The sequence below is a fragment of the Pelodiscus sinensis genome, chromosome 18, assembly GCF_052426305.1.
Source record: "Pelodiscus sinensis isolate ZL-2025 chromosome 18, ASM5242630v1, whole genome shotgun sequence".
Taxonomy (NCBI): domain Eukaryota; kingdom Metazoa; phylum Chordata; order Testudines; family Trionychidae; genus Pelodiscus; species Pelodiscus sinensis.
The window spans coordinates 31196241-31439396 of record NC_143069.1 but is presented as its reverse complement, the minus strand read 5'-3'; the positions used below and the strand labels follow the sequence as shown (position 1 = coordinate 31439396).

At 60.4% G+C, this 243156-nt stretch overlaps 19 protein-coding genes across 47 annotated transcripts; 10 read left to right on the top strand and 9 right to left on the bottom strand.

Annotated features, from left to right (window-relative positions):
- Window positions 1-1357: 1357 nt before the first annotated feature.
- On the top strand, window positions 1358-4052 carry NDUFA3 (NADH:ubiquinone oxidoreductase subunit A3). The gene is made up of 4 exons (XM_075915340.2): window positions 1358-1483; window positions 3188-3262; window positions 3376-3453; window positions 3828-4052. The coding sequence occupies exons 1-4, from the start codon at window positions 1468-1470 to the stop codon at window positions 3917-3919; spliced, it is 261 nt and encodes an 86-aa protein (XP_075771455.2). The 5' UTR covers window positions 1358-1467; the 3' UTR covers window positions 3920-4052.
- A 1581-nt stretch (window positions 4053-5633) lies between these two features.
- On the bottom strand, window positions 5634-9513 carry TFPT (TCF3 fusion partner). The gene is made up of 6 exons (XM_075915331.2): window positions 9397-9513; window positions 8081-8324; window positions 7012-7082; window positions 6828-6897; window positions 6446-6685; window positions 5634-6192 (listed from the first exon to the last, which is right to left on the bottom strand). Exons 2-6 carry the CDS (start codon window positions 8318-8320, stop codon window positions 6064-6066), a joined length of 750 nt encoding a protein of 249 aa, XP_075771446.2. The 5' UTR covers window positions 8321-8324; window positions 9397-9513; the 3' UTR covers window positions 5634-6063.
- Window positions 9479-17961, top strand: PRPF31 (pre-mRNA processing factor 31). Of its 2 annotated transcripts, none has more exons than XM_075915306.2 (14): window positions 9479-9588; window positions 10072-10251; window positions 10477-10537; window positions 10893-10976; window positions 13380-13477; window positions 13939-14045; window positions 14700-14869; window positions 15187-15344; window positions 15677-15766; window positions 15954-16081; window positions 16260-16332; window positions 16725-16853; window positions 17069-17167; window positions 17599-17961. In XM_075915306.2, the coding sequence occupies exons 2-14, from the start codon at window positions 10081-10083 to the stop codon at window positions 17725-17727; spliced, it is 1497 nt and encodes a 498-aa protein (XP_075771421.1). In that variant the 5' UTR covers window positions 9479-9588; window positions 10072-10080; the 3' UTR covers window positions 17728-17961. The 2 variants fall into 2 exon arrangements, with proteins under 2 accessions (XP_075771421.1, XP_075771422.1); XM_075915307.2 differs by having other exon boundaries at window positions 9537-9671.
- Window positions 17962-20359: 2398 nt separating this feature from the next.
- CNOT3 (CCR4-NOT transcription complex subunit 3) lies at window positions 20360-43021 on the top strand. 5 transcript variants are annotated; one of them, XM_075915292.2, is made up of 18 exons: window positions 20360-20525; window positions 25403-25476; window positions 26423-26490; window positions 26872-26946; window positions 27466-27555; window positions 29493-29621; window positions 30032-30127; window positions 30444-30663; window positions 31830-31963; window positions 32488-32535; window positions 34804-35128; window positions 35462-35567; window positions 35641-35806; window positions 35882-35981; window positions 36610-36808; window positions 40792-41017; window positions 41810-41935; window positions 42254-43021. In XM_075915292.2, exons 2-18 carry the CDS (start codon window positions 25452-25454, stop codon window positions 42350-42352), a joined length of 2232 nt encoding a protein of 743 aa, XP_075771407.1. In that variant the 5' UTR covers window positions 20360-20525; window positions 25403-25451; the 3' UTR covers window positions 42353-43021. The 5 variants fall into 5 exon arrangements, with proteins under 5 accessions (XP_075771407.1, XP_089626443.1, XP_075771406.1 ...); XM_075915291.2 differs by having other exon boundaries at window positions 20361-20525; window positions 32488-32544; XM_075915294.2 differs by having other exon boundaries at window positions 20363-20525; window positions 32488-32544; window positions 40792-40924.
- A 560-nt stretch (window positions 43022-43581) lies between these two features.
- On the bottom strand, window positions 43582-46884 carry LENG1 (leukocyte receptor cluster member 1). The gene is made up of 4 exons (XM_075915330.2): window positions 46659-46884; window positions 45770-45952; window positions 45038-45291; window positions 43582-44676 (listed from the first exon to the last, which is right to left on the bottom strand). The coding sequence occupies exons 1-4, from the start codon at window positions 46788-46790 to the stop codon at window positions 44460-44462; spliced, it is 786 nt and encodes a 261-aa protein (XP_075771445.2). The 5' UTR covers window positions 46791-46884; the 3' UTR covers window positions 43582-44459.
- A 1713-nt stretch (window positions 46885-48597) lies between these two features.
- TMC4 (transmembrane channel like 4) lies at window positions 48598-58904 on the bottom strand. Its single transcript, XM_075915342.2, has 16 exons — window positions 58804-58904; window positions 56452-56677; window positions 56137-56273; window positions 55854-56015; window positions 55251-55336; window positions 54958-55103; window positions 54660-54807; window positions 54138-54296; window positions 53526-53689; window positions 52354-52480; window positions 52077-52174; window positions 51654-51837; window positions 51369-51499; window positions 50562-50717; window positions 50189-50267; window positions 48598-49498 (listed from the first exon to the last, which is right to left on the bottom strand). The coding sequence occupies exons 1-16, from the start codon at window positions 58841-58843 to the stop codon at window positions 49448-49450; spliced, it is 2094 nt and encodes a 697-aa protein (XP_075771457.2). The 5' UTR covers window positions 58844-58904; the 3' UTR covers window positions 48598-49447.
- A 1015-nt stretch (window positions 58905-59919) lies between these two features.
- Window positions 59920-72522, bottom strand: MBOAT7 (membrane bound acylglycerophosphatidylinositol O-acyltransferase MBOAT7). 4 transcript variants are annotated; one of them, XM_075915536.2, is made up of 8 exons: window positions 72461-72522; window positions 68202-68284; window positions 67335-67464; window positions 66897-67023; window positions 66468-66624; window positions 61833-62184; window positions 61356-61544; window positions 59920-60960 (listed from the first exon to the last, which is right to left on the bottom strand). In XM_075915536.2, the coding sequence occupies exons 2-8, from the start codon at window positions 68275-68277 to the stop codon at window positions 60585-60587; spliced, it is 1407 nt and encodes a 468-aa protein (XP_075771651.2). In that variant the 5' UTR covers window positions 68278-68284; window positions 72461-72522; the 3' UTR covers window positions 59920-60584. The 4 variants fall into 4 exon arrangements, with proteins under 4 accessions (XP_075771651.2, XP_075771653.2, XP_075771654.2 ...); XM_075915538.2 differs by having other exon boundaries at window positions 72402-72471; XM_075915539.2 differs by lacking the exon at window positions 72461-72522 and adding an exon at window positions 72211-72345.
- On the top strand, window positions 72222-75735 carry TSEN34 (tRNA splicing endonuclease subunit 34). Of its 4 annotated transcripts, none has more exons than XM_075915542.2 (5): window positions 72222-72352; window positions 73578-73845; window positions 74066-74222; window positions 74510-74764; window positions 74971-75735. In XM_075915542.2, the coding sequence occupies exons 2-5, from the start codon at window positions 73591-73593 to the stop codon at window positions 75156-75158; spliced, it is 855 nt and encodes a 284-aa protein (XP_075771657.2). In that variant the 5' UTR covers window positions 72222-72352; window positions 73578-73590; the 3' UTR covers window positions 75159-75735. The 4 variants fall into 4 exon arrangements, with proteins under 4 accessions (XP_075771657.2, XP_075771658.2, XP_075771655.2 ...); XM_075915543.2 differs by having other exon boundaries at window positions 74066-74231; window positions 74510-74678; XM_075915540.2 differs by having other exon boundaries at window positions 74066-74231.
- Window positions 75736-75868: 133 nt separating this feature from the next.
- GRWD1 (glutamate rich WD repeat containing 1) lies at window positions 75869-80281 on the bottom strand. The gene is made up of 7 exons (XM_075915534.2): window positions 80048-80281; window positions 79218-79335; window positions 78592-78751; window positions 78089-78302; window positions 77794-77936; window positions 77337-77534; window positions 75869-77125 (listed from the first exon to the last, which is right to left on the bottom strand). Exons 1-7 carry the CDS (start codon window positions 80250-80252, stop codon window positions 76805-76807), a joined length of 1359 nt encoding a protein of 452 aa, XP_075771649.2. The 5' UTR covers window positions 80253-80281; the 3' UTR covers window positions 75869-76804.
- An 11216-nt stretch (window positions 80282-91497) lies between these two features.
- Window positions 91498-125695, bottom strand: GRIN2D (glutamate ionotropic receptor NMDA type subunit 2D). Of its 3 annotated transcripts, none has more exons than XM_075915496.2 (13): window positions 125558-125695; window positions 112712-113142; window positions 110023-110615; window positions 108907-109021; window positions 108147-108358; window positions 106979-107147; window positions 105610-105763; window positions 105206-105331; window positions 104426-104655; window positions 103262-103422; window positions 98102-98289; window positions 97482-97714; window positions 91498-94985 (listed from the first exon to the last, which is right to left on the bottom strand). In XM_075915496.2, exons 2-13 carry the CDS (start codon window positions 113117-113119, stop codon window positions 93483-93485), a joined length of 4092 nt encoding a protein of 1363 aa, XP_075771611.1. In that variant the 5' UTR covers window positions 113120-113142; window positions 125558-125695; the 3' UTR covers window positions 91498-93482. The 3 variants fall into 3 exon arrangements, with proteins under 3 accessions (XP_075771611.1, XP_075771610.1, XP_075771612.1); XM_075915495.2 differs by lacking the exon at window positions 125558-125695 and adding an exon at window positions 123720-125410; XM_075915497.2 differs by lacking the exons at window positions 112712-113142; window positions 125558-125695 and adding an exon at window positions 123720-124761 and having other exon boundaries at window positions 91499-94985.
- Window positions 125594-146313, bottom strand: SYNGR4 (synaptogyrin 4). 8 transcript variants are annotated; one of them, XM_025183971.3, is made up of 6 exons: window positions 146209-146313; window positions 142770-142914; window positions 140092-140329; window positions 139352-139449; window positions 138991-139127; window positions 125594-125731 (listed from the first exon to the last, which is right to left on the bottom strand). In XM_025183971.3, exons 2-6 carry the CDS (start codon window positions 142863-142865, stop codon window positions 125710-125712), a joined length of 591 nt encoding a protein of 196 aa, XP_025039756.2. In that variant the 5' UTR covers window positions 142866-142914; window positions 146209-146313; the 3' UTR covers window positions 125594-125709. The 8 variants fall into 8 exon arrangements, with proteins under 8 accessions (XP_025039756.2, XP_025039751.2, XP_025039752.2 ...); XM_025183968.3 differs by lacking the exon at window positions 125594-125731 and adding an exon at window positions 137464-137601 and having other exon boundaries at window positions 146209-146312; XM_075915504.1 differs by lacking the exon at window positions 125594-125731 and adding an exon at window positions 137464-137601 and having other exon boundaries at window positions 142857-142914; window positions 146209-146285.
- On the top strand, window positions 129042-135685 carry KDELR1 (KDEL endoplasmic reticulum protein retention receptor 1). The gene is made up of 5 exons (XM_006121794.4): window positions 129042-129270; window positions 130524-130624; window positions 131405-131563; window positions 131742-131994; window positions 134847-135685. Exons 1-5 carry the CDS (start codon window positions 129180-129182, stop codon window positions 134879-134881), a joined length of 639 nt encoding a protein of 212 aa, XP_006121856.1. The 5' UTR covers window positions 129042-129179; the 3' UTR covers window positions 134882-135685.
- On the top strand, window positions 137556-153518 carry TMEM143 (transmembrane protein 143). Of its 4 annotated transcripts, XM_089770322.1 has the most exons (9): window positions 137556-142996; window positions 145336-147396; window positions 147975-148170; window positions 148557-148664; window positions 149447-149641; window positions 150118-150251; window positions 150611-150890; window positions 151656-151890; window positions 152262-153518. In XM_089770322.1, exons 2-9 carry the CDS (start codon window positions 147350-147352, stop codon window positions 152435-152437), a joined length of 1371 nt encoding a protein of 456 aa, XP_089626448.1. In that variant the 5' UTR covers window positions 137556-142996; window positions 145336-147349; the 3' UTR covers window positions 152438-153518. The 4 variants fall into 4 exon arrangements, with proteins under 4 accessions (XP_089626448.1, XP_089626450.1, XP_089626451.1 ...); XM_089770324.1 differs by lacking the exon at window positions 149447-149641 and having other exon boundaries at window positions 137556-143175; XM_089770323.1 differs by lacking the exon at window positions 137556-142996 and having other exon boundaries at window positions 145351-147396; window positions 151701-151890.
- Window positions 153519-153803: 285 nt separating this feature from the next.
- Window positions 153804-158555, bottom strand: EMP3 (epithelial membrane protein 3 (MAM blood group)). The gene is made up of 5 exons (XM_006121792.5): window positions 158363-158555; window positions 156069-156154; window positions 155574-155676; window positions 155178-155318; window positions 153804-154699 (listed from the first exon to the last, which is right to left on the bottom strand). The coding sequence occupies exons 2-5, from the start codon at window positions 156144-156146 to the stop codon at window positions 154530-154532; spliced, it is 492 nt and encodes a 163-aa protein (XP_006121854.1). The 5' UTR covers window positions 156147-156154; window positions 158363-158555; the 3' UTR covers window positions 153804-154529.
- A 1623-nt stretch (window positions 158556-160178) lies between these two features.
- Window positions 160179-173718, top strand: ODAD1 (outer dynein arm docking complex subunit 1). Its single transcript, XM_075915241.2, has 16 exons — window positions 160179-160306; window positions 162111-162316; window positions 164881-164981; window positions 166988-167087; window positions 167981-168170; window positions 168570-168692; window positions 168976-169089; window positions 169597-169664; window positions 170251-170438; window positions 170816-170950; window positions 171115-171197; window positions 171479-171647; window positions 171868-172031; window positions 172384-172487; window positions 172733-172811; window positions 172922-173718. The coding sequence occupies exons 3-16, from the start codon at window positions 164915-164917 to the stop codon at window positions 173018-173020; spliced, it is 1683 nt and encodes a 560-aa protein (XP_075771356.1). The 5' UTR covers window positions 160179-160306; window positions 162111-162316; window positions 164881-164914; the 3' UTR covers window positions 173021-173718.
- A 1131-nt stretch (window positions 173719-174849) lies between these two features.
- MYADM (myeloid associated differentiation marker) lies at window positions 174850-182402 on the top strand. Of its 3 annotated transcripts, none has more exons than XM_075915085.2 (2): window positions 174850-174991; window positions 180240-182402. In XM_075915085.2, exon 2 carries the CDS (start codon window positions 180251-180253, stop codon window positions 181154-181156), a length of 906 nt encoding a protein of 301 aa, XP_075771200.1. In that variant the 5' UTR covers window positions 174850-174991; window positions 180240-180250; the 3' UTR covers window positions 181157-182402. The 3 variants fall into 3 exon arrangements, with proteins under 3 accessions (XP_075771200.1, XP_075771199.1, XP_014428412.2); XM_075915084.2 differs by lacking the exon at window positions 174850-174991 and adding an exon at window positions 176611-176759; XM_014572926.4 differs by lacking the exon at window positions 174850-174991 and adding an exon at window positions 178400-178517.
- Window positions 182403-187937: 5535 nt separating this feature from the next.
- Window positions 187938-196409, bottom strand: LOC142823739 (beta-2-glycoprotein 1-like). Its single transcript, XM_075915046.2, has 8 exons — window positions 196276-196409; window positions 194903-195058; window positions 194377-194562; window positions 191125-191236; window positions 190949-191025; window positions 190035-190214; window positions 189548-189757; window positions 187938-188716 (listed from the first exon to the last, which is right to left on the bottom strand). The coding sequence occupies exons 1-8, from the start codon at window positions 196337-196339 to the stop codon at window positions 188652-188654; spliced, it is 1050 nt and encodes a 349-aa protein (XP_075771161.2). The 5' UTR covers window positions 196340-196409; the 3' UTR covers window positions 187938-188651.
- A 595-nt stretch (window positions 196410-197004) lies between these two features.
- On the top strand, window positions 197005-215151 carry PRKCG (protein kinase C gamma). Of its 2 annotated transcripts, none has more exons than XM_075915045.2 (18): window positions 197005-197931; window positions 198724-198755; window positions 201608-201690; window positions 202886-202997; window positions 203308-203439; window positions 205462-205618; window positions 206073-206207; window positions 206822-206909; window positions 207307-207336; window positions 208119-208256; window positions 208463-208636; window positions 208984-209075; window positions 210225-210287; window positions 210398-210536; window positions 212248-212328; window positions 212539-212646; window positions 212835-212975; window positions 213403-215151. In XM_075915045.2, the coding sequence occupies exons 1-18, from the start codon at window positions 197765-197767 to the stop codon at window positions 213583-213585; spliced, it is 2055 nt and encodes a 684-aa protein (XP_075771160.1). In that variant the 5' UTR covers window positions 197005-197764; the 3' UTR covers window positions 213586-215151. The 2 variants fall into 2 exon arrangements, with proteins under 2 accessions (XP_075771160.1, XP_089626442.1); XM_089770316.1 differs by lacking the exon at window positions 197005-197931 and adding an exon at window positions 198142-198216.
- Window positions 215152-219514: 4363 nt separating this feature from the next.
- CACNG7 (calcium voltage-gated channel auxiliary subunit gamma 7) lies at window positions 219515-232601 on the top strand. Of its 3 annotated transcripts, XM_075915150.2 has the most exons (7): window positions 219515-219794; window positions 221936-221998; window positions 222827-223059; window positions 223260-223346; window positions 223689-223829; window positions 227983-228128; window positions 228568-232601. In XM_075915150.2, the coding sequence occupies exons 3-7, from the start codon at window positions 222864-222866 to the stop codon at window positions 228823-228825; spliced, it is 828 nt and encodes a 275-aa protein (XP_075771265.2). In that variant the 5' UTR covers window positions 219515-219794; window positions 221936-221998; window positions 222827-222863; the 3' UTR covers window positions 228826-232601. The 3 variants fall into 3 exon arrangements, with proteins under 3 accessions (XP_075771265.2, XP_075771264.2, XP_075771262.2); XM_075915149.2 differs by lacking the exon at window positions 221936-221998 and having other exon boundaries at window positions 219515-219804; XM_075915147.2 differs by lacking the exon at window positions 221936-221998 and having other exon boundaries at window positions 219516-219794.
- The last annotated feature ends 10555 nt before the right edge of the window (window positions 232602-243156 follow it).

Sequence of the window (243156 nt, the reverse complement as noted above, 5' to 3'; positions counted from 1 at the left end):
TCCCAGGTGAGGCAGAGCAGTGGGGACTAGTGGTAAGAATGGAGGGGGAGGGGGCTCGGACACCGGGGTTATTTCTCTGGCCCTGGAAAAGCAGTGGAGTCTAGTGATGAGAGCAGGGGGACTGGGCACCAGGATTCCAGGTGCTCTGGGAAGGGAGTGGGGGCTAGTGGTTAGAGTGGGAAGGGGTTTGGGGCCTGGACTCCAGGTGTCTCTCCCCAGCCCTGGGAGGGCAGTGGGGGCTAGTGGTTAGAGCAGGGATGGGGGCTGGGGGCCAAGACTCCAGGTTTCTCTCCCCAGCCCTGGGAGGGCAGTGGGGGCTAGTGGTTAGAGCAGGGAGGAGGGCCGGGGCTGGGGGCCAAGACTCCAGGATTCTCTCCCCAGCCCTGGGAGGGCAGTGGGGGCTAGTGGTTAGAGCAGGGACGGGGGCTGGGGGCCAAGACTCCAGGATTCTCTCCCCAGCCCTGGGAGGGCAGTGGGGGCTAGTGGTTAGAGCAGGGATGGGGGCTGGGGGCCAAGACTCCAGGTTTCTCTCCCCAGCCCTGGGAGGGCAGTGGGGGCTAGTGGTTAGAGCAGGGCCGGGGGCTGGGGGCCAAGACTCCAGGTTTCTCTCCCCAACCCTGGGAGGGCAGTGGGGGCTAGTGGTTAGAGCAGGGAGGAGGGCCGGGGCTGGGGGCCAAGACTCCAGGATTCTCTCCCCAGCCCTGGGAGGGCAGTGGGGGCTAGTGGTTAGAGCAGGGACGGGGGCTGGGGGCCAAGACTCCAGGATTCTCTCCCCAGCCCTGGGAGGGCAGTGGGGGCTAGTGGTTAGAGCAGGGATGGGGGCTGGGGGCCAAGACTCCAGGTTTCTCTCCCCAGCCCTGGGAGGGCAGTGGGGGCTAGTGGTTAGAGCAGGGCCGGGGGCTGGGGGCCAAGACTCCAGGTTTCTCTCCCCAGCCCTGGGAGGGCAGTGGGGGCTAGTGGTTAGAGCAGGGAGGAGGGCCGGGGCTGGGGGCCAAGACTCCAGGTTTCTCTCCCCAGCCCTGGGAGGGCAGTGGGGGCTAGTGGTTAGAGCAGGGCCGGGGGCTGGGGGCCAAGACTCCAGGTTTCTCTCCCCAGCCCTGGGAGGGCAGTGGGGGCTAGTGGTTAGAGGGGCTGTCTCCAGGAGTCCTGTGCCCAAGGCTGGGTGCCCCCCAGCGGGCTCAGAAAGTCCCGGCTGACTCAGAGGAAACAGCTGCGTGATGGGGGGGGCCGGGGTTCCCCCCGTGGGGGGAGGGGCTCACGACTGCCCCCAGCCCCCGGGGCTCAGGTTTTGGGGGGAGGGGAACCCCCAGGCGCCCCCACCCCGCGCAGGCCCAGGGCGGGTCTGGGAGCAGGGCGCCCGGTCCCCCTCCCCCCCCCCCCCCCCCGGCTGTGGGCGGGCCCGGGGCGGGCGGACACTACAAGTCCCAGGCTGCCCGGCCCGGCGCTTCCTGCCGGGGCGGCGCGAAGATGGCGGCGCTGAGCAGTGAGCGTCTCCTTGGGGCTGCCCCGGCGGGGGGGGAAGGGAGCTGTGCTGGGGGGGGCTGCTCCAGCTGGGGGGGGAAGGGAGCTGAGCTGGGGGGGGGAAGGGAGCTGTGCTGGGGGGGCTGCTCCAGCTGGGGGGGGGAAGGGAGCTGTGCTGGGGGGGGCTGCTCCACCTGGGGGGGGAAGGGAGCTGTGCTGGGGGGGGCTGCTCCAGCTGGGGGGGGAAGGGAGCTGTGCTGGGGGGGGCTGCTCCAGCTGGGGGGAAGGGAGCTGTGCTGGGGGGGGCTGCTCCAGCTGGGGGGGGAAGGGAGCTGTGCTGGGGGGGGAAGGGAGCTGTGCTGGGGGGGCTGCTCCAGCTGGGGGGGAAGGGAGCTGTGCTGGGGGGGCTGCTCCACCTGGGGGGGAAGGGAGCTGTGCTGGGGGGGGAAGGGAGCTGTGCTGGGGGGGCTGCTCCAGCTGGGGGGGAAGGGAGCTGTGCTGGGGGGGGCTGCTCCAGCTGGGGGGGGAAGGGAGCTGGGGGGCTGCTCCAGCTGGGGGGGGAAGGGAGCTGTGCTGGGGGGGCTGCTCCAGCTGGGGGGGAAGGGAGCTGTGCTGGGGGGGGCTGCTCCACCTGGGGGGGGAAGGGAGCTGGGGGGGGCTGCTGGGGGGGGAAGGGAGCTGTGCTGGGGGGGGCTGCTCCAGCTGGGGGGGAAGGGAGCTGTGCTGGGGGGGCTGCTCCAGCTGGGGGGGAAGGGAGCTGTGCTGGGGGGGCTGCTCCAGCTGGGGGGGGAAGGGAGCTGTGCTGGGGGGGGAAGGGGGCTGTGCTGGGGGGGGGGGAAGGGAGCTGTGCTGGGGGGGCTGCTCCAGCTGGGGGGGAAGGGAGCTGTGCTGGGGGGGCTGCTCCAGCTGGGGGGAAGGGAGCTGTGCTGGGGGGGGCTGCTCCACCTGGGGGGAAGGGAGCTGTGCTGGGGGGGGCTGCTCCACCTGGGGGGAAGGGAGCTGTGCTGGGGGGGGCTGCAGGGGGGGGCCTGGGGGGGGCTCCAGCTGGGGGGGAAGGGAGCTGTGCTGGGGGGGGGGGGGGCTGGGGGGGCTGCTCCAGCTGGGGGGGAGGGAGCTGCTGCTGGGGGGGGCAGGGGGGGCTGCTCCAGCTGGGGGGGAAGGGAGCTGTGCTGGGGGGGGCTGCTCCAGCTGGGGGGGGAAGGGAGCTGTGCTGGGGGGGGCTGCTCCAGCTGGGGGGGGAAGGGAGCTGTGCTGGGGGGCTGCTCCAGCTGGGGGGGGAAGGGAGCTGTGCTGGGGGGGGGGGGGCTGGGGGGGCTGCTCCACCTGGGGGGGAAGGGAGCTGTGCTGGGGGGGGCTGCTCCACCTGGGGGGGCTGCTCCAGCTGGGGGGGGAAGGGAGCTGTGCGGGGGGGGGCTGCTCCACCTGGGGGGGAAGGGACCTGTGCTGGGGGGGCTGCTCCAAAGAAACGGGATCCCTGCAGAGGGAGCTGGGGAAGCACTGATCTAGGGGAGGGGGGAGGGTTTTGGTGGGGGCCAGGTCTGGGGGGGGGGCTGAGAGTACCAGGGAAGCTGTATGGAGAGGGGGCAAGGAGAGCGCTCAGAGGGGGGAGGGCAGAGGTCAGCCCAGATTGTGCCTCCCCCCCACCCAGAGCCAGGTGGGGTTCAGCCACCAGGGCCGCAGCGGGGTAGGGGGGAATTAACCCTTGGTGCTCCCTTCGGCCCACCAGAGATTGGCGCCTTCCTGAAGAACAGCTGGGACAAGGAGCCCGTCCTCACAGTCTCCGTCGCCATTGGCATCCTGGGTGAGTAGGTCCTGCTCCTCCACCTGCCCCACAGCCGCCTCCTCCCTGCTCTTCCTGGCACCTCCCACCTCTGTGGGGCTGCGCTGATGCTATCCCTGCCCCTCTCCCTGCAGCCCTCGTGGTGCCACTGATCAGCCCCTACTCGAAGTACTCAGGGATGATCAACCGAGCAACTCCCTACGTCTACCCAGGTGAGGGCTTGTGGGGGGGGGGGGGCATGGGCTTTGACCCACCTCACCAGCTGAAGGACTCCTGGTGTCAGGGGAGAGCACCCCCTGCTGATCCCTCCCCCACAGTGCCCCTTGGGGCAATGGGCCAGCCCAGGCTGGCAAGGGAGAGAGCCCCATCCTGCCCCCTGCAACAGGCCCCTGGGAGCCACATGTCTCACCTGCTGGCCCTCATGGCTGCAACTTCAGGGTGCTCCTTAGGCTGGGCTGAACGCAGTGGGGTACTGACCCCTAGGAAAGGGGGTGAGCCCCAGCTGACTTAAGTGCATCTTCATGTCACATCATCCCTTGGGGGAGCCCCCTAAAACCCTCTAAGCCTTCTCTGCCTCTGTCCCCAGTGCCTGTGCGAGATGATGGCAACATGCCCGACATCCCTTCCCATCCCTGCGACAAGGAGGGGCCCAGTCTGGAGTGGCTGAAGAAGCTGTGACGCATCCCAGGCTGCGGAGGGAACCTTCCCCCAGGGCCGGGTCAGCACGCTGCCCCCTGCCTGCTACAGGTGGTTCGGTTCTCTCGGCCTCCCCCTCCTTCCTGTGGCTGTAATAAAGAATTTGACTCAAGGAGCAAGCGTGTCCTCTGCTGCCCCCTGCTGGAGGGACAGTGCTCTGCTGGCTACCAGCAGGTGCCCCTCCGCTGCCCCCTGCTGGAGGGACAGTACTCTGCTGGCTCCCTGCAGGTGCCCCTCCATTGCCCCCTGCTGGAGGGACAGTGCTCTGCTGGCTCTCTGCAGGTGCCCCTCCATTGCCTCCTGCTGGAGGGACAGTGCTCTGCTGGCTCTCTGCAGGTGCCCCTCCATTGCCCCCTGCTGGAGGGACAGTGCTCTGCTGGCTCTCTGCAGGTGCCCCTCCATTGCCCCCTGCTGGAGGGACAGTGCTCTGCTGGCTCTCTGCAGGTGCCCCTCCATTGCCCCCTGCTGGAGGGACAGTGCTCTGCTGGCTCTCTGCAGGTGCCCCTCCATTGCCCCCTGCTGGAGGGACAGTGCTCTGCTGGCTCTCTGCAGGTGCCCCTCCATTGCCCCCTGCTGGAGGGACAGTGCTCTGCTGGCTCCCTGCAGGTGCCCCTCCATTGCCCCCTGCTGGAGGGACAGTACTCTGCTGGCTCCCTGCAGGTGCCCCTCCATTGCCCCCTGCTGGAGGGACAGTGCTCTGCTGGCTCCCAGCAGGTGCCCCTCCATTGCCCCCTGCTGGAGGGACAGTGCTCTACTGGCTCCATGCAGGTGCCCCTCTACTGCCCCCTGCTGGAGGGACAGTGCTCTACTGGCTCCATGCAGGTGCCCCTCTACTGCCCCCTGCTGGAGGGACAGTGCTCTGCTGGCTCCCAGCAGGTGCCCCTCTACTGCCCCCTGCTGGAGGGACAGTGCTCTACTGGCTCCATGCAGGTGCCCCTCTAGTGCCCCCTGCTGGAGGGACAGTGCTCTACTGGCTCCATGCAGGTGCCCCTCTAGTGCCCCCTGCTGGAGGGACAGTGCTCTACTGGCTCCATGCAGGTGCCCCTCTACTGCCCCCTGCTGGAGGGACAGTGCTCTGCTGGCTCTCTGCAGGTGCCCCTCCATTGCCCCCTGCTGGAGGGACAGTGCTCTGCTGGCTCCCTGCAGGTGCCCCTCCATTGCCCCCTGCTGGAGGGACAGTGCTCTGCTGGCTCCCTGCAGGTGCCCCTCCATTGCCCCCTGCTGGAGGGACAGTGCTCTGCTGGCTCCATGCAGGTGCCCCTCTACTGCCCCCTGCTGGAGGGACAGTGCTCTACTGGCTCCCAGCAGGTGCCCCTCCATTGCCCCCTGCTGGAGGGACAGTGCTCTGCTGGCTCCCTGCAGGTGCCCCTCTACTGCCCCCTGCTGGAGGGACAGTGCTCTACTGGCTCCATGCAGGTGCCCCTCTAGTGCCCCCTGCTGGAGGGACAGTGCTCTACTGGCTCCATGCAGGTGCCCCTCTACTGCCCCCTGCTGGAGGGACAGTGCTCTACTGGCTCTGTCCTCTCTGCAGGGATTCATTGTGTTGAAGGGGCGGGAGAGACGTTTGGGACAAAGGACAGGGCCCAGGCCCTGCCCTCACTCTCCACATCCCTGCAGCTCAGGCAGAATTACCAAAGCTTTGCTCTGATTTTTGAGGGGGAAGAGCAGTAGAGAATTCGGGACAAGGACTAGAACGCAGGCACCCTGATTCCATTTATTACTTTTTGCGGGGGGAGTGGAGTATGGCACAACAATTCTAGACCAACCTCCCCTCTGAGGGGGGAGAAGCCAGGAGTCCTGGCTCCCAGCCCCTCCTTCCTACCCAGCCCAGGTGTTCAACACCCCTCCCCTCAGTTCAGCAGAGTCCTCTCAGTATCTGGGCACCCAGACCACAATCCCGAGCAGTCTGGTGTGTGACCAGCTCAGCACGGCACTTGCAAGCCTGATGCCAGCTGCCCAGGAGCCATTTTACCCGTGGGGACGCTCCCCTTGTCCCAGCCTGCACTTGCTGTCAATCCTGCAGCACAGTGCGCTGGTGTAGAAGGGGTTAACCCTTCCAGTCCGCAGGGGGGGGAACCCCTCCTGGTTTAACTCCTTGAGAGACAGAGGGTCAGTTCCTGGAAGGCTCAGTCGAAATCAGCACAGGGCCCAGGGCTGGAGAACTTGGGGTAATGGAGGAGTTTGTCCCGGGGCGGAGGCCAGCTGGGGCCAAGTATGGTGTCTTGGTCGCAGGGGAACTCGTCCTCGCTTTTGAGCTGGAAGGAGGGGAAAAGGTCAGAACCGCCAGTACCCCACTCCCAAGTCATAGGCCCAGGTATCCTGCCCCCTCCCCATATCAGCCTCACGGGCCTGGAGAAGCTGCCACCCACCCGCATCAGCCCCATGGGCCTGGAGATCCTGTCCCCTACCCACTTCAGCCCCATAGGCCTGGAGATCCTGCCCCTCACCCGCATCACCCCATGGGGTCCATCTAGCTGCCTTCCCAGCAGCGAGGGGACTGTTCCGTACCTGTGAGGGGAAGTCATCCATGGAGAGGAGGGCAGGGGGTGGCTGCCTGCCCCGCGGCTCCTTGTCCTCCCGCCCATGCCGCCGCCGCTTCTTCCCGACGGGGGTCTCCACCTGGGAGGGGCTCTTGGGCTCTGGGCCAGCTGGAGGGGGACCAGGGAAACGCCGGGGGGTCTCCTTCTCTGGAGGCTCATTCTCAGTGTTGCCGGGGGTGGGGGCTTCTGTGCTGGGGCTGCCTTCGTCCTGGGGAGGGGGACAGAGCTGTTGAGGGGGTCCTGCTCTGGGCTCTCCAGAGCGGGGTAACTAACAGGCCAGCTTCTGGCAGCTCCAAAACAGGGTCTCCTCTGCTTCAGGAGGAACCCCTCGTGGGGAGAGGAGTGCCTACCTCTAGGACAAAGGTGAGCTGGCTCTGTCTATAGTCATCGCCATAGGAATCCAGGACCCTCATAAGGAATCTGTAAGGGAGACAAAGAGAGACACAGGCTGGGATCAGGGCCCCGCTGGGATCAGGGCCCCGCTGGGATCAGGGCCCCGACGGAGTCACTGAGCATGGTGCACCAGGCTCTTACTTCCTCTCCTGCTTGAGCCGTCGCGTGATCTTCTGCACGTGGTGGAGCCTGTTCAACACCCTCTCGTTGACCTGGAACCAGGGACACAGACGCATTAGGCCACTGACTCACCCCAGGCCAGAACCCTCCCCCCCCAGCACCTCACCTGCCCCAACCGCAGCACCTCATCAGGGGTTGCCCCACGAGTGAGGTGAGTCTTGGGGGACTTCAGGGGGGTGTGAGATGCAGTTCACCCCCTCCACCAGGGGTGAAGAATCATTTCTGATGGGAGGGCAACGCCAAGATTTTGGAAAGTGGTCGAGGGTCACACTCTTCCTGGATATTAATGAAGGAGGTGAGGGGTCTAGGGTGCAGAAGGGAGCTTGGGATAAGGGACTGGGGTTCAGGAGGGAGACTGGAGTCTGGGATGCAGTTGGGGTGAAGGAAGCAGTTATAACGTAGGGCAGGGGACTGGGATGCAGGATTTTGAGATGTGACCTAGGCTAGGAGGGGATTGTGTGGGGCAGGAGATTGCGGTGCCAGATCTAAGAGGGGGTATGGGTGCAGGAGGGGGCAGAGGGCTGGGGAAGGGAGAGGCTGGAGTATGAGAGGCAGGCTATGGCTGAAGATGGCTCGCTGCTCCATGGGCTCAGCAGTTTTTTGGTTAGCGTGAGCTCTAATGAGGCTCCTGAGGTCGGAGTGCCACTGCCCTCCACGTGACTGTAACAATCTTGGCTCAAAGCCCGGTGAGAGGCCATTTGAAGACTCAGCATGCGGATCAGCGCGATCATGGCCAACACCCGGCAGCGTTACGTGCAGTGAGCTGAGACCACCACAGACGTGTTTCCGAGCTAAGTCTGGGGAACAGTTAGACCAGGTTCTCAAAGACCAGGGGAAGGGGATGCCCCAGCTCGGTGTCAATGAAGCCGCCGGGGCAGCACCTAGCAAGTGGCCAGTCTTGGGCAAGAAAGGTGGCAGAGACAGAGACCAGACCTACACTACAGACCCTGATGAATGTAACTCGGGGGCTGTGGGGGGTAAGTCCGTCTCTTCAGCCGTTTGAGATTGCCACTCCATGCTGCCTCCCCACCTGCTCGATCTCCTTGCAGCGCCGGGTCAGTGCCTGGATCTTCCGGCGGCCCAGCTCACGCTGCCGCTGCTGGCTCTCCTCCTCCTCCTCCTCTTGCAGGTTGTCCCCGCTCAGCCCCCCATCCACGAACTCCACCTCCGTCTCCAGCTCGCTCTCCAGGATGTTCCCTCCGAAGAGCGGGGGCAGCGCCAGCTCCGAGCCCGGGGGCACCGAGAACTCCTCAAAGCCCACCCCGGCCATGGTGCTGGAGGAGCAGGGCAACAGTGAAACAGGGGAGGGGGATGGGGAAACCATGGGTCTCCCCCCCCACCAAAGAAACCACCACTGCCCTGCTGCTAACCCCCCATGGACCCATTCCCCCACTGTTAACGCCCCCCATGGATCCATCCCCCCACTGGTATCCAACCCCCGCACTGGTAACCCCCCCATGGACCCATCCCCACCACTGCTAACCCCCTGTGGATCCATCCCCCCACTGGTATCCAACCTCCCACTGCTAACCCCCATGGATCCATCCCCCCACTGGTATCCAACCTCCCACTGCTAACCCCCATGGATCCATCCCCCCACTGGTATCCAACCTCCCACTGCTAACCCCCCCCCCCCGTGGATCCATCCCCCCACTGGTATCCAACCTCCCACTGCTAACCCCCATGGATCCATCCCCCCACTGGTATCCAACCTCCCACTGCTAACCCCCATGGATCCATCCCCCCACTGGTATCCAACCTCCCACTGCTAACCCCCATGGATCCATCCCCCCACTGGTATCCAACCCCCCCACCCCTCCCCACCACTGGTATCCAACCCCCCCCATGGCCCCATCCCCCCACTGGTATCCAACCCCCCCCCATGGCCCCATCCCCCCACTGGTATCCAACCCCCCCCCCATGGCCCCATCCCCCCACTGGTATCCAACCCCCCCCCATGGCCCCATCCCCCCACTGGTATCCAACCCCCCCCCCCCCCATGGCCCCATTCCCCCCACTGGTATCCAACCCCCCCCCATGGCCCCATCCCCCCACTGGTATCCAACCCCCCCCCATGGCCCCATCCCCCCACTGGTATCCAACCCCCCCCCATGGCCCCATCCCCCCACTGGTATCCAACCCCCCCCCCATGGCCCCATCCCCCCACTGGTATCCAACCCCCCCCCCATGGCCCCATCCCCCCACTGGTATCCAACCCCCCCCCCATGGCCCCATCCCCCCACTGGTATCCAACCCCCCCCCATGGCCCCATCCCCCCACTGCTGACAGCCCCAGACACTTCCCTGCCCGGGGGGGGGGGGGGGAGCTAAGCGCCGAGGTGCTCACCTGCCTGCAGGCGCAGCGAGCCGGGCGCGCGCTGATGACGCCACGAGCGGGGCGGGACAAGGGGCCGGCTAAAGGCATCGGCCGCGAGCCCGGAAGGGGGAGGTGACGTCATCCGCGCGGGCCGGAAGTGACGCGCCTCGCCTCGCCTCGCGGAGAGCTCAGAGCGCAGCCGAGGGGGAGGAGCACGAGCCGGTAACGGGCCGCCCCGGTTCCTTCCTGTCTGTGTCCCTCCGTGTGCGGAATGAATTTTGTGCTTTGCACGGCGGCCTGTGCGGGTGCGCACCACCCGTAGGAGCAGGCCAGCTGCGAGCCCCCGGGGGGGGGGCAGGGGGGAGCCCCGGGGAGGCGGGGTTGGAGTCCGGGGGGAGCCCCGGGGAGGCGGGGTTGGAGTCCGGGGGGGGGCAGGGGGGAGCCCCGGGGAGGCGGGGTTGGAGTCCGGGGGGGGGGCAGGGGGGAGCCCCGGGGAGGCGGGGTTGGAGTCCGGGGGGAGCCCCGGGGAGGCGGGGTTGGAGTCCGGGGGGGGGCAGGGGGGAGCCCCGGGGAGGCGGGGTTGGAGTACGGGGGGGGGGCAGGGGGGAGCCCCGGGGAGGCGGGGTTGGAGTCCGGGGGGGGGGTCGCCATAGGGACCTGGGCCGCAGCCCCCCCAGGCTCCCCTCCCCTCTGCTCCGGCCCCAGGCCTGAAGGATGTCTCTGGCGGACGAGCTGCTGGCCGACCTGGAGGAGGCGGCGGAGGAGGAGGAGAACTTTGTGGACGAGGAAGATGAGCCGGCCATCGAAGACGTGCAGGAGGAGATGCAGCTGGACCTCAGCGTGGACTCGGTCAAGAGCATCGCCAAGCTCTGGGACAGCAAGATGGTGAGAGACGGAGCCTTTCCCCTCTCGGGGGGGGGGGCTGCCATCCCGCCCCGGGGCAGGGACTGGCTGGCTTGGGAGGATGGTGGGGGAATGAGAGATGGGGCCTCTTTTCTCTCTTTGGGGTGTGGGGGTCAGTCCTGATTCCGAGGGGAGAGCACCTCCTGCTGCCCTACTCGCTTCGCCTTTTCTCAGTACGAAAGAGCCTGTTGTGTTTTCTCTTGGCAGTTTGCGGAGATCATGGTGAAGATTGAGGAGTATATCAGCAAACAGTCCAAAGCCACGGAAGGTACCGGGGGTGGGGGAGATGGGAGGGAATCCCTTGGAATCCAACATCATAGTGCTTATATGTCAGCACTGTCTATGGGGACAGAAAACCCCCTACTGAGCCCTCAACCCTGCTCCACAGCACCCCTAGCATCCTGTAGGACACTGGGATCATCCCTGACTGCCAGGGGGAGAGGGCCCCCTGCTGAGCCTCCACCCCATCTCCTGAAGCACAGTACCCCTTAGCACTGCACAGGGCATTGAACCCAGCCCTGACTTAGCTGAGAGCAGTCCCTGCTGAGTGCTCCCCCTCCCCCAGCTCCCTGCAGCACTGCACCCCCAGTACCTCAAACAGCCCCGGTGCATTCTCCCCTCAGTGATGGGGCCAGTGGAAGCAGCTCCGGAGTATCGGGTCATCGTTGACGCCAATAACCTGACAGTGGAGATCGAGAATGAACTGAGTGAGTAGGTGCCTTGAGGCGGGTGTTGCCATAAGAGAAATTTGTGGGGTGAGGAGCCAGTGTATTGGGGGGGGGGGGAGGGCTTCATCCCCTTTGGCTGGTGCTCCCTGCGATGGATTCACTCAGAGAGATCCCCTTGACACGGTCACTTGATGTGCTGAAATACCACTGGGCCCACCTGCCCTGTGGGACACCCCACCACCCTGTCCTGCTGAGCTAGGCCGTCTGGTCTCCTCCAGTGTTGGCATAGGGGCGGGGTCACGGCCCACAGCAGAACAACACAGGCACTAAGATCACATCAGCTCTGGGAAGACTCAGTCACAAGAACTTGCCACAGCCCCAGATAAAACTTTATATGGAGTAAGATGGGTTTATGCAGAGCAAGCTCATAAGTTGTTTGCCCCCTTTATCAATGAAAGAGAAATGTGCAGCGGTTATATCCCCCTCCCGCCAGTATTTACACTGGGTTTATTAATACACAAAATGATTTTACAAAGTATGAGAAGTAGGATTTGAGTTGTTGTTGCAAGTGATAGCAGACAGATCAAAGGAAGTTACTAAGCAAAATGGGTCAGCTAAGCCTAATACTCTTAAGAAACTTGTTACATTCACTCTTACCCTAACAGTCATCCTAATCCTCTTTTCTCACAAGCTGGGAAGCCTCCCAACTTGGGCCTAATCCTTCCCCCTGTGGTGAGCCATTTTTGGGGGCAAGAAGGGGTGTCCTGAGGACTGCCAGCCACTCTGTTTGATTTCCTGCCTTTATATCCTTTTTGCCAAAGGCAGGAACCCTTTGTGTTCAATTTAATTTTTTTCACACTTCCCGTAGAGAAGTACAGCATGTAAAATGGGTTCCGGCATTAGGTGGCCTGGCCCCATGCCTTGGCAGGACCAACCATAGTCCAGGCTTAAAAAAAAACCAAGACTATTCCCAGCTCGTGCTGAGTTCTAGGCCATTAAGTTCCTCAAATACTACTCCCAGCCCTCCTTTTAGCATGTCGAGATTAGTAAACAGGTTTATACCTCACATTTCTAAGTTCCAATGCAGGAATGGTGCAGGCACACAATTGGAATACAGGCAGTCCCCGGGTTATGTACAAGATAGGGACTGTAGGATTGTTCTTAAGTTGAACAATGGTCTCCCTGGTCTGCCGTGGTGGGGGGGCGCTAGCTTCGTGTCTCCCTGGTCTGCTGGGGGGAAGCAGCTAGTGCGGGGTTGCCTCACCCCGTTTGTAAGTAGGGATCCGATGTAAGTCGGATCTATGTAACCCGGGGACTGCCTGTATACACATTCAGCGGATTGTTCCTCTTCTAGTATCTTACAAGATGTAATTTGCATTAAGCATCTTCAAGTTATGCATATTCATAAGTATATTTCCATAAAGAATATGGGGTGCAATGTCCCACTCCAAGTCTCTCATTGTGTGAGCCCATGGGATCATGGACTGGTGCCCAGCTGGGGAGAGGAGCCGTGCTCCCTTCTTCTGGCTGTTTGCAGGGGCAGCTGCATCTCCAGCCATCGGGCCCTCGATCTCTTCTCAGCATTGACATCAGAGCTCAGAAAGTCCAGGGTCTCGATCTTCCACCCTGCCCAGAGCACCTGTGCCCCTTTCCCAGTCAGTGAGAGCTTGGGTGAAATGGTCCTGTTCTTCATCTCAGCCCCAGCCCGCCTATGTCACTGGAGGTTAGGCAGCACCTCAGCCTTGCTCAGGGAGGAAGGCTGCTGGTCCAGGGCCCCTCAGTGGGGGGCTGTGCCCCTTGTGGGGCTGGGACTGGCCGCTTCAAACAAGCGGGAAGTTCTCTGGCCTGCCTTGTGCGGGTCACATCTGATGAACTCCAGGCCCCTTCTGCGAGCCTACAGAGCACCTGCCCCTGTAGGGATGCGCTCCTGGCGGACCCAGCTGTGCGGCCTTTCCTTGCTCTGACTTGGAATGAGAAGCCAAAACTTCCATTTTGGGTCTTTGAGCTTGTGAGAGCCGAGAACAGGCAGCGGAAGGGTGAATTCTGCTGGAAAGGCAGACTGCGTGGCCTTGTGGTTAGAGCAAGTGGGAGCTAGGTTTATTCCCAGCTGTGCCGCTGGCCTCCTGGGAAACCATGTGCCGGGCTCTGTGCCTCTGTTTCCCCACCTGTGAAATGGAGATAAAGAAGGGCGGAGCAGTTCAGTGCCTAGAGATGGCGTTGGTGAGCTAGCCAGAGGGGGTAATCCCCAGTGCTCGTCTACATACAGCCACACAGGACCTGGGTGCTAGACTGAGCTGCTCTGCAAGTCTGGGGCCTTCTGTAACAGAAGTCAAAGACCCCCCCCCCCCCCCGGAGGATTTTCAGGGCTGCACCCCCAATTTTCGTCTGCCCCAGTAACTAACCGGGTGAGGTGTCTTCCCCTCCCCCTTCGTGTCCCACCAGACATCATCCACAAGTTCATCCGGGATAAGTACTCCAAGCGATTCCCCGAGCTGGAGTCCCTGGTCCCCAACGCCCTGGATTACATCCGCACGGTCAAGGTGTGTGCTGCTCCTGCCCGGCAGAGGGACGAGGGACTGGCAGTGCTGGATGGAGGGGGGCAGAGGGGTGCTGGGAGGACAGGGAGGTGTTGGGGTGGGCACAGCGGGAGGAGAGCAAGGTAGGACCTGATGGTCTGGGGGAAGCGAGCACTGAACAGCCACACACTTGGGGGGTCCCTTGGCCATACAGACCTCACTCTATCAGGAGCTGGGCAGTGGCAGGTCCTGAGGGTCTGGGTAGCCAGGCTGGGGAGGGGGAGGAGCCGGTAGGTACTGAAGAGCCAGAGGGGAGGGGGTAGCTGGATTGGGGGGTGGGCACTAGGGGTCTGGGTGACATGGGGATAGCCAGGAGGCGGCAGGCTCTGGCTGGGGACTGGCTGCCCTGTCTCCCCCCACCCTGCTGACTGATCCCCCTCCCCCCACCCCATCTGTGTCTGCATCCCCCCCCCCCTCCCCCGCAGGAGCTGGGCAACAGCCTGGACAAGTGCAAGAACAACGAGAACGTGCAGCAGATCCTGACGAACGCCACCATCATGGTGGTCAGCGTCACGGCCTCCACCACACAAGGGTACGCTGGCCCCGGCCCCCTTCCCTGGTCCCCACCCTGCTGCGGGGGGGGGGGTGCCAGGCTCTGGGGACCCTCCTTCCCTCACCCTGCTGGGTGGGGGGGCATGGCCAGCTGCGGTACCTCCCCTTCCCCAGTTCTCTCCCCCCACCCTCCTTCCGTGGGGGGAGGGGGCTTTGATCCTGCCCACTGTGCCGGCAGTGAGGCTCTGGGCTGCAGGTCTCCCTTCCCCTCTCTCCTTCTGTTCTTTCTATCTCTGGCTGCTCCTGCACCTGGGTCCCCATACACAGGGACTGGCCACCGGATTGTCGGGTGGGGGGCCAGGAGATGTGACTGCCGGACTCTGGCCCTGGCTTTCAGCGGCTTTCTCTCCTCCTACCTCTGAGGGTCTCTGCTGCCGGGTCTGTGCCTGGGAGCCCAGAGGGCTGCTTGACAGGTCTGGCAGGAGGAGCCTTAGGCTGGAGAAGGGGAAGACGGACCATGTACATGCACCACCCCAGAAGCCCGGGGAGGAGGGGCTTTGGCTGGGCCCACTGGGGACACAGAACTGCCTGCCCTGCACCGGGGGCCCTGTCACGGCCCAGGCTGGGTGCCGGGGTCTGCAGAGCCCCCAGGAGGCCAGACGCGGGGGGGTTACCTGTCGTCCATGCCCCGCAGGCAGCAGCTGACGGAGGAGGAGCTGGAACGCATCGAGGAAGCCTGTGACATGGCCCTGGAGCTCAACCAATCCAAGCACCGCATCTACGAGTACGTGGAGTCCCGCATGTCCTTCATCGCCCCCAACCTGTCCATCATCGTCGGCGCCTCCACTGCTGCCAAGGTCATGGGTGAGGGGCCGCGTCCGACAGGGCCGGGAGAAGGGGCACGGGACCTGGACCCTCGGGGGGGGGGGACGAGGACGGGGACTGCTTCCCATCCAGCATCAGGGTTTTGATTGGCTGGTTTGGGGGGCAGGGAATGGGGCGCACCGCTCTAGGGGGCGCTAGCTCCTGTCCTGCCCCACGGCGGGGATGGCTCTGGCTGGGGGCAGCGAATGGGGCACGAGGCCTCTCTCTTCTAGAGGGTACCGGCACCCGGACAGAGCTGGGTCCTCCCCCTGCGGTGCCAGGCAGCGGGTGTCTAACTCTGCCTGTCCAACGCGCAGGCATCGCCGGGGGCCTCACCAACCTCTCCAAGATGCCGGCCTGCAACATTATGCTCCTGGGAGCCCAGCGCAGGACCCTCTCCGGCTTCTCCAGCACCTCGGTGCTGCCCCACACCGGCTACATCTACCACAGCGACATCGTGCAGTCCCTGCCCCCGGTATGGACTCTCTGCCCCGTCCCCTGGCTTCCAGCTCCCTGACGCTGCTCCATCCCCCCTGGACTCCCTGCCTGGCCTCACTCCCGGTTCTGGCCCCCTGCATCCCAGCAGCCTGACGCCCGTGTCTCCGCGCATCCCAGGGCGCCGATTCCCCTCTGCATCTCCCTGCGGTGCGCTCTGGCTTGGACCACCCCGACTCCTCCGTCCCCCTGCTCTGCCCCAAGGGTCTCAGCGCCCTGGTTCTTCTGTCCCCCTTGATGCCAGCGCCCCGGTGCCCTCCCCCAGGCTCTGTCTCCCAGCACTCTGACCCCCCCCCCCTTCTCTTTCCCCAGGACCTGCGGAGGAAGGCAGCTCGTCTGGTGGCTGCCAAGTGCACGCTGGCGGCTCGGGTTGACAGCTTCCACGAGAGCCAGGAGGGGAAGGTGGGTATCAAAGCGACGAGTGTGGGGGGCAGCTGGGAGCGCTAGTGGGGCCAAGGGGTAAGAGCAGCCCCCTCCATGTGGGACCTGCCCCCCCTCCCCCAACTTGCTTTGGTTGTGCCCTCCCTGTGCCCAGGGCAGGGTGGCGGCCGCCTGGCTAGTTCATCCCTCCCCTTTCCTCCCCCGGCAGGTGGGCTACGAGCTCAAGGAGGAGATTGAGCGGAAGTTTGACAAGTGGCAGGAGCCTCCCCCTGTGAAGCAGGTGAAGCCCCTGCCAGCCCCCCTGGACGGCCAGCGGAAGAAACGAGGAGGCCGCAGGTGAGGGGATTGAGTGGGAGGCCTCCCGGGGGCACTGGCACCAGGGCGGGCTGGCTGGAAGGTGGGGGATGGGGCTTTAGGGCCTCTCCTCTCTAGGGGGTGCCCCAGTCCCAGAATTCAACCTAAGTGCTGGGCGCCGCAGTCGCCCCAGGACTGATCCACTGGCCATTCCCTCCAGGTATCGGAAGATGAAGGAGCGACTGGGGCTCACGGAGATCCGGAAACAGGCCAACAGGATGAGCTTCGGGGAGGTGAGTGTCCCCCGACCTTCCTCCGCCTCCCCACAGAGCTGCCTCTGAGCCAAGGTTCTGTCCCTGGCTCTGGGAGGGCAGTGGGATCTAGCGGTTAGTGCTGGAGGGGCGGGGGGGCAGGAGGCCTGCCTCCCAATGCCCAGCTCGCCTCGGGTTGGGGTGGTTCGGGCTCGTCCGTGCAGGCACGTGGGTGACAAGGCAGCTGATAGCTGGGCCTGGCGTGTTGCCTGTGGGTGCTCGTCGGGGCCTTCGGGCGGTGCCGACCCGTACTCGCTGGGGGGGTGCGAGTCCCCTCCTCCAGTGGAGCTGGTGGTCCCCCTCGGCAGTGCAACGAGGGCGCTTTGAGCTCTTGTTTATCGTCCATCCTTGTGTGATGTCCCCTCTCCCCCCAGATCGAGGAAGACGCCTACCAAGAGGACTTGGGCTTCAGCCTCGGCCACCTGGGCAAGTCGGGCAGCGGCCGGGTGCGGCAGACACAAGTCAACGAGGCCACTAAAGCCCGGATCTCCAAGACCTTACAGGTAGCGAGCAGCGGGGGGTGGAGCTGTGGGGGCTGGGTCCCCCCTCAGGCCCGCAGGTTCCACGCTACTGTGGCTCTGGAGCTGATCCCCCTGATCCAGCCCGGCGGCCGCATGGCGCTGATCAGAGCCCTGTCCCATCCGGACCCAGTAGAGACCCCTCTCCCCACCCCTGCACCGCTGCTGCACTAACCCCCTGCCCCTCCGCCTCCGACCAGCGCACGCTGCAGAAGCAGAGCATGGTGTACGGCGGGAAATCGACAATCCGGGACCGCTCCTCCGGCACCGCCTCCAGCGTGGCCTTCACTCCGCTCCAGGTAAGCCCCGCAGTGGCCTCCTGCCCCACAGGCCAGAGCCCTGCTTGCTGCCATCGATCTGGGCTCACAGGAAGAGTTGGGGGGAGGCAAAATTGATGTAGCCTTTGACACCCCCCCGCCCCCAACATCTCTGCATGAATGAGGGGAAATAAATTGCTCAAGAGCGGGGGGAGAACACACCTTTCTGGCCCCTTTCCTGAGGTATCCGGGTGCTGGCAGCTGAGGGCTCTTGCAGCTCTTGTTCCATCTAAACGCTCGTCTCCCCGGGAGAACCACTTCTTCTCCTAAACTGCACTGAAATGCAGCTGGTAAAAGCCTCCCCCCGCAGCACCCGGTCACTGTAGGAGCAGCCTTCCCGCCCACCCCCGAGGGGCCGCGTCTCTGTGCCCGGCATGCAGGGCACGTCTGAGCCCCTTGCCTCTCCGTTTCAGGGGCTGGAGATCGTGAACCCGCAGGCGGCGGAGAAGAAGGTGGCGGAGGCCAATCAGAAATACTTCTCCAGCATGGCGGAGTTCGTAAAGGTGAAGAGCGAGAAAAGCGGCATCCTGTCCAGCACATGAGCCTCGGCCAGAGCCCCGCCGAGCTGGGAAGCAGCAGGAAATGGCGGCGCTTTCGCTCGAACTTCTTCGCTCAGCCCGACCCAGCCCTTCCAGCTGCGCGGAAGCTGGGCTGAGTCAACCTGCTGGCCCCTGAACATGGGGGTGGACCGACAGCGGGGCTCAGCGCAGGCTTGGGAGCTCTGAGAGTGAGTTGGGTGGGGGTCCCTTGCGGCGTTAACTGTCTAATGTGTGAGATACACCTGTTACCTGTGTATATATTAGCAGGGGGGTGCAGCAGAGGAACGGAGGGTACAAGTCAAGAAGAGGGCTGACATGACATGGGGAGGGGGGGCATTTAGGGGGTGATTCTCTGTCTCTTTTTAACTTTGTTTTTGGAAGAATTAAACAGGCTACAGCCAAGTGTCTCTGGTTCTCCTGAAAGTGCAGGGAAGAGAATGAGCGGGTGGGGCCGGGTGCGGGGAGGCCTTTGCGCGTGGAGCTGTATGTTCTTATAGTGGGCGTGACCCTGCAGCCCCACTCAGCACAGGCGGAAGTGGACTGAGGCAGTGCCCTGACAGCAGGTGCCTGTCCCCCTGGATGCTGCCTACCCCGTCACCAAGATTGGGGGGCCCTTTGAAGGGCAGAGCGGCCTGGGCCCAGAAGAGGAAGCTAGGGGGCTCCGCAGGACAGCTACAGTGACCAAGGCAGCCTGCTGTGGGCTGCCCAGCCAGTCCCTGAGGGAGGGGGCCAGGGTAGCGGCACGGCCATAGGGCCAATGGGTGCTTGTCCTCAAGGGTGTAGTCTAAAGAGTTTCAGCCTAGTAGAAACTGAGGGCAGGGTGCTGCCCAAGATCACCTGGGGGAGGGGAGCCCAGGTCTAGGGAGTCCCTGGACAGAGCCCTCCCCCCTGATGCCACAGATGGGGGTGGGGACTAGTGTAGCCTCACATTTTTCATGTGCAGAATGGGGCACGTCACTGTCGAGCTGATGCCTGCACCGGAGCACATCACCAACCCCACTCTGTACATGGAGGGCGGGGGTGGGTTGAGTGTGGGAGGAGGCTCAGGTGAGGTGGAGGGTGACTGAGAATGCAGTCAGGGCTGGTGCTGGGGGAGGGGAGGATGCTTCCCCCCCTCCCCCGCTGTGTCAGCTGTACCATAGGGCTGGAGTGGGGCTGCCAGCCAGAAGTGCCTCTTCCCTACAGCAGGTCTGAGACCCTGTGCAAGGCTCGCTGGGGCGCGTGGGGCTATGCAGCACAGGGGGAACGCAGGTGGGGACCCCTGCTGCAGCTGCTGTCCTTGGCTCTCACTGTTTTGGGGGTCATGCTGATTCCTGACTGCAGGAACAGGTGTGTGGCTGGTGGGGGTTGGCTCTTGCTCCTACCTCTGGGAGAGGATTTGAGGGCCACTGGTTGGAATTGGGGGAGGAGAGAGGAGGGGTGTGGGAATCAGGCTGGGAGCTGCTTTTCTGAAAGGGAAGGGGCATCCAGCGTTGCCATTAGCCCAGATCAGTCACCTAGGGCTTAGGCCACCGGGGCATAGGAGCAGTGGCCCCTTGTCCTATGGACGTGACTGGTGCTGTTTTAGCCTGACCCCCTTACCCCCTACACCTGTGTTATAGCACTCTGATGCCATTCAAAGGAGCACGTTTATTTTAGGGATTCAGAGGGGGAACTGAGTGAATCTGTAACAGGAAAAAGTTAAACAAATCGTCTAGTCGCACCTTAAAGACCCACAACACATGTGGACAGGAGCGGGGTCTGAGCATCCCCACCCTGCCGGCCAAGGCCTTTGCCCTCCTGGGGTACAGGGGCAGTCCCCCTTGTATGGAAACTCCACCGCCCCGCTGTGCACACATACTACTGCCCTAGTCTGCCTCTCCCCCTGCCCCTCGCCCAGTGCTGGGGGCTGCTCTTGGCCTAGCCCGGTCCAGGATCCCTATCCCATCCCCAAGGCAAGGGCTCCTGTGCTGTGGCATGTACCCTTGCACACACACACACACCCCCCCCAGGGTGCCTGGGGGGGGGGGGTCACAGCAGCCCTTAAGGCCTGGTCCCTATAACTCAATATTGCCCAGAAGGGGGGAGGGGCTTTGCCAGGCCTTCAACTGAATTGGCTCCTTAGGATTTGAGTGACAACCACGGTGGACCAATGACCCGTTTGTTTTAACTCCGCCTCCCCGTTGCACTCTACTATAGTTGGTTCGTCGCCCGTCGTCTCAGCCAATCAGCGTCTGGCGAATCCACTAACCCGCCTCCCCTGCTTCGGCGGTTCGCTGCGATCGAGCAAGCCGCCCTCCCCGCCTAAGCCAATCAGCTAGGAGAGCGGCTTTATGGGCGGCCCTGCCGACTAATGGGGGAGACCGCACTTCAACGCGAACCGCCGCTTGCTTCCTTTTCCCTTGGGGGCGTGCCTCCCTTAGGCCACGCCCCGCACAGCCAATAAACGGGGAGGATAGCTGACGGGTGCGTGCTGAGGCCAATAGAAAGGAAGCTGCCTAGTGATTGACGGACCGGGGTGTAGGCAGTCCCCTCTGCGGCCGCGCCCTCCGCTCCTTCCACCAATAGGAGACCACAGCGGCGTAACGAGCGTTCCGCAGACCCAATGGGATGCGGCCGAGGGGGCGGGGCACTGCCCCGGGGCGGAGAGGCGGACGGAGGCAGCTGGCCGCCATCTTGGATGCCGCGGAGCCCGAGAGACGGCGGCGAGTGGGGGGAGGGGGTCGCGACCCGGCGGATCGGCGGCAGCATCGCGACAGGCGGCCCGCGAGCGGGGGGAGGGGACCGATCCCCGGGGCCCGGCCGGCCCGCAGGAGCCTCCGGTGAGGGGGGCCGGGGGGAGGGGCTATAGGGGCTGATGGGGGAGGGGCTATAGGGGCTGATGGGGGAGGGGCTATAGGGGCCGGGGATCTTGAGAAAGGGATGCGATGGAGGTCGCGGCTATAGGGGCGGGGAGGATCCATAGGGGAGGGGCTGGAGGATCCGTGGGGGAGGGGCTATAGGGGCTGGAGGTTCCATAGGGGAGGGGCTGGAGGCTCTGTGGGGGGGGGCTATAGGTGCTGGAGGTTCCATAGGGGAGGGGGGGCTGGAGGATCGGTGGGGGAGGGGCTATAGGGGCTGGAGGTTCCATAGGGGAGGGGCTGGAGGATCGGTGGGGGAGGGGCTATAGGGGCTGGAGGTTCCATGGGGGGGGGGCTGGAGGATCGGTGGGGGAGGGGCTATAGGGGCTGGAGGATCCATAGGGGAGGGGTATAGCCGGCGAGGGGCTCTAAGGGCAGGGAGGAGCTGTGGGGCAGAGGTCTGGGGATATTTGGGGAGGGCTATAGGGGGCTGGGGGAGCTATAGGGGAGGTGGCTGTAGCGGTCTGGGGAGAACCTGTAGGGGGAGGGTCCCTGGGATCCGGCGTGAGAGGGGGGCCGTAGGGTCCATGCCAGGAGGTATTGGGATGCGATGGGGGGGGGGGCACAGTGAGCAAGGCGGGAGGGAAAGGGGAAGGTGTGTTGCAGCGGGGAGAGGGGGCAGCGCTGGAGGTTCCTGGGGGTGAGGTGTTGCTGGGGCTGTAGGGGACGCACCGCTGTTGGGAAGTTGTACGGCAGTTCAGCAGAGGAGACTGGAGCAAGGGATCAGGGGTGTCTATCAGGACACCTAGGTTCCCCTCCCCCCTCACACAGGTTTGTCACTGGAGTCATTTCAGGGCACAGCACCCTCATGGACCATGGATGGGATTGTGTGTGTTGGGGGGGGGGGGGGGGGGGTACAACCCTGGCCATGATGCCCAGAGGACAGGATGCCCATGAGAATTGTCCCTAAACCCCTCCATTGACCCTCCCTCCACTCCGCAGGGAGCTTGTCCCAGGAGCTTGCACCAGGGCAGGGAGGGGGGTGTCTGGAGAAACAGGCAATTGCTCACGTCTGCTCCTAGCCAGTTCTGGGGTTTATTTGCGGTGGCTGAAGCCCTGTATCCCATTCTAAGGCTGGCCAGTCCAGGGCCCTGGAGGGGTGAGACCATTTCTTACTCCCACCAGCCGCTCCCTCACTCTGGGACCATATCAGAGGTGGCACCCAGTCTAGAGGGCAGCCTCCCTTCCCCCAACCTCCTTTAGGGCTAAAACCTACAAGGCCTGTCCAACTCTTCTTCTCCTGACCTTCCCATCCACACCGGCCTCAAGGGATTTGATTTTGAGGCTCCCTCCCTGGGCATTTGCATCCCTCCTGGGGAGCCAGGACCCCAGCTTCAGAGCAGCAGCTAAACCCTTTTCCTTTTGGAAGCAGTCTGTGATTTTGGGCTTTCAGAGGCTGCCAGGCCACAGCCCCTTCCAAAAGCCTGCGCTTCCTTCGGGAGAACCGGCCTGTGGGTCTTCAAGTGACTTGAACCAAATAGCTGGTTTCTAGGAGGCTTACAGCCTGTTTTAAAGAGGTAGCCTCAGTCTGATCAATTTTGGGGCTTGCCTGGCTAGGGGGAAAGTGAGTGGGTAGCTTCCCCGATGGGCCCCTACCTCAGCTGTGTTGGAATCCCTCTGCAGGCCAGTTTCATCGGGTCTCCAAAGGATCTAAATCACTTTCCAGAGGCACCACCTGATCCTGCTCCCCCACATGGCTCGACAGCTAACGTGTTTTCCTCATGCCAGTCACAGGGCAGGGTCCCTCTGCACCGTACAGACACAGGACAGCCCCTGCCCCACAGGGTGGGCGGCTTTACAGGCTTACTGAGGGAGGGTGGGGTACTTATGGGTAAGGCAGGGGATGGGGATGCCCTTTGCCACCTTGCTTGCTGGGATTCACCAGGGTGCTGCAGTTTTCAGCGGGACATGGAGGCTGAGGTTCTCCCTAGGTCCTTGGGTGGAATGCCAGACCCCCAGGAAAAGCAGTGAGCAAATGCCTCCACAGTACCAGTCCGAGAGCCCCCTGCCCCTCACAACCACAGTCCAGAAGCCCAGCTCCCACGCCTAAGCAAAGGGGCGGCAGGATGGAATCTAAAATGAGCAAATTTGTTCATGCCACTTGGCGCGTGATGGGCAGCGTGTGGCGTAACTGGAGGGAAGTGTAGGCTAGTGGTTAGAGCAGAGGCTGGGAGTCAGAACTCCTGGGTTCTCTGCCTGGCCTCTGGGAGGGAAGTGGAGGCCAGTAGCTAGAGCAGGAGGAAATGGGAGGGAACTCACACATTCTACTCCAGCCTCCTTTGTGCCCTGAGGTACAACCCCTCCCCAGCTTAGTTATGCCTCAGTTTCCCCCATCTGCAAAGCAGGCCTAGTAACACTCACCTCTTTCCATAAGCCTTGTACAAAGGGTACCCCCATGTGCTGTTATTCTCCCCCCCAAACCCCAGAGCCTAGTCCCTGAGTCTTTATAACCTGGTCCTTTCCCAGCATCCCTTGCTGCAGTGCAGGTTGTGGTGGGGGGAGGGGCTCTCATGCTGCCTCCCAGTCATGTGTCTCTTTCACCTGTGTAGGAGCCACCCCCTTGCAGGCCCTAGACAGCCAGGGCACCTGTAGGTAAGCCAGAGCCCCTGGGCCTCTTGCTTTTGGGGGGCACAGGGGCTAATCAGTAGCCACGTGGGATGGTGGGAGGCACGTGCAGGGGCCCCTGGGGAGGGCTGCTGGGATCCTGGGGGCAGCTGGGGGTGGATCAGTGCCAGAGGGGCAGCAGGTCCCAGCAGCTTCCTCTGTGTGGCTTAACAAAGAGGAGGCTGGGGGGGGGGGGGTGACTGTTCTCCGCCTGTGACACCCCCATGGGGAGCGAACAGCAGGCACCCGCCTCCCCAAGGCCCTGGCTGGGATTGGAAATAAAGGGCTGGTTATTACTGGGGGGAGGAAATGAATCCCTGGAAGGATTGGCTGGGGCGGGGCTGGCTTCTCCCTCAGTGGCAATTAGCCAATCGGGCCAGGCTGTGTGCCCTGGGGGGCAGAGGAGGTGATCCTTTGGGGAGCTGGCTGACAACTGTCCCCTTAAGCCTCGCGGGGGGTGTCAGATTAAGGGGCACGGCCAGCACCCTGAGGCCTCCCAGGTGTTGTTCAAAAGCAAAGGGCAGGACCCCAGGCCTCGGGGAGGGTCTGTGGTGTGTAAACCCCTCCGCCGGGGACGAGGAAGTGAAACTGAGGGAGCTGGTAATGGCCAGGCCCCCCAGGGAGGATAAACAGCCCCCCTGTGAATCACCTGCCCCCCAGCTAGGGCACTGCTGGGGTGAGGGGCCCACGAGAGACATGGGCAGGGCGTATTGTGCTGGGGCTGTTCTCTGCTTCCCCCTGCCCCGGGCCCATAGGGAGCAGATCAGGGGCCTGGCTGAGCACCCGGCCCTGGGGCTGTTCTGCTTCCCCCCAGCCCCGGGCCCATAGGGAGCAGATCAGGGGCCTGGCTGAGCACCCGGCCCTGGGGCTGTTCTCTGTGCCCCACGGGCTGGAGAGTATCGTGAACTGCTCTGGGGCAGCTCTGACTCGCTCTGGGGGGCAGCAACTCACAATCCAAGGCAGGAAAGTGGCTTCAAGCTGCCGCCCCTACCTAAGAATCAGCCCTGAGGTAGGAAGTGGCCCAGGAAAGCCAAGCACCGGCCCCACCTCTATCTCCTGCCCAGCCACAGACGGAAGGGAGGAGGGTCCAGGGGGAGGCTGACCCAGCCCTGTCTCTGCGCTGTGTGAACACACGGGCTCAGACATCCCCCTGCCCCCCAGTCGCCCCCAGGGTAGCTGGTCCTGAGAGCCGGGCTGGCTCAGCTCAGACTCCAGTGTGATCGGTTGGGGACTAGCACCCAGCCCCCCCGAACCCTGCTCTGGCCTCTGCCCCCCGCCACTGGGCAGGTCACGAGCCGTGTTCCCTTGAAGCCAGTCCCAGGGCCACCAGCTGCCACCCCCTGGTGTGGGGCCATCGTGGCCAGCCCTTTGGTGGGGCCTGGAGTAGGGCCAGGAAGGGATGGTAACTTGCAGGCCCCTGGTTGGCCAGGCCTCAGCCAGGCCAGCCACATGGTCCTCCAAGCCTGGCTTGTCTGGAAGGCTGCGGTGTGGGGCTGTGTGCGCAGCGCTGCCCCCTGCTGGTGTGGGGGGGTGAGCGTGTGGCTGTGTGCGCAGCGCTGCCCCCTGCTGGTGTGGGGGGGTGAGCGTGTGGCTGTGTGCGCAGCGCTGCCCCCTGCTGGTGTGGGGGAGTGAGCGTGTGGCTGTGTGCGCAGCGCTGCCCCCTGCTGGTGTGGGGGAGTGAGCGTGTGGCTGTGTGCGTAGAGCTGCCCCCTGCTGGTGTGGGGGAGTGAGTGTGTGGCTGTGTGCGCAGCGCTGCCCCCTGCTGGTGTGGGGGAGTGAGTGTGTGGCTGTGTGCGCAGCGCTGCCCCCTGCTGGTGTGGGGGGGTGAGTGTGTGGCTGTGTGCACAGCGCTGCCCCCTGCTGGTGTGGGGGGTGAGTGTGTGGCTGTGTGCGTAGCGCTGCCCCCTGCTGGTGTGGGGGGTGAGTGTGTGGCTGTGTGCGTAGCGCTGCCCCCTGCTGGTGTGGGGGGGTTGAGCGTGTGGCTGTGTGCACAGCGCTGCCCCCTGCTGGTCAGTGGGGGGATGCACATGTGGCAGTGTGCGCAGTGCTGCCCCCTGCTGCTGGGGGTGTGAATTCACAGCTGTAGTAAGGGCTAGGAGGAGGGCCTGGCTGGCTCCGGGGCAGGGCAGTGGGGGGGGTGGCTGGTTGCTGGCCGAGGACACATTGCCATAAGCCCTGCTTGCCGTTCCCTGCAGCGTTGGAGCTTTCTGAAGCATGAGGAGAGCCCCTCGCCAGTGACCGAACATGGCTGACAAGAGGAAATTGCAAGGTAGGGCGGCTCTCCCCTCCGGCTGCCCCCCACCCTTCTTGGGTGTGAAGTGGGCGCATGTGGCAGGGGGCAAAGAGAGAGGGGCTTCTTCCCCCTCCCTGTGTGTGTTCCCTGCCTTGTGAGAGCCGCAGTGGCGGGGCTGCCTTAGAGCGGGGGGCCTGGGCACCAGGACTCCCGGGTTCTCTCCCTGGCCCCGAGGAGAGTGGTGTGTAGTGGTTGGAGCTGGGACTCCCGGGTTCTCTCCCTGGCCCCGAGGAGAGTGGTGTGTAGTGGTTGGAGCTGGGACTCCCAGGTTCTCTCCCTGGCCCCGAGGAGAGTGGTGTGTAGTGGTTGGAGCTGGGACTCCCAGGTTCTCTCCCTGGCCCCGAGGAGAGTGGTGTGTAGTGGTTGGAGCTGGGACTCCCGGGTTCTCTCCCTGGCCCCGAGGAGAGTGGTGTGTAGTGGTTGGAGCTGGGACTCCCAGGTTCTCTCCCTGGCCCCGAGGAGAGTGGTGTGTAGTGGTTGGAGCTGGGACTCCCAGGTTCTCTCCCTGGCCCCGAGGGGAGTGGTGTGTAGTGGTTGGAGCTGGGACTCCCGGGTTCTCTCCCTGGCCCCGAGGGGAGTGGTGTGTAGTGGTTGGAGCTGGGACTCCCAGGTTCTCTCCCTGGCCCCGAGGAGAGTGGTGTGTAGTGGTTGGAGCTGGGACTCCCAGGTTCTCTCCCTGGCCCCGAGGAGAGTGGTGTGTAGTGGTTGGAGCTGGGACTCCCGGGTTCTCTCCCTGGCCCCGAGGGGAGTGGTGTGTAGTGGTTGGAGCTGGGACTCCCGGGTTTTATTTGTGGTTCAGATCACTGTGACCACAGAGCTGTCCCTTCTCCCGCCCCCACGCTTCGTGCTGGGCTGAGGGGTGTCAGGGCAGTAATTGGGCCAGGCTGGGGCTGGGGCTGACTCCTGCCCCCTGCCCCCCCAGGTGAAATCGATCGGTGTCTGAAGAAGGTCTCCGAGGGGGTGGAGCAGTTTGAGGATATCTGGCAGAAGGTGAGAGCTCCCCCCTTTGACTTGCTCGCCCCCCCCCCCCCTGGCTCCCCCTCTCCCCCCCCGGCTCCCGCTTCCCTGGCTCGGTCCCCCTCCCCATTCCCCCAGCTCAGTGCTCGCTGCCTGCCTGTCTTGTTCTCCCCCCCTGCATCCTCCGTCTGCTGCCCCACGCTCATCACCCTCCACCTCCCTCCCTGTCCCCATCGCCCCAGAATGGGCAGCCCCTCCCCCTTTTCGCTGTGGCTAGGGCAGCCCAGCCTGTCAGGCCTCAGCCCACCCTGGGGCACCTGGGCTCCCATAGACACCCCACCCCGATCCTACGTGGGCTCAGGCACCGCCAGCCTGCCAAGCGCTCTCTGCCCCCCGCCCGTCTCTCGCCCGCAGCTCCACAATGCGGCCAACGCCAACCAGAAGGAGAAGTACGAAGCTGACCTGAAGAAGGAGATCAAGAAGCTCCAGGTGGGTCCCGCGCGGCGGCTGGCTGGAGCCTCTGGGGGGGCTGAGTCAGGGGCCACCCACCCCCGAGAGACAGTCCCTGGAGCCCTGCCTGCGCTCACCACTGCACCTCACTCCCCTCCCCAGCCACAGGGAGAGACCCCAGGAGGGCTAGCGCCCCGCCTCCTGCTCTAACCGCTAGGCCCCACTGCCTTCTCAGAGCTTGGGGACAGAGCGCAGGCGTCCTGACCCCACCTGTCTCTCCCTGGCCTGCCTTTCTGCCCCCCCTCCGAGTCTCCAGTGAGATCCGTGTGCTCCCTGGTACATCGGAGTCTCACCCCGCGTGGCAGGGGGCCGCCTCCCCGGTGGAGGGGCTCCTCGCTATGGGGTGAACTTTCCAGGAGCCGGACGTCCCCGCTCCCTCCCCCATGTCTGTGCCGGGTCCGAGTCAAGCGAGGAGAGGGGCGGGCGCTAAGGGCCTGTGTCTCTCTTCCCCCCCTCCCCCCCGTCCACCCCTCCCTTCTCTCCACCCCATCTCCGCAGAGGCTGAGGGACCAGATCAAGACGTGGGTGGCTTCGAACGAGATCAAGGACAAGAGGCAGCTGATCGACAACCGGAAACTCATTGAGACGGTAGGAGGCTGCAGTGGTAATGGTCAGGCTGCAGGGCGGCTGCCTGTCGGGGTCAGGAGGGAAGTTTTCCCTCCACTCCAGGGCTGTAACCGGTGGGTTTTTTGAGCAGCTGAGCTGGTCCCAAGAGCTGCCTGCTGGGTGTTTCTTGCTCGCTTGCAAGAACGTGTCAGATTTGGGGGTGGAGAGCGTCTCCCTCCAGCGTACGGGGCAGAGACCCGGGGAATTTTCTGGCCCCTCCTGCCCAGCCTGGGGCATGACTCCAGCTGTGTGGATCCCAGGATCGGTGGCACCTTGGTTTTAAAGTCTCGGGGCGAGGGATGGGGGATCAAAGGGCTGGCCAGCTGATCTGTGAAGTCTGGTGGGGGCGGGGGCATGCTGTGCCCCACTTCCCGACTGTCAGGGAGGGGCGGGGGAGCAGGCCTGCTAGCCGGCTGTGTCTGGAGCTGGTGCCTCACGGGCCAGCTGAGACCGGCCCTGGCGATACTGCACTGGGGGAGGCTCAGCCCTGCAGCAGTGGCAGCGGTGGAATCACTAGAGGAATGCCAGCACGCTTGGGCTCTCCTCTCTGCTCTGGGAGAGCGGTGCGGTCTAGTGGTTAGAGTGGGGGGGGGGCTGGGTGCCAGGTCGCCTGGGGTCTCTCCCCATCTCTGGGAAGGCAGTGGGGGTCTAGTGGTTAGAGTGGGGGGGGGGGGGCTGGGTGCCAGGTCGCCTGGGGTCTCTCCCCCTCTCTGGGAAGGCAGTGGGGGTCTAGTGGTTAGAGTGTGGGGGGGGGGCTGGGTGCCATGACGCCTGGGGTCTCTCCCCCTCTCTGGGAAGGCAGTGGGGGTCTAGTGGTTAGAGGGGGGGGCTGGGTGCCAGGATGCCTGGGGTCTCTCCCCCTCTCTGGGAAGGCAGTGGGGGTCTAGTGGTTAGAGTGGGGGGGGGCTGGGTGCCAGGACGCCTGGGGTCTCTCCCCCTCTCTGGGAAGGCAGTGGGGGTCTAGTGGTTAGAGTGGGGGGGGGCTGGGTGCCATGACGCCTGGGGTCTCTCCCCCTCTCTGGGAAGGCAGTGGGGGTCTAGTGGTTAGAGTGGGGGGGGCTGGGTGCCAGGTCGCCTGGGGTCTCTCCCCCTCTCTGGGAAGGCAGTGGGGGTCTAGTGGTTAGAGTGGGGGGGGCTGGGTGCCAGGTTGCCTGGGGTCTCTCCCCCTCTCTGGGAAGGCAGTGGGGGTCTAGTGCTTAGAGTGGGGGGGGGGGCTGGGTGCCATGACGCCTGGGAGCGGGGTCTAGTGGTTAAAGCAGTGGGGGGCCAGCTCTCCCTGTGGCACTGCCACCCTAGCACCTTTTCTGTGGGGCCAGCCTCCCCGAATGCCCACGGCAGGTCTCCAAGCACCGGGGAGGGATCCGTGTGTTGGTCATTCCAGCGATGCCCCTGGGATCCCGGAGCCGGTCCCTGCCCTCCGCACAACCGTCCCGGGGAGCCGGGCCGGGGGACTGGACGCGGGGTCAGAGCGCAGGGACTCGGCGACGGCGGGGATCACGCCCCGCGGGCACCGGGGTTCTCTCCCCTCCGGGAATCGGCGTCTGCTCACCTGAGCCCGCCCTCCTTGCGGCTAAGCCACGCCTCCTGCTGTGATTGGCTGATGGGGCAGTGTGACATCACAGAGGGCAGCCAGCTGGCAGGGCGGGGCCGAGGAGTGGGCTCTGGAAGGGGCAGGGCTGGGGCCCCGAATGACAGGGGGCGACATGGGCTAGCGGTAGGGGCGGGCTGCCTGGACTCGGGGCGGGGAGTGGGGAGGAGAGGAGCCAGGGAGAGGCCGTCAGGCGTGGCCACCCCTGTGCTAAATCTGCCTTGCCCAGGACATGACTGGGGGGAGAGGGCAGCCCCTGTGTGTCTTGGGACCCCCCCCCCCACGTTCCCAGCCACTGAGCTCCTCCCCCCGCCCCGCTCTCTGCTTCCAGCAAATGGAGCGGTTCAAGGTGGTGGAGCGGGAGACCAAGACCAAAGCCTACTCCAAGGAAGGGCTGGGGCTGGCGCAGAAGGTCGACCCGGCGCAGAAGGAGAAGGAGGAGGTCGGCCAGTGGTTAACGGTGAGGCTGGGGGGGGCACAGGGAGGGGCCAGAGCTCAGAGGGAACGGGGGCGGTTCGTCCTGAGCAGCCCCCACCCTAGAGGGGCAGCGTCTCAGCGCCGGGCAAGGTGTCTGCGTATAACCGGCCCTCAGGCCCGCCCCCAGAGGAGCCGGGTCTCCGTGCTGGGTGAGGGGTCTTCATGCCCCACCCCAGAGGCGGTTGCACCCCAGTGCCGGGCGTCTGGGTTGCTGCCTTTCTTGCCAGGCAATTGCAGGTTCGTTATTTGCCTGCGATCTTCAGCTAGGGACCACCAGAAACGGGGGTGCGACTGCTGGGACTTCGGGGGGGCTGCAGGTGGCCAGCAGCCGGCCTGGGTGAGCCCCCCAGGACTGCGCTGGGAGTGACTGTGGTTCCCCCCCCCCCCCCCCAGAACACCATTGACACGCTGAACATGCAGGTGGATCAGTTTGAGAGTGAAGTGGAGTCGCTCTCGGTGCAGACGCGCAAGAAGAAAGGGGACAAGGATGTGAGTGGCCGGGGCACCGGGCGGCTGGGTGCGGGGAGGCGGCACGGTAAGAGGTGAGGGCAGGATCCAGGACTCCTGGGTTCTAGGAGGGGAGTGGGAGGTAGTGGTTAGAGCAGGGGCTGGCCACCAGGGCTCATGGGTTCTCCCCGGCTCTGGGAGGGCGTGGGGGCTAGTGGAGATGAAGGGGTGGTCAGTCTGGCCTGTGTGCTGAGAGCAATGGGGTTCTGTGGGCCGTGGCGGGAGCAGAGGCAGGGTGTGAACTGGGCGGGGGGTGTTCGTGGGCCCGTGTCCATCCACCCCCACCACCTCCCCGCAGAAGCAGGACCGGATTGAGGGGCTGAAGCGGCACATCGAGAAGCACCGGTACCACATCCGCATGCTGGAGACCATCCTGCGCATGCTGGACAACGACTCTATCCAGGTGGACTCGATCCGCAAGATCAAGGACGACGTGGAGTATTACGTGGACTCCTCGCAGGACCCCGACTTCGAGGAGAACGAATTCCTCTACGACGACCTTGACCTCGAAGACATTCGTAAGTGTCCCGGCCCCGGCGGGGCAGAGATGGGGCGGGCGCCCAGGTCGTCCGCACGGCTTGGCCCGGGCCCCCCAGCTGATATCGGCATCCTGCTTGGGCTAGAGACCCCCGAACCAGAGAGAGGATGGGGGCAGCTGAGCTCGTTTATCCCTGTTCGGCCCGGTGCCACCCCACACTGTTCCCCCAGAGACCCCTCTGCCTGCTGCTTTTCTCGTCCCACGGAGCCTCCGTTCCCCCTTCGTCCCCACTGCCCTGTCTGCGGTCACACGAGGGCATCCCGGTGGATTCCCAGCTCCCCTTGCTCGGCTGCGGGTGCCTTCGAGGGTTGGGATTGGCCCTGCCTTGGGCAGGGGCCTGGACTTGATGACTTTCTGAGGTCTCCTCCGACTCTATGGTTCTATGAGGGTGGCTTTTTCCACGGTCCAGCGGTGGCTCGGCTTTGGGGGGTGGGGTGGGGAATCCACCCCCTGCTGGCAGCAGAAATCCTCCTCCCCTTGCAGTTTGGGGTCCTTCAGGCCAGCCCGTCCCCCCTCTGGGAAACTCTGTTCCTCCCCTGCAGTGACGCCGCCCCCGACCGCGTCAGCCGAGTTCACTAGCGACCCCTGCTCTCCAGATCTTGTTCCCTCCTCCCCCAATCCCTTGTCCGTTTCACACCCTCGATCCGCCCCCTGGGGGTCAAGCCGGGGGAGCTGCTGCTCGGAAACCCTGGCCCGGCTTCCCCCCTGGGCTGTGATGGATTCCCCCCTCCCCGCAGTGACCCCCCAGGGCTCCGAGGTGCCCCGTGTCTGGCAGCGGCTTTGCAGACAGGCCAGGACACGTTCCCGGGCGGCGTCTGGAGGAGCTGGGGCGCTTTGCAGCAGCTAGCGGTTGGGCGACAGGCCTTAGGGGTTGCACCCAGAGCGGTTTTCTCCGAGGTGTGCTCAGGCCATTTGAGTTGCCAAAAGTGAGCTTCGAAGAAAGCCCCCCCCCCACCCAAGCCTTATTGCCCGGCCAGAGCCAAGTGTCCCCCAGGCAAGCAGGGAAACCGGCCCAGACCAGGGAGGTGTCGCGAGGCCTGGGAGACCTCCGCTTCCCGGGAAGGCCCCAGGCCCTGGTGGGATCCCGGCGTCCGACTCCCAGCCCGGCTGCCTAACTGCGTCTCGTTCTGGTCCCCCCCTTTCCAGCACAGGCTCTGGTAGCCACTTCCCCACCCGGCCACAGCCACATGGAGGATGAGATCTTCAACCAGTCCAGCAGCACTCCCACCTCCACCACCTCCAGCTCGCCCATTCCGCCCAGCCCTGCCAACTGCACCACGGTACGGCCCCAGCGCACCCCTGGGCACGAGGGGACTGGCCGAGGCCCCAGCGCCCCCAGCCAGCCGGGGGCTGGGTCAGGGCCCTTTAAGGAAGGCAGCAGTGCCCTGAAGATGGCTGAGACGCAGGACACCTGGCTCTGGGCGGGGGTGGAGTCTAGTAGATAGAGCTGAGAGCCAGGAGGCCTGGGTTCTCTCCCTGGCTGAGAGAGGAGAGTAGGTTCTAGTGGTTAGAGCGGGGCTGGGGGGGCCAGGATCTCCTAAAACTCTGGGTGGGGAGTGGGGCCTGGTGGTTAGAGCGGGCAGGCGGGGGGGAGCCAGAGGTAGGGGGTTAGAATGGGGGGGCCCCAGATAACTGCCCATGGCTAACCCAGACCAGGCCTCCGGCGCCATGGGCAGGCGTCACCCAGCAGAGGCCCCCCAAAGACAGGAGGGGGACCAGCGTGTCGTGTGCGGGGTGACTGGGTCCTGCCCCCCCAGGGCGTGAGGGGGCGAGCGCCGGCCAACCCCCATTTCCTCCCCCCCAGGAGAATTCGGAAGACGACAAGAAGAGGGGGCGGTCGACGGACAGCGAGGTCAGTCAGGTGAGTGACGCGGCAGGAGCCGGGGGCCTGCCCCAGGACTCCTGGGGTCTCGGCCCGGCTGGGGGAGGGAGCAGGGTGCAGTGGTTAGAGCAGGGAGCTGGGCTCCCTTGGGGCTGGGCCTCATGAGGGTTTGGTGGGGACTTCGTGGGGAAGCCCAGGAACATGGCAGCTGCAGCTGGGAGTGGGTGGGGCTGCCTTAGCCCCGCCTCCTCCGGCTCCTTGTTGGGGGGTTTGGATCACATGGGCCCTTGGCCCCGCCCCCTCCCAGCTTCCTTCCAGTGAGGCAGAGGGAGGGGCGGGGCTGCCTGGGCTGGCCCTGGGAGGCTGCAGGGATGGCAGCCATGGGGCTGGGCTGCCCACCTGCAGTGAGCTGGGGGAAGGGCTGGGCATGGGGGTGGGGTTAGAGTTGGGGGAGGATTCGGGGGGGTTCAGAATGGGGGCTATGGGACTCAGGGTAAGCTCAGAGTGGGGGGCTGTGGGGTTGTGGAGCTGGGAGAGGGCTCAGAGGGAGGGGGCCGTGGGGAGCCATGGGGCTGGGGAGGGCTCAGGGGGAGGGGGCTGTGGGGAGCCATGGGGCTGGGGAGGGCTGGGGCTGGGGAGGGAGGGGGGGGGCCTGTGGGGAGCCAGGGCTGGGGCTGTGGGGAGCCATGGGGCTGGGGAGGGCTCAGAGGGAGGGGGCCGTGGGGAGCCATGGGGCTGGGGAGGGCTCAGAGGGAGGGGGCCGTGGGGAGCCATGGGGCTGGGGAGGGCTCAGAGGGAGGGGGCCGTGGGGAGCCATGGGGCTGGGGAGGGCTCAGGGGGAGGGGGCTATGGGGAGCCATGGGGCTGGGGAGGGCTCAGGGGAAGGGGGCCGTGGGGAGCCATGGGGCTGGGGAGGGCTCAGAGGGAGGGGGCCGTGGGGAGCCATGGGGCTGGGGAGCCATGGGGCTGGGGAGGGCTCAGAGGGAAGGGTCACATTGGGGGCGGGGCGTGGGGAGCCATGGGGCTGGGGAGGGCTCAGGGGGAGGGGGCTGTGGGGAGCCATGGGGCTGGGGAGGGCTCAGAGGGAGGGGGCCGTGGGGAGCCATGGGGCTGGGGAGGGCTCAGAGGGTGGGGGCTGTGGGGAGCCATGGGGCTGGGGAGGGCTCAGGGGAAGGGGGGGGGAGGGGGCCGTGGGGAGCCATGGGGCTGGGGAGGGCTCAGAGGGAGGGGGCCGTGGGGAGCCATGGGGCTGGGGAGGGCTCAGAGGGAGGGGGCACATTGGGGGCGGGGCGTGGGGAGCCATGGGGCTGGGGAGGGCTCAGGGGGAGGGGGCTGTGGGGGAGGGCCGTGGGGAGCCATGGGGCTGGGGAGGGCTCAGAGGGAGGGGGCCGTGGGGAGCCATGGGGCTGGGGAGGGCTCAGAGGGAGGGGGCACATTGGGGGCGGGGTGTGGGGAGCCATGGGTCTGGGGAGGGCTCAGAGGGAGGGGGCCGTGGGGAGCCATGGGGCTGGGGAGGGCTCAGAGGGAGGGGGCACATTGGGGGCGGGGTGTGGGGAGCCATGGGGCTGGGGAGGGCTCAGAGGGAAGGGTCACATTGGGGGCGGGGCGTGGGGAGCCATGGGACTGGGGAGGGCTCAGGGGGAGGGGGCTATGGGGAGCCATGGGGCTGGGGAGGGCTCAGAGGGAGGGGCCCTTGGGGCGCCATGGGGCTGGGGAGGGCTCAGAGGGAGGGGGCCGTGGGGAGCCATGGGGCTGGGGAGGGCTCAGAGGGAGGGGGCACATTGGGGGCGGGGTGTGGGGAGCCATGGGGCTAGAAGAAGGGACCGTGCCCCCCCGGCATGGCTCGGTTGCATGGAGGCTGTGGGGCCCGTGGCTCCCTGTGGCAGGGCCATTGGGCTCTCGGGTCCCTTGCGTGGCAGGTTCCCGCTTGCGGCTCTGGGGGCCAGGCAGGGGCGTCCTGCGGCCCCAAGTCCCCCCCCCCCCCCCCACCCCCCATGCTGTGGCCAGCGCGTTTGTACAGGGCCCGGCCCCACGGAGCCAGGCCGGAGGGAACGGCGCCGGGTCCCACCAAGGCCCTGGGTCGGGCCCAGCCCCCTCAGCGAGTCTGCCTGGGAGCCAGGCCGCCTGGGTCCCCTCTACATCTCTGGGAGGGGAGTGGGGACTAGCGGTTAGAGCTGAATGTCTTAGTTCAACCCTTGGCTCAGAGGGCAGGGGGGCCTAGTGGGCAGAGCAGCGGGACTCCTGGGTTCTCCCCCCAGCTCTTGGGGGGCGGGACTAATCCCCCGTCTGTCCCCGCAGTCTCCCGCGAAGAACGGTTCGAAAAGCGTCCACAACAACCACCCCCCTCCGTCGCCTGCCGTCACCCCCAGCTACCAGCTGGGCAGCAGCTCCAGCACCTCCTCCTCGCTGGGCAACGGCCCCGGCTCCGGCAGCAACGGGGCCCTGTCCAACAGCGGCGGGAGCGGGAGCGCGGGGGCCAAGGCCCTCCCGGCCCCCGGCCACACGCCCAGCACCCCCACCCCCTACGCCCAGGCTGTGGCGCCCCCGCCCCCCGGTGCCAACGCTTCGCAGCCCCGGCCTCCCAGTGCCCAGCAGAACGCCAGCAAGCAGAACGGCGCCACCAGTGAGTGCCCGCGCAGAGACGAGCTCCCCGGTGTGGTTAGAGCCGGGACGCCTGGGTTTTCTTCCCAGGTCTGGAGGGGAGTAGGGCCTAGTGGTTAGAGCAAGTGGGATTGGGAGGCAGGATTCCTGGGAGAGGGGGCTAGTGGTTAGAGCGGGGGAGGGAGGAGGGTCAGGACTCCTGGGTTCTGTCCTCAGCTCTGGGAGGGAGTAGGGACTAGTGGTTAGAGCTGGGGGGTGGGGCGTGCTGGACTCATAATGGCCAGGGGGTTAGAATAAGGGGAGCTTCCCTGCCCCCCCGAGGTGCTCCCCCCTCAGCTGTGTGCCACCTGCCCAGGTTACAGCTCCGTGGTGGCTGACAGCTCGTCCGACTCCGTTCTCAGCAGCAGCGGCCCAGCGCTCCCCAGCCAGCCGGTGGCCCACAACCCGCCCAGCAGCACTGCGTGAGTACCCGCCCGGTGGCCTCACCCCCAGGGCCCCGCCAGCCACCTGCTGACGCACTCTCCTCTCCCCCAGGAAAGAGCCCAGCGGCGTCCCCGCCCCCCCCAGCGCCAGCTCCGGCCTCCTGGTCCCCATGACGGTGAATGCCCCGAGCTCCCCGACCCCCCCCTTCTCCGAGGCCAAGCCGGGCCAGCCGCTGCTCAACGGGCCGCCCCAGTTCAGCTCCACGCCGGAGATCAAGGTGAGCGCCCCTTCCACGTGGGGGGGGGGAGGGGGCGCCAGGCTCCCACCCACCCATCCTGTTTGTCGCTTTCAGGCACCCGAGCCCCTGAGCAGCTTGAAATCCATGGCAGAGCGAGCAGCCATCGGATCCAGTATAGAGGACCCAGTGCCATCGCTCCACCTGGCGGAAAGGGGTGAGGGCTTCTGGGTTCTCTCCCCAGCTCTGGGAGGGGAGCGGGATCTAGTGGTTAGAGCCGGGGGGTGGGGGCTGGGAGCCTGGACTCCTGGGTTCTCTTCTAGGCTCTGGGAGGGGAGCGGGGTCTAGTGGTTAGAGCCAGGGGGCGGGGGCTGGGAGCCTGTACTCCTGGATTCTGTCCCAGGCTCTGGGAGGGGAGCGGGGGTCCAGTGGTTAGAGCCGGGGGGCGGGGGCTGGGAGCTGGACTCCTGGGTTCTGTCCCAGGCTCTAGGAGGAGAGCGGGGGGTCTAGTGGTTAGAGCGGGAGGCAGGACACGTGGGTTCTCTCCCAGGCTCTGGGAGGGGAGCGGGGTCTAGTGGTTAGAGTAGCAGGGAGCTTCCTGCAGTCCCATCTGCAGCTTTCATGCCTTGCTAGAGGACAGGAAGGGATCTCACCCGTGCACGTGGTGTCCCAGCCCAGCAGGCTGCATTCGGAGTCCCAGGAGAGGGGTCCCTCCGTGTGCAGCCCCTTGCCCCATCCCAGAGGGGGGGCCAGGGGAGGGAACGCTGTGTGGATGGGTTTGGATGCTTAGCGCCCCCACGGCTCTGTGGAATCTAACAGGCTGTCACCTGCCCCTTCCCCCGTAGATATTTTAATTAGCAGCACGACCTCCCAGCCGGCCTCCAGCCAGCCGCCCATCCAGCTGTCGGAAGTGAACATCCCTCTCTCGCTGGGTGTCTGCCCCCTGGGGCCGGTGCCCCTCACCAAGGAGCAGCTCTACCAGCAGGCCATGGAGGAGGCAGCCTGGCATCACATGCCTCACCCCTCCGACTCGGAGAGGATCCGGTAAGATGCAGCCCTCCCCAGGAGCGTTGGGGACTTGGGGAGAGCAGGATGCCTGGGGTTGGTCTTTGGCTTTGCAAGGGGAGTGAGGTTGGGAGGGGCGAAGGGGGGCTGGAAGTCAGGATAACTGCGCTCTTTCCCAGCTCCGGGGGAGAAGTGGGGTCTAGTGGTTAGAACAGGGAAGCCGCAAACCAAGACTTCTGGGTTCTATCCCCAGATCTGGAATGGGAGTGGAGTCTAGTGGTTTGAGGCGGGGGGTGCACCTGGGTTCTCTCCCTGACTGTGAAATGGCAATGGAGTTTAGTAGTTAGGTGTGGTGGGGGGCTGATCGGGAGCCAGGTCTATACGGTTCTGTTCCCGGAAAAATCATGGAGGGGATCCTCAAGGAATCCATTTTGAAGCACTTGGAAGAGGGGAAAGCGATCGGGAATAGTCAACATGGATTCACCAAGGGCAAGTCCTGCCTGACCAACCTGATTAGCTTCTGTGATGAGGTAACTGGCTCTGTGGACATGGGGAAGTCAGTGGATGTGATATACCTGGACTTTAGCAAAGCTTTTGATATGATCTCCCATGGTATTCTTGTCAGCAAGTTAAGGGAGTATGGATTGGAGAAATGGACTGTAAAGCAGATAGAAAGCTGGCTAGATTGTCCGGCCTAACGGGTAGTGATCAACGGCTCGGAGTCCGGTTGGCAATCGGTTTCAAGCGGGGTTCCCCAAGGATCTGTTCTAGCGCCGGTTTTGTTCAACGTCTTTATTAATGACCTGGGAGATGGCAAACCTCAGCAAGGTTGCAGATGACACTAAGCCGGGGGAGAGGTAAATTGCAAGTTCATTGGATTTTAATGAATCTCTAAACTCAGGGGTTGTACCATGTGACTGGAGAATTGCTAATATAGTTCCTATTTTTAAGAAAGAGGGAAAAAAAGTGACCCGGGTAACTACAGGCCTGTTAGTTTGACATCTGTAGTATTCAAGGTCTTGGAAAAAAATGTGAAGGAGAAAGTAGTTAGGGATATTGAAGTTAATGGCAATTGGGACAAATTACAACATGGTTTTACAAAAGGTAGATCGTGCCAAACCAACCTGATCTCCTTCTTTGAGAAAGTAACAGATTTTTTTTAGATAAAGGAAATGCAGTGGATCTAATCTACCTCGATTTTAGTAAAGCATTTGATACAATACCTCCTGGGGAATTATTGGTTACATTGGAAAAGATGGGGATCAATATGAAAATTGAGAGGTGGATAAGCAACTGGTTAAAGGGGAGACTACAGCGGGTCATACTGAAAGGTGAACTGTCAGGTTGGAGGGAGATTACTAGCGGCGTTCCTCAGGGATCAGTTTTGGGACCAATCTTATTTAATCTTTTTATTACTGACCTCGGCACCAAAAGTGGGAGTGTGCTAATAAAGTTTGCGGATGACACAAAGTTGGGAGCTATTGCCAATTCAGTAAAGGATTGGGATATCATACAGGAAGATCTGGATGATCTTGTAAATTGGAGTGATAGCAATAGGATGAAATTTAATAGTGAGAAGTGTAAGGTTATGCATTTAGGGATTAATAAGAAGAATTTTAGTTATAGGCTGGGGACACATCAGTTGGAAGTGACGGAAGAGGAGAAGGACCTCGGAGTCCTGGTTGATCACAGGATGACTATGAGCCGCCATTGTGCCATGGCCGTGAAAAAAGCAAATACGGTCTTGGGATGTATTAGGCGAGGTATTTCCAGTAGGCATAAGGAGGTGTTAGTGCCGTTATACAAGGCATTGGTGAGACCCCATTTGGAATACTGTGTGCAGTTCTGGTCTCCCATGTTTAAGAAGGATGAATTCAAACTGGAACAGGTACAAAGAAGGGCCACTAGGATGATCCGAGGAATGGAAAACCTGTCTTATGAAAGGAGACTCAAGGAGCTTGGCTTGTTTACCTTAACCAAAAGAAGGCTGAGGGGAGACATGATTGCTCTCTTTAAATATATTGAGGGATAAATACCAGGAAGGGAGAGGAATTATTTAAGCTCAATACCAATGTGGACACAAGAACAAATGGATATAAACTGGCTACCAGGAAGTTTAGACTCAAAATTAGATGAAGGTTTCTAACCATTAGAGGAGTGAAGTTCTGGAACAGCCTTCCAAGAGAAGTAGTGGGGGCAAAAGACCTGTCTGGTTTTAAGATTAAGCTAGATGGGTTTATGAAGGGGATGGTTTTATGGGATAACATGATCTTGGCAACTAATTGACCTTTCACTATTAGTGGTAAAAAGGCCAATGGTGGGATGATAGGAGTTACTGAAGAGAACTTTTCCTGGGTGTCCGGCTGGTGAGTCTTGCCCACATGCTCAGGGTTCAGCTGATCACCATATTTGGGGTCGGGAAGGAATTTTCCTCCTGGGTAGATTGGCTGAGGCCCTGGAGGTTTTTCACCTTCCTCTGTAGCATGGGGCCCGGGTCACTTGCTGGATGATTCTCTGCATCTTGGGGTCGTTAAACCATCATTTGAGGACTTCAATATCGGAACTATGGGTGAGAGGATTATTCCAGGAGTGGGTGGGTGAGATTCTGTGGCCTGCATTGTGCAGGGGGTCAGACTAGATGGTCATAATGGTCCCTTCTGACCTTAAAGTCTATGAGGTAGGTACGTTGGAGGGCAGGGGTGAGGTCCAGAGTGATCCAGACACATTGGACGATTGGACCAAAAGAAATCTGATGAGGTTCAACAAGGACAAGTGCAGAGTCCTGCCCTTGGGATGGAAGAATCCCAAGCATTGTTACAGGGTGGGGACCGACTGGCTAAGCTGCAGTTCCCAGGTCCTCTTCTGCTGGATAACAGCAGATGAGAAGCTGGATGAGTCTCAACAGTGGGCCCTTGTAGCCAAGAAGGCTAATGGCATATTAGGGGGCATTAGGAGGAGCATTTCCAGCAGGTTTAGAGAAGTGATTATTCCCCTTTATTTCGTACTCGGGGGACCACATCTGGGCTACATCTAGACTGGCATGATTTTCCGCAAATGCTTTTAACGGAAAATTTTTCCGTTAAAAGCATTTGTGGAAAAGGGCGTCTAGATTGGCACGGACGCTTTTCCGCAAAAGCACTTTTTGCAGAAAAGCGTCCATGCCAATCTAAATGCGCTTTTGTGCAAAAAAACCTCGATCGCCATTTTCGCAATCGGGGCTTGTTTGCAGAAAACAAATCTGAGCTCTCTACACTGGCCCTTTCGTACAAAAGTTTTGTGCAAAAGGACTTTTGCCCGAACGGAAGCAGCACAGTATTTCCACAAGAAGCACTGATTTCAGACAGTAGGAAGTCAGTGTTCTTGCAGAAATTCAAGTGGCCAGTGTAGACAGCTGGCAAGTTTTTCCACAAAAGCAGCGGCTTTTGCAGAAAAACTTGCCAGTCTAGACACAGCCCTGGAGTATTGCGTCCAGTTCTGGGCCCCCCACTACAGAAAGGATGTGGACACATTGGAGAGGGTCCAGCGGGGGGCAACCAAAATGATTCAGGGGCTGGAGCATACGACCTACGAGGTGAGGCTGAGGGATTTGGGCTTCTTTAGTCTGCAGAAGAGAAGAGTGGGGGGGGGGGGGGGGTTTGATAGCAGCCTTCAACTATCTAAAGGGGGATTCCTGAGTGGAGAGAGGCTGTTCTCAGTGGTGGCAGATGGCAGAACGAGGAGTCTCAAGTTGCAGTGGGGGAGGTCTGAGTTGGAGATTAGGAGAAACTCTTTCCCTAGGAGGGTGGGGAACACTGGGATGGGTTCCCAAGAGCAGGGGTGGAATCTCCATCCCTACAGGTTTTTAAGTCCCGGCTTGAGAGAGAGGCCTGGCTGGGCTGATTTGAGTTGGGGTTCGTCCTGGTTTGGCCAGGGGGCTGGACTCGCTGACTCCTGAGGTCTCTTGGAGCCCTGTCCTGTTTCCAGTAGACCCGGTGTTGCACCTCCTCCCATAAGGCTGTCTAACACTCTTCCCCCCTTTGCAGACAGTACCTGCCCCGGAACCCCTGCCCGACCCCTCCCTACCACCACCAGATGCCTCCGCAGCACTCGGACACGGTGGAGTTCTACCAGCGGCTCTCCACGGAGACGCTCTTCTTCATCTTCTACTATCTGGAGGTACAGAAGGGTCCCCTCTGCAGGCTAGAGCGCTCTATAATCCCGCCCTGCCTGGCCGCCGCTGCCGCCTTTCCCTCGGGCAGGAGGGGCGAGGTGGGTGAATGCTGCCAACATGCCCCCCCCTCCTGCTGGCTTTGTGCATTGTCCACCTGGCACCCCACTCCCTCCCTTGTGGCCCCCCCCCCATACCTCTACCACTGGTACCTGCAGAGATTCACACCCCCGTTAGCCACCAGAGATTGGTATGTGCAAGGGGAACTCCCCTCCCTGCAGGTGGGAATGGTATGTGCCAAGCCCCCCCCACACACACACGCACACCTCTGTCCACCTTTCCCTGGTATGTGGGAGGGGCTGATGCACAGTTCCCATTGGCCATTCCTGTGACTGGTACATGCCCACCCCCATAGATGGACCGCATGGGACAAGTGTGTGTGTGGGGGGGGTATGTCTCCTCCCCACCCTGCACTTGGTACATGCTGACTGGTGTTACTGCCCTATGTCACTAGTCAGTTGCTTTCCTCCCAAGCAGGCTGCTAATGGTACATTCCCCTTCAGCCCTGCTGCCTTGGGTACTTAGCAAGCCCACCCCCATGCTAGTGGTATGGGCTGAGCCGCTCCCCACCCCCAATGTCCTATGGTCTGTTCCCAGCTGCCTCCTGTGTCAATGGTACTTGCCAAACCATTTACCATCTCCCACCATGTCCAGGGGCACGTTCCCAGCACCTCCCCCCTCCCCAACCAGTGGCACATGCTATTTGCTCCCGAGTCCCATAATAGGGTCCCTGGGCCCCCCCATCCCGAGCCAGTGGCACGAGCCGTCTGCTCCCCCAGGCGCCGGGGTGGGGTCCCTCTGCCCCCGCTGTGAGATGCCCGGTTCTCTCGCAGGGTACCAAGGCGCAGTACCTCGCAGCCAAAGCCCTGAAGAAGCAGTCCTGGCGCTTCCACACCAAGTACATGATGTGGTTCCAGCGGCACGAGGAGCCCAAGACCATCACGGATGAGTTTGAGCAGGTGGGTGCTCGGCCTCCATCCTTTCCTCTCCCAGGGTACTGCCCCACTGGGGAATGCAGCCACCTCTGGGGTGGGGCCACTGACGTGGAAGGGATTCAGGGAGGCCCTACCATAACAAGCCAGTCTGCTCCCCAAGGCAGGCTCCTCCATAACAAAGCAGCCCTCTGAGCCCCAGCCCCCATGGAGCAACCCTACAATAACAGTGGGAGGTGTGCCGTGCTCTACACGCAGCTGAGACCTGGCCATGCCCAGCCAGCACCATAGGCTCCTTCTGTCTGTCCGCCTCCACCTGCTGATGCCTTCTCTCCCACCCCTCAGGGCACGTACATCTACTTCGACTATGAGAAATGGGGCCAGCGGAAGAAGGAAGGGTTCACTTTCGAGTACCGCTATCTAGAAGACCGCGACCTGCAGTGACGCCTGCTCACCCCCTATGGGGCGCCAGCCTTCCAGTCACGCGGGCGGGACATTGGGGTGTGGGGGAAGGAACAAGAACCAAACTTGCTGCCTCCACCCCCTTCTACCATCCCCCCGGGCGGGGGCCCCTCCAGCCATCCGAACCCTTTAAATGCATGCAGTTTTAAAAGACAAGAACAAGGGGGGGGGAGGAATCAGCCATTCCCTGCCCCCCTTCTGGGGTGTGTTGAGGGGCGGGCAGAGGGACATGCGCAGATGCAGAAAGTGAACAAAGAAATCTCGGAGGGGGGAGGGGTTAAAATCATTTGGCTTTTTTTAAAAATTAAAGCAGCAAAAAAATTCAGCAGAATTATTGTAACCCCCAAAAAATCCTACTGGGGGACCTCAGACCCCACCTCTCTCAATTCTCCCCCCCCCCCTCCCATTTGCCTGTTTTTTGTCTCTTCTCCCTTTCATGAGCTTTCGATCCAGCCCCAGAGCAGCTCGGCTGGGTTTATCTTGGGGGGAGGGACGGATAGGAATTCATAAGGGGGGGCTGTTTCTCCAGATTGCTTTCCCCCCCTTCTCCCGAGGTGCTATGCAGCCGTTGTGAGGGCCGGGTGTTTAAAATATTTTTCGTAACCCTATTTTCATTTTGGAAAATATTTATGAATAAATAGTTTTATATGATGTCTTCTCACACAAGAAATGGGGGGGAAGGGGGGGGGAAAGGCACCAGCAACCTGCAGCTTTTCTTTCTGCACTGCGGACAGCGTCGGAGAGGTAAGGGCAGGGATGAGACACGAGTCCTGCTGTAGGGTTCGCTAGACATGCAGAGCCAGGACTCCTGGGTTCTCTCCCTGGGGAGGGGAGTGGGGCCTAATGGTTGCAGCAGAGGGGGTTGGTAGCCAGGTTCTCTCTGTGGCTCGGGGGAGGGGTTGGGTGGTGGGAGTGAGTCTTGTCCCTTTTCCCCTGTGGATATAATGGGCACATGCACCCAGCCACTGGGCTTGTGGGGGTAGAAGGACCACATTTTGCTCTCATTTTATTCTGAAAATATCGTAGGACATGGCCGGGGATCACCCTCAGCGAGTCAGTGGTACATGACCCCCCCTGCCCCCTCTGCAGACAGTAACAGGATGGTATGTACTGGGAGGGGGGAGCTTCTGCAGGAGGCGATGGCTGGTATTTTTCCAGGGGGGAACTTCCCCAGCTCTGGGCTCAGAGCTGAACCTGCTTGGTGCAGCTAACCAACCCCTGGGGGGCAGTTGCAGCCGCGCCACCTGCTCCAGGCTCGCTGGCAGAGGAGCTGTCAGAGCCCACTGCACAGGAGTCCAAGCTGAGGACTGGAGAGCGCAGTCTGCTATCCCTGCCTCAGTTTCCCCATCAGATGGTGGACACTGCAGGGAGCCACACCACAATCCCCTGCCAGGGAGGGGGCACAAGGGCCTCCAATACAGGCTGGGGTTCAGTGGAGGGACGGAGCCACCTTTTATTCTCCATAGCTAAAGGGCCAGGCCTCCTCAGCAGCCACACTGCATGGTGGGCACCATTGGGGGTGGGGACATAAGAAACCAGAGGCAGAAGTGGAACTTGAAAGCCAGGAGTCCTGACTCCCAGCCCCCTTCCAGGAACCACTACACCCTGCTCCCCTCCCAGAGCCAGGAGCTAGACTTCCTTGCCCCCCCAACCACTAAATCCACAAGCCGGGCCTAGAGCACAGTGATTCTGAGGCTTTGCACCGTTCTTCCACCGCTGCAGCCGGAACCCAGGCCAGGCCAGGCACCCCCTCCTGTGAGTAAATGTGACCGGAGCCCCTGCCTTGGAGGCATTCAGGTCGCCCCTGGTACCTGCTGCTGCTAACACTGGGTGCTAAGGGGGGAGAGAGTCTTAACGTGGGACCCTGGCAGAGCAGCCAGCACCCTCCTTTAGAAGTGAGAAGGGCTCTGGCTCTTAAGGCCCCGGCCCAGCCAACCTTCCTGACCTGGGGGTGGCAAAGAGGGCAGCAGTCAGTGCTGGGACATCCCACCGGCTGCCGTGCTGTGATGCCCGTGTCCCTGCTGGGCCTGCCATGTGGCCCTGGTGCAGGGGCCACTGTGCCCAGGGCCTGCTGTTCAGCCCCCAGAGCTCAGTGCTTTTCCCTCTCGTCCCAGGCACGGGGCCTGCGCGCTAGCTGCGGATTGAACTGGGAGTTGTAGCGACGTTTCCTGTCATCCGCCTCCTCTTCCTCCTTGGGCTGTGGCTCCCCCAGCCGCCCAGCCAGCAGGGCTTCCGCCCGGGCTCGCTCAGCCTGCTCCCGCCGCAGCCGCTCCCGCCGCAGCTGCTCCAGGGAGAGGGAGGCAGAGCTGCAAGGACAAGCAGAAGGCAACCATAGACCTCTAAGCCCTGGGCTACCAGCTGGCCGCATGGTCCATGAGAACTACAACTCCCAGCATGCAATTCTCTCTCTCTCTCTCTCTCTCTCTCTCTCTCTCTCTCTCTCTCTGCAGGAGAGAGGTGATGCATGCTGGGACATTTAGGCTTCTATTTCCACACCTCCTTCCCAATACACCTGCAGCTGGGAACAAGGGAAGTAAATTGCATGCTGGTAAGTGTAGTCCTTGTGGCCTGCAGCATTGCATGCTGGGACTCTTAGTCCCTGAATCCCCTCTATGGTGCTACTCTTACTAGGTCACTGAAACCTAGCTCTGCCGGTATCCAGCTCACCCCACTGCCACCTTCTCCTCCGCTGGCCTCTCTTTCTCCTTCTTGCGCTTCTTCCCCTCCCCTTTCTTCTTGCGCAGGTGACTTTCCATCTCCCGCAGCGGGTCCAGCATGCCCTTCAGCTTTTCCTGCTTGGTCACAGCTGCTGCCTCCAGGCTACGGTCAGGGGCTTCCTGGTACCATGGCCGGCTGGTCTGCGCCTCAGCGGCGCTCTGCCCCAGATAGGTCAGCAGCCCAATAGCCTTCTCCTGGCGCTCCTGGTTGGGACAAAGCAGAACTGAATTGCCTAGAAGAGGGGGCAGCCTCATCTGTAAGGAGGCAGGGTGGGGCCGATCATGGCTCTGGGTGAGACTGAGTGTTTGCAGAGAGGGAAGAGGAACTGGGGGGCAGCCGACGGGATGGAGAACCGGTGGATGGGGGGAACCAGCGTGCAGGGCATGGAGCAGCACTGCCTTCTAGTGGTGTAAGAGCATGTTGGGGGAAGAGGGAGCCCTCAATTCTGTACACAGCCTCTTCCTCCTACAGGGAGCTGTGTTCATACCCACCCTCATCCCCTCTCCTCCAAGACACCAGGATCTGAAACTCAGCTGTACCCCAGCTCCTGTAACAGGGCAGGTGTAGCTACTCCATTGCACGACCCCCCACCCATCAATGCAGCTATGCGGGGGCAACGTAAGCCAGGGTGGAGCTCCCAGAGAATGCAGGTGCTGCTCCCCACCTCACCCCCCCCCTTACCTTTTCCTTGCGCTTCTCCTCCTCATATTCCTTGTTCCCGGCCTTGGAGCCCTTGCCCTCCTCCAGGTCCCGGAAGAGGTCGACGTGACGCGGCTCCTCATCGCAGGGGACCAGCGCCGAGCTGCCATCGGGCCCTGGCAGGGCAGACAGCCGCGCCTTCTTCCTCAGGAACTCGGTCCGTGCCTACAGGGCGAATTGGGGGCTGGGTGTGGGGCCAGCTCCACCGGGGGTGGCGGGGGCCCGGGTGGCCATGAGCTCAGTGCAGGGGATCTGGGGGGCCGTGGGGCTGAGGCCTAACGCACTCCCCTCACCTGGGGCAAGGGCAGAGTGGGCAGGGGCCAGTGATGTTACTGGTGCAGCATCTGCCACGCCAGCCCCCCATCCACTGAGGCATGTGGGATTAGAGACCTACCCCATGGAAGATGGTTTAGCTCAACCCCCCCTCCCCATTGGAATGGTTCAGCCCAGCTCCCTTCTGGTCTGCTTCACTCCCCCTGCCTTTGGAAATGGTTCAGCCCAGCTCCCTTCTGGTCTGCTTCACTCCCCCTGCCTTTGGAAATGGTTCAGCCCAGCTCCCTTCTGGTCTGCTTCACTCCCCCTGCCTTTGGAAATGGTTCAGCCCAGTTCCCCTTTCTTCTGCTTTCCCTCCCATATTTGAAAACGGTCAATCCCAGAGCTCCCTGCCTCTTTATCCCTACGCCGTTTAGAAATGGCTCAGCCCCGCTCCCGTTTCGTTTTCACTCCTTTTGGAAATGGTTTAACCCAGGTTCTTACCCCCCCCCCCAGACGCTTAAAAATAGTTCAACCCATGACCCCATGGCACGAGTGTCCACTGTCACGCATGCGCACTCGCGGCCGCTTGATGGCGTGCGCATGCGCAGTCATTCACCTCCTGTTCGGCCAGCAGCGCCCGAGCCTCCCGCTGTCGCTGCTCCTCCTGCGCCTGCGCCTCGTCCCGCCGCACGCGGGCCACATTGTCCTTGTTCCGCACGTGCCACGACTTCTTCGGCAGGATGTTCATGGTCCCCGCTCGGGTCCGCCCGGCGCCGCGCCACTTCAGCTTCCGGGTCAGCTCCGCGTTCCAGAGCCGCCCCCTTTCCCCCGCTCTGAATCCTGATTCGCGGGTCCTAGTCCCGCCCTCGCTCCCTGATTGGAGACCCAACGCAGCACCGCCCCTTTTGCCTGATTGGTCCCCATCCAACCTCCCGCCCGAGCTCTTCTCTCATTGGCCTATTGTAGCCACGCCCCTCAGCCAAGCTCTGATTGGGCCAAGCTGGACACAGGCACAGCCCCTTGTAGCCCATTGGACGGGCCAAGGTCCCATTTTCACACCTCCCCTCCCCCACCCTGGGGCTGTTGCCCCCCCCCCCGAGGAGTGAGACACTCCGGCCCCCTCCCCCATCTCTGTCCTCCCCTGCCCCCTCCCCCCTTCTCTGTCTGCCCCCCAGTGCCAGCCCCATCTGCAAACCAGCGGAACTCCTCGCCGCAGGACCCGCCCTTCCCCCAACACCAATGGGGAGACCAGCCTGAGCCTCCCCTCACCCCCACCCCCTGCGCTGCACCCCAGCTCTGGCAGCAGCCGGGTCACACGACGCTGCCAGGTGACCAGCCATTGGTCTGACACCGTATGGCCCTTCCTGGGTACCCAGCATGCACAGAATCACACGGCCTCCCTTGCAGCCGGGGGGAGAGCAGGGCAGAGATGTGAACAGTGGGCTCATTGGATAACCTTCACAGTTACACCCAGTCCCCCCCCCCTTCCCCTCTTTATCAGAGGCTGCAGTGTCGGGGGAGAGGTGGGAGCCAGCTTTTAAGCCTGCTTCCCACACGTACCAGCTCCCACAGATCCACCTGCCTCCCTCCATCCACCCCACTGCTGCTTCTGAGAGAGGCAGCAGCAAGGTGGGGGGGGGGGGAGTCAAGCATGCAGGAGCCAATGCTCACAGGCAGCACGCACAAGCCAGCTCCTGCCTCCATGAAACTTTAAGCGGTTACATGTTTACCTAAATAAACACATTCATTTTAACATCCCTAGGGCAGGAGACCAAGCACTCGCTGAAACAGTGGAAGTAGCAGGATGGATGGGACAAACCCACCACTACTTGCCTCTAGCCCTGAACGTAAGAACGGCCACACTGGGTCAGACCAAAGGTCCATCTAGCCCAGGATCTTATCTGCCGACAGTGGCCAATGGCAGATGCCCCAGAGGGAATGAACAAAACAGGAAATCATCAAATGAGCCCTCCCTTGTCACTCATTCCCAGCTTCTGACAGAGACTAGGGGGGAGAGCAAATTTACCTAATCTCCATAAATTTGCCTAGTAGTTGAACCTTGTCCTCAGACAGGGAGTTCCACAGATTGTGCACTGGGTGAAGAAAAACTTCCTTTTGTTTGTTTTAAACCTGCTACCTATTCATTTCATTTGGTGACCCCTAGTTCTTATGGGAACAAGTAAATGACTTTTCCTTATTCACTTTTTCCACACCAGTCATAATTTTATAGACCTCTCCTTATCCTCCCTTAGTCTCCTCGTTTCTAAGTTGACAAATCCCAGTCTTTTTAATCTCTCTTCATATGGGACCCATTCCAAATGCTCGATCCTTTTTGTTGCCCTTTTCTGAGCCCTGCACACCAGGCCTCCCCCCCCCCCACCCCTCCCCCCCCCCCCCCCGTGGCCACCTTGATTACTTACCCTTTGACCAAGTAGCATTCTATTTTTACTTTTTAATTTCAACCAAAAATGGTGCTTTCGTTGTAACTTTTTCCCACCACTTTTCCCAGCTGCAGAAAAATCAGAAGAGGGTTAAAAAATGTCTGGGGCAGGAGGTTGGGGGTGGGCGTCACACAGTGATTTAATAACATTAGGTGTGAGAGACTCAAAAAGTTACAATTTTATAAGATGTTAAATTGTTATCATTGGGGCACAAAATACACCTAGAAAGGGGCCTGAAATCAAACGCTGGGAAGTTCTCACGCAGGGTTTCTCGGGCTTGGCCTAGTTGTAAATGCCAATGATTGTCAATAGCAGTATCTCTTTTGGGGTTTGGGTGTGTGCGTACGATGAAATCAGCCTGAAAACCCCCAATCAGGGAGGGAGAGACGCAGGTCTCTGTCAAAACGGGGAGACGGATCAGGTCTTGTAGCTGGGGAATACCAGCGCAGCTACCCTGGACTGCGACAATGGAGTTCTGCAGCCAGCTGGCGGCAGGGGATTCACATGGGTCCACCGTTTGGAGGAAGTGGGGCTAGCCCGGGGCAGGAAAGAGAACACGAGAATGGAGTGTGGAATCCGGGCTCATTTCAAACACAAGGAATAACACCTCTCCTGAAAGGATGTCAGTCACGCGCCGGGTTCTACTTCACTTCCTGTCTGAAACTGAACAGTGGTGCTGGCTGGTGGTAAAGAGAAGCTGGTTCTTAGCACCAGGTCTCTGTATAAACGCCTTTGGGCACCACCTCAGAGGGGCCGTGTCGGGCGAGGGGACAGAAACAAGCTCTGGGCTCTTTGGGGGTTTCTGTCATTCCCCTCCAGCAGGGGGCAGTCTCGGCGCACAGGGAATCGGTGTCGCTGGCCGGGGAGGGATGGTCCAACAAGTTAGGTCAAGAACCCTCCGCAAATCAGCTGGCGGAGTTGTCTTGTTCCGGGAGGGGAAATCGTGGCGTCTGCTGCGCTCTCCTTAACTCAGCTCTGTGATCTGAGTCACTAAGAAAACTTTATTCCGCCCCTCCTGTGGGAGAAGAAAGGGTTAAAAAGCAGTGGGGAAACCCTAGGCATGGGTTCCCAAACTGGGGTGCGTACCCCCCTGGGGGGGGGTGAAGAAAATCCAGGGGGGATGCGAGGCGACCCAGCCTCCTCCCCCCCCCCCCATCAAGTTTTGCTGCCCTGGTCAGTTCCTTTTTTTTTTTTTTGCTCAACAAGTTTTGCTGTTATTTTTTGGGGGAGGGGGGGGCGTGAAGGTTTTTCAAAAATCAAAAAGGGGGCGTGATGCCGAAAAGTTTGGGAACCACTGTCCTAGAGAATAAGTACAGCCATCTAGGGCACTCCGAGGGCCCCTCTACCCTGGCATCCTGCCTCTGCCACAGCCCCGTCCCATCCACTTCGGAGCAGGTACCACGGCAGCCCCTAGTGGCCGAAGTGGGGCGTACACTGTTCCTCATTTATCCCTGTCAGTGTCCCATCCTGCCAGGCAGATCATCTTGCAGCAGGGAGTCCCACCGGCTAACGGTGATTTGAGACGGGAACCGGCTCTCCCGCAGCAGTGAAAAGCCCCGGGGCCCAATCGCCGCCCTTCTGTGCCAGCCAGTCCTCACCCTGAGGCCAGAGGGGAGCCAACGCCCCTAAAGGGGAAAGGCCCTGGGCCCCATTCTCTGAGCCAGCCAGCCACCCTAGAGGGGACAGGCGCCCTGACGTCACTCACCAGCCGGAGCTGCCCTTTGAGTTCCTTCACCAGGCGGCTGTAGGAATTAGCCAGGGCCATCAGGTAGAACATGAGGATGCTGCGGTGGGGGAAGGGAAGAGCAAAGGTCAGGAGGCTCGTGAGAGATGGGGGGTAGGGGCCGTGAGGCAGGGACCTGGCAAGGGGGGAATGTCAGAAGGGGGATTATCTGCGGAGCCAGCACAGAATTCTGTGTGTGTGTCTGTCCGTCCATCCCTGCTGGAGGGGACAGGCCCTGCTGTGTGTCCGTGTCCCTGCTGTCCAGGGTCAGACCTGCCCCCCTCCCCCCGAACCCCTGTGTGTCCTATCCCCCCTAGCGCCCCCGGCCCAGGGGGATTCCGCAGTGGCCCCTCACCACAGCAGCAGGAAGAGCGGCACGGCGAAGGCCAGCGAGCCCACAAACTGCAGGAACTCCCGGGCCACGCGGGGCAGGGCGTCGACGGCTGCCGAGAGGATGCTCCACATAGTCGGCTCGCCCCGGAAGGGGCCACAGGCCTGGGAGGGCTGGAGGCTGCGGGGGGGGGGAGGGGGAGGAGGAGAGTGTGAGCTGGAAGCAGAGGGGGAGGGGAGGGATGAGTCCAAGGCAGGGGAGCAGAGTCCAGACCCAGTGCTGGTCAGGGGCGGAGCAGCAGCAGCATCCTGGGGGATGGTCAGGGGAGGGGAGGGGGGGAGTTGTGACCTGTGGAGGGGGAAGATCAGGAGGGGTCAGGTTCTCAGGGTCACTCCAGGGCTGGGGGGGGAGAACTCTCAGGGTGGGGGCAACCAGAGGAGCTGAGGGGCTGAGTGAGGGGGCAGAGAACCCCATGGAGCTGCGGGGAAATCTTGGGACCAGATGAGGGGGTGGGGGCCCCAGGAAGCTGAGAAGGGGGTGGGGGACCTTGCAGGGGGGGCTAGGCAAGGGGGGGCAGGGACCCAGGGACCAGATGAGGGGGTGGGGGCCCCAGGAAGCTGGGGAGGAGGTGGGGGACCTTGCAGGGGGGCTAGGCAAGGGGGGGCAGGGACCCAGGGACCAGATGAGAGGGTGGGGGCCCCAGGAAGCTGGGGAGGAGGTGGGGGACCTTGCCAGGGGGGCTAGGCAAGGGGGGGCAGGGACCCCAGGGAGCTGAGGGGGGGTGGAGACCCCAGAGAACTGTGGGAACGGGGCCGGGGAGGGGGCACTCACACAAAGACGCTGTAGAGGACGGGCACCCAGGAGATGGCCAGGCCCAGCAGCAGAACCAGCAGGAAGAAGAAGCTGGAGCTGGAGGCGCGGAAGGTGCGGTCGGCCGGGCGGCAGTTCGAGAACAGGGTGAACTGGGGGCGGAGGGAGACACGTGGGCCTGGGGCCATGAGCCCCCCGCCCGGAGCCAGGAGAGAACCCAGGCTGCCGAGCTCCCAGCCTGCTCCGCTCTAACCACTAGGCCCCACCCCCGTCCCCAAGCTGGGGACCCAGGCGCCCGGTTCTCACCTTCTTGAGGTAGAAGAGCAGGACGAACTTGGCGCTGTTGAGCAAGGGCAGCAGAGGGGAGAAGGCGGCGCCCACCCAGCACACGGTCTGGCTGTACACCAGGTCCAGCACGTTGGGGGGCACCAGGAACTCCTGCGGGCCCAACAGCCGGGCCAGGGGGGCGGGGCCATGGGTCACCAGCAGCCTGGGGGCAGCAAGAGGGGGTGAGGGGCTGGTGGACACCCCCCCAGCCCTACCCCACAGCTCCCCACCCCAGCCACTGCCCCCCACCCTGAGCCCTGCCTCCTGCCCCAACCCCGGCCCAGCCCTGCCCTCTGGCCTGCCCCAAACCCCATAGCTACCCCACTCTCTCTAGGGCCTCCCCTGTATGGCCACTGATCCTCACCCCCACCCCTAGAACACCCCCCAACGCCCACCACTCACTTCCTGGGGAATTCCACCAGCAGCAGCACCAGCAGCACCACGAGGAAGTCGAAGAGCAGCAGTTTGTACATCTCCCGCCCCACGCTGGTCTCCCAACACTGCGGGGAGACGAGGCCTGTCAGCGCCCTAGGACCCAGGCGCTCAGGTTCCCAGCCCTGCCCCCACCACTAGACCTCACTGCCCGCCCCGCACCAGGAGAGAACCCGGGCTCCCAGCCCTCCCCGCTCCAACCACCAGGCCCCACTGCCCTCCCCGAGCCAGGACGTCCGGCGCTGACCGGGTGCTCCTGGTGGTTGTAGCGGCAGGTCAGGCAGGCGGCGCTGTCCAGGTCCCCGTGGCAGGTGATCTGGGTCCAAAGCGAGACGAGCAGAACCACGAGGCTGGAGAGACGCAGGAACACGGTCCTGCCAGAGAGAGAGGGGCTGAGTCTGCGCAAGTGGGACCCCCCGGCCCGGCTCCGGACAAGGCCCCTCTGGGGAGCTGGTTTTACAGAGACCCCTGGGGGTGGGGCCAGAGCTGGGTATCTGGGACCCCCGGCTCAGCCCTGTCCCTAGGGAAGGGGTGGGGTGGGGGTGAGTATCCGGGACCCCTGGCCTGGCGTTACCCCTGGGGGTGGGGTGGGGGCGAGTATCCAGGACCCCTGGCCTGGCGTTGCCCCTGGGGGTGGGGTGGGGGTGAGTATCTGGGACCTGGCCTGGCGTTACCCCTGGGGGTGGGGTGGGGGTGAGTATCCAAGACCCCTGGCCTGGCCTTGCCCCTGGGGGTGGGGTGGGGGTGAGTATCTGGGACCCCTGGCCTGGCCTTGCCCCTGGGGGTGGGGTGGGGGTGAGTATCCGGGACCCCTGGCCTGGCGTTACCCCTGGGGGTGGGGTGGGGGTGAGTATCCGGGACCCCTGGCCTGGCATTGCCCCTGGGGGTGGGGTGGGGGTGAGTATCTGGGACCCCTGGCCTGGCGTTACCCCTGGGGGTGGGGTGGGGGTGAGTATCCGGGACCCCTGGCCTGGCGTTGCCCCTGGGGGTGGGGTGGGGGTGAGTATCCGGGACCCCTGGCCTGGCATTGCCCCTGGGGGTGGGGTGGGGGTGAGTATCCGGGACCCCTGGCCTGGCGTTACCCCTGGGGGTGGGGTGGGGGTGAGTATCCGGGACCCCTGGCCTGGCGTTTCCCCTGGGGGTGGGGTGGGGATGAGTATCCGGGACCCCTGGCCTGGCGTTACCCCTGGGGGTGGGGTGGGGGTGAGTATCCGGGACCCCTGGCCTGGCGTTACCCCTGGGGGTGGGGTGGGGGTGAGTATCCGGGACCCCTGGCCTGGCATTGCCCCTGGGGGTGGGGTGGGGGTGAGTATCCGGGACCCCTGGCCTGGCGTTACCCCTGGGGGTGGGGTGGGGGTGAGTATCCGGGACCCCTGGCCTGGAGTTGCCCCATGGGGCTGGCTGCGCCCCCGCCGGTACCTCAGCAGGGTGAGTTTGATCTCCAGGCTCAGCGGGTATTTCTCCAGGCGGACGAGCAGGCCGAAGGCCAGCGGCACCAGCTGGTTGGCGACCGTGATGACTATGGAGGGCAGATAGGCCACCAGCAGCCCCAGGAAGAACCCCTGCTGGCTAGGGCCAGTGTCCTGCGGGGAAGTGGGGGGGGGGGGGGGGGGTCACTGTGGGTCAGAGCAGAATCCCCTCCCCCTACAAGGGCGGGGAGCCAGGTTAGCGCCAGTGCCCCCCACGGCAGGAGGCCTGTCGGCTCTGGGGCGAGGGGCCACAGGGGCGTGGCCGAGCTGGGGGCTGCGGGTGAAGAGTGAGGGGGGCCTGTGGGGGGACACGGGGGCTGTGGGGGGCGCAGGGGCGGGTGGGGGAGTGGTGTGTGGAGTGGGGGGGCTGTGGGGGGTGCAGGGGCGGGTGGGGAGTGGTGTGTGGAGTGGGGGGGCTGTGGGGGGGCTGGAGTGGGGGGGGTGGGGGGCGGGGGCGGGTGGGGAGGGGGGGGTGGGGGGGTGTGCAGAGTGGGGGGGACTGTGTGGGGGGGCAGGGGTTTTCGGGGGGTCGTGGGGGATGCGGAGGTTGGGGGGGGCTCACCTGGGCGTACTGGGTGGCCCGGTAGATGCAGTAGAAGGCTGCCCCCAGCAGCAGCAGCACCAGCAGGTTGAGGACCCCGCGCAGGCCGTACAGGGCGGCTCGCTGGCCCATGGTGCGCTGGGCCATGCGGCGCCGCAAGGTCTGCTCCTCCAAGTCCATCTGGGGGAGACGCCGTCAGAGCCGCCCCGCCCCCATGCCCGGCCCCCTCCCTGCCCCCCATACCCAGCCCCCTTTTTTCCCCCATGCCTGGACCCCTCCCTGCCCCCCATACCCGGCCCCCTTTTTTCCCCCATGCCTGGACCCCTCCCCACTCCCCATACCTGTCCCCTTCCCTCTTTGCCCTCCCACTGCTAATCCTCTTCCTGCCCTGGACCCCCATACCCAGCCCCCCCCCCCCACCCCATTCCTGCCCCCCAGCCATGCCTCCCTCGCCTACCCATCAGCCCCCTCTCCAGCCCCCCAATCACACTCCAACCCCCACCCTCCTCTGCCCCAGAGCCCCGGCCATTCCCACTCCCTGACCCGCAGCTCGTAGCGCAGGCTGTTGTGTTTCATGTGCACTGCGGTGCCCGGCGCCAGGCAGAAATCCCAGCCGGCGAAGACCTTGTTGCTGTAGGTGCTGAGCGCCCCGCTCTCGCTCACCAGGCTGCGCTTCAGGAGCTGGACGGCCCTGGGGGGAGAGCCACGAGGCCAGGGTGACGGCCTCCAGGAGATGGCGAAATGCAGCCAGACAGTGGCTGGGTAGACGGTGACCCCTCCCCCAGCCCTGGGCTATGGGCCCTTTGGGGCGGGGCTGGCCCCACGCAGGCAGGCGTCTCACCTGTAGACCACCAAGAGCAGGCAGACGGACAAGTAGCCGAGGACGCTGAGGAGATAGGCCAGCGGCAGGTTGTAGGAGAAGCCCACGAAATCCACGGCCGAGTTTCGGTAATAACCGTAGAACAGGTAGGTGAGCTCCATGAACCCCTGAAAGAGACCCGGCCTGAGTGGGGGGCACCACTAGGGGGCGCTGCCTGGGAGGGCGGGGAATGGGGCAGGGGCCTGTCCCCTCCAGGGGGCGCCAGCTCCCATCCACGGGATCCTTGGGAGATGGGCCAGGGCTGGGGGTCTCACCGTGCCAGAGAGCAGGTCCATGATGTAGGTGAAGTAGCTGACCAGGCCGTGCTTGGTGGGGTCGTATTGCAGGCAGACGCTGTTCACTGGAGGGGAGAGAAGGGGGTGAGAGCCCCACAACCAAACACCCTCTGGGTCACCCCCTGTTCCTGGACTGGGGACCCAGGTGTTCGAGTGCCAGTCAAGAAGCTATTCCTCCCCCACCCTTTTTTTTGCAGGGGATGGGACCCAGGCGTCCGGGCTGCCATACGGGGTGGGGGAATCTCCCCGGGGGGGGTGGGGGCAGGCATCCAGGCTGCCATACAGGGTGGGGGAATTCCCCGGGGGGAGCAGGTGTCCAGGCTGCCATGGGGGGTGGGGGAGGATCTCCCATGGGGGACCCTGGCGTCCGGGATGCCATGAGGGGTGGAGGAATCTTCTGGGGGGGGGGGAGGCATCCGGGCTGCCATATGGGGTGGGGGAATCTCCCCGGGGGGGCGGGGGCAGGCATCCAGGCTGCTATATGGGGTGGGGGACTCCCCCGGGAGGAGCAGGTGTCCAGGCTGCCATGGGGGGTGGGGGAGGATCTCCCATGGGGGAACCTGGCGTCCGGGGCGGCCATGCCTGTGGCGTTCTGCCCGCGCTGGGTCTGGTTCAGCTGCAGCGCCTCGAAGGCGGCGTTGGGGGCCACCACAAAGCCCAGCTGCAGCAGGGCCCCCCCGAGGTTCAGCAGCACCAGGAAGCGCAGGAAGTTGAAATACGACTGGATCCCGGTGCCGAAGTGACCTGAGGGGGCAAAGGGCAGCGTCACCCCAGCAGTGAGTCTCAAGCGCCAGGCTCCCCCGCACGAGGGGGGCCCAGCAGAGAGAGGGCCCCAGGGCTCCCAACGCGGGGGGGGGCCTCCTACCTTCAATGCGGTGCAGGGAATTCCTCCACACCTGGGCGTACAGCAAGGCGCCCCCCACCTGCCCCTGGAGGCGGCGCGTCCCCAGCCGCCACCGCTCCCAGCGGCTCCGTCTCCAGGCCGCCTGCTGCTCCCGGAGCCTGCCGGGGTGTGGGGCAGTCAGAGGGGGGGAGACCAGGGCACACCCGTGCCCCCCCCCCGCTCTAACCACTAGACCCCACTCCCCTCCCAGGGCCAGAAGATAACACCCAGGCATCCTGGCTCCCAGCTGCCCCCCAGCCAGGAAGGAACCCAGGCGTCCGGCTGGGCAGGGGGTACCTGAGCCTCCGTTTCTCCACCATGCAGAGGGGCAGCTGCTTCAAGGGAACCGATTCCTGCTCCCCAGCTCCATCCCCGTCCGGCTCCTGGGGGGGCCCCGAGGGATCCCCCTGGTCCAGGGCAGCCCCCCATGCCTTGGCCGCGTTGCCACGGAAACGCAGGGTCGCGTTGCTTGGCAACTGGAGGAAGAGGGATGAGGGGGGCTGCTGCCCCCAGTCGCTATCATCTGGGCAGGGAGCAAAAGGGGTTAGTGGGGAGAGAAAGTGAGCCCCTCCCCCCGCACTGTGTGTCCAGGGAGGGGACCCAGGAGTCCAGGTCCTGGGGGGGGGTGTGTGCTGGGGGCAGGACCCAGGAGTCCAGCTACTGGGGGGGGGGGGGCTGTGTGTGCTGGGGGCAGGACCCAGGAGTCCAGGTACGGGGGGGCTGTGTGTGCTGGGGGCAGGACCCAGGAGTCCAGGTACGGGGGGGCTGTGTGTGCTGGGGGCAGGACCCAGGAGTCCAGGTACAGGAGGGGGCTGTGTGTGCTGGGGGCAGGACCCAGGAGTCCAGGTACGGGGGGGGGGCTGTGTGTGCTGGGGGCAGGACCCAGGAGTCCAGGTACGGGGGGGGGCTGTGTGTGCTGGGGGCAGGACCCAGGAGTCCAGGTACGGGGGGGGGGGCTGTGTGTGCTGGGGGCAGGACCCAGGAGTCCAGGATACGGGGGGGGGGGGGCCTGTGTGTGCTGGGGGCAGGACCCAGGAGTCCAGGTACGGGGGGGGGGGCTGTGTGTGCTGGGGGCAGGACCCAGGAGTCCAGGTACGGGGGGGGGGGCTGTGTGTGCTGGGGGCAGGACCCAGGAGTCCAGGTACGGGGGGGGGGGGGCTGTGTGCTGGGGGCAGGACCCAGGAGTCCAGGTACAGGAGGGGGGGCTGTGTGTGCTGGGGGCAGGACCCAGGAGTCCAGGTACTGGAGGGGGCTGTGTGTGCTGGGGACAGGACCCAGGAGTCCAGGTACGGGGGGGGGGGGGGCTGTGTGTGCTGGGGACAGGACCCAGGAGTCCAGGTACAGGAGGGGGGCTGTGTGTGCTGGGGACAGGACCCAGGAGTCCAGGTACAGGAGGGGGGCTGTGTGTGCTGGGGGCAGGACCCAGGAGTCCAGGTACGGGGGGGGGGGCTGTGTGTGCTGGGGACAGGACCCAGGAGTCCAGGTACAGGAGGGGGGGCTGTGTGTGCTGGGGACAGGACCCAGGAGTCCAGGTACAGGAGGGGGGCTGTGTGTGCTGGGGGCAGGACCCAGGAGTCCAGGTACAGGAGGGGGGGGTCTGTGTGTGCTGGGGGCAGGACCCAGGAGTCCAGGTACGGGGGGGGGGGCTGTGTGTGCTGGGGACAGGACCCAGGAGTCCAGGTACAGGAGGGGGGCTGTGTGTGCTGGGGACAGGACCCAGGAGTCCAGGTACTGGAGGGGGGCTGTGTGTGCTGGGGACAGGACCCAGGAGTCCAGGTACTGGAGGGGGGCTGTGTGTGCTGGGGGCAGGACCCAGGAGTCCAGGTACGGGGGGGGGGCTGTGTGTGCTGGGGACAGGACCCAGGAGTCCAGGTACTGGAGGGGGGCTGTGTGTGCTGGGGACAGGACCCAGGAGTCCAGGTACAGGAGGGGGGCTGTGTGTGCTGGGGGCAGGACCCAGGAGTCCAGGTACGGGGGGGGGGCTGTGTGTGCTGGGGACAGGACCCAGGAGTCCAGGTACAGGAGGGGGGCTGTGTGTGCTGGGGGCAGGACCCAGGAGTCCAGCTACTGGGGGGGGGGGGTGTGTGCTGGGGGCAGGACCCAGGAGTCCAGGTACGGGGGGGCTGTGTGTGCTGGGGGCAGGACCCAGGAGTCCAGGTACGGGGGGGGTCTGTGTGTGCTGGGGGCAGGACCCAGGAGTCCAGGTACTGGGGGGGGGGGGCTGTGTGTGCTGGGGGCAGGACCCAGGAGTCCAGGTACAGGGGGGGGGCTGTGTGTGCTGGGGGCAGGACCCAGGAGTCCAGGTACTGGGGGTGGGGGGGGCTGTGTGTGCTGGGGGCAGGACCCAGGAGTCCAGGTACTGGGGGGGGGCTGTGTGTGCTGGGGGCAGGACCCAGGAGTCCAGGTACAGGGGGGGGGGCTGTGTGTGCTGGGGGCAGGACCCAGGAGTCCAGGATACGGGGGGGGGGGGACCCAGAGGTCCGGGATATCCGGGGGATAGTCTGGGACCCAAGTCCATGTACGGGGGGGGGTTGCTGGGGGCAGGACCCAGACTTCGGGTTAGTTGGGGCGGGAGGCTGAGACCCAGGAGTCCCGGGGGGGGGGGGTCTGGGACCCAGGGCTTCCGGAGAGGGGGGGGGGGCTCCGCACCTGTCCCGTCGCGGCCCGGCTGCCCCCGTCGCGGCTCCATTGCCTCCGGGAAGCAGGAAACGCGGCGGCTTAATCATTGTCCCGGCGGCGGGGCGCGGCGCAGCCCGGGGGGGGGGGGGACTGGCCCCGACCCCTTTGATAGAGCTGGGGGTCGGGGGGCTGGTGCACGGGGATCAAATGGGGGTTCGGGGGGCTGGTGCACGAGGATCAAATGGGGGTTCGGGGGGCTGGTGCACGAGGATCAAATGGGGGTTCGGGGGGCTGGTGCACGGGGATCAAATGGGGGTTCGGGGGGGCTGGTGCACGGGGATCAAATGGGGGTTCGGGGGGCTGGTGCACGGGGATCAAATGGGGGTTCGGGGGGCTGGTGCACGGGGATCAAATGGGGGTTCGGGGGGGCTGGTACACGGGGATCAAATGGGGGTTCGGGGGGGCTGGTGCACGGGGATCAAATGGGGGTTCGGGGGGGCTGGTGCATGGGGATCAAATGGGGGTTCGGGGGGGCTTGTGCACGGGGATCAAATGGGGGTTCGGGGGGCTGGTGAATGGGGTCAGAGGGGGGCAATGAGACACAGACACTGGGGTTGTTTTCAGCTGTTTATTTGCTCCAGCTGCTGTCCTCGCGGCATAGAAATACCCCCAGGGGCGAGTACAGGACCCTCCTGCCCTAAGCCCTCCCCCCCATCCCCCAATTTCAGAATCCCCCTCCCCCGCTGAGCACAGACCAGCTGCCTCTAATGGGGGACATTCTCATTGCCCCCCCATGGGGAGGGTTTTTGGCCCCATTTAGGCTCACCCCGCCCCTTCAGCTCCACGCCCCACTGGCTGAGAACCTCCGGCTGTTTCAAGCCAGATGAGGGAGCTTGGCTCAAAATGGGGGACCCCCCCTAACGAGGGGGGCCAGGTGTCCGGTTTTGAACCATTTGAGCTTTGTGCCCAGGAAACAAATTGTGAAAACAGAACCGGGGGGTGTTTCCTGGATCCGCTGACTGGGGATTGGGATGTAACGTCAGGTGTGTCTGGTATTTTTGTTGAAACCATCTGGCAACCCCACGCCGCTTCCCCTTAAGGCCACAGGGCAGCACTGGCTGGCTGGGGGTAGAAACCCCCCTTACATTTGGGGGGGGCGGAGTGTCTCCTGCCTTCACAGGGAAAGGTATCACAGGAAGTGGGGGAGGGGCAGGCCTGCAAGCATAGCGTTCCCCCCCCCCCAATATCTGGGGCAGCTTCCCCCTCCCAGCTAGGGAAGCAAGGGCCTGGAGAAAGGGGAGGATTAGGGCTCCCCATCTGCCTTTCCCCACAACTTCCTGCCCCCTCCCTGGCAGGCATGGCGCTATGCGTGGGGCCTACCCCCCAACCTCCAGGATGGGGCAACCCCCTGGGCCCCAAAGAGGGCAGCTCAGAGGCTATTTCTGGCCCCCCATGGAGGCCCTGTGACCAGGGCCGGATTAAGACACACCGAGGCCCTAAATTATGTCAAATTTAAGGGGCCCCCCAGCACAGCCCCAAAACACAAAACTGAGTAATAATCTGAGGCGCTACTTGGCTTGTGCGTAAATCCGGCCCTGCCTGCCCCCCAGGGCCCATGGGGCCGATCGCAGGCACCCTGCACTGTGGCTGTGCCCTGCCCCGCCGCCGGGGTCCAAAGGAGAGGATTGGGGGGGGCCCTGTGCAGTGGGTGGTCCCTGCCCCCCCAGGCCTTTGGTGACCCTGGCAGTGGGGTGGGCTGCTGCCCCTCACGTGCCGTGCGGCCCCACAGCAGCCAGTGGGGGTGGGGCCCCTCACTCGCGGTGCAGCCCCTCAGCGGGGGCCCCCTGCGGCCGGGGGGCTGGGCGGCCCAGGGCGCGGCCCAGGAGCAGCAGGGCCAGGGCGCCCCCGTGGACACAGAAGTAGATGGAGCGCCAGTAGCGCAGGGTGGGCCCCAGGTCCAGCAGCACGAAGCCCATGCACATGTAGTCGTACGCCCGCATCTTGAGGAACCAGTGGAGCCAGGCGCCCCAGGAGCGGTCCGACTCCGGCGCCGCCCCCCGGCGCCCACGCAGCCCAGCCTCCATCGCCCCCTCGGCCGCCAGGCACAGCGGGATGGTCAGGAAGCTGAGGTAGTAGCCGGGGTGCAGGCCGTGCCAGTAGGCAGAGATCAGCATGGTCCAGGCGCTCCTGGGGGGGGGGGACGGAGGGGTTAACCAAGGGGGGGGGAAGGAATGTGCCTGTCTGAGCCCCACCCCCATTTTCTCACTCCTCCCCTGCCGATTGCACCCCCAATTCCTGACCTAAGCCCCCTCCCAGCCACTCCCCCTCCCCGTTCCTCAGCCCCCTGGAGATTTCACCTCTAATCCCCCTTGTGCCTGAGCCCCCCACAATTCCCGCCCCCACATCGTCCGAGGCCCCCTCCTCATGCACCTGAGATTTCCCAACCAAACCCTGGCCTGGCCCCCCCCCCATATCTGAGTTCTCCTCCCCCATCACCCCCTTTCCCGGAATCCCCAAGCCTGGCCACCTCCCCCCTTTTTTGAGCTTCCCCCCTCCCCCAATGTCGGAGCCGCGCCCCCCACCTCAGGACGTAGGAGCGGAAGGGGGCGCTCTTGTAGATGTACTGGGCCAGCCACCACTGCACCGTCATGTTCCAGTAGCGCATGCCGTCCCGCACCCGCACGCAGAAGTCGGTGCCGTGCGGGTCGATGTTCTTGATGGTCTCGTAGTCGTACGCGGGGGGAGCCTCCCCAGGCGCCCCGTCCTCCGCGCTGGGGGTGTGGGGAAGCAGTCAGTGACCGCACATGAGAGCCCATCCCTGGGGGCGCCCCCCAGAGGGGAAAGGCCCCCGCCCCATTGAGATAGCACCCCCTAGTGGGGAGAGGCCTTATCACCCGCCCTCCCTGCGCCAGCCAATCTCTGCCCTGGGGCTGGGTGGGGGCTGGCGCCCCCTGGAGGAGACAGGCCCCAGGCCGCCTTCCCTGCCCCCCATAGCCAGCCAGTGCCTGCCCCAGGCCGGGTGGCAGCCGGCGTCCCTAGAGGGCAGGGCCGTGGCGCACCTGGGGCAATGGAGAGTGGGGCCCCCGCCGGGGCGGGCGCGGGCGGCCGTGGGGTAGGCCCCGAAGGCGGCGGCGATGCAGGCGCTCTCGGCGCACAGCCAGGCCACGTAGAAGCGCATGCGGAAGACGAAGAAGACGGGCACCATGTAGAAGAGGCGGAAGGGCAGCGCCCGGGCCGGGAAGGCCTCGGTCTGCACGTAGTCCAGCGGGAAGAGCCGCGACACCCCCAGGAAGAGCAGCCCGAAGACCGGGGCCAGCCTGACCCGCGCCAGCAGGGGGCGCCAGCTGGGGATGGCCCGCGAGTCCGGCTGCTGCAGCCAGTCCAGGTAGGTCCTGTAGCGGTAGAAGGGACCTGGGGGGGTATAGGGGGATGGAGGGGGAGGGCAGAGGAGGCGTGGGAGGAGTGGGGAAAGGAGGGAAATGCAGTCATATGTAAGCTAGGGGGCTGTGCCCTTTGCTCGCTATACCCGCCAACCCCCCGTCTCTGGGGGGTAGGCAGGCCCAGCTCTCCCCCCAGCTGCCGGGGAAGGGAGGGCCACACCAGCCCCAGCCTCTCACCCCCCACCCCAGCCTCTCAGCCCCTCCACTCCTCCCCCACTGCAGGCCAAGGTCTCTAGGCCCCCCTCCAGCTGCTGGAGGAGGGTCGGGGCAGCGGAGGAGAGTCAGGGGTTAAGCCAGTTAGGACGGAAAGGGGAGGGCCTGGCAGCCCAGGGCCACAGCACCCAGGCTGGGAGGGGGTGGGACTTGTGGCGTGATGACGTCCCTCTGTCGTCCCATGGGAAAAGTTTTTTATACACATAGCGAGAGAGAGGAAAGAGGAAAAGGCTCCTTCCGCAAGGCCCCACTCCCAGCGTTCCCTCTCAGAGTTTCCGTCCGCGAACCGAGCGAGTTTTTCCTTGGGCTTTTGTTTTGGACGGGTGCCGCACCCAAGTTACGCACGAATTCCTACGTGCGTTTCAAATGTTATGGGAGAACAGGGCCAAAACCCATTCGAAACGAAAGTGAAAATCTGCGACTACAACTCAGCGCAACTCGAAGCTTCTGTTCAGCGCTTTCACGCCATCGTACTTCCAGCCTGCCCAGCTTGGCCCAAGCCACACTCACGTCAGAGCCCAAAACATCTGATTTCCTTTGTCTCCTCCCATGCAGGAAACTGATGGGGTTTTCTCCCCTTCCCCTTACAGTCTGGTAAACAGTTAAAATGTATTTTTCTGAAGTGCATCCCTAGATAAAACTCCTTCCCCCTACTAGGTGTAAAAACCGCGCTGTCTGCTGTAGACCCCGGCTTGGCTTGCTTGCGACTGTGAGAATATCAAATGAACTTCCTGCAAGCTCCAACTTGCTGGCCTTGGCCACATCTGGCTGGTGGAGTCAGACCCTTGCTTTTGTCTGGAAAAACCTACTGAATTTCACTTGACATGCCTGATTTAATCATATCTTAGTTACATATTTCCAGCACACCTGTATCACGTGCCAGGGAACATAATAGAGCAAGTAATTAAGGAATCCATCTGCAAACATCTGGAAGATAATAAGGTGAGAGGTAACAGCCAGCATGGATTTGTAAAGAACAAATCACACAAACCAACCTGAGAGCTTTCTTTGCTAGGATAAGCCTTGTGGATAAAGGAGAAGTAGTGGATGTGGTATATCTAGACTTTAGTAAAGCATCTGATACAGTCTCGCATGACCTTTTTATCAGTAAACTATGGAAATGCAACTTAGATGGGGCTACTATCAGGTGGGTGCATAACTGGCTGGATAACTGTTCTCAGAGAGTAGTTATTAATGGTTCACAATCATGCTGGAAGGGCATAACAAGTGGGGTTCCACAGGGGTCTGTTTCGGGGGGCAGTTCTGTTCAATATCTTCATCAATGAATGATGGCATAGAATGCACACTTATTAAGTTTGCAGATGATACCAAGCTGGGAGGGGTTGCGACTGCTTTGGAGGAGGGATCCTAATTCAAACTGGACAAGCTGGAGAACGGGTCTGAGGTAAACAGGATGAGGTTTAATAAGGACAAATGCAAAGCGCTTCCCTAAGGAAGGAACAATCCGTTTCACACACAGAATGGGAAGCGACTGTCTAGGAAGGAGCACTGCCGAAAGGGATCTAAGGCTCAGAGTGGACCACAAGCTAAATACGAGTCTACAGTGCGACGCTGTTGCAAAAAAAGCAAACGTGATACTGGGCTGCATGAACAGGAGTGTTGTGAGCCAGACACGAGGAGTCGTTCTTTCGCTCTACTCTGCGCTGATTAGGCCTCAGTTGGAGGATTGTGTCCAGTTCTGGGCAGCACATTTCCAGAGAGATGTGGAGAAATCGGAGAAGATCCAGAGAAGAGCAACACAAAGGATGAAAGGTCTAGAAAACATGAGCTACAAGGGAAGGCTGAAAGAACTGAGCTTGTTTAGTTTAGAAAGGAGTAGACTGAGAGGGGACGTGATAACTCCCTTTTAGGTACCTGAAAACTGCTATCAGTAGGGATGTAATAGTGTAGTCGAATAACCGATTAGCAACAGCGTATAGGTTAATGCTATAGACTACACGCATTTCCCTCTCCCCGCCCTTGCCAGTACATTTTGGAGCAGGCTGGCCAGCAGTCCAACTCAGTTCCGATTTGCACCAGGTCCAGAACCTACCCCTGCTGCAGCTCTGCTTTTAAAGTGTATTAGGAGCCAGGCGGGCAGGCAACCTGGCTCAGTTCTGGCTCATGCCGAATCCAGGAGCTCAGGCCCACCCTAGGCAGGGGCTGCTGCCTCCCTATTCCCTATTCTGCTGCCTCTGTATCAGAGGCAGCAATGGGTGACAGGCAGCCAGTTCACAAGGGGATCTAATTTTTATACCGGTTCCCCTCATGGATCGTCTCCCGCCAGGCACCCGGCACTGCTGCCTCTGATACAGCGGCTGCCGGCCCTGCCTCCAGGACTATAGAACAGTCAACTAACCGATAAGAATTAATGAGGTTACTCGACTCTTCAATGAACCGATATTTAACATCCCTAGGTACAAGGAGGAGGGAGAAAAACTGTTCTCCTTGGCCCCTGAGGACAGGACAAGAAGCAAGGGGCTTAAACGGCAGCAAGGGAGGCTGAGCTTGGACATTGGGTAAAACTTCCTAACTGTCCAGGGGGTTCAACACTGGAACAAATTGCCGAGGGCGGTTGTGGAATCTCCATCCCTGGAGATATTGAAGAGCAGGTTGGACAGACGCCTGCCAGGGATGCTCTAGCTCAGGGGTGCTCAACCCTTTTTTAATTTGCGACCCCCAGGGCTGGGAACGTTTTTGTCGAGAGAAAAAAAAAAAGGCCCTGAGAACATTTTGTTTCGGCCCCTTTAATTTAAAGTGGCGGTCCGCTCCCCTGCCGCTCCCCCCGCCACGTGTACATCGGGCGCCGAGCTGAGAAAACAAAACGGAGTTGAGCAGTCGCTCTAGCTGGTGCTTGGTCCTGCCGTGAGGGCAGGGGACGGGACTCGATGTCCTTGCGAGGTCCCTTCCCGTTCCAGCACTCTGTGATTCTACGAATCCTTTCTAGGTGACCCCGCACATCCCCACACAAGCCTATTAGCGGGGGAGTCAGTTTGCAACGACACCTTACGCATTCTACACACCGACAAGTCCAACAGCGAGGGGGGCAGACTCAGTACGTCAGGCCTCACAAAAGGACTCGTGAAGCACCGGCGGACCTCAGTTTCCCAACCCCGTCGGCGAGGCGCTCAGCACCTGTGGGGCCGTCCCACCGACCTGAGTGGGAACCAAAGCCACTCAGCACATTTCAGGGTTGGACTCGTGTGCAGTCCGGGTCGTGTTGATTCCCGCTTTTAGCTGGCCCGGTGGATCCGGCCTTATTAGTGCCATTGTTTTCACGAATTGTGCACCAACCTCTTTGGGGAGAAGGGACTCCCAGAAGCGGGGAGGGAAAAACCCTGCAACGTTTCACTCTGCAATCTGTACGACCCTCAATAATAGACACATAAATCATAGAGCTGGAAGGGACCTTACAAGGGCATCAAGTCCAGCCCCCTGCCCAAGGCAGGACCAATCCCAACTCAATCAACCCGGCCAGGGCTTTGTCAAGCTGAGACTTAAACACCTCTAGGGATGGAGATTCCACCCCCTCCCTAGGGAACCCAGCCCAGCGCTTCACCACCCTCCTAGGGAAATAGTTTCTCCTAATATCCAACCTGGACCTTTCCCACCACAACTTGAGACCATTGCTCCTTGTTCTGCCATCTGTCACTACTGTGAACAGCCTCTCTCCATCCTCTTTGGAACCTCCCTTCAGGAAGTTGAAGGCTGCTCTCAAATCCCCCCTCACTGGTCTCTTCTGCAGACTAAACAGACCCAAGTCCCTCAGCCTCTCCTCGCAGGTCGTGTGCTCCAGCCCCTACTTGTTACTGAATGTACATTTCTTCACAGATATACACCCACAAACACACACAAAATGTCCCTGGCCCCTAGAGCAACCACGCCGTACCCCGGCTCCGGCTCCGGCACCAGCAGCCCACTCCCCACCCAGAGCCGGGACCACAGCCCAGGAGTCCTGGCTCCCAGCTCCCCTCCCCCCGGTCTAGCCATTAGATACCATCCCCCGCCCCCGAGCCAGGGAGAGAACCCCCCCCCCAGTACCTGTCAGGAGCCCCACGTAGCAGAAGCTGTAGCAGAGGATCTGGCCCAGCCCCGGCACGCTGGGGATCAGCCCAACCATGGGGCCCTTGGAGAATGAGGCCACGTCCTGCTTCTTGGCCTGGCTGAGCTCCTGCACCTCATTGGCCAGGCTCACCATCTGGGGCAGGGCGAAACACCAGGGTGAGTGACCCCTACTGGAGCACTGCCGCTGCACGGCATCCACCTACCCCCAGCACGGTGCCCCCTCCCACAGCGCAGCGCCCCACGGCGGCCCCTTCCCACAGCGCAGCGCCCCACGGGGGCCCCCTCCCGCAGTGCAGCACCCCCATGGCGCCCTCTGTCACAGTGCAGTGCCCCACAGCGTCCCAATGAAGCCAACACCGAGTGGGAGGGCAACACAACCCCCCCCCCCACACACACACAGAGCACCTTGAGGGTCAGCAGCAGCTGCATGGCGTTGGTGAAGGGCGTCGGGGCCGGCAGCCCAAAGAAGGTCACCGTCCGGAAGAAGAGCAGGTAGGAGAAGGTCCAGCCGAGGGTCAGGTAGTGACAGGACCTGGGGGCAGAGGACAGGCTATTTGGCCTCACTCCCAGAACCCCCTGCTCCTGTCACCTCCCTCCCCCCCCCCCCAATCTTCCTCCCTGGATCCCAGAATTCCCTGCTCCCTTCTGTCTCGCCCCCCCCCTCCAGCTTTCCACAGCTCTCAAAATCCCCCCATCCCCTCCTCCAACCACTAGCCCCCGCTTCCACCCAAGCCGGGATGGAACCCAGGTGTCCTGGCTCCCAGCCCCCAGCACTAACCATTAGGTTCCACTACCCCTCCCAGAGCCAGGGAGAGAACCCAAGTGTCCTGGCTCTTAGCTCACCGGGGGGAGAGGCTGAGGATCACCCATGTGCCCAGGATGGTGACCAGGGAGTGCCAGGTGTGGATGTTGCAAGTGACCAGCGTCAGGAGCAGCCCCACGGCTGCCCCCCCCAACTGCTTCTCTCGGTATCCTGAGGGGGGGGGGGGCAGGAAAGAAACAAATCAGATCTCAGCTCCCCTTCCCAACCAGAGCCCCCCACAGCAAATTCACCTGGCACTTAGGACAACGCAGGGTGGGGACTGGCTGGTTCGGGGGAGGGGGGCAGGGAATGGGGAATGAAGTCTGTCCCCTCTAGGGGGTGCTGGCTCCCATCCAGGTCAGGGCCTGGCCGGCTTAGGGCGATGGGCCAGGGGCCTGTCCCCTCTAGGGGGAACTGGCCCCCACCCAGAGCCACGGTGGAGGGGCTGGCTTGGCGTGCAGGGAAATCCTGAACCCCCAAACCCCTATCCCCTATATGTAGGACCCCAGAATCCAGGAGCTTTTACTGTAGCCCCTCACAAGAAGATTGGCAGGGGGAGGCTAGTGCGAGGGTCCCCCACATCCGTGCACACCTCCCCCCCAATATCTCCAAATTCCTGCTGGCTTGAGACACAGTCCAGCCTCCCCCCTGCCTCCGCCCCCGTAATCAAGAGAAGAAATCTTGCAAGAGGAAGCTGAGGTGAGGAAATGCCGGATGGGAGGGGTGGCCGGCGACGGAGGGGATGGGGGGAGGGAGGAGCTGGGAGGAAGGGCCCTCGCGGGAGGGGAAGAGGGTCTTTTTAGTGGGATTTTCTCTAGCCCCCATCCCTGTCCCCACCCCCAGCCATAGCATGAAGGGGAGGGGCCAGCGCTGCTCCCACATCCGCCCCCCCCCTCAGAGTCACTCACCCCCCCTCTTGAAGAGAAAGCCGATGGGGATGGAGAAAAGCAGCACGGCCAGGTAGGTCCACTCCTGCGGGGTCATCCCAGCTCTGTCGGGGGACAAAACCCAGTGTCGGGCAGTTCCACAGGCCACACAGGCACCAGTGGCTGCAGGGGGGCACTGTGGGCTCAGTCCCGCAGGTGGGAAGGGAAGTGCAGGGAGAGGACATCCGGCCCCAGGGCGGCGATTGGCTGGCTCAGTAGGGGCGGGGAATGGGACATGGAGACTCTCCCCTGCAGGGGGCGCTGGCTCTGCATTGGCAGCATCCCCCATTGTCCAATCCAGCTGAGCACCCCTGGCCCCCCACAGGGCCATGGGCTGGATTGGCCAGCCTGGGGAAAAGGCAGTAAAGGCAGCACAGTGCGGGGAGGGGGCGAGTTAATACACCAGGGATTATATAGGGAACATCAAACTGCCTTGTTGCCCCCAGTAGCCACTGGACAGCCCCCCCCCCCCCCGACACCCCGCATATCCGAGAGCAGAGCCACATTCACATTCATTACGGTAGCTTCTAGCCCCACTCCCCATTGCACCAGGCACTGTGTGCTATTTATTAGGTGTATTATGGTAGCTGCTAGCACCACTCCCCATTGCACCAGGCACTGTGTGCTATTTATTAGGTGTATTACAGTAGCTGCTAGCCCCACCCCATTGCGCCATGGTGTACTAGGTATTTTACAGTAACTGCTAGCTCCGCTAGTGCCAGGCACTGTACAATATGTATTAGGTGTATTACGGTAACTGCTAGCCTCATCCCCATTGTACCAGGCACTGTACAATATGTATTAGGTGTATTACGGTAACTGCTAGCCTCATCCCCATTGTACCAGGCACTGTACATTATTATGTGCAGATAGTCCCCGACTTACGGACGAGTTACGTACCAAACTCTTGGTCGTAACTCGATCTGTTTGTAAGTCGGACCCCATTCACTTAAATGTGACCGCGCTGTTCGTAAGCACGGATCGCGCGTTTGTAACTTGGGGACTGGCTGTAATGCGCTTAACGGGAGATTGGTCGTAAGTACGAACGGTTGTAAGTCGATGCGTTCATAACTCAGGGACCACCTGTATATTGCAGTAGCTCCTAGCCCCGCCCCATGGCACCAGGCGCTGCACGTCATTAGATGCGTTATGGTAACTCCTAGCCCCACCCACGTCACCCGGCGCTGCCTGTCATTAGGTGCATTACGGTAGCCCCGCCTCCCAGCGCCAGGCACTGCTCGTTATTAAGTGCATTATGGTAGCCCTTAGCCCTGCGCCACGGCGCCAGGCGCTGCTCGTCATTAAGTGCATTACGGTAGCCCTTAGCCCTGCCCCACAGCGCCAGGTGCTGCTTGTCATTCTTCTTGGACTGAGCCATCGATTGACGGATCTCATCTTCTATGACTTCATTAATGAGTGACTAACTCAATCCTTGATCGGCAGAGCCAATTACAGATGTCCCATAAAAACCCGCCTACTGCAGGTGTTGTACGTTCCTTTCAGATCCTGCGCTTTTCCTGCAATGCCTGGCTACGCCGACTCTCAAAGCAATGAAGAGCCAGTACAGCGGTTTGCCAGGACAATCTGTCCTGAACTAGAGTATCCAGATCATTGGGAGATAAGCCGCGTGACTTCATGTTGGCCTTTAAAATATCTTTATGGTGCTTTTACTGACCAATGATTGAGCGCTTTCCATGAGCAAGCCGGCCATAGAAGACCATCTTTGGTATCCGCGTGTCATCCAGTGAAACTGTTTGTTCATGGGCATTGCTTCCATGCTCATGACGCCACACAGCCTAAGAACCTCCGTTTTAGGAATTTTGTCCCAATTCACATGGGCAATCGTCCTCAGACCACGCATATGGACTCGATCGAGCTTCAAAACATGGCGACGATATATTGTCCATGACTCCGAGCGATACGGCAGGATATTCAGGACAACTGGCTGATATACCACTACGTTGGTCTGCAGTTTGATACCAGGGTCATTCCACAGGCATTTGGTCAATTTTCCAAAGGCAGCGCTGGCTTTGGCTAGTTGAGCAGATACGACATGATCCACGTTTAGCTAGAAGCCAGTACACTTCCCAGGCAGCAGAACTTGTCAACAGCCTTAAGGACGGTGCCAGCAGCAGTAATCACTGGAGGGCTGGGCTCCTTCCAAACAGGCTGAGGCAGAACTTCTGTCTTCTTGAGATTCACTGTGAGTCCAAAGCGGTGAACAGACGTGACAAAGCGATCAAAAAGCTTTTGTGCATCCTTCACTGAATGAGCCAACAGTGCACAGTCATCAGCAAACTGAAGATCACGGATAGTTGTAGTAACCACTTTGCTGCGAGCCTGAAGTCTCCGGAGACTGAAAATGCTGCCATCTGTTCGGAACAGAATAGGCAAGCCCAACGATAAAAGCAACGAACAGCATCACTGAAAAATAGATGTTGAACAGGAGAGGAGCAAGGACAGATGCTTTGTGCCGCTTGAGATTTCAAAAGGTGCTGCTGTCTCTCCATAGTCAAGGACGCGACCCGGCATGCCATCGTGAAAGGACTGAACAATGCTGACACATTTTTCAGGACAGCCAATTCGCCCAAGTATTTTCCATCTCTGTTACTGTGACGGCGTGTCAGGGAGCCCCCGACCCTGCACCCCCATCCGCAGCCAGATGTGACTCTCAGCCGGCCAGTAGAGCAGAGGTCTTATTGGTTCTCAGGGACAAAGCCTAGCATAGAGTGACATTAGCTAGGACATCATGAGCAGACAGCCTTATTCCTCTCGGGCCATGTCTATCAGCCACATCTTGGAGTTTAACTGCTTGAAGAGGACACCAGTTCTCTTTCATTTGCTGTAATTTGACTTGTGCCTCCTGCTTAGCTCGAATATATGCTGATTTCCTGGCATTCTCTTTGTCATTATTAAGAAGAGCTTCGGCATCTCTGTCCTTGTCGTCAAACCAGTCCTTGTCCCTGGTGTTTTGGAAACCGAGGATCTCGACAGCAATTCTGTAGGTTGTTTCTTTGATGTTAATTCAATCATTCTCAATAGTGGGTGACCTTTCTGGACCTTCATTGCTGATGACTAAGGAAGCATCAAGACTGCGTTGAAACAGCACTTGTGTCTCGGATATTTCAAGTTTGCCTACATCCAACTTTTTTCAGCTTACAGCAGAATGATGGCATATTGGTGGACAAAGATTCAAGGAGACAACACTGTGTACCATGTAGTGGTCAGACCAGGAGCCAGAGCCACGCAGAAAGTTCTCTTTGTTTTGTGACGAAATAGCCAATCATACGCCAATGCTTAGACAGAGGGTGCATCTAAGTTGCTTTGTATTTGTTTGCTTGTTGGAAGAAAGTGCTTGTGACAGCAAGCTCATGCTGCGCACAAGCTGGAAGAAGAAAAGTGCCATTTGAGTTCTCACTGCGAATACCATGATATCCCAGCTCCTTTGACCATTTGGTGTCGTCCTGACCAACTGTAGCATTAAAATCACCGAGGATGTATAGCTTGGATTTGAAAGGCCTGGAACTGCACATCATTAGGTGCATTACGGTAGCTCCTAGCTCCATCCTGCCCCTCATTAGGTGCATTACGGTAGCTCCTGGCCCCGCCCCCTGCTGCACGTCATTAGGTGCATTACGGTAGCTCCTAGCCCCGCCCGGTGCTGCACGTCATTAGGTGCATTACGGTAGCTCCTAGCTCCATCCTGCCCCTCATTAGGTGCATTACGGTAGCTCCTAGCCCCGCCCACTGCTGCACGTCATTAGGTGCATTACGGTAGCTCCTAGCCCCGCCCCGCCCACACTCAGAACTCGCCCTCCCCCGCCTGGCAGCGCCCCCTGGATGGGGGGGGGGAATGAGGGGCCGCGCGGAGCCCAAACGGGGGGGGCGGGGGGATGAAAAACAGCCTGGAGCGGCCCCTCCCCCCGCGCGCTCCCCGCGCCACTCACCGCCCGGGCCCCGCCTCTCCCGGCAGGGTCGGTGCCGAACTTACTCCTGGGGCAGCCCCGCCCCCCCGCCTCCGCGGGGATTGGCCAATGGGGCCGTCGCTCAGCGCAAGCCCCGCCCCCTGCTGGAGCTCTGGCCGCGGCCGCCGGCAAAGGCCCCGCCCCGGAGCTGGGAGCCCAGGCGGGCAGGTGAGTGCGCGCGGGCAGGGGGCCGCGCTGCGTCTGGCCCTTTAAGAACCTGCTTCCCAGAATCCCCGGGGAGGGCAGCCCCGGCGCGGCTCGGCAAGAATGGATTACCCAGCATCCCTTGCGGGGAGGTGGTCCCAGAATCCCCTGGGTGCGCACGCGCTGGGGGGAGGGGTGGATGGAGCGGTTTTTAAGAATGGGACTCCCAGAGTGCCTTGCGGCAGGGGGCGGGGTTTGGTCCTGCAAGGGATTCCCAGGTGGCCAGATCCAGGCTCCCTGAAAAGGGTCTTTCCCGGCATCCTCTGGGGCATCAGCTCTGCTTGGGACCCAGCCCCAGGGCATGCTGGGATTGCAGCACCCTGCCCCCCCAGCTAGGGACCCCCAGCCCCAGGGCATGCTGGGATTGCAACACCCTGCCCCCCCCCAGCTAGGGACCCCCAGCCCCAGGGCATGCTGGGATTACAGCACCCTGCCCCCCCAGCTAGGGACCCCCAGCCCCAGGGCATGCTGGGATTGCAGCACCCTGCCCCCCCAGCTAGGGACCCCCAGCCCCAGGGCATGCTGGGATTGCAGCACCCTGCCCCCCCTCAGCTAGGGACCCCCAGCCCCAGGGCATGCTGGGATTGCAGCACCCTGCCCCCCCAGCTAGGGACCCCCAGCCCCAGGGCATGCTGGGATTGCAGCACCCTGCCCCCCCTCAGCTAGGGACCCCCAGCCCCAGGGCATGCTGGGATTGCAGCACCCTGCCCCCCCAGCTAGGGACCCCCAGCCCCAGGGCATGCTGGGCTTGCAGCACCCTGCCCCTCCTCAGCTAGAGAGCCCCAGGGCATGCTGGGATTGCAGCACTCTGCCCCCCCCAGCTAGAGATCCCCAGCCCCAGGGCATGCTGGGCTTGCAGCACCCTGTCCCCCCCAGCTAGAGAGCCCCAGGGCATGCTGGGCTTGCAGAACCCTGCCCCTCCTCAGCTAGGGTCCCCCAGCCCCAGGGCATGCTGGGATTGCAGCACCCTGCCCCTCCTCAGCTAGGGACCCCCACCCCCAGGGCATGCTGGGCTTGCAGCACCCTGCCCCCCCTCAGCTAGAGAGCCCCAGGGCATGCTGGGATTGCAGTGCCCCACCTCAGAAGTGGCTGTATCTCAGCAGCAGGCTAAGGGTCCCCATATAACCAGCCCTCATGCCCCCACACCAGGGGGCTGCGTCCCTAACCCTTTCTGCTTCCCTCCCTGCAGGGGCCGGGGTGCCATGATCCAGATCCACGTGCTGCAGGGGGCAGCTCTCGTGTGGAGCGCTGAGGATGCCCGGGAGATCCGAGAGCGGTTCCGGCTGGTGGGAACCCTGGTGGGGGCACTGGCCCGCAAGCCCCGGCAGAACACTCGCCTAGGCCTTCCCCTGCAGCTGCTCCCCGAGGAGGCCCGGCTGCTCGCCGAGCTGGGGGAAGCCATCCTGGTGAGGAGCACCGAGACCCAGCCCCTGGTGGAGGGGGAAGAACTGAACCAGGTGAGGGGCCTGGGTCTTTTCTCCTGCAGGGATTGGCTGGCTCGGGGGTGGGGAATAGGGCGGGGGGGGGGGGTCTTTCCCCTCTAGGCAGTGCTGGCTCGGGGCTAGGCCAAGGTGCAGCAGCAGCAGTGTGGAGCGTGTTTGGAGCAGGGCTGCTTTCGGGAGACCGTTGTGCCGCTTACCCCATAATGGTGCTAACCCCGTGTCCCCCTAAACCCAGGCATCCGAGGTGGAGGCCTACAAGCAAGAGCTGGAGGAGAGCTACCAAGAGCAGCAGCGCCTGGCCGGAGCAGAGAGAGGGGCCCTGCTGGCCCGGCTGGCCGACCACATTGCCGAGGGCCGAGCTCGCCGCCGACAGGAGCGTGGGGAGGCGCCAGGTGGGGCTGGTGCGTGCCTGGGGCTCGGAGGGGAAATCCAGGGGCTGCAGAGAAGGGGGAGGGGGTCAGTAAGGGGTGTTTTCCTCTAGCTGTCAGTGCTCAGCGCAGGGCCTGTGTGGCAGGGAGCATGGGTAGGGGCTCAGCTGCAGGAGACTCCTTTGTGGATCAATGTCAGGTCCCCCTATAACAAGCCTCGCCCCAGAGCTGACTGCATCTCAGTGTCTGGTGAGGGGCTCACGGATAACCAGCCCCAGCTCCTCCTAGCCTGTTGCTCTCTCCACTCCCAGATGCTGGAGAGGATTCGGGGCTCCTGGATTCACCTTTCATCCTGCCCCGCGGCTCCATGATGGTCCAGCTGCCCACGGCCCGATGCCACTCGGGGCAGATCGAGCGAGTGGACTGGACCTCCCCCTCCCCGGACTGGCCTCATGCCAACTGCCCAGCCCACGAGGCCCGGTACCATGTCTTCCGTGAGCTGTGGGACCGGGGTTACTACCTGTCTGGGGGGAGCAAGTTTGGGGGAGACTTCCTCGTGTACCCAGGTATGGGGGAACTGGACCAGAGCTGGGCGGGGGGAAATGGGGTAGGAGGAGCTGAGCAGGCTTGGGGAGGGGTACCGGGGGGGGGGGCACTATTGGCTTCAAATGGGGAAGGGTTGGATGGGGGGGTCAAGGAGAGGAGGATTAAAGGGAGTAGGGGGGCAGAGAGCAGCTAGCCTGACCCCTCCCCTTTGGCCTTTTCCCTGCAGGAGACCCCCTGCGGTTCCATGCCCACTACATCGCGCTGTGCTGCCCCCCGGGGGCTCCCCTCCCCCTCTGCGCCCTGGTGGCAGCTGCCCGCCTGGGCACCAGCGTCAAGAAGACCGTGTTGCTCTGCTCCCCGAGCCCGAGCGGCACCGTTGCCTTCACCTCCCTGCAGTGGAGCGGGCTGCAGTGACGCCCGCCCGGCCAGCATCAGCGGACACAGTCCGCACCCCCAACCCAGCCTGCTGAGTCAGCTGGGGACGCTGCTGGGGGCATCTGCCAGATTGGGGCTGAGCAGTTCACGGATGTTACTTAAAAAAAGGGTCCTGGCAGAGCTGTAGGGTAGGGGCTGGAGGGTGGGAGGGGCACCAGCAAGGGTATGGAAAGCCCAGGGCTGGGCTGGCAGGGGCTACGGGTCAGGAGTGAGGGGCACCAGCAGGGCCGGAGGAAGCCTGTGCAGAGCCATCCCCTCTGGTCCAATGGATAGTTTGGGGCAGCTGCCCCAGGCCTTGTGGACAGCTTGGGGTATTACCAGGGGGCCTGGTGTGGGCATCGGGGTTCCCCCCACCCCACTTACCAGAAACCCATGGCAGCAAGTGCTCTGCCACACACCGCTGGGACCCACTGCTGCCAGCATGAAGCCCCTCAATAGTTCCCAGGCCATGGTGCTGAGGGGAAGGAGTTTGGGGGCAGGGATGATATGGGGGGGGGGCGCGTGGAGGGCGCTGTCCCTGGCCCCACAGCCCTTAGGGACAGCACTGAGCCCACAGCTAGGCAAGCAGGGGCTGTGGGGCGCGAGTAAGGGGGGACCCAGGCAGGGAGAAGGAGGGGGCACAAGCAGGACTGGGATAAGGGGAGATGTGGGTCTGGCCCTTCTCTCTACAGACTGGCCAGACTCCAACAGCCTTCATATGTTTTTTCTTTAATTAAAACTTGTCAGAAAATAGATATTATTATTTACTAACTCTCCTGCCCCTGCCCCCAACTGGGGGAAGGCACCTCTGGGAGGCAACAGCCAACCCTTCCCCCAATCTGGGATGCAAATGGGAGGGGCCTGGGTGTGTGCACAACCCCCCCCCCCGTCATTTGGGGGAGGGGGTTGTTTGCCATCTCACATTGCAGGGATTTGTGCAGCCAGCTGAGAGCCAGCCCCCCTTCTCCTCCCAATCAGTGCATGGTGGCAAAGCCCAAAATACATTGGGAACAAACCCAATTCCCCCCCCCCCCCCCCAACAGAACTAGTAGCCTCCAGCGCAATCCATTTCACACAGAATGGGGGTGACCACACTCTCCCGTCCCAAGGGGTAGTAAACAAATTCAGACCAAGCCAATATACAATTGAGGGGAAGCCAGCGGGAATCAACTGCCCCCATACCCACGTTAGGCAGCAATTACCCAAATCAACCTGCAGAACATCCCTTTTGCTGGAAACAGGGACACCCCTCATGAAAATGGAAGGGTCCAGACGCAGTGCCACCAGCCACCCTCAAGTTCTGGCCAATTATAGTAATTGGAATAGTCCATCTGCAAGGAGGGGGTACGTAACAGTAAATATAGCTGGAGCACATCATTCCCTCCACCCCAGTTTCATGTAGATAGCAGCCACTGTCTGGAAGAGTCCAACCGCATGAAGCAAGGAGGGGAAGTTGGTGTTGAAGCTAACTGGGGCACTGGCCCCTCTTGTCTGTCCAATGGGAGCAGCCACCACATGGAAACTGCTCCCCCCCTTAGAAAAAGCTGTGCAGTCTGTGCAATGGGAGCAGCCCACACCTGGAATAGTCCATCTGCAAGGGGGGCGGCTCCAGGCTCAGGGGATCTGCACCCCCCCGGCTGCGCTCGTCAGACACTGATGGTGCGGAAGATGTTGAAGCCGGACAGGGCCGTGGTGATCAGCACCCCAGGGCACTGTGGGTGCCAGTGCAGCTCCTTGATGTCAGTCTCACCCTGGTGCACGAAGAGCAGCTGAGGGGGGATGGAGGCCAGGGCTGGGTCGTCCTCATTCTCCCCTTCCCCCTCCTGGTCCCGCTCCACCGCCAGGTCCCACTGGGTCACCTGGTCGTCAGCGCCGGCGGCCGCAAACACGCCCGCGTCTGTGGGGTGCCACTCCACCGACGTGATGGGCGCTGTGTGCTGCTTGAAGGTTGCCACACTCTTGCCCGTCTGTGGGGGGAGAAAGCATCAGTGGGGGGGCTGCCGGTGGGGAGGGAGGGGCACCGGCAGAGAAGGGGGGAAGCCCAGGACTGGAAGGGGGATTAGAAGTGAGGAGCCTGGGCAGGATTGGGCGCAGGGCTGGGCTGGCCGGGGCTGTGGGGTGGGAGTGAGGGGCGTTGGCAGAGCAGGGGTTGCCTGGGGGAGAGGGAAGAGGGCTGACCTTGAAGAGTCGCAGGTCCCAGATGTGTAGGGCCCCATCGTCCCCCCCGCTGAGGAGGAAGGGCTCATGGCGGTTCCAGCTGATGACGTTGACGTCGCTGGCGTGGGCCTGGCTGGCTGTCAGCATGCAGGCTCTGCTCGGTGCCGCCCGCACATCCCACACCCGGATGGACCCATCTGCTGAGCATGAGGCGAATACCTGGGGGAGAGAGGGTCAGGGCAGCCGCTAGGAGGGTTGTAAAACCCCAGTTAATCCGATAAATGTTAGGTTAACTGACTAGCGGGATCTCACGGCTACAGCCCATGGGGCTCCTGCTCCCAGCCCCCATCCTGGGTGTGCTGGGGGCAGCGAGCTGCTCCCTGGAGAACCATTCACATCCCTAATGGCTATCCCAGTATCCCGCCACCTCCCCAGGTTAGACCAATATCCCATTTCTCTGGGCAGGGCTGTTCCTTACCGTGGCTTCCGTCGGTGACCACTGCAAGTCCTCCACGGAGGCGGTGTGGGCAGTGAACGGGCGCTGGTCCACATGCCACGTCCCGTCCGCCTTGGGGCTCCATAGGTGAATGTTCTTGTTTGAGTCACCAGTCACGAGACGGCCTGGGGGGAGCAGAAACAGGGTCACAGGAGGCTCCCCCAGCTCTGCCAATGCCCTTCACCCCCCCACCCACAGCCCCCTGCTGTCCCCAGCTCTGCCAACGCCCTTCACCCCCAACCCATAGCCCCCTGCTGCCCAGCACCCCCCAGCTCACCAGACACTATGGGGGACCAGTCCATGGCAAAGCCCTCGGTCATGTGTCCAGCAAAGGAGAAGAGGGGTTTGATTTTGGCTTGTTCCTCCCGCAGGAAGGTGGCCATGGCCTCAGGGTCGGAGATGGCCACCAGGGGGCGCTGCAAGTCATAGATCTCCACTTGCCCCTTCTCGGACCAGACTGCAGCCACCTGTGTCCCACCCAGCTGAGTCACCTGCCGGAAGGAAAGGGTTGACCCCAGGGTGGCAGTAGGGGGCACTGCACTGCAGGGGGTGGGGGGAGTTTGCACTGGGTAGGGGACCCAGCAGGAGGCTTGGCTGGGGGTGCTGGACTAGGGTGGGGGGGCTCAACAGAGGGATGGGGGTGCCACTCTTGGGGGCCTCGGGGCCCAGCAAGGTGCAGCACTGGGTAGGGTGTTCAGCAGGAGCCACGGCTGGGAAGGTAGGGGGCTTGGCAGGGGTACAGTACTACGCTGGGGGGCGCTGAGCTGGGAGGGGCCGTACCCGGACACGGTTGATGCCCCCGTAGTGGGGGATCATGGCCAGCTCCAGATGGGGTTTCTTCTCCTCCTCCTCGTCCTCCTCCTCCTCGCTCTCGCTGCTCTCAGCGTCCGCGGCCTTTGCCCCCGTGCGGTGCAGGTTGTGCATCTTCATCACCAGCAGCCTGGCACAGAGAGGGATCACCTGAGCCCCCGCAGCGCCTGCGCCCCACAGAACCGGGCCTCTCCCTCTAGGGCACCAGCCTGACCCTGCCATCGGCTTACCACGGAAACCCAAGGCCAGAGGGGCCACAGGGAGCCAACTCCTTTTGGCAGCTCAGGGAGGAAGTAACCGGGAGGCACTGGGGCAGCCTTACGGGTGGGCACCAGGGTTGAGAGGGGAGCACCTGGGGGGTGGCTTAGCTGGCTCACTCTGTAGGGTAGGGGCATGATGTTGGGGAGGTTATTGCATGGTGGGGCTGGGCTCCTCCCCACATGCCCATGTAGCTGGAGCGCCCCACGGTGCCCGGGAGGGGTGGGACTCGGAAGTGGGGCTCCTGGGCAGGCGTGTTGGTGGGCACACGGGGGACTCTCCAGGGAAGAACAAAGGAGTAAGGTGAGGGGTGGGGGGACTGTACCCCCGGTTCTGACCTGTTGGCCTGGGCGCTCTCAGCCTGGGTGCCCGCGCAGAGCCTCAGACTCAAGGGGAAACGTCCCAGCTCCGGGCCTGGCGAGTCGGGCACCAGGTCGAAACTCAGACAGGGGGCGCCTGTGGGGAGAAAGGGGTCACCCCACTGCTGGGGGAGCACCTCGCACCCCCCACCTGTCACACCCACCCTGGCCACACACTGTCCCCCCCCACGCCTCCCATCTGCAGCTCTCTGCTGCGTACCCCCTCGTCAACCCGTCTGACCCCCTCCCTGCCCCGCACCCCCGCCTGACCCCCCCCTCCCCACTGCCCCCCCGCCTGACCCCTCCCCCGTCTGACCCCCCCTCTGACTCCCCTCCCCATTGTCCCGTGCCCCCGTCTGACCCCCTGCCCCATGCATGCCCCTCTCTGCCCCGTTCTCTCATTTGACCGCCCGCCCCATACCCCTGTCTGACCCCCCATCTGACCCCCTCCCCATTGTCCCGTGCCCCCGTCTGACTCCCTGCCCCATGCATGTCCCTCTCTGCCCTGTTCCCTCATTTGACCCCCCACCCCGTACCCCGTCTGACCCCCTCCCTGCCCCGCACCCCCGTCTGACCCCCCGCCTGACCCCTCCCCCGTCTGACCCCCCCCCCCACTGCCCCCCCGCCTGACCCCTGCCTCGTCTGACCCCCCTCCCCACTGCCCCCCCCGCCCCTGACCCCTCCCCCTGTCTGACCCCCCCCCACTCCCCACCCCCCCCTCCCCACTGCCCCCCCGCCTGACCCCTCCCCCGTCTGACCCCCCGCCTGACCCCTCCCCCGTCTGACCCCCCCTCTCCCCTGCCCCGCACCGGTGCCCGCGCGCTGGTACAGCACATAGGCCTCCTCGTCCATCACCAGCTCCTCGCCCGGGCCCGGCGGGGGGCCCCGGCCCGGCAAATAGACCCGCCGCGGGGGGGCCCCCTGCTCCTGCCCCTCCTCCTCCTCCTCCTCCCCGCTGCTGCTGCTGCTGCTGCTCGCCCCGTCCACGTCCCAGCGCCACGCCGCCTCCGCCATCTTGGGTCCGGGCAGGGCACGATGCGCGCCGGCTTCACTTCCGCCCTCAGGAGGCGCGACGCCATCTGGGGCGGGGACGAGAATCGAAGCCGAGGCCATATTGGAAGAGGGCAATGGCCCCATCTTGGAGCCGGTGCTGGAGTGATGCCACCCCCGCCATTTTGAGAAAGGGCGGGCGAGCGGGCCGCCATCTTAGGAAGGGCGCACCTGGGGCCGGAGGTTCCGGGCGCCATATTGGGAAAGGGCAAGCGCGGCGCCATATTGACTGAGGGGAACTCGTCAGAGCCGCGGCCAGCGTCATGTTGAGAAAGGGAAATTCCCCAGCCCCGCCCCTGATGCCATGTTAACTGAGGGCACCTGAAGCCTCAACCGTCCCTGCCCCCTCAGCCGCCATATTGGATAAGGGCAACGGAATGCTGCCCCCACCCACATCCATGGTCACCATGGCAACTCACCGTCCGTCATCCTGGCGACAGGGGGGTTGTCACGGGGCTCATTTGCTTGTGACATCATCACATCGCTGGTGACATCATTGTCTTCCCTGATGAGCTCACCAGATCCCTCTGTGATGTCATTGCCCCTCGTGACATCATCATCCCAGACCATGGCACAGGCCTGTCACATCACTGATGGCCCCGCTGCCATGGAAACCAGGGCGGGGCATCTCGGCCACAAACATGATCTGGTGCAATGATGTCACAAGGGGAGACGATGACATCACACGACACAGTGACCTCATCAGGGGAGCTCACGTAGTCCCTCAGGGCAAATCATTTCCTGCCCCAAAGTACGGCCCAGAGCCCCACTGCCCCCCTGCCCCACGGCACAGGCCCCCAGCACCAGCCGGGGCACCAGAGACGGCCCCGCCTGCCCCCTACTGCGCCCCGCCTGCCCCCTACTGCGCCCCCTGCTGGGTCCCCGCTCGCCCCCTGCAGCCCAGCACCCCTTGCTGGTTCCCCACCCCCTGCAGCCCAGCGCTACTGCTAACGCCCCCTTACAGCCCAGCGCCCCCTGCTGGGTCCTGCCTGCCCCCTGCAGCCCAGCGCCCCCTACTAACACCCCCCCCTGCAGCCCAGCGCCCCCTGCTGGGCCCTGCCCGCCCCCTGCAGCCCAGCACCCCCTACTAACACCCCCCCCTGGAGCCCAGTGCCCCCTGCTGGGTCCTGCCTGCCCCCTGCAGCCCAGCACCCCCTACTAACACCCCCCCCTGCAGCCCAGCGCCCCCTGCTGGGTCCTGCCTGCCCCCTGCAGCCCAGCACCCCCTACTAACACCCCCCCCTGGAGCCCAGTGCCCCCTGCTGGATCTCCACCCCTTACAGCCCAGTGCCCCTACTAATACCCCCCTGCAGCCCAGCGCCCCCTGCTGGGCCCTGCCCGCCCCCTGCAGCCCAGCACCCCCTGCTGGGCCCTGCCCGCCCCCTGCAGCCCAGCACCCCCTACTAACACCCCTCTGCAGCCCAGCACCCCCTGCTGGATACCCACCCCCTGCAGCCCAGTGCTACTGCTAACTCCCCCTTACAGCCCAGCGCCCCCTGCTGGATCCCCACCCCCTGCAGCCCAGCGCTACTGCTAACGCCCCCTTACAGCCCAGCGCCCCCTGCTGGGCCCCCACCCCACTCCCTTCACCCCAGCGCCCCCTGTTGCCCCCGCTCCCTGTATCCCAGTGCCCTGTAGTTCTGCTCCGTGGCCCTGGGGCAGCACTGACTGGCAGGGCACAGCTCTCTGCTGCCTCCCTTCCCTGCGCTGGCCCCGGCTCACCTGCGCAGGCAGTGAGCGATGGCGCTGACTCCAGCGGGGCCGCGACCCGCCCGCTCCAGTGAGCACAGCAAATTTCACAGCCAAGCGGCCACAGCTGGGCGCCTTCACCCCGCGCTCACTGACAATTTACGATCCTCGCCAGGAGGATGGGACAGAGATGCCGCTGGCCTTGCCCCAGGCAGGGTCTGCGGGGCGGGAGTGGGGGGCACCGGCGGGGCTGGGGGGAGCCCAGGGCCGGGTTGGCCTGCGGGGCGGGAGTGGGGGGCACCGGCAGGGCTATAAGGCAGCCCGGGGAGGTGCCATTGCTACAGGCATCACTGCAGCAAGTGCCCACCAGGGGTCACTGTGAGTTCACGCCCAGGCATGTGGGGCTGAGCCCTGGGCAGCTCAGTGCACTGATGTGGAAGGGACCCAAAGGGCTGAGCCAGCAGCAGGGGAGTTAACAGCCCCTGGGCCTCACCAAGAGAGAAACCCCCCCAGCCACATACCCCCACCCGGGAGCTCTGGGTATTCCCCCCACTGTGCCCCTCACTTCCCCTCCCCCAGCCCTGCCAGTGCCCCTCACTCCTGACCCACAGCCCCCGCCAGCCCTGCTCTCCCTCCCCCACCCCCTCCCGCCTCCTGGCCTGGCAGCCTGTCAAAGCTACTGCAGGACTGGGGGCTCCCCAAGGAGGAGCTGGGCTGAGCTGTCGGACTCCCCACTGGGCTGGGGGGGAGTCAGAGCAGCTGCAGACAGCTCAGGGGAGCCTGGGGAGGAGGGGCAGGGACATGGAAGAGAGGGCAGTGGGGAGGGGAGGAGATGGCAGAGGAGGACGAGGTGGGGGCTGGGGGCAGGCAGACATAGGGGTGGGTACGGCTGAGGCAGGGGATCCCCGCGACCCCAGTCCTGCTGGATCCCCCCAGGTGCTGCAGTTACGGGGTGCTGGGGGGGTCCTATGTTTGCATCTCCAGCCCTTGCCTGTACCCCCGACGCTGGCAGGGGAGGGCAGCACGGGGCTGAGGAAACAGAAACTGGCATCATCAGCTTGGAGCGGGGACAGCGTCTAGGGGGCACCAGCCCCCACTGGCCGCAGGGCAGGGCCTAGCTGGCTCAGGCCAGTTCAGGCAATAATGAGCCCCACGCCCTGCCAGGACCCCGGGTACCCCTTCCCCCCCCCAGTGACACCCCCAAGGGGCTGCGTGTGACCCACAACTCAGGCAGCGACACACAAACACAGCACACACTGACCCACAAAGAGCTACTCCTTAGAGTGTGCACCCCCCAAGGGGGACCTCCCCCACCCACATCCATGCAGGCATGCATCCCCCCACATGCACACTCACACACGCCAGGGCACGCACACACACACTCACACCCCTGCGCACGCATGCACACGCGCACGCACAAACATGCGTGCACACCTGCACTCCCCCCACCCACATGCAGATACTCACACCCCCCCGAGCATGCATACAGATACTCACACACACTGTCACACACAACATCGGTGAGCCCAGGGCCAGGTGTGAATGCTGAGAAACCCCCGAACACTGGTAAGCGCCACTCTTGCTTGTGCTGGGACGCCAGGGCTGGGCCACCTGGCTCCGCAGCTCAGGGGAGTTAGGGATCCTGGGGGGGGGGGGGGCGGTTGGTCTCGCTCCAACTCTGGGAGGGCAGTGGGGGCTAGTGGGCAGAGGAGGGCCGCATGGTTTTGGGTGAGGGGCTGGGGTGAAGATTTGGAGGGTTGGGGGTGAGTTTGGGGGTGTCCGTATGACTTTGGGTGACGCTATAGCTGGCATAGCGCACAGTTTGGGGAGCACAGCAGGACATCACCTGGGCCCCCTTGGGGGGGATGGGTGTCTTCAGCCTTGTTGGGCGTCACCATCCCCCCAACCCTCCTGCTGACTGTAGCTACAGGCGCCCTGGCAGGAAACAGTCCTGTACTGAGGGTGATGGATGGATTCATCTCGTGGCTGATGCGGCAGCTGGTGCCACACCCCCCCCCCCCCCCCGTGGCACTGAGTCACGGACCCAGCTGATGCACAGGGGCAGGGTGGGGGGCCAGCAAGGGACACTCCTCTAGCTGCCTGGGCTGGGCACATCACCCCAGGATGGCCGGGGGGGGGGCAGTTTCCCTCACTCACACCCACCAGCTGCCCCCTGGCTGGAACAGTTGCCATGATGCCTGTCCGCCCTGTCAGTGCTGATGGCCCCTGGCTTCCCGGGGCTGTGCTCCTACCTGGCTCAGTGCACAACCACTAGGCCCCACTCCCCTCCCAGAGCCGGGGAGAGAACCCAGACGTCCTTCCCCACACCTCACGTTCCCTGTTCCGGGGAGGATCAGGCCGTGGGGTCCCTCCTCTGCTGCCTCTATCCGGTGTCCCAGGGGGCTGGTTAGAGAGGGGCTCCGGAGCTTGCGCTGCGAGCGTCCCCACAGCAGTGCCTCCACCGGGGCCCCATCCCTCTCTATTCCCTGTCTTCCTCTCCTCCCTGTGTCTCTCCCCCGCGCATCCCTCCCCCGGGGGGTTGTCACACATCTCCCTGGACCCCTCGAGCCCCCCTCACTTCAGCTCTCGCATCAGGGGGCAGCCGGGGTCTTGTTTATTCCTCAGGGACCATCTGGAGAGACGGAGCCGATAATTACAGGCCTGTCACCGCCGGCTGCGCTGGCGTCAGCCGTAGATCCCGGGCGCGGCCGGCGGGGAGAAGGAGAGCGAGGAACGAGGGAGTGAGAAAGGAAGGACGAAAAAGAAGGAGATTGGGGGCCCGAAAGGGGCCCTTGAAGGGGATGCCCCATTCCCTGCCCCCCTGAGCCAGCAAGCCCCTGCCCTGGGGCAGGTGGGAGCTGGTGCCCCTAAGGGGGAATGACCCCTGCCCCATTCCCTGCCCCCCGAGCCAGCGAGTCCCTGCCCTGGGGCCAGGTGGGAGCTGGTGTCCCCTAGCCCTGGTTAACATTAGGACTTTATTTCGCAACCCCCCCCCCCCACTTAGGTTGAATGTGTCAGCGGCGCGTCCGCTCTCCCGAGCCCCTTATTTCGAAATCCGCCCTCCTGCTTTCCTGGAGGAATGACGCTCATTCCGAAATCGTTATTCCGCAAGAGCGGTTAGTGTGGACGCTCGGGTGCAGCTATTCCGAAATAACCACTCCCCAGACCTGGCTGCTCCCCAGTGCGTCCTGGGCTCGACGTCGGGGCTGCGCGTCCATGTTCACGGCCCTGCCTCGGGCTCTTTTCGGGGCTTCCCCATAACAGGGACCCGCTAGCTCGATTTTGGTAAAATCGGGAGCTATTAAGTCAAACTTAGTTCTTTCCAACCCCTTTCCTAGTGTAGACCTGGCCCTAGGAGGGATCGGCCCCGATCCCCACCCTCCGAAGGAGACGGCTCCGTGGTTTGAAGCACCATGAGGAGGTGGCAGGGGTAATGGCTTGTGGGCTTACGGGGGCTGAGCAGAGGAAAGGAGAGCTCCCCAGGCCTCGCGCTCCACCCCAGAGGTGGCTGCATCTCAGCACCGGGGGGGGGGGACACACGTCTCTTTCGTCTCCCGGCTTCCCAGTGCAGATTTGTTTGTTTGTTCATTGTTATAAATAAACCCTGTTAATTAAGATTCTCGCCGCGTGAGGCCAGCGGCTCCTGTCAGGCCGCCTGTGAGCCTGTCCCTGGGGGGGAGCTGAAGTGGGGAGGCGGATTCATGGAGGGTGCCCTGGCGCTGAGCCCGCAGGCGGGCGGGGGGAGGGAGTGTGGAAGGAACAGGTGTCGTCTGAATGCCGGAAGGCTGTAGAAGGACTGGGAGGACGGTGCGTGGGGGGGACCCCAGCGTGGTGCCAGGAGGCGCTGTGCGGCAGGGAGTAAGGGGCCCAGCAGAGGGCGCTCTCTGCTGGCAGACAGCGCTGGCCCTAATGCCCCAGTGAGGCCCTAGGGGGCGCTGTGCTGTGAGGAGTAGGGGGCCCAGCAGGGGGCGCTCTCCCCTGGCGGGCAGGGCTGGCCCTAATGCCCCAGTGAAGCCCTAGGGGGCGCTGTGTGGCAGGGAGTAGGGGACCCAGCAGGGGGCGCTCTCTGCTGGTGGGCAGGGCCCCAGTGAGGCCCTAGGGGGCGCTGTGTGGCAGGGAGTAGGGGACCCAGCAGGGGGCGCTCTCCCCTGGCGGGCAGGGCCCCAGTGAGGCCCTAGGGGGCGCTGTGCTGCAGGGAGCGGGGCGGACAGCCTGGAGGGGGCGCTCTCCCTGGCCATCCGTGCTGGCTGCGCCCTAGCTGGAGTGCAGCGCGGCGGGGGAGGGGTGCCTGTCCTCGTTACCCAACTAAACGATATTTCACCTCTGGCGAGAAGGCCGCGGTTACAAACGAGCCTCAGTCACGGTAAGTGCCGGCCTAAATTATTCACCGGGGCAGCTTCCCTTGGGGCGCGCGTGATGGATGGATGCCGGGGAGGGGGAGGGAGCTGCTGGATTTCGCCTCCTGAGGAGAAAAGGCTCATCAGAGTCTAGATCATGGGAGGGGTAACTGCCGCACCGCAGTTCTAGGTCAGCGAGAGCCAGCGAGAGCCAGAACTGCCCCCTGCGTTCCAGGTGGCGGGAGGGGGAAGAAACCAGCCCCTGATGTTCTAGACCTGGGGGGGAGAACCGGCACGTATGTTCTTGATCAAGCGTGAAGGAAGGAAAGCAGCCCCAGTGTTCTAGATCCATGGGCGATGGGAGCCCAGAGCTTTCTAGATCACGAGGAGGGAACCTGCCCTTAGGCCTCAGAACCATGGGCAAGGGAACCCCCGGGTTCTAGAGCCAAAGCACCGGGGGGGGGTGCTCTAATGTTCTAGATCTACAGAGCACAGCAGGAGGGGACATCTAGGCTGGTGTTCTAGATCCAGCAAGGAGAGAAGCCGGCAGTGTTTCTAGATCCCCAGATGAAGGGATGTGCCTGGGTGTTCTAGATCACAACATGGGGAAAATCTGCTGCTAGGTGTGAGCATAGAGGGGAAACGTGGTTCTAGGCGCCAGGAAAGGAAAGGTGCTAGATCTTGGAGATTGTGGCTTCAGTGGCCCCGTGTGTCCCTCTGGCCCCAGGGACGGGCCGAGTGTTTCAAGCTGCGGCGCACCTGGGAGCTGCCCAAAGCAGTGAAAGTCTGGCGCCCGGGGCCCAGGAGTCCGCGCAGAGGGGCCCAGCGCCAGGAAACCCACAAGCACCTAGAAGCCAAACCCACCTGGACCCCACATTCAGCCCCAGCCTGCTGAGGCCCAGGAGAATCCCCCTTAGCCAGGCCAGTACAGGGGCTAAGACACAAGGTGGATGGTTGCCTGTGCGTGCACACGCGCACACACTCGTTAAGCTTCTAGACACTGAATGGAACAGCCACTGGCCAGCATGACGTGGGCCCATCCCCAACCCTCCTCCCCCGGCCGGGCCCACGTCTCTGCCTTAGCACAACCAACCTGGCCCAGCTGTGCCATGCGGCCGGGCGCGGAGCCAGGACCCCGGAGTGACAGGGACCTTGGGGCCTCATGCGGAACGGGCGGCTGAGCGGCTGTGACAGCTGAGGTCACCAAGGACGTGAATGGATGAAAAAACAATCGGAGACGAGAGATGCAGCCACCTGTGGGTTGGGACGCAGGGGCTGGGTATCCGGGGCCGTTCGTCTGGCACAGAGATGCAGCCACCTCTGGGGCAGGACGGGGGAGGCTGGGTACCTGGGGGATCCTGGCCGCTATTTAACAGGGATGGATGGGGGATCAGGCCGCCTGAGTCCTATCGCGGGTTCTGGGAGGGGAGGAGGGTCCAGTGGTTAGAGCAGCGGTGGGGCGCTGGGAGCCAGGACTCCCCGCTGCAGGGCCGGGGGCATGAAGCAGGCCGTGGCTGGCTGAGTGCGCTCATAGCCCCCTCCCCCCACAAGTCCTCCACCCGCCATCTCCCCCTCAGGTTCGAGGCTGGCAGCGAAAGAATTTTCCAGCTAAGCTAATTCATATCCCAGACAGGCCCCGTCCTCCAGCCATCCCCTCCCCCGGATCCCCCGGGAACACGCGCCTGTGTCCTGCCGCCGAGCATTTAGTGTGGAAATAATCACGGAGCAAACATAGGCCCCTAGGGCCCAGAGCCCAGCGAGGGTGGGCAGAGAACAGACACATTACACACGCTGAGACACACAATGACAGGCAGACACACGTTACACACGCTGAGACACGCAGTGACCCACAGACATGCACGTTACACACGTTGAGACACACAATGACACGCAGACACACGTTACACACGCTGAGACACACAGTGACCCATAGACATGCATGTTACACATGCTGAGAAATGCAGTGACACGCAGACACACATTACACACACTGAGACACACAGTGACCTGCAGACACACGTTACACACGCTGAGACATGCAGCGACACACAGACACATTACACACGCCGAGACACGCAGTGACCTGCAGACACACGTTACACACGCTGAGACACACAGTGACCTGCAGACATACGTTACACACGCTGAGACACACAGTGACCTGCAGACATACGTTACACACGCTGAGACATGCAGCGACAAGCAGGCACATGTTACACACGCTGAGACACATGGTGACCTGCAGACACACAGGCTGAGACAAAGATGCATGCTACACACAGAGGAGCACATGGTGACATGCAGACACACACTACACACACAGACACATGGCACACACCCCAGAACATGGACATACACATGCCAAGACCCAGGGTGAGACACAGACGCACACGCTACACATGCTGAGACACATGGTGACACGCAGACACACACCATGACACACGTAGACATTCCTAATTTGTAAATGTTTTGATCTGGCCTCAGGGCGGGGAATGGGGCAGAGTCCTGCCCCCTCTAGGGGTCATCGGCTCCCCCCTGATCCCAGGGCAGTGACTGGAGATTCTAGCCACTTGCTTGCTGGGGATGTGGGGGGCAGGGATGAGGGATGGTGGGGCCGGGAAAGGGAGGGGACTGGAGGGGAGACCATGTGGATGGAGGGTCTCTCTCTGTGTATTTCCCTGAGTCCCCTTCCTCCTTGCCCAGAAGGGGGTGCTATGGGGAACAGGTGGGAGCGGTTATATCAGCCCCAGCCTCGCCAATGGGGGGTGCTGTGGGAAGTGGGGGAGGGAGTGCTCATGGAGGGGCGGGGGGGGGGGGGGACAGTGTCCCAGTCCCAGCCCCGGCCTTGCCCAGCGGCTCTTGGATCCCAGTCCTGGGTCTGCCTGGAGGTGGCAACATGAAAGGAGGTGTCCAGAGGAGAGACGCACTCGGTAAACCCTAGGGAGAGGAGAGGAGGCAGAGGAAAAGGGGAGCGGGGTTAAGTGGTTAGAGCAGGAGGGGCTGGGAGCCAGGACTCCCATGTTCCATTGTTTTAGTTCCTCTCCCCCCTCCCCGGCATGGCTCTGTGCCTCAGTTTCCCCTGTCAGTGCCAACTGCAGGCCACGGGCTGTAAATAACGGGGGGGGGGGCACCATGCTGGGCCTGAGCGAGCAGGAGGAGAGTGCAAAGTGCTGAGTGGAGAGCCAGGGCCGTGTTAGTGCGTCTCCCCGCAACAGCACCTGCCTCTCACGGGGTCTGGCACCCCCCAGATCTGGCACCCCCAGCCCAGCCACAGGGACGGTTTGCTCAGTGGAAGGAGGCTGCTGCGGTGGGGTCTGCTGGGGAGGAATCTCGCTGGGTGGGGGCTGGGGCTGCTGGCGGGTCACAGACCCCCCCCCCCCACGGCTTAGCCCGTTTCAGTGGCTCTAATGAGCAGGTGTGATATTTGCACATGCGGCTGGTGTGAAGATAAATACACATGGAGCAAGGCCCCGGTGCCAGCCTGCCTGGGGCAGCACCAGATGGGCTGGGAGAGCGGCTGGGCAGCAAGCAGATGGTATTTACCAATAGCCGTGTGTGTGTGTGTGTGTGTGTGTGTGTGTGTGTGTGTGCATGCGCGCACGGTGCTACCCCATGCATGTGTGTGCCCAGTGCTGCCCCGAGTGTGTGTGTGTGAGCGTGGGTGTGAGTGTGTGTGTGTGTGAGCGCGTGGGTGTGTGTGACCATGTGTGTGTGTGTGTGTGTGTGAGGGTGGGTGGGTGTGTGCGAGCTTGTGTGTGCATCGCTGCCCCCTGCTGGGGTGGGGGTGCAGGTTGGGGTGAGGCTCCAATTCTGAGCTTGGGAGCAGGTAATGGAGCTGAGCTAGTGAATTACCTGAGAGATGCTACTGAGCCTACAGGCCCCCCCTCTGCCCTGCCAGTGCCGCTCACTCCCCACCCACAGCCCCTGCCCCCTACCCTGGGATCTCCCAGGCAGGGAACATGGTGGGGAGCAGCCACGTGGGTGCCCTGTGCTTCGCTAGGGGGCTGGGAAGGGCACAGCAATAACAGGGGTGTAGCCCACCAGGGCTGGGCGGCTGTAGCTGGCGTGGGTGTCTGGGTGGAGGCTGCCCCTGTCTCCACACACCATCAGCTGACACCCGCTCCTGACACAGTCAGGTGTGGCAGGCATTCTGCCTCAGTTTCTCTTTCACCTGTTGCAGCCCGAGCAGCAACTCGACCCATTGGCCAGCCCTCTCATCCCTGCAAGAAATGACTGTTCCTTCGGCCCAGCGGGTCTCCGCCCTCGCCCCCCTTTGGTTCTCTTTGCTCTGCTGTACCCCTGCTAGGATCCCGGAGGACAGGCAGCCATAGGGTTGGCATTCATCTCCCAGCTCCCCCACCCCGCAGGCTGGCATCTGGCTGTTGGTGAGCTGGGGTGCAACTGTGCTTGTTGCTGTGCAGGTGAAGTCCAGGGTAATGAGACTTGGTGTGTGTGTTGCTTTGCGGTGTAGTTTGGGGGTAGATGGACAGTGTGTGCTTGTGTGTGAGAGCCTGCGAGTGTGGTCTAGGTACTGCGGTGTGGTGATGGGATTGTGAGTGTTGCTGGGCAGGTGTAGTCAAGCTATTAGTGTGTAATGGTGTGATTGTTGTCTAGGAGTTGTATAGCTGTGTGACTGTCGGTGTGGCTGGGCAGGTGTAGTCCAGGTGCTGGAATGGTGTTTTTAGTGCATGGGCACGTTAGGTTTTGATGCATGTGGTTGTGCAGGGGTAGTCTAGGTCCTGTGTGGTGGTGCCGGTGTTGTGTAGTCTGGGTGGGCAGTGTGTGTCACGGGGCTGGTGACCTGGCATGAGGCTTTTCATGCTGTGGATGGGCATTAGGGTTGGTGTGAACACACAGCTGGGCCTTCCTGTGAGCCAGGCAGAGTTGGGCCCTGGTATGGGGGGGGAGGCCCCGTCACAGCTGGTTCACCCGGGTGTGCCAAGCCACGTGTGTCTCTCACTCCCCCGCTGCCTCTGCGCCAGGCCCCCGGTCTCACGGTAATTAAATTTTCCAGTTGAATTACAGATTTTGTCACTAATTTAATTTTTAATTTCTATGTAAATGAACTTTCCCACACAGTGCCAGCCAATTGCAGTGGCTTCCAAACGCCCCCTGCTCTACCCACTAGACCCCACAACCCCCAGAGCTGGGGAGAGAACCCAGACGTCCTGGCTCCCTGCCCTTCCCCAGACTTGATGCAGCTTCAGGCAGGCGTCTGGCGGCAGCCAGGGAGGGGCCCAGCTTCATGGACATGCTCCCCACAGCCAGTTCCCTGCTGACAGAGGCGGGGCCGGACTAGCCGGCAGCCTCCCCCACAGGCCCCTGTTGCGACATACAGGACACAGGGCTGCAGACCAGCGGGAATAGAAAACCCTTTATTAGGAACAGTATTCAGACATTTCTGCAGCCCCCCCCCCCACCCGGGCTCCCCCCTTATGCAGCGCAGCTGTGGAGGGGAATGAGCCCGGACCCCCCTTTACTCCGCGCTGGCCTCAGGGGACTGGGAACCCCTCCCCCCCAGCCAAACCAGCAGCCCCCCTCGCTCTCCCAGGACACCTGGGTCGGACAAATTCAGGGTTCACAGCTCCTGTGCACACCCCTCAGTCCATGGCTTTATCTGGAGAGCTCCCCCGTTGTCCCCACCCCCACACTTCAGCCCCCCAGACCCTGCCCCCTCCAGCCAGACCCCACCCCCTCGGGTACCCAGATGCCCCCAGCCCCCTCTGCTCCTCCCCCTCCCCAGACACTCCCCAAGCAGTTAGCATGGCCCCAAGCCAGCCCCTTCCCCTCCCCTTGGCTATAAAGAAACCACAGCTGAGAAAATAACCAGGTGATGGGGGTAAGCCCAGACAGAGGGACATGGGATGTGGGTGTGGAAACACAGACAGACGGACACAGGGGAGGGAAGGATGGAGGGAGGGCGGGACTGCGAAGATGGATGGAAGAAAGGACATGGGGGTGGTTGGATAAAGGGGTTGGGGGGCTGAGTGGACAAACAAAGGTACATTTGGGAGTTGGGGGGATGGATGGGGGATGGAGGGGTGGGGGGATGGAGGTTGGGGGGATGGATGAGGGATGTGGGGATGGGGGTTGGTGAGAGAGATGGGGGGAGGGACAGTGGTTGGGTGGCTGACAGGGAAAAGGTGACAGAGAAAGAAGTAAAGAGGAGTGAAAAGGCCACAGGGAAGACACGTGTGTGGAGGGGGGAGGAACATAAAGTGGACGTGGGTTTGGGGGGCAGCGACAAAGACGCCCGCGAAGGACAAGGAGGTGGGGGGACCGGGGGGGGGGAATCACAGTTTCAGTTTTGCAGGTTTTTAAATCACAGTTTCGTCTCCCCCAAAAAAGCAGAGATTTTAAAAAGGTGAAACAGCTACTCCCGGTTGTGTATTGAAAGGGGGGACCCCATCCTGGCCCACGTGGCAGTCTTGGGCAGCCCCCCATTTTCTCCTTTGTGCAGGGGAAATCTCCAAATGCCCCCCATCTGCCACGGCTCGGACCACTTGCCCCCCACGCTGCCCCCCCTTTGAGATCCCTGCCCTGGAGCTGCATCTTTCCAGGGAGCATGCCCCCCTCCCCACGCAGTGAAAGAGCCCTTTGGAGACAAGACAGGGTCGGCGGGGGGAGGCAGCATGGCCCTGTGGCTGATACCCCCACCAGCTCCCTGGTGGATGGATCCAGCCCATCCCCCTCTGGCTGCATGGGGGAGAATGTTCTTGGCAGCTCCCCCCCAGTTGGATCTATTGCTCCGTGGATCCCACCTTGGTTCTTCTGGCAGCTTCGCCCTCGCCAGTTGCTGGTACCAGGAGCAGCCGCCGACCTGGGGCAGGTCCACCTTGGCCTGGGCCGTGGTGCCGAAGGCCACCATTCTCCCCTGATCACCTGGGGGCACTGAGGCTGGCTCCCAGGCGCCAGGGTCCATGGTAGGGGCAGCCTGTCATGGGCTCTGTGGTATCAGGCGTGGCCTCGTTCTCCGCAGCTCCTCGTCCTCCGCAGTCACGACCATCGGTCCGTGGCGCGTAGCCTCCCCGGTCCTCGGGTCCTTGGGATCAGTGGGAACTAGACCGGCCCCTGGCTCTGCCCCTGATGCTCCTGTGTCCGTGGCATCGGCATGTGTGGCCCTGTCCCCTGCCTGCAGCCCTGCCCCCCACCTGCGTCCGTGGCTGGGTCATACCTCCGACTCCAAGCTGGAGAAGTGGGCAGAGCCGCGGCGGGTGAAGAGCTCCCCGCTGCGGCTGAGGCGGCGCGGGAGGCACTCGGGCGGGGAGAAGCCGAGGCGGTGGGGGGCCAGGCCACAGCGCATCAGATGGCAGGAGCTCAGGTCCTCCAGGCTGCGGGAGGTGGGGTGCAGGAGGGAGCTGGCCGGGCCCAGCTCGCAGGAGTGGTGGTGGTGGCATCGCCGGTAGAGGCCATGGTGGTGCCGGGGCGCCAGGCAGCCGTAGGGGCCGCAGAGGCGGTGCTCCCAGTCCAGCTGGCGTTCCAGCCGCTCCTCAGAGCAGCTCAAATAGCGCCGGGCTTCCTTGCGGCAGGGCGGCGTTGGGGGGGGCAGCAGCTCCAGGCTGGCGCAGTGCCGGCACAGGCCGTGGCATGAGCGGCAGGGGGCCAGCTTGTCGGCCGACCAGTAGCGCAGAGGCTTGTGAGGGGCGAACATGGGGTGCTCCCGGGAGGGGTAGGTGCAGAAGAAATCGGCGGGCGCGTACCAGCAGCTGTGCCTGTCGGACGGGGGTGGCCCGGCTGGGGGGGAGGCCTCTGGGCGCGGCCCGTCCCGCTCGCATGGCTCTGAGTCCGAGTCCGAGAGCTCCACGTAGCGGCTCTGGCTGGGGAAGCTGGCGGCCGGCGGGTGGGAGCGGCTGCGGCAGATGTGGGAGCGGCCCCCACTGGCCGGGCAGGTGGGCCGCAGCAAGGGCTGGCTCTCGCTGTCCCGCGGTTCCTCAGGGCGCCTGTAGCGCCGCTCCCGCCCGCAGGGCGCCGTGCTCAGCGGTGGGCTCCGCTCGTCTTCGTAAGAGAGCCGGGTGTAGCTGTAGCGCCCCGGCTCCTGGGCCGCCCGCCCACATTCAGCCTCGCAGGGGCCCTTGGTGGCGAAGCCGCCACCCAGCCCCACGCCGCCGTGTTTCTTAGCCTCCGGTGTCCGGCTCCCGGCCTTGCTCGCCTGGAAACTTTCGTACAGTCCCCGCAGCGACTTCCTCTGCCAGGCCGAGGGGCCTGGGTCGGGGCCCTCCTTCTCCCGCACAATGGCGAAGTAGGACGGGGGGTTCTCCAGGCCCCGGGGGGGCGAGGAGAGCTGGCACGGTCCCAGCTTCTTGGCCTGGGCTCCCCCGCCGGCGCCCAGGTGGTCTGACAGTCCCTCCGGCTCGATGGGGCCGTAGAAGCGATGGAAGCCGTCGGCAAAGGTGTTCTGGAGGCCGTGGCGCTGGGGCGGGGCTTTGAGGGGCTCTGAGGCGGCTGGCGGGGGGTACAGGTCCTTGTAACAGTTGGGGCTGCGGGCATGGCGCCAGCGCTCCACGATGCGCCGGTCCCGGGGCAGGAAGCTGCTGCAGGGCAGGGGTGGGGCAGGGGGGCTGGGCAAAGCTGTGGGCCCCCCACGCTGTGGGGGGTAGCTGTGGTTGAGGATGGGCAGCTGCTGATGGTCCTTCGCCTGGGGGTCCTCACTGTTGCAGCAGCTGTACATGCCCTGGAAGCAAGGAGGAGAAAAAGTGAGGCTGAGTGGGCATCAGTGGGGGAGGGTGGACCCGAAAACCCTCCCGGGGTGGGCCCAAAAACCCTCCCGAGATTCACCTGCCCTGCCAGGGGGGAGTGCAATAACCGTTACACTGCCCCAGATACCATCATTGGGTAGCCACTAACACACGTCCTCTTTGCTAAGGGACTGCTGTTGCTGCAACACCCAGACTGTGAGCCCATTATTGCAGCAACACCCGCTGCGGGATATTCAAAGGGGAACCATTATTACAGTGCCACCGCTGCAGCAAGGGGGGACCATTAATACAGTGACACCGCTGCAGAGTATGCTAAGGGGGGCCACTATTGCAGGGACACTGCTGCAGGATATGCTTAGAGGGACCATTATTACAGTGACACCAATGCAGCAAGGGGGGACCAATGTCGCAGTGACACGGTTGCAGACTATGCTGCCTAGGAGGGCCCACTATTACAGAGATACTGGGCTGGGTGGTTTGGGGGGGAGAGGTGCGGGGAGGATGGGGGAGGTGGGGTGGATGGAGGACGATGGAAGTGGTGGGGGGACAGGGCAGGCCAGGCAGAGGATGGTAGAAGATGGGGGCCCATACAGGAGGGGCAGCAGAGGGGTGGGGGGCAGACAATGGGAGATGGGCAGCGACATGGGGGGGAGAGGAGCGCTGGTGAACGGGGAGCAGACGGAGGGATGGCGGGGGACAGATGAAGGATGCTGTCATGGGGACCAATGGAGAGGTGCCCGTGGGTGGGGGGAAAATCAGGGGTGCCTGGGGGCAGATGGATGGCTGCTGACAAGTTGGGGCAGACAAAGGAGTGCCAACATAGGGACAGATGGGTGCCTGGTGAGGGGTGCCCCCCACCCACGGGCACCTCTCCATTGGTCCCCATGACGGCATCCTTCATCTGTCCCCCGCCATCCCTCCGTCTGCTCCCCGTTCACCAGCGCTCCTCTCCCCCCCCATGTCGCTGCCCATCTCCCATTGTCTGCCCCCCACCCCTCTGCTGCCCCTCCTGTATGTGCCCCCATCTTCTGGAGGGTGCCAGAATGAGGCAGATGGAGAGGTGGTGGGTGCCCAGTGGTGGGCAGGGACACACGCAGGGGTGCCCAGTGGTGGGCAGGGACACACGCAGGGGTGCCCAGTGGTGGGCGGGGACACACGCAGGGGTGCCCAGTGGTGGGCGGGGACACACACAGGGGTGCCCAGTGTTGGGCGGGGACACACGCAGGGGTGCCCAGTCGTGGACGGGGGCAGACGCAGGGGTGCCCAGTGGTGGGCGGGGACACACACAGGGGTGCCCAGTGGTGGGCGGGGACACACGCAGGGGTGTCCAGTGGTGGGCGGGGACACACGCAGGGGTGCCCAGTGCTGGGCGGGGGCAGATGCAGGGGTGCCCAGTGGTGGGCGGGGACACACACAGGGGTGCCCAGTGGTGGGCGGGGACACACACAGGGGTGCCCAGTGGTGGGCGGGGGCAGACACAGGGGTGTCCAGTGGTGGGCGGGGACACACACAGGGGTGCCCAGTGGTGGGCGGGGACACACGCAGGGGTGCCCAGTGGTGGGCGGGGGCAGATGCAGGGGTGCCCAGTGGTGGGCGGGGACACACACAGGGGTGCCCAGTGGTGGGCGGGGGCAGATGCAGGGGTGCCCAGTGGTGGGTGGGGACACACACAGGGGTGCCCAGTGGTGTGCGGGGGCAGACACAGGGGTGTCCAGTGGTGGGCGGGGACACACACAGGGGTGCCCAGTGGTTGGCGGGGGCAGACACAGGGGTGTCCAGTGGTGGGCGGGGACACACACAGGGGTGTCCAGTGGTGGGCGGGGACACACACAGGGGTGCCCAGTGGTGGGCGGGGGCAGACACAGGGGTGGCCAGTGGTGGGCGGGGACACACACAGGGGTGGCCAGTGGTGGGCGGGGACACACCAGGGGTGTCCAGTGGTGGGCGGGGGCAGACACAGGAGTGCCCAGTGGTGGGCGGGGGCAGACACAGGGGTGCCCAGTGGTGGGCGGGGGCAGACACAGGGGTGCCCAGTGGTGGGCGGGGACACACACAGGGGTGCCCAGTGGTGGGCGGGGGCAGACACAGGGGTGTCCAGTGGTGGGCGGGGACACACACAGGGGTGCCCAGTGGTGGGCGGGGACACACCAGGGGTGCCCAGTGGTGGGCGGGGGCAGACACAGGGGTGCCCAGTGGTGGGCGGGGACACACGCAGGGGTGTCCAGTGGTGGGCGGGGGCAGACACAGGGGTGCCCAGTGGTGGGCGGGGACACACACAGGGGTGCCCAGTGGTGGGCGGGGGCAGACACAGGGGTGCCCAGTGGTGGGCGGGGACACACACAGGGGTGCCCAGTGGTGGGCGGGGGCAGACACAGGAGTGCCCAGTGGTGGGCGGGGGCAGACGCAGGGGTGTCCAGTGGTGGGCGGGGGCAGACACAGGGGTGCCCGCAGGCAGGCAGGCGGCCCCTCACCCGGCTGAAGGCCATGAGGAAGTCCAGGCGCCCGGCGTGGCGCATGCAGTGCCGCAGCTTCCAGTAGATGAGGTGCTCCCAGGCGAAGACCAGCAGGCTCAGCCCCATGGCCACCAGCAGCATGTAGAAGACGCCCGCCATGTTGTCGATGTCCAACTTGCTGCTCATCACCTCGATCTTGTCGTTGTGGCAGATCCCGGAGAGCCAGAGCCGCTCCAGCATCTCGATCTCGTCTGCAAGGCAGGGCGGGCGTGGGACCCACGTCCTGTCAGCCGCCTGGCACCCAAGCCAGCCCCCTCTGGAACCTGTTCTGCATCTGTCCCCCCTCACCCTCAACCTCTCAACCTCTGGCTGCCCCCCCAGACAGAGCCCTCCCACCAATCCCCTGTCCCAGCCCTGAGCCCCTCCCACGCTCCCAACCCCTTTGCCCCCTTGCCCACGACGTGACTTCTGTTCTGTGCACCAATGAGAAGATGACGTGTCATTCCACTCAAGGGGGGGGAATCAGAGGGAACACTGTGTGGGACCCAGGTGTCTGGGTGCTCCCCCCCACTCTAACCACTAGGCCCTGCTCCCCTCCCAGGGCCGACATGGAACTCAGGGGTCCGGGCGGCTCGTACCATCGCCCAGGAACTGCAGCAGGGCCAGGTCGATGGGGCGCTTCCAGCGGGAGCCCTTCTGCAGGGCGATGCCGTAGCCAGTGGTGGCAAAGACCTTCCCGCTGCCGATGGTCACCAGCTTGCAGCCCTCGTCCTTGCGCGCCATGTAGTTCAGCACGGCCGCGTCGTAGATGAAGGCGTCCAGCTTCCTGGGGGGCAGCATTTGGGGCACAGGGTTAGAGGTGTGGGGCAGGTAACGTCCTTCTAATCCCAGCTGCCCAGGTTCCCGCTTACAGCCGTGTTCCTTCCCCCAGCTCTGCCCCCCCCTTCCCTGCCCCACCCCCGGCTCCTCCCCACCCTTCATTTCTCTGGTTCCATCCCCAACCCCTCCCCAGTTCCACCCCCACCCTTCATTTCTCTGCCCCAGATCTCACCCCCTGGCCCAGGCCCCTCCCCCAGCTCCACCCCACCTCTCCCCACCCTTAATTTCTCTGCCCCTGACCCCACACCCAGCTCCACCCCATTCCCCCCACCATTCATCTCTTTGCCTCTGGCCTCGCCCACAGACCCCCACTCCCAGCTCCACCCCACGTGTCACCCATTTGTTCCTGGCCCCGTCTTCTATCCATGCCCACACCCTTAGGGTATGGCTACACTAGCCACCCTAGTTCGAACTGGGGTGGCTAATGCAGTCATACGTACTTGCAAATGAAGCCCGAGTTTTAAATATCCCGGGCTTCATTTGCATGTTCCCAGGCGCCGCCATTTTTAAATGCTCGGTAGCTCAAACTACCTGCCCGCGGCTGCACACGGTACGGGCTAGGTAGTTCAAATTAACACTCTTAATTCAAACTACCGTTACTCCTCATTGCAGGAGGAGTAACAGTAATTCGAATTAAGAGTGTTAATTTGAACTACCTAGCCCGTGCCGTGTGTAGCCGCGGGCAGGCAGTTCGAGCTACCGGGCATTTAAAAATGGCGGCGCCCGGGAACATGCAAACGAAGCCCGGGATATTTAAATCTCCGGCTTCATTTGCAAGTTCGAATGTCTGCATTAGCCACCCTAGTTTGAACAAGGGTGGCTAGTGTCATTGGCATGCGCATGGGGTGTGCCGGGTGTGCCCAGGCACACCCTAATGTCTCGGGCCAACTAGCCCAAGCCATGTTTGCGCCCTGTGCCCCACCCGGCCTGGCAGCACCGCGCAGCCCAGCAGCATGGCGTGGCACCCCTAAGGCACCCGGGAACGCCTCCAAACAGCACAGCAGCATCGCGCAGCACCCAGGAGCGCCCCCGCCCAGCCCAGCAGTACAGTGCGGCGCCCTTGAGGTGCCTGGGAGCGCCCCCCGCCAGGCCCGGAAGCACCGCACGGTGCCCCGGGAGCGCGCCCGCCCCACCCTACAGCACCGCGTGGCGCCCCCACCTGTCCCGGCAGCACCGCGTGGCGTCCTGCTCTGTAGCACTGCGCGGTGCCCTGGGGGCGCCCCTGCCCGGCCCTGCAGCACTATACAGCGCCCCGGGGGTGCCCATCCCTGGCCCTGCAGCTTGGGCTGGCTCTGACTCCAGCCCTGCAGCTGTAAGGCAGAAGCTGAAGGTAAGGAGGGGGGGGAATAAGAGGAAGGGGTGGGAGAGGAAGGGGCTTTTGCGGTTGGGGAGGGTGGAGGAGGAAGAAAGGGGAAGGGGTGGAAGGGGCTTATATGGAGGGGGAGGGGAGAGGGGGAAGAAAGGGGAAGGCACCAAAGGGACAGGGTAGAGGAGGCACAAATGCTAGGGGAGAAGTGGAGACAATGAGGCAAAGGGCAGAGGGGAGGTGTCAGTGGGAGGGGGTACAGGGTGATGCTGGAAGAGGAGAGGGGAAGGGCATTGGGGATTGGAGTGGGAGGTGCTGGGAGAAGGCTTGACAGAAGGGGTAGGCATGAGGAAGGTGGGGTTGGAGCAAGTCATGTGAGAGGGCACAGGGGCGTGAGGGGAATGGGGGCAGAGGGTGGTGAGGGGATGGGCATCAGAGAAAAAAGGGGGAAGGGGCAGTGAGGGAAGGGGGAGGCACCAGAAGGGTGCAGGGGGAAGGGAAGGTGCAGGTGCCAGGGTATTCTGGGGGTGAAGCAGAAGGGCAGAGACCTGCAGAGGAGGGACCAGCACCAGAGGAGAGAGGCGAGGGAGGTGTTAGACGAGGGGATGAGGAGGGGTAGCTCACATGAGCAGAGTGAGGCTACTGGAGGAGTGGGCACAGGGGGGAGAGAAGGGCTGGTGGAGGAGGGGCAGGTCTCAGGAAGGCTGAGGACAGTGAGAAGGGCAGGAGTCAGGACAGCAGAGGAGGGTGAGGGGTTGGGGGGCAGCAGGCACCAGGGGAGTTGATGGAGCAAGGGGAGGAGACATGGCAGCAGAGGGGAAAGGTAGAGGTTTATTAATAACTTGGGCGCCACAATGGCACATCCAAACAAGCCACATGAATTCGGTACTGGTGCACAACACAAAATTCATTCTACTCATGGGAGGAAACTCTTAAGGTATGGCTACACTACAAAGTTAATTCGAACTAACAGCTGTTAGTTTGAATTAACTTTGATAGGCGCTACACATGCAAACCGCTAGTTTGAACTTAATTCGAACTAGCGGAGCGCTTAATTCGAACTAGGTAAACCTCATTCTACGAGGACTAACGCCTAGTTCAAATTAAGTAGTTCGAATTAAGGGCTGTGTAGCTACTTAATTCGAACTAGTGGGAGGCTAACCCTTCCCAGCTTGCCACTCTGGGCACAACCAGGGAAATTCTTCTGCCCCCTTCCTGCCCCGGAGCCCTTAAAGGGGCACAGTCTGGCTACGGTGCCCGTGCCAGGTGCAAGCCTGCCAGCACCCAGCCAGCAGACCCTGCACTTGGCATGGCACGAGCCAGCCACCCACTGCCACCCAGCCCTCCGCCTCTTCCCGGGACCAGGCTGGCAGCTCCCAGGAGCCTGCCCGGGGCCGCAAGAGGTGGGCGCCCGCCTGGTCTAGTGCAGAGATCGTGGATCTCATCCAGGTTTGGGGGGAGGCCTCCAATGTCTATGACCTCCGCACTAGGCACAGGAAAGTGGCCGTCTAGGGCAGGATAGCTGCCAGCCTGGCCACCAAAGGCCACATGCGAAACCAGGAGCAGGTTTGCATGAAAATCAAGGTGGTCCAGTGAGCCCCCCGGCCCTGAGCCCTGAGCTTAGAACATAAGAACATAAGAACTTCCGTACTGGGTCAGACCAAAGGTCCATCTAGCCCAGTAGCCCATCTGCCGACAGCGGCCAACACCAGCTACCCCGGAGGGGATGGACCGAAGACAGTGACCAAACCATTTGTCTTGTGCCATCCATCTCCAGCCTTCCACAAACAGAGGCCAGGGACACCATTCTTACCCCCTGGATAATAGCACTCCATGGACCCAACCTCCATGACTTTATCTAACTTCTCTTTAAACTCTGTTCTAGTTCTAGCCTTTACAGCCTCCTGTGGCAAGGAGTTCCACAGGTTGACTATTTGCTTGTGAAGAAGAACTTTCGCTTATTAGTTTGAAGCCTGCTACCCATTCATTTCATTTGGTGTCCTCTAGTCCTTCTATTATGGGAACTAATTAAGAACTTTTCTTTATGCACCCTCTCCACCCCACTCATGATTTTATAGTCCTCTATCATATCCCCCCTCAGTCTCCTCTTTTCCAAACTGAAAAGTCCCAGTCACTTTAGCCTCTTTTCATATGGGACCTGTTCCAAACCCCTGATCATTTTAGTTGCCCTTTTCAGAACCCTTTCCAAGGCCAAAATATCTTTTCGGGGATGAGGAGATCACATCTGTACACAGTACTGAAGATGTGGGCGTACCATAGTTTTATACTTCCCCTCCTCCTTCTTCCCCTGGCTTCCCCCTTCCAGCTCCCTCCTCCCAGGTTTCCCCCTCCCTTCTCTCACCCTCTCTCTTCCCCTCTCCCACCTCCTTTTCCCAGTCTCCCCAGAGGTTAATCCCCCCTCCCACCTCCAGTTTTGTTAAATAAAGAGAGTTTCTATTTTTGAACACGTGTCCTTTATTTTTTACATCAGGAAGGGGGGCTAGGGAAGGGTAAGTGGAAGGAGGTGAGGGAGGAATGGGGCATGAGCCCCCGATGGGGAGGACTGGGGTGGCTCTGCAGGCTCTCGGGGTGGAAGCTCTCCTGCAGGGCTTCCTGGAGTTTGACAGCCCCCTGATTGACCCCCCCCCCCAGATGGCAGCCTGCGGCAAGTGCAGCAGGGCTGATGGCCGAGTGCTGTGATGTGCCGAGTATGGGCACTCAGGGCTCTCCAAGACAGGACTGCTTTGCTGTCCCTCATCGAGGTAGACAAGCGAGCGGGGAACCCTGAGAACTGTCTGTCCGGGGTGGGGGTCAGGTCCCTTTAAGCACAGCCCTCGGCTAGCCTGAGGCAGCAGCTCCACACTCTAAGTCCTAACTTGATGCCCTGCTGGCACTGCTTCCGGCCAGCCTTAACTTCGGGTCAGGGTCCACTCAGTGTGGACCTGCTATTTGGAATTAGCAAAACACTAATTTGAATTAGTTTTTAGGTCTAGATGCACTAGTTCGAATTAAGTTAGTTCGAATTAGTGCTGTAGTGTAGACATACCCTTAGAGGGAACACTTCCCCCCCCCCCCCCCCGAGCCTCTCCACCCCCGCATTAATTTCACACACATTAGATTAATGCAATTGCAGGATAGTTGCATGGGGGGGGTTGGTGGGGGCCAAACTAATCCCTATTGGTAGGAGGATGGTGGGGAAAGTCCTTGGGTCGGGGGTCACATAACACTTTTAACTTTTGGTCATGTGCCCATCTTGCCCGGAGAGGGTTACCTCCATGGGCGTGGCTAACGGGGGTCAGGGGTGTGGCTAACAGGGGTCAGGAGTGTGGCTAATGGGGGGGTCAAAGTGCATTTTTTCAAAATTCTTTGGGTGCACACCCTAATGAAATGTGCTGCGCACGCCTATGACTAGTGTAGCCATACCCTTAGATCCCCCTGGACTTATCTCCCTCTGGCCCAATCCCCTCCTCCTGGCCCCGCCTTCTTCCCATCTCCCTCTAGCCCCTCTCTTTCCCATTTCTCTTCAGCTCTGCCCCTCTGCCTGGCCCTGCCCCATTTCCGTCTGGCTCCTCCCTTCTCCCTCCAGCCCTGCCCTCCCAGCCCCGAGCCTCACCCCGACTTGAGGTGCTGCAGCGCGTCCTCCACGCTGCGCTGGTTGTACTTCACCATGTAGCTGTGCATGTCGGGGTAGTTGCTGCGAATGTTCTTCTCCGTGCTGCCGTTGGGCACTGTGCCGAACTTGAGTGGTGGGTACTGGTCCTGGGGCTTCTGGAACTGGGGGGGGGGAGGGGGGAGGGGGCGATTGATTACCCACAGAGGGCACCAGGATGGATTACCCCCTGGGGGGAGAGGTGCAGCCACTAAACACTCATCTAAACAGCCTTCCCTCCCCACTTCACCCCCCGAATCCCCATCCTGCCCTACCCCCGGGAGTGAGGCACTTTTGATGCAGGTTGGCTGGATCTGTCTAGAGTCGACTGTGTCTATGGCTATCAACTGGGCTGAGCCATGCTGGACGTGCCGCGACCCACGGAGCAACTCGTCCCACTCTTGCTGGTTCTACCGCAACCCACAGAGCAAGTCGTCCCACCCTTGCTGATTCTATTGTGATCCATGGAGCAACTCGTCCCACCCTTGCTGGTTCTACTGTGACCCACGGAGCAACTCGTCCCACCCTTGCTGGTTCTACTGTGACCCACGGAGCAACTCGTCCCACCCTTGCTGGTTCTACTGTGACCCACGGAGCAACTCGTCCCACCCTTGCTGGTTCTACTGTGACCCACGGAGCAACTCGTCCCACCCTTGCTGGTTCTACTGTGACCCACGGAGCAACTCGTCCCACCCTTGCTGGTTCTACTGTGACCCACCGATCAGCTGGATGTAGTGATACTAATCTATTATGATCCATAGACCAGGCAAACCTGGGTCTAGCGCGATCTAGTGACTGACCCACCGGACCAGATCTAGAGATCTAGGAGCTGTCTTGGTCTCATGGGGTTCACTCTATCAAGGACCGGCATTGCTGAGCCCCATGGACCAGCAGGATCTAGCCAATGGCTGGGATCTGGCTGGACTGGCTCTGCCGAGGTCCAGGGATTGAGTGGTTCTGCTTAGATGGGGTCTGTCGCACTCCAGGCCTGTTTTGGACCCAGCATGGCCCCTGGTCCAGCGCAGGCTGGAGCCAGCCATGTCCAGGGATTGACTGCGGCTGCGGGGGGTGGCTGTGCAGCATGGGAACAGGGATCGGGGGGCGGCAGCAGCAGAAGGGGAGCCTCACCTTGCGGTCGCTCAGCCCTGACACCGTGTCCACGTACTCCTCCTGGATCATGAAGGCGGCCAGGTTGGCCGTGTAGCTGGCCAGGAAGATGACGGCGAAGAAGGCCCAGATCAGCACCATGATCTTGCTGGTGGTGCCCTTGGGGTTCTCCACCGGCACCGAGTTGTTGAAGACCAGAGCCCAGAGCAGCCAGATGGACTTGCCGATGGTGAACTTGGAACCCCCCGTGCCTGCAAAGCACCATGGGTGGGGCCAGTCCCCACAGAACCTCCTACCCCCTTTTCTACAGGCTTGCTCACACCCTCCCCTCCCGCAGCCCCTGCCAGCCCAGCCCTGCCGGTGCCCATCACTCCTGACCCACAGCCCCTGCCCTGGGCCTGCCCCCCAGCCCTGCTGGTGCCCCTCATTCCCAAACTGCAGCCCCTGCTAGCCCGGCCCTGCCACCCACTCCCACCCTGTAGGCCCTGCCAGCTCGGCCCTGCCGGTGCCCCTCCCTCCTGACCCACGGCCCCTGCCAGTCCAACCCTGCCGGTACCCCTCACTCCCAAACTGCAGCCCCTGCCCTGGGCCTGCCCTCCCCAGCCCTACCGGTGCCCCTCATTCCTGACCCACAGCCTCTGCCTGCCCAGCCTTGCCCCCCAGCCCCGCCGGTGCCCCTCACTCCCAAACTGCAGCCCCTGCCCTGGGCCTGTCCACCCCACAACACTACTGGTGCCCCTCACTCCCGCCCCGCAGTCCCTTCCTGTCCCCGGTTGGAGTGGGGGTAAGGGTGGGACTCACGCTTCCCCGCAGCCAGGCTGCGGTTATAACCCACAGGGCTGAAGTACTCGAAGATGAAGACAGTGACGGCCACCACGGTCAGGCACATGACGAACATCATTACCCAGACAGCTGGGCTGTAAGGCTCTGCGGGGGAAGGGGGGAGTCAGTGATCGGAGGCCTGGACTCTCGTCCCAGTGTGGTCTACTGGTCAGAGCAAAGGGCTGGGAGTCCTGGGTTCTCTCCATCTCCGGGTGGGGAGGGGAGTCTACTGGTTAGAGCAGGGAGGCCAGGAGCCAGGACTCCTGGGTTCCATTCCCCACCGCCCTCCTTGCTGGCAGAGGCTGGGGCCAAGTAGCTCTTCCCTACCACCAGGGCTCCTGCCCTGCCCCCCAGGATGCCCCCTAGTGGCGGTGGGCACTGACCCAGGAAGGCAGAGGGTGAGACGGTCCCGTTGCTCCGTGAGACCATGACGCTGATGCCCGTCTCCACAAAGGGCACGGAGAAGTCGATGATCTCGGAGCGTTCCTCGTTGATGGTCAGGGAGCCGATGGCCATGTCGGCGCGCAGGTAAAACACCTGGAGGGGCACCGAGGGGGAGGAGTCACGGAGGGGCCTTGAAAGGGGCATCCCCCCACTTGTATTGCCCCCACCTTCAGTGCTGGGAGGCCATACCCACTAAAACTCAGTTCTGGGGGGCTGCGGTGAGACCCCACAGCTCACAGGGCATTTCAGAGGGGGACTCAATCAGCTGAGATCCGGGAAGTCTCTGAAAGAAACCTGCAAGGTGCCTAGGGATTTCAAGCGGGAGGGCAGAAAAGCTGGGGGTCCCCAGGAAGGGGACATGGCAACTAACTTATAAGGGGTGGGAGCCAGGACTCTGAGGGTCTCTCTCTAGCTCTGGGAGAGGTGTGGTGCCTAGTGGTCAGAGTGAGGGCTGTGTTCTCTCTCATTTTTTAGGTCCATGTGCGGAATGAATTTTGTTAAGGGCACCAATACGGAGATGACGTACAACACACCACCTCTGTTATGGCGCTCAGAACAAAATTCATTCTTCACCTATTCTAGATGATATTTGGCAGGGGTGGGGCTGAGGGATTCGGAGCTTGGGAGGGGACCCAGGGTTGGGGGGAGGAGGGCTCTTGCTGCGGGATCCGGGGTGGGGCTGGGGATGTGGTGTTTGGAGTGAAGGAGGGGGTATGGCGTGTGGAGCAGGGCTCAGGGCAGGAGCACGGGGTGGGGCTGCAAGATCTGGGCAGGAATTAGGGCACAGGAGCTGGGGAGGTGACTGGGGCATCTGGCTCTGAACTGGGGCAGTTCCCACGGGGAGGGAAACTGAGCTTCCCTGAGCTCACCTGCCAGCACTGCACCCCCACAGCTCCCCTTGGCCGCAGAGCTTCCAGGCCCTGGCGGGGATGTGGCTCCAGCTGGGGTGGGGGGAGGAAGGGCAACACAGAGCCGCCTCCCCCCGCCAGCCAGGAAGGGCTGGCCCAGAATACAGGGGCTTTGCGAGCTGCAACCCAGGACCCTGAGCTTAGGGGGCACTCCTGTAACCCGGGGCCCTGGCCTGCAGCCCCTCCAGCTCTTTTCTTAATGTGACCCGGGCAATGGCAGCTCCCAGCTGGGGTGGGAGGAGCGCCCCTCCCCCAGCCATGGCAGCTCCGTGTGGGGCTTATTAGGCAGCTGCATGGCCGTGCTGCATAGAGGGAGCCTTGGGCAGGGGGCGCGGGGAGCCAGGAATGTAGGGTTCTCTCCCCAGCTCAGGGGTGGGGGCTGGGGACCGAGGGGTCTCACCTCCCCGATCATGCCATTCCAGACCCCGTCGATCTTCTTGCCGTGCTTGCCATTGGTGACCAGGTAGAGGTCGTAGGTGAAGCCGACGGTCTTAGCCAGGCGCTTGAGGATGTCAATGCAGAACCCTTTGCAGCATTTCTTCTCGAAGAGCAGCGGGTCTGTGGGGTGGCTGCGCAGGAGAGAGAAACAGGCGTGGGGGTGGACGCAGAGGGCAGCTGTTGGGGGGAAACTCACAGCAGCAGAGTCTGCATCTGGGGCACTGCCGCAGGGATGCTTGTAGCACTGAGGCACTTCTCTAGGAAGACTGCAACACTGGGAGCACTGCTGCTAGGAGGCTGGAAGCACTAAGGGCACTGCTATAGGAAAGCTCGCAGCAACGGGGGCACTTCTGTAGGGAAGCTCGCAGCGATGGGTGCACTGCCATAGGGAAGCTCGCAGCAATGGGGGCACTTCCGTAGGGAAGCTCGCAGTGACGGGCACTTCTGTAGGGAAGCTCGCAGCAACGGGGGCACTGCCGTAGGGAAGCTCGCAGCGACGGGGGCACTGCCGTAGGGAAGCTCGCAGCGACGGGGGCACTGCCGTGGGGAAGCTCGCAGCGACAGGGGCACTGCCGTAGGGAAGCTCGCAGCGACGGGGGCACTGCCGTAGGGAAGCTCACAGCAACAGGGGCACTGCCGTAGGGAAGCTCGCAGCGACGGGGGCACTGCCGTAGGGAAGCTCACAGCAACAGGGGCACTGCCGTAGGGAAGCTCGCAGCGACGGGGGCACTGCCGTGGGGAAGCTCGCAGCAACAGGGGCACTGCCGTAGGGAAGCTCGCAGCGACGGGGGCACTGCCGTGGGGAAGCTCGCAGCGACAGGGGCACTGCCGTGGGGAAGCTCGCAGCGACGGGGACACTGCCGTAGGGAAGCTCGCAGCGACGGGGGCACTGCCGTGGGGAAGCTCGCAGCGATGGGGGCACTGCCGTAGGGAAGCTCGCAGCGACGGGGGCACTGCCGTGGGGAAGCTCGCAGCGACGGGGGCACTGCCGTAGGGAAGCTCGCAGCGACGGGGGCACTGCCGTGGGGAAGCTCGCAGCGACAGGGGCACTGCCGTAGGGAAGCTCGCAGCGACGGGGGCACTGCTGGGCAGAGCTCTCACTGCTGCAGAGAAGCTCACAACAGCGGTACCTGTCGGTGCGGTTCAGCTGGTTGCGGCAGGGCACCGAGTCCCGGATGCAGGTGCCTGTGGCTGGGTCGATGTTCTCGACGATGACGAAGGGCCGCTCCTCCAGCGTGGCCACTGTCAGGTGCTGGTCGTCATCCACCGGCTGCAGGAACTTGCCGTAGCGCGACCACACTGGGTACTTCATGCGCAGGATCTGGTGCTCCCAGCTCCCCACCTGCACGGTCATTGGGCGGGAACATCACCCGGGGGTCCCTGTTTGGAGTCTGAGCCTGGGGCCTGCCAGATTCACCCGGCTACACTGGAGACACCCCAGAGTCACTGCAGCCCTCCCAAATCTTCCTCCCACACTTATCCCCAGTCTCCCTGAACCTGCCCCGCCCAGCCCCTCCTGACTCTCCCCAAACCTGCCCATCACACTCAGGCTCTGCCCCAAACCCATCTCCAAGCTCAACCCCAAAGCCACCACCAACCCACCAGCAGAGCCAGAGAGGTGGGGGCACTTTATTAGAGGGAGGGGCAGCAGGCTAGGACAGGGAGCTCTGGCAGGGGATGGGGCAAGGCTCCGGCAGGGGACTAGGGTGGGGAGTTCTGGCAAGGGGTGAGGCAGTGGGCTGGGGAAGGGAGCTCTGGCAGGGGGCAGGGCGGGGCAGGGCTCTGGCAGGGGGTGGGGCAGCGGGCTGGGGCAGGGAGCTCTGGCAGGGGGCAGGGCAGTGGGCAAGACAGGGCTCCGGCAGGGGCGGGTTGGACAGGCCAGGTACTCACCACCTCCCAGATGCGCTCCTTGTTGAGGGAAATGACGACCAGCGAGGGGTTGATGAGGTAGCCATCGGCGTTGAAGGAGAAATCCTTTTGCCCCCAGGTAATGTTCATGAAGTACCTGGCGGTGGGAGAGGGTTAGGGGGAACCCAGCACCCTCCGGCTTAGCTGCTGACCCTCTGCCTTCTTACGGAGCTTTCATAGGCTACTCCCTGGCCAGTGAGCCAGCCAGGCTCGGGCCCTGCAGCTAGCACCCCAAGCCCCATTTCCTCTTCTAGGCCGCTCTCCGGGGCACTGTGGGGTGCCAGGGATGTGTCCCCGCCCCCACTGGCTTGGTTCTGCTGGTTTGGGGTGAGTGCAGCTGGACTGGGCTGGGGTCAGTGGGGTTGGGTTCCACTGATGGGCAGATCTGCCCCCCGCATCCATACCAGTTGCGGTGGGATTGCTCATCTCCCCTACTGGGGCAGTTCTGTTCAGTTGGGCTGACGGAGGTGGGCTGGCCTTGTCGGCTTGTGGGGTGTTGGACTGGGTTTGCTGAGCTGGATTTACACTGATGGGCACCAGATTCCCATACATCTGCCCTGCCCCTCCTCCCCCCACTGAATTAGCTCTGGTGGATTGAGGGATGCAATAGTGCAGTCGATTAAGCGGTAAGCAAAAGCTGATTGGTTAATGCTACAGACTAGATGCCTTCCTCCTCCCCCCTTGCCAGTACATTTTTAGCAGGCTGGCCAGCAGCCCGGCTCAGTTCTGGCCAGCTCGCACCAGGAGCTCAGACCCCACCTTAGACAGGGGCTGCTGCCACTCCACGCTGCTGCCTCTTTATCAGAGGCAGCAGCACTGGGTGACTGGCAGCTAGTCCATGAGGGGAGCTGGCTTTTAAACTGACTCTCCTTGTGGACCAGTTCCTGCCTGGCCCCGCCCCCAGAGACTATAGAACAGTCGACTAACCGGTAAAAATCCATGAGGTTACTTGACAATTGAACAAATCGATATTTAACACCCCTAGTTGGGCTGGAACTAGAGATGGATGGGGTTGACGGGCCCCATGTTCTTGTAGCTCTTCCCCTCTGTCCGTGGGTGCAGGCCCTGCAGACCTGACCTGCCCCTCCCACCACTCACCGGTGGAGATTCTCGTGGATCTGGCTGAGGTTGGGCGCCCGGCAGTCATTGTTGAACTCTGGAATGAAGCCGTAGTCCCTGGCGAGGGCTTCGGCACCCTTGGCAATGATGGCCACCCCATTCTGGACACGATGGTGCAGATCGTCCCGCCAGCCAGCTGACAGCACCGTGAAGAGGCCGACAGGCAGGTGCTCCGGCATGTAGTCAGTGCCACCGAGGTTGGTGCCCACCATGAACCAAATATAGCCCGGCCCAGTGAGGCCGGCGTCCCGCGCTGCCCGGAAGACAGCCTCCGCTTCCTCGCGGGAGCAGTAGAGCAGGCGGATCTGGGCAGGGATCTCCCGTAGCTGGCGCTTGAGCCGGGAGCCATCCGGGTCATCAGTCAGGTTGAGGGTCAGGACGCCCCGGTGCTCCCAGCCAATGAAGCTGCTGTCGGTCAGCACCTCGATATAGTCCACGAAGTCCTCGTATCCAGGGAAGAGCGTGGTGATAACAGCGAAGGCCGTCCAGTCATACTCCTCCAGCACCTCGAACATCACCTGTAGCTGCTGCTCCGTTGATGAGCCGAGCTGCAGGAAGGTGGAGCCTTTCTCCTGAGCAGGGGGCAAAGGGTGCGGTCAGAGGGTGCTCCTCTGTCCCAACCTGCCGCCTTCTGCTGTCCCAGCTGGGGGCTCCCACCTCCCCGTTCTATCAGTGCCCCTCAGGCGTGGCCTGTAGCCACTGCTAGTCTGGCCCTGCACAACCCCTCCTCCTGCACTTCTGCTGAGGCATCTCACACCTACACCACAGCTTCTGGGCAATGCAGCCCCTGGACTTCCCCCTGTCCCTCCACAATCCCAGCCTCACACACACAGCCCATGGTGGGCACAGGGGCACGGCGGGGTGGGCTGAGAGAGGCTGCACTGGGTTAGACTTAGGATATGAGGTTGGGTTGGGTTATGTTGCTTGGTTTGGGTTGCACTGGGCTGGGCTGGATTGCTTGGATTGGGTCAATATGCTGGTTTCCATTATGGCGGGATGGACTGTGTTATATGGCATTGTGTAGGCTGATCTTTGTTGCATCCGATGGCTGGAATTAGGGTCAGGTTGAGTTGGTGAGATGGGTGAGGCGTGTAGGGATGGGTGTGGGGCTGGCAAGCCCCTCTCCGAGGGCGTGAGCATGAAGACCTCTCCCCCCCATTGATACCAATATTGGGCATTGGGTGGTGATGAGTTGAGCTGAGCTGCAGCTGGGTTGACTGTGAATGAATGGAGTGTGATTGAGGTTGGTTTGAAGAGTGATTGGGATGGTTTGACTGTGGTTTGGTTGGGTTTGTTCCCTCTAATCTTTTCCATTCATGTAAGGAATAAATTTGTATGTGCACCAAAGCAGGTGGAAACGTGCACCACAAGTAAAGCAAAAAACCCAGTTGTGGGCACTCTGCTAATCAGCTGGATGGCATTGACTCTCTCCTGTGCAGCTGCCCAAATGCACAGCTTACAAGGAACACGGTCAGGTTGGAGTTCAGTGTGGGCTGGTTGGGCCAGGGTTGGAATGAGTTCAGCATGGTTGGGATGGATTAGGATTGAAATTGGTTGAATATGGTGGGGTTAGGTTGAGCTGAGGGTGGTTGGGTTGGGGTTGGGTTGAATGTGGTTGGATTCAATGTATTGTGCATTGGTTAGGGGTTGGGTTGAGTGTGGTTGGTTAGGGATGGGCGGAGTTGAGCTGAGGGTGGTTGGAGTTGCATTGGATTGACTGGGGTTGGTTTGAGGTGGATGGAGTTGAGCTGAGAGTGGTTGGGGTTGTGTTGGGTTGAATGGGGTTGGATTGAATTGACTGTGGATTGGTTTGGGGTTGCGTTGAGTGTGGTTGATTTGGGATGGGTGGAGTTGAGCTGAGGGTGGTTCGGTTGGGTTGAGTGTGGTTGGATTGAATTGACTGTGGTTTGGTTAGGGGTTGGGATGAGTGTGGTTGGTTTGGGGTGGATTGGGATTGAGTATGGTTAGGTTGAGTTTCAAGGTTGGTTTGTGATGGGTTGGGTTGAATTGGGTTCAGCTGATGGCATTGGGTTGGGATTGGGTTGGGTGTGGTGGGTTTGGGTAGGGTTTGGCTTTGCTCAGGGTGGGTAGGGGTTGGGTGTGTTCGGGTTGGGTTCAGGTTGGCTGTGCTCAGGTTGGTTGGGTTAGGGTTGGGTTGAGTGTGGTGGTTTGGGTAGGGGTTGGCTTTGCTCAGGTTGGGTAGGGGTTGGGTGTGCTCAGGTTGGCTGCGTTCGGGTTGGGTTTGGGTTGGCTGTGCTCAGGTTGGGTTGAGTATAGTGGGTTTGGGCAGGGGTTGGCTATGCTTGGGTTGGATTCTGGTTAGGTTGAGTGTGGTGGGTTGGGTTGGGGTTGGGTGTACTCAGGTTGGGTTTGGGTTGGCTATGCTCGGGTTGGGTTGAGTGTGGTGGGTTGGGTATGGGGTTGGCTGTGCTTGGGTTGGGTTGAGTGTGGTGGGTTGGGTGGGGGTTGGCTGTGCTCAGGTTGGTTTTGGGTTGGCTGTGCTTGGGTTGGGTTTGGGATGGCTGTGCTTGAGTTGGGTTGAGTTTGATTTTGCTGGATCGAGGTGAGCATGATCATGTTAAGGCTGAGTTTGGGCACAGGGGTAGGGATAGGGATAAGCACATGGCAAAGGAGAGCAGGTTTCAAGCCCAGTGACCCCCCCCCAAACCTTCGGTGTGAGCACGATGGCCGAGCCGCCATTGATGCCGATGATGGGCACTGAGGTCTGAGCTGAGATGAAGTCCAGGATCTGAGCCACAGCCTCGGTGCGGGTGTCATCCTCGAAGACCACGCCATGGATGCGCAGGGAGGAGAGAACGTCACATAGGCGCACGATGAGGCTGCGGGGGTTGGTGTCATTGAGCAGCACCGAGACGGGGTTCACCTCCATTGAGAAGTTGCGGAAGGCAGTAGGCGCAAAGCGGGTGCTCTCAGGAGTGTAGGACGAGCCGCTGAAGATGATGGCCACGTTGAGGGAGCGCGGCCCGTCAGGGCGCAGATCCAGGAAGGGGCTGGCGCAGGCCAGAGCCAACACAAAGAGCATCCTAGCAGCGGGGGGGCCAGGGGACAGGCTCATCTCGCAGGGCCTCAGCACTTCCCCTGCATTGTACCGGGAAGGGGGGTTCCAGGGGAGGGACACGGGGACACGGGGGGTGCATAGGTGAGGGGGGGCATGTAGGCGCAAGGGGGGGGCAGCAATGAGGTGAGGGGAGCAGGGGGATGAGAGAGGAGGGAGGAATCAGCGGGAAGGGAGAGGGAGAAGGGAAGCAGAAGAGGGTATAAAGGGGGGATGGGTGGGGAAGGAGGCAAAGGGGGCAGGAAGGATCGAGGTAAAGAAGAGAAAGAAAAGGAAAGAAAGAGAATTAGGCTCATGGATGGGAGCTGGTGCCCCCTAGAGGGGAACGGCTCCATATCCCCATTCCCTGCCCCCCTGAGCCTGCCAGGCCCTGCCTGGGGGCTGGATGAGACCCCCTTCAAGAGGCCAGGTACTGCTTGACACCCGTCTGCACCAGTTACAGCCTGGGTCCCAGACTGGCCCTCCCACCACTGTGTGTTAGGTTGGCCCCCACCAGTGGGCCACAGGCCAACCCCCAACCAGTGTGCCCCATGCTTGTCCCCCAACCATTGGGCCTCACACCAGCCTTCCACCCGTCAGGCTGCCACGGGTCTAGTTTTCAACGGGAAGGTCCGGATGAGAGAGGAGCTGCAGTGTGTCCGGTCAGTGTGCTGATCCCCCCCGATTCACCTCTAGACCCCTCGGAATCTGCCCCCGGAGTCACTGTCCCATCCCTCTCCGTTCCTGGCATTCACCGCCGTGCTGCACCAGCAAAGACTGGTTATGCCAAGAACGCAGGCAGCCCACAAGACCTCCGCACCCTCGGGGAAAGGGCACGCCAAGCACCTCGCACACGCAGCCACACACGTGCGGTAGCACACGCCTGGGCTCTTGCACAAACGGCTAAACACCCGCACTTACCCGCCTACACTCCATGCATGCCAAAGGGACTGTGACACTGTATCCTGGGCTGGATGGGCCCATGGGAGGGGCAGGATTCTGGGGCAGAGGGTCCCATGGCCAGCTTGGAGCAGGCGGCTCTCTGCCTGTGCTGTCTGAGCGAGGTGGAGGACTGCCAGTCTGGCAGGGCCTAAGGGCCCAGCTACACCCATTGGCCTAGGGGGCAGGGGCAAAAACTGAGAGCACTCCTCCCCCAATCAGTCCCATCTCCCAGACCCATTACCCCAGTTCCATCCCACCCCTTCCATGTCCACACATGGCTCCCACCTCATTCAGGCTGGGAACCTGACGCCCCACCCCAAGAAGCAGCCACTTCAGTGGAGACATTGGAACAGGAGCCAAGACTCCTGGGTTCTCTCCCTGGCTCTGGGAGGGGGGAGGGGTCTAGTGGTTTAAGTTGCTGTATTAGGTCCCTAGGAAAGAGAGGCTCTCTGCCCCATTCCCGCCCCCTGAGCCGGCCAGTCCAGGAACCAATGCCCCCGAGGAAGGAGAAGTCCCTGTCCCATTCTCCACCCCCTGAGCCAGCCAGTCCCTGCCCTGGTGCCAGCGAGGAGCCAGCACCCCTTAGCCAAGAGAGGCCCTGTGCCTCACCCCCTCCTGTGTTGTCTGGTTAATGGCACATTCCTGCTGTCCCACAGCTGGCTCTGGGGGGCGGGAAGGCGCTAACATAAGGTGCTGATTAGCAGAGTAAACTGCCGGCCCTGATTATCCGTCCGGGAATAGAAACACTTTCACTGATTGCCAGCTCCGGAAATTACAGCCTCATAAACGATAATAGATTCCATAGATCCTGGGTTTAACCCCCCCAATGCCACCATGCAGAGCCATGAGCCCATCTACCCCAGTATCCCGCCTTGTTCCTGCCACCCCTGATCAGAGCCATGGTCCATCTATCCTGGTATCCCACCCTGTTCCTGCCCCCCGATCAGAGCCACGGGCCCATCTACCGCAGTATCCTGCCCTGTCCCTCCCATCCCTAGTCAGAGCCATGAGCCCGCCTACCCTGGTATCCCGCCCTCTCCCTTCCCCTCTCCCCACCAGCAGAACCATGGTGCACACACACATACACAGTCATCGCTCCAAAATGCTGGAAGATACATTCCAGTGCTTCCCGAAAAATTTAACCCCCAAACCTACCCCTCAGCCCTGCCTGCGCCCCAGTAGATACACACATCCCACAGCGCTCAGCTGGAGGAAAACAGACAGAGGCATCCTAGATACACACACCAGTGCATTCTCCTCCCAGAGCTGGGTATAGTCCTGGCTCTCAACCACTCCCCTGTTCTAACCACTAGGCCCCACTCCCCTCCCAGGGCTGGAGAGAGAAGCCAGGAGTCCTGCCAATCGAGCCAGCCAGTCAGCCAGTCCCGCTGCATGAGTCCTCATTCATCTGCTGTCTCTGCTCTCACCCCCCCCTTTTCCCATCCTCGCCTCGCCCCCCCGCCCTTCCACTGCGCCTGCTGGAAGTGTATTGATTTCCTCTCCCCCCTGGGGCCGCGCCGCCGCGCTGGCCTCTCTCGCTTTCATTCTTTCCTGTCTCGCTCACGTCTCAGCTGGAGGGAAACATGGAGCCCTACATGGCCCTGGGGCGCTGGGACATGCAGCCACCCACCTGCAGGCCCTGCTCCCCACCCCAGATGGGCCATGGCCGCACCGCGTGAGGGGTTCCCAGTTATCCAGCTCCCCACCCCAGAGGGACCATGTCTCAGTGCTGTATACTCAAACCCAGCTTCCCATCTCAAAAAGGCCAGGACTCTGCTCCAAGCAAGGGGTCCCCTGAGGAGCTGTGTCCCAGAGCTGGGTGAGGGCTCCCCGGAAACCCAACCCCATGCCCACCCCAGAGGGGCCACGTCTCAGTGCTGGGTGAGGGGTACTGTATACCCAGGCCCACCACTGCACACTACAGGAGCCATGGCTCCAAACCTGCTGCCCCATCTCAGAGGGGCTGTGACTCACTATCAGGTGCCCAGATATCCAGCCCCCCACCTCAGAGGGGCCATAACTCGCTGCGGGGTGATGGGGGGGCCCCTGTCCCACTGGGGGGGCCACATCTCAGTGCTGAGTGCCCAGGGTAGAGGCTGTATCTTTTGTGCAGTCAGGGAGCAAAGGGACTTTTTTCTGGTGGTTCTTTCTCTCTGTCTCCCTCTGCCCCCTCCTCCCTCTTTTCTGGATCCCAATCAAGGGGCTGGTCTCACTCGCTGCAGCTGGTTCAGATCAGCCATGGCAGAACAGCTAATAGCCCGGCTCTCTGCTTCTACCAGGGCAGGGGAAACAGTCTCATAAATACCTATTAGAGGGTTATTCTGGGAACTAGAGCAGGGAGTGGGGTGGGGGGATCGTGCCAGAGAGCTGGGCGGGGGGAGAGGAAAACAGGCAGACAGAGGCCTTGGGGAGATGAGGGAGATGGGCGGAGGGACAGACAAGGGAACAGGCAGAGACATGAAAAGACAGGAGAAAGGATGGACAGAAGCAGGTGGAAGGATGGACAAGGGGACAAGTAAAGGGATGCACAGAGAAACAGGCAGAAGGATAGACAAGGGGATGGTTGGAGGGATGGACAGAAAAACAGGTAGAGGGATGGACAAAGGGACAGACAGACATGGACAGAGATAGGTGGAGGAATGGACAGAGGGACAGATGGAGGGATGGACAAGGGGACAGGTAGAGGTATGAACAGAGATATAGAAGGCAGGATGAACAGGACAGGCAGAGATGGATGGAGAGACAGGCTGCCTGTTGCTGAAGTGTCAAGTGGTGCTGTTTGATAGTGAGTACAGTGCTATGCATTGGCTGTAATATCAGTGTACCTTCCTCACACCTCTAATCCGAAGTTTCTGTAGTGTAGTTATAGCGTGATAGGACACTTGAGTTGTGTAGCTCTAGTCTGTACAAATATAGACACTGTGAGACCGTGTATTAGGGAAATACGTAAATACAGCCTGAAAATCTGATGATATGCACCTACAGTGAGAACGTGAGTTTATTATGTTGTGTAGGTACAGTGTGAAGATGGGTAACTGTAATGTCTGTGTTAATGTCTGTGTTATTGGAGTTTGTGAGTGTGTTTTATATGGAGGTGTAACCACCGTGGGAAATGTAAGTACACCATGACTTTGCATTGTTGCTGGTGCATAGGCACAGTCTGTGGATGTATGGATACAGTCTGAAAATATATTAGATTGTATTGTAAGTACAGTGTGGAGGGATGTAGGTGTCAGCGCAGTGGGAAAGTATGTAGCTTCTGCCTGACAGTAAAAAGTTGTGTCCCTACATTGTGAACATGTGTAGGTACAGCCTGAAAATGCATTTATAGACCATGTATTGGTAGATAATGGTGTATAGTTACACTGAGGATGGTTGTACGGATTGTCTGGACAGGTGTGTAAAGACAGAATAAAGGGGTGAAGCTCCAGCATGAAAGCATGTAGGCACAGTCTGAGGGTATTTATGAGGATATGTAGCTCCCATGTGAAGGTGTTTTTATGATGGGTGGAGGGACAGACAAGGGAACAGGCTTGACGGGTGTAGGTTGTGTGTGTGTGTGTGTGTGTGTGTGTGTTACAGTCAGAAAAGATGTGCAGCTACAGCATGCCAACGTGTAGGTACAGCATATTTATGAGGGTGTGGTGGCACAATCTGAACATCGTGTGTCTCTCAGAGCATATAAAGTTACATTTCTCAAGACACTCTCTCTGCACTCGTGTAATACTGCTGGCAGAGTTGCGACATGCAGAGTATATTGGGTGGGTTGTTGACTACATGCCATATTGGCCATGTGCACAGATGCACTGTCATTTGTAGAGTCACATTCTGTCCCTCGCTACGAGTGGCTCTGACTGACGTCAATTGGTTGAACATGCCAAAATCTCCTGAACTTCACTGAAATTCACACTGCTCCCATGTGACAGCAGAACCCGTGTGGCAGTGTTCCCTGTAAGCTGTGTGCTTGTGCGACCACTCAGGAAAGACTCCAGTGCTACCCAGCTGATTAGCAGAGGGCCAACTGCTAGATTTTGCGTTTCTTCTGGTGGTGCACATTTGCACATGCCTTGGTGCACATACAATTTATTCTGCACATGGATGGAAAAAATCCACACATGGATGGAAAAGATTAGAGGGAACATTGCCATGTGGGAAGGCCACCCCAGGAGGAAGGGAATGGCTGTTTTGTTCTCACCGAGTGACAGCCAAATGTGAATACAATACAGCTAGCTACAGGGGTCAATGTCCAGCCCTCAGACAGAAGCTGCAAAGCCCAATTCAGGGCCCATGATCTAAATATCAAAGGCTTGCATCCAACTGTGTATGTGTTGAGTGTGTATGTGAGAGAGTGTGAGCGCCTGTATCTGGGCTCTACATCTGACTGTGCACACACTATCATCTGTCTCTGGGTTCTGTATTTGACTGTGCATGTGTGTGACTACCTATTAACTGTATGATGGGAGTGTGTGACTGTCTGTCTCTGGAGCTCTGCATCTGACTGTGTGAGTATGTCTGCCTGTCTCTGGATTTTGCTTGCGATGGGAGCATATGGAATCTGACTGTATGCACAGAAGTCTCTGGTATCTCTTCATGAAGGGTATGTGGGTTTTGGCTGTGAAAGCACCTGCCTCTGAGTATCTCCTTGCAGGGAAGTGAGTGGTGGGGGGCTGGTTCTGATTATGCATCTGTGCCTGTAGGGATTGACTTGTGCCAGGATATGTGTGTGCTCTGACTGTGAATGTCTCTGGGATCCCTGTGGAAGAGGGGGTGTATTCCCCCCAACAGTTCCTTGCTTCTTAAACATTGGTGGACGGACAGAGGGGTTGGCAGACCCAGGAGTCCTGGTATTTCTAAAGGGAAAGCCGAGGATGGAGACCGAGAAATCCAGGTGCCCCAAGCCAAGTGTGATCCCTGAGAATAGGACCTAAGAGCCTGTGTGGGTGTCTGAGAAGAAAGGGGGTAACTTTGAGCGGGGAGGTCAGAGGACCCAGGAGTCCAGATGCCCCAGAAAGGAGGTAAGTTCAGAGGACAGGGTTGAGGATTTGTTGGGATGTGGCCCGGGGTGCCCATTGGCACTAAGAAAGAAAGAGCAATGTTGGCAGATGATATGCCAGATTATGCCAAGGCCCCTGGGCCTTACTGAACACTGACAAATGCATTGCTGGAAACTGGTCTGGCTCACCAGCATGTTCCCAGTTGCGTGAAAGGCATTAGATGTTACCAAGATACATTTGGCCTTTATGAAATGTTTGGGAGTCACTGCCGGTTTTAATCTCACCTGTGACCCCTGGGTCCCACCTTCTGAAGTAACCACCCTTCAATGATAAACATGTTTGCTTTGAAACTGGGAACACCCCCCCGCCCCAAGTCAGGAGAGACCCAGATCACCCCAACAGGCATTGCCTCCTGCTTAACCCACATAGGCCAATGGACCCCAGGGGAACCGTTCTGGAGCATCATGGGGCAAAATACTTTGGTGACTGCTCCCCCCACATCATATCCCAATTTTGAACTCTGGGGGGACAGAATAAAAATGCCTGAGCAGAAGACAGTTGTGGCTGCTTGGTGCTCACAGCAGGCAGTATTTCTGAACACAAGCGAGGGATCCCTACGATAATTGGCTTGGACGACTCCTCAAGGACATACGGCACTTGCCCATCAGAGCACCTGCAATCAGCTCCTGGGAGGGCTGATGAGAATCTCTGCCAGGCCCCATGGAAGGGGCAGGGCTTTGGGCAGAAGGGGTGAGAGTGGGGCTAGCCTGCCCAGCCAGCCCTTCAGCACAGCAGAGGCTGCAGGCCACTGGGGGCTGGGGTGGGGATTTAAAGGGCCTAGTGGCAACCTTTTCAATCGCTGGGCCCTGGGGCAGCCTCCCCTTTGCTCTCCCTGTCTCCTGGAGGGTATGTCTACACTAGCTCATTAGTTCGAGCTAGGTAGGGTAATTAGGGCGAGCGGAGTTGCAAACGAAGCCCAGGATTTAAATATCCCAGGCTTCATTTGCATGTCCCGGGCGCCGCCATTTTTAAATCCCCCTTAGTCCGAACTCTGTGCCCGCGGCTACATGCGGCACGGAGTAGGTAGTTCGAATTAAAGATCCTAATTTGAACTACCGTTACATCGGCGGCACCCGGGAACATGCAAATGAAGCCCGGGATATTTAAATCCCGGGCTTCGTTTGCAACTCCGCTCGCCCTAATTACCTTACCTAGCTCGAACTAACGAGCTAGTGTAGACATACCCGGACTCTAAGCCTAGAAGTGTTGGAAGCCCCTTAAAAGAGGGTGGCTGGCATCTGAACTGTGGCCCCGCCCTGTCCCCTGGCTCTGCCCCCTCTCTGCCTCTTCACCCAAGGCTCTGCTGCCACTTCTTCCCCCCCAAATATGCCCCCACCCCCCATGCTCGCTCCTCTCCAACCTCTTGCTCCCGTCACTTATCCTGATGGCTGATAAAACCTGATGGGGCATGGCCCTCTGGCCCCTCCGTTCCAGGCCCCTGCTGAAGACTGTATCTCATTCGTACGTGTTCACCTGCTGTATCCTTTGTCAGCTGCTCTGTGTCGTCTCCCTAGTTAATCAAACTTTACTTGGCTTATTCCAAGATTGGCTACAGGCGTTGTCTTTGGTGAGAGCTCTCTCAGATGCAACTGATGTGGAGTAAGCGACTGGGCCTTGGGGAATATTGCTGCGAGTTTTGGTCTACGGGACTGTCTGTCGCAAGGGCTGGCTTGCTGGGGTGGCAAAACAGACCGGTGCCCCCAGTAGCACAGGCAGTGGCTCTGTGTTAAGGTTGTTGTAGGGCTCAAGGTGTTCACGCCAGGTATGGGGCTGATGCAGTCGAATTACAGCATTCACAACCAGCCTGAGGTTCGCTCCCTGTTTTTTGACAGTCTGCCCAGAGGTGTGTATGCATGGCCATGAACCACTCCAGACTGTGTGATGGAAAGAAAGATGCCCCAAGGCAAAGGGGAACAAAGGGATGTGGGGGGCAGATTCTGGGAAGGGAGTGAGGGGTAGAACAGTTAGAATGAGGGGTGGGCATCAGGACTCTGGGGTTCCAATCCCAGCTCCCTCTGTGACCTCAGGTGAGACTCTTCCCTTCAGTGTGTCTCAGTTTCTCTTGCTATGAAACAGGGAGAGTGCTAGCTCCCAAGGAATTGTGACATTTCTTCCTTCACCTCCAGACAGGCAATGATTATTATAATGACCAGCTGAGAAAGCACTCCCATTTTATCCTGCTGCCACTCAAATTCTTCTTGCACCTCCTCCGGGTACACCCTCCTATAGGGCCCAGGGATAGGGATTGTCCTGCCCCCGCTGAGGCCCCAAACTCTTGAGTAATGAGCACTATTCTATACGGACTGGCAACCTGATTTGGGACATGCAACACAACCCCCCCTCACATAGCAATGAGTTCAATGTATCACTCCAATGGACTCCATACCCACAGAGCTCCTTGTCTCATAGGTCCTGGTTATATGGGCCATTCCAATGGATTGCTCCACCTCCACAGAACTGCCTCTTGCATAAAGGCTGGTTATATGGACTGTTCAGGCACACTGCTCTATCCAAGCTCTTGCAAAGAATCTACCAACCTGTATAGACCACCTACTCCATGCCAGGCATACAACACATATACCTCTAGCATAGTGACTGGTTCATCAGACCACTCACATGGACCAATCCATGCCCATATACTCCTATGACACACAAATGCTACTTATATAGATTGTACATACACACTGATCCATCCCCACACAGCACTCCTTGTATAAAGACCAGATATATGGACCACTCCACTCATACAAAGTCCACCCTTGCCCAGAGACTGGTTATACAGACTTCTCCATCCAAGCCCTTGCACAGAGATTGCTTCTCCATACATATCAGCTATCCAATACCAGGCACCCAACACAAAACCCTCTAGAATAGAGATTGGTTATACAGACCACTAATATGGACCACTCCAATCCCACAGAACTCCCACTTCAACAGTTCCACCCTCATGAAACCCTCCTTTGCATAGAGGTTGCAGATTATATGGACCACACCTATGGACAGCTCCACCTGTCTAGATGCAGCTGGACAGACCCCATCACTCGTAGATACTGGTCGTATGGATTGTCCCAGCTTCACAGCTCATCCACGTATACAGACCACTTATATGAACCACTCCACCCTTACAATGCTCTTTAGTTGCATGGAGAGTGGGTTAGATGGACTCCTCATAGAGACCACTTATATGGACCACTCAATCCTGCTGTAGCCCCTTCTATTATAGAGGCTGCTTATATGGACCATTCAACCCCTCCATTGTAGAGACCAATTATATGGGCCAATTTCATCGAAACTATCTTGGAGATCCTCACCAAATCTCTTAAGGACACTTCTACTTCTACAGACAAGAGGCAGCCTACCTGCATAACAACTGCCTCTGTGGACTGGAGCTTGTAAATGGACCAGCATCCAGCCTAAAGGAAGCCCTGTTTGTCTGCCTCAACACTGCACCTTGGGCTTGCTATGCTTCCTGCTGGTCTGCTTCCCAACTCCACTCAGGACAGGGTATATGGACCAGCCATGTATGGAAGTAAGTGGGTGCAATGCTGAGAACTAAACCAGTACTCATTTCACATGGAACAGGTGGCAGGACCAAGGGAATGCTGTGATCTTCAGTTCACCCAAGTGCCTGCCTCAAAGGCGGGGAAAGGGGGGGTAATGGTGCTCCAGACCATCTGCTCTTTGGGAAAGGCAACTGGGATGCCCCAAATCCTGCTCCATCATGGCGAGCCAAATGCCCCTGGCAGAATTAGAGATCAGCCCCAGAGAACGGGGACAAGACAGTCACATCACTGTGGATCTGTGGGAGATAGATAGATAGATAGATAGATAGATAGATAGATAGATAGATAGATAGATAGATAGATAGATAGATAGATAGATAGATAGCTTCCACTTCTATGGATGGATGGATGGATGGATGGGGGCTGTGTCTGCGGATGGTTAAATAGATAATGAAAGAGAAATTCTCTTTGCTGCTTGACAGCCAAATGGCCTCTGCACAGCCACAAGCCACTCTCACAGCCCAGAAATGCACAATCCATCTGTGCCTATTGCACCTCTGCATAATAACCTCTGTGGGTGTGTGTCAGGGAGGCTGTGTCTGTCTGTGTCAGGGTGTCTATTTATGTGTCTTGAGTGTGTGTCAGGATATCTTTGTCAGGATGACTGTCAGAGTGCCTGTGTGTATGTTGATATATGTCTGTGGGTGTCTGTATGTGTGAAGGTGTTTATTTGGGTGTCTCAGTATGTCAGGGTGTCTGTGTATGTGTCAGGGTCAGGGTAGCTGTCAGGATGTCAGGGTGTGTGTCAGGGTCAGGGTAGCTGTCAGGGTGCCTCTGTGTGTGTCAGGGTCAAGGTGTTTGTGTGTGTGTCAGGGGGGCGTGTGAGGGTATCTGTTTGTGTCAGTGTGTTTGTATGTTCCAGGATGTCTGTTTGTGTGTCAGGGTGCGTGTGTGTCAGAGGGTGTTTGTGTGAATGTTTTGGGGTGCCTGTGTGCCTGTCAGTGTGTGTGTGTAAGAGAGAAGGGGGGCCTGAGTGTGTCAAAGGGTGTGTGTGTCACAGGGTGTGTGTCAGGGTGGGAGTGTGTCTCAGCCCTAGCCCAGGAAGAAGGGGAAGCCTCTTACCTTTTCATGACACCTCCGTTGCACAGCAGGGCTGGGAGCTCAGAAACCTCTGCAGTAAAGCCGGAGCCGTGCAAAATCCGGAGCGACACCCGCTCCGCAACCCGGGCAGCGGCGGATTCCCATTCCTCCCCCCACTTTGTCGTCCCTAGAGAAAACCCAGGCTAAACCCCCGCACGGGGAAAGCTCCCAGGAGGCGACATCGCCCCCCCCCCTCCCGCCGCCCCCCGTCTGTCCCTCCTCAAGGTTGCAGCAGCTCCCGCTCCGCCGCCCGGCAGCCGCTACACATGTTGCATCCGAAGTTAGCGCGATGCCAAACGCGTCTGGTGCGGCTCCGGCCGCCCGGAGCCCCGATCTCCCCCCCACCAGCTTTTCCGGCAGGGGGGCGGGGGGCCTCTCCTCTCCTCCTTCCAGAATGGCCGATCCGCCGGCCGGTGTCTCCTCCCTGCTCGCCAGGACACCGGTTGGCTGTTTTTTCCCCTTCCCCTTGGGTCACCTTTCTCCGTGCGCCCGGGGAGCGCGCAATGGGGACGGGGGGAGGGGGCTGAAGGAGGGGAGCGGGTGGTTTGACTCCTCTAACGCAGAGCTACACCCGCCCCGGCTCGCTCTTACACACACCCGCCTGGGACACACACACACTCACACACACACAGCGCCAGGGTCATTAACATTCACAGCCCATCGCCGCCCAGCCAGGCGAGCGCAGGTTGGAGCCCGGCGCTGCGGGCCCGGCTTGACTGAAGCGAAGGGGCCCCAATCCAGCCATCGCCGGAGGAAGGGGGTGTGTGAGTGGGGGGCGCAGGCATCACCCCTGTAATTAAACTGGGGGGGGGGCTGTGAAGGGAAAAGGATGGAGCGCAATGGGAGGGGAGAGCGTGGAGCAAAAAGGGGGAGTACTGGGGGGAAGATATAAATATCCCTTCCCCCCACAAATCTCAACCCTCAGCCCTGCTGGCTAGTTCCCCCTCCTCCTGCGGAGCAGAGCAGGAGAATGAGAGAAAGTAAGCAGGTGAGGGGACAAGGATTGTCCAAGGGTGTATGTAAGGGGGGGGGGGAGTGTGAATGCCGGTGTGCACCGGATGCATGTGTCAGAGAGGTATGTGCATGTGTGTGTGGGGAGGAGGGGTGTCCTAGGCATGTATGGCTCAGAGGGTTTGTGTGTGCAGTGTAAGGGATGTATGTCAAAGGGGGGGGCAAGGTACCCAAAGGTACATTCCCTTCCCTCCTCCATTCCCGGAGGAGTCCAGCCCAAGGTACCCAAAGGTACATTCCCTTCTTCCTCCATTCCTGGAGGGGCCCTAGCCCGAGGTACCCAAAGGTATATTCCCTTCCCTCCTCTACTCCCGGAGGGGCCTGGGCCCGATTTGCCCTGCAGCACTTTGTCAGCTGTGCTAACAACCGGCCTTGCAAGCTAAGCAAGGTCTAGGAAGTGAGGAGAGTGGAGGCAAGACCAGGGGGTTGGCGAAGGGTTGACCTCTAAGGGGCGGGAGTGGCTGGGCTAGTCTTCCCTTTACAGTGCCTGGCTGTTCCTAGAGGCCCTGGTGCAGAAGAGGGGCATTCCCCTGTCAGTGAGCCCTGAACCAAAGGGGTACTATGCAATGGGGAGGAGGGGTCTCAGAAGCTTGCTGGCTGATGGTGAAACACCCCCTCTGTAATTTCCTTAAGATTCAGAAAGAGAAAGAAGAGTGTAGAGGTTTAACCCTATAGTCTGGGGTGGGGTGGGAGGGCAGAACCCTAGGGTCACTATGGGGTAGGTATTTACAAAAAGATCACCCACCCAGGACAAACTACCAGGGGAGAAAAACGCCCCCTACTGACCCCACACCCAGCGCCCCTAGCACCTCAGTCCAGCTGTCTCCTCTTGGTGCTGTCCGGCTGGTCCCACACACTCCGCTGGAGCAGGCACGATGATGGAAGCCGCGTTGGATTGCGACTGGGGCTGGTTAGGAGCAGCAGGGAGCAAGGCAGCTCACAGGAACAAAGGCCCCGTCCCCTATTCGTGACGCTCACGCTTTCTGTAGAGAACAAGGGGAAGGAGGAAGAAAGGAGGAAAAAATAGACTCGGCCGATAGAAAATATAACGGCAGAGCACCAGCTGGGTGTGATGAGAGAGCTGATCAGTTCCAGCCCTGCTCCTGCAGGGGATTAGGGTCTAGTGGTTAGAGCGAGGGGGGGACACTGAACACCTGGGTTCTCTCCTTGGCTCTGGGAGGGCCTAGGTGAAGGAGACAGTGGGGAAGGACCTAGGACAGCTGGGATGTTCTTGGAAGGGGGCTGATCTGACCCTGCTGAGAGGTGGTGGTGAGCTGCTGGTGCCCCACATTGGGCCCCTGAAATTCCTGATGCTCCATGGCCCCAAAAGCCCATGAGCCATATCTTTAAACCCCTTCCCCCCAGGAGGCTCCAGGAATGATGAGGGAGGGGAACTCATTCCACACATGGCTCCACGCTCTGGACCCATGACCCCTGCTCACCCAGCCCCAGGGGCCTTTGTTACAGGTGGTGTCAGGCTCGTCCCTTGTTCCTCGGCTTTTTCTTTCCAAAGTTGTGCTGTGAAACCAGGTGTCCTGGACCAGTCCCATAAATTCCCTGACATTTCAATGGGGAACTTCATCTCCTGCCCCAGATGTTCCTGTGAGTTGTTACACCCATGTTCCACCCTTGAGGGGCTGCATTTCAGTACCAGGTGAAGGGTTCCCATATAACCAGCACCTGTGCCTAACCTCAAAAAGGCCTCATCTCAGCACCAGATGAGAAGTCCACATTAACTGGCCCCTGCATCTCACCCCAGCCATGACCAAGTTTTAGCACTGGGCGAGGGTCTCAATATAAATAGCCCCCGCATCCCACCAGAGGCAGCTGCATTGTAAAAAAGCTATAACTGGAACAGAGCTATTAATCTATCTACAGCTTTTTCTAAGCATCCATCTGAGGCCTTTTAGAAATATCAATGGATTTCCTCTCACAAGCCCCCAGGAGTGCTGGCTTCTAGTCCCCACTGCTCTGACCACTAGATCCCACTCCCCTCCCCGAGCTGAGAAGAGAACCTAGGAGCCTTGGCTCCTAGCCCCTCCCACCTCCCCCCAGCAGGCTGGCTGTCCTGCTTACCATTCGCCTCATGTGGATCGGAAAGCAATTAACCAGCATAGTTAGCAAACAGGGGAGTGTGACTGCTGCGGAGCGCCAGCTGCTCGACCCTGGCAGCGTGAGGGGAATAGCACCCACCCACGCCCATGCCGGCTCCCCCCCAGCACCAGCTGCTTTCTCACTTTGCGAGCCAGAGGTGCCCCCACCCACCTTCCTCACTGTCTTCCAGTCCTCCAGGGCCCCCAGCTGCTGGGCAGCACGTGAGGCACATGGAGCCATGCTTATGAGGACAGTGCTGGGAGCCAGGACTGCTGGGGTCTATCACTAACTCTGGGTGGGGAGTGGGGCCTAGTGGAGAGAGTGGGAAACCCTGCCCTATGGCTTGTCTATAATCTGTTGCCTGGCTCTATGGCACATGCTAGGATTGGAAGGTAGGATGCTGGGGTTCCATCCCCAGGTAATGGGACAAAAACACCCTCTCTGGGTTTGTACAAACCAGTGCCTGGAGTTTGCCCAGGGCTCAGGCTGGCTATGCTGGTTCCTGTGCTAGTGCTGCCCCCTTCTGGCCAGAAGGGGTATGGCTACATGAACTGAGAATCATAGGTGGGCTAAAGGGCCTTTTCCCTTCAGCAGACCCTGAGGTCTGGGCCATGCCAGGTCCCAGGACTCTGGGCAGCCACCTCTAAATCTTCTGCAGCAGCCTGCTTTTGAGGCAGGATGCTCTTTCTCTGCCTATCCTAAACATTGTGTGCAGCTGTTACACACCCCCGTGCCCTCCCCAGAGGGGCTGCGTTGCAGACCTGGGTAAGGAGGTCTCTATATAAACAACCAGCCCCCATGCCCCCATCCAGAGGGGTCAATGTCTCAGACCTGGTGAGGTGTTCCTGTATAAACAGCCTCTGTAGCCCCCCCTTCTCCTGGAGGGAGCCATGTCTCAGTGCTGGGCGAGGGGTCCGTGGAAAGAGAGGGGTTGGGAGCCAGGATTCCCATGTTCTACCTCTGGGCTTGGGTCTAGTGGGTAAAGCAGGGGATTAAGATAATTTCTCCTCCATCTCTCCCCAGCCCTGGCCTGCACATCATTCCAGCCACTTCCTGAACTAGCTGCTAGAGGGGCAGGGTGACCTGGCAGCTCGCCCCCCCTCCAAACACACACAGCTTCTACTGGGCACTGCCAAGCCGGGTCCCCTGCCAGGCACAGGATGGAGATCTTTGAGTGGCACCAGCCTCTGTGCCAGGACATCCAGTGAAGTTGGAGCCTGGGGGCAACCCCCAACTCCCCTGCTCCCTGTTAGCTAGGTCCTCCTCCCCCTGATGCTGCACCTCAGCCTGGAAGAATTGCCCTCCCCCTGGTTCTGTTATTTGGGCTAATACCCAGCTGGGCTAATACCCAGGGGGTTGTTTGGGAGTGGGGCCTAGAGGCCCATAGGGCACGAACCCATTCTCTTGGGGAAACCTGGGGGAAGGAGGGAGTGTTATTACTGCTCCTGAATGGATGGAGGAGGGGTCACAGAGCTGATTCTCCAACCACCAGACCCCATTTCCCACCCAGAGCCAGGACTCCTGAGTTCTGGCTCTGACATGCTCATCTTATCAGAAATGTAGTAACTCTGTAAGCACAGCGCCTCCTAGTGCTGCCCTGGGGCACCGAAGTCAGCACTGACTATAGGGGACACAGCGCCCCAACTGACTCTTGCCCTGTTCCCTGAAGTACTGCGCCCCCGGCTGAACCCCCACCTCACTCTGTGCAGTACTAGCACTGTCCTGAGACATTGGGGCAGTAGTGATTATTAAGGTGAAGTCACTGAGTATTTGGTTGGGGTTGAGATTTGGGGGGCAGGTAAGTAAGGTGTCCCTGAGCTGAGAGCAGGGGCTGGGGAGGACCTCTAAAAATCCGTTTGCTCTGGAGGTCCTGTATGGAGCTCAGAGGGGGAGGATTCTTGCAAGCAGAAGGACGACTTGGGTGACAGCAAATGTAGGGAGCAATGGGGTGCCACTAAAATCATTCTGCTTTGTTTCTGAATCTGGGAGTCAGCAGTCCTGGGTTCTTCAGCTCTGGGAAGTGAGTGGGGAGCACTTGGGTTCGCTCCCTAGCTCTGCTAAGGGAGTGGGGTCTGTTGGTTGGAACACAGGGCGCCAGGACCCCTGGGTTCTCTCCCCGGCTCGTGGAGGAGCAGGACACGTTGTCATTTCTCTCCCGGCTCTCAGCCCAGCCCCGTGGGTGGGAGGGGATTTGCTTTGCTCCTCCTTCTCGAGCAGCTCGGGCCTTGTTTCCCCAGTCCCACATACACTCCGGCCGGGGCCTACCCAGACAGTAAGGGGTGCCCCTCCCCCCCAAAAAAACCTCGGCGCCCCCTCCACCGCCCTGCCCCGACAGCCATGAACATCTTCCGATTCCTGGGGGACATTTCCCACCTCTTGGCAATTATCATCCTCTTGCTGAAGATCTGGAAGTCGAGGTCCTGTGCGGGTAAGGAAGGGACCCCTTTTACCGCACCTCTGCACCCCCAAACTACGCTTCCGGGTGTCCCACGGGAAACTAACCCAGGGCCTTTGGGGGGGGTACTTGCTGACTCAGACCGGCCTTTGGCCGGAGCAGGGTGGTTCTCCGACTTCCGTGTAATAAAGGGAAAATGTTGGGGTGCGTGGGCTCCCCAGGCATCCCTCCGTCACAGGCATTGTGGGGGTTCCTGGGGTTCTCAGTCCACCCATTTTCCAGCGGCTTTGTCATCCCTCAAGTTTGCTTTCTGCCGATTATTTTGCGGAGGAGCGGGAGAGACAGCCAAAATAGAGGGTCTGCTTGATTTGGGCGGCGCTGGTACGTGAAGGTGATTCTGGGAAACAATGTGCCCCCTAAATTATATGGGTGCATGGAGTGTATAAGTAAATTGGGGGCCTCAGCCTGCCAGCAAACCCCTTCCTTTTGGGATAGGCCTTGAGCTCGATTTATTTGGAGAAGTAAAGGGGAGTGTGGCGAGATTTGGGGATTACACTTCATTTTGGGGGAGCGGACACCCCCCGTGAAGGGGAATAGGCCATTTTACTTTGCGAGGTCCAGGGCACCCCCGTGTATTTTTGAGGTGGGGTGGGAATATTCTCTTCTGAATTTTGGAGACCCCTTTGTGAGGGGCATGAAGTCTTGTACATACAGAGTGTTGGAGAGCGGAGGGCTTGGGAGGGGGAGGAAAAGGGTTTCCTCACTTGAGGAGCTGCCTTTCGGAGAAGTTTGAGAGGTTATGCCCTCCTTTGTGGGATGTTGTGGAGCTTCGGAAAGGGGGTGTCTAAAGCCCCAGTGATTGGGTCATTCTGTGGCCAGTGGCTTTGGGGGAGTTTTGGGGGGTTGATTTGTTACGCTCCCCCTATCATCTCTGTTGGAATATCTGGGGCACAGGCCCTCAGGCACCCCTCTTCCCAACACACACACATAGAGCAGGGGGCTGCAAGGGACTGAAGCCGGAGGCCTGATTTGTTGAGGCAGCCCCGGGCTGGAGTTGGCAGCTTCCCCAGACTGCTGAGCACGCTGCGGGCAGGGAAGGTGGGAAAGGCCCTGGATACAGTAGGCCTGGTGTGCCTCACTCTGCATCTACAGAGTCCCCCTTAAAGACCAGCTGTGGGCTCAATTCCCCCCCCCAGCTTCGCAGGTGCCCCTCACTCCTGTTGCACAGCCCCCAGTTGTCCCCCTGATCCCCACTACATGTCCTGTCTCTCTTCCCCCGGGGGCAGGGATCTCTGGAAAGAGCCAGATTCTCTTTGCTGTTGTGTTCACCACCCGCTACCTGGACCTGGTCACCAACTTCATCTCCCTCTACAACACCTCCATGAAGGTAATGCTGTGCCCGAGGGCTCCCTGGCCCCTCTCCCGCCACCTGTTCCCCAATTCCCAGATCCCCTCTCACACACTCCTCCTCCACTGCTGCCCACTCTCCCCTGGGACTCAGTTGCATGGCTTGTTCATTGTCATCCCCGGCTAAAATCTTGAATAGAGTTGTCATGTGCATTTTCACCAGCCCCTGAACCCCGCTGCAGAAGGGCTGCATCTCTGCACCAGGTGCGGGGTCCCATATACCTCGCTCCCATGTCCCACTCCAGAGGGGACACATCTCAATACTGGGCAAGGGATCCCCTGTATAACTAGCCTCTATACCCCATACTAGATGGGCCGCATCTCCATATCAAGTGAGGGGGTTCCCATATAATTAGCCCCTGTGTTCCCCTATACAGGGAGACCCTGTATATCCAGACAAGGTGTCCCACCGCAGAGTGTTTGTATGTAAGCAGTGGGTGAGAGGCTCCTGTATAACAAGCCCCCATGTCTCCAGAGGGGCTCCATCTCTACATCGGGCACGGGATCCCTATATAACCAGTTCCTCAACCCCATCTAAGGATCCCCGTATAACCACCAGCCCCCATGGCCGACCTCAGAGGGGCTATGTCACAGTGATGAGTGATGGTGCTGGAAGTGGACAGCCTATGTCATGGCACCTAGGTGTGGGGGCTGCCTTGAGCTAGGTTAGTACAGGCTCTTTTCTGTGACTGCAACCTCATTGCTCATGGAAAGCAGTGGGGGAGGGTTGGCTGACATCTAACTCCACCTCTGTCTCTAGATGGTGTACATCGCCTGCTCCTATGCCACAGTTTGGCTGATCTACAGCAAGTTCAAAGCCACATATGATGGGAACCATGACACCTTCCGTGTGGAGTTCCTCGTGGTGCCCACCGCTGTGCTGGCCTTCCTGGTGAACCATGACTTCACTCCGCTGGAGGTAACAGTGGCCCCAGACCTTTGGGGGGCACCACCAGGCCATTTGGGTAGGACTTGGTTAGTTTGGGGGTGGGCAGAGAGGGAGGTTGTCTCCCCGCCTAGAGCCTGGTGTGGGGGAAATCTCATGGACTCCGGCATGAATTTTAACTAGTTCTCCCCGTTGCCACCCGGGTCCTAAGATCCTCTGGACATTCTCCATCTACCTGGAGTCGGTGGCCATCTTGCCGCAGCTGTTCATGGTGAGCAAGACGGGGGAGGCGGAGACCATCACCAGCCACTATCTCTTCGCCCTGGGCATCTACCGCACCCTCTACCTCTTTAACTGGATCTGGCGCTACCAGCAGGAGGGCTTTTTTGACCTGATTGCCATAGTGGCTGGGCTGGTGCAGACCATCCTCTACTGTGACTTCTTCTACCTCTACATCACAAAAGGTGAGTACCACAGATTAGGGTGAAGGGTCTCGTGGGTTAGAGCAGGAGGGGCTGGGAGCCAGGACTGCTGGGTTCTGTCCTTGCTCTTGGAGGGGAGTGGGGTGTAGTGGTTACAGAGGGCAGGTGGCAGGCAGAACTCCTGGATTCTGACACTGATTCACTATATGGTCTAGAGAGAATACATGTCACTTCCCTTTACTGTATCCCAGTTAACTCTTCTGGAAATCAGCTCACCCTACTCCCATGCTGATCATGTATGGACAGCTAGGGTCAAAGGACCTACGCTGTTAGGGGTGATGCTGGTAATCAGCAAGTTGTATGACATAGACCTAGCATGGTTGTCAAAGGCCCTGTGGGGCTTTACTGTGAACGTCAAGTTGGCAAATCCATGCACTGGGGTGATTTTATCTCATGACCCTGGTGTCCCTGCTGTGCCTGCCTGCCGCACCATCCAGCTCTGTCAAATGCTGTTGCCTAAAGTTAGAAGTCAAAATCCATCCGATGAAGTAGCTGGGTTTTGTCAGAAGGGTTGGCTGCTCCAAGGTCGATGGGAGCTGAGTGTGTTCAGCACTTCTAAGAATCAGGCCCTTGTTTAGAATCATAGAATACTAGGACTGGAAGGGACCTCGAGAGGTCATCGAGTCCAGTCCCCTGCTCTCATGGCAGGACCCAGTACTGTCTAGACCATCCCTGATAGACATTTTTCTAACCTACTCTTAAATATCTCCAGAGATGGAGATTCCACAACCTCCCTAGGCAACTTATTCCAGTGTTTAACCACCCTGAAAGTTAGGAACTTTTTCCTAATGTCCAACCTAAACCTCCCTTGCTGCAGTTTAAGCCCATTGCTTCTTGTTCTATCCTCAGAGGCCAGGAAGAACAATTTTTCTCCCTCCTCCTTGTGACATCCTTTTAGATACCTCAAAACCACTATCCTGTCCCCTCTCAGTCTTCTCTTTTCCAAACTAAACAAGCCAATTTTTTTCAGTCTTTTTTCATAGGTCATGTTCTCTACATCTTTAATCATTCTTGTTGCTCTTCTCTGGATCTTCTTCAATTTCTCCACATCTTTCTTGAAATGTGGTGCCCAGAACTGGACACACTCTTCCAACTGAGGCCTAATCAGTGCAGAGTAGAGCGGAAGAATGACTTCTAGTGTCTTGCTCACAACACACCTGTTAATGCATCCTAGAATCATGTTTGCTTTTTTTGCAATAGTGTCACACTGTGCCTAAAATTCAAGACTTGGTATTTGGTCTCTGTTCTTCCTTGTCATACATTTTTAGCATGGCTATGAGCTGATAAATAGCAGAAGTGGCTGCATCTCAATGTTGAGTAACAGCTCCTTGTACAAGCAGCTGCTGTGTCTCACCCCAGAGTAGGGATGTTAAATTGCGAGTAATTGACTAATTGAATAGTCGATACATATTGCATCGATTATTCGATTAGTTGATAGGGCGCCTTCGCCTTTGAAGTGTAGCAGCAGTCCTAGGGCTGTTGCTACATTTCAAAGGCGAAATCATCTAGTGGAGCCTGGGATCAGCTGGGGAATCCCTCACTGACTCCAGGTTCTGCGAAGCCCTGCAGCTTTAAAACACTGCAGGGAGCCCAGTGTCAGGCTTGTTGTGGCATTTCGAAACAGCAGTGCCCTGTGGAGCCCGATGTCAGCTGGGGACTCCTCCGGTGATCCTAGGCTCCATGCAGCGCTGCTGCTTTGAAACGCCGCATGCAGCCTTGGGACACCCCAGCTGGTCCTGGGCTGCATACGGCATTTCAAAGCGGCAGCGCCGCACAGAGCCCAGGGTCTGGCCCCAGGCTTCACATGGCACTGCTGCTTTGAAGTATCCCCTCCTCTTCCCCACCCTTGCTGCTTCTTTCTGATAGAGGCAACTGGGGGCGGGGGGGGTGACTAGTTGACTAGCCTGTTGACTATCCAATAAGCATTTGCTTATCACATCCCTATCCCAGAGGGGGTTGCGCCTCAATGGCATGCAAAGGTATTATTCAGTGGTCACCAACCAGTAGATCAGGATCTGCTGGTAGATCTTGGTGCCTCTGACAGGGGATCCTGACTGGTTTGGCCAAGAGTCTATCAAGTGTCAGCACTTCAGCTGCCCCTCCCCCCAATGCTGCTCATCTCCTGCCCTTTGCCTTGGAGCTGCCCCTCCCTCTGGAAGCCTCTTGTTTTCTGTGCAGAGCAGGGGAGGGAGAGGAAGGCTGCTGATGTCAGGGTGCCCCCTCTCCCACTCCATATCCTTTCTCCACAGAGCAGAGAAGGGGCACAACAGGACTTGGGAGGGAGTTTGCTGGCTGCTTTAGGGAGTGGTCCAGGGCCAGAGCAGAGGCGAGACTGCCTTAGCCTCACAGCAGGAGCCAACCAGGAGCTAGCAGCAGTGCTCAGCTGAGGCCCATATCCAAAATCCTACTCGTCATGAATCCCCTCCTGCACCCCAAGCCCTTGTCCTTGCCCCGAGTACCCCTGCATCCACACGCCTTCCCAGAGCCTGCACCTAGGACCCCTTCCTACATCCCAACTGCCTGCCCCAAGAGCAGCTCAGAGCCCCTTGCACACTCCAGATCCCTTAATCCAAGAGCAGAGCCTGCACCCCAACCCTCTGCCCCAGCCTGATGAAAGTGAGTGAGGATGGGCAAGAGAAGGAGGATGAAGTGAGTAAGGGTGGGGCCTTGGGGAAGGGGCGGGAAGGAGGCAGTGCAAGGGTATTTATATTTGAGGGAGATCTTGGATTGCACTTAAATTTAAAATGTGATCTCGTGTTCAAAAAGATTGGAGACTACTGGTATAATATGCTGTGAGATGAATGGCATAAATACTGAAATCCTTCCTCCCACAGTTCTAAAAGGTAAGAAGTTAAGTTTGCCAGCATAGTGGCATCCTGCTCCCGCTGCCCTCTGTCAGCCCCTAGAAGGAAGCCTGTGCACATGCAGACGACAGACACATACCGTTTGACTCTGTTTTTTGACCAACTGGACCAACTACAAGTCAAGCTGAGCTCTCCTATATTTACTGTCACCTGGAAACGCTAGCACTTGAGCAAGAGACCATGGCGATTTGGTAGGAAACAGCTGATGCCTTTTTTTGGCAAAGATGGTTCTCTGGGTTTCAGAGTCTGTGGGATTTTTTTGCCTTTTGAAAACACCCAGTCCCATTTCTCCTGCCCCTTCTCTTCTTTTTCTCCCTCTTCCCAAACAGCCGAGGACATTTTAAACGAGCTTCTCTCTTCCCTTTCGGCTGATCCCTTGCTTGTATAGCCAGACAGGTTTGCTGAGGTCTTTGGTGCCTGCAGCGTGGTTTTTGTCATTGTCTGCTCAGATGAAGGCCAGGTTTTTTGGGGTGCTCTGTGTTCGAGGTGTAGGGTGGGAGCATTGTTTCACACCACAGGGGGAGGCATTTAAACAGCTTCTGGTTCCTTTTGATAAAAATCCATTTTTTTTTCATTTTGAGGTGGGAATTGAATCTGTCTCTCAGTTTATTCCTTTTTTATTGGTGAAGAGGATGTGACACACTAAATTCTGTAAATTTCCTTGTTTTGTACATAATTGATGGTTAATTCCTTGTTCACTTTAAATAAACAGAAGAAAACAATTTTCTTTTTTTTTTCTTAATAAAAAATCAACGTAGTGCCTTTTTTGGGGAAAAAAATTCAATAAAAGAGAAACCTGCTTTGTTTTCCTTTCTGTGTGTGGTCACCTCTTTGTTTCCCCTCTATTCCTCTGACACTTTCAATTGGATATAGGGCTCCCCATCACTTCCTGTCTCAAATGTGGTTTTGCTGTGTGCCATTTAATGTTTGCTATTAGAACTTTTTTTCATGGAAATGTAGGGCTTTGATGAAAGAATTTTTTGACAGAAAAGGTCTGCTTTTTTCCACAGGTGATTTTGAATTATTTCATCCAAAAATGAACGTCTCAAACCTGAAATATTTTAATTTGGATTTGATTTTTCACACAACACAATTAACCTGTGGAATGCATTACTATGTGATGTTGTGATGGTCAAAGGTATGACTGTTTTTAAAAAAATTGATAAGTTCATGGGGGATAGGTCCATCACTAGTATTAGCCAAGATGGTAAGGGACACACTGTGTTTGAGGCGACTTGAAAGCTTTGATTGCCAGAATGCGAGATGAGAGACAGGCTGCATCTCTCTTCTGTATGCTCTCCCTGAAGTTCTGCTATTGACCAAGGTCAAAGACAGGATACTGGGCTAGATGGACTATTGGTCTGACCCACTATGACCGTTCATATGGACATGCTGCTGTAGTACCTCATGGGAATGGTAGTTCAGGTGCCTCAATATTTCTAGTCTCCTCTACGGGCTGGGCTTCCCAGCTGATTTTCATTTCCCATGAAGTACCACTTCCTTTCAGCAAGTGGAGAGATGGTTATAAATCATGGGAGATGCATAGCTACAACCAGGGAGCCTCGCTTATTGTGCAGAATGGCATCCAAATTACAACTCCTGTGAAACATTACAGTAGCCTATTTGAACTGAAATATTTCAGCTTCTGATTTATCTTTTTCTGCTGAAAAATGGAAATTGTAGTAATAGAAACTGTTTTTTGTTCAGCACTAATTCTGAGCTCTTCAAAGATCACTTATTTCTGTTCAGCCCACATAAAGTAAATCCTGTTCCAGAGGTTTCAAATAAGTTGACAGTCCTTGTGCCACATTCAGATGATGCAGAATCTCAGTTTTTCCCATGTTGTTTAAAAGTACGTTTCCGCAACCCTTCTGGTTGTGAAGAAAACCCCCTTGGGAACTGAGGTTAAATCAAAGCAGCGCTACCTACTTGAGTCTGCAGACAGCCTGAAATTACTGCTTGGAGACATGTAAACTCCTCGCTTCTGCATCTCATTGATGTGTTGATTTGAATGCCACTTTGTCAATGAAATGGTGTTACTGCAGAAGGAGATGGTGTAGGGAAGGAAATGCAGCAAGAAGAACAGCAGAGCCACAATGATAGGAAGAGAGAGTGGGATGGGGAAAGGAAGAGGGCAGATATACCACTGACCTCTAAGGGGTTGATATCTCTCTCTTTATTGTCACCAAATAGGACGATAAAGAACTGTAACTAATTTAGATACATTCTACCCTCCACTTTTGCAAACTTCCAGTTGGTATCAGTAGCGTGGCAGGGGAATGGAGTCCTGGATTTAGGGCTGTAATTATATATGTAATTTGTCCTTTTGCACCCAATGAGTTTGATACCCGTGATTGCTGGCTTTCATCTCAACACTGCATTGTGTATCAAGTCTCCCTCCCTCTTGTCTTATGATTTGAATTAAGCCACTCAGGTTCTGGTTGAGAAAGAAAAAGCCTCTCTTTATTTACTGCAGGGGAAAAAAAATAGATCTCTAATTGTCATTCATGAAAGTGAGCCGGTTTCCTATGGGAGTCTGCGGGAAGGGGGTGGAGCTGGCACCGCTACCATCAGTGGGGCTGTGATAATCCATGCTGTTGGGGATGGAGGTGGTGGTGACAGAAGAGAGCGTGGTCAGGGCCACAGCACCTTCGTCCAAGGACTGTTTGTAGGGAATGGGGGGCTCAGCCCACAGGCCCCACAGGGCTTGGTAGCCCAGATACACCTGCAAGGCAGAGACAGGGAGACCTATCACACATGTCATTCTTAGTCCAAGCATCTCCCTTTACTCTTAGGGTATAGCCCTACTGCATATATTAGCAATGTTCAAATTAGGACCTTGGGGGGCATATCTGGTGCTTCTGAGCACTGCAGTAAGCTAATCTGCTCTTTATTCTTTCGAATTAATTACAGGAGAACTTGTCTGTCCTTTCTGGGCACAAGGGGAGAACTGTGGGTAAGACAAGCAGCACTTGAGTAGACCTAGATTGCCTCCACACTGTAAAGAGGTCATGGAAAAAGCGGATGACCTGGGCTTCCTAGAGTTTTTGCCTGTGCCATACCTTGGACCAGGAGCACCACCCCACACTCAGGGGTTATTGTGTGTGCATGGGACTTAAATTAGGGGAAACACTCAGATTAATTTAGCAGTGAACACAGGTTCTCAGACTAGAAGGGCTAGAAACCCTTGTGGTGCAAATCTGTGTAGCTGTTACTTCATTAGAGTAACAATTGATTTACTGAAGCTAAGAATCTGGCCCTCAATTTGTAAACTGGTCAATTAAGCTTTTCTAAAGAAGTCCCCCTTCTTTTTGGCATCAGAATCTCCCACTTCCTGCTCTGGAATATCTCCACCTATGGATGGCAGAATCCTGAATCACTCAGTTAATTTGGTGCCCATTCATGATTGACTGAGATAGGGAAGGTCTGTAACAGATCTTGTGAGAAGGCCCCTTCTGACAGCAAAAGACTAGGTCAGCAGTGTTGAGGAAATTATGAGTCACCCATCTGCCGATGATCTGTTAAGGGTCTGATCCCAAGAGGCACTCAGCAACTGATGCTCCCCTTAAAGACAAAGGCATCAGACTTTCTTTTTGGAACCTCTCAAGGCAGAGGTAGTCTTGCAAAACATGAAGGGGCGTGGTGTCAGTATGAAATAAAATGAGGAATTCTGTCAGTTCTGGGTGGGAAGTCACAGCTATGGATAGGATTTGCGTGGACTATTGGATTAAACACGTCTTGCCAGCAAAGGAGGCAGAAACTCTTGCCTTGGTTTCCCCATATTGGTTTAAAAGGATTAATTGCTTTGAAAATAAGTGCTACCTCCATGTTAAGTGATCAGAAAAAAGGAGCCCCCTGCTGCAGTGGAGAGAACTAGAAGGGGATCCCAGTAGCACCCCTATACCCCCCTTTCATTTTGAAGTTATTGCAGGTTCCCAGAAAGGGCCAATTTTGTCTCAGTTAAGAGGAGAAATCTCCTTTACTTCCCTCCCAGTAGTGAAACTTTTTTCTTACAAGGCAGCACAGCAGGGCCTTTGCTATGATTGCTGGATCAATAGGGTGTATTCACTTTGGAAAGGACTAAAGCAGAGAAAGAGAAGTGAGAATTTCTTACCCAGCAGGGGACAGAGAAGAAAGCAAAGGCGATGCTGGCGCGGGCCGAGCTGCTTCCCAGCAGGTAGTGGTGAGTAGACCTGTTCCATTGATTGGCCAGGAAACAGAAGCCAACGAACCATATGCATGACCAGATGACTGGAAAGACAGGGAGCAAGATTATGAGCAATGCAAACAGTGTGTAGGGGGAGTTATGGTGCGGTGGGAATGGAGCTGTCAAAGGTCCATGCAAAAGCAAATGGTGAGTGTTCCTATTTGTCTGAGGCACACTTCCAGCATGACTGAGATAACAGGACTGCATTTTAAAGAATAAAGCAACTGAAAAACATCATACAATACTCCCAAGTGGTTATTGTACTTACTGAGCTAATGGGAAACTCAGTGACACTTCCTGCTCCAGGGAATAAGCTGCTTGAGAAGCTGGTGGGTATTTTTATTTCTGATGAACAACACAGGACAACTGTGGATGTAAGAAGGGGTCTTTTGTCTTCTGAGACTTTGGAAGGAGACAGAATACCAAGGTAGATGGAACACTGGACTCCCTTGGACTGGAATTCAGGAGACTCTGGGTTTAATTCTTGGCTTAGTAAGGGTAAATCACTTCACCGCCCAGTGCCACGGTTTCCCTATCTGTAAAATGGGGGTGATGCTATTTTCCCCTCCTTGTAAAGAACTTTGAGATCTACTGATGAAAAAGTGCTATTCAGGAACTATTGGTATGATCCAGTACCGCAGGTAGCTATGGGCAGATGCAGCTTAACACTGGATCATTAGCCTGATTGGGGAGCCAGAGATAGTGCACCTTTGCTCAGATCTGGTGGTAAAGGTACTTGCTTTAAGCAGGCTGCTTTTCTGATTGAAAATATCTGTGGAGGGGATACCGTGCTTAATTGATAGTTGATCTAATGTGGTACTGGAAAAGAGTGATGACAGACCAATGGGACAGCAGACAAGATATCTTAATGGCAAGATTTTTAGCCTTTTGGCTCTGGCCAAAGTGAGAAGGACTGAAAGTGCATGAGTGAAAAGAGGCTTGCCTGTGTGCTAAGATGGTGATCAACCCTATAGAACGACATTTGGATTTGTGGGAGTAATTACTTACTGGAGAAGGTCAGGTCCACACTCAGGATGACAGATTTGACTTTGTGGCTAATGATGATGCTGTCGTAAGCATCGAAGGCCAGGAAGAGGAAGGACTGTAGGAATGCCAAGATCCCAGCTGTGATGGCATAGCCACAGGCCACCCCATTGTCATTCAGCACGCAGCGCAGCTGGGATGAAGCTGTCAGGTTCTGGTAGCCGTCGGTCACAAGGGAGGCAAATATGATCAGCGAGAAGAGCTGGAGTGGCAAAGAGTGAAAGAGTTAACCACATGTACATAGATACACCACTGGAATTGTCTAGGGCTGAGGCGACTGGTGAGTAGTATGATTGTCCTGCCAGCTCTTCTCTGAATGTAGGATATTTGAGGCAGGGATTGTCTCTATTTGCTCAGTACTCTGCACAATGGGACCCCAATCCTGAACTGTGTTATTCTGTAACATACACAATAAAATGAAGAGTTGAGCAGTTAAGCAGTATGGGGCAAGTGCTGTTTGTACAGCACCTAGATCCTGACCCCCAACTGAGAAGAAGAAAGACTCCCCACATTCCACTTGCATATCAGAGCCTAGTGGGGCCCAGGCTACTAGATTTTGTGTGCTCCAGTCCTGTGGGCTACCCAGTGCTGGGAAGGGGGAATCCCGGGAGCTGGATTCAGGCGAGCCCCCGGGCCTTAGGTTCCCCACCCCTGACCTAGACCATGGGAGTCTCAGTCTGTGGCTGGGACTCCTAAGCACCACCACAATACAAATAATAGAGAGCAACAAAAATTATCAAAATTTTAGGAAACCTGACCTAGGAAGAAAGGCAAACAAACTAGGCATATTTACTCTAGAGAAAAGAAGCCTGATGGGGAACCTGAGAATAGCCTGCAAATATATTAAGGGCTGTTATAAAGAAGGCTGTGATCAGTTGTTCTCCACATCTACTGAAGGTAGGAAAGAAGTAATCGGCTTAATCTGCAACAAGGGGAGATTTAGGTTAGATATTAGGAAAAATGTTCTAACTCTAAAGGAGGTTAAGCTCTGGAATTGGCTTTGAAAGGAGGCTGTGGAATCCCCATCATTACAGGTTTTTAAGAACAGATTATAGACTCATAGACTATAAGGCCAGAAGGGACCATCATAATCATCTATATTGAACAAACACCTGTCAGGCAGGGCCGACTTATCCATTAGGCACAGTGCCTAGGGCCCACGATACTTTTAGGGGCCCACGAAAATGTTTTAATTTCTTTTAAAATCAAAAGAAAAAAAGTGAGCTTTTAGGGTAGAAGAAAATGTTTTAATCTTTTTCTCACATCAGAAAAAAATGAAACTTTTAGGGCCCAGGAAAATCTATTAAATTTTGCCTAAAACAGAAAAAAATAAAATGTTGAAGTATTTAAAGTTATATCAAAAATAATTTTTAATATTTTTTTTTATGGAGGAAGGGGCCCACAAAGGCAAAAGTGCCTAGGGCCCACGAAAGTCATAATGCGACCCTGCTGTCAGAAATGGTGTAGGTTTATTTGGTCCTGCCTCTGTGCAGGGGGTTGGACTAGGTGATCTCTCAAGGTCCCTTCCAGACCTGCATTTCTATGATTATATGACTCCAGTTTACTTTAACGGTTGCTGAAATTGCTTGGTGCCTTGCAGCAATGGGTTCTGATAAAAGATTATTTATCAGTTTGGGCAGAGAAATCCTTGGACACTTTCTGTTTGTAGCTCTGGAATTTCTGGGGATGCCTGAACTCTGGCCTCCCACTCTGCTGTAGCAATAAAGAATAGGCTTTGCTCTCATGAGAGGTTGCTCTTGGGGTTAGGGCAACCATAGATCTGACTCAGTACATCTGAGTTCAGTTCTAGGCTGTGTGTGACCGCATATCAGTATCCAATAGATAGGGGCTATAGTCCTGCTTGTTGTCCATTTAAAACAGCCCTGCCACAAGAAGTTTATGCTGTGTTCTGCGACCTGAACGCTGATAATAATGATGGCGGGACCTGGGCACATATCAGAATACTTACATCCCAGCCAGCAAGCAAAACATAATATGAATATATGAATTAATTACTAGCCAATGAACAGTGAAAGAAAAGAATAAGCAGCTCCTAGCTAGCACTTTTCACCAGTCACTCTCAAAGCACTTTACAAAGGAAGTCAGTATTATCTCCATTTCACAGATACAAAAACTGAGGTACAGAGTGGGAATAGGGTTACCTAGCAGGTCAGCGTCAGGACACCTGAAATCATGTCCCTTTTTACAGACAGGCCTGGATTGGGTGAAATATGAAGAGGGCAGGTGCTTTGCCCAAAGCTTGAAGTAAACTCTGATGTTCAATACATTTATTACTTAGGGATGTTTTATATTTTCAGGCCCCCTGGCTTCATACAGAATTGGCAATACTATGAGAGGGGGATGTAGGCAGGGGTGTGCTGTGTCCATCCATCCATATGCCCTGGGAATGGAGGACTTCAGTTTGCAAGCTCTCCAAGGACTCTTTCTGAGTTTGCACAGCACTGAGCACAATGGGACCAAATCCTAACTGGGGCCTTTTTGATCACTACTATACATGTTCATAATTAATTATCAGGGCACATTTTGTCAAGGGTTAAGCCAGTGTTGATTGTGAGGCTACATCGCCATCATGGGACTTGGAGGATTTAGTGTGAGGTGGCCTTTTTCTGTTGGTTTCTCACCCCAGCTAGGATCCTAGCAATGGTCTGAGGTTTCTTCAGGAACTGGAACACATTGTTTTCTGAGAGCTCCTGCAAACTGGATCTCACCCTTCTCATCCTGCTGTCTTCTTATCCTGCCTCAGGGTGAAGATGGACCTTCAGAGTGCTAGAGGGAGGCAAGAAAACAGACAAGAGGTTAGAAGTGGTGATGGATAGCAAGAAGAGGTGTCTGGTGGTCCCATTGCTAGGTAATCTTTAGTTCTCAATCACACATGAAGAAGGGCCAAGAGCTGGATCCTAATAATGCTTCCCCTTCTTATTTTCAGCAGAATGCTCCTAATTTACTGCCATGGAATTCATGTAACACCAGCTCTCCGCTCTCCTACTTCTGGCTAACCCTGCCTGGCTGCAGGGAATTTGGCAGGAGGTATCCCAGTCTATACTGTAGAATAAGCATGACATTCACTTTGTCCTGTAAGCCACCCAGCCAGGTATCATGAGTCAAAGGGGAAGAATTTGACCCTGGTTCTGCCCTTTGACCCCTGGCAACCAGGTAACTGTTTGTGCTGGACACATCCCACCATTCTGGACCATGCCAGAGTTTGCCTGAACCCAGTTCTACTGTTTGATCCTTCCCAGCCATGGACACCCTCCCAGATGAATATCCTGGAATATGACAGGGCTGACACTCTTTTGGTATGTCTATGCAGCAACATTATTTCAAAATAACTTAGTCTGCTTCTACACAGCAGGCAGTTATTTCGAAATAATGTCAAGCTGGAGTACTTCTTACTCTGACTACTGTAACCCTCAGGCTATGTCTACATTGGCCCCTTTTCCAGAAGGGGCATGTTAATTTCAGCGATCGTAATAGGGAAATCCGCGGGGGATTTAAATATCCCCCGCGGCATTTAAATAAAAATGTCCGCCGCTTTTTTCCGGCTTTTCTAAAAGCCGGAAAAAAGTGGCGGACATTTTTATTTAAATGCCGCGGGGGATATTTAAATCCCCCGCGGATTTCCCTATTACGATCGCTGAAATTAACATGCCCCTTCTGGAAAAGGGGCCAATGTAGATGTAGCCAAAATGTATGAGAAATAAGGGAAGTCAGAAGAAGAGTGCTTTATTTCAAAATAAGTGCTGTGTAGATGCTCCCAATTTTGAAATAAGGTACGCAATTGATGTAGCTCAATTTGCGTAGCGTATTTCGAGTCAAGCCCTGCTGTGTAGACACACCCTTTGATTCCTGCTGTCCCTAACCATGGTGAGGATGTGGATAGTGGGACCCTCCAGCAGCAAGAATAATTCTGACTCTTCCCTTGAGGCTAGGTCTACACTATAGGTTTTTTTGGAAAAAGCTACGCAAATTGTGTTCCGCAATTTGCATAGTTTTTCCGATTGCTTTTCCAGATGAGGCTTGTAGATGGGGCCAAATGGCAGAAAAGCCTCCTCTTTGGAGGAGCCCTTATTCCTCATGGAATGAGGTATACAGTGCTCCCTGAAAGAGCACATTAGCTCTTCCACAAAAAAATATGGAAGAGCAAACGCGTTCCTTGGACATGACGGAGTGTAGATATACCGCTAGTCTCTCATGTTGCCATCATTCCTGACAGCTGCAGGCTTGGCATGACCCTGTCTTTGCTATCTGAGCCCTCATACCTTGCTGCACCTAAAGGGTATGTCTACATAGCAACATTATTTAGTCCGCGTCTACACAGCAAACAGTTATTTCGAAATAATGTTGAAATACTGTCAAGCTGGAGAACTTCTTACTCTGAATCCTGTAACCCTCATTGTACAAACAGTAAGGGAAGTTGGAGGAAGAGTGCTCTGTTTCGAAATAAGTGCTGTGTAGATGCTCCCAATTTTGAAATAAGCTATTTAGAAATAAGCTACGCAATTGAAGTATAGCTGAATTCGTGTAGCTTATTGTGAGTTAAGCGCTGCTGTATAGACGCACCCTAAGATTGCAGGGTTGTTGTGACTACCATCCTTTGAGCCCAACAACCTTGTTATCTCTGACTGGGGCTGCAATGATATCAGCCCAGCTGTGCCCTCTGACCTGTCCCCCTGACTGCATCAGAGTTAGCATGATCCCAGTTTTGTCTCCTACCATCATAGGTCTCTTTGCTGCTATGATTGGGGTGAGACCCCCAGCCCTGCTTCTGACCCTCTAACTTCTAGGCTCTTCCTGATTGTGGTGGGATTGGCATAACCCTGGCTCTGCTCTCTGACACCTTCCTGGCTGCTGTGGTGTTAGCGTGACTCTCGTGTGACTATGGCTGTACACCCTAATTTTTCTGGCAGAGGCAGGATTGGTGTGACCCCAGTTGTTCCCCCATCATATCATGCTCTCTCTCACAAAGAGGTATACCCTTTGATGCAAGGGGATTGCCATCATCCCAGCTCCAAATCTGACTGTGGCAGTATTGTTATGACCCTAGCTATGCCCTATGTATCCCCTCAAATCCCAGCCCAGCTCTTTGACATGAGAGGCATTGGCATGACCCTGGCTGTGCCCCCTCTCACCACCCAGCTCTTTCTGATAGTAGGAGGGTGGACATGACCCTGGCTGTATACCCCTCAGCTCTGTGACATTGAGGGGACTGGCATGACACCGTAATCCCAGCTATGTGACCTCGAACTGTCTATGAGTTGGCATGACACCAGCTGTGCCCTATCAGCTCTTCTTGACATGGAGGTAGGCGTGATCCCACTTATGCCCCTTTCAGTTCTTCCTGATGTTGGGGGGGGGGGTGTTGTTGTGACCTTAGCTGAGCCCCCCCCCAGCTCTTCTTGACATCGGGGGTTGGTGTGACCCCAGCGGTGCCCCCTTCAACTCTCCCTGATATTGGGGGATTGGCATGACCCCAGCTGAGCCCCCTTCAACTCTCCCTGATATTGGGGGATTGGCATGACCCCAGCTGAGCCCCCTTCAACTCTCCCTGATATTGGGGGATTGGCATGACCTCAGCTGAGCCCCCTTCAGCTCTCCCTGATATTGGGGGATTGGCATGACCTCAGCTGAGCCCCCTTCAGCTCTCCTTGATATTGGGGGATTGGCATGACCCCAGCTGAGCCCCCTTCAGCTCTCCCTGATATTGGGGGATTGGCATGACCTCAGCTGAGCCCCCTTCAGCTCTCCCTGATATTGGGGGATTGGCATGACCTCAGCTGAGCCCCCTTCAGCTCTCCTTGATATTGGGGGATTGGCATGACCCCAGCTGAGCCCCCTTCAGCTCTCCCTGATATTGGGGGATTGGCATGACCTCAGCTGAGCCCCCTTCAGCTCTCCCTGATATTGGGGGATTGGCATGACCCCAGCTGTGTCCGCCTCAGCTCCCCTTGACTATGAGGGTTTGGCAGGACACCAGCTGTGGCTTCATTATGAGGACATGATAGTGGGAGTCTCATGGCATTTGGGGAGACTCCCACCTCAGAGACCCAGCTCCCTCCTCACCCCCCTCAAAGTCTCTCCTCAGTCCCCTTTTCCCGCCCTTTCCTTTCAAGACCCTCCCCGCCCTGATGGGGGGGGGAGAGAGAGAAAGAGGGGAGGAGCTCGACGCCTGATTGGCTAGAGCCCGGCCACGCCCCTATTTAGAACTCTGCCGCTGAGGCGGCGGTTGGAAACGCCGGTTAGAAGCGGGTGGGCCGGGGCAGGAGCGCGCGCGCCGGGTTTTCGAATCAGGCGCGCGGGCTTGCCGGGAAAAAAGAATTTGGGAGGGGAAACAGCAGGGCACGCGCAGCCTGGGAGGCAGGAAGAAATGGGCGCATGCGCAACGTGGAAAGGGACGGGCGGGGCAGAGGGAGGGAGAAAGCGAGGAGGCTCTGCTGCGCATGCGCAAATGCTCAATGTCAACACAGCCCTGCCCAAGGGTAGGGGGCTGCTGCTAGCGCCTGGGGATTTGCGCGTGTTTAGCCCGAGCCTCGGGCTGGCTGGGGCTGGAGCCACATGGTTTGGGCTGGCCAGCAGCTCCCAAGGCAGGAAGCTGGAGGGGGGGCGCCTGACGACCTTTGACCTCTGCAGGCCAGTGACCTCTGACCCACCTGCAGCCGCCAAGCCCAGTGCACCGAGGACACTGCACGTGGGCGACCTTTGACCCCTGCACGGCGGCCCAGTCGTCCTCCCTGCCGCTGCCCCACTGCCGGCGACCTTTGACCCCTGCACGGCGGCCCAGTCGTCCTCCCTGCCGCTGCCCCACTGCCGGCGACCTTTGACCCCTGCACGGCGGCCCAGTCGTCCTCGCTGCTGCCCCACTGCCGGCGACCTTTGACCCCTGCACGGTGGCCCAGTCGTCCTCCCTGCTGCTGCCCCACTGCTGGCGACCTTTGACCCCTGCACGGCGGCCCAGTCGTCCTCGCTGCTGCTGCCCCACTGCTGGCGACCTTTGACCCCTGCACGGCGGCCCCTTTGAAGGCTACGGTGGCCAAGACACTTTTACTGCTACTACCCTGTGACAAGTGACCTTTGAACCCTACATAGCAGCCAAGCCAACTCTGCTACTCCTGCCCAGGGCTTGTGACCTTTGAACTCTCCAGTGGGGTCTTCCTCCTAAAATCCTGCAACCCCACGCCTTTCTCTGCTGGGACAGTGGGTTTAAATGGTGCCATGGAGGAATCTAAAGAGCCTCTCCAGACCTGACTCCTGGTAGTGGCTGCAACAGAGAAGCAGGCTTGCACTGGCCATGGATATGGCTGCTGGGCGGTGGTGGGTGGTTGGGGAATGGGGCATGGGGGTCTTCCCCCTCTGGGGGTTGCTGGTTTCCACCCAGAGCAGGGTGGGTGGGGGACAGTGACTGGGGCATGGGGCTTGTCTCCTTCAGCAGGTGCTGGTTCCACTCGTCCCCAAGCTGAGCACTAAAAGTTGTTTTCATCTGACCTCTGCTTGTTAGGCCCATGTGTGAACTGAGTTGCTGGGTCTCAGCTCGGTTCCCGGACAAGGGACCCCTGAACAAATAACCCACCTGCACCTCACTCCAGAGAAGGCCACATCTCAGCAAGCAAGGGATTGCATCTGAGCAATGGGCATGGGGTCCCCATATAAACTGTCCCCATACCTGGCCCCAGAGGGGCTGCATTTTAGTGCCTTGCAAGGGGATCCCTGTATAAACGGGGCCCCGTGACAGGCAGGTTAGCTGAGGAGTGAAATGTTGGCGGAGCGGGAGCTGGTAGCTGCAGGACTAGGGTGGCTTTGTTGAGTCCTGCTGATGTCTGCCTCTCTTGCAGGATGCTGAGTGCGGCCTGGACTGCCCTGGGGAATGGGGTGCCAGGGCCGCCCTGCCGCGGCACAGCCTCCCTCGCCTCCCGGATGGCAGTGTACCGTAAGATGTGGAAGCCTACAGAGCCCCAGGGGTGGGCTGAGCAGTACAGGGAGCGGTTCATCCCCTTCTCCAAGAAGCAGCTGGTCAGCGCCCTTCTCAAGGTACAGCAGGCTCCTGGAGAGGGAGTGGGACACCTCAAAGTGACACAGGGTCAGGTTGTGTCGGCATGTGGAGGGGAAACACCTGTCTGCAGCAGGGAGCGGGATGGGTGCAGGGCAATCTCCTCCCAGTCATTCTGATCCCACCCCGGAGACAACCCGTAAAACAGTCCCACCCCAGAGGTGGTTGCATCTCAGCCCTGGGTGAGGTCTCCCTTTATACACTGCCCCAGAGGCAGTCCCATATAATATAACCAGCCCCTGCTCAGTTAGGTGGTCCGAGCAGCACAGGGGATGGCTCTTGCACACAGTATAGAGTAGGCACACCTCTGAGATCCAGGGACGCTGGTCTCTGGTGAGTCCTCATGGCACTAACTATCCCCCCCCAGGAGTTCCACTCTTCCAGCGATGCCGAGCAGGCCTCCTTCCTGGCATTTGTGGCACGGGTGGACTTATCCCTCCTGCACCGCTACCATTCCCTCCTGGGGCACTTGCAGGTAAGTTGTCCCTGTAAGACGCCTCCTGTTACCTTCGGAAAGAGCTGAGCCGGGCTGGAGGTTGGATGAGACCTAGCGAAAGAAAACACTGTGGGTGGGGGGGGATGCTCTCCGTCGGTGGTCAGTGCGGCCCCCTGGGCAGCCCTACGGGGTTTGTGCTGCTGGGTGCAGGGCAGGGATTCGGGAAGGGGAGGGACAGCTCGTTTGTGGCTTTTCTCTATCAGCAGCCCCAGTGCTCCACCCCAGTGGAGGTTGCATTTCTGCCAGGGGAAGGATTGCTGTATCAACAGCTCCCTTACTCTGTCCCAGGATTGGCCACATCTCACCATGGTGCTGTGGGATCTTTGGGGCTGGGCACACCCACACCAGGGGTGGGCAATCATTTTTCCCCAGGGGCCACCTCAGAGGGGGCAGGGCCTAAACGGGAAGGGGCGGGGCTACCCCACCCCGCAACCATGAATTGTTAGGAGGTGGGGGAGCCCCTTTGCCCCTCCTTTCCACTAGGCACCCATGCCCTGGAAGAGGCTTGGCATGCTCCCCCACCTCTAGGCCAATCAGGGCCTGGTGGTGGGGGAGCGTGCAAAGTCTTTTCCACTCTCCCCCCACACCCTGTGAGCAGCACACGGTGCTTCAAAGTGCCACATGCTCCTGGCAGGGCTGGAGGAGGCTTCGCACGCTCCCCTGCCCCCAGACCCTGCTTCGAGGGTCAGATCCGACCCGTGGAGGCCCTTTTGCCCACCTCTGCCCCACGCACATGTACCCTCCTGTTACCCTCGCCACAGGCTCTTTACGACCCCATTAACCCTGACCGAGAGACCCTGGCGGAGTTGCCCCTGAGTGATACGGAGCGCCTGGCTAAGGAGCGGCAGGTCCTGGCTGAGCTAGAACCGGTGCTGGATCAGGCCAACTTCAACAGCCTGTCAGAGGATGCTCTGGCCTACGCCCTCATGGTGCATCACCCTCAGGATGAGGTCCAGGTGCGGCCTGGGGAGGGGAGCGGCAGTCCGTCACTGCTCCAGTGTAACACACGGGAAAAGATAATTTTGTGCTGCCCTTGCTACTAATGCAGCAGGCCTCTTGCCCCCAGGAACTGTCTCTCTCCCTTGGTTACCACTTCAGGACAGTCCCTCCTGCCTGCCTACAATCTCATCAGGTATAGAGGACTTCCTTTCCCTCTCTGAGCTGTGCAGTGACAAAACCCTCTTCCCCATCCCAGAAACGGCTACATCTCAACAACAGGCAAGGGGTCCCAGTATAAACAGCGCCTGCACCTCACCTGAAAGCGGCTGCTTTTCAACATAGGTCAGGGGATTGCTGGATAAACATCCCAGAGGAGCCGTGTCACTGTGCCCAGCAAGGGATCCTCATATAGCCCCTCCCAAGAAGCAGATGCATTCGAGGACCCATCCTATTGTGTGCTGTGGCCATAGGGTTTTTTCCCTTTGTTCCCCAGGTTTCGGTCAACCTGGATCAATACGAATACATCCGGTTCTGGGCCCTCGGCCAACGTGTGGGAGTCCTCCCGGTGAAATCCACGTTGGGGCCCCGCAAGGGGCTGTTTAGCACAGCCCGGGCCCCCGCAATAAGGCAAGGGGGATCTCTAGGAGTAGAATGACTTGGGGGCATGGGGATCCTGGGCTGCAGGGAGTGGGGTGGGAGGTTCAGCGGAGGGCGCTCTTCCTGGCAGTCAGCATTTGCCCCAGTGCTCTGGAGCAGTGCTAGGGGCTGGGGTCCTGCTAGGGACTCTGTAGGGGGTGCTCTCTCTTCATGGTTGGTGCTGAATTCAGTGCCCCCAGGAGCAGACTGGGCGGCTCAGCAATCAGTACTGGCCTCAGAGATTTTTCTGGGGTCATGACCTCTCTTCCCTGCCTTTGGTCTCGGCCTGAGCCCCATGGAGCCTGGTCCTACATCTGACCCCGCTGACGGTGCTTCCCTCCCCACACCAGGCGTTATTTCAAGCGGGTACTAGTGGCTGCCCGGCCCAGGCACTCCCACCTGGTGTTAAAGTGCTTCAAGGACATCCCCTTGGAGGCACTGGAGCAGCTGCTTCCAGCCCTGAGGATCCGCACGTCCATGTTCTACAAGACGCTGTTGAACGTCACGCTGGTGGTGAGTGGGCTGGCCCTCTTCGTCAACGTCGGCATGGTCGTGCTGTCTGACCTCAAGATCGGCACCAGCTTCCTGCTGCTTTGCTTCGCTGCCTTCATGACCTTCCGCGCCTGGAAGGTAGGTGCCCCGGCGAGGTCAGGGCTGCACCGCCTCCCGACCCACCGACATTGGGGCCCCGGGTGAGGTCAGGACTGTGCCAACTCCTTTCCCCAGCTGAGATCAGGGCCCCCATTGCATGGGTGCCATGCAGACCCCATGGTGCTGGTTCCTGTATGCTCTCATGGAGACAGGTCCTGCACCAAAGAGCTCACAATTTAGATAGACAAGGCAGAGAGGGGAAACCGAGGCACAGATTGCCGAACTGAGTTGACAGGTTCCCCCAGCGGGTCATGATTAGAGGTGGAAGAACACTCAGGGCCCCAGCACCCTACCCATAAGACCACAGGGCCTCCCCCTGACTCTGGGGCAGTTGAAGGCTCCCTTCAGTGTCTGATAAGAAGAGCCACACTGGGACAGACCAAAGGTCTAACTAGCCCAGTGTCCTGTCTGCCCACAGTGGCCATTGTCAGGTGCCCCAGAGGGACTGAACAGAACAGGGAATCAAGTGATCCCTTCCCTGTCCCCCATTCCCAGCTTCTGGCACACAGAGGCCAGGGACACCATCCCTGCCCAGCCTGGCTAACAGCCATTGATGGACCTGTGCCCCATGCATTTATCCAGCTCTTTTTTGAACCCTGTTCAAGTCGTAGCCTTCGCAACATCATGGTGATGGGAGCCACTGAACTGCCAGGCCTTGGTGCTGCATCCCCTTCTCTCCCAGAGCTGGGAGACAGAACCCCGGAGTCCTGGCTGTAACCAGTAGTCTCCCTTGCCCTCCCCCAGTTGTGGAGCGAGCCCAGGCGCCCTTACCTCATGCTCCCCACGCAGGTGTTCGGGCAGCGGCGGAATATCCACTCCCTGGAACTGGCGCACATGCTGTATTACCGCAGCACCTCCAACAACTCGGAGCTGCTGGGCGCCCTGGTCCTGCGCGCCCAAGAGGAACACGCCAAGGAGCTGATCCTGGCACACAGCTTCCTGCGCCGGCTGCCGGCTCAGCCCCTGCACAGTCCTGCAGGTAGGGACCAGCAGGGGTACAGGGCTGGGAGATAGGGTCTCTCTCAGCAGGGGGGCAGGTATGGGAGATGGGGGTCTCCCCGGTAGGGGGTGCTCTCAGCAGAGGGGCAGGGCTGGGAGATGAGGTTTCCCCGGCAGGGGGTGCCCTCAGCGGCAGGAAGGGGGCAGGACTCACAGAGGGAGGGGGGTTCCCCAGCCAGGAATGCACTCATGGGATTGGCAGGCAGAGCTGAGAGTAGGGTGTGGGTCTGCCATGGGGGGTGGGGGGCGGCTCCTGCCATGTGTGGTCTCCTGGGGATGGGGGTTTCTGGGAGTTTCCCAGCTGGGGGGGTCTCTCACCAGGGTTGACCCACACCCCCCCTCTCTCCACAGACCCAGAGACGGTGGCTGGCCTTCGGGAGCACGTCCAGTCATGGCTACGGCTCCACTCAGGCTTGGATGTCTCCTTCTGTGCCGACCGCGCTTGCCAGCACCTGCTCAGCCTAGAGGGGGCTGGGCCTGTGGGGCAGCACTGGGCTGATCCTGCCACAGCTCCTGGGTCCCACTGACACCGCTGGCGCTTTGCAGTGTGGGCACCGCTGCCCCCTCCTCCTGGCTGTGCTGCGGCCTCTCCAGGAAAAGGGCAGGGACGACCCTGGAAGGGGGCCCCATACGGAGCATGCAACACCCAGGGGGAAGAAGAACTGAGGGGCAAACGCTGAGTGTGTTGTGGTGCATTCTGGGAGTCCCGCCAGCTTCCATGCTTGGCATGGCCCTGTTGTTATCCAGCGACTGCCAGGGCTGGATTGCTAGGTCGTTAACCCCCTCTGCGCCGCCTGGTGCCCGGAGGGTTTGCCAGCCAAGAGTGATGCTGGGAAGCTGGCAGCCCATTGACACCAATGGCTCAAAGCTCATTCAGCCGAGCGGGGGGGGCCTCTGGCCACATTGCAGTCACCCCCCCAGGTGTTAGGACTGTGGATCCCCCTTCTCTTTGGCGGGAAGCCACCCAGCCGAACCCTCCCTGGGGCATGCCTGGATCCCAGCGCTGGCTGCGTGTGGCAGAGAGATTCGCACCTGGTGCTTCTAAGAGCTAGGCTTTGCTGTGAGAGGGGCGGAGTGGCCCGCCCGAGCTGGCAGACTGCATGCAGATCTCCCTGGTTTGGGGCCACGCCCGCCAGCTGGCAGGAGTTGCTTTGCTGGGCTCTTCCCCTGTTTTTCTCTGTTGCTGATTTTCACAGGCCTGGCCTTAATTTATTGGTGAGGGTGCCTTTTGGGCAGGAGTGGAAGCAAGCTGGGCCCCTTCCCCCCCTCCCTCCCCCCCCACGAAAGCACTTTAGTTACCACAGGCAAGGGCTGCACAGAACACGCCTCCGACGGAGCCACTGGCGGGTTGGCCACGCCGACTCCGGACCAGCCAGGCTTCAAGCCAGCAACTTTCCCTGGAGTTGGGGAGAGAACCCAAGAGTCCTGGCTCCCAGCCCCCTGCTCTGGTCCTTTGATCCCTCCTGGAGCACAAGTTCCTCCCCTGCTGAGCGATGGTAAAACGTCTTAGTCTGAGGAGCCTGGCTTTATTCCCTGCCTGAAAGCCACTGTGGGGGCAAGGAAATTTCTACTGTATTTGCCATGCAATAAAGAAGTTTCTTGACTTGATCCCTGTCCTCCTACCAGTCCTGGTCTTTGCAGGGCCTGTCAGCTTGGGGAAAGCTGATGCACCACTTTTCAGCGTGGGTGTGATTTCTGGGCCCAGGGAGAGGCCTAGAGCGTTGCTGAAGTGGGGCGGGGGGGCAGTTGCATGGCCTGTCGGTACCCGGGATCCCTCTCTCCCGGAGAGAGACAGTCACATGGGAGTGTCTGGGGCTGCTACAAATTCTGTCCCGCAGTTGTACCCACCCTTGCTTGTTCCTAGCACAAGTGCCGCCAAAGCCACGAGGCGGGTAGATAAGATTATCTTTTATTGTCCAAAAGTATAAATGCCAGAGGCTGGTTCTCGGGGCTGGGTGCGAACAAAACCGTGGCTGAAATGCCGCTGAAGGAAGGCTCCCTGTGGAGCTTGGAAATATCTGCTTTGTGGAAGGAGGGGTGTCCCCCCCACTTTCCCCGGACCACCCCCCTGGTATCCCTCTCCTGCCTGTGGAGGGGAGGAGGGCTTTGCACTGTGGAACTGCCAACTGGAGTGAAGCCAAGGGCTTTAAGCCCCTCCCCATCTTTGCCAGGGGTGGCAAAGCAGGCAAGGTCCCCAGATTTGTAAACCACACTCGGAGTGGGGTGCAATGAAGCCTCTCCCCATCTTTGCCAGGCAAGGTCAAACAATGGGGCCTAGGGACTGTAAAGGCAGGACCAGGGGGCTCCCATTCCCTGCCTGGTCAGGGAGCCGATTGGACAGTGTCGCTCCTAGCTGGCGGGATGTCCTGCCCACAGTGGGCCAGCCATGGGGTAGGGGGCAGCTCTGGCCATGGGCAGGAGGGAAGGCGCCCATGCAGAGGGGGACCCGACCCCACGTGCCTCAGTGTGGACAAGGCAAAGGGAGCTGGGTGGGACCACGCCGGCTCCAGGGCCACAGTGCTGTGTGACAGCCTGGCCGCTGTGGGGAAGAGATCAGCCGATGGCAGTGACTCCCCCTGGCAAGGGCTGTGGTCAGGAGCAGTCCCCCCGCGGCGGGAGTCACTCTCTCTTGCGGAGGTGGATGTACATGATTCCGCTGATCAGGGCCAGGGGGAAGGCCAGCCAGGCCAGTACGAAGCAGTAGCCGAAGGAGCCGCCTTGCTGCCGGCTCTGGTGAAATTCCCCCACGTGGACAGCATAGATCAAGGCAGCTGTGAACACTGAGAGACCTGCACCAGGGCAGACAAAAGAGAGGGAGGGGAGGGATAGCTTCAGGCCAGAGCAGCCAGGAGTCTTGGCCCCCCCATACCCACCCACCTCAACCTAGCCCCCCTCCCAGGGCCCGCCCAGGAGTCCTGGCTCCCAGCCCCCACTCTCATCACCCTAATTACTAGCCCCTCCCACCCACCCCCCTTCCAAGAGTCCAGGAGAGAACCCAAGAGTCCTGGCTACTACTCACTCCATCATGCACCACTAGTCCTTCATCCCAAGCCAGAGAGAGAAGGCAGGAGTCCTGACTCCCAAGCCCTGCTCTAACCACTAGACACCACTCCCCTCCCATAGCCCTGGATAGAAACCAGCAGCCCTGGCTCCTCGACCTCTCCCTACACTGGACCCCACTCCCCACCCAGAGCTGGAGAGAAAAGCATTGCTGTGACGCGGCCCCTTGGGGTGGGGTGCAGGAGCCGGTCCCCCCTGGGCACTCACAGGCCAGGAGCTGGCAGATGCCTGTGGCGTAGAAGAGGCCCCCGCGCTCCATGGTGTAGAGCTGGTACATGAAGAGGATGAAGGCGAAGCTGGAGAAGAGCAGAGCCAGGACCATGAGGCCTTGGACAGCTTGGAGCCACTCTGGGGAGCAAGGAACAGGCACTGGTGAGACTGCATGCCCCTCGCCCAGTGACGGGGGACAGGGTCCCTCTGGGGCGGGACATGGGGGCTGGGCAGATGGGCCCGTCGCTGACACCACCCCTCTGGGGCGGGGCACTGCTAGCCCAGGGTATCTGAGGCTGCCTCATCACCCCCAGCATGTCCATACCACCCCTCCCAGGCTCACCATCCCCTTCCACCCCTCCCAGAACCCCCTGCTCTGGGGCCCCCACTCACGGCTTTCAGACACCGAGGCACATATCCAGCTCTGGGTGGCGTTGTCGTACAGACAGTCGTACCAGAGATTGACGGTCTCCTCATCCGGCAGCACCCACCATGACTGGAGGGACAAGGGGAATTAACAGGGGGGCCTGAGATGCACCCCCCCCCCAGGGACTTGGGCCAGGGGGCCTGTGTTCTCTCCGTGGCTCTGGGAGGGGTGTGGGGTCTAGTGGCTGTGGGGAGGGAGCAGGACTCCAGGTTTCTCTCCCCTGCTGTGGGAGGGAAGTGGGGTGTAGTGGTTACAGCAGGGGAGCCTGAGAATTAAGTTGGTTCTCTCCCCAGCTTAGGGAAATGAGTGGGGGCAGCGGGGGTGAGGGGCAGCAAGGACTTGCTGGTTCTTTCCCTGGCACTGAGAGGGGAGTGGGGTCTAGTGGTTAGATGTGCGGGGAGGATGGGGGTCAGGACCCCTGGCCCAGTTCTCTGCCTGGTGCTGGGAGGGGGACATCTCACCTTGTCCAGAGTGGCGACGAAAAGCAGCACGAGGATAAAGACGTGCAGGGCCGTCACGCCGAAGAGGAGGAAGCTCATGGTGAGTCCTGGGGGTGGTCAGAGATGGTGGTGTCAGTGGGGAAAATGTGTCCAGGCCCACAGACCTCCTGAGACCTGGGCCAGGACCCCCTTAAACTCCCCCCCCAATCATGCTGGGAGCCATCCCACACTTCCATCCCCCCCAGATTCCTGGTCCCCCCTGTCCTTCTGCATCCCCCTTCTCCGTCTCCTGCCTGTCCCCACGCACTTCCCGGTTCTGAGCCGCAAAGGAACCACTAACTCTCTGCTGAGGCGGGAAGTTCCCCCCTCCCCCACAGGCACCGTCCCACCCCCAAATATCTTTGACCTCTCCACGCACACACAAACCTCCCTCTGTCCCAGCCTCGCCTAATGGGTTCCAGATGCTCTGGGATCATGTGAGCACGGGGTGTGGGCCTGGATTTCCCCACAACCACCCTAACACACACCCATCAGCCCCCTCCTCCCCACTCTGCACCACTGGCCCCCACCCTGGCCCCCTGCCTTGCCATTTATTAGATGGCAAGACAGAATACCAGGGTAATGGGCAGAAAGGGGGGTGGGATGCCCAGGGAAGGCGGGCCCATCAGTTTAGCACTGAATAGTTCCTCCTCCAGGGACATTCCCGATTTGTTCAGGGCATCTCAGCTGGAGCATGTGTGGGAATCCTGCCCCCCCCCCCTCGCCCCTCCGCTCCATCAGCCTCGGAGGTTGGATTCAGGCCAGCGCTCCCCATCCCAGGTTTCTGTACAGGGTGGCTCTTTACACTGGGACTCCTCCCCTAGTGCTGAAACCCAGCTCCCTTGGCAAGGGGCATGGGAGCTGGATCCCCAGGGACACCCCCCACACCTGCTGGCAAACTGAGGCAACCAAAATGAATCCGGTGGGATTGTGGCAGAACAGCAGGGTCCTTTCCCTTCCCCCCACGATTTGTAGCAGAAAGGGGATCTTTACAGAGCATGGACTCCCCCCACCCCTCTTTCTGCAGCCCCAGCGCCCCCTACTGGGTCCCCGCCCTGCTCCCTGCTGCACAGCAGGACACATGGGGCTGCTCTGAGTCACAGTAACCCCCTCAAAGGCGGCCCCAGCCCTTCCCTGCAGCACGGTGGCCAACCTGGCTCCCAGCCCAGGCCTGTCCAGCCACAAGTTAGTATTTTCTGCTCTAAATCAAGACACCATTGAAGAGACACAAACAACTGACCATTGATTGCAGCGGTGCAGGCCTGGGTGTGACCAGCTGCCCCGCTGAACAGGCTTGGAGCCTCTCCCCTCTAGGGGCCACCCGACCCAGGGACTGGGGCTAGTGGAGGGAGGGGGGAATGGGGTAAGGGGCCTTTCCCCTCTAGGAAGCTCCAGCTCCTACTGCATTGTGGGTGTCTGTCTGTCTGTCAGCCCAGTTTCTAGTGGCATGGCGTTCCACAGACCCCAGGTGGCGCAAAGTCCAAGGGCTGGATGGATCCTGAGAAAAGAGCTTTCTGCTGGGGCTGTTTGTGTTGAGGAGGGGGTTGGTGTACCGCGGGGGGGGGGGGGCGTTGCATGTGTGGGGTGGGTTGAGTATTCCTGGGGGGGTGTCCTGTGAGTACCCCTGGGGGGACTGGGCGTGCCTGAGACGCTGTGCGTGCTGCAAGCGTTGGGTGTAGGGAGGGGATTGGGTGTGTGGGGCGGGAGCACAGCATGGGCTGGGAGAGGGGCTCTTGCTGTTTGGGCAGGGGCAGGGATGCTGCGAGCAGCAGGGGGGGAAGGGGGAGGAGGAGTGTTCAGGGTTTGTCTCTTCCCCTCTAAACCGAAGCATGGAGAAGGCGGGGAGCAGCCAGCGCCCTGGGATTTCCTCCACCCACAGCACCAGCCTGTACTTTTACCAACCAGCAGAACTTTTAGGCGCTGCAGAGGAAACATCCAGAGAGGAACAAACAGCCCCCCCCCTCCAGCGGGCAGTTAAAGGGGCAGACCCCCCAGAACAGAGTGAAAAGGAGAAAAGCGAAGGGGGCAGATCCCCCAGCAGGGAGCTGGCGGGGGGGGGACAGATCCCCCCTGAATAGGTGAATGGGGGGGATCCCCAGTAGGGAACTAAGACGGGCAGGGGGCACAGCCCCCCACGGGAGCTGGGGAGCAGATCTGGGAGCTGGGGGGGGGCAGATCCCACGGGAGAGAGCTAGAGGGGCAGGGGATAATCCCCCCCGCAGGGAGCTAAGGGGAGCAGGGAGCTAAAGGGGCAGGGACGGGGGAGAGGGGGATACCTGGTGCTGCAGAAGGGCTGGGGGGTCTCTCCTCTGTCGCGCCGGCTGTCTCTCTATTCCTCTCTGCTTGTCTGAATCCACCCCCAGCCCTACCCCTGGCAGCCGCCCCAGCAGGGAGGGGCCGGACGGGACGGGCGTGTGCCCGGTGAAGAACAGCCCCCTTGGATTTCCACTCCCCCTGGGGGGACGCCCCGAACGCAGGGGATCCCCCCCGTGCGTGCTAAGCAGCCCCCCCCCCTCCGGGAAAGCCCAGAATCGGGGCCGTCCCGCTCAGACTTTGCCGCCCGCCAAAAAAAATTCGCCCCCAAATCTCGCCTCCTCTCGGGAAGGAAACTGCAGAAACTTTTGTCATAACCGCCCCCCCCCCCCCGTCACCAGCATGTGGAGGTTCCGCAGCCCCCACCATTGCAACCCCCCATGGAGAGCAGATGGGAAGGGACACTCGCCTCTGGGGCTAGCCAGGGACCCGACCCCGGCCAGCAAAGAGGGCGGGTTAACGGGGTCCGTGAGCCCCGCTTGCAAAGGGCGAAAGAGGCTCCCTCCCAATTGGGGCTTTCACTTCCCCATTGAGGTTTGGCTGAACTAAGGAGCTGGTACCGGGGAACCAGGAATATAAATAAAACAGTCCTGTATCTAGGGGGTGGTCAGAGCTGGGGCTGGGAGCCGGGACTCCTGGGTTCTCTGCTAGCTCTGGGAGGGGAGTGGGGGCTAGTGGTTAGAGCAAGGCAATGGGAGCCAGGACTCCTGGGTTCTCTGCTAGCTCTGGGAGGGGAGTGGGGGCTAGTGGTTAGAGCAAGGCAATGGGAGCCGGGACTCCTGGGTTCTCTGCTAGCTCTGCGAGGGGAGTGGGGGCTAGTGGTTAGAGCAAGGCAATGGGAGTCAGGATTCCCGGGCTCTCTCCTAACTCTGGGAGGGGAGTGGGGGCTAGTGGTTACAGCAGGGGGGGGGGGGGGGGCAGGACTTCTGGGTTCTATTCCCCAGCCCTGGGAGGGGAGATGGGGTGAGAGCTCAGAGCAGGGGTCCAATCTATGGATGCTGCCGTCTTGCCTCGCCTTGCTGCTGGGATGGGGTGTGTAGGGCAATAGGAAAGCAGGCCCGTGTCTGACAATCTTCCCATCACGACATCCTGTGCCCGGAACACCCTTGCCCAATCAGGCGCCGGGCCCTGGCAACAGGCCGCAGCGCCAGCTGTGATGGGACAAACACGGGTGGTTGGGTGGGGTGACAAGGTTTGGTGGTTTCCGGTGCTGGGGTGCCGCGTGGTGTGTGGGGCTGTGAGCAAGAGCTCTATGAGTCACGCAGCCCTCACCCGCCACTGAGCCCGCCATTCGTGCAGCTGTTCCCGTCCTTAGCATCCTGCTTCCCGTATGCCTGCCCCCTTGCTTCCCTTTGCCCCTCGCTTCCTGCCAGTGCACCTGCCCCGGCTCCCCACCGTGCACTCCCCACCATTGCAGCCGGCCCCCCACCATGCACTCCCCACCATTGCAGCCGGCCCCCCACCGTGCACTCCCCACCATTGCAGCCGGCCCCCCAGCTGTGCACTCCCCACCATTGCAGCCGGACCCCCAGCTGTGCACTCCCCACCATTGCAGCCGGACCCCCAGCTGTGTGCGTGTTTTGTGCACGTGCCTCAATGCATCCAGCCCCAGCCGTGCACCTGCTCCCAGCCCTCCATCCACTCCCCATTACAATTCCCCCCAGCAGAGCAGGGAGGGACCGCGCATGCGCGGGAAGTCGGCTAGGGGCGGGAGCAGCGGCAAGGGGCGGGGTTTGCACAGCGGGCGATGCCTTGGCGGGGGAAGGGGGAAGGGAGGAAGGAGGGAGCTGTTAGTCCGGCGCATGCGCAGTGACGGCCAGGCCCTACTCAGAGTTAATTCAGGAGCCTGGAGGAAGGAGGGACAACAGGCTCCGCCCCCTGTCCTGGTCCCGCCCCCTGGCCTGCTGGTGAGACACCCCCCAACCCTCCAGAGCGGGGGTGCAGGGCCTGGGAGTGACCTGCTGTGTCCTTGGTGTGACAAGCCCTTGGTGTGACCTGCCAGGTCCCTGGCATGACCCGCCGTGTCCTTGGCATGACTTGGCGGGGCATTGGTGTGACCTGCCGGGACCTTGGTATGACCCGCTGTGTCCTTGGCATGACTTGGCGGGGCATTGGTGTGACCTGCCGGGACCTTGGTATGACCTGCAGTGTCCTTGGCATGACTTGTGACGGCCTTGGTATGACCTGCAGTGTCCTTGGCATGACTTGGCAGCACATTGGTGTGACCTGCCGGGACCTTGGCATGACTTGGCGGGGCATTGGTGTGACCTGCCGGGACCTTGGCATGACCCGCCGTGTCCTTGGCATGACTTGTGACGGCCTTGGCATGATCTGCCGTGTCTTTGGCATGACTTGGCGGGGCATTAGTGTGACCTGCCATGTCCTTGGCAGGACTTGTGACGGCCTTGGTGTGATCTGTCATGGCCTTGGCATGACTTGTGGGGGCCTTGGTGTGACCTGATGGAGTCCTTGGCATGACTTGTGGAGGCATTGACATGGCGAGGCTTTGGCGTGGCTTGTGGGGGTGTTGGCGTGTCCTGCCATGTCCTTGGCGTGACTTGTGGGGATGTTGGTGTGACGAGGCCTTGGCATGACTTGTGGGGGCATTGGCATAACCTGCCATGTCCTTGGTATGACAAGGCCTTGCTGTGACCTGCCAGGTCTCAGGCATGATTTGTGGGGGCCTTGACATGATGTGGCAGGGCATTGGTGGGACCTGTTGGGACCTTGGAGTGACCTGATAGATCCTTGGCAAGACAGAGCCACTGAGACTTTGGCATGGCCTGTTGAGTCTGGTGTGACCTGCCAGGTCCTTGGCATGACAGAGCCACTGAGACCTTGGCGTGACCTGCTGCAGCCTTGGCATGACCAAGCCACTGGGGCCTTGGTGTAATCTGCTTTGGTGTAATCTGAGAATCCTGGGTGTGACGGAGCCTCACTGGGGCCTTGGCATGACTTGCTGGGGCCTTGGTGTGACTGGACAGGGCTTGGGTGAGGTGCGGCTTTGGTACGACCTGTCAGGACCTAGGTATGGTTGGGCCTTGGTTTGCCATCGCCGTCTGCAGTGGGGGCGGAGCAGGAGCGTCTGGGGCCACGGCGAGATGTGACCGTGTTTTGGCGTGACCTGACGGTGTGTTGCCATGACAGCCGGGGGCAGAGCCTTAGCGTGATGCCCAGGTGAAATGAGCAGCAGTAGCGCCCCCTATGGTTGTGATGGAGCTGCTGGGGCAGTATCATGGGTCCTCCCTTACCCCATGATCCCAGGCTCTGCTGCTGCCCCTTAGCTCCTCCCCCACGCCCTGGCATCCCCCACAGTGGAGTGGGGTGCCCTGATCCCAGCAGGACTCCACCCCAACCTGCCATCTTCTGCATAGGCACCTGGGAGCTCATTAACTTGGCAATAAATTCTTTCCTGTTCACCCAGCCCTCCCACCTGCTCTAACCACTGCGCCCCACATCCCTCCAAGAGCCAAGATAGAACCCAGGAGCCCTGGCTTCTCCTCTCCCCTCCGCTCCATAGCTGAGGGTGGATGGGATAAATAAGGGTGTGTTTGGGATTGGGGTGGAGTGCTGGGGGAAGGTGGGGATGGGAATGGTTGGGACAAGGGGGCAAGGAGAGGTGGGGCTGGTGGAGGGAATAAAAGGGATTTTCCAGTGTGGCTTTCTTGTTTCTCCTAATCTGACGTGTTCCCCCTTTTTCTCCCCCCACAGGGCTCCATCCTCGCCCCCATTGGCTGAGAGATTTCTGCTTCCTGGAGACGGTTGCTAACAACTCGGGCAGTGAGGGGAGGGCGGCGATGCTGGCAGGCGAGGAGAGGCCGGGAGTGATCCCCGTGCCCCCCCGTGCCCGGCAGGGACTGGGTCCCCACCGAGCCCACTGACCACCCCATCACCCGGACTGGCTGCTGGAGAGCGAGGTAAATCCCTGCCCGCAGGGGTGGGAGGCTCTGGGTTAGGAAGGAGATTGTACCCCAGATCTCCCCTGAGCCGTGAACTGCCCCCCAGACTCCCCCCGAGCCTGAACTATCCCCCCAAACTATCCCCCAGACTCCCCCCGAGCCTGAACTATCCCCCCAAACTATCCCCCAGACTCCCCCTGAGCCTGAACTATCCCCCCAGACTCCCCCCGAACCTGAACTGTCCCCCCAAACTATCCCCCAGACTCCCCCAAGCCTGAACTATCCCCCCAAACTATCCCCCAGACTCCTCCCGAGCCTGAACTATCCCCCCAAACTATCCCCCAGACTCCCCCCGAGCCTGAACTATCCCCCCAAACTATCCCCCAGACTCCCCCTGAGCCTGAACTATCCCCCCAGACTCCCCCCGAGCCTGAACTATCCCCCCAGACTCCCCCCGAACCTGAACTGTCCCCCCAAACTATCCCCCAGACTCCCCCCGTGCCTGAACTGTCCCCCCAAACTATCCCGCAGACTCCCCCCGAGCCTGAACTATCCCCCCAAACTATCCCCCAGACTCCCCCCGAGCCTGAACTGTCCCCCCAAACTATCCCCCCAGACTCCCCCGAGCCTGAACTATCCCCCCAAACTATCCCCCAGACTCCCCCCGAACCTGAACTGTCCCCCCAAACAATCCCCTAGACTCCCCCCGAGCCTGAACTATCCCCCCAAACTATCCCCCCAGATTCTCCCCGAGCCTGAACTGTCCCCCCAAACTATCCCCCAGACTCCCCCGAGCCTGAACTATCCCCCCAAACTATCCCCCAGACTCCCCCCGAACCTGAACTGTCCCCCCAAACAATCCCCTAGACTCCCCCCGAGCCTGAACTATCCCCCCAAACTATCCCCCAGACTCCCCCGAGCCTGAACTATCCCCCCAAACTATCCCCCAGACTCCCCCTGAGCCTGAACTATCCCCCCAAACTATCCCCCAGACTCCCCCCGAGCCTGAACTATCCCCCCAAACTATCCCCCAGACTCCCCCCGAGCCTGAACTATCCCCCCAAACTATCCCCCAGACTCACCCCGAGCCTGAACTATCCCCCCAGACTCCCCCCGAACCTGAACTGTCCCCCCAAACTATCCCCCAGACTCCCCCTGAGCCTGAACTATCCCCCCAAACTATCCCCCCAGACTCCCCCCGAACCTGAACTGTCCTCCCAAACTATCCCCCCAGATTCTCCCCGAGCCTGAACTATCCCCCCAAACTATCTCCCCAGACTCCCCCCGAACCTGAACTGTCCTCCCAAACTATCCCCCAGACTCCCCCCGAACCTGAACTGTCCTCCCAAACTATCCCCCCAGATTCTCCCCGAGCCTGAACTATCCCCCCAAACTATCTCCCCAGACTCCCCCCGAGCCTGAACTGTCCTCCCAAACTATCCCCCCAGACTCCCCCTGAGCCTGAGCTGCCCCCAAACTCCCCCCGAGCCTGAACTGTCCCCCAAACTATCCCCCTACACTCACCCCAAGCCTGAACTGCCCTCAAACTTCCCCCGAGCCTGAACTGTCCCCCTAAACTATCCCCCTACACTCACCCTCGAGCTTCCCCTCGAGCCTGAACTGCCCCCAAACTCACCCAGAGCCCTGAACTGCCCCCAAACTCTCCCCAAACCTGAACTATCCCCCCAAACTATCCCCCTAAACTCACCCCAGAGCCCTGAACTGCCCCCAAACTCACCCGGAGCCTGAACTTGCCCCCAAACTCACCCCAAGTCTGAACTGCCCCCAAACTCACCCAGAGCTTTGAACTGCCCCCAAACTCACCCCAAGCCTGAACTATCCTTCCAAACCCTCCAAACCTTCTCCCCAAACTTACTCCAAGCCCTGAACCATCCCCCAAACCTACCCTGGTCCCCAGACCTTCCCCTCCGGTCACTTGGACCCTTCTCCCAATATTTACGCCTGATCCACAAATCTTTCACCTCCCCCGATATTCTGAACCTGCCCCATCCACAGGGCAAGCCACCGGATCCTTTCCCCCAAATAGCTCCCCAACTCCACAGCATAAGAACATAAGAGCGGCCGTACTGGGTCAGACCAAAGGTCCATCTAGCCCAGTATCCTGTCTGCCGACAGTGGCCAGCACCAGGTGCCCCAGAGGGGGTGGACCGAAGACAATCATCAAGCGATTTGTCTCCTGCCATCCATCTCCAGCCTCTGACAAACAGAGGCCAGGGGCACCCTCTCTATCCCCTGGCTAAAAGCCTTTTATGGACCTAATCTAACCTAACCGAACTGTCCCCCCCAATCCCAGTCCAGCCACTAAATCCTGCCCAGCCCCTATATGCCAGCCCCACGTCTTTGCTGCTGCCCCATAGCCCAGGTCCAAGCGCCCTGGACCCTGCAATGCCTCACCTCAGAATCAGTCACATGCCCGGCAATGCGAAGGCCGCCTGCAGCCTCAGGATCTTGCCCCGCTCTTGGTGCCCCCAGTGTCCAGCAGCACCCCCGAACCTCCATCTCCCTCTGGGCCACGTCCGTCAGGGTCCAGTTAATAGCCCCCGCTCTCGCTCTCTCTGCAGTGTTTCTTGGCCACCTGGCGGCAAGAAGGTGAAGATGCCGCTGCATCGATCTGCCTCGAGTACCCGCTCGGAGGGCAGTGACCTCGACCCGGAGGGCATCGGTAACGGCTCTGCCCCAGGGCATTGTGGGAAGGCTATGGGTTGGTGACTCCTGCCTGCCCCTAGGCAGAATGGGAGACACCCCCTTGCCCCTGGGGGCTCTGCTGCTGGGGCCACCTGCTTGGCTCCACTCCATCCCTCTTCTCTCCCTCCATGTTCTGCCCCAACATCCCACTCAAGGCCTTGCCCCCTGCGTGGCAATGCTGAGGGTGCCCTCAGTGTGATCCCTCCACCAGTGCCCATGTGTGGGCCTGCCCCCTATGCTGTGACCCCTGCATGGCCTCACCTTGAACTCTGCCCCCTGGTATCCCCCACGTGGCCTTGCCCCACCCAGTGTCCCCTTCATGGTTCTGTCACAGGTCCCCCCGTGCAGCCGACCCCAGTAACCTCTGCATGTCCCTGCCTCCCTGCTCTGCTCCTTGGTACCCACCGCAGGGCCTCCCCCCCACATGCACTTTTCATGGCCCTACCCCTGGCTTGGCCCCACCCCCAAAGCCTGTTTGGCCCCACTTCCTGTGTTCTGCCTCCTTGCTGCCCCCCGAAGGGCCCGGTCCCCTGCTTTCTGGCTTCTGTGCCCCCCACATGGCCCTATCCCCTTATCTAAACCCCCTAGATGCTCCCTGTCACTGTTGTCCCAGTGCTGCATGGAGCTTCCTGCTCTTGACCCCTCCGTTCTGGTGCCCCCCTGATTTCTGTCTCTGCCCCACATCTCTGTCCATCCCTGCCCCACGCCCTCAGTCCCCAAGAGCTGGCTGTAACAGAACCTCTGCCCTCCCAGCACTGCCCCGAGAGCAATCCCAGCAGCCAGAGGCCGTGGGATATCACCTGGGAGGGGGCAGCAGGACTGGCAGACAGAGTCCTCATCCTGCCGAGGGGGTGGGCAGCACCCACTTAGCCAGATCACTGCTCTTATCAGACTCCACCTTAACCCTGGGGATGAGAGCAGAACCTGGCCCAGCTCCCATTGCAAACAGGGGTGACTCCGGATTGACCCCAGCCGGCTGAGATCAGAACCCCAGCCCTGCACTCTGCCTATAGCCCCTCCCCCAGGCATCCCCTCCCCTGCAGCTCTGCCCCAGCCCCGCGGGTCCCATGTATGACACTAGCACTTCATCTCAAATTGCTTGACATGAGGAGGTGGGACGCTGGTATGAAAAGGGGTGTTGGCGTGATGGGGTGGGGCATTGTCACGACAGGCGAGGCCATGGCGGGGCAGACCTCCATGAGAGATGATGCAGCCATTGTGGGACAGGTAGATCTAAGTGTGACGTCACGGGGCCTTGGTGGGATGGGGCAGACGTTGGCGTGACATCACGGGGCCTTGGTGGGACAGGGCAGACCTCAGCGTGACGTCACGGGGCCTTGGTGGGACGGGGCAGATGTTGGCGTGACGTCACGGGGCCTTGGTGGGACGGGGCAGACGTTGGCGTGACATCACGGGGCCTTGGTGGGACAGGGCAGACCTCAGCGTGACGTCACGGGGCCTTGGTGGGACGGGGCAGATGTTGGCGTGACGTCACGGGGCCTTGGTGGGACGGGGCAGATGTTGGCGTGACGTCACGGGGCCTTGGTGGGACGGGGCAGATGTTGGCGTGACGTCACGTGGCCTTGGTGGGACGGAGCAGATGTTGGCGTGACATCATGGGGCCTTGGTGGGACGGGGCAGACGTTGGCGTGACGTCACGGGGCCTTGGTGGGACGGGGCAGATGTTGGCGTGACGTCACGGGGCCTTGGTGGGACGGGGCAGATGTTGGCGTGACGTCACGGGGCCGTGGTGGGACGGGGCAGACCTCGGCGTGACGTCACGGGGCCTTGGTGGGACGGGGCAGATGTTGGCGTGACGTCACGGGGCCTTGGTGGGACGGGGCAGATGTTGGCGTGACGTCACGGGGCCTTAGTGGGCGAGGGCAGGAAACTTGGTATCAAATGTGAAAGGCCTCAGACTCTGCCTTCTGTAACATTCCCTTTCCTTCCCATCTCTGCCCCCCCTCCCGTCTGGCCCCCCAGCTGAGAGCGAGCTGGCAAAGCTGCAGCGCCAGTTCCGCCTGCTAGAGGGCGACCGTCATGCCTACGCCCTGCAGTCCCAGGGGACCATCCGCAAGCAGCTGTAGGTGCCCCGGGCCGGGGAACCTCGAAATGACCCCTGGGGTGGGGCTCACTGGGCTGAAGGGGGAGCCCTGGGAATGTGGGATCGGGGTCCCCAGACTGGGAGGCAGGATTCACACACAAATTGACACACAGCAAGTGACCCCTCCCCCCCCGGGGCAGTGACAGGCTGACCCGCGCCCCTCTGCCCCTGCTGTGTTAGTGACATAACACTCGACCCCTAGCAACCAGCCAGTGGGTCCCTGCGCTTGGCCTCCCCATCTCTTGCCCACACACCCTCCAAGAGACACTGACATCAGCCCACCCGGGGTCACTCTGGCAAGCTCACACTTGCCAGATCACACTTGCACGCCCGGTCGCCCGCATGCCCTCACTAGCTCCGACACACACTCGTCTGTCTAGAGATCCCATGCCAGAGCCCCCTGGCTCCACAGTGCACAGAGCCCCCTAGAGCTGACACCTGCCAGGTCACCATTGATCACGCCCCCTAGCGCTCGTGCCAGATCGCACACCAGGTCTCTATGACACACACCAGGTCAGGCCAGGTCACACACAGATCCCACATACCCCATCTCACACTGGATCCTGCACACTGACCCCCCAGCTCTCTCCCTTACACACACACACTCGCACATCATCACCCAGAGCACTGTGCACCCTCACGTGCTAGATCACACGCACCCGCCCACGAGTTCTCTCCATCCCCGTCCCTGCTTCCCCCAATGCTCCACGCCCTCCAGTAGCTCCAGCCCCTGCCCTTCCGGCCTGCCGGGCCCCAGCGCACCCTGCCTGCCTCCCACCCCACTCCATGGGTCCCCACCGCTGCCACCATCCCCCTGCCCGGCGCCTCTCCCTGCCGCCCATCGCCACTGGCCAGCGCGGTCTCTCTGCCAGGGCCGACCTGCAGCGGCTGGAGAAGGAGCGGGAGGGGCTGCTGTGGAAATTACGAGTGGCCCAGGGCCGTGCCAACCGGCAGCGGGAGCAGGAGCAGGCTGGCAGCCTGCGGGCCCTGCTGCAGCACCAGGACCAGGTGGAGGAGCAGGCTGCCGCGGAGAGAAGGACGGTCGCCCAATTAGACCAGGAGGTTAGTGGGGCGCGGGGGGGGACGCCAGGCGTCTGGGTTCTTTCCTGGCGGGAGGATGGGGGTGGAGTTGCAGGGACCATACTGTGTCCCTGGCGGCTCCCCTCTTCTGTTCCTGCGGAGTGGACGGGACAGAGGGGAAGGGCCTCCTCTATCCCACAATGCTGTGGGGCGACTTGCCCACGAGCCCTTGAAAGGTGCTATGGCGTGTCCCAGCATGCTCTCGGGTAGAGCCTGGGGGATCAGGCTAAGAGGCCCCCCCTTCCTCCGGCTGGCCCTGGTGCCCCCTTCGTCGAACCACTGCCAAGGGCCCTGCTGGGCATTACCCAGAAGCCCTTGGGGTGCCCTGGTGCGCCCCAGGCCCTGTGGCGGGGGCGGCTCAGGCTGGGATTCCCCCGGCAGATCCGGAGCTGGGAGAAGCGGCTGGCGGACGTGGCGAAGCAGGCGGGCAGCGTGGGACTCAGCCAGTGGCACAGAGCCCAGGGCCAGCGGCGGATGCGCACCCTGGAGAACCAGCTGGACAAGGTGTGTGTAGGGGGGCAGGGATCTCACTGCTGGAGGGGGGCCTACTGGTTGGGGGGGGGGAGCTGGCTCTGGGAGGGGAGTGGGGTCTAGTGGGGAGAGCAGAGGGCTGGCTGCCAGGGCGCCTGGGTCCTTCCGTGGTGTCGTGGGAGTGTCATGGCTGGCCCTGGGGGGGGGAGGGGGCTGCGTCCCAGGTTGCATGGCTCCGCTAGGTGCTTGGCCCTCACATGCGCTAACGCCAGCTCCCCCTTCTCGCCTCCCCTCCCCTCCCCTCCCCACACGGCAGGCCTCAGCCAGGTTCAGCTCCCAGCTGACCCTGAACGCTAGCCTGCGTGAGGAACTGGAGACGCTGCGCATCGAACGCGGGCGCTTTGAACACCTCTACCGCCGGCTGGAGAGGGTGAGCGTGCTGCCGGGGACCAGGGGTGCAAAAGGGGTGGGGGGCTGGGAGCTAGGGCGCCCAGGTTCTCTTTCAGGTTTGGGGGTAGGGTCTAGCAGTTAGAGCTGGTGGTGGTGGTTGGAGCCCAGCTTGGGAAACTGAGGCACTGATGGCTGCCACTGGGAGGAGGGCACAGAATTTGCCCCACACCACCAGGAGGGCTCTGATTGGTGCCTGGGGGACCCTCCCCCCCCCCCCCATTATGTACATAAAATGGAGGGCTGTGGTTGGCTGACTAGCGCCCAGAAGTAGGCCTGAAATGGAGGGATCTAATTGGTCAACAAGGATCATGTTAAGAAATTGGTATGGAATGGTGGGATCTGATTGGCCAGTGAGAGTCCTGCTCTGGCATGGGGGCAGAACAGAGGGCTCTGATTGGCTCACAGAGATCCCGCTGTGACAGAGGGATGAAATGGAGGGATCTGATTGGCTGGCAGAAGCCCATGACCTTCTCCCCTTGAATCCCAGGAGCTGCAGGAGACACGGAAAGCGATTGGAGCCGTGATCGACTCCTCCTCCTCGGCCTACGATGCTAGGTAGGGGCCGTGGTGCCCTGCTGGCCACACAGTGCCCCCTGCTGGCCACACAGTGCCCCCTGCTGGCTCCACAGTGCCAGGGAGACACGCAGTGCCCCCTGCAATGCCCGTGGTGCCAGGGAGACCCATAGCATGCCCTGCTGGCCCCACATCGCCTCCTGCTGGACCCATGGAGCGCTATGGAATCCCCTGCTGGTCCCACAACCCACCCCCACCGCCCCGCTGCCCTGTGCACTCAGGATCTGCCATCCTATCCATGCACATCTCACAATCCATGTCATGAGCCTGTCTGATCTCACCCCAGGGCCTTGCCCCCGTCCAGCAGCAGCCAAGGACTAGATGGAGGGTGGAGACCCTGCAGCCTCCTCCATGGGGCCTCTGGAAGGGCAGGGCCACAGTCTTGATATGGGAGGGAGCCAGGAGGCTTGGGTTCTCTCCCTGGCTTTGGGAGGGGAGCGGGGTCTAGTGGTTAGAGCGGGGGAACGGGTTGGGAGCCAGGACTCCTGGCTTGTGTCTAGGGCTTTGCAGGCGCTGTGTGACTGTGGGCAGGGAACCCCCTTCTATTGCTCCCCATCTCCTCCCGCAGGGACGAGGCCCAGACCAAGCTGGGGCAGCTGCGAGAGAAGGCAGAGAAGGACATGGCCCAGCACGGGATCGAGATGAAGGAGCTGCAGCGGGTCCTAGATCACGACCGGTGCTTGCGCAACTTCCTGGCCATCAAGATGCAGGAGCGGACGTTAACCCAGGAGGCACTGGAGGCCAAGCGCAAGAGAGGTACTGCCCAGGGATGGGAGTGGGGTCCAGTGCTTAGAGCAGAGGGCTGTGAGGCAGGACTCCTGGATTCTGTCATGGCACTGGGAGGGGAGAGGTGTCTAGTGGTTAGAGCAGAGTGGGAGGGGGGAGCCAGGACTCCTGGGTTCTAACCTGGCACAGGGAGGGGAGAGGTGTCTAGTGGTTAGAGCCGGGGGGGGTGGAGCTAGGACTCCTGGGTTCTAGTCTGGCACAGGGAGGGGAGAGGTGTCTAGTGGTTAGAGCCGGGGGGGTGGAGCTAGGACTCCTGGGTTCTAGTCTGGCACAGGGAGGGGAGTGGGGCCTAGTGTTTGGAGCTGGGCTGAGGGGCTCTGACTGTGCTCGGCTTGCTCCCCATTCAGAGCAAGAGGAGGCCGAGGGGAAGCACCGGGACCCCAGGGAGGAGCTGCTGGAATCCTACGAAGCCGCCTTCAAGCAGGTCCGAGAGCTGACAGGGGAGATGGACGTGGATGTGCTGGTGGAGAAGTTCATTGCAGGTGACGGGCAGCAGGGGGCACTGCAGACGCACGGGGCTGGGGCTGGCTCTGGTTGGTGGGGAGGGGGATTTGTGGGGTTTCTCTGGTGGGGGCAAGGGGCTGCCAGAGGATGGGGGGGGGGCTCTTTTCAGTCAGGGGCTCTGACACCCTCCTCCCCCACCCAGTTGAGGAGCAGAATTTCGCCCAATTCAACTATGTCAACGAGCAGAATAATGAGCTGGAGCGACTGGGGGAGCGGATCGCCCAGGTGAGGGGGGGGTGCCCCGTCAACGGCCCTGCCCCCCTCCACTCCCTAGAGTGCTGCTTGCCACAGACAGCCCTGCCCCCCATCCCCTATTGCCCGTCAGAGTCCTGCCTCCCTCACAAGCCCTGAACCCTCCCCGTTCCCCCCCCAGGGCACCTCTGCCTCCTAGACAGCCCTGCACCCCTCTGCCCTCCATGGCCCTGCCCCCACAGGCAGCCCCCCCTGCGGCCCTGTCGAGAGCCCTGCTCTGCCTGCCCTCCCTGCACCCTCCTGCTCCCTCCCAGGTGCGCCGGGAGATCCAGGCGGCACGGGCCGGGGAGGAGCGGGAGCAGCAGGAGCACCAGGCACAGTCCAGGGCGCTGGAGATGCAGCAGGCAGCGGCCAGCCAGGAGGCCCAGCAGCTGCTGAGCAAAGAGAAGGCCAACAGGAAAACCCTGGAACAGCTCAAAGAGGGTACGGAGCCAGGGGCGTTCGGGCTGCACCAGGGACCCCCCTCACCTCCCCAAGTTGGAACTCAGGAATCCTGGTTCCCAGACCCACCAAATCCTCCTCCCTGAGCCGGAGAGAGAACCCAGGTGTCCTGGCTCCCAGCCCCTGCTGCTCTAACCACTAGACCCCTCTCCCCTCCCTGAGCTGTGGGTGGAACCCAGGAGTTCGGGCTCTGTCCCCCCAGGGATCGGGGTGCTGTTCAGGAAGCTGGACTGTAAGTGCTCCGCGCTGGACGAGGCGCTGGGGGGCTCAGCCGAGGTGCGAGACGGGAACATCTCTGTATTCCTGGCTGTGCTGGAGCAGCGGGCCCACGACCTGCTGACCATGCGCTCCTACCTGGCCTCCAAGGTACGGGCAGCTGCAGCTGGGACTGGATGGAGCCGGGGGCATCTGTGCCTGCAGGAATTTTTGGGGATGGACCAGGGCAGGGAGGGGCATTGGCGGATGGGGTGGGAGGATGAGGAAACCAGGGGTGGGGGATCTGTGCTGGGGCAGGGGAGGGTTCCTGCGGGTGGGATGGGGTGGAGAGGGCAGGTCTGTGTCAGGTGGGAGGAATGGGGGTGTCTGATGGGAGGAATCGTCCCCAGTGAGGGATGATCAGGGAGTGGGATGGGATGGGATGGGGAGGGATGTGGAGGGGGCAGGAAATGTGTCCCCAAGCTTCTGGACCATCCCCCCAACCTTCTCCCTCTGCCCCCAGAATTATGACCTGCCCTACGACCCCGAAGAGACGGCTCGGCTGCTCCTGGGGCAGATGGTGGGTTTTGCCCCCATAGAATACCCCCTGCGGCCCCCCACTGCTGGGTAAGCACTGTGCCCCCAAGGCCCCACAGCTGTGGGTCTGCCCCAGCACACCTGCTCTAGAGGGACCAGATCCAGGAGAGGCGAGGGGTGGAGTAGGGGGGCGGGGTTCTCGCCCTAGCCATGGGAAGGTGGTTAGAGCGGGGGTGGGGGTCTGGAAGCCAGGACTCCTGGGTTCCATCTCTCGCTGGAGGGGTGGGGGGTTGCTCACACATTCTTAGTGTCCTCCTGGTCTTGCTCCCCTCCAGGGAGGAATATGACGGTGTGAGTGAGGATGAGGAGCGACCTCTCACAGACAGTGAACTGAGAAACCGCATCCTCCGGGAGGTGAGTGATGTCTAGTGGTTAGAGCGGGGGGGAGGGGGCTGGGAGCCAGGCCTCTTGGGTTCCCTCCCCAGTTCTCCCTGAAACACCCTGTCTCATTTGCCTCCCTCCAGGTGCTGAGCAAGGAGATGTCGTCCCTCAAGAAGACCCAGTACACTGAGCTCGGGGGGCTGCGGGCGACTGGTGGGGCCCAGCAGCCCGTAGAGGCCTGAGGCGGGGGTCGGAGCTGGGTCTCCTGTGGCAAATAGCACCCAGGGCAGACTCCTGTAGTGTGTGCTGCTTTCCCTTACCCCAGGATCCCCTCTTTCTCCCGCCATCCCGGCCCCACATGGGCTGGATTCCTCCTTCGCCTTCCTCCAGCTCAGCACCCCCACTGTCCTCTCTGCCTTCCGGGCCTGCCTGTGTCCTTAGATCGGGGGAACCATGGGGGAACCCCAGTAGTCCTGCCTCCCATACCAGATGAAGCTTTGCTGAAGTGGCCGGTTCCTTTGGCTTGACAGCATGGCTGTGGGAGGAGGCTGAGCCCTGCTCCCCTCCCCCGCTTTCCCGCTGTCCCCCCCAAGCCACATCCCCACTCTGGGAATCTGGTCTGATCTTCAGGTCCCTCCTGCCAATCAATCATGGATAGAAGCTTGTTAATTTGTTAATTTCATGCCCTGAAATTGATGCAGATGCGCGATAACCCCCCCTCCACTGCGCCCACCACAGCCAGAGGGTCCCCAAGGAGCATGCCTAGATGTGAAGCGAGGGTCCCCCTCCTTCTGGCCAGATGGAAATTTCTCCCAGGGCAGACCCCAACCTTCTCCCCCGGTTGGAGGGTGCTGGGTGGGAGCCAGTAGTGGGATTGTATCGTGGCTCCGGGGCCAGTCGGTAATAAACTCCACAAGGCTTCATTGTGTGAAACAGCGCTGCCCCCTGCTGGGCATGTGTGTGAGCTCCCACTCCCTGCGATGCGGCCCCTCTGGGGTGGGGCACGGGGACTGGGTATACAGGGACCCTTCTAGCTCGGAGACACGGCTCCTCTGGGGTGGGGGACAGGGATTGGATATACCGGGGACCCCTCATCTGGCTCTGGGAGTGGAGGGTCAGTTACCTGGGGTGCCCTGGCTTGATGTCCCCCAGCCCTGCACTGGGGGCCAGAATAGAGCACCCCCTCGTGCCGAGCCCCCACCCCACTCTGCTGTCCTGTCTGCCAGAGCCCCTCCGGGAACCCAGAGTCCTGGCTGGCTGACCCCAGATGGGACCTTGCAGTGCCAGCTCTGGCCACAAGGCAGCAGCGCTGCCCTGGCAATGGGGCAGGACCTGACAAGGGGAGAGACCCCCATGTCTCCCTATTCCCGGCTCCCCACAGGGGAGATGTCCCCTCCCTCTTTCCTCACCTTCTTCCCAGAGGGGAAGTTTGTCCAGGCTGGGGGGGGAGAATAAACTTTCTGTTCCCTGCTGCCAGCAAGGGAAGGGGGAGCAGAGCCAGCATGGGGGGGGGGGCTGCCAGTTGGGGGGCGTGGGAAATTTTCAGGGCGGGAGGGAGTCTTCCTGGTTTGCAGCTGTAAAGGTCAACCCAGAACTCTTCAGCCCCAGGCAACTCCTGCTCTAACCCCCTCCCTGAGCCAGCTAAAGAATCCCAGAGTCCTATCTAACCACTAGACATCACTCTCCTCCCAGAGCCAAACAGAGAACCCTGGCCTCCTGGCTCCCTGCCCCCCTGCTCTAACCACTAGACATCACTCCCGGAGCCAAGCAGAGAACCCTGGCTCCCTGCCCCCCCCCCCCCCCCGCTCTAACCACTAGCCCCACGCTGGCAGGGGGCGGGGTCCTATGGGGGTCAGGACCGTGTTAGATGATGGAAGTTGGGGCGGTACTAGAGTTGTCCGGGCAACCAAATATTGAGAGCCCGAGGGGCGGAGCCTCCTTTGTGACGTCCCCATAGTGGGGGGAGGGGCGCTTCCGCCCCTCCCCTCTCCCGCCGCTGGTGGAAGAAACGCCAGATGTTGAGCGCAGCGTGGAGCCCCGCCCCCGTCGCCATGGACACAAAAACAGTCCCGCCAAACAGAGCGCCGGCCCGTGGGGCACTGCTGGGGGGAAGCCCGCAGCACCAGAGTTCCCGGCTGGGGCACTGCTAGGAGGAAGCCCGCAGCGCTGAGGCAGAAATCTTATGACACTGCAAAGACAGGAAACACCTTGAGGTGTGAGCAACGGACTGCCTGGCCCCCTCCCTGCCTGGCCCCGCCCTTCCTCCCTGCCCCCCATCTGCCCCGGGGCCCATCCAGCCCGGTATCCTGCCCCCCATCTCCCCCAGGGACCCAACCACCCTGGTATCCTGCCCCCAACCACCCTGGTATCCTGCTGCCCATCACCCCCAGGGGCCCAACCACCCTGGTATCCTGCTGCCCATCACCCCCAGGGGCCCAACCACCCTGGTATCCTGCCCCCCATCTGCCCCAGGGGCCCAACCACCCTGGTATCCTGCCCCCCATCTGCCCCAGGGGCCCAACCACCCTGGTGTCCTGCCCCCCATCTGCCCCAGGGGCCCAACCACCCTGGTGTCCTGCCCCCAACCACCCTGGTATCCTGCCGCCCATCTCCCCCAGGGGCCCAACCACCCTGGTATCCTGCCCCCAACCACCCCCAGGGGCCCAACCACCCTGGTATCCTGCCCCCAACCACCCTGGTATCCTGCCCCCCATCTCCCCCAGGGGCCCAACCACCCTGGTATCCTGCTCCCAACCACCCCCAGAGGCCCAACCACCCTGGTATCCTGCCCCCCATCTGCCCCAGAGGCCCAACCACCCTGGTGTCCTGCCCCCCATCTGCCCCAGAGGCCCAACCACCCTGGTATCCTGCCCCCAACCACCCTGGTATCCTGCCGCCCATCACCCCCAGGGGCCCAACCACCCTGGTATCCTGCTCCCCATCTGCCCCAGAGGCCCAACCACACTGGTATCCTGCCCCCCATCACCCCCAGGGTCCCAACCACCCCGGTAACCTGCCCCCCATCACCCCCAGGGTCCCAACCACCCCGGTAACCTGCCCCCCATCACCTCCAGGGGCCCAACCACCCTGGTATCCTGCCCCCATCACCTCCAGGGGCCCAACCACCCCGGTAACCTGCCCCCCATCACCCCCAGGGTCCCAACCACCCCGGTAACCTGCCCCCCATCACCTCCAGGGGCCCAACCACCCTGGTATCCTGCCCCCATCACCTCCAGGGTCCCAACCACCCTGGTATCCTGCCCCCCATCACCCCCAGGGGCCCAACCACCCTGGTATCCTGCCCCCCATCACCCCCAGGGTCCCAACCACCCCGGTTACCTGCCCCCTCTTCCCATAGCACCCGGCCACACCCACGTGCCTTGAGGGGGCATCTCTCAACCCCCCTCAGCCCCTTGGGCAGCGGGCGGGGCTCTGGCGGGGCAGGCTCCGTGCAGGGCGGGGGGCGGTGTTGTCGGGGCGCTGTGTGCACAGTAGGGGTGGGGTGCATGAGAGGCGCTGCATTGGGGAGCTCGGCTGGGGGCGGGGGGCCGCTGGGGGGAGCTCTGAGGCGGCGGGGTGCACGGGGGGAGCTCTGGGGTGCCCTGTAGGGGTGCGTGGGGTCGCTGGGCTGGGGAGACCTGGGGGTCCGGGGATTGGTTCAAGGGGGGCGCTAGGCTGGGGAGATGGGGGACCACGGTCCCCACTCCAGGCACCCCGCGTCCGGGGCTCCACTCTCCGCGGGGGGGGGGGGGGCAGACACACAGGCCTCCCCGCCCCGGGTAGGCACGGGGACGCCGCTGTCCCTGCTGGGCTGGGCTGGGCTGGGTGTCCGCCCCCCCCCCCGCCGTTTCCGCCCTGAGCCTAGACCCCCCCTTGCCCCGCCCAGCCCCGCGCTCCAAAATTGCAGCTCGCGCGAGGCGCAGGGACCAGCGCCCCAGACCCGCTCCAGCCCCCCAGCCGCCTCTCGGGCCCCCCAGCGAGGTAAATACCTGGAAACGTGGTGTGTGTGGGGGCGGGGGGGATGTCAGACTTTGCGTGGAGCTTGGGGGGCGTGGATCGGACGCTTGGGGTTATTTTGGTGTGGGGGAGTGAGCAGAGCTTTTTTGGGGGGTCTAGCCAGCATCCCCGGGTTTGGGGGGCCATGTGGAAGGATGGGGGGCTGTGTAGCATGGGAGGTTTTGTGGGGGGTAGGTCAGAGCAGAGCTTTTTGGGGTCCAGCATAATGTGGGTCTTGAGGGCATCACTGGGTTTTGGGGGGGTCCTGTGGCGGGATGGGGGGCCGTCTGGCAAGGGAGGATTTGTGGAGGCTCGATCAGAAAGTGGGGGGATTATTAGGGGTGAGTGGAGCATGGGAGCGGCTGCAGCAGGTGGGGTGACCGACTGCTGGCGGTTTGGAGGGGTCAGATGCAATTTGGGGGTGCGATTGATTGGGGGGGTCGGGCCCTAGGGGGCGGCACGGAGCCTTGTGGATATTCTGAGCAGTTCACTGTCCAGCCACGCCCTGGGTGTTTGCCACACCCGGACGGGGCTGAGATTTGAGGGGGGGGCATCAGATCTGAGGTGCAGCATTTGTGGGGCTACCCCTCTATCCCCCCCCAAAAAACCACCACAGGACACTGTCCCCATGCCTCACCGTATCCACCCCATAGTGATTTTGGCCCGTCACTGGAGTAAATATTTTGAGGGCTCAGAACTGCTGCTGCAGGGGTAGGTTGTGGGGTGGAGCAAAACAACATGGCAACGAAGGGTCCCCTCCTTGCCAGGTCTGCAGGCCAGGCGGAGAGAAGTGCAGTCTAGTGGTTAGGGCGGGCGGGTCCTGGCGCCTGTGAAGAGCTCTGCCATGGCAGCAGGGAGGTGTGGGGCCACAGGTTTTTATTTTGCACGCCCAGACCTGATTTCCTGTGGCGGAGCAGGGCCAGTGCCCAGAGGCGCGAATCAGAGTCAGTGAAAGGAAGGGGGCACCGTGGGGTGCCTCAGGCAGGTTGCTTAGTGTGGGAACCCCCTGCCTCATATGGGGAAACTGAGGCACGGGTTGGGGCAGGGACTCACCCCAGGTCACCCAGCAAAGCAATGACAGAGCCCAGGAGTCCTGGCCTCCAGGCTCCTGCTCTCACCACTAGACCCTCCTATCCCCTTCCAGAGCTGGGGTGGAACCCCCGGACTCCCAGCCCCTTCCTCTAACCCAGTGGTTCCCAAACTTTTCACCATCACGCCCCCTTCTTGATTTTTGAAAAAACCCTCCCTCCCCCCCCCCGCCAAAAAAAAAAAGCAGCAAAACTTTTTGAGGGAAAAAAAAAACGGAACTGAACAGGGCAGCAACACTTCATGCGGGGGGGGGGAGGCTGGGTCGCCTTGCACCCTCCCTGGAATTTCTTCACGTCCTCCCAGCGGGGCACGCCCTCCAGTTTGGGAACCCATGCTCTAACCACTAGACCCCAGTGCCTGTTCAGAGGCAGGGAGGGAGCCCAGGCGTCCCGCTGTGCTTAGCCTCCCCAGCAGCTGGGGAAGCCCTGTTTAATTCCAGGCCTGAGCCGAAGGCACCGAAATGAGATGGAAAATAACATACCGGGGTTGGGTTTGACTCTAGGCCTTATAAGGGCAGCGACTGCAGGCTGTCCCCCTCCCATAATCCCCCCCCCCACTGCCCTTCCTTGGGCTCCCTTTGCCCCTCCCTTCTGGCCCCCAGCCCAGCTGTACCCAGGAGAGGAAGGGAGCCGCTCTGAGACAGAAAACCCCTGGGTGAGTGTTTACAGCAGGGCCCCGTGCCAGGACTCCTGGGCTCCATTGTCACAAAGGGGCAGGGCTCCCCGCCCAGTTTCCTGGTTTCTCCCCACACAGAACTGGAGTCCAGTGTCTGGCTCCTCTGCCATTGCCAGGGCCCGTGAGTTTCCATCTCCCGCCTGATGAATAAGATTGTAATTTATACACGCCCACATAGCGGATCTGTGCTAGGGACTGAGGAGAATGACATGGCCCCTGTTTGTTGGTTTCTAGCTAACTTGATTGGGTTGCCCAGCCTCCCCTCTTCAGGGGAAACTGAGGCAGGGAGTGTGGCAGGAGTGGTCCACAGTGTCAGTCCCGGCGTACTAGATCCCATTCCCCTCCCAACAGGCTGGGTCCCTGTTCTGGGGTGGGGCGAACCCCAGGACTGGGTGTGAGAGCAGGTCTGGCTCTCAGCTCCTCCCTGTAAACCACTTGGGTCCCTTTAACTCCCCTGTCGTCGTCCCCCCCCCCCCCCCCGTTTAATCTGGCTTGCCCCCAGGGCGTGGGAGAAGTGAGTGGAACAGTAATCCTTTCACCACCACACCCATGCGAGCACAGGGGAGAAGGCAGTGGAGGGGGCAGGAGTGGGGAGGCACTGGGTGACGATGGGGAGCTGCGCGGGGTATTGGGAAGTAGCCATCTTACTGCTTGTTTCGGGGAGGAGGGACCCGTGTGTAATTCCCCCCCCCCCCCCCAATCCCTGCCCTGACCAAATATTTCCATGTTGGGCTGAGTGGTTCTAGCTCTTGGAGCATGGGGGGAGAGGGGTGCTGGCTCCCAGGACTGGGAGGTGTGTGTGTGTCGGGGGGGGGGGAGAGGGGTGCTGCCTCCCAGGACTGGGAGAGGTGTGTGTGTCGGGGGGGGGGGAGAGGGGTGCTGCCTCCCAGGACTGGGAGAGGTGTGTGTGTGTCGGGGGGGGGGGGGAGATTGGTGGCTCCCAGGATCTGGGGGCAGGCTTGGTCGGGGCTCGGTGACTCCCAGGACCGGGGTGTGGCCAGAGGGGGGCACTGGCTTCCAGGACCCAGGGTGTGGCCAGAGGGGGGTGCTGGCTCCCAGGAGTGGGGTGTGGCCGGAGGGGGGTGCTGGCTCCCATCATACTAGTTCAGTGTTCTTCAACCTTTTTTTAGAAAGTCCCCCTTTTAAAATAAAAGTCTAAGTACCGCCAGTACCTACGGTTTTCAGACACACACATTTTTTTTCTACCGTTGCAACACACTTGTTTAAACAACTTAATTGTAGCTGGGCGGGCGATGAAATTTTTGGGTGTAAAAAGGACAAAAATAATAAAAGCGCTGTAAAACTTAGAACAATCGGCTTTCTCCGAATTTCAGTTGTGTTGATGTTACCCCCCGCCCCCCCGACTTCTCTTGAGTACCCCTAAAGGTACTCTTGCCACTGGTGGAGAAACACTAGTTGGCTCGGGCTGGGGGGGAGGGGTGCTGCCCTTGGGACATTGATCAGATGTGGGAGTGCGGGGCCCTTTGAGAGGGGAGCAGGAGCTAATGAGGGAAACGCCCCCCCCATTTTGTGTGTGTGCATCCCTGCTGCCCCCTGCTGGAGGGGCTCGGCTCTGCATGTGTCTGACACCCCCTGCTGGACAAGTTGGGCCCTGCTGTCCGTTTGTGTCTGTCCGTCCCTGCTGCCCAGCTCCCCTCCCACCCTGCCATGGCCTGATGCCTCCCCCCTCCGTCTCCCCAGGTGACTCCACCATGCCAGTCCAGCGCGTCAAATCCGTGGGCAACACGCAGGCCCTCACCTCGCAGGTGGGCATCATCCGCCTGCTGGAGCTGCTCTTCGCCTGCGTCACCTTCAGCCTGGTGGTGCACCGGGGGGGCTGGGATGGCCGCAATGGCGACTGGTGCATGTTCTGCTGGTGCTTCTGCTTCGCCGTGACGCTGCTGGTGCTGGTGGTGGAGTTCGCTGGCCTCCAGCACCGCATACCCGTCTCCTGGAGGAATTTCCCCATCACTTTTGCCATGTACGCCAGCCTCATGTGCCTCTCGGCCTCCGTCATCTACCCCGTCACCTACATCCAGAACAGTGGTGTCCGCGGGCAGGTGAAGGACTACCGCATCGCCGCCACGGTCTTCTCCTGCCTCACCTGCCTGGCCTACATGGCGGAGGTCACCCTAACCCGGGCCAAGCCAGGCGAGGTGACTGGCTACATGGCCACCACGCCCGGGCTGCTGAAGGTGGTGGAGACCTTTGTGGCCTGCATCATCTTCGTCTTCATCAGCGACCCGGTTTCCTACGACCGCCAGGAGGCGCTGAAGTGGTGCCTGGCCGTCTACTGCATCTGCTTCATCCTCTCGCTGGTGGTCATCGTGCTGTGCATCGGGGAGTGCACCGGCTGGCTGCCCTGTGCCTTCAACAAGTTCTTGAGCGGCTACACGCTGCTGGCCGTGCTCATGTACGCCACGGCCACCGTCATCTGGCCCATCTACAAGTTCGACCGCAAACAAGGCGGCCAACCCAACCGGCCCGGCTACTGCCAAAACCGGAGCTTCTGCGACTGGGATAAGCTGGTGGCCATCGCCGTGCTGACGGCCATCAACCTGCTGGTCTACCTAGCCGACCTGGTGTACTCCGCCCGGCTCATCTTCATCCAGGCCTAGCCAGGCCACCATGCTGGGGGCTGCTGGGCCAGCTGAGGGCTGGGCAGGGGTGGTCTCCAGATCTCCTCCTGTGTCTTGTCCTTTCTTGCTTGCTTGCTTTCTCTTGCTTTCTTATTTATTCTGTCCTCTTTTCTTTCATTTCCTCTCATTCAATTGTTCTTTTACTTTCTTTCCTGTCACATTCATTCATTTTCTTTCTCTCTCTCTTTCATTCCCATTTATTCCGTCTTTTAGCTCTTTCTTTTACTTTCTTTCGCTTGTTCTTTTGTTCTTTTCCCGTCATTTATTTTCTCTTTTATTCTTTTTCCTTCTGTTCTCTCCTCTGTACTCCTGCCTAGCGCTCCATCCAGGTGTACCACCCCCTCCTAATAACAGTATTATCCTTTGTGACTTAGCCTGGCCCTGTAAAAAGCCCGTTGTTTCCCCTCCATGGTGGCCAACCAACCATTCTGTATCTTTTATCCAGCAGGTGGCATGGCCAATGAAAAATCAATGGCCTGATTAGCAGGGACCCAGAGATCACTGGAGTCTTTAAACCTAGCATCTCCAATCTGGGTGAAGAAATGAGGGGGGAAAGAGGTGACAACTTCCCTTTAATGGAAATATTTGTCTGGCTGTTGAAAACGCTTGCCTCCCAAGTGTCTTAAAGGTAATGTGTGCACTCTGGCGCCTTTCTGACAAAAAGCCACCAGTGGTTAAACAGCACGCCGCCTTTAATTAAAATATTTTTAGGAGGTCAGAAATGTTCACCTGCTGGAATCTTAAAGGAAATGTGCAAGACCTGGCCATGCTGAAAAGCACCCAGCCATGCATACAAATATTGGTCTGGAGATCGACAGTCCTGGCCTGTTGGAGTCTGACAGGGTAAATCAGGGAATCAGCCCTATAGCTGGAAATAATAATAATACCCCCATTTGCTTGGTTCTTGAATATTTATCCAGGGCTTTTCAATGGTCTGGCGGCAGCCGTTATTTAAAGGCGATGTCGCCGGACCCTGCGTACCGTGCCTCACAGTGCTAGAATTTAGCTGGCTGCTTAAATCTGTCCAGTCTCAATCTTTGTATCATTCATCTGATTTTTTTATACATATATTTTTTACACTGGTATAAGCGCAGACAAAACGTATTATGGTCCTTGTGGCAAGTGTTTGTTTCATGATTGACTTAGCAAATTATAGGGGGAATGGCATACCTTTAAATAGAGGGAGAGAGAAAATGGGAACGGAACAATAAATGACTGAAAGGTACTTTCTGTGTTTGTCTGCCGTCTCTCCTGTGTAGCGTGTTGCCAAGACAGATGAGCCGGGGGAGGAAGTTGAACACTGGCAAAATGGTTGTGGGGTGGGAGGGGGGAGAATGGGGCCTGAGGCCTTTTCCCTCAAAAGGATGCCAGTTCCTGTCTGGCCCCAGGGCAGGGATGGCTCAGGGGGCAAGGAACGGAACATGGGGCCTCTCCCATCTATGGCTTTGATGCAGCTCCCGAGTTGGGAGGCGGGCCGGTTGGTGGGGTGAGCGGGGGCCATGTGGAGCAGCCTGTCAGGGAAAGGCTTGTTTCTCAGCAGAGGCTGGGCGTGGAGATGGGGCGGTGTCGCTGCCAGTGGAAATTCCACCTCAGGGCTGCGTTTCCGCGGCAGGGAGCTCCCTGACTGCAGCTGTTGTTGGCTGGGGCCGGACCAGCCAGAGAAAGACCCACAAAGCGGCTGTGTCTGCTTCCCACATGCTGGCAAATGCATGACGTGCACGGCTGCCCGTGCCCCACCCCAGACTTGGCTGCATTTCAGCCCCAGCCAAGGGGTTCCCAAATACCCAGCCCCCGGCCGCGCCCCAGCGCCGGGTGAGGACATAGCTATGTTTAGCCGGGGGCTGTTCTCCAGCGCCGGTAGGAGTTGTCTAGCGCTAGCTCCCGGGGGTGCTGCCAGAAGGGGCTGGACTGGGCTGGGTCTGGAACGAGGCGATTCCTACAAACAGCCTTGGCTGGACTAGGGAAGGAGTCACAGGAGATGCTGCTGTCTGGCTAGGGTTAACCCCTTCCTAGCCCTATCCTTGCTGCAGTCACAGGAAGAGCATCCACCAAAGAACCCAGGAGTCCTGGCCCATCTTCCCTCTATTTTTCCCCACTCACGTGCGGAATAAATTTTATCAGGTGCATCGAGGCATGTGTGGATGTGCACCACCAGCAGAAACGCGTCCTGCTGATAAGCTGGGCGGCATTTGAATTTCTTCTGGTTGGCCGCCTAAGTGTTCAGCTTACAGGGAACACTGGTCCATCGACAAAGGCGTTCCCTGTCGACCGATCCACGTCTTAACTGCCGCGCTGTGCCGACGATCAGCTGAGCCGGCACAGCACGGCGGCCATTTTTATTTTAATGAAGCCAGGGATATTTAAATGCTGACTTCATTGACTATGTTGGGTGGCCTAATTTACATGCCTCTGGCGACAGGCATGTAGTCTAGACATACCCTTGGCTCCCAGCCCTCTAGACATGTACCCATACAGCAGTGGTCCCCTTCATTTCTGTGCGCCCGCCTAGTTACCAGGGCCAGCCTGAGCCATTCTTGCGCCCTGGGCGCCTGACGCATGCGCAGCCCCCACCCTGGGCGCATGGCACATGTGCGGTGCTGCTCCCGGGCGCGCAGCGCATGTGCGGCCCCGCCCCCGGGCGCCCGGCAGCCCCAAAAGGTTGGGGACCACTGCCATACAGCATATGATCTGATGCCACAGTGGCCTCTGGGCACAGGTTTAAATGGTTCATGTAAAGCATTGAGGCCCCGGGGCCTGGCAGCTAGCCTGAGTTTTGGGGTGCTGGGACCAGTGGGCTCAAGGTGGGGGTGATACCAGGTACTGGGGCCACAACCCTCAAGCTGCCTTAGCTATTATCTGGGAGAAGTTATGGAAGATGGGAGAGATCCCAGAAGACTGGAAAAGGACAAATATCGTGCCCATCTATAAAAAGGAAATTAAGGGACGTCCCAGGAAACTACAGACCAGTCAGCTTCACTTCTGTGCCAGGGAAGATAATGGTGCAAATAACTGGGAAATCCACTTACAAAGAGCTAGAAGATAATAAGGTGGTAAGTAACTGCGTGAATTTGTAAAGAATAGATCGCATGAAACCAGCCGAGAGCTTTCTTTGATAGGGGATAACAAGTCTTGTAGATAAGGGGGAAGCGGTAGTCTGGTATACCTAGACTTTAGTAATGCATGTGTTACAATCATGCATGATCTTATCAACATATGAGGGAAATACAACCTAGATGGGGCTACTCTAAGGTGGGTGCAGAACCGGCTGGATAATTGTTCTCAGAGTGTAATTATTAACAGTTCCCAGTCATGCTGGAAAGGCATAACAAGTGGGGCTCTGCAGGGGTCTGTTTTGGGACCAGTTCTGATCAATATTCTTCATCAATGATTTAGATATTGGCATAGAGAGGACGCTTATTAAGTCTGCAGATGATGGGAGGGGTTGCAAGTGCTTTGGAGGAGGGGTCCTAATTCAGCACGATCTGGAGAAATGGTCCGAGGTAAATAGGCTGAAATTCAACAAGGACAAATGCAAAGAACTGCGCTAAGGAAGGAACAATCCGTTGCACACGTGCAGACAGGGAAATAGCTGCCTACGGAACAGCACTACGGAAAGGGATTTAAGGGTCACAGCAGACCACAAGCTAAATATGAGTCAACAGTGTCACACTGGTGCCAGAAAGTCAAACCTTGCAGATACAGCTGGAGTGTTGTAAGCAAGACATGAGCAGTAATTCTTCCGCTCTGCCCTGTGCTGATTAGGCCCGGGGCGGGGTTAGTGTCAGGGCCGTCGCTACCCATATGCAAACCACACGGCCGCATATAGGGCCCCACAAAATTTGGGGCCCCACATTTCATCTGCCCTCAGCCCCATCCCCTGGCTGCTCCCTCCGGGCTCAGCCCCCAGCAGCAAGCGGCCCTCGTGGGGTCAGAGGACTTGGAGCATGGAGCTTTCCCCTTAAAAGCACCACTTTTCTCCGGCCGGCTGCGCGACAGCCTGTTGCTCCTTCGGCCCGGCTCCTGCTGGTCCTCTGTGTGCTCTGGCTTGGCCGCTTGTGCGGATGAACGCAGAGGCAGCCCTGCTTGGCCGTGGGTGCGGGAGGCAGGGGGTTCTCCACTGATGCAGGAACCAGGAGTCCTGGAGCCCAAGCCCCTGCTCTAACCACTAGCCCCCACTGCTCTCCCAGGGACAAAGGGAGAACCCAGGAGTCTTGGTGCCCAGTCTCCCTCCCTCTGCGCACACAGTTTATAGCCAGGATGAATCAGTCTGTTCTCAGGAAGGGAGGTTTATTGGTCCTGGGGGAGGGGACATATGAGCTAAGCGCGTGAGTCAGGGCCCAGCTATTCTCGGCAGGGCCCTTCACCTGGCCAAGGCCTGCTGCATAACGGGGCAAAATGGGACCCACTTGGGGAGCCCCACAGCCAGCAGCTCACCCCACATTGCCCCGGCCCAGTATGCACTGGGGCATCATCCAGCCCCCCCCCACCCCTGCCTCCAGACTGCCAGCCCCCACCCCTCCTCCATCCTTGTACCCCCATCCTTCCTCCCCTACACTTCCCCCACCCCTCCATCCATCTCACACCCCTCCCCATCCTTCCCCCCCCCACACTCCTCCATCCTTCCCCACAATCCCCCATTCCCCACTCCTTCCCCCGTACCCGTCCATCCTTCCCCACAATCCCCCACAATCCCCATTCCCCACCCATCCATCCTTCCCCCACCTCGACACTCCCCTCCCCCCCACCCCCATTCACTCCCCCTCCCTTCATGTATCCTCCACACATCCCCCACCCCTCCCCACACATCCCTCTGGCTCCATCCCTCCCTGTACCCCCTCCACCCACCCCCTCCCCCTCGCCAGCTGCGCCCATCACCTCGGTGTCCAGGCGCCCTCATTCTCCTCCCCCCGCCCCGCACACGATCCGCCCCCGCTCGCTCTGGGGAAGCGTCTGAATCCCTGGGGCTGCAGCGACACCTGCCGGCTGCTGTGGGAAACAGAGTCCAGGCCTGCCCTCCGTTTCCGCCTCTGGGGGGGGGGGGGGGGATGGTGGGAGCCCGGACTCCTGGGTTCTAGCCCCGGCCCTTGCATTATGGGTCTGTAGGGCACTGGCTAGGTCCCCGCACCTTTCCGTGCCTCAGTTTCCTTACCTGGGCCATGGCACGTGCCTCAGTTTCCCTACCTGGGCCCCTCTGTTCAGCTGGGCGGGGGGGGGGGGGGAGGAGCTGATGGGAACCGTGTCTCCTTGGGCTATTTGTTCTACGCCCCTCCCCCTGCACCTGGGTTGGGAAATCCTCCCCCCGCCGCCCCCCCATTTGTTCCCTGGACTTCTGATAAGACTTCCCACCAGCCCCTAATCATTAACCCTCAGGGCCAGGACAGCCGTAAGCCCAGGGCAGCCTGTCCCTCCCTGCCCCTCTGAGTCAGCCTCATGGGCCCATCTACCCCGGTATCCTGCCTCCTCTGTGCCCCTGAGAGAGAGACTCACAGGCCCATCTACCCCAGTATCCCACCCCGCCCTGCCCCCCTAGCTCAGCCCCATGGGCCCATCTACCCCAGTATCCTGCCTCCTCCATGCCCCTGCGTGAGAGACTCACAGGCCTCTACCAGGTATCCCACCCAGGTATCCCACATCCTCCCTGCTCCCCGATCAGACCCATGGGCCCTTTACCTTGGTATCCTGCCTGCTCCCAGCCTCCCGTCTCCTTTCCTCCCCCAACCAGACCCCCAGGGCCCATATAGCGGTCAGTTGTAGCTGTGTGAAAGTCGGGGGAAGACACCAAACAGGCCCTTACAGGGAGGGGGAAGGAGGCAGGAATTGACTCCCAAAAAGGAAAGGCTGCTCCAGCCCCCTATGTAATGTGCTATGGGAAGGGCCCATCCTACCCCTTCCCTCCAGGGGTTCCTGTGCCCTGAGCCCCGGCCGACTGATCTCATGTCCTCCCCGCCCCCTCCCTGTTCTTGCTCCCATCCCTGAGTCCTTCAACTCCCTGCCCTTGTTCTGTTTGTGCGTGAATAGTACCGGGTCTTTGGCCTTTTGTTCCCTGGCTGCCAGCATTGGACACGGCCCAGGGCCTATTCTAGGAAGTCGCCTACCTGGGAGAAGGGGATGCGGGAACTCCCCAATGCCACCATTGAACCCTGGGGAAACTTATGTAAGTTTCTGGGGAGAGGGACTTGGAGGGGCAGGGCCAGACATGCTGGGAAGGAGAGAAAAGGGGGACCCTTTGCAGCAGGCGGTTCCCTGGAAAAGGCCTGATTGGCCAGGGCAGAATGAACCCCAAAATTATCCCACAGGACAGAGATCCCCTGGGTCAACTTTGATATTATCCATAGCAGAGAGATCCCTGGTGAAACCCCCAATATTATCCTGTAGCAGAGAGATCCTGAGTGAAATATTATCCAGAGAGGGACCCTGAAAATGAAAATTATTAACCTGTGATGGTGGGGGGAATGCCTGGCATGTATCCTAATATCAGAAGGGTGTCCCCAGATGAACCCTGATATGTCACATAGCGGGGAGTTCCCCAGGTGATTCCATTATTATCCAGTAGCAAGGAGTTCCACAGGTTTCCATCATATTATCCTACATGAGGAATTCCCCCAGGGTGCACACTGCTAGGCTGTTGTGCGGAGTTCCCTGGGTGACTCTGATATTTTCTCACAGCAAGGGGTTTCTCTGGTGAACCCCAACATCATTCCTAAATTGGGGTGTCCCCCCTCAATTCCAGACCAGGCCCCAGAGGATTCTGGGAGAGAGCTCAGCATCCTGCTTTGTTTTATTTATCTAAAAAAATGGCAAGCTTCCACCCAATAAATACAAGTGAATTTACAGCCCCCCATCCCATCCCCTTTGCTCTCCAGGAAGCAGGATCCCCTCGCCTCCTGCTTCAGAGGTGGGCTCAGAATTCACCCCAGGTGTGAGAATCCAGGCCGGGATTTCACTGAGGCTGTGGGGAGGAGAAAACCCGGCACTGGATTCCCCTGCCAACTGGAAAAGACTCCATTGGATTCCCCCACTAGGGATTTGCCCAACTGTGCCCTATGAGGGGAGAGGGGAGGAAAACCTGGCACTGAATCCTGCCACCAGCTGGAATGGAGTTGCATGGATTTTCTATCCTCCCCGCCAGGAATGGATGCTCCCACTGGGGTACGGGCCTTGGTACTGACAGGATCGTTGCACGACGGGCCCTTCCTGCCAGGAACGTTGCACGATGGGACCTCGCACGACGGGACCTTTGCCTAGCAGTCTATGCATGACAGGGCCCTCTCACGACAGGACTTCCTTCGAGCAATGGGGCCTTCGCCCTCGCACAGATGACCCTTCGCACAAGCAGCCTTCGCACACTGGAGCAGCCCCTCGCACGAGGGTGGTCCCACGGAGGGACTTTTGTCCGACGGGTCCCTTGCTGGCTGCTGGGCTTGTGGCCTCACCTGGCCAGGCTGGGTGTGGGTGATGGGGGTGCCGCGGGGGCTCAGCAGGGGCGGATCTCGGAAACCACCCGCTTGGGGAAGAGGGTGTACTGCAGCCAAGTGGGCTCTGAAACGAGAGGGGGCCTGTGAGGGGGCAAGTGGGGCAACAGTAGCCCCGGATCCCCCACTGCTCACTTCTCCTCCTCCTCCACGTCCCTGCCCCCAGGGCTCTCCTCTTCCCCCAGGGTCCTCCCCCAGGCCCTGTGCCCCCCTCCCCCTCCCCACACAGCTACCTGCCCCCCCTGCCTTCTGCCCCCCACAATTCCCCCAGGAAATCGCTGGCCCCTATGGCTCTCTCCCTGCCCTGCCACCCCCATAGTTCCCCCCACATAGCTCTCCCCACATCTCTCCCCTGTAGCTCCCCCCTCACCTCTCCTCCTGCCCCTCCCCCATACCTCCCCCCACAACTCTCCTCCTGCCCTTCCCCCATAGCTTCCCTACACCTCTCCTCCTGCCCTCCCCCATAGCTCCCCCCACACCTCTCCTCCTGCCCCTCCCCCATAGCTTCCCCACACCTCTCCTTCTGCCCTCCCTCATAGCTCCCCCCACACCTCTCCTCCTGCCTCTCCCCCATAGCTCCCCCCACACCTCTCCCCCCCTCCCCCACTCCCCCCCACCTCTCCTCCTGCCCCTCCCCCATAGCTCCCCCACACCTCTCCTCCTGCCCCTTCCTCCATAGCTTCCCCACACCTCTCCTCCTGCCCTCCCCCATAGCTCCCCCCACACCTCTCCTCCTGCCCCTCCCCCATAGCTTCCCCACACCTCTCCTTCTGCCCTCCCTCATAGCTCCCCCCACACCTCTCCTCCTGCCCCTCCCTGATAGCTTCCCCACACCTCTTATTCTGCCTCTCCCCCATAGCTCCCCAGGGCTCTCTCCTGCCCCTGCCCTGCCCCTCACCGAGGTAGCAGGCTGGCAGGGGCAGCAGGCCGTCGAAGCAGCTTGAGGGGGCCGGGTAGCTGCAGCTCTTGCTCTGGGTCTGGTTCTGGCTCCGGCAGTAGAAAGTGACGATCTCCCCATGATGGACCTGCCCCTCCGGGATCTCCTGGATCCACAGCTTGCGGCCCTGGTAGAGCACCCGGCTCCGCTGGGCCGGCACCACGCAGCGTGCTGGGGGCAGACGGGAGGCCAGGGTGACGGGCCTGTGGGATGGATCCGGGGCAGAGGGGCGGGATACTGGGGTAGATGGTCCCACTGGGCTGATGCGGGGACAGAAAGGAGGTGGGATACCAGGGTAGATGGGCCCGTGGTCTGGCAGGGGGAGCAAGGAGGCAGGATACTGGGGTAAATGGGCCCATGGGCTAGTGGGGAGAGGAAGGAGGCGGGATACCAGGGTAGATGGGTCCACATGCTGGCAGGAGCTTCTAGGGGTGCAGGGCTGAGGTACCTCTGCAGAAGGGCCGGGGTGACCAGGTGCCGTTGCCCCGGCAGATGACCCTGTTGCTGCCGTCCAACAGGTAGTTCCGCTTGCAGAGATAATAGACCAGCTCGCCAGCCTGATACTGAGCCTTCTCCACAGCCACCAGGTAGCCCTGGGCGATGTCCCCCGGGGGCGGGCAGAACACGGCTGCGGGGAGAGAGGGGTCACGGCTGGCCCTGGAGTGAGTGAACTGGGAGGAGAGGAAGGGAGGGAAACAAGGGCTAAGGGGCACAGGGAGGCTGGTAACACAAACAGGGTGGTTGTAGGGGGTGGTTATGGGGATGGAAGAGTCTAGGGGTGCAGGGCTATAGGGGTGCAGGGCTATAGGAGGTGTGGGGTACAGGGCTATAGGGGTTACAGGGCTACAGGGGGTGTGGGGATGCAGGGCTATAGGGGTGCAGGGCTATAGGAGGTATGGGGGTACAGGGCTATAGGGGTGCAGGGCTATAGGAGGTACAGGGCTATAGGGGTTACAGGGCTACAGGGGGTGTGGGGATGCAGGGCTATAGGGGTGCAGGGCTATAGGAGGTGTGGGGTACAGGGCTATAGGGGTTACAGGGCTACAGGGAGTGTGGGGGTACAGGGCTATAGGGGTGCAGGGCTATAGGAGGTACAGGGCTATAAGGTTTACAGGGCTACAGGGGGTGTGGGGATGCAGGGCTATAGGGGGTGCACAGGGTGAAGCAGTGGAGGGGGATAAGGGGCGGGCACTGGGGAGGGGGCTGCTGGGGACGGATCTCTCTCTCTCTCTCTCTCTCTCTGGAGGGAATCCCCAAAGCCCCTCGTGCCCCAATCCGAGCACCCGGCCCCCTACGTTCCCTCCAAGCAGGGCGGGGGCCAGCCCAGGTGCCCTCTGGGCAGACGGGGACAGGGAGACTCACGGTGGCAGCTGGGGGCGGGCCCAGACCACTCCTGGTTCTCCTGGCAGCGGATGGTGTCCGGTCCCTGCAGCCGGTACCTGGGTGGGAGAAAGAGGCAAGGCCAGAGACGGGGCTTTGGCACGAGGGGCTGTGGGTCGGGAGTGAGGGGTGCCCTGGGCGGGAGGGGGGGGACTCACCCACGCCGGCATTTGTACTGCACCTCCCCCCCGGGCCTGTAGGAGGCGCCGGAGTGGAACCCGTTGGCGATCTCCGGCGGGGGGCTGCAGAAGGACGACGGGGTCAGATCCTCTGGAACAGAGCAGGGGAGGGGAGTCAAAGGGGGGGTTCACCCCTGTCTTGTGGCAGCCAAGTCCCCCCCCCACGACCCCGCTTAGCCCGTCACCTCCCCCAGATCAAAGAGCCATGAAAGGCCTCAGCGCAGGGCAGATTTTTTTAGGTTCCTCTTAAACAGCTGCAGGGGGGCAGGATGGTCTCCCTTCAAGAGACCTGCCCTCTTCCAGTTGGCCCCTCCCTCTTTCCACTTGCTCCTCCCTGCTCTTACTAGGCCACGCCCTCTTTCCACTTGCTCCTCCCTGCTCTTACTAGGCCCCGCCCTCTTCCACTTGCTCCTCCCTCTCCTACTGGGCCCTTCCCTTGCCCCTTTGCCTGCTCTCTCAATAAACTCCTCCCCTTTAGGCCCTTCCTTGTCCTATTAAACTCCACCCCTCCTATCTTTTCCATATAAGACCCGCCCCTGCCCCCATTTGGCTCCGCCCTTCCGATTTGGCCCCTCCTTCTCAGTGTGAGTTCCTTCCCCTCTGTGCCATTTGTCTCTTCTCCCTCCCAGCAGGCCCCACCCCATCACATTTGGCTCCTCCCCCTATCTAGCACCATCTCTCCTTGTCCAGACCCCTATGTCCCCAGCTGTAATCTCCAGATAGGGGGGAGTTGCACTGGGCATAGGGCCCGTCCTCCCTGCTGCTTCTCCCCAACTCCTGGGCTCTGCCACAGGGCACTGTCTCTCTCCCTTCCCAGTACCCCTGACCCCAGGTGGCATGGGAGAGGGCAGGTTGGGGAGGGGGGAATAAAGAAGACTTTGGATCCACCCCCCATGTCTTGAGGGGGGTTAGGTCACCTCACAGTGTTGGGGTCAAGGCCTGGAACCAGGCCCCACTTTGGGGGTTCAGAGTTATTGGAGGATCTGGCTCTAATTTGCAGGACCCAGCATCTGGGGCTTGGAGGGGAAAGTTGCTCTGATTTCACTGGCATCGTAGGGAGGAGGCAAAGTCCTGCCTCTGAAGGGAAACTTCAGGGGAGTTTCTTGGATTTGGAGGTGAAGGCCCTGCCTCCCAAAGCCGCTGCTCTAACCACTGGACCTCACTCCCCTCCCAGAGCAGGGTGAGAACCCCAGGAGTCCTAGCTCCCATCCCTGCCCCTCTCCCCCCAGGTGTTCGGCAGAACCAGTAGCTGCTTCCCCAGGTATCCTGGGGGATGGAGGGGCAATTTCATCTGGCCCAGAACTTGATCCCCTTGGGGAGACGGCCCCTTAGCCCTATTGGGCCCCCCTGGGGCAGGCTGAGGGCGGGCGCAGGAGCAGGAAAGCTGTCCCGGCTCCGTATCTAGGTCTCTGCTTGCCAGGGGAGTCGTTACCCTTGAATCGGCTCCGGGACTCATTCTGCTCGGAGAGCAGCCTGCCCTTGGCAGCTGCCGGGAGCGTGGCTGGCAGCCAGGAGGCCTGGGTTCTCTGCCGGTTCTGGGAGGGCAGTGGGGTCTAGTGGTTACAGTGCCAGGGAGGTGGGACCCTGGTGTCCAGCCCCATCTCTGGGTTTGGGACAGCGGTAAAGAAACCAAGAGGCTGTTTTTTGGGTCAGGGTGTTGGCAGCTGATGTTGCAGCGTGGACAGTGGGGAAGGCGGTAGGGGGGCATTGGGTGCAGGGTGCCAGTGTTGGGGTGAGGGATGGTGTTGGGGCAAGGTGATGCTTTTGCGGGCGGGTGTTGGGGTGGGGTGGAGTGACAGGGGTGGGGAGAGGGGTGGGGTGGGGAGAGGGTGTTGGAGCAGAAGTTGGATGATGGTGTTGGCGGCAGGGTGATGGTGTTGGGGCAGGTGTTGGGTGATGCTGTTGGTGGTGGGGTGATGGTGTTGGGGCAGGTGTTGGGTGATGCTGTTGGTGGTGGGGCGATGGTGTTGGGGCAGGTGTTGGGTAATGGTGTTGGTGGTGGGGTGATAGTGTTGGGGCAGGTATTGGGTGATGCTGTTGGTGGTGGGGCGATGGTGTTGGGGCAGGTGTTGGGTAATGGTGTTGGTGGTGGGGTGATAGTGTTGGGGCAGGTATTGGGTGATGCTGTTGGTGGTGGGGTGATGGTGTTGGGGCAGGTGTTGGGTAATGGTGTTGGTGGTGGGGTGATAGTGTTGGGGCAGGTATTGGGTGATGCTGTTGGTGGTGGGGCGATGGTGTTGGGGCAGGTGTTGGGTAATGGTGTTGGTGGTGGGGTGATAGTGTTGGGGCAGGTATTGGGTGATGCTGTTGGTGGTGGGGTGATGGTGTTGGGGCAGGTGTTGGGTGATGCTGTTGGTGGTGTGGTGATGGTGTTGGGGCAGGTGTTGGGTGATGCTGTTGGTGGTGTGGTGATGGTGTTGGGGCAGGTGTTGGGTGATGCTGTTGGTGGTGGGGTGATGGTGTTGGGGCAGGTGTTGGGTGATGCTGTTGGTGGTGGGGTGATGGTGTTGGGGCAGGTGTTGCTGGTAGAGTGGTGGCACTGAGGAAGGGTATGGGGTGAAGTGACAGCATTGGTGGCAGGGGGTGGGTGTTGCTGTTGGGGTGAATTCACTGTGTTGGGATGAGTGTTGGGTGATGGTGTTAGAGCAGGGATTGGGATGGGTAATGGTGTTGGGGTGAGATCATGGTGCCTGAGTAGGTGGGTGATGGTGACGGGCAGGGGTAGCAGTTGGTTGATGGTGTTCAGGTGGAGTAACTGCTGGGGAGAGGGCTGGGTGATGGTGTTGGGGCAGGTGTTGAGTGACAGTGTTGGGTCGGGGTCACTGTGCTGTGACGGGTTGAGTGATGGTCTTGTGGGCAGGGCGACGGTGTTGGGGCTGCTGTTGCAGGATGATGTTGGGGCAGGGTCAATTGCTGTGGCAGGCATTGGCTGATGGTGTTGGGGATAGGGTGACAGTGTTGGGCGTGAGGTGACAGTGTTGTGGTGGCTATTGAGTGACGGTGTTGGGGTGGCTGTTGCATGATATGTTGGGGCGGGTGTAGGGTGACGGTGTTGGCGTGAGATGATGGTATTGGGGCAGGGTCACTGTGCTGGGATGGGCATTGGGTGATGGTGTTGTGGAAGCTGTTGCGTGACCATGGCGAAAGGCAGAGTCATGGTGTTGGGCACTGCAGCGCGGACGATGGTGAAAGCCCCAGATGGTGCCCAGTGGTGGCTCTCTGGTCCCTTACGTTCACAGGGTGCTGTCCGACTCCATTTCCTGTCCCCTTGGCATCGGCTCAGCACCGCTCCCTGCCCTTGGGACATGCTGAAGCCCGGCTGGCAGGTCACCTCCATGAGGGCCCCGAAGCTGCGGGAAGCCTGAGCCAAGTGCATCTCGGCATTCTCAATCTGCACGGGCCACGGGCAGCTCCGGCCTGGGGAGGACAAAATCTGTTGGAGGGCTGGGAGCCAGGACTCCTGGGTTCTCGCCTCAGCCCTGGGAGGGGAGTGGGGGCTAGTGGTTAAAGCAGAGAGCTGGGGGGCCAGGACTGCTGGGTTCTCACCTCAGCCCTGGGAGGGGAGTGGGGGCTAGTGGTTAAAGCAGAGGGCTGGGGGGCCAGGACTGCTGGGTTCTCACCTCAGCCCTGGGAGGGGAGTGCGGGCTAGTGGTTAGAGCAGGGGCTGGGAGCCAGGATGCCTAAGTCCTCTCCTTAGCTCCGAGAGTGCGGGCTAGGAGCCAGCCGAGCCCTCCCTCGCTCTGAGCCCAGCCCCTACCGGGGGTCACGCAGCTGAGCCCACATGCCCCATCGCACAGGCACTGCCTGCGGCCTGAGCAGTCCCGGTCCTGGCGGCAGCTCCTCTGGCAGGTCTGGCCTGTCTCCTCCGCCGGCTCCTCCCTGCGGGCAGGGCAGGGACTGGGCCCGTCTGCGCCTGGGGGGACAGGAAGGAGAGCTGGCAAAGGGTTTTGGAGAGTTGGGGAAACTGAGGCACAAAAGAGGTGCGAAGTCACATGAAATAGAACCCAGGACTCATGGTTCCCAGGCACCTGTGTGTACAGGGTCCTCCCCCAATCCTGTGAGAAGAGGGAAGGGGCCTTTTACCAACTCCCCTCCCAGGCCCCTTCCCCACTTTAAGGAGAAGGGGGGGTCTCCAGCTGGGAGGGGAGACCTGTGGGTACCCGGGGAGTGGTTGAAGCAGGACTGGGTGCAGAATACTCCCTTCCATGGAGGCTGGGGAGCCCTCCCTCAGACACCCCTTGATCCCCCTGGCCACGGACACTGTCAATTGATCCTTCCCTACGTCTTCAAATCTCTCTCTATTCCTGTCCTCCCCCGTCCCTGTTCCCATCCCCATCCCCTCTCTCTCCTCATGTCCTCTTCCTACCCACCTCCTCTATCTATCTATCTATCTATCTATCTATCTATCTATCTATCTATCTATCTATCTATCTATCTATCTATCTATCTATCTATCCCCACCCACCCCCTCTATCTATCTGTCTGTCTATCTATCTATCTATCTATCTATCTATCTATCTATCTATCTATCTATCTATCTATCTATCTATCCTACCCCCCTCTATCTATTTATCCCACCCACCCCATCTATCTATCCCCACCCACCCCATCTATCTATCTATCTATCTATCTATCTATCTATCTATCTATCTATCTATCTATCTATCTATCTATCTATTACAGTCCCAAACTCTCTCTCCTGGGTCCAAATTGACACGGGACAAGAGCAGATAGTGGGGCCAGAGCGGTTTAACTGACCCTCTGCATGGGAGGGGGTGGGGGCTGTGGTCACCCCCAGTCGGTAGCCCTGCACCCTGGGGGTAGAGACGGGGGAGGAAGGACCCCTGGGGGAGGGGTGTGGTGATGCTGGGAGCCTGCAATGGGGTACCCTAGGCCTGACGATGGGGGAGGGGGTAGATAGGTTCATGGGGGGAGTGAGCTGGGAGGGGTTTTCCTGACGTAGAGGGGGAAGGGAGGACACTGGCAGGCGGGGGAGGCGTATGGGGGCAACCCTCAGAGGGGGGAGGGGAAAGTGTGTGGGCCCAGGATGGGGGGGAGGAATGTTGAGCCCAGAGGAGGCGGCCGAGGGGGGCTGAGCAGGGGTTGTCCCGGGGGTCCCCTGCCCCTCACCTTTGGTGCTGTGAGTTCCCCGGAGCAGCAGGAGCAGCAGGAAGAGGGGGGCACCGTGGGGCATGGCGGGCGGGGGCCTGCGATGTCCCTGTGGTGCCCCGCGCCTCCCGAGCCAGGTATAAATACCACCCTGCCCAGGTTATCGATTAACCCAGCTGGGCCGAAGCCAACCCTGGGACTCTGACCTCCCGGCCAAGCAGCAGGAGCAAAACAACCCCATGTCACTGCAGGGAACCCAGGAGGGCTGCCCCCGCCCCGTGCTCTACCCACTAGCCTGCACTCCCCTCCCAGAGCAAGGGAAAGAACACAGGAGTCCTGCCCCCCCAGTCCCATGCTCTACCCACTAGCTCACACTCCCCTCCCAGAGCAAGGGAGAGAACACAGGAGTCCTGCCCCCCCAGCCCCATGCTCTGCCCAGTAGCCCACACTCCCCTCTCAGAATAGGGAGAGAACCCAGGAGTCCTGGCCCCCAGCCCCTCTCCATCACCTCTAACTTCCAAGCCTCCTAGACCAGGGATCTGGGGAATCCAGATTTGGGGAGATCCGAATTTAGAGGGATCTGGATTTGGTGGGATTTGAGGGATCCGGATCTTGGGGGTTAGAGTGTCTGGACGGTGGGAGCTACATTTGGGGGGATTCTTCAGCCCCCCCTTCAGGGAACTCCCCCCCCCGCGTCCCGTTCTCCTTTAAGGCCGACTCCTCCCTCCAGAGCCGTCAGAGACCCGCCCCCCAGCTGCTCTCCCCCCACAGCCAGCGCACGGCCCGACCGGCCGCCCGCTCCCCTCCAGGCGCGCTCGTCCACACCTCAGTCCCCGGCGGCCCGGCCGCGGCTGCGGGAACCGTCCGCTCCTCCGCCGCCTTCACCCCTCGGACCCGGGACTCTGTCTCTCATCAGCTGCCTTCTCCGCATCCCTCCTTGGCTGTATCCTCCGTCCCTGTATCCTCCATCCTCCCTTCTCTTCCCTCAATTCTCCTCTCCCTCCTCCTCTCCATCCGCTGCCTCCTCCACTCCTCATCCCTCCATCCCCTGTATCCTCCAGCCTCCTTCTCCATCCCTCCCTCGCTCCCCTGCCTCCTCCATCCTCTTCCTCTCTCCATCCTCCCTTCTCTTCTCTCCATCCGCTGCCTCCTCCACTCCTCATCCCTCCATCCCCTGTATCCTCCAGCCTCCTTCTCCTCTCTCCATCGCCTGCCTCCTCCACTCATCCCTGTATCCTCCAGCCTCCTTCTCCATCCCTCCCTCGCTGCATCCTCCCTCCCCTGCCTCCTCCATCCTCCCTTCTCTTCTCTCCATCCGCTGCCTCCTGCACTCCTCATCCCTCCATCCCCTGTATCGTCCATCCTCCCTTCCCTTCCTCCCTCCGGCCCCTGCCTTCTCCTCCATCCTCCCTTCTCTCCATCCCCCGGTCTCCCTTCCTCCCTCCCTCCCTCCCTCTCTTTTTTTCCCCCCCCCCCCCCCCCCCGCCGCCCCGGGGCGCCCAGGTGGGCCATGGCGCTGGTCACCTCGCCCACCGAGTTGGAGAGCCTGGCCAAGCCGCTGTTCTGCCGCAAGGGGGCGCTGCGCCAGAAGGTGATCCACGAGGTCAAAAGCCACAAATTCACGGCGCGCTTCTTCAAGCAGCCCACGTTCTGCAGCCACTGCACGGACTTCATCTGGTGAGAGCCCCCCTAACGCCCCCCCCCGCGCCGCCCTAGCGCGCCCAGAGCCCCCTTAGAGCCCCCCTCCCACGTTCTGCAGCCACTGCACCTTCAGCTGCTGAGACCCCCCCCACGCCCTCCATTGCCCCCTTAGAGCCCCCCTCCCACGTTCTGCAGCCACTGCACCGACTTCATCTGGTGAGAGCCCCCCTAGCGCCCCCCCCCCCGCGCCGCCCTAGCGCGCCCAGAGCCCCCTTAGAGCCCCCCTCCCACGTTCTGCAGCCACTGCACCGACTTCATCTGGTGAGAGCCCCCCTAGCGCCCCCCCCCCCGCGCCCCCCTAGCGCGCCCAGAGCCCCCCTCAGCCCCCCTCCCACGTTCTGCAGCCACTGCACCTTCAGCTGCTGAGACGCCCCCCCACGCCCCCCCAGTGCCTCCTTAGAGCCCCTCTAGCGCCCCCCACGTTCTGCAGCCACTGCACCAACTTCATCTGGTGAGAGCCCCCCTAGCGCCCCCTAAGCCCCCTGCCCACGCTCTGCAGCCACTTCCTCTGGTGAGAGCGGCTTGAGCCCCCCCCCCCAGCCTGCTAGAGCCCCCAACTCCAACCCCAAGTGACTAACATTCCTTCCAGCCCCCCTGCTCTAACCACTAGACCCCCCCCCCCCCCCGAGCTAGGGAGAGAACCCAGATGTCCTGGCTCCCAGTCCCCTGCTTTGTGGCTTGGCAGATGCTGGGGACTGGGATGGGCAAAGTGTGGGCAACCCATGACACCTTGGACCTCCCTTAAGTAACAGTGTTTCTTGCTTGCAGGGGGATCGGGAAGCAGGGCCTGCAGTGTCTAGGTAAGAGACCCCCCCCTGCAGTGTCAGTGACCCCCCACCAAGACCCCCACCCTCCACTGAGACCCCTGCTTGGGGAGAGACTGTCACCTCCACTTTCAGCCTGGGCGTCTTCTCTTCTGCCCTCTGGTGCTGGAATAGCCGGGCCTCACGCCCACCCAGGTCCCTTTATAGCTGGCCCCCGCACCACACCCTAGAGGGGCCATGTCCAGGCGCCGGATGAGGGGTCCTAGTGTACCCAGCTCCCCTGCCCCACCCCAGATGCAGCCGCCTGTCAGGGTGGAACCTTGCAACCCGTTCCATGGCTCCATTTGATGCTGGGCTAGAATTCTCCCGCGATTTTAGGGACTGGTTGGAAAATTCCATGTTTCTGCTTTAAAAAAAAAAAAGCCCCCGAAGAGCGAACATTGGGCGACCTTTCACATGCTTAGTGCTTTATTCTTGATTCTTCCTTGACAGCGGGGAGCCAGGGCTCCCGGGTTCTAGCCCTGGCTCTGGGAAGGGCACCGGGGGCTAGTGGTTAGAGCACGGCTGTCAAGGAGCCTGGTCTCCTCGCTTCTAGTCCTAACTGGGGCGTGTGTGTTTGTCGGATCTGAGGGGGTTGTGTTTCGGGGAGAGATGTGGAGGGCATGGGGCATTGGGTGGGGGTGTAGGATGCTGGTGGGGCTAATTGGGTAGGAGTCTGGGGGTTCTATGTGGGGCAGGGAGATTTTTTTTCACACACACCCTCCATAGCGGGATGTGTGTGTGTGTGTGTGGGAGGGGGGTAACAGGGAAACCCCAAATTGCTCTGAATGGGGGTGTGGCTCTGCGGCTGATTGGTCAGTGATGAACTGGGGGAGCCGTTGCCAAGCGACTAGCAGCTGTGGGCAGGGTGGGGGGAGGAGGGATGAAATGGGGGGGAGGAATCCCTGACAGTTCTAGAAGGGGTCAGAATTATGAGGGGGCTTTGCCTCCCCCCAAGCAGGCAGGGTGAGGGAAGGAGCTGGGGGTGGTTCTTAGGGGGAGCATGTACATGGGTGTAGGTGGAGAGGGTGTCAGGGATTGGGGGGGTGCACGGTGACGGAGGGGGAGGCTGTGGCAGCTGGGTGTGCAAGGGCAGCTACCAGGGCTGCACACGCATGTCAGGGCAGGGGGATAGGCGTGCCCATGCCCAGATGGCATGTGTGAGGGAGTGACTCGGACACCCTTGCACAAGTGTGTGGCCGGAGGCTAGGAGAAGGGTTTGTTTACACACCAGTGGGGGTAGGGGCATGTGACGCCTGCTGGTGCATCAGGCTTGCTATGTCACTTTTTGCACACGCGCGTGCTGGTGCAGTGCGGTGAAGCTGATGGGCACAGCCGTGGGATTAGCAGCGATGGGCAGGAGTGGGTGTGCATTTGCACGAGTGTGCATCCCCACGTGTATATGTATTCGCACAAGGGTGCAGGGTGTGCTGATGAGTGCATGCATTTGGACACGTGTGAGGGTTGCACAAGTATATGTGTTTGCACACACGCATAAGGGGATGCAAGTGAGTGTGTGCAAACTGCATACACACAAATGCGTGCATTTGCACAAGCGAGTGGGGCCTGCATTTGCACAAGTGTGTAGTGTGGGCATGTGCACGTATGTGTGCATCGGCCTGAGTGTGAGGTGGGGTGTGAATGCCCTTTGTGTTAGTGTCACAGTGCGGTGGTCGGGAGAGCACAAGGCAGGGGTGCATTTGCTCAAGCACGGCCAGGGTACACATGGATGGCCTTGGAGTATCGGGCATTTGTAGGGTATGCAGGGGGCACTGTCAAGCTGGGTTGTGTGGAGGGGAGGGTACATGGCAGGGGTGGGTGGGACTGGGAACACTGGTGGGCACATATTTGCCCTGGGCAGTGTATGTGGCAGGCTCTGGATAGACCCTGGGCAGAGAGAGCCCAGGCTGCCGGGGGACCCGTTGGAGAAGGGGAGCAGACCTGGGACAGCTGGTGGCAGCGGTGGGATGCAGCAGGTTCCCAGACAGCACCTCCTCCCTTCACTTCTCCGTGCAGCTGTCCAGGGGGAGGCGGTGTGGGGGAGCTGTTGCCATGAGAACCATCAGGCAGCTCCCATGGGGGGTTATTCAATGCACCCCCTCACCCATGGTAATGTATTCCCTTTGTCCCAGCCCAGATCCTGGGAGCTCATGCGTCCCACCCAGGGCAAAGAGATCGACTGAGACTGGGGACCAGGACTCCTGGGTTCTCGCCCTGGCTCTGGGAGGGGAGTGGGGGCTAGTGGTGGGAGCAGGGAGGCAGCTTTTGTGGCATGGACTGGGTGGCCTGCCCCGAGGACGCATGGAGGAGTCAAGCTGCCACCTTGCCCCCCCCCCCCCCCCGAGTCCAATCTGCCACCCCCAGCTCCTGGCGCTTCTGGTTCTGCTCCTGCCTGTTTCCATGGAGACCCGTCTCCTAAATCTCCTGTCTGGCTCCTTGGAGCCTTAAGATGCTGCGAGAGGGGGAGGGGAGAGAGACAACCCCCAGATGTCCTCAGCCACCCCCCAACCTGTCCCCTTGACATCCCCCGAGCCTTCCCCGACTCCTCCCTGAACCCCCCCACTCCCCCCGACTCGCCCCTGAGCCTCCCCCGCCCCATCCCCCACTGCCCCGGCTGGTCAGCCCCTCTGGCGTTGGGGTCCCAGGGTTGTGCCCCCCAGCGGAGCAGCTGCTAGACCCCTGAGTCTCAGGCTCTGTGGCAGACCCAGGGGTCCCGGGTTTCCTTGCACCGCCCCTGGGCGTGGGCTGGGCTCTGAGCGGGGACTGGGGGTGTCACCGTCCTGAGCTTGCTCTGCTAATTGCTCTGTTTCCTCCCCCCCCTGCCTGCCCCCCTCCTCCCCCCTGCCAAGTCTGCAGCTTCGTGGTGCACAAGCGGTGCCATGAGTTTGTCACCTTCGAATGCCCTGGAGCCGGGAAAGGACCCCAGACAGATGTGAGTGACAGGACGCCTGGGTTCTTTCCGGGGCTCTGGGAGGGCAGTGGGGTCTAGTGGTTAGAGGGGGGGGGCAGGGAACCAAGACTCCCGGGTTTGGAGGAAATATTTTGGTGGGGGAGGAGGCAGGCCTGCCCGCCCCCGCTCCCAGGTGAGTGTCCCAATTTCACCTGCTATTTTTACTGCCTGGTGGGGGGTGCGGATGGGAAAAAACACGGCCGCGGCCCAGAATCTGCTGTCCTTGGCCTGGAAAGGCGGAAGGAGGCATGAATGTCGTTAACAGTCACTTTCCTTCCACGCCCGCCCCCATTCAGACGACTCTTTGCACGCCGTGAAACACCCAGCCTTGTGCGCAATGGTGTTCCCATCCCTTGCACGCACCGGTGCCTGGCCCCCTCCAAGCTCTCCTTTCCCCTTGCACGCTCAGCCTGTGCCAGCCCGCCTCTGGGTGCATCCCTCCCCAATCTTGTGCAGTCCCCACCAGCTTATGTTCACAGTCCTTGCAAGTACCTGCCCCCTTGCATTCCCCTCTGGGGAAACTCATGTTTGCACCTGTGGGCACACTAGTGCATTCCCTCGTGCATGCTCATATACACACACTTAGCCACACTTCCCTTCACATGTGCGTGTCCACTCCCCATACAAGCTCACATTTGCACACACACTCCTGTAATTCCTTGTGTAAGCACACACCCCTTGCACAATCCCACAAATGCACCCCCACAGGTTCATGTGCACGCACACTTATGCATCCTGGGTTCAAGCTCTTGTGTGCGCACCTGGAGACTTGTGTACATGTCAGTGCACGCTCCATCCTGTGCACACGCACACTCCCTCCCCAGTCAAGCTCACCTTTGCACACTTGCACGTGTGTGCAAACTCACACTGGCACGCCTTGCACCTGCATACAAGCGTGTGCCTTTAGGGCAAGCTCCCCCGTGCCCCTGCACTCACGCACGCCCCGTGCAAGCTCGCAGCTGCACTCTGAGGCACACTGTGGCACACGCAGGCCCGTGCCAGATCCCTCGCACACGTCCTGGGGAGAGAACATCCTCCCTCCCGCTGCCCCCGCTTGTGTGTGCAGCCAGCCTTGCCCGCCCCCTTGCAAACTTGCCCTCGGTGCTCGCACACACCCTGAGTGCGCGCCCCCACCTGCGCCTGGGGGGGCCTGATCTGTCCACTATCTCCCCCCCAGGACCCTCGGAACAAGCACAAGTTCAAGATTCACAGCTACAGCAGCCCGACCTTCTGTGACCACTGTGGCTCCCTGCTCTATGGGCTGGTGCACCAGGGCATGAAATGTTCCTGTGAGTGGCGGGGGCTGCGGGGGGAGGGGGGCAGAGGGGGGCAGCGAGGCCTTGGAGGGTGGCAGGCAGGGCGCGTGAGGTCTGGAAGTGGGGGGAGGGGAGGAGCAAGGCCTGTGGCAAGCTGGGGGCAAGATTTGGGAGGGAGATCCCGGGGGCGGGGCGTGAGATGTCTGGTGGGATGGGCTGCCAGAGGCAGGGGGCTGGGGGTGGGTGGGTGGAAGCGAGGCCTGGGGGCGGGGGGGGGGGATTCCGTGAAGGGGGGGGTGTGCGAGATCCCAGTCTCCCCCTGGCTCTCTGGCGCCCCCTGCAGGCTGCGAGATGAACGTGCACAAGCGCTGCGTGCAGAGCGTGCCCAGCCTGTGCGGGGTGGACCACACGGAGCGGCGCGGGCGGCTGCAGCTCCGCATCGAGACCCTCGCCGGGGACGAGATCCGCGTCTTCGGTACGGGGCCGGGGGGGGGGGGGGGGTTCCCGATTTGCGGCTGCGACGGGCCCCTCCCCCGGCCTCCTCCCCCAGGAGCCTCCCGCCCCGGCAGAGGGGTCGGGAGCAGAATTCCCTCTCGACCGGCCGGTGCCGCCGGAGGGGGGTGTCTCCGGCCCGAGCAGAGCTGCTCCGCCAGGCCCCGGCTGGGGCTTCCCCCCTGGTCACCCCCCCAGGCCCTCGTGGTGGGGGAGGGCGAGGGGCAGCCGTGCGTTGGGGGCAAAACGGGCGCTGGGGTTGGGGCCCCGAGGCAGGCGAGGAGACCCCCTGGCTCCAATGGGATCAGCTTGGGGAAAGGCTGGGGGGCCGGGGGGGGTGCGTCTCAGGAGCCCCGGCTCCGGTCGCCCCAGACTGGCATCCCAGCCCCCCTCCGACACAGCAAAGTTCAAGGCCACCGGCATGGGGTTCAGAGGCTGTCGGGGGGGGGTTCATGGTGGCAGGGCTGGTCCCCCATGTCTGTGTGTCTGTCCTGTCCTCCCCCCGCATCTGCCTGTCTGTCTGTCTGACCTCTCCTTACATCTGTCTGTCCCTCCACCCCCCACCCACATCTGACTCTCCCCCCTTCCCCATATTTGTCTGTCTGTCTCTCCAGCCCCGCTGCATCTCTGTCTGTCTGTCTCTCTCTGACTGCCCCCCCCGCATCTGTCTCTACAACCTGCACCTCCACATCTGTCTCTCTGTGACCCCCGCAACCGTTTGTCTGTCTGTCTGACCTCCCCTCACATCTGTCTGTCGCTCTGACCTCCCCTTCTAGCGGTTTCTCGCCAGCCTCTCACATCTGTGTCTGTCTCCCCACCCTCCCCCCGCATCTGTCTCTCCGACCCCCCCATATCTGTCTGTCTTGTCTATCTGTCCTCCCCTCACATCTGTCTGTCTCCACAACCTTCCACCCCCACATCTGTCTTGTTGACCCACCCTGCCCCCATCTCTCTCTCTCTCCAACCAACCATCCCCCTATTTCTCTCTCTCTCTCTCTCTCTTTACTATTTACCCCCTCAATCCATCCCGCCCCCCGCCCTCGCCCAGGGCCGCCTAGGCCTGTTCCAGTGGCTAAGGCTGCCACCTAGTGGTAATTTTGATTTCGCTCAATAGGGGGGTGCTCTCTGGGGTGTCACTGCTGGCCCCAGGGTGGCACTAGGGAGCGCTGAGCTGCTGGAGACAGGGTGGCACTAGGGGGCGCTATGCTGCTGGCCCCAGGGTGGCACTAGGGGGCATTGAGCTGCTGGAGACAGGGTGGCACTAGGGGGCACTATGCTGCTGGAGACAGGGTGGCACTAGGGGGCGCTATGCTGCTGGAGACAGGGTGGTCTCAGCTTGACTCTGGGACGGGAGTAGGGTCTAGTGGTTAGAGCTGGGGTTGGCTGGGAGCCAGGACTCCTGGGCTCTGTCTTGGCTCTAGAAGGGGAGTAGGATCTAGTGGTTAGAGCCGGGGGGGGGAGTTGGGGGGGAGCCAGGACTCCTGGGTTCTATTCCCAGCCCTGCCTGCTCCTCTGCTTCTCACCCTCCTGCGCATTCTCGCTCTCCCAGCGGGAGCATGTAGGAGGTGGAAAGAAACCCATCCAGCCGCGCTTGCATAACGGGGATTCCTCGGCGGGGCCCTGTGCGCAGCCCTCCTCCACAGCCACAGTCATGCTCCCCCTGGGCCATGGTGTGGGGGAGAGGCGGAGGGCGGGGGGGGGGAGAAAGAACCCAGGAGTCCTGGCTCCCAGACTCCCTCGATGTAACCCCTAGACCCCCCCTCCCCTTCCAGAGCTGTGGATGGAACCCAGGAGTCCGGACTCGTAGCCTTCTCCTGCACTGACCACTAGACCCCACTCCCCTCCGCGGGCTGTAGGTAGAACCCCGGAGTCCCGGCTCCCAGCCCCGCTCCTAGCAGGGGCTCAGCCCGGGTTCTGCGTGTGGTGGGCAGGGAGGTTATCCCCCGCAGTGCTGCCCGTGTCCACGGTTCGGGGCGGGATGCTGATCTCCGGTCCCTCCCCGTAGTGGGCGAGGCCCGGAACCTCATCCCCATGGACCCCAACGGGCTGTCGGACCCCTACGTGAAGCTGAAACTCATCCCGGACCCCAAGAACATGAGCAAGCAGAAAACCCGGACGGTGAAATCCACCCTCAACCCCATCTGGAACGAGACCTTCCTGTTGTGAGTGGGCCGGGCGGGCGGGGAGGCTTGGGTCTGCGGGGGCCTGGAACACGGGGCTGCCACTAGAGAGGGGGGAGAGTAGCTGGTGAGCCACGGCTGCGCCTCTGCCGGACCCACCGTAGGAGGAGCCGGGCAGCCTGTGCTCCCGGGGACCCCCCTCCCTTTATCGACTAATCGTGTGGTCGATGCAAATGGTATCCACCCACCCCTCCTCTCCCAGGGCTGGGGGGACAGTCGCCAGCAGCCACAGTCCCTTCTGTCCCCCAAATAAACCAGGATCCTGGAGCACCCTCCAGTGCAGTCCAGTCCACTCTTGATCCCCGCCACGGCTGCAGCAGCAGTAGTAGGGCTTTTATCCTCACTTCTTGTCCAGAGGGCAAACGTTCTCCCCTGTGCCCTACGGGCAGGCGGCCGGGTTGGTGGTTTAACCCCCCCTCTCCCTCTCCCTTCCCAGCACGCTGAGGCCGGGAGACATGGAACGGCGGCTGTCCGTCGAGGTCTGGGATTGGGACCGCACCTCGCGCAACGACTTCATGGGCGCCATGTCCTTCGGCGTGTCGGAGCTGCTCAAGGCGCACGTGGACGGATGGTAAGGGGGGGCTGCGTCCGTGCAAGGGGCGTCTGGGGGGGAAGCCAGGCCCACGGCTCACTCTCGCTCTCTCTCTCCACCGTTCTGTCTGTTTGGGTATTTGTCTGCGCCTGTCGGCTGTGCCCGGCTGCCACGGCGCTGCCACGTCCCCGTGCTCCCCCCACATGCGGTTCTTGCACTCTCGCCTTTCCACGTGCTTCCCCTCTGCACTCGTGCCTTTCGTCCTCTCTGCACGGTCATCCTATTGCCTTGCCTACTTGCACGCCTGGTTTCTTTCTTTGCACGTCTTGCACTTTTCTTTGCACACTCACTTTTTTCTTTGCACTTTTAATTTCTTTGCACATATTCACTTTTTCTTACTTTTCTTTACACACTTTCACTTTCTCTTTGCACTCCTTTCTTTGAACTCTCACTCTTTTCTTTGCATTGCACACTTTCACTTTCTCTTTGCACGCCTTTCTTTGCACTTTCACTTTTTTCTTTGCACCTTCCTTTGTCTTTTTTACACTTTGCACTATTGCCTTTGCTTTCTTTCTTTCTTTCTTTCTTTCTTTCTTTCTCCTTGCCCCCCCCCCCCCCCCCCGGTGTCGTGCCTGTCTCTGTCCCTGTCTCAGGTACAAGTTACTCAACCAGGAGGAGGGGGAGTATTACAATGTCCCCGTGGCTGATGCTGAAAATTGTGGGCTCCTGCAGAAATTTGAGGTAACCCCGCCCCCGCTCCCCAGAAGCTCTCCTGTTCGTGCCCCCTTGCTGGCAAAGCAAGGCCGGGCCCGTGGAGTTACTGGCAGGCAGAGGGAGAAATTGCCATGTGCCGTAGGAGACGCGCTGGCTCCCAGTGTGGCTCTAGGGGGCACTGTGCTACAGGGGGCAGGCCAGGGGGTGCTGTGCTCCGGGGGAGGGGGGTCACACGGGGGCTTGGCCAGGACACTCTGCCCCAGGGACTCTGCGGAGTTGGGCGTGAACCCCAGTGTCCTGGCCACGGTGCCCCAGGACAGATTCCCAGTCGGGCCCCCCAGCCCCCTCGTCCCCAGTAGCTGTGGGGTCCGCTGGGCTGGGGGCCGCAGCGTTGGGTCACTGACCCCCACCTTCTCTCTTGCAGGCCTGTAACTACCCCCTGGAGCTGTACCAGGTAACACCCACGGCCCCTGTGCACTGGGGCAGGGCCTGGGTTCCCCCTCCCCCCAGCAGAGGGCAGTGAAGAGCATCGAGGCAACACCAATGGGGGGGGGCAGTGAGTTGTGGGGGGGCAGGACTCCTGGGTTCTCTCGCTCGCTCTGGGAGAAGAGTTGGGGTCTAGTGGTTAGAGCGGGGGGGGGGGGGCAGGCAGGACTCCTGGATTCTTCTTTCTGGCTCTGGGAGGACAGTGGGGCCCAGGGGTTAGAGCAGGGGGGGGGGGGGGCAGGACTCCTGGGTCCTCTCCCAGCTCACTCTTTTTATCAACTCCAGAACAGTTACCGAAATTTCGGGGGGCAGGGCCTGTGGGGGGAGGGGCCAGTGACCAGAGCCGGGTGACGCAGGTGGATGGAGATTGGGGGATCCCTGCTGTCTGGCTGTGGGGGGGACCCCTAGGCGGCTGCCCCGCTCTGGGGTGGGGGGAGCTGGGGTTGGAGGGGGAGGTTCCTTGGGGTGCAAAGTGGGGGCTGCCTTGGGAGGAGGGTCCCTGGACTGTGATCCCCCCACAGTGCCCCCAGGCACCCCAACCTGCCCCCCTGTTGTGTGCCTGCCCCATTCGCTCACTGTCCTGCCACCCAGAACTGCCCCCTGCCCTTGTTCCTGTCCTGCTGCCCCCCACCCTGACCCATATGACTGCCCCATTTTCCCCTCACCCTAGTCCCTTCCTCCCCCCTCCTGACCTGCTTCCCCTCCAGTGTTGGGCGAGCCGGTCACCGTGCCCCTCTCTGCCCCCTGCAGAAAGTGCGCCACGGCCCGGGCCCCTCGCCCACCCCCAGCCCCACGGACTCCAAGCACGTCAGCTTCTTCGGCACCAGCCGCTTCCACATCTCCGACTTCAACTTCCTCATGGTGCTGGGCAAAGGCAGCTTCGGGAAGGTGAGGCTCCGGGAGGGGAGTGGGGGGCAGTGGTCGGAGCGGGGGCCGATGGCATCGGGGGGGTCACCCTGGCGAAGGCATTTTCCCTGCCCACCCCCTCAGTCGTCACCTTGGGCCCTGGGCACAGCCCCAGCTGGGGGGCACCGTGGCGGGGGGCAGGGACCCCGGGGCCGGTCCCCGCTGGGCTCAGGGCTGTGGCCCCGCAGGTGATGCTGGCCGAGCGGCGGGGCACGGACGAGCTCTACGCCATCAAGATCCTGAAGAAGGACGTGATCATCCAGGACGACGACGTGGAGTGCACCATGGTGGAGAAGCGGGTCCTGGCGCTGGGCGACCGGCCCCACTTCCTCACCCAGCTGCACTCCACCTTCCAGACCACGGTACCCGCCGGGGCGGGGGATGGGCCGGGGGGGGGCTGATCCTGGGGGGAGGGGGGCATGTGCGGGGGAGAGGTGGAACTCATGAGGCTGATCCTAGGTGTGTGGGGGGGGGCCCAGTGTTGGGTGGGATATGGGGGGGGTGGGCCTGCAGGGCTGATCCTGGGGGGTGAGTGTGGGGGGGATGGGCCCACGGGGCTGATTGTGGGGGGTGAGTGTGTGGGGGGATGGGCCCACGGGGCTGATTGTGGGGGGTGAGTGGGGGGGATGGGCCCGTGGGGTCAGTGTGGGGGCGGATGGGGCTGTGTCTGTCCTGCCCCCCATGGCTGCGTCTCGCCTGCCCCGCCCAGGACCGGCTCTATTTCGTGATGGAATACGTCAACGGCGGGGACCTCATGTACCACATCCAGCAGGTCGGGAAGTTCAAGGAGCCCCACGCCATGTACGTGGCTCCGCGCCGGGCCCCCTCCTGCCCAGCCCCCGCGCCCCACCCCAGAGCTGGCTGCCTCCTGGTGCCGGGGAGGGGCTCCCCCTCGTGCCCTGTTCCCGCGCCCCACCCCAGAGCTGGCTGCCTCCTGGTGCCGGGGAGGGGCTCCCCCACGTGCCCTGTTCCCACGCCCCACCCCAAAGGCTCAGTGAGGGGGGGTGACGGCGTGTCGGGGACCCCCCGATCCTGCACCCCCATAGCAGCCAGAACAGGCTCCGCCATCCGTAGGACAGAGGGGGGGTTAGTGCTCCTCCAGGGTACGGCAAAGAGTCAGGGCCAGGATGCCTCAGACCCCTTGGGTTAGGGGGCCCGTCGCTCCCCCAGCCCCTCAGCTTCGGCTGCTTCCTTCGTGTTTCCCAGCCAGCAGCCCCCTCGCTCCCAGACCCTGCCCCCCAGCCAGGTGCTCGTCTCCCCTCCCTCCCTTTGTCTCCCTCCCCCCAAAGAGCCTTGTTCTCTGCCCAGGCTGGACTAGGTGTCGGGCCAATCCACACGTGGGGGAGTCAGTGGGAATCGCGCGACAGCAGACAGCCCCCCCCCGCTACGTCATAGGGGGGTCCCTGGACACCCAGCCCCCATGTCTCCCCCAAGGCAGCCGTAACTTGGGGGGGGGGGGCCTGGAGGGCTCTGTGGCTGTGGAGGGGGAAAGGCTTCGGGGAGGACACGGAAACGGCAAACTGATTTTCCAAGTCACCTTTGATTGTTCTGTTCCTTCCCCCGCCCCTTATCTCTGCCCACCCCACGTTTCCCTCCCGCCCCCCCCCCGGCTCCTTATCTCTGCCCCCCCCCCCCACATTTCCCTCCCCCCCCCTCCCCCCCCCCCCCCCCCCCCTTTCCCTGCCCCCCCCCACCCTATCCCCCCCCCCCCCTCCATTTCCCTCCCGCCCCCCCCGGCTCCTTATCTCTGCCCCCCCACATTTCCCTCCCGCCCCCCCCGGCTCCTTATCTCTGCCCACCCCACATTTCCCTTCCACCCCCCCCCCCATCTCTGTTTCCCCTCCCGCCCCCCCCGGCTCCTTATCTCTGCCCACCCCACATTTCCCTCCCACCCCCCCCCGGCTCCTTATCTCTGCCCACCCCACATTTCCCTCTCCCCGGCCCCCACAGGTTCTATGCAGCTGAGATTGCCACCGGCCTCTTCTTCCTGCACAACAAGGGCATCATCTACCGGTGAGTGGAAAGCTGCCCCTGCTTGGCTCCAGTTTCTACCCCCCACCCCGGGGCCGGGTGGGAGCCGGCGCCCCCTGGAGGCGAGAGCCCAGCCCTGTCGCTCCCCGCAGGGACCTCAAGCTGGATAATGTGATGCTGGACGCTGAGGGCCACATTAAAATCACCGACTTTGGGATGTGCAAAGAGAACATCTTCCCCGGAGCCACCACCCGGACCTTCTGCGGGACCCCCGACTACATCGCCCCGGAGGTAGCCACCCTCGCTCTGGCACTAGCCCGCACTCCCCTGCCACGGCCAGAGCCCAGGAATCCTGGCTCCCAGCCCCCTGCTCTAACCACTAGACCCCGATCCCCTACCAGCACCAGGGAGAGAGCCCAGGAATCCTGGCTCCCAGCCCCCCTGCTCTAACCATTAGACCCCGATCCCCTCCCAGCACCAGGGAGAGAACCCAGGAATCCTGGCTCCCAGCCTCCTGTTCTAACCACTAGACCCCGATCCCCTCCCAGCACCAGGGAGAGAACCCAGGAATCCTGGCTCCCAGCCCCCACTGCTCTAACCACTAGACCCCGATCCCCTCCCAGTGTCCTGGCTCCCTGAGCCTTACATGGGAGGCGTGGGGGGGGGGGGGGGCGTGTGACGACGGTGGGACTGCTGTTTCCCTTTTATTCTCCAGCTCCAGGTGCCTCTCGGGGCTCTGCCCCCACACAGCCCTCGGGGTGTGGAGTCACACCTCACTGCCTTCACCCAGCCACACAGGAAATACACACAGGGTGACTCCCACAAATTCCCCGGCCCCTGCCTGCCCCCCCCCGACATGCGCACCATCCAGCGCACTCAGCCGTTGTTAGGAATACGCCCCGGCCTTTGCTGACCTGGGGAGAGGTTTCCCAAACCGCACTGGGAAAGAGCTCCTGGCGGTTACACGAGGGAGTCCGATTGCAAGGGACGAAATACGTTTCAGGTACAAAAGAAACAGGCTAATTCCTAAAGATGATCAAGCTCAAAAGGCTTTCGGGGGAGAGACACCCAGTCTGTGCCAACAGCACAGCCGTCCATTTCAACCCACTCCCCTTTGCTCGGTCTTCGTTGGTGCTACGGTGATGAGGGGCGGTAATTGGTGACTTGTGTGTTCTCCTTTCGTACCCTGTGTGGGGAAAGTCCTCGCTGGCTCGTGGGGCTAGGCAGCTCCCTGGTGGATGAGCTCAGCAAACAGTCGCTCTTCATATAAATTGCACATTGGTTCGTTTATACCTTCCCCTTCGTCTGTTTAACATCTGATTAACCACATAATGGTTCCAACCAGCCAAATGTGCCTGTGTCTCCGAGAAACAGGCTTGTAGGTGTCAGCCAGAGTTATAGTAGCAATCAGGCTATAAGATCTTATCGCACTGTACACAACAATGGTAGTCCCGCGAGCACAGGGACAATGATGTTCAGCAGATTATGAGTTTTCAAATGAGATTTTTTTTTTTTTTTTTTTGCAAGACATGCTTTGTACAAACGGTAACCTCACCATATACAATGTGGTGAATGTGGGGCACAGGGTGTCATATGGGATACAGGGCGTCACAGTAGGTGTCTGTTTTTGGGCAGGGCTGGTCTTTTGGAAGTGACTCCTCCCCCCTCACCTTAGCCACTAGCTTTGGGAGCTGGGGAGGACAGGAAGGGAGGGATAAACCAATGGGAGGGGCTGTAACAAGGCTGGCCCTGCCCCCCCTTGTGCTTTAGCACTGCCTGCATTGCAGATCGCCCCTCCCTCATCCCAAATCCCAGTTTGCTCTGCGGGGTGGGGTGGGAGGGATACTCTTAAAGGGGAAGTGCACCTTTTTAAAGTCCCTCCATGGGGGGGTGTCGGAGGTCACAGCGCTTTCCCCTCTCTCAAGGTGATTCTGCCTCCCTCGCAAGGAGCTGGGGGTTTGTGATCCCCCCCCAACTTGCTCCCCCTTTCTCCCTGCCCTAGATAATCGCCTACCAGCCCTATGGGAAGTCAGTGGATTGGTGGTCCTTCGGGGTGCTGCTCTATGAGATGCTAGCGGGGCAGGTAAATACAGAGGGGATGGGGGCATAGATCCTTTGTGGGGCTGGGGGGGAGCAGGGGGGGATCCTGGCACCGCATGGGAGGGCTGGGGGCATGGTCTGGCCTCACTGCCCTAGGGCGGGGGGATTGGTAGAGCAGCCAAGCCTTTGTGTCCTGGGTGGGGGTGAAGACCTCTGGGGGGGGCTGGCTCTGATCCTTGCTCCCCCCCCCCAGCCCCCTTTTGATGGGGAAGACGAGGACGAGCTATTCCAAGCCATCATGGAGCATACGGTGTCCTACCCGAAGTCGCTGTCCCGCGAGGCCGTCTCCATCTGCAAAGGGGTGAGTAACCCTGGGGAGGAGCCCGATCCCTGGCCTTTGATCCCCCCATTTCTCAGGGTGGGACAGGCTGGGGTGAAGCCAAGGTGGGTGGGGGGCAGGGTGCCTCCTAACGGATCTGGGAGGGGCAGAGCAGCTGGCCTGGGGGTTCCGTGATGCTGATGTCACCATGTCCACCCCCCACCCCCCAGTTCCTCACCAAGCACCCCCTGAAACGCCTGGGCTCGGGGCCGGCGGGGGAGCAGGACATCCGGGAGCACGCCTTCTTCCGCTGGCTGGACTGGGAGCAACTGGAGCGCCTGGAGATCCCCCCGCCCTTCACCCCCCGCCCGGTAAGTGGCACCCCCCACCCCGCCTGCCCCCCGATTGGTGAGTGACACCCCTCACCCCCAATGAACCCCATTACTCCATCTGGCCACCCCCTGAAAGCCCCCCCCATGGAGCAGGCGGGGCCCTGTGTGGAACTGGGGGTCCCAACAGAGAATGTGGCTACTGCTGTGATTAGGGGACCCCCATGGGAGCAGCGCTCCTGTAGCTCAAAGTGACTGCAGGGAGGGGGCGGTGGTGGGGGCATCAAGGGCTGGACCAGCTGGGGGGGGAATGAGGGGCTGGGAGGGGAGAGGGGAACAATGGGGAGGTTGAAGCCTGGGGAAATAACCCAGCTCTTCTTTCTCTCCACCCCACCCCACCCCACCCTTCGTCGTCTGTCTGTCCGCCTGTGTCTGGCTCCTGGCCTGCCTCTCCGTCCGTCTGTCCCAGTGTGGGAGGAGCGGCGAGAACTTTGACAAGTTTTTCACGCGGGCCGTGCCCATGCTGACCCCCCCGGACCAGCTGGTCCTGGCGGGGCTGGACCAGAGCGAATTCCAGGGCTTCACCTACATCAACACCGACTTTGTGCACTCCTCGCTGCGCCCCCCCACCTCCCCCATCTCCATGGTCTGACCCGCCGGCCTCCTGGCTCCTCCATGGCCTGACCTGCCTGTAACCTCTCTCCCCCGTCCCGATGACTCCCCCCCCACACATGTCCCGACCCCCAGCCCCTGCGTTGTGTGCACAGAAAATGCAGCCTCCTCTGGGGTGAGGGCTGGGTGTATGGGGACCCCACGCCCGGCACTGGAATGCGTCCATCTCTGGGGTGAGGGCTGGGAGTATGGGGACCCCACGCCCGGTGCTGGAATGCGTCTGTCTCTGGGGTGAGGGCTGGGTGTATGGGGACCCCATGCCCGGCGCTGGAATGCGTCCGTCTCTGGGGTGGGGGCTGGGTGTATGGGGACCCCATGCCCGGCGCTGGAATGCGTCCGTCTCTGGGGTGGGGGCTGGGTGTATGGGGACCCCACGCCCGGCGCTGGAATGCGTCCGTCTCTGGAGTGGGGGCTGGGTGTATGGGGACCCCATGCCCGGCGCTGGAATGCGTCCGTCTCTGGGGTGGGGGCTGGGTGTATGGGGACCCCACGCCCGGTGCTGGAATGTGTCTGTCTCTGGGGTGAGGGCTGGGTGTATGGGGACCCCACGCCCGGCGCTGGAATGCGTCCATCTCTGGGGTGGGGGCTGGGTGTATGGGGACCTCACGCCCGTCCCTATTTAATGGCAAACACATTTGGGACAGGAAGTGAAAGGGAGCATCACAAACGTGGGCGGGTTTTCAGGAAGCCCCTCCCACTGGCGGAGAGCGCCCCCTAGGGAGCCCGTCTGCTCCCTGCAGTACAGCGCCCCCTAGCGCTGTCCTAGAGCTTCCGGGCCAGCCCTGCCTGCCAGGGGAGAGTGCCCCCTACTGGGCATGCTGCATTAAATAGCTTTGACCCTGTCCATAACCCCGGGGGGATCTTGAAGGTCAGAGGACAAATGCTGCTTACTCCTGAGTCTCTGCTTAATGTGCCCCCCTCCCAATCTGCGGCTCCCCTTCTCTGGTGCATGGACTACATAGAAGCACATCTCTATTTACCGCTGTACCCCCTCCGGCCAGCCCACTGTGGCTTCTCCCCATTGTGCCCCCCGCCGGTCTGGGGCTGGGGTGCAGGGCTTGGGGTCTCGGATGATCTATGGGCTGGAGGCGACGGCCCCCCTCCTCCTGGGTTCATCTGACTGGTGAGGGCCAGCCGGACTCTGGGGTCCTCTCCCCAGGCCAGGGAGGGGAGTGGGGGCTAGTGGTTAGAGCGGGGGGGTCCTGGGAGCTAGGGATCCTGGGTTCTCTCCCTGGCTCGGGGGGGACAGTGTGGTCTGGTGGTTACAGCTGTAGGGGAGCAGGCTGTTAACCGCCAGCTGTACTCCCCAGTCCCCTCCTCTCCTCCTGGAGCTGCAGGATCATAGGAGGCCAGGGGGAGGGGAGATGCTGTCCTGAGACACATATGGGGGGGGTCTGCTCTTGGTCCCCGCCCTCCCCCTGCCAGTTCCTGTTCCCTCCCTCCGGCCAGGGTCTGGTCTGAGTCTTCCACCCCTGGCCCAGAAGCGACCCCCTCGCCCTGCTCCGAGCCCAGCTGCGGCTGAGCTGTATAAAAGGTATTTATCCAACCCCCAGTGGCTCCGGCTCCTTTCTGACTTGTCCTGCTGGGAGGGGAGCGGGGAGCAGTGGTTAGAGCAAGGTAGGGCGGCGGGCAGCCAGGACGCCTGGGTACCAGGCCTGGCCCAAAGGGCCTGGGGGCTGCCCAGTCTCATGTCTCGTTTGCGGCTCCTGTCCCTGCTCTCCCCATCGATCTGGGCCCCCTTCACTCCCTGCCTGTGTCTGCCCACCCCCACCCCCCCAGGTGCGGCTCTGAGCCCCCCCCTTCCCCCCCCCGATCTCTCTGGTTCTATCGCCCTTCCCAGGGCCCCCACAGCCCCATGCGCCAGCCCCGTGGGCCTGCATCTGCGGCAGGGGGTGGAGGGGAAGGGTTGTTCTCTAACCCTCTCTGCAAATCTGGGTTCTTGGGGCCTTCCCCCCCCCGCCCCTGCCCACCTGTCAAGGCTGCCAGCTGCCTGCGAGGCAGGGACTCAGGAGGAGATTAAAAGATTTGTGGTTGAGAAATGAAATTTGGAAGTATGATTGGGGAGGGGAGGTGGCTTAAAGGGGCCCCCAGGCAGGTAAGGTGATGGGGCACCGGCTCCCCCCCCCCCCCCCCCGGCCAAGGCAGGGGCTGGCTGGCTCCGGGGGGGGGGGGAGGGAGGGCAGAGAATGGGGCAGGGACTTGTCCCCTCTAGGGGGCGCTGGCTCCCATGTGGCCCCAGGGCAGGGGCTGGCTGGCTGGGAGGGGCCGGGATTGGGACCCAGGGCCTCTCCCGTCCCTCAAGCGGTGGCTCCTGCGTTTCACGAGTTTGCTAGTTCTCAGGCTCGTTGGCAGGCACCCTGGTTGCAAAGCCCCCCCTCCTTCCAAATAGGGCCCCCCCCAACAGAGAGTCCAAGGGCGGGACCTGGGCTCCCCCCATGGGCTGGGAGGCTCGTGGCAGGTAGAGGCGGGGGGGAGGAGATTTGGGGGGGGGACTTTCTGAGAGGAAGCGGGGGGGGGCTTGTGTGCGGGTTGCGGGAATGATGGGGAGACAGAACTCACCCCCCCTCCATGTTCCCGGCCAGTGAGCCAGGCGGGGGGGGGGGGGGGGGGGCTGGGATGGAAACGGAGACAGCGGCAGAGAACCGAGCGGTCAGCACTTCGGAGCCCGCAGTGCTGAGCCGGGGAAATCCGACTCCGACCTTGGTCCTCGGGCTGGGACGGCGGGTCGGGAGTGAGGGGCACCGGCAGCGCTGGGGGGGGGGGGGCAGGGCTGCGGGGCGGGAGAGGGGGGCACCGGCAGGGCTGGGGGGGCAGGACGGGAGTGAGGGGGCACTGGCAGGGCTGGGGGGGGGCAGGACGGGAGTGAGGGGGCACCGGCAGGGCTGGGGGGGGCAGGACGGGAGTGAGGGGGCACCGGCAGGGCTGGGGGGGGGCAGGACGGGAGTGAGGGGGCACCGGCAGGGCTGGGGGGGGGGCAGGACGGGAGTGAGGGGCACCGGCAGGGCTGGGGGGGGGGCAGGACGGGAGTGAGGGGGCACCGGCAGGGCTGGGGGGGGGCAGGACGGGAGTGAGGAGGCACCGGCAGGGCTGGGGGGGGCAGGACGGGAGTGAGGGGGCACCGGCAGGGCTGGGGGGGCAGGACGGGAGTGAGGGGCACCGGCAGGGCTGGGGGGGCAGGGCTGGGGGGGCAGGACGGGAGTGAGGGGGCACCGGCAGGGCTGGGGGGGGCAGGACGGGAGTGAGGGGCACCGGCAGGGCTGGGGGGGCAGGGCTGGGCAGGTTGGATGGAATTTAGCAGCTTCTTCTCCCTTCCTGTCTCTGTCCTATTGACTCTCAGTTTCAGGGTCACGGGCCAGGGCTCAGGTTTCCCCGCCCTGCGGCTCTGGGCACAGGGTTCCTCAAGGAAACAAAACGTCCCCCCGCCGTCCTGCCCCCTGCCCATTAGGAAGCCAAGCTGTGGGCTGCCGGTCACGGGCCCCGATCCCGGGGACTCTGTGTCTGGTCTCCCACAGTCCCCACGGGCTCGTGCCGGGGGAGGAATGGGTGTCGGGGCCTTTCCGCTCCAGGGGTGCTGGTCCCCATCCGGCCCCAGGGCCCGGCCGGGCTGGCTTCGCGGGGCAGCGAATGGGACGCGGCCTCTCCCCTGCAGGGGGCGCTGGTTCAGGGCCGCGGTGCCTCGACTGGGGGTTCCTGGGGTGCAGGCCGAGGCAGGGGCGAGCGGGGAAAGTCCCTGAGGGCGACTGGTGATTTCCAAGCGCATCGCAGGGAGAAATCTTCGTGCGCACAGAGATGGCGGGAGGCGACCCAGGCGTCCCGGCGCCCTGCTCCCGCCGTCACCACCAGCCGCACCCCTCCCAGAGCTGGGGGGAGGACCCAGGAGTTCTGCCCCCCCCCTTGCTCCCTCCCTCTTCAAAATGGTCCTACGGCCCACAAAGGGGGATTTCATGGGAGTGTATGGGGGCGGGGGGATGTGCTGGGAGGGTTGTGCTGGGGGCTGGGAAGGGTATGATGGGGGAGGTAGGGGTGTGCTGGGTGGAGGGAGGAGGGGTGTGCTGGGGGGCTGAGAGAGGTGTGTTGAGGCAGGGAAGAAGAGTGTGATGGAGCAGACAGGGGTATGCTGGGGACAGGGAGGGGTGTGATGGGGAGGAAGATGGGGTGTGATGGGCAGGGAGGAAGGGTGTCCTGGAGCATGGGGAGGAGGGGTGTGATGGGGAGGAAGATGGGGTGTGATGGGGAGGGAGGGGTGTGATGGGGAGGAAGATGGGGTGTGATGGGGAGGGAGGGGTGTGACTAAAGAAGAAGTAAAGTGAAGCCTGAGGAAGAAGCCAGGAGCCAAACTCCCGAGGCCGGAGGAAGTGTCGGGCATAGAAGGGGGGGGGGGGGGACCGGCGTGGCTGGAGAATTAGAGCGGCCCGTGTGACTGCGAGGGAGAGGCCGAGCGGGTGTGAAAAAGGAGCGAAGGGCCGGGGGCTGCGGGTGAGCGAAGAACCAGAGGGAGGGAGCAGAGGCTGTGGGGACAGAGCGGGCGGCGGGGGGGCTGCAGGCTGGGGGGAAGGGGGAGTGGGTGAGGCTGGGGGTTTGGGAGAAGGGGGCAGAGTTGGGGGAGGGATGAAGTAGGGGGCAGGGGGAAGGGGCAGGGGTGGAGGAGGGGGGCAAAGTTGGGGGAGGGATGAGGTAGGGGGCAGGGGAAGGGGAAGGGGTAGAGGAGGGGGCAAAGTTGGGGGAGGGATGAGGTAGGGGGCAGGGGGAAGGGGAAGGGGTAGAGAAGGGGGCAAAGTTGGGGGAGGGATGAGGTAGGGGGCAGGGGGAATGGGAAGGGGTGGAGAAGGGGGGCAAAGTTGGGGGAGGGATGAGGTAGGGGGCAGGGGGAAGGGGCAGGGGTGGAGGAGGGGGGCAAAGTTGGGGGAGGGATGAGGTAGGGGGCAGGGATGGAGGAGGGGGTGCAGAGCAGGTGAGACAGGAGGCTGGAAGAAGGGGGCAGAGTTGGGGGAGGGATGAGGTAGGGGGCTGGGAGAAGGGGCAGGGCTGGGAGAAGGGGCAGGGTTGGGGGAGGGGTGCAGAGTGGGGTGAAACAGGGGCCTGGGAGAACGGGGCAGGGTTGGGGGAGGGGTGCAGCATGCGGGGAGGGGGAGGCAGGGGGCTTGGGGAAGGGGCAGGGTTGGCAGAGGGGCTGCAGGCTGGGGCAGGGGCTGGGGGGTCATTGCGGGAGGGGGTGCAGGCGCGGGGCAGCGACTGCAGACTTGCGGGGGGGAGGGCGGCCGGGCCTGTCCCTTTAAATGAGGCCCGTGACATCACGGTGTCCGCGGCGCGAGGGGGGGGGGGAAGCTCCCGTGGATTCTCCAGCAGCGAGAGCGGAGCCGCTTTCCGGAGCGTCCGGCCGGGTCCGGTCCGGTCCAGCCCCCGCGATCCACCCGGAGCAGCCTCCCCATCCCGCCCTGCAGCGCGTCTGGTTCTCGCTGCCCCCCCGGACCCAGAGCTGGGAAGGGCAGAACCCCCCCTCCGGGTCTTCATCTGCTTCCCCCCCCCCTCCCGCGCTCCCCCCCCCCCAGCATCCCCGGGCCCTTCTCCCTCCCCGCAGCATCCCTCGCCGGGCCCCTGTCTCCTTCCTCCCACCCCAGCATCATCTGTCCCTCCCCCCCCCACCCTGAGCCATCCTCGAGCCCCTGTTCCCTTCCCCCCCACCCCGAGCAGCATCTGTCCCCTCCCCCAGCTTCCTCGCGCCGGATCCCTGCCCCTGCCCCCCCCACCGGGCCTCTGTCCCCTTCCCCCACCTTCATCCCTCCGCCAGGCCCCTCTGCCCCCCCCGCCCCTGTTCCCTTCCCCCCACCCCGAGCAGCATCTGTCCCCTCCCCCAGCTTCCTCGCGCCGGATCCCTGCCCCTGCCCCCCCCCACCGGGCCTCTGTCCCCTTCTGCCCCCCCTCCCCCGCTGCTGCATCCCGCCTCCCAGAGCCCGGGGCTCCCCTGCCGCTGCGTCCTCCGCCCGGTCTGTCTCCTTCCCCCTTCCCCGCTGCGCCGCCCGCCCGGCTCCCTGCCGGCTGCTGCGGCTCCTGCCGGACCCCCTGATCCATGGCTCTTCGGGGCCCGCGGAGCCGCTGCCCGGGGGTCTGAGGCCGGGGCGGGAGCGGCGCGGCGGGGGCAGAGGATGTGGGGGCCGCCAGCCGGCCAGCGCCCCCGAGAATAAAGCCAAGGTGAGCGAGGGTATGTACACCCCGTGTGTGTGTGTGTGCGCACCGTGTGTGTGTGTACACCCCGTGTGTGTGTGTGCGCGCACCGTGTGTGTGTGTGTACACCCTGTGTGTATGTGCGCACCATGTGTGTATGTGTGTATACACCGTGTATGTGTACACCTTGTGTGTGTATGTGTACACACCGTGTGAGTGCGTGTGTGTATAGACTGTGTGCGTGTGTGAGAGAAAGGGGGTACACCTTGAGTGAGTATTTGTGTATGTGTGTGTGCCTGTGAGGGGGAGCACACTGAGTGTGAGAGTGTTTTTATGTGTGTGTGAGGGGGTACTTTGGGAGGGGTTGAGGATGTAGGTACACTGTGTGTGTATGTACAAATGTACATGGGAGTGTGTGAGAGAGAAAGGGAGAGGGAAAGTGGTGCTGCCACCCGTGTGTGTGTGTGTGTGTGTGTGTGTGTGTGTGCGTGCTCGCGCGCGCCCCACTGTACTGTGGTGTGGAGTTCTGTCTCCAGTGCTAGCTGGTGACTTTCAGTCTCGGTTGTATTTTCCCAACCCATTTTCCAGCGCGAGGACGGAGTGTGTGTGTGTGTGTGTGTGTGTGTGTGTGAGAGAGACATTGACTGCTGCGCTAGTGTGTGTGATATTCATCAGTACCCAGTGTGTGTGCACATGCTTTATTGGGAGTCGCTATGTAGAGTACATTGTGGGGTGTGTGCATGTGAGGTGTTGTGCTAGGGTATGTGCCCCAGTGGGTATCTGAGTATTGTTTTGCTGCTATTGTGAACAGTACAGTGTGTGTGTGTGTGTGTGTGTGTGTGTGTGTCTGCTGCCTCCCTGCTGGAAGGTTTTGGCACTGCTGTGTGTACTCCTGTCGCCCCCTGCTGGAGGGGATGGACCCTGCCATCTGTGTGTGTATGTGAGTGTGTGTGCATGGTCTGTGTGCAGATGCTGTGTAGAGTACATTGCGAACTTTTGCAAATGTGTGGGTGCATACTTGTGTGCAGATGCACACACGTGGTGTTTTGGTTCCCATAGATGGCAAGTTGTGTGTGAGGTTTTGCTGAGCGCCCCTTTGTGTGTGTGTTTCTGAGTCCTGTCTGTGTTGTCAGTGTCTGTGTGATTACCATAGTGCCTCTCTGTGTGTGTGAGGATCATGCCACTGTACACTAATGTGTACGTTGCGTTAGTGTGCTAGTGGCTGGTATGTGTTGCACTAATGTCAAGTGCTTCTGAGTGTCAGTTAATACGTGATTCTGAGTGACGCGTGTTTGTGTGTTGCACTAGTGTGTGTGTTGTGTTCACTGGTGGCTGGGGTGGGGTGGGTGGGTATTGGTGTAGTACAGCGGTTCTGAACCTTTTTTGGTCCATGTACCCCTTGGCTTCACGTACCCCTTGGGGGTCCATGGACCCCCGGTTCAGAACCCCTGGTGTAGTATGAGAAGGATGGGGTGGGTGAGCCCGTACAGTGGTTGAGGGAGGCAATGGGGGGCAGGTTATGCCCATATAATAGTGGGGGATGGAGAGTGAGCCTGTATGGTTCTGGACAGGGGTATGTGGGGTGTCTTAGGAGAGCTGGCTTGTAATGGAAGGGTGGTTCTGCCAGCTCCTGTGCCTGTCTCCACTGGCTTGTTATGCAGGTCTCTCAGTAGCACTAGTTTGTTATGATGGGGTCTCTGTGGCTGTCCAGGCTGGTTTGTTATTGTAGGGCCTCTCGGGCTCCTGATTTGTTATGGTGGGATTATATTAACAGAGCTTATGCACAGGACGTAAACTCTCATCGAATATTTTTCATTAACTGCAAGGAACCGAGTGGGGGTCAGCAGGGGGTGCTGGGCTGGAGGGGGCAGAGTGGGGGCCCAGCAGGGGGTGCTGGGCTGCAGGATGGGCAGGATAGGCCCAGCAGGGGGCGCTGGGCTGCAGGATGGGCAGGATGGGCCCAGCAGGGGGTGCTGGGCTGCAGGATGGGCAGGATGGGCCCAGCAGGGGGTGCTGGGCTGCAGGATGGGCAGGATGGGTCCAGCAGGGGGCGCTGGGCTGCAGGATGGGCAGGATGGGCCCAGCAGGGGGCGCTAGGCTGCAGGGGGCAGGAACAAACATGAGAACATAAGAACAGCCAGACTGGGTCAGACCAAACGTCTCTCTAGCCCAGAATCCTGTCTGCCGACAGTGGCCACTGCCAGGTGCCCCAGAGGGAGTGAACCGAACAGGTAAAATGTTACGGGAACAAGTAAATAACTTTTCCTTATTCCCCCAACATGCTGCAAAAACTTCATGGGGCGGGGGGGAAGGGCTTTAAAATACAAGCTGCTACACACAGCTCCGGCTGAACTAAACCCTGCCCGTTGTCAGTGACGCAGGAGTTAGGGGGGCAGCCCGGCCGCTGGCCTGTGGCACCCTCCCCTGCCCGGGCCAGTTACTGGGGCCAGCGGGCTCACTGGCTACTGCACAGCAGAACGCCATAGACCCACCCCTACGTCCAGCTCTCTGTGTGCTTACTGTCAAGGCTCTCCCCACTGCCCAGGGCCAAAGTAGGGGGCGCTGGGCTGCAGGGAGCAGGGTGGGGTCCCAGCAGGGGGCGCTGGCTGCAGGGAGCAGGGTGGGGGCCCAGCAGGGGGCGCTGGGCTGCAAGGATCAGGGCAGGGGCCTGGCAGGGGGTGCTGGACTGCAGGGATAAGGGAGGAGGCCCAGCAGGGGGCTCTGGGATGCAGGGTGTGGGGTGGGGGCTCGGCAGGGGGCGCTGGGCTGCAGGGATCAAGGTGGGAGCCCAGCATGGGGCTCTGGGCTATAGGGAGCGGGGTGGAGGGCCAACAGGGAGTAAAATGTGTCCATTAGAACAGATTATCTCGGAGTCAGAATTCCTGGGTTCTGTTTCTGGGCGGGGAGTAGGGTCTAGTGGTTAGACCAGGCCGTCTGGGAAGCAGGACACCTGGGTTCTCTCCCCCACTCTGGGAGAGGCTTGGGGGCGAGTGGGTTAGAGCGGGGGGAGCGGGGCTGGCAGCGGGTCTTGAATGGGTCGCTCTCTCCCCCCACCCCAGGTCCCCGTGCTTCGTGTGGCGCCCCCTGTTCCCTAGGATGAGTAACTGCAGCAGCCGCGCGCTGACGCTGCTCAGTAGCGTGTTCGGGGCGTGCGGGCTGCTTCTGGTGGGCATCGCCGTCAGCACCGACTACTGGCTCTACATGGAGGAGGGCATCATGTTGCAGCAGAACCAGACCACCGAGATCAAAATGGCTCTGCACGCCGGGCTCTGGAGGGTCTGCTTCTTCGCTGGTACGAGCTGTGTGTTGCGAGCTTCCCCAAGCGGTGCCCCCAGCTGTGTGTGGGGGGTGGGGTGGGGTGGGAGGGGACTACCTGGTGCTGTGAGCTTCCACCAGCGGGGGCCTCCTTGCCCATTGGCTCGGGACTGTTTGGTGCTGTGAGCTTCCCCATAGCAGTGCCCTCCAAGTAAGGCTCTCTCTGGTCCCATGCAGGCCGGGAGAAGGGCCGGTGTGTGGCCTCCGAGTATTTCCTGGAGCCCGAGATAAACCTGGTGACGGAAAACACGGAGAACATCTTGAGTAAGTGAGAGGGGCTCGTTCAGCCCTGGGGGGGCTTTGAGTCCGAGGGTACGAGCAAGAGGGTGTGCACGGGGAGAAAACGTGTCAGCTCCTACCCACCCCTGGAATATGTGGTGGGAGCTGTTAGCGGCAGGACCTTTTGAGGGAGAGAAGTGTGTAGGGGCCGTGGGGAAGATGGGGGGGAGAAGGTGGGTATAAAAGGGGGACATAAAGTGCGGAGGGTCTGGGGGAGGGCAGTTTCTGGGGGAGGGCAACTCTTCGGTGGGGGACAGGGATGGAGGAGGTGGGAGGGGGGCAGCGGGAAGCTGGGAGGTGACCTGATGTCTGGTGTCCCTACCCCAGAGACAGTTCGCACGGCTACCCCATTCCCCATGGTCAGCCTCTTCCTTGTCTTCACGGCCTTCGTCATCAGCAACATCGGCCACATCCGGCCCCAGAGAACCATCCTGGCCTTCGTCTCCGGCATCTTCTTCATCCTCTCGGGTAAGGGGGTCCAGCAGGGGGCGCTCTCCTCAAGCACTTAAGGCTGGCTCCTGTGCCCCAGTGTGGCACTGGAGGGGGGGGGGCTGTCCTGCAGGGAGTGGGGTGGGGGAAGGCTCGGGGGGGGGGGGGGCGGAGGCTGCGGTTGGGTGTGTGTTTCTCTTTCACTTCCTGTCCCGAAGTTTTGTGCAGTGCATCCGTTAAATAGTGCCTGGAGAGGGGTGTCACGGGGTGTGGGGGTGTCACCGGGCCCCCATCCGCCGCCAGACGTGACTCCAGCCAGCAGGTGGAACAGAAGGTTTATTGCTTCGCAGAGACACAGCGTAGCACCAACTTGTTAATGCAGGAACCAGCAGCAACCTGGGGAGAGGGGAGCCCAGAGCCAGCTCCCTGGGCCCCCTCCCTGCCTCCTAAGCCAGCCAAGACTCATTCACACACTCAGCAACGGGCCCCAGCCCTGAGTTACTAGAGAGCAGCACGGGAGGGATCACGTACACCATCACAAAGCAAACCAATGAGTACAATACCCACTTCATCACAAGGGGGTCCCCACATGAACACTTCCTGCTATCCCACCCCAGAGGCAGCTGCATCTCAGCACCGGCTGTGGAATTCTGCTGTAAACAGCCTCCACGCCCCACCGGAGAAAGACACCAACACAAATCTTAAAGACGTGAGAGATCTTGATTTCCAGCAAGGCCTTCGACATAGTCCCATGTGACATTATAGACTCACAGAACACTAGAACTGGAAGGGACCTTGAGAGGTCGTCGAGTCCAGTCCCCTGCCCTCACGGCAGGACCAAGCACCAGCTAGATCAGTGTTTCTCAACCTTTTTTTATAAAGTACCCCTTTTTCAAAAAAAGAAAAAAAAAAAAAAGAAAAAGTATCCCCAGTATCTACAGTTTTCAGACACACACAATTTTTTCTACCATTGCAATGCATTTGTTTAAACAACTTACTCATCGCCAGGTGGGCAGTTAAATTTTTGGGTGTAAAAAGTACAAAAATAATAAAGTGCTGTGAAACTTAAACCAAAAATGCAGTTTTCTCCAAATTTCAGTTGTGCTGACGTACCCCCCAGACTTCTCTCCAGTACCCCCTAAGGGTACTCGTACCACTGGCTGAGAAACATTGGTCTAGACCAGGGGTGTCCAAACTTTTTTCAAAGAGGGCCAGATTTGATGAAGTGAACATGCGTGAGGGCTGACCATTTTGCCTGACATTCTTTGAACCATTAAAATTAAATGCAAATTAACTATTTTATGCAAAGTTTATTGCAAACGGCATACTTTTCATTTCGTCACATGGATGACAAATCTAAACAGGTGTTAAATCACTCTGCCTTTCATATCTGAAGGCCAGATGAAAAAAAAAATCCAGGAAGCTGAAATATGTCAGGACCATTGTAAAGTACATTACATATTATTGGTAATAAAGGTTGTCTGTCAACTTTTAAGTTCAAAAAATATGAACAGGAACATAACACCAAGTATACATGTTGTGTCCAAATATATTTATAACTGATTTAGACCAACTGACATTAACTGAGATTTTACAATGTATTCATCTCAATACATATGGATTCGTTGAGGGCCATAAAAGATAGATATTGCCAAATTACCTGGGGGGGGCCGTATTAAACCGGAACACGGGCCGCAATTGGCCCGCGGGCCGGACTTTGGACATGCCTGGGCTAGACCCTTAATATCTCCAGTGATGGAGATTCCACAACCTCCCCAAGCAATTTATTCCCGTGTTCGTCCACCCTAAGAGGTAGGAATTTTGTTCTAATGTCCAACCTAAACCCCCCTTGCTTTTTGTCCTGTCCTCAGAGAACAATTTACCCTCTCACCTCCTTGTGACACCCTTTTAGGTACCATGTCCCTGCTCTATCTTCTCTTTTCCAAACTGAACAAAAACCCAGTTCTTTCGGTCTTCCCTCCCAGGGCATGTTTTCTAGACCTGTCATCATTTTTGTTGCTCTTCTCTGGACCCTCTCCAATTTTTCCACATCTCTCCTAAAATATGGTGCAGACTAGGAAAAGGTGGATCTTTCTAGATGAATTTACTAGCAGGTAGGAGCACAATTAGTTGGAAGACCAGAAATTCAGCATAGTTGCCTTTGATAACTAGAAGGGGGAATCTAGCGAGCCCTGCTTCCAGTTTTCATTAATGACTCAGATAATGGAGTGGAGAGTGAAACTGACACATGCTCCCATGTCGATAGGGGTTGGAAACCCTTTGAATCATACAATGAGGGTTACAGGGGTCGGAGAGAGACGTCCTCCAGCTTGACAGTATTTCAACATTATTTCGAAATAACTGCCTGTGGCGTAGAGGGGGACTAAATTATTTGGAAATAACGCTAGTTATTTCAAAATAATGTTGCTGGGTAGATGTACTCTTAGACTATGTCTACACTGCAGACTTTTTGTACAAGAAGAGCCGTTCTCGTGCAAAAACTTGCGGCGTGTCTACACTGCACACGCGTTCTTGTGCAAGTACATTTACAGTAAAGCGTCGGAAGGGAGGGTTTCTTGCACAAGAGTTATTACTCTCCCCACGAGAAATAAGCCCTCTTCTGCAAGAGCTCTTGCGCACGAAGGCAGTGTGGACGCCCCCACCAGCTTGGTGATGTACGGATGTGGCACCCTGGGGACATAGGAAAAATAAGGGGGGCATAAAATGTGGGGGGCTCCTCCAGTGGCACAGTGGCTAAGGTACCCACCTGCAGAGCCAAAGGTGGAGGGCTCAAACCCCACTCCCCCACTGTCTGGGGACAGCCCCCAATCAGCTTGGTGATGGATGCACCTGGCACACTAAGGGGGGGGCCCAAAATGTAGGGCAGTTGGGGGGCTCCTCAAATGGCCATAAGAGCTTTCTTGCACAAGAGAGCATCCGCACTGCCATGGATGCTCTTGTGCAAAAGCACATGGACACACTCTTGTGCAAGACCTCTTGCACAAAATAGTTCTTGCGCAGGAAGCCTGCAGTGCAGACATCATCTTAGGACGTGTCTACACAGCACCCTAAACTCAAAATAAGATACATATTGCATATCTTATTTCGATTGAATTTCAAAATAGAGTATTTCAAAATTTGGCACGTCTACACAGCGCCAAATTTCGAAATAGCATGCTATTTCAAGACATCCCTTAACCCTCATGGATCAAGGTGAAATAGCGCAAAATAGAACTATCTCGAAATAGCAGGCGTGTTCAAAAGACGGGGGTAGCTATTTCAGGATACTTCCGCTGTCCCAAAATAGCCCTGCTGTGTAGACTAAGCCTTAGAGACTAACAAATTCAGAAACTGACAGGATAGACCCGGGGCTGGCAAGGGCTCCCTTACTGTTTAAATGGCTCTTTCACAGGGTCTCTGTCCTGCTCATAAGTCAACCGGCTTGTTCACTTTTAAATTAACTAGCTCCTCTCCAAACAGGGATTGGAAGGGGCGGGTGGGTGGACTTTAAGACCCCGGGGTGCCCCAAATGTTTGGGTGCCCTGCGTAGCTGTATGTTCTGCATTTCGGTAAGGATGGCTCAGGAGACGTGGTCTGAAATGGACTGGATGAAATTCAATCCAGACCAGGGAAAATCCAGCACCCGAGAAGGAAAAATCCAATGCCTGGCTACAAAATGGGGGAACTAGTTGGCTAAGGGATCGTAGGGGAGGGTAGGTTAAAGAGGGTCATAAACTGAAGGAATGATGCAGGTGCCAAAAAAAAAAAAAGCTACTCTTCTTCTCTAGCATGGTAATGGGAGTAACCATCTGAATCCTCAGGAAGGAGGAGGTAGGTTCGATATTAGGAAAATATGTTCCAAAGGCTTTGGAATCGGCTTCCAGGGAGGTTGTGGAATCCCAGTCAGAGGAGGGTCTGAAATCAGGTTGGACAGACCTCCGTCAGCCAGGGTTGAACAGACCTCTGTCAGACGCCATGCCCTTTCCTAGAAGTGGTCGCATCTCAGCGCTGGGCTGTTCCTTGTATAAACAGACCTGCCATGCTCTGCCCCAGAGGTGGTTGCATCTCAGCCTTGGGAAAGGGGGACCCTGTTTATTCAGACCCTCCCCCATGCTCCGCATAGGAAGAAGTCCCAGTGTAAACAGCCCCAACTGCCTCTCAGCAGCTTTCTCATTGGCCCTGATTCTTCCAGGCCTGTCTCTCGTGGTGGGATTAGTTCTCTACATCTCCAGCATCAACGATGAGGTGATGAATCGGCCCAGCGGGTCGGAGCAGTATTTCCACTACCGCTATGGCTGGTCCTTCGCCTTCGCAGCCTCCTCCTTCCTGCTCAAAGAGGTTTGGACCCATCTCCTTGTCCCATGCTATCCCTCGCCCTCCGGACCCTAGAGATTTCTTGCTGACTCTTTTCTACCTCCTGTGATAGTACTTGAAACCCCTTTTCCCTGACCTTGCAGGCTAAACTGTCAGAGACTCTCCCTCTGCTAGCAGCAGTACGGTGGCTATGACACATGGAGGAGGGCATTTCTGATCTATCCAGCAGGGGGCAGTGGTGAGAGCTGTTGGGGGAGATTAGGAAGTCTCTGATCTCCATTTAAAAACTGTGGAGTCCTTAAAATAGATGATGTCCATGGGCCCAATTGGGAGGGGGGTAGGGTCTAGTGGTTAGAGCCGAAGGCGGCAGGGCTCCTGGGTTATATCGCCTGCGCGGGGAAGCAATCAGGATGCTGCTGCCCCATTTCCTCCACCTCCCCACTCACTCTCCCCCCTCATGCAGGGCGCCGGCGTGATGTCTGTGTACCTATTCACCAAGCGCTATGCAGAGGAGGAGATGTACCGCCCCCACCCGGCCTTCTACCGCCCACGCCTGAGCGACTGCTCCGACTACTCGGGCCAGTTCCTGCACCCGGAGGTGTGGCACCGCGGGCGCAGCCCCTCCGACATCTCCAGCGACGTCTCCATCCAGATGACCCAGAACTACCCGCCCGCCATCAAGTACCCTGAGCATATGCATATATCCACCTCGCCCTGCTAAGCCAGTCCCCTCAACCTTCCCCCAAAGACTGCAGTGGGGGCCACCCGCGTGGATCACAGACTGGGTGCTACTGGACTGAAACCCCTCCTTGTCCCCCCCTTTCTCGCTCTCCCTGCGCCATCCCCGGAGGCCTCCCCCATTTGGCCATTTTGGCGGGATTCCGGAGAGGAAGTCGCTCCATTGGCCATGATTGTAGCCATGGGAGCTTGGTGGATTTGACAGGAAGTCATCCCGTCAGCCATGTCGGTTGCCATGGGAGTTTGGTGGCATTCCCAACAGGAAGTCACCTTGGCGACCATTTTGGTCGCCACCATGGGAACTTGGCAGGACTCCCAACAGGAGGTCATCGTGTTGGCCATTTTGATAGCCATGGGAGCTTGGTGGATTCCTGACAGGAAGTCACCCCATCGGCCATGTTGCTAGCCCTGGGAGCTTGGTGGATTCCTGACAGGAAGTCACCTTGTCGGCCATTTTGGTAGCCATGGGAATGACAGGAATTCACATTGTCAGCCATTTTGGTAGCCATGGGAACTTGGCAGGATTGTGACAGGAAGTTACCTTGCCGGCCAATTTGGTAGCCATGGGCAGGTGGCAGGGCTCCTCCAACAGGAAGTCATCCTGTCAACCTTTTGGTAGCCATCATTGGCCCAGCACCAAATACATTTTTTGTCCCCACAAAGTCCAAGTCCTGATGGGAAGTCCCTTTCTCTCTCCCTGCTCCAGTCCCTTCCTCCCAGAGCCAGACAGGAAGTGGCTCCTCCGCCATCTTTTTTTGCCCCATAATGGCCAACCCCAGACAGAGAGCTGCCCATCCTCCATTCTGGTTCTCATTACACAAGCTCTAGCCATGGAGGCTGAGAGGAAATGGCTGCTAGAGCTATTCCCCCCCGTTCCAGAATGGCCGGCCCAGACAGGAAGTCGCTCGCCAGCCGTTTTTCCTGCCGCCATGCCAGCCAATGGCTCCTCCACCATCTTTGTTGTTTTCCAAATGAGCCAGGCGGCAGAGCTGCGGCAGCAAACGGGGACACGCAGGCAGGGGCGGCCCTAGACTAGCTGCCAGCAACTGGCGCCCTAGGCGAACCAAGCAATCGGCGTCCCCACCTCCAAACCCCTCGATGATATTGCACCACCATTTGATGCCCCATTTAACTTGGCTCCCTAGGCGACCGCCTAGTTCACCTATATGGACCGGCTGCCCCTGCACGCAGGCAAATGGCCCAGGCAACTTTTTTCCCTTGGGAGCAACCCAAACCAGAGATGAGTCAAGGGGAGTTGGAAATACAGACTCCAAGGTCTGGCTCAAGCAACCGCGGCTGCTGGCTGCTAGCGCCTTCCCTCAGAGACCTGCTCCCCCTTCACTACCAGTTCGCTGCCCTGTCTCTTTGTCCCCCCCGCCCCCCACTGAAGAAAGTGCAAAGAAGCCCTTTTCTTGGGCCTTTCTTTTCATGGCGCATTAGCAAGGCCCTTTGTGAACCCGGCTGCCGCCCCTGGCTCTGCTTGGCTCTTCTTTCCTGTTTGCTTCCTTCCTTCGTTCTTCTTCTCGCTCCGCCTGTTTCTTTTCCATTTGCAGGCTCTTTCCTTCTTTGCTCTGCCTTTTTCCTTTGATTCCCATATGAAAGTCCCTGCTCGTTCGGGTTTGTCCTTCCTCTACCCTCTTTCTTTCCTTCAGTCGGTTCCTTTCTCTCTTTTGATTGCCACTTGCACATTTTCTTCTGTTCTTTTTTCCATTCCTTCGATGCCCCATGACTTCCCAATGTGCTGCTTATTTCATTCGTCCTTCCTCTGCGTTCTTTCCCCTCTTCCTTTTCTCCATTCTTTCTTTCTGTGCTCCTTTTCTTTTCATTCGCCAGCTCTTTCCTGCTTCCTTTGGCCGCTGTCTTTTTGTTCCTTCTTTCTTTTGATCGCTTGCCTCCAGTTTTCTTTGCTTCCTGCCTGCCTCTACACACGCTTTCTCTTTTTCCTTCTTCATTTCGCTGCTCTTCTTCTCTGTCGATTTTCGTTATCTGCCCGTTTTCAGCTTCCCTTTTAGTTTCCTTTTCCATTCTCCATGCTCTTTTATGCTTTCTCCATTGAATCGTTTCTCTTTCCGCCACCTCCGCATGCAGGGGGTGGTGCTCAGACTGCTTTTCTTTTGCCACAGCGGCTGCGTATGTGGCTGCAGAGGGGGACCCGTCTCCAGCCATGCAGAAAAGAGGAAGGAGCAAATATAGCCAGGGGAGGAGAAAACTGCCAGCGGAGAGAAGGAGGAAAGGGGAGTAGGGGAGGGGGAAATGAGAGAATGAAGGGAAGGTGGCGAGAAGAGGAATGGGGCTGTGGGAGGTGATGGAGGAAAGAAAAGAGACAGGTTATAGATACCTGGGCATTCAGGGATGGGCTGAGGGGGGCACGGGGAGGGATAACTTGCATCACAGTTGAGTTTGGACACCTTCTGCTGCCTGGGCCTGCCAGAGCTCAGGGCTTTTGCTATGACAGTGATGCTGGACTTGGCTGATAGTGTTTGGCCCCTGTCTCATGTAGGTATTTTTGAGAAGGTCATCTGTACCTAGCTCTGTGAGCATCCCCATGGGCTCTGGTGCTGCGAACTTCCCCACAGCAGTGTCCCCGTCTAAGGAGACTCTGGTGCTGCAAACTTCCCCATGGCAGTGCCTCCCAGCTAGGGAGAGTCACTCTCTTCATCTGTTGGCATGATGGTGGGTCTATGACACCCTTAGGGTATGTCTACACTGCCAGCCTAGTTCGAACTAGGGTGGCAGTGTAGACATACCCTTAGAGAGGAGCTGTTCTCATGGCATCCAACAGAGGATGGTACATGCTGGATGGGACCCAGCTCTGGGAAGGGAGTGGGGCCTAGTGGTTAAAGTAGGGAGCGGGCTGGGATCCAGGACTTCTGGGTTCTCTCCCTGGTTTGTCAGGGGAGTAGGGTCTAGTGGTTGGAGCAGGGGGGCAGCTTGGGAGCCAGGACTCCTGGGTTCTACCTCCAGCTCTTGGAGGGGAATGATGTCTAGGGGAACAGATGGGGGGGGGGAGAGTTTGGGTGCCCTCAGGGAGCCGGAGGCACCATCTTTTGCCCTCAACCCCTTACAAGGCCAGAAATTTTCTTCCTCTACCCTTAGGAATCCCAGCTCCTGCTCTTGAATGTTCCCCAGGATCAGAGGACCCATCAGCACTTAGACCTGCCAATTGGGGATGGGGGTGGGGGTGGGGGCTTGAGGAGGGAAGTCATGGCACCCCCATCATTGGGTGTCGGTGGCAAGGGAAGGGTTAAAAGTATAGCACTATAAATGGCCCTTCCCTGGCACAGGGCATGGGGGGGGGCAGGGGTAAGGAAATGGTTAACTAGCTAGCTCCATGTTCCCCCCATCAGTGTGTAGGGGGGAGGCGGTGATGGAAGGGTTAACCATAAAGGAGTGGGGGTGGGGGATTGTAGGGTTAATAATAGCACAGCTCCCATCCAGTTGCAATGGGGGATCCTGGCGGTGCAGGAGTTAACCGGCAGATAGTGGGGTGGGGAGGATTCCCCACAGGCCTGGTGCCCCCCGTTGGCGGGACAGGTGGTAACCGGGCTGGTATCTGTGAGCGGGCGTGGGGGGGGGTGTTTTTAGGCTGCGGGGTGGGGATGGGGGGGAATGCACATACTGCACCTGTAACCAAGGAGGGACCCCTTTTTATTGTCATATAGTCTTCTCCCCCCATGCTGGGGGGCCGGGGCCCCCCTTATTTACTCTGTACCATATGTACATAGGACTGAGAGACTGCAATAAACTTTATTTCAAACACGTCCCGTGTCTGGCTGTCCCACGTCCATCCAATTATCTATGCAGCGCCCCCCACACCTCACCCCCCACATTCACCCCTCCCCTCGCTCCATATATCCCTCATGCATCCAACGCCCCAGCCATCCATGGCTCCCTCCCCCGTCTCCAGCCCTCTGTCCCCCACAATCTCCTCCTCCCCCCGCCCCCTCCATCTCTCTCCATCCCTTGCCCCCAACCACTCTATTTCTCTCCCCCCTCCCCTCTGGTTCGGTGTTTTACTGCCCTCCAGCCCCTTGCTCTGTGGGACCCATCTGCCCTCCATTGCCACCTCAAGGGGTGTTTCTCCTTTCAGCCCCCAGGATGTGTGATTGGGGGGGGGGCAGGACCGTCCCACTCAACCTCCCCCTAGTCCCATAGAGATGGGGGGAGGGATGGCCCCAGGAGGTTTTGTCCTCGGGGGAGCTCTGTGGAGGGCGAAGAATGGGTGGGAAGGGGGGGGGGGATCTATTTAGGCATAGCCGTGACCTGGCACCAGTCACCCCTGTACAAAGCAGCGGCAGCCCAGTATAACCAGTCAGTGGTTGACTGGGCCCGTCCCCCATGTGCAGGGAGCCAAAGGGCTGGGCTCAGGCTCAGCTGGGGCAGAGTGGGGAATTGACTCACAAGTCATGGCCAGGCAAGCTCCCTAACCACTAGGCTCGCCTGCCTCCATGCTGTCTGAGAGAAGCAGGCAACTGGGGTGTCCTGGCTTCCACCCCACACCTCGTCCTTCTGGAGACTAGGCCTCCTGGGTTCTCTCCCTGGCTGTGGGAGGGGAGTGGGGGCTAGTGGTTAGAACAGGAGGGGCTGGGAGCCAGGACTCCTGAGTTTTCTGCCTGTCTCTGGGAGGGAAGTGGGGACTAGTGGTTAGGGCTCCATGGGGGCTGGGAGCCAGGACTCCTGGGTTCTCTCCCCAGCTCAGAGAGGGGAGTAGGGTCTAGTGGTTAGGGTGCAATGGTGGGGGTGAGTCCTGGCTGCCACCCAGCTCTGCCCCCTCTCTCTGGGCCTCGCTTTCCCGGTGGAAGTGGGTGGGAGAGGGGCACAAAGGTGCCGGAAGGCTGGCAGCTGAAATGGCGCCAGCGGGCGGAGGCTGGCGATGGTTCAGCCGCCTGGCAGCCGTCCAGTGCAGCAGGGGTTAACGGTCGCTATGGTGACCTGCCAGGCTCTGGTACCTCGAGCTGCAGCGCCCGCAGAGAGACTGGCTATTGGGGGGGGGGGGGGGCGAGAATAGGATGTGTGTGGGGGAGGAGATGGGGGGATTCTGTAAGGAGAATAGGAGAAGTGTGGGGCAGGGAGCTGCAGGGGTTGCTGTGGGGGGGGGAGGAGCGGAGGAAGAGATTTTGGGGGTGGGGGGAGGGAGGAAGCAAGGAGTGCAGCAGGGAAAAAAAGAGACTGTCTGGGCCACAGAAGGGGGGGTGTCCCTTTAATTGGCTTCCTTCCCCCCACTGGCTGCCACCCCCTCCAGCCTTTACCCCCCCCCCCCCCGGAGAATCGGTTCCCACTGCAGGGGGGTTTGGGCATGAGAGAGAGAAACACCCCAGTGAAGGACACGGCCACTAGGGGGCGATAGGGTCACACACACACACACACACACACACACACACACACACACACACACACACGTGTGCATGGGGGCTGTTCTGATTCCAGCCAGCAGGGGGCAGGCCACACACAATTATCCCCCCCATCACCAGGGAGGGTGGGGGGCAGGGAGGGGGGGTTAGCACTGGGGAGTGACATGCACGGAAGGGATGTTAGATCGCATGTAACTGAACAGTCGTGTAACCGCCTGAAATCTTAGTGGGGGTGCACCAGAGGGGGGGCTGACAGCCGTGGGGAAGCGGGTATGTCGGGGGAGGGGGGCGGTGGAGGAGGGGGTGTGGATGTGGAAGATGGGGCTCAGCTTCCCACACTGGAAGAACACCCCCGCCCCTAATAACTGGGGGAGGGGAGAGCCTGGGTATCAGGTCCCAATATCCAGAGCTGAGCCCAGCCAACCCCGGGACCCCTTAATACATTCTGGCCGCCCCATTTTGGTGCCTGGCCCGTGGTCTGGTAGTGGGGTCTCGTGCTCTAGAGTGCTATAGAATGGGACTCCTTGCTCCAGAGCACCGTGGCATGGCGGGGGGTGGGGGGGTGTCACATGCTCTAGAACACCATGGTATTGGGGGGTCTCTTGCTCTAGAACAGTGTTTCCCAAATGGTGTTCCACGGAACCCCCGGGGTTCCACAAAGTGAAAATAAGGGTTCCGTGAGAAATTTCCATTACAGTAACAGTGTATGATTTAAAATAATAATCATCATCATAAATATTATGTGATTTTTGTTTTTAAATACGTGCAATTAAACGAAATGTCGATCTCATGACCTTGTTTAGCATTTGTTTATTATTATCCGTACTTATTTGTGGTCTTCTTTTTCAGCTCCATGTAGTAGACTGTTATTAGGGATTCCGCAAAATTCTTTTGAGTTTAAAAGGGTTCCAGGGCCAAATAAAATTGGGGAACACTGCTCCAGAGCACCGTGGCGTGGGGTGTGTGTGTCACGTGCTCTAGAACACCGTGGTATTGGGGTCTCACACTCTAGAGCGCTGCAGAATGGGACCCCTTGCTCCAGAGCACCATGGCCTGGGGGGAAGGTCATGTGCTCTAGAACACCATGGTATTAGGGTCTCACACTCTAGAGCGCTGCAGAATGGGACCCCTTGCTCCAGAGCACCATGGCATGGGGGGGTCATATGCTCTAGAACACCGTGGTATTAGGGTCTCACACTCTAGAGCGCTGCAGAATGGGATCCCTTGCTCCAGAGCACCATGGCCTGGGGGGAGGGTCATGTGCTCTAGAACACCGTGGTATTAGGGTCTCACACTCTAGAGCACTGCAGAATGAGACCCCTTGCTCCAGAGCACCATGGCATGGGGGGGGTCATGTGCTCTAGAACACCGTGGTATTAGGGTCTCACACTCTAGAGCGCTGCAGAATGAGACCCCTTGCTCCAGAGCACCATGGCATGGGGGGGGTCATGTGCTCTAGAACACCATGATATTAGGGTCTGGTGCTCTAGAGTGCTGAGGCTTGTGACCGCCTGTTCTAGAGCGATGTGGGTTTGAGCCCGCTTTGAATCACCGCACCGCAGTGCGGGACCGAAGAATCCGCCCGTCTAACCCCCTGCCAGGAGCCAGGCTTTGTGGTGTCCAGCCCTCTCGGACAGATGGCTCCAGCGAAGGAGCTCCCCCTGCCTCCCAGGTGTCAGTTCTGTCGTCCGACTGTCCTCAGGGTGAGGGAGTTTGTCTTGAGATTCAGTCTAACTCTACAGCGCTGGCTGGGAACCCAGCGCCTCGTGTCCTGCCCTCCGTGGCTGGAGTGAGAACAACTTGCCTCCATCGCTTCCTGGAGCAGCCTTTCCAAGTATCTGAAGACCACAGTTCCATCCCCTTGGTTATCTTCAGGGCTGTCCCGAAGGGGGTGCAGGGCCTGGGGCAGTGCCCCCCCAGTGCCCCAGGTGTGGGGTCTGGGGGGGGGAACCTCCCTTCACAGGCCCCACCCTGCCTTTGCTCCACCTGTGCCCCGCTCCTGCTCTGCTTCTTCCCCCAAGCTCTGCTCATGCTCCACTCCCTTGCCCGAAGCCCCTCCTCCCAAGCAATGTGAACTGGGGGATTTCGGGGAGCATGCGACAGCAGCAGGGGTTACCCCTCCACCCACCGCAGTACAGCGCGGGAGCAGAGCAGCTTCTGAGTCACTCTGGCTCCTACTCCTGCTGCTGCCCCACACCAGGCCCCCTGGAAATGCCCCGGGCCACCCTGGTCCCCACAAAGCCACCTGTAGGACGATTGAGGTGGCTGCTGCGGGGCCCCTCAAAGCTCAGGATCTGAGCCTGAGCCATCCTCTGGCTCCAGTCACCTTTCCCATTTCTTCCCATCCTTTCTGTACAGTAGTGACCCCAGCCGGATGCAGACCTCCGTCCAAGGTTGGACCCACGCCGAGTAGCGCGGCACTGTCCCTGCCCTGCGACCCATAACCTAAGAACTAGGGGTCACCCAATGAAATGAATAGGTAGCAAGTTCAAAACAAACCAAAGGAAATTTTTCTTAGACTTAGACTTAGACTTTAAGGTCAGAAGGGACCATTATGATCATCTAGTCTGACCCCCTGCACAGTGCAGGCCACAGAATCTCGCCCACCCCTCTTAGAATAATCCTCTCACCTATGTCTCAGATATTGAAGCCTTCCAATACTTTGAAGGCCCCAACATGCAGAGAGTCCTTCAGCTGTGATCTGTGCCCAATGCTACAGAGGAAGGCGAAAAACCTCCAGGGCCTCTGCCAATCTACCCTGGAGGAAAATTCCTTCCTGACCCCAAATATGGCGATCAGCTAAACCCTGAGCATGTGGGCAAGACTCACCAGCCAGACACCCAGAAAGTTCCCTATAGCAACTCCTATCATCCCTCCATTGACCTATTTCCAACTGGTAATGAATGGTCAATTAGTTACCAAGATCATGTTATTTCATCCAACCATCCCCTTATCATGGAATCATAGAACTGGAAGAGACCTCAGAAGGTTGTCAAGTCCAGCCCTCCGCTCTAGGCAGGACCAATCCCATCTTCATGCAGTGCACAGTTAACCTGTGGAACTCCTTGCCAGAGGATGTTGTGAAGACCAGGACTTTAACAGGGTTCAAGAAAGAACTAGAGAAATTAATGGACAGGTCCATCAATGGCTGTTACATTTGTCTTTGTTGAATTTCATGTTGTCATCTAGAGACCGCTTCTCCTAACTACAAGAGCCCTCCACTGAATTGTAGCGTTTTCCTCCCAAGTCTTGGCAATGTTGGGGACAGGGCCTTGGGCACAGGGGGGCATGGCCTCAGCTAGCTTCCCCCAGCCAGCCCTTCAGGGGTGCTCAGAACACGCTCGATTCTGTAGCCACTTAATGGTCGTTCTGCCAAACCCGCGTTTCTCCACCTGACTTGTCAGAATGTCGTGTGGAACTCGGCGCCAAGCCTGGCTAAAGTCCAGGTATGTTGGGCCCATCACATTTGCTCTAGTGGCTAATTCAGTGACTCTCCCCACCCCCGCCCCTGACCAAAGAAGGACATCGAGCTAATCTGGCCTGATTTGTTCTTGGTACATCGAGGCTGATGCTTTCCATCCTGCAGGTATTTGCCAGTTGAACGTTCTATAAATGCGCGTGTCTGTCTGGTGGTGTTATACCCATGAAATCTACTATATATTTTGTGCCCGTCTGTCTGTCCATCCCTCTGTCCATCTGTGAGTCTGTTTATTCAAGGACTCCTCCAAAGTGGCAAGAGCGAGGGCCACCACATTCGGCAGGCAGCTTCTCGGATCCTAACGTAAAGCGAGGTCGGGGTTTGGTTGTGCCAGGACCACGGGGTGTGCCTGGAATGGGATTGTTGCTCATCAAATGGAAAAGGAGAGGTCTGGTAGCAGGGACGGTTATACTGTAGAATGGCCACAGGGGGGCAGTAAGGGGCCAGAGATGGGGACTGGGACAGCTATATCCCCACTGGACTAGCAGAGGGCAGGGGTGGAGAGAGAGACACCTCTCTACTCTATATTTGAGAGAGGTTGGCCGTTTCTGTGTCTGTGTGTGTGTCTGTCTGTCCCCCACCATGTACTCCTCCCCCAGCTGTGCCCGCTGGAGCTGCAGTGCCCATGGAGAGGTGCTTTTCACCTTCCCCAAGCTGCTGCGGTGAGAGAGGGCTGGTTCTCCCCAGGGCAGCCTGAATCCCGAGCCCCAAACCCCCAGCCTCACCCCAGAGAAATTATTTAAATGAAAGCGACGAGGAGTCCTGTGGCACCTTATAGACTAACTGAAGTGTAGGAGCATAAGCTTTCGTGGGCAAAGACCCACTTCGCCAGATGCATGCATCTGACATGCATCTGACATGCATCTGACGAAGTGGGTCTTTGCCCACGAAAGCTTATGCTCCTACACTTCAGTTAGTCTATAAGGTGCCACAGGACTCCTCGTCGCTTTTGCAGATTCAGACTAACACGGCTACCCCTCTGATATTTAAATGAAGAAAAACAAAATGTATTTGAGCTAAGGACTCGCGCAACAGTGCAATCTTCTAGTTCGGCTACATTGTTCTAGAGCAGAGGTGGGCAACCTATGATCCACAGGCCAGATCTGACCCACAGCGAGGCTCAGGGCTTACCCCTGCAGGGGGGTGAGCTAGCAATCATGCTCCAGCCCCCGTGGGAAGTCTTTGCCCCCCCCAAAGCCTGGTGCATCAGTGGAGCCCCAGCACCCCAAGCTGAGGTCAATGGGGGTTTCTTTTTTGCTTCTCACTTATGTGCAGACCTCAACTGATTTTTTCTGCAGGTCAGTGGCACCCAGCCAAAAAAAGGTTCCCCGTCCCTCCTCCAGAGCAATGTGGCATTGCAATATCTTGTGCTAAGAGCCGTGTGGTATTGGACTCTATTGCGATAGAGCAAGGCAGCGTTGGATTTCTTGCTCTCAAACACAGCAGGAGCAGAATATACTGTTCTAGAGCACTGCCAGATTGAGGTAGCTTGCTCTAGAGCAGGGGTTTTTCGGTCCCCATACCCCCTTGGCTTTTAGTAAACCTTCCCGCACCCCCTATTCAATATGAAAGGAAATCAATTCTAGACTCTAGAATCCACAACTTTTTTCACTCACTACTACTACTTTTGGAATATTTCAATTAGGATAATCTAGTTATTTCCCAACTATTCCCTGTACCCCCTTGACAAGCTTCTCGTACCCTTGGGGGTACACGTACCTCAGGTTGGGAACCCCTGCTCTAGAGCGCTGCAGGACTGGGTGTCTTGCTTTAGAGCATGATGGGACGGGGACATATTGCTCTAGAGCCGTGTGGCATTGTTATCGCTTGCGCTAGAGCAGTTTCCCTCAAACGGTGTTCCGCGAGAAAAGAAGGGTTCTGTGAGAAAATTCCATTACAATAACATTGTATGATTAAAAACAATTAATATGACGTGGTTTTTTCTTTTTAAATATGTACAATTAAACTAAAAGTCGATCTCATGACCTTGTTTAGCACGTGTTTATTATTATCCGTACTTGTTTGTGGTCGTCTTTTTCAGCTCCAGCTATTAGACTGTTATTAGGGATGGCGCAAAATTCTTTCACGTTTAAAAGGGTCCCACGGCCAAATAAAATTGGGAAACACTGCGCTCGAGGGCCGAGATCCTGCGGGATGGGTTACCTATCTTGTTTAAGGGGATGTGTACGCAGCAGGGCTAAAGCCGGAATAAGCTACGCAACTTCAGCGATGTCAGTTGTGTGTCTGAAGACAAAATAGCTTATTTCAGTGTTTGGCACTGTCTGCACAGCGGGCAGTCGAAGGAAGAGCGTTTTTCCTCCCACTTCCCTTACTCCTTGTGAAATGAGGGCTACCGTGAGTCGGAGGAAGAAGCCCCCCCACGCTCGACATTGTGTCGAAAGAACGGCTGGTAGTGTAGAGACACACTTTGTTCTTTTGGAATAGCGGCAGTGACGCCGAAATAACGCACCAGTGTAGACATACCCTTAGAGAGCCGCGGGCTGGTACCCTAGGGGTATAGAGATAGCGTGCCCTAAGAGTGCTGCAGAACTGGGAATCAATTGTTCTAGAGCATGATGGGATTGCAGTCCCCGTGCTCCAGCGTGCTGCAGCACTGGGGTATTGGGTTCTAGAGTGCCGTGCCACGGGGCCCTATGGCTCTAGAGCAATGCAGCATGGGGGTATTGTTCTAGAGCACTGCAGAATGGAGGCCCGCAGTTGGCTAGTGCCTGGCTCTAGAATGCGGGGGGCGGGGGGGGCACAGCCTGACACACACAGCAAAGGGGGAGGTGCCGCGCAGCACACAGCCGGCTCCGAGCATTCCCGTTGGCATGGCGACCGGAGCTGGAGGCGGGTGGGAGAGACCGGCAGGGGGAGGGGAGGCAGCGGCTGCTGCGGCACAGGGTACGACATGCCAGCCCCTGCACAGTCGTGCGCCTGTGATGCATGCGTATGGTGCACCTGCCCGACAGGGCGCACACGCGTGGCACATGAAGCGCCTGCCTGGGGCGCACACACTCACACGACACAGGTTGCATGTGCACGTGACGCACGCGGCGGCACATTCTGCACAGGCATGACACCGGAGACACGCCCCCGAGACACAACCATAGTGTCTGGAAGACGTCTCTGTGAGACACAAGCATGCACGCACACATGACGCACGCCCACGAGACATACACAGGGGCGCGGGCAAACACGCCATGTGCGACCCACTCAGGAGACACCAGCCCCGGGCAAACACGCTCACGACACTGCAGAGCCTTGAAACACAAGCATGCCACCCGCGTGTGAGGCGCACGAACCGAGTGCTCGTGAGTGCACACGATGCACAGTTCAGTTTCCTCGCCTTGAAGGCCACAAGGTCCCCCTGTGATCAGCCAGGCCTGCATGACGCAGCCTCTAGGGTGTCCCTGGAATGATTCCTGGTTGAACCAGAGCGTGGCTTTTCCATGTGGTCTGACACTCGCCTGGGTTGGAGAATCCACCCGACGTGGGGTCACTTGCTCCCAGGATTAATTCCCCGCCCTGTTCAAAACGGAGGCTTGTGTCAACCGGAATTTGTCCAGCTCCAGTTTCCAGCCCCCCCCCCCATCCGCTGAGATCATGTGACACGCGTGCCAGACACGAGACACACCCACCTGGTGCCCGTGCGCACCTGGTGCACCTGCGTGTGATAGAGGCAGCCAGGGTGGGCATAGTGTTGCCCGCACCTGGAGTCACACCCGCGCACAGACACGCAATACGCCGGATTAGAGAGCGTGGCTCAGACCACCGACACTCCCAGGCCTCACCTGGGCCTTGCAATCTCTGCCCCCTCCTGCCCTCACCCCGTCCCACCTCTGTGCCCCACCACTTTCCCTGTGTCCCCTTCCTTCCTGCACCCCCACCTGCCTCCCCCCAAACAGTGGTCCCTCCCCTCCTTACCCCCTCCCCCCCCCTCTTCTGCACGTTCCTTCCCCTTCCTGCTGTGGCCTCTTCCCCCTCTCCTGCATCCTCCTCGCACTTCCTCCTCCCTCCCATCCCCCCTACTTCACCCCATCTCCCCTCCCCATGGCCCTCCCCTTCTCCTCCTGCACCCTGTCCCCTTCCCCTCCCTTCTCGCTGCATCCTCTCTCCCTCCTGCACCCCCTCCCACCTCTCTGTGCCCCTCCTGCTTCCCCTCCAGGGCCCTTCCCCCTCTGTGCCCCTTCTCCTTGCACCCCCATTTACCTCCTGCACCCCTCCTGCCTCCCTTTGCCCCTCCCCCTACACCCCTTCCCCTCCAGGGCCCTTCCCCCTCCGTGACTCCTCCCTGCACCCCCACTTCCCTCCTGCACCCCCTCCCACCTCCCTGTGCACCTCCCCCTACACCCCTTCCCCTCCAGGGCCCTTCCCCCCTCCATGACCCAACTCTCTGCACCCCCCACTTCCCTCCTGCACCCCCTCCCACCTTCTTGTGCACCTCCCCATACATCCCTTCCCCTCCAGGGTGCTTCCCCCCTCTGTGACCCTCCTCCCTGCACCCCCACTTCCTTCCTGCACCCCTCCTGCCTCCCTTTGCCCCTCCCCCCACACTCCTTCCCTTCCAGAGCCCTTCCCCCCTCCGTGACCCTCCTTCCTGCACCCCCACTTCCTTCCTGCACCCCTCCCACCTCCCTGTGCCCCTCCCTCCTACACCCCTTCCCCTCCAGGGCCCTTCCCCCTCCGTGCCCCTCCCCCTGCATCCCCACTTCCCTCCTGCACCCCCTCCCACCTCCCTGTGCCCCTCCCTACACCCCTTCCCCTCCAGGGCCCTTCCCCCTCCGTGCCCCTCCCCCTGCACCCCCACTTCCCTCCTGCACCCCCTCCCACCTCCCTGTGCCCCTCCCTACACCCCTTCCCCTCCAGGGCCCTTCCCCCTCCGTGCCCCTCCCCCTGCACCCCCACTTCCCTCCTGCACCCCCTCCCACCTCCCTGTGCCCCTCCCTACACCCCTTCCCCTCCAGGGCCCTTCCCCCTCCGTGCCCCTCCCCCTGCACCCCCACTTCCCTCCTGCACCCCCTCCCACCTCCCTGTGCCCCTCCCTACACCCCTTCCCCTCCAGGGCCCTTCTCCCTCCGTGCCCCTCCCCCTGCACCCCCACTTCCCTTCTGCACCCCCTCCCACCTCCCTGTGCCCCTCCCTACACCCCTTCCCCTCCAGGGCCCTTCCCCCTCCGTGCCCCTCCCCCTGCATCCCCACTTCCCTCCTGCACCCCCTCCCACCTCCCTGTGCCCCTCCCTACACCCCTTCCCCTCCAGGGCCCTTCCCCCTCCGTGCCCCTCCCCCTGCACCCCCACTTCCCTCCTGCACCCCCTCCCACCTCCCTGTGCCCCTCCCTACACCCCTTCCCCTCCAGGGCCCTTCCCCCTCCGTGCCCCTCCCCCTGCACCCCCACTTCCCTCCTGCACCCCCTCCCACCTCCCTGTGCCCCTCCCTACACCCCTTCCCCTCCAGGGCCCTTCTCCCTCCGTGCCCCTCCCCC

What these genes read in the sequence shown, in the direction of transcription:
- MBOAT7 (XM_075915536.2), bottom strand. Translation starts at nt 68,277, where the DNA reads ATGACCCCGCAGGAGTGGACCTACCTGGCCGTGCTGCTTTTCTCCATC. An exon ending in CTTTCTCTTCAAGAGGGGGG is followed by an intron (nt 67,465 to 68,201) that starts GTGAGTGACTCT and finishes CCCCCCCCTCAG; the next exon opens with GATACCGAGAGAAGCAGTTG. An exon ending in TTCCGCTCCTACGTCCTGAG is followed by an intron (nt 60,961 to 61,355) that starts GTGGGGGGCGCG and finishes CCCCCCCCCCAG; the next exon opens with GAGCGCCTGGACCATGCTGA.
- TSEN34 (XM_075915540.2), top strand. Translation starts at nt 73,591, where the DNA reads ATGATCCAGATCCACGTGCTGCAGGGGGCAGCTCTCGTGTGGAGCGCT. An exon ending in AGGGGGAAGAACTGAACCAG is followed by an intron (nt 73,846 to 74,065) that starts GTGAGGGGCCTG and finishes CCCTAAACCCAG; the next exon opens with GCATCCGAGGTGGAGGCCTA. An exon ending in GGAGGCGCCAGGTGGGGCTG is followed by an intron (nt 74,232 to 74,509) that starts GTGCGTGCCTGG and finishes CTCCACTCCCAG; the next exon opens with ATGCTGGAGAGGATTCGGGG.
- CACNG7 (XM_075915150.2), top strand. Translation starts at nt 222,864, where the DNA reads ATGAGTAACTGCAGCAGCCGCGCGCTGACGCTGCTCAGTAGCGTGTTC. An exon ending in AAACACGGAGAACATCTTGA is followed by an intron (nt 223,347 to 223,688) that starts GTAAGTGAGAGG and finishes TCCCTACCCCAG; the next exon opens with AGACAGTTCGCACGGCTACC. An exon ending in CCTCCTTCCTGCTCAAAGAG is followed by an intron (nt 228,129 to 228,567) that starts GTTTGGACCCAT and finishes CCCCTCATGCAG; the next exon opens with GGCGCCGGCGTGATGTCTGT.
- EMP3 (XM_006121792.5), bottom strand. Translation starts at nt 156,146, where the DNA reads ATGAGCTTCCTCCTCTTCGGCGTGACGGCCCTGCACGTCTTTATCCTC. An exon ending in TGCCTCGGTGTCTGAAAGCC is followed by an intron (nt 155,319 to 155,573) that starts GTGAGTGGGGGC and finishes CTTGCTCCCCAG; the next exon opens with AGTGGCTCCAAGCTGTCCAA. An exon ending in CATCTGCCAGCTCCTGGCCT is followed by an intron (nt 154,700 to 155,177) that starts GTGAGTGCCCAG and finishes GCCCTGGTGCAG; the next exon opens with GTCTCTCAGTGTTCACAGCT.
- TMEM143 (XM_089770322.1), top strand. Translation starts at nt 147,350, where the DNA reads ATGGTGCCATGGAGGAATCTAAAGAGCCTCTCCAGACCTGACTCCTG. An exon ending in CTCTCCAGACCTGACTCCTG is followed by an intron (nt 147,397 to 147,974) that starts GTAGTGGCTGCA and finishes CCTCTCTTGCAG; the next exon opens with GATGCTGAGTGCGGCCTGGA. An exon ending in TGGTCAGCGCCCTTCTCAAG is followed by an intron (nt 148,171 to 148,556) that starts GTACAGCAGGCT and finishes ATCCCCCCCCAG; the next exon opens with GAGTTCCACTCTTCCAGCGA.
- LENG1 (XM_075915330.2), bottom strand. Translation starts at nt 46,790, where the DNA reads ATGAACATCCTGCCGAAGAAGTCGTGGCACGTGCGGAACAAGGACAAT. An exon ending in AGGAGAAGCGCAAGGAAAAG is followed by an intron (nt 45,292 to 45,769) that starts GTAAGGGGGGGG and finishes TGTCCCAACCAG; the next exon opens with GAGCGCCAGGAGAAGGCTAT. An exon ending in GAGGAGAAGGTGGCAGTGGG is followed by an intron (nt 44,677 to 45,037) that starts GTGAGCTGGATA and finishes TTGTCCTTGCAG; the next exon opens with CTCTGCCTCCCTCTCCCTGG.
- ODAD1 (XM_075915241.2), top strand. Translation starts at nt 164,915, where the DNA reads ATGCCGCTGCATCGATCTGCCTCGAGTACCCGCTCGGAGGGCAGTGAC. An exon ending in TCGCCCAATTAGACCAGGAG is followed by an intron (nt 168,171 to 168,569) that starts GTTAGTGGGGCG and finishes TTCCCCCGGCAG; the next exon opens with ATCCGGAGCTGGGAGAAGCG. An exon ending in CCTGGAACAGCTCAAAGAGG is followed by an intron (nt 171,648 to 171,867) that starts GTACGGAGCCAG and finishes CTGTCCCCCCAG; the next exon opens with GGATCGGGGTGCTGTTCAGG.
- LOC142823739 (XM_075915046.2), bottom strand. Translation starts at nt 196,339, where the DNA reads ATGCCCCACGGTGCCCCCCTCTTCCTGCTGCTCCTGCTGCTCCGGGGA. An exon ending in GGGAACTCACAGCACCAAAG is followed by an intron (nt 195,059 to 196,275) that starts GTGAGGGGCAGG and finishes CTGTCCCCCCAG; the next exon opens with GCGCAGACGGGCCCAGTCCC. An exon ending in CCTGCCAGCCTGCTACCTCG is followed by an intron (nt 188,717 to 189,547) that starts GTGAGGGGCAGG and finishes CTCTCGTTTCAG; the next exon opens with AGCCCACTTGGCTGCAGTAC.
- CNOT3 (XM_075915291.2), top strand. Translation starts at nt 25,452, where the DNA reads ATGGCTGACAAGAGGAAATTGCAAG. An exon ending in CGGACAGCGAGGTCAGTCAG is followed by an intron (nt 32,545 to 34,803) that starts GTGAGTGACGCG and finishes CTGTCCCCGCAG; the next exon opens with TCTCCCGCGAAGAACGGTTC. An exon ending in TCACGGATGAGTTTGAGCAG is followed by an intron (nt 41,936 to 42,253) that starts GTGGGTGCTCGG and finishes CCCACCCCTCAG; the next exon opens with GGCACGTACATCTACTTCGA.
- PRKCG (XM_075915045.2), top strand. Translation starts at nt 197,765, where the DNA reads ATGGCGCTGGTCACCTCGCCCACCGAGTTGGAGAGCCTGGCCAAGCCG. An exon ending in TGGAACGAGACCTTCCTGTT is followed by an intron (nt 205,619 to 206,072) that starts GTGAGTGGGCCG and finishes CTCCCTTCCCAG; the next exon opens with CACGCTGAGGCCGGGAGACA. An exon ending in GGCTCCTGCAGAAATTTGAG is followed by an intron (nt 206,910 to 207,306) that starts GTAACCCCGCCC and finishes TCTCTCTTGCAG; the next exon opens with GCCTGTAACTACCCCCTGGA.
- GRIN2D (XM_075915496.2), bottom strand. Translation starts at nt 113,119, where the DNA reads ATGAGCCTGTCCCCTGGCCCCCCCGCTGCTAGGATGCTCTTTGTGTTG. An exon ending in GGAATGGCATGATCGGGGAG is followed by an intron (nt 105,764 to 106,978) that starts GTGAGACCCCTC and finishes GTGCCCCTCCAG; the next exon opens with GTGTTTTACCTGCGCGCCGA. An exon ending in TCCTCATGGCCTTCAGCCGG is followed by an intron (nt 94,986 to 97,481) that starts GTGAGGGGCCGC and finishes CCTTGCTTCCAG; the next exon opens with GGCATGTACAGCTGCTGCAA.
- KDELR1 (XM_006121794.4), top strand. Translation starts at nt 129,180, where the DNA reads ATGAACATCTTCCGATTCCTGGGGGACATTTCCCACCTCTTGGCAATT. An exon ending in GAAGTCGAGGTCCTGTGCGG is followed by an intron (nt 129,271 to 130,523) that starts GTAAGGAAGGGA and finishes CCCCGGGGGCAG; the next exon opens with GGATCTCTGGAAAGAGCCAG. An exon ending in TCTACAACACCTCCATGAAG is followed by an intron (nt 130,625 to 131,404) that starts GTAATGCTGTGC and finishes CTCTGTCTCTAG; the next exon opens with ATGGTGTACATCGCCTGCTC.
- GRWD1 (XM_075915534.2), bottom strand. Translation starts at nt 80,252, where the DNA reads ATGGCGGAGGCGGCGTGGCGCTGGGACGTGGACGGGGCGAGCAGCAGC. An exon ending in GTACCAGCGCGCGGGCACCG is followed by an intron (nt 79,336 to 80,047) that starts GTGCGGGGCAGG and finishes TTCTCCCCACAG; the next exon opens with GCGCCCCCTGTCTGAGTTTC. An exon ending in GAGAGCGCCCAGGCCAACAG is followed by an intron (nt 78,752 to 79,217) that starts GTCAGAACCGGG and finishes TCTCTGTGCCAG; the next exon opens with GCTGCTGGTGATGAAGATGC.
- TMC4 (XM_075915342.2), bottom strand. Translation starts at nt 58,843, where the DNA reads ATGGAGCCGCGACGGGGGCAGCCGGGCCGCGACGGGACAG. An exon ending in TGGACCTGCTCTCTGGCACG is followed by an intron (nt 55,104 to 55,250) that starts GTGAGACCCCCA and finishes GGTCTCTTTCAG; the next exon opens with GGGTTCATGGAGCTCACCTA. An exon ending in ATCAAACTCACCCTGCTGAG is followed by an intron (nt 52,481 to 53,525) that starts GTACCGGCGGGG and finishes TCTCTCTGGCAG; the next exon opens with GACCGTGTTCCTGCGTCTCT.
- PRPF31 (XM_075915306.2), top strand. Translation starts at nt 10,081, where the DNA reads ATGTCTCTGGCGGACGAGCTGCTGGCCGACCTGGAGGAGGCGGCGGAG. An exon ending in ACAGTCCAAAGCCACGGAAG is followed by an intron (nt 10,538 to 10,892) that starts GTACCGGGGGTG and finishes TTCTCCCCTCAG; the next exon opens with TGATGGGGCCAGTGGAAGCA. An exon ending in GGATCTCCAAGACCTTACAG is followed by an intron (nt 16,854 to 17,068) that starts GTAGCGAGCAGC and finishes GCCTCCGACCAG; the next exon opens with CGCACGCTGCAGAAGCAGAG.
- NDUFA3 (XM_075915340.2), top strand. An exon ending in CGTCGCCATTGGCATCCTGG is followed by an intron (nt 3,263 to 3,375) that starts GTGAGTAGGTCC and finishes CTCTCCCTGCAG; the next exon opens with CCCTCGTGGTGCCACTGATC. An exon ending in AACTCCCTACGTCTACCCAG is followed by an intron (nt 3,454 to 3,827) that starts GTGAGGGCTTGT and finishes CTCTGTCCCCAG; the next exon opens with TGCCTGTGCGAGATGATGGC.
- TFPT (XM_075915331.2), bottom strand. Translation starts at nt 8,320, where the DNA reads ATGGCCGGGGTGGGCTTTGAGGAGTTCTCGGTGCCCCCGGGCTCGGAG. An exon ending in AGCTCACCTTTGTCCTAGAG is followed by an intron (nt 6,686 to 6,827) that starts GTAGGCACTCCT and finishes CCCCCTCCCCAG; the next exon opens with GACGAAGGCAGCCCCAGCAC. An exon ending in TGGATGACTTCCCCTCACAG is followed by an intron (nt 6,193 to 6,445) that starts GTACGGAACAGT and finishes CCCTCCTTCCAG; the next exon opens with CTCAAAAGCGAGGACGAGTT.
- SYNGR4 (XM_025183966.3), bottom strand. Translation starts at nt 142,865, where the DNA reads ATGAGAAGGGTGAGATCCAGTTTGCAGGAGCTCTCAGAAAACAATGTG. An exon ending in TGTGGACCTGACCTTCTCCA is followed by an intron (nt 139,128 to 140,091) that starts GTAAGTAATTAC and finishes CTGTCTTTCCAG; the next exon opens with TCATCTGGTCATGCATATGG. An exon ending in TCTTCTCTGTCCCCTGCTGG is followed by an intron (nt 137,602 to 138,990) that starts GTAAGAAATTCT and finishes TCTGCCTTGCAG; the next exon opens with GTGTATCTGGGCTACCAAGC.
- MYADM (XM_075915085.2), top strand. Translation starts at nt 180,251, where the DNA reads ATGCCAGTCCAGCGCGTCAAATCCGTGGGCAACACGCAGGCCCTCACC.